Source organism: Xiphophorus couchianus, chromosome 19 (assembly GCF_001444195.1).
Source record: "Xiphophorus couchianus chromosome 19, X_couchianus-1.0, whole genome shotgun sequence".
Classification (NCBI taxonomy): Eukaryota; Metazoa; Chordata; class Actinopteri; order Cyprinodontiformes; family Poeciliidae; genus Xiphophorus; species Xiphophorus couchianus.
Window position 1 is genome coordinate 15017141 of NC_040246.1, and position 244369 is coordinate 15261509.

At 38.0% G+C, this 244369-nt stretch overlaps 7 protein-coding genes and 2 long non-coding RNA genes across 21 annotated transcripts; 2 read left to right on the forward strand and 7 right to left on the reverse strand.

Moving 5' to 3' along the window:
- Positions 1-311: 311 nt before the first annotated feature.
- exd1 (exonuclease 3'-5' domain containing 1) lies at positions 312-9002 on the reverse strand. 5 transcript variants are annotated; one of them, XM_028000640.1, is made up of 13 exons: positions 8877-9002; positions 5284-5413; positions 5129-5194; positions 5012-5042; positions 4205-4281; positions 4049-4122; positions 3459-3545; positions 3275-3379; positions 3109-3189; positions 2949-2987; positions 2544-2687; positions 1845-2036; positions 312-1245 (listed from the first exon to the last, which is right to left on the reverse strand). In XM_028000640.1, exons 2-13 carry the CDS (start codon positions 5411-5413, stop codon positions 670-672), a joined length of 1602 nt encoding a protein of 533 aa, XP_027856441.1. In that variant the 5' UTR covers positions 8877-9002; the 3' UTR covers positions 312-669. The 5 variants fall into 5 exon arrangements, with proteins under 5 accessions (XP_027856441.1, XP_027856440.1, XP_027856443.1 ...); XM_028000639.1 differs by lacking the exon at positions 8877-9002 and having other exon boundaries at positions 5284-5779; XM_028000642.1 differs by lacking the exons at positions 3275-3379; positions 8877-9002 and having other exon boundaries at positions 5284-5780.
- LOC114134217 (RAS guanyl-releasing protein 1) lies at positions 8974-33181 on the forward strand. Its single transcript, XM_028000638.1, has 17 exons — positions 8974-9141; positions 10105-10280; positions 18426-18531; positions 20662-20724; positions 20812-20943; positions 22026-22179; positions 22346-22519; positions 23937-24053; positions 26503-26778; positions 27170-27250; positions 28102-28206; positions 28333-28442; positions 28776-28920; positions 29035-29071; positions 29465-29596; positions 30218-30543; positions 30639-33181. Exons 1-17 carry the CDS (start codon positions 9008-9010, stop codon positions 30774-30776), a joined length of 2406 nt encoding a protein of 801 aa, XP_027856439.1. The 5' UTR covers positions 8974-9007; the 3' UTR covers positions 30777-33181.
- Positions 33182-58217: 25036 nt separating this feature from the next.
- Positions 58218-69322, forward strand: LOC114134745 (synapse differentiation-inducing gene protein 1-like). The gene is made up of 4 exons (XM_028001524.1): positions 58218-58723; positions 61878-62368; positions 67452-67589; positions 68556-69322. The coding sequence occupies exons 2-4, from the start codon at positions 61940-61942 to the stop codon at positions 68712-68714; spliced, it is 726 nt and encodes a 241-aa protein (XP_027857325.1). The 5' UTR covers positions 58218-58723; positions 61878-61939; the 3' UTR covers positions 68715-69322.
- On the reverse strand, positions 66401-79824 carry LOC114134746 (uncharacterized). Its single transcript, XR_003593454.1, has 3 exons — positions 79720-79824; positions 79501-79601; positions 66401-66677 (listed from the first exon to the last, which is right to left on the reverse strand). It is a non-coding gene; the product is annotated as an uncharacterized LOC114134746 (long non-coding RNA).
- Positions 79825-83802: 3978 nt separating this feature from the next.
- Positions 83803-92081, reverse strand: vsx2 (visual system homeobox 2). Of its 2 annotated transcripts, none has more exons than XM_027999962.1 (5): positions 90929-92081; positions 90605-90689; positions 90069-90192; positions 84897-85077; positions 83803-84629 (listed from the first exon to the last, which is right to left on the reverse strand). In XM_027999962.1, exons 1-5 carry the CDS (start codon positions 91350-91352, stop codon positions 84313-84315), a joined length of 1131 nt encoding a protein of 376 aa, XP_027855763.1. In that variant the 5' UTR covers positions 91353-92081; the 3' UTR covers positions 83803-84312. The 2 variants fall into 2 exon arrangements, with proteins under 2 accessions (XP_027855763.1, XP_027855762.1); XM_027999961.1 differs by having other exon boundaries at positions 83803-84692.
- Positions 92082-95888: 3807 nt separating this feature from the next.
- Positions 95889-107480, reverse strand: lin52 (lin-52 DREAM MuvB core complex component). Its single transcript, XM_028001402.1, has 6 exons — positions 107373-107480; positions 106031-106105; positions 105908-105945; positions 105725-105791; positions 105554-105637; positions 95889-96233 (listed from the first exon to the last, which is right to left on the reverse strand). The coding sequence occupies exons 1-6, from the start codon at positions 107389-107391 to the stop codon at positions 96178-96180; spliced, it is 339 nt and encodes a 112-aa protein (XP_027857203.1). The 5' UTR covers positions 107392-107480; the 3' UTR covers positions 95889-96177.
- Positions 107481-109823: 2343 nt separating this feature from the next.
- pomt2 (protein-O-mannosyltransferase 2) lies at positions 109824-118413 on the reverse strand. 2 transcript variants are annotated; one of them, XM_028001376.1, is made up of 20 exons: positions 117713-118413; positions 117551-117635; positions 116809-116913; positions 116615-116669; positions 116135-116403; positions 115937-116043; positions 115772-115854; positions 114780-114889; positions 114642-114705; positions 114404-114464; positions 114250-114328; positions 113295-113446; positions 113118-113209; positions 112934-113010; positions 112778-112849; positions 112634-112693; positions 112451-112556; positions 112236-112376; positions 111177-111288; positions 109824-110678 (listed from the first exon to the last, which is right to left on the reverse strand). In XM_028001376.1, the coding sequence occupies exons 1-20, from the start codon at positions 117988-117990 to the stop codon at positions 110573-110575; spliced, it is 2214 nt and encodes a 737-aa protein (XP_027857177.1). In that variant the 5' UTR covers positions 117991-118413; the 3' UTR covers positions 109824-110572. The 2 variants fall into 2 exon arrangements, with proteins under 2 accessions (XP_027857177.1, XP_027857176.1); XM_028001375.1 differs by having other exon boundaries at positions 116615-116723; positions 117713-118412.
- Positions 118414-119196: 783 nt separating this feature from the next.
- On the reverse strand, positions 119197-230985 carry LOC114134081 (latent-transforming growth factor beta-binding protein 2). 7 transcript variants are annotated; one of them, XM_028000356.1, is made up of 42 exons: positions 230187-230984; positions 224627-224700; positions 210709-210979; positions 188015-188274; positions 186491-186688; positions 182168-182374; positions 179851-180134; positions 178617-178719; positions 168554-168628; positions 162256-162378; positions 161984-162148; positions 160122-160403; positions 159311-159330; positions 159065-159101; positions 156991-157065; positions 156028-156153; positions 154893-155021; positions 154594-154713; positions 154197-154316; positions 145958-146077; positions 145671-145793; positions 145432-145557; positions 145195-145320; positions 144894-145019; positions 144077-144202; positions 143539-143664; positions 141948-142073; positions 141344-141463; positions 140987-141106; positions 136495-136617; positions 135773-135892; positions 129988-130116; positions 128518-128652; positions 126701-126898; positions 126527-126619; positions 126280-126408; positions 124614-124754; positions 124307-124477; positions 124162-124234; positions 123989-124074; positions 123454-123606; positions 119197-121681 (listed from the first exon to the last, which is right to left on the reverse strand). In XM_028000356.1, exons 1-42 carry the CDS (start codon positions 230579-230581, stop codon positions 121506-121508), a joined length of 6030 nt encoding a protein of 2009 aa, XP_027856157.1. In that variant the 5' UTR covers positions 230582-230984; the 3' UTR covers positions 119197-121505. The 7 variants fall into 7 exon arrangements, with proteins under 7 accessions (XP_027856157.1, XP_027856154.1, XP_027856155.1 ...); XM_028000353.1 differs by having other exon boundaries at positions 123989-124234; XM_028000354.1 differs by lacking the exon at positions 141344-141463 and adding an exon at positions 141574-141690 and having other exon boundaries at positions 123989-124234.
- LOC114134082 (uncharacterized) lies at positions 130507-135762 on the reverse strand. The gene is made up of 2 exons (XR_003593344.1): positions 130925-135762; positions 130507-130831 (listed from the first exon to the last, which is right to left on the reverse strand). It is a non-coding gene; the product is annotated as an uncharacterized LOC114134082 (long non-coding RNA).
- Positions 230986-244369: the final 13384 nt, after the last annotated feature.

Consider the following 244369-nt stretch of genomic DNA (forward strand, 5'->3'; position numbering starts at 1 on the left):
GCAATATCGCTGATGACCCAAGAAAAACGGCTATGGAGCGCCTCTGTGAAATCTCTGTGGCGTCTCAAAGCATCAGATTAATTGGATATGATCAGCTTTTGTAGAATGCAGCAGGTGCTTGCCACCTGTGATCAATTACACAAGTTTCCACAAAGAGTATAAAGCTGCTGGCACTCACTACTCAGGCTAGGTCATTTTTTATATGTGCAATGAGCATTTACAAAAAGAGTCAGCTAGCAATGTTTTTGCTTAGTGAACACTGTATGTCATTGTAAGCCAAGTTGCAAGTAGTAAAAGACAAAGCCTGGCAGTTTCATTTTCTTTCCAAGGGAAATACTTTTATTTCTTTAGACATCACAATAAAAGCTGTATTGTAGAACAAACAGAACTTTCAGTTGATGGCATCAGTTCTGGAAATTTTCAGAATCCTATTATTTACTTAAATGAAAAGCAGTAGAACACAAAAACTACAAAACAACAGAAATACTATACATTTAACATGAGCCACAAAGCTCAAATAAAACATACTTTGGCTCTAAGCTTCTCAGAAAGGCTAACAAGGAACTTCTGTAAAAGAACGTCTGCTGGCATCTAGTGGTCACAAAAATTACACAGCATGAACCAACCAGTGTACCTAAAGCTTTGGTTTTTGGTTTTACAGCCTGACTCTTAATTTCTGAAGGACCGAAATGATTGAATTAGTGAGGAGACGGACGGGTAAGGTGGAGAAGGATGTTCTCTCAAACCACAAGTGTTTTTGGGAGATTCGTTATCATTGGAGCCAGGTTTGGTGAGTTTACAGCCATCAGTTCCCAGGGCCATCTCCTGCCTTTTCATTCCACCAGCGCCCTCTTCAGGAATCTGAGATTGTGCTTTCTGGAGAAGGAAACCTCTTCCACTTGACAGGAAGCTTGGGCCAGATGACTGCTCTTTCCCCAACAGCATGCCCCTTCCCATCACATGCACTTGCATCTGATTGCATTCTTTGTCTAAACCTGTGGTAAGGGAAGTATTTTTATCCACTTTTGGTGATGGATGTGGTGCTGGAGTACCAGCTTCCAAGGAGTCAGGCTGTGTACTGCTGTGGCCATCAGCAGCAGCTGTGGTTTGTGACTTAGGATACGGGTTGAAGCGAGCCAACAGCCCTTGCTCTGTCACAGGGTAGCGATTGCAAGCCCATTCTTGCCGCTCACGGCGCATTTCATCCAGCTTCCTGAGCTCCTTAGGCAACTCCAGCACGTTTTCCTGTGAATGCAAACAGGCAAATCTACTTATGAATGTAAAAATATGTGTTATTGACTCTCTGAATAGACTGATATGAGATTCACCAACAAGAAAGCCACCTATACTTTCCGGTTTTTTAGTTTAACATTCCAGTTTAAACAGCAGATCAAAATTTATTTCTAGAGTATACCTTTAGACAGAATTTGAACTTTGCCCCAAATCTGCTCAAATCCTGTCTTGCTCATTTGACTTCTTTTCTTAGCCCAAAAGAAATAGTCAGAGAATAATAGAGAATGCAATGTTCTGTCTAGTTATTGAGATGCTTTTCTAATAAAACATTTACTTTTCCAGACCCAAACCCCTAACATTGGGCTTGGTGCCTCTTTCCTATACACTAATGCAGTTTGTCATAATTGAAAGAAGATATATATTTTATAATTTTGTAATATTTTACTAAATCTGCCTCTATGAATATCTGCATCTATGGATAACAAAGACCTTTATATCACATCAAGTAGCAGCTACCTTTATACATTGCTCCCTATTGCTTTTTGTGCTGCAATAAGTGTAGAGTCTTTTTTTTTCACATCTGTGTCAGTTTTTGGTTCTGAATGACTGACCATAGTGACATGCTCCAGTCCATCAGGTTCACAGAGGTTACTGTTGAGATACGAATCCACCAGGATCATGTAGTCGGTCATCAGTGTGTCCAGCAGCACCAGTCTGAGAGGCTTCAGATGGATCACAGATAACGCCATCACCTTCAGGAGCGGTACAGGGCAAGGCCGCTTGTACCACATATCCATTTCTTCCTATTAAATAGATAATAATGCAAACAAATTACTTCTACAATATACAGGCACAGAATGCACAAAATTCTAGTCATTGACTGTTCTGAACTTCATTAATCCTTTTAAAACAATAAAATGGTAAATCCATTAAACGCTTTACAGAATAGATTTGTTTCACATAAATACCTCCTGCAGCACAACCATATGGTCTGCCGTATCATTATAGCACTTTAACAACATAAAATGCATAACTTAAACTCTAAGGTTCTGAAAACTCAATATGTGTTACCAATTGGATTAGACCAAGTTCAATTAACAAAAGCATGAACGGAAAAACAAAAACATTGGCTACCAAACTTTGAAGTGGTAAATGCAACAAAACATGTGTTGGGTGGTTCATTATCTGTTTGTAATACCAGGTTTAATTTTAATAGCACAATATGAGACTAAAATATATTTGCGATGTGGTTTAAATGGTTGCCCTATTAGAGGAGACACTGAATAAAATTAGGAGAATGAACGTTGTACCTTGGTGAGCTGTGACCTCACATGAAGAGATGAGAGCCTGGAGGAAGGCACGTTCAGATGCAGACTTACTACCTCTGGGAGAGTGCTGACTCTGTCAGGAAGGAAACCGCCCGTTCTTCTGTAGAAGCACATGGCATCTGCCACCTTTTGATCAATTGAAATAGAAAATCAAACGGTATATTCATCAGAAGGACACACAAGCCAGCCAAAACACAGATTACAAAATGAACAGACTTGATGCAAATACAATTTTTATAACCTTTCAAATTTACTACAGAGTGATACAATTAAAGTGTTTACTCAAAAAATAAAATCCCAAAACGTATTTACATTAGGATATTAAACAGGTTTAGTCAATGTAGTAAGAATTTTAAAACTGAAATGTACTGTATATACTTTACATACTGAAATTTCTTGAGAAACTGAATTGTGGGTTTTCATCAGCTGTGAGGACAATCATTAAAAGTAAATAGAAATTAAACACTTAAAATCGATTCTCTCTTTACTGAAATACTGATAAAAGTGAACAATACAATAATTTTATATTTTGTTCACATGTACTTACCTGTGTGTCAAATACATTGGATAGTTTCACCCCAAACTGAGCTGCCAGACTTCCAGCAATGGCTCTACAGTCATGAATGACCTGAAAAGATGTCAAATGAGCAAAGGTGGCAGGATACAGTTCGTCTCTGAGTAACTTTGGGTTCTATTATTCACATAAAACTGACCTTCAGTATGTGTTTAGTTTCGAGAATCATAGACAGACCATTCTTAAAGGCCACCGCTCCAAGCAGAAGGATGTCAAACAAGTACACCTTGTTTTTAGTGGCAATCTAAAGCAATTGTATTTAAAGTATTTGTGAGAAAATGGAAACATAAAAAAAAAAAAAAAAAAAGTTCAGACTTTCTCACCTGCAGCCAACATAATCTTCCATTTTTGAAGAGCTCTACTCCTTCACCTCCCACACCAATCACATGCTGCTTCTTGATGTGCATCACCTACACCAAAGAGCCTGACACTTAACATTTCTATCGGCAGAGTGGAAAAAACACTTATGACTTACAATCAAGAATGACATTATGATCTGCCTAACAATGTGTTGTTACCCTCGTTATTGAGAAAACAGCCCTAACCTGTCAAGGCACAAACTCCAATAAAAACCCCAAAATTGCATTATTGTATTTTGACATGAGATGTTAGCAGTTAGTAATTTTATAACATAATATAAGCTCAAACAAGACAATTTTTCATAATATCCCTCTCCCCCTCTAACTGAGTGAGTCGTCAAGCTGTTACAATTTTGCTCAAATCCTCACACTTGCCCAGTTCAACAGCTTTAACAAACTGCCCTGAGGAATAAGATGTTCAATTAGCATCTGCTGCCCTCCCCCAGAGCAGGTGCCACAAAAAATATGCACAGTGATAATGGCTTCACCTTCCAGTGGTCATAATTTTATGTGTTCGGTGTTTTAAATACTAAAAAGAAAGTAAGTAAACTTACAGCAGGTCCAAACTTCTCATGGATCTCATCTATGATCACAAAGTTGATGCATTCCGCTTCATCTTCATCATCATCTGGAAATGGGGATCCCCTCAAAAGTGACTAAGCTTTGAGAGTTTGTTTGAATGTGGGATTATTGAAATAAAACAAACTCACCTAATGTCATTAACTTTCTGTATGGCTGAAACTTCTCTACATCCAGGTGCTCTTCAGGCACATCTTGAGTAATTTTCCTGGGAGACATTTTTATTTATCCCACCATAAATTTCCACATTACAGACCCAATTTCTTTTATAATCTTCGAGTACATTTCAATGAATTATCACATCTATAAAAATTGAATTTACGAAGTTCTTATTTCAGTTCACTTTTAAGATTATAAGTTGTAGCTAATGAAAGTCAAATTTTAAAAATTATTTTTACAGAAATTGTAAATTTTACATAAGACCAGTAAACATTTATCATACAAAAAAAACAAGACTAGTGAAAATAATACATTCACCAAGTGTACATATGCTCTTCATTTGTGTCTGGGCTCTTTTTGCATAAATTAACTGCTCATGCTGATTGACATTGAGGTTACCAGTATGTGGCTCTGTTTCACAACTTGCTTTATCCAGTCATTTCTCCACAAAAAAGCTTGGGTACAGCTTAGTAACCACTTTGTTTTTTAATTAACCTTTGTGCCTTAATCTCCTTGGGGAGGGTACTATAGACTGGTTATTGGACAACTGTCAAGTTAGTGGTCTTCTCCATATTTGTTTAAGTCATAAAATGCAATTTCTGTAACAATATTTTTTTCCAGTCTCATTTAATAGTCCATTTGTGGGTGGTCACTATCGAGCAGTCGAAATGAATCACTGTGATGATATAATTTATGATTTTCACTTTATGAACGTAAATAATAAATAAATAAATAATCAAATTTCCCTTTATTGAGTTGCATCGAGATAGCCTACTCACCTGTCATCGTTTTCTTCGTTGGCGAATTCAACTTGGGATTTAATTATACAAAACAATTAGATGTTTGATGACAGCAAAATGACAACACTTTCTGACCTAAAGTTTTAGAGTACTCACCGTTCACAATCTCACGTCCGAAGAAGAGTTTAGTTCCTAGATATTTGCATCCATTACTGCCACTCACTGGAACAAACATAACCTCAAAAAAGTTAAAAGTAATGCCATACTCATCGAGTAAATGTGAATTGGTGGGGTCGTAAACAGTTGCTGACCGTCTGCCAAAACCAGCGTCTTGTTTGAGTTGATGCGAACGACGACGCCAAAGTACGAAGAAGTCTTCAGAGTCAGTTTAACGCGTTTTCCTTTCAGAAATGAGATGAACTGGGCGTCGTCGAGAACCATCTTGAAAGTGCAATTGGGTAATTAGTTGGCCAGAAATGCACAGTTGTTGCTTCCAAAGACCAGCTAGCTCTGCTAACACAAACTTGTCAGACGTATGCTAATGGTTTAAGCGCGCAGCGGTGCTGAGTGCAAGTTGCGTTCAAAACGACTCGGAATTCTTAAAACCCACGAAACACGAATGGAAAATAAAATTGATTAGTAAAATAGTAATAATAGTAATATGATAATTATGGAGAATTATTTAGGTATATGTTTTCCACTACTTTGAAGTCAGAGAAGTCCCTCAATTAAACATATAAACAAAGGGTTAAACGTTTTTCACATGTGACAATTCATGTAGAAATAAATAAATAAAAATAACTAAATAAATAAAATCTAGATAATATAATAACATATATAATATTCTAAAAAATAAAGCTAGTAAATAAATAAAGTGGTAATAATTGTTTCAAAGTGTCAATACTTTTAGTAAATAAATAAATATTTTGTATCCACCATGAGTTGGTTGCATCATTAGTCCTCTAACAGTAACTGTAACACCCAAGATGTACATTTCAGCAACAATGATATTTTCAGAATAAATATGTCAGAAAAGATCAAGGATGTTTTGAAAATATTTTTTCTTTTTTTAGCAAGCCCTAAAATGATGTATTGAGCGACTAGTTATAAATTAACTTTTACAAAGAAACGTGTGTAGGCACCACAGGACTCTAGCCCACATCCTCTTCAGTACAGGCCTGAGTATAAAGACACGTTTCGTTTGTTTTTTGTTTTTTTCTATTTCGTGAACACGACGTACATTCTAGCAAAAATTAATGGCAGTTCTTGCTGAAAGAGGCAAGAGGTTAAACTTTATTTCCTCCACAAGGGGGTGACCTTATCTCAAGTACTGAGCTGCTTGCTGTCAGTCCGAGGTCTCTCTGATTCACTCTATTCAAAACTCATGCGAATTTCAGTATTACATTAAAAAGTAATTCATTCTTAGTAAATGTGAAGTAACTGCATGCAGATTTTAACAACTTCCTGTTGTTAAAATCTGCAAAATATGCAAAATATGTCTATAAACAAAATGCAAAAGATGTAAAACAACACATTATTTCAGGGTACACAATTACTCCCAGATTGCAAAAGGTATATAAACAGGCCTTTCACACTGAAAAGCTTGCTACTCAGAATTTTCTTTCCTGTCAGCCTGAAGGAGAATCAGCTGAGACTGTGGTTCAAACAAATAATAAAACAGAGTATTGTTCACAGTTCCCTTATGTAATCTTAGGTAATATAGTTCTTCAGGATTTCATATCAGAAAGCAAAAAAAAACAAACAAAACAGAAAAAAATTAACTCAGTGGCACTTGGGTGTAGGTTCAAGGTATCACTCAGAACAACTGTGACACAGGAACAAGATAGAGACATACAATCTCATCAAAAACAGATAGCTGTAAATATGACTTCAACTTTCCAGGGAAAAAAAATATGAGTTCAGGCTGGTGGTCATCTAAAAACAAAAAGAATGAAGACTTTGGGTGAAAGGATGGTGTAGATGTCCAGATCTGTCATCTTTTTGGCACTGTACAGTTATTCTCTTTTGTTTGTCACAAAGATGTAATTATTTCCATGCAAGACAGCATAATGGCATGAAACATAGCCAGTTTAAGGCCATGTATTTACACCCTGAAACCAGCAAGAGGCTCAAAAAATTGAGGAAACAAAAGTGAATGTCTAGGTGTTTAAAATAAATGTAACCTTTTTTATGTGGCTGTTTATACTGTTCAGTATAGGACATAAATAACTCATAAGCTTAATATTGCCATTGAGTATTTTTTCCCCAAAAATCAATGGAAACCAATAAGCCTAAATGATAAAAAAAAAACAAAAACCATAAAACAACTCATTTATCTCGAACGTGATAAATGTAGTGCACGCTACAGTGGAACTTGCAGTTTTTTTTTTTCTTTTATCTTTAAAGGAAGATACACCCTTTCCTGATGTTCCAACTGAACAAATATAAAGTTTGGATAAACCAAAGGAGAGATGACATCACGCAAATTTTCCAGAATAATGTGTTTATTCTGAACCCTCAGACATGGGTGGAATTTTGATTTCAAAGGTGGGGCCGACACAACTTGTATGTCAGCCCCACTGACACACATCTGGTGTGTCAGTGGTGCGTGGTGTATCTAAAGCTTTTTCAGGGACACACCCCTACTTGGTTAAAAACCAAATAAAACAGCTGCTTTATTTTTTAACAATTTTATTCTCTTTTGCATGCTATGGACTTGATACTATAAGATATCACCAAAACTAGTTGTATGTGTTTAAATTTAACCTTCTCACTGACAAAATTGGGAATTTTATGCTTTCTCTGGAGTCAGCAAAAAAACTTTTAAGCAAGTGAAATAAGAATTTGCTTAGATGAAGTTTGACATAATTACTATGCCCTTGAAATTAAGTGAAAATAGTATTTTATCATGTTTGAGTTTCTTGTTTGCTCTAAGAATTTGGAAGGTTTGTCTTCTGCATAAATGTTGAGAGTTGTACAGGAAACATATTTTTCTTTGAGGAAGGAATGTAATAAAACATCCATCCATCTTTTCTCTCCATCTGGTCTGGTGTTCTGTTTAGCTATGATACTTTCCTGGAGGCCGACATCGGCTGAGATACCGCTGCCAACAACTAAAAGTTCTCTATCCCCCACTATTTAATTTTTTTAACATAGAAAGTACTCCTACATCAATTCTTCTGTTTCCTTCTGTGTATATGCTCACAGTTTTGTGATGGCAAGGGCTGCTTGCACTGAGCCATGTTCTGCTGGAGGTTTCTTCCTGTTAATGGGGAGTTTTTCCTCTCCACAGTTGCCACATGCATGCTCAGAATCTTTCATGTGAAAGTTTGCAATCTGCTGGGTCTCCTCAGATAAAAACTTTTCTGAACCTGAATAATGAACTAAAATGGAACAGGACCATAGGTATACATAAATGGATTGAAATTAGTTTTTAAAAAGTGCATTCTGAAACATCTGTTCTAAATCCACTCAATGCACACCACACTCCTAAAACAATCCTATTTACAAGAAAAATAATAGAAAACTGTGAGTCATCTCTTTCCCATTCACAATTATGCACCAGTTTGTGTTGTTTCATTGCGTAGAATCCCCATTAAAATGCTTTGAAGTTTGTGGATGACGTGACCCAGTGGGAAAAATCCCAATGAGGCATGAATACTTTTGCAAGGCTCTGTATAATCAAATGCGCAGCACTACTGGCTGAACCGCAAAACAATGGAAGTCTATAATTTGTTGAAGCAACCTTCAGCAGTTCGCTTGTTTCAACTTGTTAAGAAGGATATCAATCTGTTAGAACATGACGGCTGACTCAAGGGAAAATAACCAGAGAGAGAGAGAAACAGAGAAAGAAAAAAAGGGAGAGAGAGAGAGAGAGACCATTGAAAGTCGGTGAGTGACATACCCGACAGCAGAGCGGCCGCCCACTCTCCGACAGGCTGGGTGAATCTTAATTGTGTAATGTTCATTGACGAGTCAGGACAATGCTACTGAGACCGCGGAGGAGCACCGAGCCGAACCGAGCAGAGCGATGAAATGCTCCCACCGAGGAGGACGCAGATGGACAGCTTGGTTGAGCCGCTGGTCGCCCAGTACCTCGCCATGGGATGTCAGTCAAAGGAGAACCAAAACGAAAGCATAACGGCAGACGAAAAGGGAACAGACGATATGTAAGTTCAGTCTCTCTCTTTCTTTTTTTAGAAACATTACAGAGGAGTTTCTGAAGATATTTTCCCCACCAACTGTCTGGATTTTATGCTTTCTACCACAAAGCATAAAGCATTTTTTTTCTTTATCAAAGCTTGAAAAGGTGCTTCAGATGTCCCTAAAACAGAGGCGGAATGTTTTCCCTGCGTTTTTACGCACAGCTAAAGCCTCAGATCTGTGCGTCAGTCTGGATTGCTTAGCTATATCTAACTTGTAACTTATTTGCTGGTCATTTTAGATTTTGAACTAACTGGATGTCTGCTCTGCTTTGGTGCTGGCCAGATTTAAAGGAAGGAAATTAGAACAATATGCAACCTTATGGGAGAATCTGAAGCAAACCATATTTGAAAAAAATAACATCATTTGTCCACATGGTCTTTGCATGTTTTGATACCTGGATTTTGACATCAGAAAGCAGTGCTAAAAGATAAGAAAACAAAAGAGAAGAAAAACAAGAGCTATTTACGTTTTGGCTCTAAAGTACACAAAAGGCAAAATTTAGGATAAGAAAAGCAGAAATCTGATTTTCAACATAAAATCACCAGCTAAGAAGATGCAAAAATGCTGCCAGTTTTCTCAAATTCTGACACCCTCCGTACCTCAACTTGCTAGCAAATAAAATTTAATCTTATTCTCATCCAGACTCATCTTAATTATACATACGTTTATTAAATTTGTTCTTGACCAGCCGTATTTTTGTGATAAAAAATATGTGAAAAACACAAAAGAATAACAATCACATTGTAATTTTACACTCACCTATCTTGACCTCTGCCCCACAAACCAACACATGTACTTATTCGTAAAGGTTTTATTGTTTGTAATTAATGTCCACTCATGCCATAGACAAGATGTCAAGATACACCTATAGGAAGTCCTCTTCTTCCACCAATTTACACTTGTTTTCCTTTCTTTTTTTTTCCAAGGAGGGTGACTTCAGGATATACCCCCAACAGGTCTAGAGTTTCTCCTCCTTGCCGTCCTCACAGGTTCCACAAACCCGTCTCATCCCCGATCACTCCAAATAAATCAATAATGTCTCTGGGACATCTCACCAAAGCAAGCTGGGAAGAACTCATCCAGGCTTGTCTGGAGTTGTTTGGTAAGTCCATGCTGATTATTATTTTTTTGTGTTCTAGAATTTGAGATCCCGCCTTAACATAACAGACCAGATACGTGCAGATTGTTGTGGAGGAACAATGGTGACAATGTTTTAAATTTTGGGCAGAAGCAGTCTTTCTTTTACACCTCCTTTCCAATCTTTAAGTGTAAAGCATTGCTTTATTTCTTCTACATTTGTTTTGCTGCCAGTTAATTTGATTTTGTTTAAAATTTGGCCTAAGTTTGTATTTTTAATTGATGTTGATGTTGAAGACTATATCATTTGAAGTAGGAATATGGAAAATGGCCATGAATGATTTTTCCATTTCTGATTTGCATTTACGTTCAATGGGCAGTGCCTGCTGCTCTGAAATGGGAGACCTGTTTAGCTGTTTGACGTAGGAATCTTCTGCATTTTTGCCTCCTTTTTCCATAATCCACAATTTGAGATAATTTCCTGCATTTTTATTGGTTTTCAAGAGGCAATGCTGTGTTTATGGTCAATCAAACTCCACCCACATGAGCTGAACCAGTTTAACTGTCATCTTCTAAGCCTTCAGCAAGGCAAACCTTTAGCTACACCCAACTGGGAAAATGAAAGGGGAGAATTGGGAGTGTTTGAAGGTTTTGTGACGAAGATTGATGACTTGATTAAAGACTTTGTAATGCCCAAAGCTGAAGCTATTGTTCATTTATTTTGTTTGCTGTCTACTGACTGGTTTTGATTTGCTTTGTTAGATATTTGTTTGAGTGTAGTTTCAGTAAGATCCAGTGCTTAGGCCTATATTTTAGTTATTGTAGGGCAGCTTGATTGTGGAAAAATAGTTTTGACACGTATTTTAGCCAAAATTACTAAACAAATTACAAATGTTTGGAAAAATGGTGAATCAAAGATGTGAATTCTTGTTTAAACTTCTCTCAAAATACCTGACAAAAAATGTAATCTGTAATCTGTTTTTCTGTGCTGTCAGCCATTTTTTTTACCCCTCCAGGGGGTCTTTTGTGGGCTCTAGTGTCCCTTATATGATAGTACGCTGACAGGAAACGGGGAAGGAGAGGGGGGAAGACATGCAGCAAATGTCGTCGGGTCCGGGAGTCGAGGACTCAAGGCCTCCAAATACGGGTCGCGCTAACCACTACGCCACCACGGCATGCCCACTGTCAGCCATTTTTATTTGAACTGACATCAGAACAAGAGGTCACACCTTACATGGGGTTAGCCTGCAACAGAGGTGGAATCAAACACTTACATGACAGAGATTATAATATTAGAGCACAATTGTGAAATATGTCAGAATACAATGCAAAGTAAACTAAATTTGTTTTGACGATTATATGTTTTGTGATCATTTGAATCCTAAATCAAAATTTAACCCTAAACTTGAATAATTAGACCATCCAGAGTGCTTAGTTTAATGGAAAAGTAAAGAGTAAGTGCTGTTTTGGTTCAGTAAAATTGTAATATTCCTGCTCTATTTGATATAGCACATGGTGAATTGACTTAAAGACAAGTTCATGAAAACTTCAACAGGGAATCAGTTTTTCTTTTTTGTGAGATGTAAAAAGTATTCCTACCCCTCGAAATTTTTTTTAAAGAAATCTTTTATTCGGCAATAAATTTCTTCTGAGCTCCTCTCTTGGTTTGAATCTGAAATGTCTGTGGAGCGACCTAAACATTAGTAGCCTTCCAACCTCAAAGCTTTGACATTTAAATAAAAGCTGACCAAGATAAAATTTTTCAGAATTAATACTTTTACATTGTTTTCTTATCTTTTATATAAAATTTCAAGCTTTACTGTTTTCTTTTTTTTCATTTTGTCATTTTAGGCCTTTCTTTAGATTTCTAAGACATAACATTTACAAATATCCATTTTGAATATCTGTGGAGAGAGTTGTGACTGTATTATAAAATACCACCATCATGTTTTTTTAAAATAGCTCACAGAAATGAGAATGCTTTTGAGAAAAAGGGAAGACGTTTTGTGCTCAGAAATTGGAGGTGTTGGAGAGGAAAGGTTTCAGCTTACTCCAGGCACCATTCATGCATTACGTCCATCACATGGTTGTAAAGAGGGTTTACTGTACCCAAAAAAAAGACACAGTGGTGATAGCGTAGGCTGCCGTTGGATCAGTCAAAGATCATTGTCTCAATCAAGTTGTCTGGAGTGCTCTCAGAGTTATGGTGATTGTGTCTCTGAAGAGACAGCTTTCAGATGGCCGTTGCCTGGTTACACAAATGCAGCAAAAGCAGTGGAGATGTGCTACGATGGGCTGCACATTAAATGACATTTCATAACTGCATTTATCTGCAGAAAAAGAAGTGGGCTGTAATGACAGCCTTCCTCTCTTATCAGGTTTATCAGGGAGACAGAATTTATCAGTGAAGCTATATGGAAAGACTTATAGATTAGTAACATGTTAGATCCTATTGGCTGTCATTCCTTTTATTAAAAAAAGATTATATCTCTACACAGGATATAATCTATTTGTGCAGTATATTATGGTTGGGGTTTTCCTCGAATGGTTTTTCTTGATAAAATGGTAAACACATCGGTTCCTCTTGGCTCACATCACACATGAACCCCCCGCGGTCCACAAGTCCTGCCACCTTTTTTTTTTCCCAAATGTGAGAGCACACGTAAGAGCAGTTTAAAAGATTACCATTAGAAGAGCTTCAAGCTTGGCCAAACTGAAAGGTCAACTCCCTGAACTGTAGCCCTCAGATGCCTACCAACCTTTGAAATGCAGGAACGCTGCGAGGTGTGGATCAATGGCTGACATCATCACTCTCCTCAGACCCCCACAGCACTACGAGCTGAGCAGTTCGCTCACAAAATGCACGAGCCTGTTTCTTTAAAAGAGAAAATGTGAGATTGTCCATGTGCTGTAGTTATCAGAAAAGGAAATCTGTGAAAAGGATTTATTTGGAAATTATTTTCCATTCACAAGAAAGCTGTTAATGCTGGTATGTGATTCTCAATGTATAGCAAGCTTGAACAAAAACTTCATGGCTTTTGGGTATTAACAAATAATTTAAAAATAAAGATGTACAACATGTCCTAATTTAGTTAAAACGGAAAAGTGACAAATATTCCTGATGTTGCAAATCAAAAAATGTTGATTGTAATAATGTTTGTAATACTCCTATTGATAATCTTTATTTATGGTTTCTTTGATTTCAGTAAAAAAAGAAAAAAAAGAAAACATAGAATAAACATGTTACCAGTGAATTCACATCTTGGGTAAAAAACTGCTTTTTTATCTATCCTTTTCTTTGTAGAATAACAGTAGTATGTCAGGAGGATATTAGCTGTCTAATTAGTCAGGCTATCTGTTCAAGTAGCAGTCCTGCTACTTACTTAAAACTGTAGTTTTAAACAGTGTTTCCTTAATGAAAGGGATGGGTGGCACTTCTGTGGTTTCCATGATATGATTGTCTGTGGTTTTCAAGACTAGAAGAATTTATGATATGAATTTAAAAACCTGTTGGGTTTGTTGTAATTGTTGGAAAAATAACATTGTAGTGGCTGTGTTTTACTGGCAGTGCTCAGCAGCAGGAGGAAGGGCATTGCTGCATTACTCTCATTAGAGTTAATGGTCTGTCGACACCACAATCCATCACTAATGTGTGTCAACTGAGCTTATTGGAGAATTATTTTAGAGCGAGGTCATGAGAACAAAAGTCACCTATATTGGGTAAAATATTTACTATTTTTTATTGTAAGCAGGTTACTTAAACTCTGTCTACTCATGATTAGAGATGTACCAGGAAGATCTCAGAATATTCATATTTTCCCATAATCGACTGATTTGTAATTTACAAGACAAATATTGAAATATCTGAATGGTTTTCCCTGTTTATTAAATGCATTAAAGCAAAGAACTCCCAACATTATCATTTGTAAATTAATCAACCAGCAGCTTGCACATATATGTAGCTTTTTAGTTCATTAAAAAAAAAATCTGATAAAGTTTAGGAGCATATTCCTTAATGCATACATGGGGAAAAGGTAATTCTTTTATTTTCTGTTGGAATCAAAATGACAACACCACCTCTGACAGGAAACCTGCAGCACATTATTTTCCTTTTTGTATTTAGGGTCCCTTGAGAAAACAAAAATAATTAGGAATCAGCAGGCCCAGCCTTAATGGAAACCAGAAACTAGTATTAGCCAGGTAAAGTCTGATTGGTGTTTATTGTGCAACATTAATTCGGTATTTTTAAGGTAATTAATCTATACAAAGATGTATGTATACGTATTCATAACTATCAAAATAAAAAGATAAGTGGTTGTGTTTTGTGCAAGCACTAATACAAAACAATAGTTTATGTTCTTCATTCTTGCAACTGATAATTGTTTTAAATGTATTTCAGATTATTCTTTTTATATACAATTATAATTAATTTTTCTCAATTTACAATTCTCATAGTTTGTCATATTAATTGGAGGAAGGTAATTTTAAATTCAAATCTACCCTACCAGCTTCTGAATCAAAGTATCTAAACCAAATTTAGTTAAAGTCTAAATTGCTTCAGAATACGTTAGATTTACAACTTTACATTACAGTATATTATTTCAAACATTTATATCTAAAATGTGGTCATTTATTGCACCCAAAAGTAAAGCAAGTACTATTTATGTATTCCTTTTTTGTACTGACTACTTTTTTCAATTACATTAAAAGCAATCTTTTAACAACTTATTTAAGCTGTTCGCATCAACTTGTTGTCTGAACACAGAATTATTGAAAGAGCAAAAAGATATCCTTTTTCCCACTTACTTGAACCAAAACAAAATAAAGGGATCATCCCATCTGATAGCCTCTTTCAAAACAAGGAAAAGTGCAAACACACAGGTTTGGAGCGGCTGATGAATGTTTAAGATAACCTTAAAAGCGAGCCAGTCAGAGTGTGCGCTCCTAAGTGTTTATCACCAACCAGTATCACATGGTTCCAACTCGCTGGGCGGCAGCTTTCCTAATGTTCCCATCACTAACAGACGGTCCAGAAAGGATTTCCTCCTGCAATTAACCCTGCGCAGGGAGTGTTGGTGGTTGGAATGCTGTGAAGCAATTGTTTACCAGATAAAGTCATGACATCTTGTTGTAGATCCGACACTGCAGCTGATTTCTTTACGAAGTGATAGCTATAGAAAAAAAAAGTTTCTAATAATTTTGTTTGAGCAGAAGAACTTGGCAGCAATGCAATAATTTAAATACACTAAAGCTGTTCATCAGTTACATCATTTGAAACTGAGAAATCATTTAATTAGTCTCTTTTACTTTCTCAATAACTCGATGGATGAGGTCATCATCCCTCGCTTGGTTTAGACGGTAGCAGCCGCATGTTACTAACAGAAACACAGCCGATGTACGATATGGTAGGCCAGATTAGTCAGCTGCAGCAGGAGTGGTTAGTTGCTTACAGATAACAAAGATAGGAAAGCATGTTGCCATGGTGTCTGAGGTATTTTCAAGGTAATATGGTTTAAACGTGGCCCCCTCAAATGTCTGATGGCCTTGATCGTCCCAAGGCAGCTGCAAAGCTTTTTATTCCAGCTTGTTCTCTAGATTTTCCATTTCTACAGACTCCTGATTATAAAGCTGTAGAGTACAAGGGTGAAAAAGTCCCACAGTATATAAATGATTTTCCCAGTAAACAAAGATTCTATGTGGTTAACCTCTAATTCCCTGTTTTAGCGGTTTGAAGATTTCCTGAAGATATGCTGTGTTCTGCTTTAAGCAAGACCTCAACGATTTTTATGAAATCGTGTCATGTTTTGTGTACATGCAGTCTAATGCTATTTTGTGGCTGGGAAAGAATTGCTTTGTCTATGCGTGTCTCAAGATGTCAGCTGCAGCACACAGTCAAGATAAGGAAAGGTGGTCTGTTCACAAAGGGAGGAAGTTCTGCTCATGCATGGAAAAAGGAAGTGAAAAAGGTAGTGAGACAGGCAAGCATCAGAGGCTCACACAATCAGAGGAAAAGGTAAACCTTCCGCTGCAGACCCTGCAGCGGATAGTATGACTAAAGCATGTGTATGAATTGTTGTTTTACCCAGTTCAAGTAAATGTGTCAAACATTGTTTGCACTGGTGGAAAGAAATTTTCTTTTTTTGCGGTATTCTGTAAATCTTTTTCAACCCGTTACCACGAAAATTTACATAAACTTATTTAACCTTCCAGTTAAAGTTTTAGAAAAGAAGCCTGTCAAAGCTTTTTTCCAGTTCCAAATACTTGATAATCTAATTTTTGCCTATAACTTTTAGAATAATCATGTTGATAAAACTGCGGTTGACGTTGAGTTTTGTGGTCAAATTATTTGCATGTCAATCTGATCTAAAAAAAACTGTTTCATGTAAGTAAATAGTTCTTTAATCAACTAATGAAGTGTACGCAAAACATGTATAAAGTTCACAGCAATTACTGTGATGCATTTTTTGCCACAGACATGGCAAATGTCTAATTTAAGATTTACATACCAATGCAGATTTGGAAATGCTGTAATTAGCAGTAATGTTTTGTTTTGGTTTTATTTTTAAGGAATTCTTAATCCTCCTTCTCCCACAGTAGAGAAACCCTACAACATAATGTATTTTATTTTTCTATTCTTTTTTAAAGTAAACATTTGATAGTGTGATGTGCATTTGTATTCATAGTTGGTTTTCTTCCATACATAGTGTTTTGCATGTATGTTAAAAAGCTCAAATTTCATTTCATTCATTCACACATGCACAGCTAGCAGCAAACCTTAAACTCAACTTCTTTTGGCTTTCTTTAAACATTTTCTTTCTTTTTGCCTTTTACCTATGAAGAGCAGATTTGTGGAGTGCACGACTCATGCTTGTCCTATCAACTGATTCTCCCACTAAGCTGTGAATCTCTCCAACTGCTCCACAGTTAACATGAGCTCAGTTCTGAACAGCTCAGTTTAGCCTGACAGCTGTATTTTGAGGATTTGCAGCAACACAATTCTCTTTGAAGTTTCTGATGACAGACAGATTAAACAATGTTGTGTGACACATTTAAAACTTGTGATGCTGTTTTTTTAAAAAATCTTCTCCACAACTTGACTCCTGACCCATATGCTGCGTTCCTTGATCTTCATGATGCTGTTTGTTGACAAATGTTCTTTAACAAACTTCTGAGGTTGTCACAGAAGTACTGAATTTATTCTAGGGCTGGCCGATATAGCTAAAAAATGTATCACAATATAAGGATTTCATATTGGTTGATATCGATTATAATTATTGATTAGTCTTTTGCTTAAAATATCTGAAATACTGCCATACTGGTGACGTGATCTTACCTGTTTTATCAATCTGTTGTACTCATTTTCTCCTTTCACTACATGCCGTTGTTTATTATTTTTAAGCAATTATGAGGCAGGGTAGCAAAACCTGAAACTGCTGCTGCACATGTTACTCAAGAGGTTGTTGCTAGGTAACCAGATAAGTTTAATGAGTTATGTCACCCATCTTGCGTAGCTGGTCGTGCAAAGTTGAGCAGATAAAGCCTTTGCTCTGCCTACCACCCCCAGAATGCTGTGCAGTTTGGGATCAGAGTTCAGTGAAACTATTGACATATTATCTATCGATATTGATCAAGAGTTTATTGCGATATATGTTGTTATTGATTAATTTCCCTGCCCTAATTTATATTGAGATTAATTCTGACACAGCAGGACTCTTAATTAGGTGACTTCTTAAAACAGTTGGTTGCACTTGATTTTATTTAGGAGTCACACTTTGAAGGGTCTGAATACCGATGCATGCAATACTTTTCTGATTTTTTTAACTTGGGGAAAAAAAGGAAAACCAAGTCTTTCTCCTTTCATCATTATGCATTACTTTGTATCACATGAAAAACATTTTAATAGAATTACTTATAGACTGGTGATTTTTTTAAATAATTAAATTTTTATCCTAAATGGTTTCTATATTCTTCAAATGGCTGTCAAAGAAAAAAAATAATTTGACATCTGTACAGAGCAATTTGTTCGCACATGTTCTCTCTTCTCTCATTTGGCTTAATAATAGGCATAACTTAGCAACATCTCAATTCTATGACGCTGGTTTGGTACATACTCCGTCACTGATAAAATGTGTTCTACTCTCAGCTAATTGCACTTTTGTTTTCTGTTCAGATGCAGATGGTTGCGTGAGAAAGACCAGCCACCTGCTGAACATTACCCTGACCATGCATCGTCTCCTCATGTCCTCCAGTGACCTGCTGGACAAACTCATCAATCTATATCCTTTAGCAGTCCACCAGCAGAATACACACTGCGCCTTTGTCTCTTGATTCAAACAGCCCTTGTTATGAGCAGAAAAGTGAACATACGACCGGTTCACTGGACCCGCTGAGGGCTCGGTTGTCAACAGCAACGCACAGTCAAGCTTATTCCTGGCTCAGATCTTTCAGCTGTCAGTGTAAAGCTTGATGGGCAAGTGGCCTGCTTTCTCTCTCTGTACTCCATTTTGCATTCATTTCTTCTCTCAGCGCAACTTTGCTTCACTAAGGCTTGCACTTCATCCATTCAGTAACAGGGAGGATACTACCTGACTGGTGTTGGTCTCCTTTAATATGCTTGATTAGACTCTTTTCATTTGCACTGATTCACACCTAGAAGACGATTTTTTCTGTCTTTTGATGGTAGTGGAGTGCCTATAATTTTAGCTTCTCTTCAAAGAAGAGACAATGGCGTCACAAACCCCTGTACAGTACCCTACTTGGGTTTCAGGTGTTAATTACCTCTGCCTGTGATCAACTATATTTAGACACAGACCCTGCGACTTACCACAGAAACCCTGTGATCAGTGCTTTGTTTTTTTTAAACCCTCTCATTCTGGGATAAAGAAAAAAAGATACAAATAATCAATTCAGGATCAAGAAAGAGCAATGGGAGTCATTAACTGTCCCAATCGCTGCCTAATCATGCGAGTGTCTTCCGTTCCAATGATGTAGTTAGCCTTTACATGTTTCTCAATGGGATCGCCATAAAGAGCCATACATTTAGGCTAGTTACAGTGACTTACAAAAAGTACTCACACGCCATATTTTTTATCCATATCTTAATATGCGACAGCCGCATTGTTTTTAATGTGGTTTGCAAATAAAAATATGTAAAATGTGACATGAAGCCCCCTTTACTTTAATGCTTTTAAATAAAAATAGACCACTTAATGTTATGTGATGGTGTCAGAGGTTTTTTTTAGAGAATATTAGTAGACAAATAGCAATAGACCAAGAGCCGCTGCACAGATTGCAGGAAAAAAGTTGTGGAAAACAACCTTCAAAGCAGGGTTAGATTATAAAACAGTGTCTTTAGCTTTGGACATCTGAAAATGAAAAGAGTACAGCACAGCTGCAAACCTAGCAAGACATGACTATCCACCTAAACTGATAAGACAAGGCAAGGAGAGTCTTGGGGTGGAGATTCAGCTTCCAACAAGAATAATTGAGATTGATTGCTAATTATTAAAGCATAATCAAGCATTAGAATGGCCTAGTCAAAGAGGATATTTATTAACTTGAATATTGATGTTGACGGTTGCTCTCTATTCAGTCTGACTGAGCTTGAGCTATTCACCAAAGAATTCAGTTGACAAGACATAACCATAGGGACTTGCAGCTGCAATTACAGGAGAAGGTGGCTCTATAAACATTTTGACTCAAGGAAGCTAAATATGAAAGCACTCTATACTTTCAGTTTTTATTAGTTTAAAAATTAGGAATACATTTATTATTTAACGTTCAATGCAGAAATGTGCCCTACTTTGAGTTAGTCTACCACATAAAATCCCCTGTAAAATAAGCTGACGCTCTTGCAGCATTCTGCAGCAGAGTGTGAGCAAGTTCAGGAGCAGTGAATACTTTTGCAAAGCTCATTGGTGTGAGAATGGAATGGTGTCTGTTTCCTGTAAATAAATCAATGGCGTATTGTTTTGGTAAGCAACATGTGCAACGTGAAGGTTATCCACAGCACAGAGATGATAATTACACTGTGGGCAGACATTGCTGGTTTAAATGTCTCCTGTGTCCTGACACCAAACAATGGCTTTCAGCGATTCTGCATTGCTTTAGACATGGGTTGTGTATTTTCTTTGTGCAGTTTGCTGTTCACTTTCCTTTGCATGCCAGAATGATTCATTTGATGATGCTCATCGGAGTTACAGATGCCTCCTCCCACATGACCAAATGTCACATGTGTTTGCCTTTTGGTTCACTGGGCTAAATTTGTATTAATGAGTTTGGTCCCCTGCAGGTAAATCATCCATGTGCTCAGAATTTACTCAAAACATACCTGTCATGCTGGGCATCTGTATATTTTATTGAAAAACAAGCTAAATTAAATTGTTAGTTCCTTATCTGCTGCTTACTTTTAAAACAGCTCTGGACAATGAACAGCCAGCAGAATGCCAGAGGATATGCTACCTCATCAGGTCAGTGTAACACGTACCCTCTAGGTTCAGATTAAAAATTAACTCTTGTTTTCTGTCAGTTACATTGTTGCCATTTCTAACTTGCAGACATTGGATTCAGGAATTCTGGATGATGTTCCGCTTGCCCCACAGCTTGTCCGACAGCCTGGACGACTTCCGTGATCTGCTCAGAGAACACGGACAGGAGCATCTTTGCTCTCTCCTAGAGACCAAATGGATGTAAGTGTTAATTTCTTACCAGCTGGCCAACTGCGACATGAAGCCTACATGATTCCCAGTCAGTTTGCTGCAGTCCTGAAATCAGTCACGATCCAGAGCATGGAACAAAAAGCAATTTCACTTTGTGGTTGCTGCAAAATTCCAGCAGCATGACTGCATCCTGACTAGTACATTTCTAGCCCGATTACTTTAGAGCAACCATGACTAGTCAATGTTAACTATGACATGAATTATAATTATATGTTAAACAAATATATTAAAACAACTAATCAGTTTTTATTTTTGTTGGAATTCTTGAATGTTTTAGGAAAAAATAGTAGCTTTTCTCTACAGAACTCTCTTTTGTGGTGCTGTTTTGGGATCAAGAGTCTGTTAGTTTTACATGTGCTGCTATTAATGTCTGGACAAGGCAGGGGTTTTTTTTGCCAAGAAGTCACCATTTGGTCTTCAATTTAATTTAATTTTCTACATTTAAGGATACACTGATCATCTTGTAATGAAATTCCAATGCTTTGTGATTCCAGAAAGTTGTCAGATAATTTTTAGCCAGATTAATTAGAAAGTAGGTTATGCTGTCAGTTTCGCTTGTAGTGTCAGACAACTGTCATGACAAAGTGACTGAAGTCTCTCTGTGGGTGTGGCACAATTTTAAGCAGTGTGAAGTAAAGGTTTAAAACAAAACAGCTTTTTTTTCCTTTAAAGTTGCTCCACAGTGAGGCCTACTTCTGTTTGTCTCCTTTTCATTCTCCTCATATTTGACATTCACAAAATGGTTAATGTTCATTTAATTTCAAATAAGTAATTTGCTACATTTTTGGTGGCATGCAGTGAGATTAAAAATATGGCCGTCAAGAAAATAAGTCAAAACAAAGTTGCTTGTTATTTGGAGAGATTTTAGTCATTTTGATTAACTGATTATGTGAACAATTTGTCAAATGTTTCTGTTTAAAGACTGTTAGCAGTAGGTCTGGCCTAGATTGAACAGTTTACTATTAATTAAATTAGCAGCGGTTTTCACTCTTTTAAAATTACCACCTCTGTTTCACGCTTACTGATTTAGATATGTTGTGTTGATGTTTTAGAAATGAACGAGAACGGTCGTGGAAAGCCAGCCAGAAGATTCAAGCTAACTATAGTAAAAAGAGGAAAGTTTCTCTTCTTTTTGATCACCTGGAACCCAGTGAGTTGGCTGATCACCTCACTTTCCTGGAGTTTAAATCCTTTTGTAGAATATCAGTGAGTATGTGCACTCATATGAACTTAAAATATCTCTCTGGCTATGCTTCACACTTTAGCTTGATTGAAAATACTCTCTTGCAAACCCTAAATATTTCCCCTTGTGGTAAATCCCTTACAGTTTCCATGCAGCAACTGATGGTCCTCTCTCTGCTCTCTCTGTCAGTTTATAGACTATATAAATTACATTCGAAGCTGCTGCATGAAGGACATCCCTGTGCTGGAGCGTTCCATTGCCCTGTGCAATGGGATTTCCCAGTGGGTTCAGCTGATGGTGCTGAGTCGGCCAACAGCTCAGCTGAGAGCTGAGGTTTTCACCAAGTTTATCCACGTTGCAAAGGTAGTGGTTAACTCAACCCCCACTGCTACTTTTATAGTACCAGAACTCGAGACACTTCCTCTTTGCATCATCCTGTCTGCTATTGTTAACATGAATGACATGAATGATTTCATTAAAAACTCGGCGCAGTTGCTACAGGTAAATTAAGAATAGCTCTTAAACTTGTGGATGATGTTAAATCCACAGCTCAGGTAGGAAAATCTGTCTAGTGGACAACTATTCATTGTGCACTCCACAAATGTGGCCTTTACGGAAAAGTGGCAAGATATTTGAATTGTTGCAAGAAAGCGTATCTGCCATATCAAGATCACAAATGTCCTCCAAGGGCCAGTGGTGGCAGAATGTATTGATAAAACTACCCATTAACAAACTTTAAAAAATATTGATAAACAGCTGTCTCTGCATTTGGTGAATACTCCTTAAAATTAAATATTGAACTTTATTTGACTTGGCTTTTTTTTGACGGACGAAATTTTATTTACTTAAAATAAAGCCACATAAATAGTTATAGCAGGCCAAATTTGGGCCTTAAGCTTGACACGTGGTCTATACCATGAAACACGTTGGTGGCAGCATCGTGCTGTGGGTTGGCTCTTCATCAGCATGAACAGAAAAACTGGTTAATGAAAAGTGGATGGATCTACACATTTATCATTTTGAAAATGTATAATTTTCATGCCATTTCACAGTTGATGCACATCATGTTGTGTTGGTCTGTCACATACAGTGATTAAACACAGGGAGGCATGTGGTTATGATGTGGCAAAATGTTGAAAGGTTCAGGGGTTTGAAAGGCACTGTATTCTGCAAATTCTTCATAATAACATCAATCTAGCATATTTTGCGATATTGTTTCTATTAATGAGATAAACTTTTAATAAATAGAAAAATATTAAGTAACTGAAGTAGTCAAATGAAACTAACACGGCAAGGAGTTTGGTGTCCTGAAAAATTGAAAACTGACTTGTGATTGCCGTTGCTGACCAGACCGAGCTTGTTAAAAGCTTTCCGAAGGGAAGCTGCTTGCAGCCTGCTGAGAAGTGATACACTAGCATCAGGGAGCCGTTAGGCAGCCTTGTACTCTGGTGGACCTCTCACGCTGACAGTAATGCACCAGACTGCTGCTGCTCATTGCTGTCAACTTCGAAACCCATGGGTGTGGAAACGAATTTCACACCATAATGCTTCAGTGACAGCACAAATTAGAAAACTGAAAAGAGGGAGAAAAAGGGCTTCCAAAAAAGAGTGAGATATCAGTGTGCAGCAAGAAAAAGACAACAATATAAGTGGCTTATGTAACATCAGTGTTGAGAGTTATATAACAGGGCTACCTGGAACAAATTTAATTGTGCGTGTTTTTTATCCGCCGATGTGAATTCACTGATACGTGTGTTTTCTCTGTGTGTTTTTCCCCTAGTGTCTACATCTTATGCACAACTACAACACACTAATGGCAGTGGTGGGAGGGCTTTGTCACAGCTCGATATCAAGACTGAAAGACACCACATCACATGTACCCAATGAGGTCACCAAGGTAATCCTTAAAGAAGGCGCTTATAATAAAAATGCCTCAGATTTAATGTTTGCCGATGAACCTAAATTGTGTAAAACAGCTTTCACTTGTAATTTAATAACTATGCAAATTGCTGGTCTTTTGACTGAATTTATGTGACATTGCATGTAACATTGCACACTGAGGTTGAATTTCTACTTGCATGCAGATACTACTGCATCACACAGCTGCTAATCTGTTTTACAAGTTTTCCAGGTTGTAGTTCACAACAGGGGTATTCATTCACATGACTGATAAAGGAAAATATGCAAAAAAGCTAAGGAGAGTACAAGGAAGCTGCAGACAGTGTCCACCCAAGAAAAAAAAAATCAAGAGTAGCAATTTCTGCAGCTTGAATTTTAGTTAATAAACCAAGTATTTCTACAAGGAAGACAAAATCAGGAGAAACGCATGAGATCAGTTATTTATGGATGTAAAATATGGGCACAACAACAAGAAATTTAAAGACACTTTTTAGCAAAGACAATTCGACGGTTATTCACCACAATAGCAAATGTAAATGTAACAAAATCTGGTATTTAAAAAAATGGCAGCATTCAGATCACTTTTTGTGATTTTAGTTTCTGCTCTAACCAGTATGATTACTCCAGTGAGCACAGGCATGCGTCAGCATGTTTTTTCATATTTGACATGTAACGGTTTGACTAAAATAATGTAGCTCAAACTCTATAGGTATACAGTTAAAGTTCCTCTTAAGAGAGGTGTGGCTGCAAAGACATTTTCAACATCAACAGCTGGTTTTAAAATTGTCTGCTTTGAAAAACAATAAAATGACGGTCTAATAAATTTTTGTTTTACATTTCTTGTATTTACAGGGTTTATGACTGAAACATGGTATTTGCTATATAAGTTGCCAAAGAGGAACAACAGCAGCCTAACCACAACATTTTGTCAAAAATACCCCAGAAATTAAACATAAAAAACATTTTGTTATTTTACAACAATAATAATTGTCAGCATGAGTCATAAGTGACTATAAAATCTTTAAATGTTGCTGCAAGAAAGAAATTACTGCATACAATGAACTAATTTCCTTTTATAAAGGACGATCAAGAAATCAACACTTGCCAAAAGAAATAAAAAAGGAGGCACAGAGTGAGCTTTCTGGGACAACTGGAGAATTTGACCAACACTTAGCAAAACATATCAGCAATTCTCAAATACTTTGAAAGATTAAATTTCTTCCAGAAAATGAGAAACTAGAGATCTAAATAGGAATGTCTCATGAAAGGCATTTTAGCACCAGATTATAGCCACACCATAACCACAAAAATCTGCCATAACGTGGAGCTTGCCGAATCTTATGAAATTCTTCTGTGGTGTAAAACTAAGGTTCTCGCTCCATTGCGTGCCGTGGAGCATGAGAGTTTGCTGACTGTTTGAGGAAGCTCAAATCTTCTGTGGTGAGAAATTGGTGGTTGTTGTCATAGTGCATATCTGGATCCTGTGTGCAACGTGAAGTAGCCTGATCGCAGCAATGGCCCTGCCCTGTCAAATGCTAAATAAACTCACTAAGTAAATGAAAGGCATAATATTAGCTGCTGTAGTAAAATAATATCCACCATGCTCAGGTTATTTTCGCACAGAGATTGGTATCCCATGTGCTCCCATTAAATAGAGCTCCAAGATGGAGAGGAGGGCCCACATCCCCAAATTGCGCATACATGCCGTTTGCTGAAAGGCTAGGGATAGTAAAGAATTTTTTATTCTGCTGTTTAAAAATGCAAAGAGAAGTCTTGGAATAAGGGGACCAAGAAAGACACAAGAGCAAATATTGTGTGAGCTTATCAGGAAGGCTCAGTTTCAGCTTTCCTGACATATTCATGAAAATACTGATGATGTTTCCTCCAAGTTGATAATGGATGGAAAGAAACTTACCACATATGGAAAATAGGATTTGGCGCCTGTGCATACAGGTTGAGGAAGCATTCTAGTGAAGCGACAATAGCCATCATGGCAGGATTATGGTAAATCTGAAAATGCTGCATAAAAACCTATTTAGTGAGAACAAAGCACTGAAAGGAGGTTTTCTGAATATACTGTGATTCAAGGATGTTTGAACAGACAAGTAGGTCCTGAAAATCATTAGGATATCTTGATCTGGAGTGAATGGGGCCTGAGATAAGAGCTAAAACCAAATTCAGACAAAAACATGAAAAAAATGGCTATGTACATCTGCCTATGCTGTCTTTACTGGGGCTGGTACTAACTACCAGCAGTCATTGCGCAAAATCGGGTATGCCCTGGACAGGTTGCCTGTCCATTAAATGTCCAACAGTGTACAGAATAGAAATAATTACTAAACCCCTTTTAGTATTCATCATATTGTTCCTACTTAACAATTAAGTAGGAAAAATAATTAAGGTTCAAATATACTCTAGTGTATTTTACCTTTGAATCTATTCCCCAGGTATTAAACGAGATGACGGACCTGCTGTCCTCCTGCAGAAACTATGACAACTACAGACAAGCTTATAACAAAGTGACGGGTTTTAAAATCCCAATCCTTGGTGTCCATCTCAAAGACCTTATTTCAGTCAACGAAGCCATGTCAGACTATGTGGATGACAACAAGGTGAATGTCCAGAAGCTCCAGGCACTCTACAACCACATTAATGAGCTCATTCAGCTGCAGCAGATTCCATCCCAACTGGACGCAAATAAGGACCTTGTTCATCTGTTGACGGTAATGAACCTCTCAGCAAAACTTTGAATATTAAGACTGTGTGAAATATTGCGCAGCGTGATGTGATTCACTAAGTTGTAGACACATACATAAATGAAAATGAGCCTGTTACAGCATACAGTTTGTTATGTGTGGGTGTGATGAGAGCCCATGATCTATGAGTGTGTGGGTATCGAGCTGAATGTGAATGAGACTGAGTTCAGATTGCTGTATTGTTGTGTTATCTCCGTTTTATTCGCACTCAAAGGACAGGATGCCCTTGAGACATAACAATTGTCCTGTGAAACTGAATTTCCCCTTAACACAGCATTTAATTCAAGGAGAAATCCTGGCATTGGGGCATATTCTTTTCTATTTACCTCTCATGTGTTCATGTTGTTCTCTCACACAGTTGTCCTTGGACCTCTACTATACTGAGGATGAGATTTATGAGCTGTCTTACGCACGGGAACCAAAGAACTGTAAAGCACCGGTGAGTGACACCTCATGCTAATCTCAGGTACATCACTTAGAAATACGGCCCTGATCAAACATACAGGAACTTACTGGTAATGTCTAAAAAGCTCTTTGCACTTTCTTTGGAGGTGTTTGCGGCACAGTTATTATCAGATTCAGATTTAGATCTGAGATCTGAGAACTAAAATGCTTATGGAAGGAGCTTGATTTAGTTAATCATAAACCATTTTCTGTGACAGTTTTCTCCACATTTTTAATGCTTTCTTCATATTGTTGAACTAATTTGCAAATACTCCAATAAAAGTAAAAGAAAATTAGCCAGTTTTATTTATCTATTCATCCTGTACTTTGGGAACTTTAATCCAGAAAAGGATATTGCTGGTCTAAGTAGGATCTCTTTGTCATAGTTTGAATATTGTAAATGTAAAATTAATTTAAAAATGTGCATTTCCAAGAAATTTACTTTAAAATCACTGAAGAATGTCACCAGGTTCGCCTGAAAATCAATAATCTTGGGTTTTTTTAATAACTTTGTAGAGCACTAGTAGCTTAGTTTAGTCTGACATCTAAAAGTTACTTTTCCACACAAAAGATTGTTGACGTGTCAGTTTGGATATATATTTTTTTGTCCAAGGCACACAATACCGCTTTGGTTCATAAAAAATGTATTAAGAGTTTTGGTTTGTGAAGGGCACATTAGTTTGCACAGCCATTGTGTTCGTTTAGCTGTTTTCTGCTGAGACACCCAGGAGCTAATACTAAAATGTATAACTGTTGCTCAATGTCAGCATTATGTGTGTGTAAAATATTGTTTCCTTCTTCAAGTAAACTTTTTTAACAATATACATAAAACATTGTTTTTAATAGCCAGCAACCCCCTCCAAACCTCCAGTTTATGTGGACTGGGCTTCGGGGGTGGCTCCTAAACCCGATCCTAGAACCATCAGCAAACATGTGCAGAGGATGGTAGATGTAAGTGCTTCTTTTTTTAAACTGCTAGCATACACATCCGCATGCGTTCATTTCAGCAGTCTACTGCTGCAGCTAAAGCACACTGACATCATTATAACAATCGTGCTTTCTTCTCGTCTCCTACAGTCTGTGTTTAAGAACTATGATCTAAACCAGAACGGATTTATTTCTCATGACGACTTTGAGAAAATTGCTGCAAGCTTTCCTTTCTCCTTCTGTGTCATGGACAAAGAGAAGTGGGTATTTGACAGGTTGCACCCTCTTTTTGTTTGGTTCATTTCTCTTCAGAGAGGAGAGGAAGCAAAAGTGGTATTTGTTGATGAACATAGCAACAGGAAGCGTAAAATAGATGCAGAAGGAACTCAATAAACCACCTTATAAATAGTCACATGAAAACCCAAACAGCTCATGTTCCTACTTTTAATAACATATTAGATGAAGTAGATGAGTTGGTGTAGATATTAATAGAAGGTGCATATAAAAGGAATTATGTGGAAAATAAATTTTAAAGATGTTTACTTTTAAACACTGTATCATTCATGGATGTTTGTCCTTTTTTGGTTTTAAAGGAAAGGTCTTGTAAGCAGAGAGGAGATCACGGCTTATTTCATGCGAGCCAGTGTTATCTGCTCCAAATTGGGCCTGGGTTTTGTTCACAACTTTCAGGAAACCACTTACATGAAACCCACTTTTTGTGACAACTGCTCAGGGTTTGTAAGTAAACGCTACAAAAAAAGGACAACTTGTTTTTAATAGCATGACTAAACTTGGTGATTTTCTCTGTTTTGTTGCATCAATTAATAAGTTTTCTTTCTTGCGTACTTTCAGTTATGGGGTGTCATCAAACAAGGATATAGATGCAGGGGTAAGTTTTATCTCTGTCTTGTTTCACTCCACCATGTCTATCTTTGGCCAACTGTCGTGTTTAGAAACACAGAGAGGTGCATGCACTTTTGTAGTGGGGAGCAGGAGAGGTGAGCTGTGGTTTTTTGAGTTGCATTTTGCGAACTGAACCCTGCAGCACAGGAACAAAGTACAAAAAAAAAAAGAAAGACTGTTGTACTCTGAACAACAGATTTCCCCCTCCCCCGTCCTGCAGGAGACCTGAAAGAAGTATTTGTTTGCTCGGCTGTAGGCTTGCACCGGTCTGAGAGTTGCATTTGCAGAAGAGATAGTGTTCATTGAGAAGTGGGATGTCAGTTTGTTGATGCGAGGTGAACTTCCTGCTCTAACATGTGCATTGTTTTGGTCTGCTCAGACTGTGGCATGAACTGCCACAAGCTGTGCAAGGATCAGGTGGCGTTTGAGTGCAAGAAGAACACCCGATCGACCAACACCGTTGACAGTCCAACACCGAGCTCCACTCCGATTGCATCAAGCACCTCAGAGGGTGGGTTTTTTTGATTGCGTTCCCAGCAGAGGCGGTCTAATTTTCATACACGTTGTTTTTACTTTCACTACTAGCTGAAAGTAGAGCTCTGTTACATGTGCCATCTGGTGGTGAAGACTTTTCAGCTTATCTCCTTATCTCAAAACGCAAACTATTTCCTGAAATCACTGTCAGCCAGACTCCACACGAAGCTAAAAGTCACAATTTACATTTTTAAGTTAAGTTCCCCGCAACTGAAACAAAACAACTGTTGAGTTCAAGGTCCGCTGTGAAGGTAATTTCCTTCCAGCTGTCATTGGGAACTGGTTCACTTACAGTAATTTTTAAAGCTGCCCACCTTCTGCAAGAAAGCTACTATTTTCAGAACAGATTAACTTTCAGTTTTACTTAATATAAACTTACTTGCCAAGAATGAACTTTAAAATGTGTGGGCTTGTTTCTGATGCACTGTTTTGCCAAATTTGTCTAGCTAATCATGACGTACAGAGCTTAGTCATTTTGTTTTGTGGTGTTTGATGTCCTTTAAGATATGAAAGTGGCATAGCATCACAAAAAAAAGAACAATGTTGCACTTTCTATTTGTCTGTTTGAAGAAATTAATAATAAGATGGCTCTCCTTAGGTTCAGAAGAGTGTCCGTTCCCTTACCCATCAGATGGGAGAAGGGACTGGAGCCCAGAATCTCCAATCACACCCAACTGGAGGCCTGCAAGAGTCCATAGCTACACCCAGACAGAGGGACCTCAGTTATCCTCGATGGCGCCTGAAGCCAGCCGCCTTCAGTCCTCTCTCCTAATCCCCGTCCCACCCATCCTCCCCTCCTGCCCCAGCCCCATGCCCTTGAGAAAACAACGATACTGTGCCAAGTGGGAGAACAGAGCTTCTGTCTTGCAAAAACCCAAAGAGTCAGTGGAGGAGAGCAAATGCACTTATGAATCTCTGGAATATGTGAGTATGAAATTTCTGCCTCACCGACTTTAAATGCAGAACATTTATTGTATTTAGCTAAAACCCAATCTTTACCTTTTTATTTTTCCTTTCAGGAAAACCTGAGACTCCAACAAGACAATGAGGCACTACGTGAGAAACTCAGGGAGACAAAGTTGGAAGTGGAGAAATTGAAGTCATATCTGAAGAAACATGCTCTTCATCCTGTGGTGGAGGAGGACTCCTCCTCTTAGAGATGAACCTCTGCAGAGAGACTGGTGTCAATGCCCTGTGGTGGAAGATGTTAATTTTAATTTATTGATCACGGACAGTGAACATGTTTTACAAGAAAAGGTGCATCTCAATAAATTGCAATATCATTGAAAAGTTTATTTAAATCATCTACGTGGCAGGGGAACTGATTAACTATACACATAATTTTTATTAATTTTGGGAATTGTGGCGTATGGGCAATAAAACCCCCAAAATTCAGTGTCTGTCAATAGTATTTTTTTTATAAACAGGAATGTTATGGAATGGCTTAAGCAGTCATGTGTTTGACTGCCGCCATTTACCTAACAGACACTCATTGAGACATTTAAGGTAATTCACTGAATGTAATTTCTAGTGAGTCCACAAACAACAGGAATTAAAGGAGGCAAAGGACTGCGACACAAAGCCCATTTCAAAGCTTTGGAGAGTTTTGCGAGATGCTGTGCTGCCATACACAGACATATATCACTTTGTATTTTATTATTCTGTGCAATATAGCTTCACTTTTTGAACTAATTATGTATTTCATTTTGTTGAGATGCAGCTCTATCCTGAGAGTCGGGTGACTTGGTATAATGTGAGAAAAGTGAAATTAAGTTTTAGTGCTGATTGTGTATGAGTTTTCTAAGACTACATTGCAGGATGAAGTAACAGTTTGTGAATGATTTTTGGTGGCATGCATCAGAATTAAGCTACATTATGAAAACAAGTTAAACAGTTATGACCAGGCATGGGCCAGTTTGAGATTCTGATATGTTAATGCTAAGTAAAAATGTATTCACTGTATTTAGGGGAAAAATATTGAACTGAATTGTGAAACAGGATAGGAAAAAAATCTGAATTTTTTCTACATTTTAAAAACAATACAACAGTCACTCTTACTATTGCCAAAATATTTAAATATATTGATTATATTGATTATAGTGTTTGAGAAAGACCCGAAAGATATATTAAAAATTGCTCTCCATTCTTTTATCCTTAAACATCTGAAATATGTCCATCTATTTAAATTAGATTTAAATAGATTTTAAATGTTTATCATTGTTTGTTGTAGCTCTGGTTCAGGAGTTTCTGTTATTAACTGTGAAAAAACTACATGCCTAGAGGTTACCTCTCTGTGTCAGCCTTCAAAATCTGCTCCTGAACTGAATTGCTGCAGCTTGTTTAGATATTTCTGTTAAATTATCAGCGAGCACTTCTTTCGCCATGGGAAAATGCAGAGCTTTGGTGTGAAAACATGGATTATATTTGTTCAAAACACATGAAAGCCCTGGGGTTGCGTGGCAGAATTGTTAAATACTAAGTTATTGACAAAGTTAGATTTAACTACCTGTGTTTCTGTAAAACAAGTGTTTCTTAAACAAGTAAATTATTAAGTTAGCTTTCTTGTTATTTTTCATAATTGTTTGGGATATTTTTTTATTTTAACAGAAATATTTCCAAACTGCAGAATTTTTCTTTCTGCTAAGCAAGGAAAGACTGGAGTAGCCTTCTTGCAGCCAACTGACCAGCAGTGCACGGCAACTGAGGGAAGGGAAGTGCACAGCTACTTTATGTTCCAAACAAGCTAGAGAAACTTCTGATCAAAAAAGTGATTTTGAACAGAAGGAATGACTGGACAGAAATATCCATCAGTTTCAAAGCTTAGTAGCAGTAACCGGCCCATGCCTAGTTAGGACAGACAAACTCTTTTCTCATAGGAGCGAGTATTTCTCACATCTGGTGAAATGTTTTTTTGTTTTTTTTTGCCTCTGTCAAAACCCATGAAAGACAGGCCATGATCCAATCAGCAAGTGCAGTATTTAAGAAAGTATAGCAAATGTGTTTGATCAATTCTTGATCAGTTAGTGAAGTTAAATATTTATGTTAAACATAATAAAGCAGAAAACGGTTGCTGCATAAAGAAAAGCGTGTGCAGCAGGAAGCATATGACAAATAAGTTACTACCAGCGACGATAAGAGGCCACCGTATTTTATCTCCATTCTAAAAAACGGACCACTTCGATCTCCAGAACTTTTGTTGCTCTATTACATTTTTTTCCTTTTCAGTGCATTGCTAATATTTATTGTCTGAAACACTACATAGTTCTTATACTGCATAAGAATTTTTTTTTGTACACGATAGTGGTACTTTTTCTGACTTATTTATGCCCCTGCACAACTGCCTTTTTTTGTTGTGTAGCTGTATCATTTATTACTATGTGGTCTACTGTAGCAGTGTTGTACTGTGAATGATGGTCAAGATCCATGTTTTTGAATTGTGCCTAATGTATTGTAAATACAAGGTATACGCATATTATGCCATATCAATTGTCTAGTTTAAACCCCAACCTCCATGTATTGTTCTCTTATTGTTCTAATAAATAATGTGCACTCTGGATTATAATGTAGCTCCAGTGTTACCTCATGTGGCCATCGGGGGTCAGCAAAACCCCATGAGAACAGGCATCTTGCCTCTTTGTTATTATTGACCTTCATTTTACCTGTTAATTGGAAATTTCTTTATATATGTGGCTCTCCAATTAGAGGTATGTGTATTTAACTAATTGTATCAAACAAAAGTGCATGACAACATCAAAGTCATGTGGTTTTATCTTATTCTGTAGTTAACTTAAAACCCCTTTTCACCTTTATTCAGCATGATTAAGTTGTATTTTATGATTTTGTACACGAGGCATATTTTGTTGGACTTTAGCATGGATTATTGAGACTAGAGCCTTTAAAAGCAGCCTGTACTCACTGAAATATCCAGTCTCCTATGTCTCCATATCTTTGCTGCACCCAGCAGCAAATATTGGCCTTCAGATAATGAGAGGTCAACCCTTTGGTTGGCAGAAGCAGAGATTCAGACCAAGTGTTTGTTTCCTCATATTTCCATGAAGCCTCATTGCAAATACCTGGCAATTTGTTGTATTGGTGCTGTACATCAGTGTGAGCATTTCTGTAGCTTTAATTCTTCCCCTGATGAAGGAAACCTATTCCCCTTGAATTAAGTTGTGCTTCTTTACGTCTTCCTGCCACAACAACGTATTTTCCTGAATTGGCATGAAGAGAGAGCCAGTGAGAAAGGATACTCTCTGAGGCATAGCAAGCCAAGCCATGGTGACAGCTAATTTACTTTTATTTGAATGTGACACCCAGCTGCTGGAGAAGAACATCCCCAATCTAGTAGGCTTCATGCCCACTAAAGGCTGAATAATTTCCAACATCATTGCTATCTGAGAGAATGGCAGAAAAGAACCTATGTTCAACCCAAAGAGACATTGTTGTTCTCAGGCGGCAGTATCTGTTGTAGAGAAACAAATAATTCATCCTGATATGCTAATAATGTTGCGGTTAAAGCCATAGGTTTATGGGCATGTCGCTAATATACATTTTTTAAAACTTATAATAATAATGTATTTTATTGGACTGGTCAGATAATACACGCACCTTAAATTTCTAAAAACAGGAATGTGTGAAATTTTTCCTAATCAAAATTGCAAAGTCTCAAATTCAAGGCCATTCTTTTTATTATTCAACAGCAAATTTCTAGTATAGTTTCATCTGGACATGTGACTGTTCTCATCAGAAGTGGTAATCCTCATCTAAATTGGTTAGAATTTTTAACAGGGCTCAACACTTTCAGACATAACACTGTAGCTTTATTTACTAAATGGTTGCAGTGATGAAGGAGGTTTAGGAGGAGAAGAGCATATCTACACTCTGAGATCAGAAGGTGACAGTGAACTGTAAGTGATAATTTTTTTTGTTTTCTTTCAGAGATTCCTGTTTGAGGAACAAGAAATGTTTCATATTAAGCAGATATGAGAGCAGTGTGTTTTGAAGTGATTCGTACTGCTGCTTTCACAACGGCAGCTAGAAGACCAGTGAATGGATTCAAGGAGGGAAAATGGAAAACATTTCCCCAACGATTGAAGAGAATGAGGAAGCAGAGCAATAAAACATATTGGTTTCTGTTGAGGAAGACAGCAGCGATAACCGTCAGAACTTGAGGGAGGAAGAAACATAAGAGAAGGTTGGCCAGATAACAACAATCTGGCATCTGCCTCAGGGGATGTATTGTCTTTATGCTCCTTCTGATTGGTTTTGATGAGCTGCAGCTGCAGGGACACAACTGTCAGCCCCACCTTTCAATGTGAAAGGTGAGGAGAGACACACATTCAAACAACCAATATTGGAAACCGACCAATTTATATGGGCTCTGGAATTTCAGCCAAGAAAAGAGCTTTAAGATCTCACCAGAATTATACCAGAAGCTTATTTATTCGGGGACCTTTGCCCAGATATTGTGAAGTAGGGCATAAGCCTGGATGCATCATTTTGATCTAGGGTAAATTAGAGTCTACAGTGAAGTGGAACTTGTGCACTATGTGTTTGTTTCTGAAATCTCTGACTTTATATGTTGCATAATAATTTCTCTCTTAAAAAGAGAAGAAAAAAACAAGCGACAATACACAAAATTATACTGTTGTGTATGTAACACAAGAAAATACTGCTTCAGCACTATTTTATATATCATTTTGATATTTTATATATTTTATATTTTAGCATGATCACATATATAATTTGATCACCAGTTATTCAGGCGTCACAGCTAACATTACTTCAATCACTTAGCTTACTCATGCAATTCCTGATAAACTCACCTCGGTACTACAAACGCTTGAAAGTGAATCTACTGTCTGGTTAATTCCAGTGTTGTATAGTAACGAAGTAAAAATACTTCACTACTTTACTTAAGTATATTTTGGAGTACTTCATACTTTCCTGGAGTATGAAAATTTTTGATGACTTTCACTTTTACTTCACTATATTTCCGAACTTAATTGCGTACTTTTACTCCGATACATTTTCAATGTGTGGTTTAGTTACTCGTTACAAAAAAGCGAGAGAGAGAAACGCAAGTGTTTTGATCCCACCTACTGATTAGCAAGTAGCAAGTAGGCTACGAACAAAGTTCGTAGCCTACTTGCCTGGGCTTGTTCATCACCACCAATAGGATACACCTTCTTCTTCTTCTTTTCTATGATGGCGGATCACAAGCAACTTTAAGGTGCATACCGCCACCTACTGTACATGAGTGTGTAGAAGCATTACTTCACATCTATTAAATTCTATTTTTTAATTTTGTATTCTTAAGATAAATAAACAATGCTTTCCTTAATTTGTGAATATCTGTTATGTTTCCTTCATTTCCTAATATACCTTTAAGATTCCATTCATGCCCCATATTTCTAACTATTCTCTTTAATTCTTCCCTTTCGAGTTCATTTGACTTACATTTCATCAAGATGTGTTCTACATTTTCTTTCTCTCCACATCTCTCACATTTATCATTATTTTTCCTCCCTATTGTATAAAGCATGTCATTTAAGTAGGTATGACCTACTCTTAATCTACTAATTATTATTTCTTCTCTTCTGTTTCTTTCATTAATGCTTCGAATTTGAACTGACTTTTGTACTTCATATAATCTTCTTCCTTTCTTATCTTCATTCCACATTTTTTGCCATTTCTTGATTTCTTTACTTTTAATTAGGATACACCTGTTTCGCTTCTCCCATTAAACACAAAGCAGGTCTCGCAATCAGTAGCAGTCACATGGAAATTCTATCTTACAAAAACTCCCCGTCCAACTTGAAGAAACACATCGAGGTAACTTATGAAATGGTTATAATCCTCCTGTTTCAGTAACTATAGCTTGGTCACTAGACACTACTGTATTGTGAAATCTTGACCATAAATGAACTTTGTTTGGCATTGTTTCAGTTCCATACGTAGTGTATTTAGCTTAGGCCTAATGTTGACTGTATCAGGCTACCTAGACTCCTCTGTTCAAGGGGAAACAGAAGCCATAGCGATAGCAATTTAGACTAAATTTAACGAATATAGGAAAGGCATGCAAGTTCAAAACCAGGTTTACAGATGCCAATAAGCTGCATTTCCCTCCCAATTCTTTTTTCTTTTGCATAATGACCAGTTGTGTGCACCACCTACTGACTGTAGCATTGACTGATTCACTGATTTGTGAAGTAGAGTAATCGTAACAGCTCTTTTTCTTCATGTTGGCCGCATTTTCTGTACCATTTATTTTTCTCATTTTCAGCACTGACCTTACTTGAAGGGAAAACTTAAGGCTTACAAAAACTATTTTCTGTCCTGGAGGGTATACTAAGAAGCTGGTTCAGTTGTAAAGCAGGTTAAGTTAACCTTGTGCTATAGGTAAAGCACCTACTTTTCTTAACTAAATGATGCCTGCAGGTATATCTATTAGCAGGTTTAATTTTGCCTGCACATGGTTGTGTACATTATTTTAAGTGTATTTGACAAGTTTACCAAAATATAAAAAATGTCATTCAAACTGCATTTGCTTTGTTTTACTTTTTACTTGTACTTTTCATTACATTACTTGAGTACATCCATTTTTACAGTAATTTCCATACTTAAGTACAAGAAGTTTCAGATACTTTAAGACTTTTACTCAAGTAACATTTCAGTCAGTGACTTCGACTTTTACCAAAGTCATATTTTGGAGAGGTACTTGTACTTTTACTTGACTCTGAGATTTCAGTACTTTATACAACACTGGTTAATTCACCTCTTACATATCTTACCAGTAGAGGGGACTATAGCGTAATTTAATTCCCAGAAAGTCAGGTTAACCTTTGATGTGAAAAAAACAACAAGATGGTGAAATCCCAGCACAAGTAATGTTCCTGATCTTGAGACAGTAACACACCGTGAATTCCACACAATACTCCCAATACACACGTACTATTTAAATCAAAAGTGCATTAAAACCGGTCCACAAACTTGAAATAGGGCAGTCGACTGAATTTTCTTACATATAGAACTGTGCAAAATCAACTTTTTTTCATTTAACCAGCGTACATGGCAAGGCTGAAAGCAATGTGACAGCAGTTATATATGACGTTCGTGGTGAATACAAATACATTTCTTCATTAAATAATTCTAACAGAGATGGTAGAAGCCAGATATTTTGCTGTGCATATCCCCGAAGATCCCTGAACGAGATTAAAAGACAAATAATATGTAGGTTAAATGATACAGACCGTATTTCTCGTCCAGACACTGAGGGCAAAAGACAACACTTCAGCAGTCAGACTAATTACAGCAGGCAGCCAGGGATGATTTATCGCCCAGACGTCCGTGTCTAGGAGGAATTGGGGCAACTGTGTGATACCCACCATCTAACCAAATCTGCTAATGAACACTGTAAAACTAATTAGACAAAGATGTGTACCAACTCCTGACAGCAAGAGTGGGGTATGGGGAAAAAATAATGACAGAACAACACAGGCATTTCTTATTTCAAACTTAAGGTTGAGCTACCACAAAAAAGTCAGCTTAGCTCACAGCATCCCAAAGGCTATTAAGCTGAATATAAGTCATAGGCTAATGATGGCCAAAGGAGTTGAAAAATTCACTTGATTGTGTAAGACATAATAAGGAACGTACACAATCCGACAAACTCTTTGGTGGAATGAAGAGAAAAGTCACTGTGAACATCTTAATTAAGCCCCATTTTTGCAGGAATACTACAAAGAAAAACTCCAGCACTCAGCTCTCACCGCTTAGCAAGCAACCAGCTTTTCCTCTGTAATAAAAACACTTATGAGGAGGTGTGAAGCCGAAGCCGGAGTAATAAATATGTGTGCAACGCAGCTAACTGTGCGAATACCCACAAAGAAATATCATTTTACCTCTCCAGCTCTCATAAAACGGCACACACTCATGAAACCATCTGTGGGCAGAGAAATTCATATCCTGTGAGAATCCAATGAACTGGCTTCATCTTGAAGAGGTAGCAAACAAAGCTTTGACTAAGGTATTTATGATAAGAATGACGGTAATACATGCATTTAAACATAGTAAACACACCCCTGATTTAGTCTCGTTAGTGTGGTCCTAACCGATTTAATAACACACATTAAAATAAAGGAAGCGGAGTACTGTTATGGAAATGTGGGATTCATGGTAATACACAATTCACCAGTGCAGCTGTCAGAATGATTTATGATTGACTTTCATTCCCTTTTATTGCTCCTCAAGGTGTACGTTAGTGCCAAGTGAGGTAGAAGGAAGCAAAAAGCGGCTCGAAATGTTATAATTGGACTGCAAAGAGTGCTTCATGTTTGCTCACACTCAAACTAAGGCTGTCAGGAAGATGCAAAATGCAACATCTTCAATCAAGAACTGACAGCTATGCCTAACCTTGAAGAAAACATATGCAATAAAGATATAATCTACAGCAATTTACAGAAAAATGGAATATAAAACAAGCAATTGTTAAAATTAATTGAAAAAAAAAGAATGGCACAAAAATGTTTGCGTTTCTTGCAAACTATACAAGAAACGCAAAGAGGAGGAAGTGTTGAGATAAGAGGGAATTTTCCCTGAAAAGGTTTGTAACAAAGAGCAGGTCAGACTCTGGTTGTGTTTGCTCCAGATCCAACATCTTCTTCTGCTTCTATGGAACATTAATTCACAGCGGGAGCTAAACACCTGCGTGAAAAGCTTTCAGAAAATCCCTGCATGAAGTCCAATGGTTTAAAATATATTTGCCTTTTTTTGTTTTAGGTATAGAAGGCACATGGGAATACATTTTACAAGCAAATGTGATTTTTGTGACTTTATTTTTTTATGAGTCAAAGAGTCAAAATTTGTTACAAATTTATAGCAAGTATGACAATTCTTCAAAAAATGTTAAGGGAATTACAATGAATCTAGAGAACACTGATTCTAGTAAACAAGAACAATCATTTTTAAAGCCATTTAGTAGCGCAGTGCCAGTCAGTGGCACTCTCCATGGGTTTCTTCAGGTCCTTAACCATCCTTTAACTGCCCCAAAAACATGACTGCTTGGTTAATTAAAGGATGATTCTTTTTCTGGACTTCATTTATTCATTTTCACTCAAAGCTACAAACCACTTACACTGGCAGGGTCTTTAAAACCCAATTTAAGATTTCTACATTTCTTCTTCAGTTTGTAAATCCACATAAAAACATGATCAAAGTCTTTTTGTTTCTAATGTTTTATCCCATTTATAAAACAATAAAATGGGGTTTCAACATAGAAGCAGAATTCACCCAGGGTGCCAATTATCCAAGAACTGCTACTGCTATTAACTAATGATTGCATGAGCAAAATGCAACACTCAAACATAAAATAATAACAAAATTAATATTTTCTCCTGACTCAGGCTGTTTTTATATATTAAAACAACCTCAGCTTAGTTTTTACACATTAGTTATGGATATTACTAATGTAATAAATATAGATACTTTTTAGATTTATAAGTTTGCAAAACATGATGATTAGCACTGATAAGTTAGCTTCCTGAATAACCTTTGCAGGTTTGACATTCAGATAAACAGCTTCACTAAAACCACATGATAAATTGGAGATCTGGGGTCGATACCAGCAGAAACAAATTGTTTTGACAAGACCAGTGATTCTATGAAAACATTTTGAAGGGACCTGAAGAAAATGAGTAAAACAGGAGGGAAGCTATGAAAAGGTTATTTGTATTGAATCATGTCTGTCATGAACAAAACCATATTGGTGACCTAAGAACCATAAAACATAAAACCTAACATAACAAGGTAAAATGTATGATTTCTCAGAATTTAATGTGCTTAAAACAAAAACTTTCATTTTATAAAGCTTGGATAATTTTGTTAGTGTGAAGACCTCCTGTGTTCCCATCTCTAATTTGAATCAATAGTCAGACATTCCCTGTAATGTTCCTCTTTATTGTTCTTGTCTGAGCTGTAATTTCAGGTGGGTTCATTATCTGAGCTCAGTCAAGCTTCTGGGGACGTGATTATTTAAAAAGCTATTTTCAGATCACACTGTCACATGCTGAGACTAATGAACAATATCTCCCTTGGATTTCTGTGGGTGTCAAAAGGTCAGCCAAGACTGCTTGTTTGTTAGTTCCCTTCTGCTAACGGCTTTCATTCTCCCTACAGAAGACGTACAGTTTGCTTCCTCGCTGAAAGACCAATGTAGACATAATTACAGGCTGTCAGAAATCCATGAAGTTCTGTCACACACAATCGTTTTCCCTGCCTCAGTGACATCTGAACACCTCCCGGCAGGATGCTTGTTGACTTGGAAAGCCTTTTAAAAGAATCAATTCTCAAACATGTGACCTCTGAGAGGGGAGTAATCATCACGATCTAAGATGAAGAAAAATGAATATCTGTAACTGCTCATCCATTCAAGCACTCTAAGGTCTGAGGTTCTATAAATGGCCACTTTCCTCCACTACATCATTTTGGTCATCATTTCCCAAAAGGCAATGCTGAAAAGGACTGATGCTCTGAAAAGAAAAAGGCAAAAAGCAAAGATATAAGCTGATACAGACAACCCAGACTAACAAAAGGTAAAGCACAGTGTAATTAGCTTCATGATGAAGACTGTGAGATTATTTTGTTTCTGTCTTTATTATCATTCATTGAGTTATGTATCATCATATATTCTTTAACTTCTCCCTTATGGACAAGGAATGGAGCAGAATACTGCAAGTCATCTTTCACAGAAATTGTGGCTGCTGTCATTATTATTAAGATGTCCATCACTTTAAATGTCTAATGTGAAGCATGCTTCGGAACTAAGGACATTTTGCTGACAAACTGGTTTCATTGATAGTTCAGTGTCAGTGCTTGTTTAGCAATAGGTTAGTTTCAATTTTGATGTCAAAAGAACTGATTAGTACCAAAAGATGGGTGGCATGATAACACCCGGGCCATAGCAAAGAACTGCTTTTATCAGAAGCTGGAAGTCAATGTAGAGTCTGCCTCTGATTGGCTGATCAAGTCTTCTGAAGACTCCTTCCCTAGAGGTTATCAACTCTGTGACACATGTTTTTATTTGTACCACATGCATTGTTCATCTAATTTGTTGGAAAATTAATCAAGATTTTCAGTCTGCTTCTACGTTGTTTCACCTGGTTCCAAATTTGAAGTGAAGAAGTACCAAGAGATTCAACCACCCTCCAGTCTGAATGATCTGAGAGAGGTTAGGGAAGGAAACAGAGAGCTTCATTCAGTCAATAGTCTGACTCCAGACCACAAAGTAAGTGTCTTTTCCTGATCTGTAGCGACTCCTCTGGTGTGAGATAAAATGTTCTCTAACTTTGAATTCCCATCCTTTTTTCTTGTTTTCCCTCTAAAATATTTGGGATAAAAAGAAGAAAAAAATTAGCTTGGATAATACTGTGAATGGTCATTTTATTTGCTGTAGCAGTGAAAAATAATTATTTTCTATTTCAATTTGTGAATTACTTTAGGTTTTAATTAATAGGATTAGAGAGTCGACATTAGTTTTGAATAAAAACGGTTGTTTCCTGGTGGTTTTATGGTTATTCAATGGAATGTAGAAAAATGTATCCTTCAAACACATTTTTGACAGATCATAAAGTAATTTATAATTATTGTGCATAAATAACTGGGTTATTCATGCACAATAACACATTTAACCAAAGCTTAGAAACATATGCACAAGCCAAAACTGTTTTAGCACAGGATATGAAGTTCAAATGTCTTTTTTTCCCCACCCACCTTGAATTAGCCGTTCAGTTTATTCAAAAACATGGCCCCAATTTGGCCCCTTTCTAAATGCATCTCAGCTGAATGGCCTTTATAGTTACGCTGTGTCCCGTGGGCTGATGTAGCTTTAATATCCTCTGCTGTCAGACTCGCCTATGTTATTATTCACAACATGGCCATGTTTTTATTAATTACCAGATTATTATTATCCCCTCCAATTAAAAGAAGAACAGGTAAACACATACAGAGTCCAGTACGAGCAAAATGGACGTTAAATAAAATCACAAATTACATAAATAAAAAATACAATTAGATACTTTTCACCTAAATCTTTTCCAATAGCAGGTATGACTTCAAGGCTTTCTTGACATCATGCCTGCTCCATAATTGACATTGCTTTCAACTGTTCGGCTGAATAATAGATGCTTTCCCCATCCATAATTCATTGAAATGCAGTATTTGTCTTTCTTTTCCTCCTTCGAAGGCCAGAATTGTCACAGCCACTATGTGGGTTGCTTAGCTCCATTATTAAAAGGGAAGGTGATCAGCAAGATCTAATGAGAACATCACAACACATTTGGAACAATCAGAGCATGTGAAGATAAAGAGGACAGGTTGTTTACTTTTTCACTTATAACTCAAATTGACTCAACATCCATAGAAACATAAAGTCTCTTGCTTTGTGCACTACGTACCTTTATTCTGAAGTTAGGGCAAGTTAGTTTTACCAGCTGGGAGTTTGTGTATTTTATTGGTTATTTCATATTACCGTGTATTAAAACTGCTCATTAGGCTGAGTGATGGTTCAGATGGGGATTTAATCAGGTGCTCATTAATCTCTGCCTTTTCATAATGACCTCTATCTCTCTTGACATTAAGCCAAAAGGTGGACATAGTGTTTGACAGTGGCGTTGCAAACTGTTATAGGACGACCCTTTAATTAGTTCCCAGCTTCTCTGCTGTGAAACCAAGAAGGAGAGAGAAAAGAAAGAAATACAGAGACTGGATTTAAATGTCTGGAAATCAAAACAAAAAAACTTTAATCTCACAGTCGGAAAATAAGCAAATCATTACATCTGACTGTCTAAGATTAGATACTTATAACAACTTTTGAGACCGTCTTTGTGCAAAGATGTGTCAAGATCCATAAACATTAATAAAAATATTCGTTTTTATTTGAAGGAAGCAGAAAGTCATGGATTACAACTTTATCCAACTCTCTGATTAACTTAAAATACAAATAATGCATTTTAAGCTAATAAAATTCCAAAGTTAGTTTGATTTATTTTATAAGCAATTGTTTGGAAGCCAAAACGTTTTTCCATACTGAATAATAGTAATAAAATTAAAGTTTCCTTTTTTAATGGTTTTATATTTTGCTGCTAAGTTTGAATAGGAAATTATTTAAAGGTTTTTTTTTACACATCGATCTTTTACAAGTGTAAAAAGTGATGTACGGTCATATTTAATAAATTAGAGTTTGCATTTTAATGAGTCTCGTTTGTCAGATTACATTTAGCTTCTGAAAATAATCGTTAAGCAGGAATTAAGCATATTTTTCATACAGCACACATTTCTATATCAACTTTTGTACATAATAGCTCTATTTTCTTTGATGACCCAAAGTAAAGGAGAAAAAAATCAAAGGGCATATAAAGTAAGACTCAAAGGGCTATATTTAATAAATATAACTCAAACACAAAAACAAAAATTAAATGAATCACATATGTATGACTCATTTAGATTTTCTTTTACTGGGATTTTTCTTTTTCTCTTTTATTTGTTTGTGATATCTCCTGTGTTAAATATGATGCTTTGTATAGTGTGGAGTTTTGAGAATTTGTATTTTAACTTTCGACTCTGTTGTCTGTCTTGTTTTATTCTTTGAAAGGTAGTATTTCTTCTTTTCTTGCTATAACTTTAATATGTTGTATTACCGTGAAAACAGAAGACACAGCACTTAAGTCAAAGTGCATCTTTGGCTGTTGGCAAATGCATCAATATTGTATGTGCGCGCATGCCACTCAAGCACAGCAAGCACTAACCATTCATTTTAGATGAGAAAGGGGAGTCAGTACCAAAATTTGTGTTAAGCCACAAATGTAAGAACTGTCAAAACATCTCAGTGGAAACCTCAAAGATTTCTTATTTAAATATCAATTACAGTGAAAACAGTAGTTAACTGCTGTTCGGCTGGTCATAAACTGCTGTATTTTTAATATTAATCTATATTGATAATATTAATAATATTAATGCATAGCTATCTCTTACAAACCTGAAATTTAAACCTCTGTTTTGTCAGATTACCTTCTAATGAGCTAATGAAATATTGTTAGGTTGTGAAAATCTAAGCATGAGATTAAATGAATACTAGATTTTTTACATTTTATGTCATTCATAAAATGACATAAAATAACTTGCAATAACTTGCAATTAATCATTGTTAGCTCACTGTCTGAAGCCATGGTAGTAATTTAATCTGTGTCTCCCAATAATTCAGTTTGTTAAACTGATTATTTCAGTCCCAAGCTTCCTTATGAACACACCATTTATACAGATCTAGCCTACTAATGTGAACTAATGTGAACCATGTCAGAGACGGTATATGAGTGGAGTTTCAAGAAATATTGCATTGTTGCATGACATTAACGTTATCAGCTGTGATTTGTCAACAGATGGCATTAATTGCCAGTGTTTGTGTAATTTGTCTTTGCAGTTTCTTATAAAGTATTATGTTTCCTAGGCTAAAACTTTCCCTGCTTGTCAGCACTTGAGCTCTGTCTTGGTGCTCACTTTTCATCCTACATATCACCTATCAGAGGTAGTTGAGAGTTGTCAGCCTAGCCTTCACCATAAGGATATTTAAACAACATAATTTTTGGCTAAATATAGTTAATATGCAAACCACCTTTTTATCACGGTGCAAAAGCCTTAATGCCTACACCACAACATGCTTTGCATACTGTGTATGCACTGCATGTGCTGTAAAGAGATTATCCTGTGCATTATATAACTGCACACATCAGCGTGACAAACAGACTGGCTTCCTCCTGCAAAGACGTGGTTATGTCACTTTATGTAAAAGATGACAATTTCTTGGAAAAGGTGAGAAAAATGAAACTAGCATAAGCATTGCTACCAGTAAAAGTAAGGGAATAGTAGGAATGTGAATCTGGGGAGGATACAGATTATTTTAGCAAATTTAGCAGATACTGCGACAATATAACAACAGTATGTACCACCCATCCATTAACTTTCCTTTATCTGAGATCTGGTCGGTGAAAGAAGACATCCTTTTTCCCCATGTGACGGTCTCAAGGTCTAGCTCATTTTAATGGACCTCAAGGCAATCTCTTGTCACAAGGGACCTATGAACACACCATTTATACAGATCTAGCCTACTAATGTAAACTAATGTGAACCGTCTCAGTGAACTCTAACAGGTTCTTGGTCTTTCTGGGGTTTCCCTTCAAGTTGGATGCACTGGGAAAACCTCAAAAAATGCCACCTCTTACTACAAAGGACATTCTTCTCACTTTTTCATATCATGTCCTTTTCGTGTGGAAAAGCAGAAAACAAAGTTCTTCATAAAGAAACATGTTGATCAGCAGAATCTTATTTAGCTAAACAATATTTGTTGTATTTAAAGTACGGAATGTGTTTGAAAAGGCTGCATCAAGAAGTAAAGCTTGGCCTTTGGCATTAATCAGGTGAATGCTGTCAGTTGTAAGCAATGGCCCTTTTGTTCTGTGATCTCAGCAGAATGCAGTGGAAGCACACAGGGTCCGCAATCCTCATACAGCAATTAGTATGATGTGAAAGGAAAAAGTGACGTATAGTTGAGGGTTATTGTTGCGTGTATCAAAATGCCATATCAGTTGCAACTCATCAGTCCACTCTACCAGTAAGACAGTAAACTCAGGGATTAGATCCTGAGATCCTCCTCTCTCCAACTCTGCCTGTGGGTTTGCATAATAATGCACTGAGCTGCAATACTGAAGACCAAGCAATTTCATTTGGTTAAACAAATTTGTGTTTCATAAGAAAAAAAACAACAAAAAAAAAACAAAGGCAGGAAAAGATTATTATACCATGTTGTATTTTCCTGGGTATCAACAGACTTGATTGTTCATATGTGTGATCTCACAACTAACCAAGCAACACTCAATCTGAGAACAACAGTTTCAGGTGACGAAAAAATGTGATTCCAAGTTCATTTTATTGACCAAGACATGGGTATTTATGCACGTCACTGTGTAATAGCAAGCATAGATGACTTTGCTTGCTATTAAAGAATATACACATAGATACGTTGGTGAAACTTTCTGCTATTTTGAAGCAGATTTCTATGATTTACCAACGCTGTTCTGTAACACATTTATATTATCTTGCTCATTATTTACTGTCCATGTGTCATTCTCTTTTCCTAACATGCAAATAAGAAAATATTGCAAGCAAATATAACACTCTAAAGTTCAAAATAACACAGCTCGCATTATATAATTTTGTGTTGTGTGACTGTGAAATAACAACCTGCAACAGCTAAACCCACGGTGACTGGCAGATGGGGAGAGCTGTACTCTTGTGTATCATAATATGTCTGAAATCCTCCAAATCATGGAGTCAGCAAGGTTTGACTGAGTGTGTACAGTCAGTCCTTAAGTCCTCTGAGGTTTAAGAGCATGAGGATTTCTGACGTGCCAGGATAGAGATGTATAAATGAAGAGCTCTGGCAACATCGGTCAGAGATGTCTGCTCACGTCACTTTTGCAGCTGATGAGTTTGAGGTCAGTCAAATTTCAAAGAAATAGAAGCTGAAACAAGCAGAGGTGAGACGTCAGATATGTGACTGTTAAAGAGAGTTAAGGTGCCATTGGAATGCATTCACGTGAAAGACCAACATAAATTATTACATAACTATGAAGAGGAAGAAAACTTGTAGTTTTAATATTATTTTGGCAATTAAAAAGCTGAAAAGTGTACAATGTGTTGTTTGCAGCCACTTTTTAATCTAATATCAATAAATAAAATCTATTACAACCTATTGCCTTTAATCAATTTAATGTCAGTATGAATGCAAATGTTCATTAAAGCATCAAAGATTTATTAGAAAACATCAGTGTACAGCCCTATAAAGAGTAGGACAGCAGTCATTAAATATATTTGTAATAATAAGTAATCTATCGAATAATTCTCACTTAATTAAGTTTTTACATAAACATGTGTGCTGCCAGGTGTTCTAAACCTTTTTTTAACATGCCCTCCTACACAATGACAGCTGTTGCCTTCTTTTCTATATCAGAACTGTGCAGGTTTGCATTCATGTACATGTCCTCCCACCACCTATAGTGCTAATGATCTAGAGGTGTTTGGGTTTGGTTTCCATTAGTTTATTTTTTGATAACTTCCTTGTTGTTTGTTTTTACTTTTGGTCTTGCCATATTATGTTCATTTCTATGTGCCCTATTATTGCTAGTAGGGTATGGCTGTGACTGTGAACAAAACGTCACTCTGGACGAGCTGCTGAGGGCAACTCTTTTGCATCCAACAAATTTGTCATTCAAGGTAGAGTGGCAAGAAGACAGCCATTGTTTTGAGAAATCCCCTTTAAAATTTAGTTCATTTCAAAAAAGTCCATATGAAGATGGAGGAAATGTGGAAAAAAGGTGAGAGCAAAGAAAACATGGTTACAAACAATGGTGACAGTATTATGCTTTTCTCAAGCAAGAACTCAGCAGGACTAAATACAAAGACAACTTCTAAATAAAATCATGCATATTTTTCCTTCTACTTTATAATTCTACTCTTTTTTAACATCCTAAGTTTGAGGGTTGAAAATAGTTTTGCAGAGATCAGTCTGCTTTTCTTTGCTGGTGCGATCTGCCCCACTGTTAAAGGGAAGACCCAATAAATGACAGCTGATCTCTTATTATAAACCCGTCCTGCATGGATGCAGTCGCTCCAGTTCTAATGGACGCTCTCTGGGGAAACCTTCAGGGAGAAAGACATCAGATCACATTTAACTGAGCATTTGGCTGCATGGTCCTGGTGGGCTGCCTGCTCACAGATGGTGGAAAGTTGTGTGCGATGTGTCGAACTTCTCTCAGATTGACCTAAATTAACTTTTGTTCATCACACTGCTCACACGGGGGATCAGAAAGGTGATTACAGTGAATCATGGAAAGAGGATGGGCTCACAATAAACAACAGGCATGCAGTGCTGTATGAAGTTGGTAAAATGTGCCTTAAGAAAAAGAGAGGCTTAGGTAGAACTGTCTTCTTGACATCTGGTAACTTTCACAGAAAATAAATTCCCTACAGCTGTCAGGACAACAAAACACCCACTACTTCTCTAAGAAAAATGCTTATTTCCTCCATGTTTCAAGGACACAAAATAAAGCAGACAGCCTTTGCTTTGACTAAAGATGCTGTATTACAAATACAGTCTGTCTCTTTCACCCCAAACCAACTCCCCACTCCACTACTTCCATTTGATTGCTGACCTTCAAAGAACGAAGTGGTGGAAAAAGAAGGACAGAACCGTTTCTACTTCTGACCTTTAAGTGATGCATTACCTCTGAGCATTAAGTGAAATCGATGGTTTTGTGCCGTTATGATGCAGCAGGTTCATATGTCATCTTGTCCTCCAGGCATGAAAGCTAGACTGTTGCGCATCCTGAACATGTCCTTATATCTCGGTTCATTGGAGAAAGCAACAGAGGGTGGTCAGCCAGCAGCAACCAGCAGGTTCTTAAACAAGCTGCTGGCCATCATTAACATCTCATGGTTGTGTCTGCCAGCCACAGCAGATAGCTGTGTGGGACTGATTGTGCAAATCTAACAGTCTTTGTGTTTTTGCTGCAGTAAACCACTTCTCATGCATGCAGTGGAATCATTTCTGTGCCACAGAAAATCTTGATTTAAGAAAACAACACCTCAGTCATTGGGCTTATCCTTATAGTTCTTAGATGGTGGTTCCATATGTCGTAATGGCTTAAGATATATTATCTTGACTAATCTCATCTTGTTGGAATTTGGATATCAAAGTAAATTCTATTAGGGGATGCATTGTGCAAATATTTGATTTGCAAGTTGGTTTATGCAAATGAAAAGCAGCAGATGTACAGATCTTGCATGAAGGAAAAATAATAACAATAAAAAAAGAACAAGAGAGTACAGAGAGAGCAAAGGAAGAGACCTCAGTTCAAAGAAAAGTCAAGTCAGGTTATTGTGTAAATCACAATGAGTAAGAAACCTGTAAAAGGCAAATAATTCATATTCATCTGAAGTTAAAGTCAAAATATCTGATATCCAAAAATATATACTTGTTTATTAAATGAAATTAACAGAAAACTTACCAGGAGAAAAATGAAGATAGTGATAAATGACGTTTTCTACAGACTATTGTCTTTTTTGTTAAGCAGTCATTTAAAAGTACTTTTTTTTCTTTTCAAAACATTTTCCTTTGGGTGTGACTTATATTGAGGTGCACTCAATAGTCTGCTAGTTATGGTATCCACTTATCCCTGCAGGGTCGCTTAGGGCTGGTTCCTATATCCGGCAGTCATCAGTTGAGGAACACACTAGAAAGGTCACAAGTCCATTGCAGAGTAACACAGAAAGTCATGCACACACACACACACACACTCATACCTAAGGACCAACCAATTAATTTTGCCTTGAACAAGACCTTGCTACTGAGTTGACAAAATGTATCCCCACATCTTTCAGCAATATATGATCATATTTTTTCATAATCATTTCACAGAGGATGTGCTCCCATTTAGATGGTCTGTTGCCCTTTAGATTTGATGGCATCACTGAGAGGGAGTCGACCAACCGACAGACATACTGACAGACACACAGACAGAAACACAGACAGACATTAATCTGTTTCTGAATAAAATCTATTCTTCATTACAGTTAGAATTATAAATTATTTGTAAGATGTGGTAAATATGAAATATTGCGATTCATTGATGGTTTTATGAACATTAAAATGATTGAAAATAGTGTATTTTATATTACAGTGTGAGAAACCAAAGTTGGTATGGTCTGTGTTTTGCCATTTGATAATGGTGGTGGGGTTTATAGGCTGAAAACAGTTATCTGCATAAGCCTTCATCATAAAACTGGTAAAGGTTGGACTAAACGCGTGTGTCCAGAAAACGTTTCTTTAAATCACAAAATTATTTTTGAATTTAACAATACTACACAAGACATACTTTTATTGTAATGAACTATTTGACACAGAAAAAAATACATTTGAAAAGTCAGCAATTTCAAGTTTTGACATGCAGAACATGGGTTTGGAGCTGGTGCTTGAAGGCGCCAGGCAGGTGCAAACTCCAGGTAACTGACATGATGCAGGGAGACGGGGCAATGAGTCACCCGAGCCCTGAGCAAGCTCCCTCGCTTTAACCTGCAGCAGTGGCTCCGGAGCAATTATCTATTTATAACCTTCCACAGCAGGCCCACAACCACTGACAGACAGAGATATCTGTCTTCAACTGAGCTCCTTTTGGCTCAGAAGCACATTGGAGGCATAATGTTAAATTCTCTGGTGCCTAATAAGTGGCTTAATAGGTTTAATAGGACTGTCTTAAAGAGCAAAGCCTCAACATATGCAGGCTGTGCTCATGACATGCCAGAGACAGCAGCTTAGCAGCACATTTTGGTGCACTTAATGGGTAATTCTTCTTATTTGGCTGATAGGATGGAGAATGAATAAGACCACGTCCTTGCAAAACTTACAGCACACAGTCATGATTCATCACCTGGCTTACCTGCAAACACACTCCTAGGGATTAACTCTGAGTTGTTCTTGACAGAAAAAACACAACAGACATTGTGGCAGTAAAAACTATATCACAACTAATTCATGAAGCTTTAACAATCCTAGCCCTTTTTTCCCCCCTTTACTTCTTTTTGGCATAACATCCCTGTAGTGGAGAAAATCCATCATGTTAAATATCTTGCAACTGCTTCATTATTCACAGAGAGGGACCTCTCCTGTCCAAATAAATTATCATTGGTATTTCATTAATGTAAGGTTTCAAATTATGCCACTGAGAATGTCATTAATTTAGACCCCAGAGTCTGACTGAAGTGTAATCAGGGGCGATGAATATGGGAAAAATATCACATGATCACAATACCCCGAAGGGCATACTCAATAAAATGGCCAGTGGATGTGTTGCAAAGTTTCATTGCGAAGGTTCTGAGAAAAGAAAGTGATGTCACAGTTCATCTGCTGTATATTACTGTAAATATATATTGCAAAGGCAGCCTACAACCACCTTAAAATGTGTTAACTTAGCATTAACAACTCACCAGCAACAACAGCTGCTGGAGGCAAAAGACAAGTCATGTTTCTTTTGCATTGTGAGCATACAAATATTTTCAAAAAGCCTTCCTTGCGGAGTTATGAAGTCCAAAATACATACCGTATATATCAAACATTTAGTACTCTTTGTATAGAAATATCACAGATTTACTTCAACTGCCTTCTGCAGTGAGGCATTTGGTGAAACTCTGAACTGATAGTTTTCCAAAGATCAGTAACCAAATATTTAGCAAAATAGAGTTTTGTCATTTTGTTGTTTTTAAAATAAAAATTATTATATATTATTACCAACTGTGCTGTGATATTAGAACCAATAACCAATTAATACAAAGCTAATTAGCTAGAATAAAATCCATGAAATAACTTTTAACTCTTATAACCAAAAACAATAGAATCTACAGTTAAATGATTGAGCTGATTCAGCAATGCCAGTGGATGAAAATGTTGTTTTCCATTGTTTTGGATTTATATAAAATAGCCACACACTGTGAAAGTTCAAGTCTAGTTGTTAAACAACTTTAAATGTCTGTCAAGATGATGATATTTTAAAAAATATATATATTTACTAAGGTGGAGACTGTTATAAAATGTCTGATAAATGTTTCCATTGATGACATAAGTTTCTCTGCTTTGGCCCAATACTTAACACATTCTAATCCTTCACGCTCTGTTATCATCAGATTGCCCATCCTTATCTGAAGATAGGAAACAGCTATTTCCCAGGTTGCAAGCTTCCTAGGTAACACTACAAAGTGGTATTCTGTCTGATAATGCAGATGACAGATTCTGACCTTTCCCCCCCCCGACTGATGTAGCACTTTCAGCTAATTTGGTCCACATTGAAATTGTGTGTTGGATAATTGCAGATCCAAAAGCCTATGCGAATCTCTCGGGACTCCAAGCAGATCCTATCCTACCCCTTGCTGGCACGTGGCGTCCAGTCACACAGGGCTAATAGACTAAGTGAATGTTTGTAGAGGGACCTTGAAAAGTCACATACTGTGCAACTTTCGAGCACTTTAATGAAATTGACTCGCATAATACTGGCATTCCGCCGGCTATTATGTTTCTCATGATGACAATCCTTGGTGAGGCTCAAGCTCTTTTTCATTTTCTTTACATGCAAGACAGCAATAAATTCATTTCCTTTAACATTGCACAAGGCTTTTATTTAGCGCTGGACCTTTAGAAAGAACTGAATAATAAGTTCTGTTCAGTCTTCCAGAGGAAATTACTCCTGTGGGTAGCTCACTGTAGCATTTTATGGTAAAAGAGAATCACATAAAAAGAGATTCTGTTGCATGCTCTTTGGTTCTTCTGTGAAAGAAACAGTCTCTGTGTGAAGGTGAACTGTATCTTTTCTTCTCTCACCAACCATCACTTCATCTGCATTACTGAAAAAAAAATGTCTTTCACTTACCATGCAGCTCTTTACTTTTTTTTTCAGCTAGTGAATATGAATTTGTGTTCCATTATTTTAGCTTTTATGTGAAATTTTAAGTATGCCTTTGGGTCTGGAGGAGTTTTTGACCTCTGTTCAAGGCAAAACCTTCACCATATGTTGAGCTTCCTCCGGTTCCTGCACCTCAGCCTCGCACTGCGGGGGATGAAGTCCCACTGTTTTCTTCAGACTGACCCGTTTGGCCAAATAGATGAGTTTCTTTCACAACACCTGGTGTTTGCTCTCTGCAGTGTACACCAGCAAACAAAAATGCCTCATACTAGTAAAAACAGGTAAACAAAGAATGTATGACTCTTCAAAGAAATTGCATTTTATATAATAAATGGACTACTTTGTATTGGCAAGGACATAATGGGAATTTCAAGAGGTGTTAATACTTTTGCAGAGTACTCAAATTATTAATAAATAAAGGCTTAGATAGAGATACATGCATTGTGAAAATATGAATACCTGAGATTTGAATCTGCATGCAGGAGCCAGGAAGCTGCCCAGCTCTTGGAAAATTTATGTAAAGGGTACCCACAAAGCATGAGAAGGATCAATAAGGATAGGAAAGTGTTTTGACGTAAGTGATCAGTGGAAAAGCAAATCGAAGCCCTCTGTTTCATTGCATAAGTCCTTCACAAGAGATTTAGTGGACTCTAGAGATGTGGTGCTCATTTCTGTGCAGGAACGCCTACACAGTTATAGGTCTCAGGTAAGAGTCATCCAAACAAAACTTTCTTTAAATGCCTAACATAAGACACAGAGTTTGAACCTAAAAAACTAAAACTAATGGATTTTGTTTTAGAAATAAGTCTTATTTGGACTGGTTAAAGTTAAAAGAACATCAATGCTTAAAGCATTTTTATTGAATATGGAGGAAAAAAAGGTGCAGAATTTAATGAAACATCTCCAAGACAGTGAGAGAGAGGAACGGATTAATCATGTTATTGGTTTTTGTTGCTACCGATGGCATTGGCAACAAATCGATGTTAAAGTGAAGAATGGATTCAATTAAATAGCATAAGATTCAAGGAACTATCATAATATTTGCATAAAACAGAAATGGGAGAAACAGAAGCCCTGCCTAAGCTAAAAATGTGAAATTTTCATTTTAAACATAACGGTCAATAAGACACATTTTGACCAGAGTCCCAATGTGTCACACTTTATTTTTGGTATGTGAGGCATGTTACCAATCTAACCATTTCATGCATAATTTAATTGATTGCATACTTGCATACAATGGACACCTTCTGAAAAGTAATTTTTGCATATTGGTCTATGTTAATGATATATTAGCATATCATTAATCTGCTAATATACCCTTAGCAGATTAATGCTAAGGGTATATTGTACCCTTAGCATACAATATGCAAAGGGTCGCATTGTACGCCAGATGTCGAACAATGCGACATCTGGCGACATCTGTGTACAATGTCATCTATTTGGCTGACAGTTCATAACACATTTTAAATTACATATGTTCTAACTCCGAGCTGGATAAACTTGGATGCTAAATGGATTTAGTAGCAGGTGATGTGTAATGAGAGAGGGCGTGGCCTAAGAAGGTCAACACCATAAATCAATATGTGCATAATAATTAGCCAGCTTCTTTTCTTTAGATAAAATGGGGCAAAAAGAGATTTAACTTACTTTGAAAATTCCCAAAAATCTTCCAGAGGAATGCAGCACTCTTTAAATTGCTAATTTGTTGGGGTGTGATTGGTCATATGTGACGTGAGAAAGAAAAGACACAAAGGAACTGCCAAGGATTTAAGAAGAATAAGTGTGAAGCTAGCAAGAACCCATTTTCTTACAGTTCTAAAATATTCCATATCTGCAACCAACCTGGAGTATTGAGAAGTACAAAATGTTCAGAGCCCAGAGACATGGCCAAGGAAAGGAAGGCTGAAATCTGAAAGATAAGCAGAGGCATCTAAACTGAGCAAAGAAATAGCTGAAGACAGAATTTTCCAGAGGTCATATGAACTGATGAAATGAGTGACGGGCCAGATGATTGGACCCGTGTGAGGATCAAAAATGGTCAGAGAGCTCCACTTCGAATGAGACGTCAATGGAGAAATTGTGTGAATTTATTGAATTTATTAAACAGAGGATTTACAGTGAAGTAAAAAAACAATCCACCTCTGAACAGTATCTAGGAGGCTGCAGTTGCTGCTGCCCAAAAAGTTGATTGTCAACAGATCAAGAAACTGACAGACTCCATAAATGGAAGGATTATCACTGTTATTGAATAGAACGGTGGCAATATTTATCACTGATTTTATTTAATGTTAGAAAGGTTATTGGAAAGTTTTGAATTGCGGCAGCATAATTATCACTTAAACAAATGAAAATAAAAAAATAGATGAGAAAATGTAATAATAATTCTACACGATAGCAGCTCCACAATGATTATGCAAATATAGAGCAGATTTTCTCCTAAGTAAGACAAAACGTTACATTCATGTTTGAGGTTTATTAATATTTTGGATTAATCAATAGCACTACAGTTGGTAATTAAGGGTAACTACTGTATAACATCTTGAGATATAAAACATCAAATTGTAAATATTTTACTGCAGACCATGCATACTTGATAAAAAGAAATCACAAAAGGAAAGACTTCAGTTCGTTGAGTTTGTGGTAAAATCAATAAAAATGCAGACTAAAGCCATTTTTGCTGCATATTTTTTCTTCATATATATCTAAATACAGAATTTTTCAAAGGTTTTATGAACTGATAAAATGGGTGACTCTTGACACAGTCGGTCTGTATATATTTATGTATACTGTATAATATTTACACAATGAATATAGTGACAATCCCTATGAATGTCTCTCAGAAAAAAGAGAGCAGTGACTGGTAGATGTAGTGGCGGTGGAGCTGAGGATGCTGCAGGTGATAAGGACCAGAAGACAAAAGAAACCAAAATATCAGGTATGTGGAAGTGTAGGGTCTTTGCAAGTGCCTCAGATTTAAACTCCTTTTTTAAACTGATGTTTGTTGGACTGTTTCACCCATCAAAAAGTCTCTATTGGCAAATTGCTGAAGCGTTTAGTCAAACAGGAAGTAACACGGCTGTTGTTCACATGGGAAAAGCTGCTTATAGTACCCTCGCCCCACCCTTCCTGTTTTTGTGTTAAACCCAACCAGGCCAGATCAAATTAAGTGGTTTGATACTTTCCTTGCCAATCCGATTAGACCGATTAATTCCCAAAAGTGTTCAAATGATTAAAGCCGTTTAATGGGCCTGGGGAAGGTTCGTGGTATCAGAGTTGGCTGCGATATCACACAGAGTCAGAGAAAAAAAATGAAAAGGTAACTGTAGGTAACTCTCCTCTGACTTTGCTTTAGCTAATAGGAAGTCTGTTAATGCCTGCATAGTTAGCTCTAGCAGTGATTTTGTTTCTTTAGATCACAAACCTTTGAGGAAAACACGGCTGATGAATAGTGCATCTACTATGTGGTGACATGGTGCCTAAATATAGAGTAGAAAATAGAGCAGGAGAAAGGGGCACAGGGAGAACCATGAATATTCACAGACCATCTACAGTAGCATGGAAAATAGTTTGTTCTCATTAAAAGATTTTATCTGTGCTCTATGTAGCGCCGGGTTTGCATCACATTTATAGGTCATGTTGACATTTTAGCGCAAATTCAAATAAGAGAAAATTCTTTGTAATTTTACTAAAACTGACAGTTGAGAAAGAAGGAATTGTACCAAAAAGGTAAACAGTCACAGGTTCCCTTCCTGCCTCCGCACTTTCCACCCTCACTCTCTTTTCTAATACACTCATCTCCCCAGGGATCAGTATCCATCATCGAAGACGGCTGGGATGTTTTGCCACGTCGCTATGTGCATGTGAACACAAGGTGACTCAGAGAGCGACACGGCTTGTGTGAGCCCTGTCTTATAAATGCAGCCCCATGTTTCCCCCATAAAGTGTCCATCAGCACCCTAATGCATCCCCCAGTGTATGTGACAGAGCCTGGGATTCCACATTATTAACTCCTGGCATTTTTATGAGCCTGTGGAACACAGTCCTTCTTCTAAATAAGATATACTTCCATGTGTTCGTTTTGCTGTATTGTTATTTCAGCTTTTTTTTTACCATGTAGCATGAGAAACATTGAGAAACTGTTTAGACTGCAAGTCTAAACCACAATAGGAACCACTAGACATACAGATTAAGGAAGAGGGAACTGGTAAAATGACACTAAAATTTACATTTTAGACCTCTATGCAACAATGATATTGTTGGTAGACACATATTTTCACTCTGCACACACCATCTTCACAGTGAAACATCATGCTGTGGGTTTGCTATTGTATGGTCTAAATCCAATCAAGAATTTGTAGCAATACATAAAAAAAATTATGTTCACAGAGGTTCACCATCCAATATATAAAGTATGTTACCTTTCTGTCTTATTACAAACTCTAAATGTTAGAGGAAAATCAATGACATTTAATTGTTTATGGGGCACTCCCACATATCAGAATCATTCTTAGGACAGAAATATTGTTTCTGGGCGTCATCAATAATAAGATTTACTGATGGAACAGGGCTTTATTGATTTTGGGGCACAACCAGGCGATGCTTGAGCTACACCTTCCTTTAGTTTAACAGTTATGCACTAATTGAAGTTAGTGGTTACAAATGTTAAGACATTCAAGGAACATAAACATGTTTGTATGTATGTATATGTATAGCACTGTATGTTGTGTAAATAGTGTTCACCATGATAAATTGTTGCATGTTGTTAAAGCTCAAGAGAAAAGAGTACATTCATAGTGGCAGCCTCACAATAAATGAACATGCTGTTTTGAAAACTTTAATCACATACAAATATGCAATTACTGCAACAATGGCTTAATGCTTCACTATGTTTAGAATCAGTTCCAAAGAAGTCTTACATGTGAAGAAAGAGAAGGATGCAGAGGAGTGATGGAGGTTTATGTTTTGTGTGGCTCTTTCACATAGTGGGCGTTCTCAGTGGGGATGAATAACACTCAAGCAGATTGTGAAAGAAATCAGCACAAGTGGCTCATATGATCAAAAACAGGCACAAGTGGCTATCTCAGGAGCCAATAAAGGACTTTCAGCTTATGCAACCGGAACCATTGGGCGCGGGGGTGCGTAAAAATCCCCCAGCAGGCATGCCAGACGCATAAACCGAGGAAGACGCCCAAGCGAGCAAGTTTGGAAACGTGAAGTCGACAGTAGAGTTTACACCGCGCCGCCCACAGCCGGTCACTTAGCCGGAGTCGGATCCGTCGGAGTTGTTTAGAGCTCAGACAGATAGTCCGTGCGTAAAATCTACCAACCAGACGCAACAGTGGTGCCATGACATGCAGGACACCGCGCGCCAACTCCACGGAAAAGCCTCCTCGACCGCACGGATGTACTATAGCACCGGAAAGATCATTTCCTTCAAAAGTGACCGTAATCTGAAGTAGAGGATGATGGGTTCGTCCATCCCTCTCCATCGGTTCAGCTGCGCCGAAGAACGATGCTGAGAAAATCAGCGGTGGGATTTTCTCAGACAGGTAAGATAACGATACAATCGGGCATGTTTGGTATAACAATAATGTTTCTATGCTTTTAGGTGTATGTGATTTTTACAGAAAGACATGAATCTGCACAAAAATTAATAAAGAAAATCTGAACATATTTAATTTTTGCTCAATACATTCAGTTCAGCACTTTTAAGTGAAGCTACGCGATGTCACGTAATTGTGGGGAAGTGGATATTTATAGTTGCGTGCATTTCGAGGAGAGGAGGAAAACTGCTGTGGTCAAACAAAAACAGGCATCATCAGTAATTCTGAAGTCGGAGCTCTCACTCAAGTGCACTTATTCCTGGATGTGTGATGTGGTTTTCCTTGTCTAATGCAGTGTGTAATGGAATCCCTTATCTGGACTGTGGCTCATCCTCAGAGGCGTGTGAGGATGGACACATTGTTGTAGATATTGATTCTGAGGCTTGTGTGTGTTTGTGTTTGTGTGACTGTAGGCTCAGATTCAGTTTACATTAGTCATGCATCTCCACAGCAAACAGCTGTGAAATCCAGTGTGGCAGCCTGAGCTTTGGCTTTCTTGGGGTCAGAGGTTTCAAAGGTCTCCTGCAGATCTGCAGGTCATCTCCGCCCTTCTACGTCTGTCTAATAAATCAAGCCTTGTACAGTTTTCTATTTTGTCAGAGGGACCTTCTTTTTCAGTTTTCAGATAATTTAGTGCAGCCGCCTCACTGGATGTGATCTAATTTTATTATTAATCAGACCATGAGAGATGGATTTGCTAGATTTAGGACGATCTGGCGCATTGGCGCTGCATTTGCTACACGAAACACAACATTTGCGTACTCAAATCAGGACATGCCCAGAATGCCCACCATCTTACTGACAGACTTGTTGCCTTAGTGACTGCCTTTTCTCACTCTTTTTGTTTTGTTCTCTAGATGTAATTCTGTTTTTAGTTCAGCATTTAAGGCTTTTTTTTTTGTTAGAGTTGCCCAGGATTGGGTTACGTGGCATGATTTGAATTTTAATCCTCAGTTTGTGGTTTCCAGAAATAGATTAAATGTTTCACAAATCCGAGACATATAATCTGTAAAGATCTTAGAATTATCCAAGATTATCAAGTTTTTATATTGCACTTATCAAAGCAAGTTAAATTCATCTGGGTCTTTGTTTTCCTCAGACATTATAAGAAAATGCTCCTTTTTTGTTTTCACTAATATGATCCAGAATGACTAATACGTTAAAATACCACTTTCATTTAACACCAATGGAAAGCTCAGAAGCCTCATTAGCAGCTAACGGTTAGTCACTTGAGGTATTCTCACAATGATTTTATTTTTTTGTCTTTCTGCCATCCATTTTCACTCGAAATCCTTAAAATAATCCTATATAGACAATTTGAAAGTTGGGGTCAGAAACTCCTCCATTGCTGAATGTGTTAACATAATTCAATAACTACTTCCTTTCATAATACAAAATTAGAGTTTTAAACATAAATAAAAGTGTTAAGCTTAAAGCACAGACTTTCCTATTCTGGACTCATAACTATAGCTTAGATGTATTCACTAGCTGGCATCAACTGGAGAGTGTTTTGCAAAACAGATTTCACATTCACATGGCATCATTAAACTCAGGGTAAGTCTATTACCATGAGTTTAACAGCACCATGTGAAGGCAGAATCTGTTTACTGTATTGCATGCAGCAGATTATCTTTTGGTGTCTCCAGTAGTCTAACAGCCAGTGTGAGACGGGAAGGGACGAGACTGAAAATGGAGTTCTGCTGTTTTAAAACACACCTAAAGACTTCACAGTGGTTTATATAAACACTACAGTAAGAAACTTTTAATTATCTTCCTGTCTGCAGTGGACTGAATCATTTATATGGGAGGTAGAGGTTGAAGGCTGCATCATCAATAATCTTCCAGATCAGTAGAATATTTCCTGATAAAGTAACTGTAAAGTTATGTAAAAATCACAAATGTGCTCTGAAATTGCTTATTCTCCATTAGCATATTTTCAACAATGTGTTTCAGTACTCAGAAACTTATTTCTTGTAATCTGACAAGAAAGTGCTACTACTGTATTTATTGTAAAAAAAATTTATTCAACAAAACTGTAACTGACATTCCCCAGAAACACCATTTGGTCAGAAATGTTTCACACCCAGTAACTGTACAGAGTGAGGATGAAGTTTGATTGGAAGTTGAACTCACAAGTGAAACAGCAGTGAGATGAGACTTTAAAGTGCAAACTACCTTCATATCACGCCAAGTAGTGCAGACTTTGCAAGTGTGATGTGCACATGTTGTCTAGGTCTCTGCTAAGCCTATTTTTATTATGGGAACAGAAAGACAGTATTTGGTATTTTTTTCTGGTTCGATATCTGAGTTTTTTGTGCAAGAATTCTGAACAATTTGAACAGTTTTATTAAACCAAAGATCATTTTCTCAGACATCTGACAGTAAACAGCTTATGTTGCTTCAACAGAAAGATAATTGGTGGCTCATAGCCTCCTACCTCAATTTGGCTTGTAAATAATCTGTGGTTTCTGTGTAATTAACCTCACACTGCAAACAAGATGATGATTGTTGGAGTTGTTTTAAGATAGTAGAGGTCATCTTTGGTATAGCGGTTAAGTCCAGCTTTTTGAACGAACTAACATGGATTTATGCTACATTAGGCTGCCAAGAGAGATTTAGCTTCTTTTAACAGAACAGAAAAAAATCCTGAATTGTCATTCAGGATTTAACCATTTTTTTCCTCATTTAACCCATGGGATTATGAGAATATCAGAAAGATAAATTGAATCACGAGATCAAATTCAGAAGCACTTGCCTCACAACCCCCCGTTTTCAGTAAAACCAAGCACGACACATTTGAAGGATATATTTTTCTGACATGTTTGTATGAAACTGTGGGCATGTGATGCAACAGTAGAACATACAGCAGATGGTGATTTCATGGCTCTGTCTGCTGCAAGCTTGTGAGAGGAATGTCAGTTGCCAATAAAATGAAACATTTCCTGCACTGAATTCCTTTAAAATACCTAAACCAGAATGTGTGGATTGAACTACCCTGCAACGCTGCGCCTAATTTAAAAAGAATGTCACAGTGAAAAGCTACTGTTTTTCTTAGAAACTATATTTGCTTGATATGTTTGTTTTGTTTTTCTTTTCACAGCTACAACACTGACAGAGATTACTTGGACTCCAAAGTTGAGATTTTAAAGCAGCCCATCAATCATGGAGAGCCTCAGCGAGCTTCAAAACCCCCTGCTGGACAAAACCAGCATGCATGCGGTTCAGAACGACTACCAGGGCTACCAGTGTGACTACTCAAATCAGCCATACCAGGACAGCCTGATCGATTATTACTACACTGGGACCAGCGGGAAGCACAAGACGCCCCAATTCTTGGACGCCACCTCTCTCCATCTGGCTGTGGAGGCTTTTTACAGGCCCAACTTCATCCTGTTCAAGGACGACGTCAGCCTTCACAGCAAGGACTCTAAAAACGAGAGCTTTGAGACCACTTTCACAGAGAGTAAAGATACTGTTTCATATGGAGTTTCCCCAGAAAACACTGTGGACATCACCCTGCAGGGAGAGAAGGACTTGAAGATCCAGACAGTGTCATACGAGGTGGAAGAGGAGCAGTGTCCTGAATATGAGGTCTGGGATTACACCAAAGAAAATCCTCTTTGCATCCTTACAAAGGTTTTCCTCATGTATTAGCTTGATTTGGTTATTATTTCAGTATTTACCACAATCTAAATTAATCAAAAAACACAAAAATTAAAAAATGAAACATTTAAATCCACCTAAATGCAACCCAGTTCAGTCAAGTTATAATCAAACTCATTTCTGCTCAAAGTCAAAAGTCGAGTTCATTCGAGTGTAGTTAAAAACTTTTCAGTTCAGTAGGACCCATTCTATAACTCTAGCTTATAAAATTTAAAACCACACTTGAAACAGAAAGGGAGAAGTAGCAGGACCAAATTCAAGTCGGATGGACATCTGAGTCAGGGGCAGAGAAAAAAATTGCCTAAAAGCATTTAGATTTGGAATAGCGAGGCATATAAAAAGAGGAATATCAACAAAGTTACTGCCAGCAACAATTTATATACAAACTAAAGACAGTATGGCTGAATGAGGAAAAAGACCCAGTGGCAGCCCAGCAGTCCAGGATAACTATAATGACTAACGTGATGAACCAAGCTCCCCCAGGTTTGCATTTTTTATAACCAAAACCAAAAGTTTTACTTCAAATTTTAGAAGTGAAGATGGTGCCTCGCTTTAAAATCCAAACTGAGGCAAGTTCCTTAGAGAGTACGCTGATCAACAAAACCACTGCCTAAGGTTCTACTTTTTTAAACTAGAGTAAATCTTTGTATTTGAAAGTGAAAAGTGTTTTCTTTCCCACAGGATATTTATTGTAGATATTTTAGATTGTCAAAGTTAATAGGTTGAGATCTCACCTGCTAATTGCCTTCATAACTTTCTCTCACATTCAATCATTTAAACTAATAAAGTATAGCAGCTGTCCTAAACTTTTATATTTTTCACGTTGTCTTACATCATAACCACAAACTTTAATGTCTCTTACAGAGATTTTTATGTGAAAAACCAAGAAAAGTTGTGTATAATTGTGAAGTGGAAGGATCAGACATGCTGTGAGACAATGGGATATCTTCTTGCTTTAAGGCAGTAGTACCACCAGCTGCAGTATACAAGCATACATGGTTTTAAATATATATTTTAACAAACAAAAAACTGAAAGTGTGGATTTTTGTCAATCTTCCCCGAGGCAGTAAAAGTCACCTTTTACTTGAATTACAACTATAAATCTTTGTAGTATTTCTCTCTTTGCTTGTACACGGAATGAAGTTTTGCCCAGTTCAATCATGTTGGGTGGAAATTGTTTGTGGGCATGAACTTTCAAGTCTTATCATATTTTCCCGGTTCAGATCTGGACTTTGACTTTTATGATTCTAACATATGAATATGCTTTGATTATTGTAGTTCTGACTATAAATTTAGACATGTGAACCTCTGCCTTGATCTGAAGTCTCGCAGCCATAAACAGTTTTTACTTAGTATTTATCACCTATTAACTCTGACTGACTTTCCTGTCTCTGCTGACGGATAGCGTCCCCACAGCATGATGCTGCCACCACTTTGTCACACTGGTGATGCAGTGTTAGTTTTCGGTATATATCTTATTACTACATATGTTTTTGAGTGTTTGACAGGCTGATTATGATGCTGATTCGTTCTCAGTGATTAAAGATGATCTTTTATCCAGCACTGAATGACATCTTGTAAAAGAACATGAGTCATGGTGCACAGACTGCAGTAATACCTATTCAGTTTGCTATTCTTATGGAGTGCCGGCGTGATTTAATGTGATTAAAATTTCTCTCCAAATGGTCTACGTACTTAGGGTCCTAAAAAATTTATGCGGTATATAAGTCTGCTTTTGTTTTATTAATTTCAAAGAAAATTTCATATCTGACCTTATTAGTCCAGACTTTATTTTCTTTGTCTAAGGGCTATAACGGTTTTAAAAGAAAAGAGAAAGAAGAGAAAAAGGATCAAGGAGAGAAACTCTTTTCAGAAGTGTAGAAAATCTAATTTTAAGCAAGGACACTTATGAAATACCCAGGGCTCTGAGCTGGCAGAGGAAGAAGTATAGCACCCTAACCGAGCTGATGATCGCGCCAGCTCCTGTCACTCGGAGGCCTGGCAGATGGATAGAGACACTGCAGCAAGCTCCATTAATGCTATAAGTAATGTCCTGCTTTGAGGGAATTAGGCGGGACTCGGCTGATGCATGGCCCTCGTAGCAGGTGAGCCTCCAGCTGAAGTTTTTCTATTTCAATTCAAAAAGGGCAAATAAATCTGATGAATAGATGTTTGATGAAATGCTGGATTTCTAGCTGCATTATGAGCAGCTGTGTTTCTTTACTCGCCTCTCTGCTTGTGCAACTATGATTTATGTGTTTTATAAATCATGAAAGCAGACATATGCAGAGCTGCACCTGCAGTTTGCTGCTGTTGAGAAACAGCAGCAAACTGGAAGAGTTTCAAAGTTTTGAGAATAAAAATAGGAAATAAAATGAAAACTGTTCATATGTACATTTTTATTTACCTGGAGGTGAAGCCGTACTCTATAACAAAAGGGAAAACTTAACTGGCAGATATTTGACATGTGTGTGACAGGGAAGAAATAAATTACAGGTACCACCGTAGCAAGACCTCTTCCACGATGCCGCTGTGACTGCCCCAGTCAGCAGGGTCTCTGTGTGTTGAGGCGACTGTCCCCTCCTGAGGCTAACGAGGCCCCGGAGAGAGCTGTGACAGGGTTGTTAGAGGCAGTGTGTCTCGGTGGAGCCTCCATCAGTTATCCAGACAGAGCAGACTGGGGAGGAGCAGCAAACCCAGCCGACAGGAGTCAGCATCAAAGAGACTGTCAGTTCGACTGAACACTCTGGTCACTCTGGACTGTTATCAAGTGTTGCCACAGAGATAACGGGAGATTACACGCGCTTGTAGTTTATATACGAGGTTATGACCAGCTGCTGTTCTGATGGATACACCTGGCTATCCAGGTGGGCTGTGTTCATAAATCAAATAACAGGGAATTTCTTAATTTTATCTTGGCAAAGCATGTTATTTGTTTGTTAATCATGTGCTTCCATCTCAATTTTCTCAATATACAGGTGCATCTCAGTAATGAGAAAGGGATATATTAAGAGTTTATATATCTCTTGTTAATGTTGATTATATCTTACAACTAATGAAAACTCTGAAATATGGTTATAAAAAAATAGAAAATTATCTAAGACCAATAGAAGGCTTTATAAACATCAAGAATATTAATAATTAATATTAAGTTTACAGAGTGCTGAATCTATGAATATATATGGAAAGTTGAATGCAAGAAAAATATGTGGTTCAAGGAAAGGTGCACAAGCAACCCCAATCCTTGAGAGCATTATGAAGCAAAGGCACAGAATCCAAGTTGCTTAAGGTCCAGTGTTAGATTTTCACAGTCAGTGATCATTTGGGGAGTCAGGCCAGCTGCTCGTGTTAGTCCAAAGACAGATCAGCCATCTGTCGTTAAATGTAAGAGAACAAGCTTCATCAAAATTAAAATTTTCCTCTCACAGAAACCCTGGAACCAACCAACACTGCCAAAAGTACCAGTATCTGGTGTAGTGGTCATGACATCACTGCATTTGATTGGTCACCAAACTGGATATTCTAAAAAAGAAGACCACTAATAGCAACCTCGGTATTCTATAACAACCAACCCACAGCTTCATCGGCTGAAAACAAAATACCGACCACACATTTCGTTCGTATGATATATTTTTCAATAAGTCAACATTTCTGTGTTGATAATTATTTTTTGTCTTGCTCTTGTGTATTTTCATCTTTTTGAAAAGATTTTTTTCTTTTCACTCAGCTTTCCAGTTATATGCTTGGATACAGCACTATGCAAAAAATTCATCTTTAAGATTTACCTGTGTGGAGTATGAGTGACTGGTTGTTGGGCAGCAGTCTTCCCTGGGATCATGTTGGTCATAAAATGACCAGAATTCTACATTACAAATCATTTTTATTGCTGTTTTGAAGAAATAACTAAAAAAAACCTATCTGAAATATTTTGAAATTTCTCCTCTATGTAACGAGACTGTAAATAATATTTACAAATTTCTAAAATATTCAAATGTATTGGGCTACACATGCAAAGGGTTTTTTTTGGTAAATTGCTCTGATTACAAAAATGATGCTGTCTGTTTCAATCAGAAGACACAAGAGAAAATATACGACAAGCTTCACTTTACATGCCTCAATGCCTCTTCACTTCTTGCTTTCCAGACTTTAATTACCTGTAAAACGGTGGCTTGAAGTTCTGCCTCTTGCATTGATTATTATTTTTCTCTTTTTTTTTTCTTCCCGTTTCATTCGATCCCTGAAGGCAGATAACACGCCTAACAAATGAAACCTGCTCTTTATGGAGGCTATTTATTTACAAAACCCTCCTCTCAGTCTCTGGTACAGCGGTAAGAAGTGTAGCATCCCCCTCTTAAAGGTCACTCACATGTCACACTGTTATTGTTGCTGCAGGCCTGATGGGCTCATGTCAGTCAGGTCCCTCATTCATTAGCCCGCTCAGAGCCAGCGGCTTTGAATTTGAGCATCAAGGGACAGTATCTGCTGACTGCGGAACACGCCATGTTTTGTAAGACGTTTGGCACATTAGGGAAGGACTGTGGAGGTCTCTCAGGCTGGAGAAGCAATTTAGTACATAAATGACACTGTCGTCTCGCTGTTTCTTCTGTCACCTCGTGATGATGGAACAATCCGTTAATCCCGAGTTATCTGTCACCCTGCTCATGGGTGTTGACAGAAGCACCAAATCTGTTTCAGCTGACCGAACTCAGACTGTCATGGCTGGTTTTGGGAAACAAGGACAGAGACCCCGTCCTGAGGAAGGAGAAGAGAAGCGGGAAGCTCAAGAGTGGGAGGGTGTCTTGTCAAGAAACATCACTCTGAAGAAGTTCAAAGTACATCTGACTATTGCGTGTCAGTCTAACTTACTCATACATTTTGCAGGTGTCTCAGTCAAGATCAAAGCCTCATTTTCTTTTTACTTTTTTTTTTGCCAACTCAAAATGTAAACTTGAAAGCATAATAAAATCTGATTACTGTTTTTATTGATCCTTGTAAATGTGCTGTTTTCCAGAGTGACAGCTCCAGTGATAGTGAAAGTGAGGACAACTTCATCGTGCTTCCCCCTCGGGACTACTTGGGCCTGGCCATCTTCTCTATGCTCTGCTGCTTCTGGCCACTGGGCATCATTGCCTTTTACTACTCTCACAAGGTAAAGGGTCCAGAGACCTCGAGCGGGTCATTAATTCTGATTGCACCACTCTTAAGGTCAGCAAGCACAAGCTCTCAAACAAGTGTTTGCCGCAACCCATTTACCACCCTGTGACCCTGTTTGCAATTGTTTTGGATGATTGAGTACATAAATTCAGAAATGCACCAGGCAGAGAAAGCATTAATACAGTTTTTTTTTTTATTGCCTGTGAGCTTGGTATAAGCAGTGGGTTTCATATATTATGCTTATGTGTCAGTTTGGCCCCCTTCTTTGGTTATAAACAATATCTTAGATTGGTCTAGCCTTCATTACCTTTCAGTTCAAAAGGACCCAAAGCAAACCCAGTATATGTTCAGGTTTCTTAACATATACTGTGTGAAAATCAGAAAAAGTCACTTTTATTTCTCCTAAAAGTATGAAATTTGACTTAAGCATTCTGGGAGTACAGGAAATTTGTTGGTTTTTTTTCTTTTTTTTGGACTTGACTAATCATCTAAAAGTATCAGTACATCTCTCTGTCCTTCCACCATCCATTTCTCTGACATCAGTCTGTAAGTACATTTGTCCATTTACCCTTCAATCCCCCCTTTCCTTCCTTTTTAAAGAGACTGACTTCTAAAATTTGAGTCTGGAAAAGTTAGGAATTTTGATGTTATAAAGTATGGGTTTCCTTTGCAACATCTTCTGCAGTTATTGGGAGAAAAAAAAAAGAGAAATACCAGAGCTAAGAGTAATGCGTCAGAAGAATAAATAGAGGTCCTGCTTTTTTCCCCTCAATGACCAAAACAACCAAACACCACATTTGTCACTGTCAGAGGCATAATGACCTAATTGCCATGGTAACTAATGGCTCCCTGAGAGCATTTCTTGTTTTTTCTCTTTTAACTGTGGCTTAACACCTACTCATACACTCTATGCTGATGAGTAACACAGCGGCTCATATCACTCTCTGCTTTGTTTTTTTAGACAGGCAAGGCCATTGCTAAGGGAGACTTCTCCAGAGCGGGGATGAGCTCCAGAAGAGCCCTGTTCCTGGCCGCCCTGTCCATTACGGTTGGAACAGGGATGTACGTGGGGGTGGTTGTTGCCCTCATAGCCTACCTGTCCAAACCTGGACATGTATAGCACTGGGCCCAACTGCTGGCGGGGTGAGATTAGTAGGAGGAGGCGGCATGAGAGGAGGGGAAAAGCTGGGCAGATCTCTGTTGCCTCTAATAAACCTGTGTGATGAAGAAAATGAAATCTGTATAGAGAAATATGTCTAAACCAGAGAGAGCAGAGGATGGAAATACCCCATGTGTGGATGGAGCATTACTTCAACCACATATTGATCCAAACTGAGTCTTTATTTCTGGTATGCAGCATTTCCACCAAAGGAATAAGAACAATAAAAACGGTTTGAAAAAGAAAACTGTCTGAAAACTGAACTCAGAAAAAGCTACCCCTCTTTATCCTCTTAGACTTTCACAACAACTTAATGTGAACTTTAGAAAAGGTGTTTCATCTGTTTATCAGTGTCTTAGCAGCTCTGTAAATAGATTTATTGTTACATGGTAATAAAGTCAGATTTTATGGGATTGTTTTTCTTTTCTTGGGGAATAGACCAGAAACGGATCACATCACAGAAAAAGTGAGAAGATGACACCAGACAGAAAAGACATGATGGTAATTTGTGTCTGTTGTGTGCTGTACATTTAGTCAATAAATGCATTTGGCATGAATAATGAAACACCTTCCATGTCTCACCGTCACTTATTTTCACTAGAGCAGCTCTGCAGGTTTACGTCCTAGAAATGAAAAAGGGAGAGTTCATAAAAGATGAATCCAGCTTATATTTTTCAACAAAATCTAAGCAATTCTTTTAAGAGGGTTTTGTGATGCTCTTGGACTTTTCTTTTACAATAATCAAACTTAAAAAATTAGCAGAGAAAGAAGGCAGAAAGTTGTACATGAAACTTTACTCTGGGTGGCTGCATCAGACACTAAGATATTTTAAGTGCTACCACAATTTAAGCAGCTTTTAGACAACCTGAAATGCCAAGACTTTAATTGTAGTAAGTCTTAGTTTGATGAGAGGCTCCTCAAGGCTCCTCAACTCACTGTATCATGGCAGCTAAAAAAGCCTGTGAAGGTGCATTAGTGGGATTATTCAAGGAAAACCTCCAGTTAGAACATGTCAGGTGCTCAGCATCTATGCCCATGATGACTAGATAGATGCAAACATGTGCGAGTACATGCGTGAAGTAAACCTACAGAGTAATAAAAGTTGTAACCTTATCCGGAGATGTACCATTTCTCCCTTTGTGTTGAGGATTTTACTCTTGTTAATTATTAGAACTAATTTTCTTTCTTAGAAGAACAAGACACTTAAAATTCAGATCAAGACATTCTGAGCGATCATCAACTTATTTGATGGAGCATTTCTGTCCTGAGGGGAGTGATCTTTCCCCAAATAAAAGGGCCTTCATTCACTTTTAATGGCACAATGGTTCACTGAAAGGTTTGATGAATATGTTATGCCCCATGTCTCCTGCATGTCATAAAAATTCTTAGCCTTTGCTAATGTTTGAAATTTTTAGACGTTTATAGATGGAGTGAACATCCATCTGACTGAATTAATCTTACTCTCATAAATTTAATTGTAATTTAATAACTTGAAGGTTTTTATTAACTATATTATTGTGGGTTTCCTGTCACCAAATCCAAGTCGAAGACTTCAGGAGGGGAAATCTGAACGAACTCATTTTCATTTATATAGTTGAGCTTCAGGCAAATTGCACATTAAATATAAAAGAGTAGTGAAACTTTGGTGGTCAAAACACATATTGAATAAATGTCTTGAGCTTATTCTTCTTTTCAAAAGTCTTCAAATGCCATGTACTCCTTCTCACTTTTCACATTTGTGAGTCAGTACTTTCTATTATTAACTTTAATTGCAGGGTAAATGCAGGTGTTTGGGGTTTTCTTTGAAAAACTATCAAGTTTCAACCCAGATTGTTGGTTGAACTTAGATCAGGAAATTTCTGGCACATTAACAGACTTCATTCTAAATCATTCCATTGTAGACCAGGCTGTATGTTTAGGGTTGTTTTCATGCTGGAAAGTGAACTCCCATCTCAGGACCAAGTGTTTTGCAACCACTACCAGGTTTTTCTTCCCAAAATGCACTATGCTTTTCTCCATCAATCTCTGTATTAATTCTGACCAGTTTTCCTGTTCACCGCCGAGGAAAAGTAAACTCCAGTAAGCATGGTATAATAACCACATTCAGAATGATTAAATAAAACCTAAAAACTATGATTTTCAATGGATGAAAACTACAGACTGATGGCCTGAGCTTCAAGCTTTTAATCAACTTGATGTTTTTCAAGCTGAGTAAAAGTCAGAAATTATTTATAAAATGAGTTATTATACTGCAACCCAAGGCTGACAAAAAGTATTCAAGAACTCTCTTGAAATACATTTCTAATTGTATTAGACAGCAGATGCTGAAAACCACTAAAGGACACAAGTCATGTGGTTTAATATTAGTGTTGGAACAGCCACAGACCAATATATTGGGTATTTGCTGTTGCATCTACACGCTTGTAACTGGCATGCCCCTTTATTGTCTTTTGGCATCACTCATTGCTGAGCCTCGAGGTGACTTTTGCTGCCAGCAGCGGAAACAAAGCAAGCTCTCAGAAGTCAGGATGTCAGAACAAAATGAAAGCAGCACTTTAGGACTCCAGCAACAGGGGAAAAGCTGTCATGCATTTCCAATTCTCTTGTTCCACCTGCTATCCAATCAAAGCATTCACCTCCGACGCTAGAATTTCCTAAACAACTCAGTGAGCCTTCAGTGTCCACTCAGTATTACCTAGGAAACAGCTCCTAGGTAGTTGAGAGAAAAACTCAATGTGACAAACAACTCCTATATAATAAAAAAATAAATATATAAGGGTACACTGAACTTCATTTGATATCAAAAAATAAAAATAAAAACTATGATGGAGATGGAGAGGTGGGAAAGAAAATGGTCTCCTAAATTTGTATGTTTTCTCTTTTGTAGTGTTCCTCCAAGCAAAGCTCTAATGCACCAAATGTGGGTCGATAAGGGGGAGACGGGGGCGAAAGTGCCACTCTCATCAATGGGAGCTGTATGGGGTGCTGGAGTGGGCTCGCTCTGCAAGAAAGTGCATTGCCCCGCATGCGTTCTCTCTCCCTCGGTAGATAGGAAGAATCTCCCACGCTTGCTAGCACTCACAGCATCCATCGCTGGCTCAGACCACCAGAAGCAAACTGATTTTATTAGTCATCCACCCCCATGTGAACTAAAACCTTCCAAGAGGCAGCAGCAGGTTGAATATAAAATGTATATATTATAAATATATTATAAATATGTGTGCTAGTACAGTTTCAGTCCAAATAGCTTGGGTATTGTCTTGAAATCAGCATTACACCAAGTTTCTAAATGTATCACATTAATATAGAATGAGTAATACAGTAAATATGGCTTTCAACTGGAAAATCAAAAGGTATTTCACTTCAAAATAGCATAAAAAAACAAAGGATTTCCAGATTGTGTGATTGCCACATCTGCAAAGGATTTGTCATCTTCAGTTTTAAGCCTAAATTAGGGTTGGCATCCTAATACCAAAAACATCAAAGTTGTCTGACCAAACAACATTGATGTTCTTGTTGGCAAAAAATTGATTAGATTTAAAACTCAACTTTTCTCTCAATTCTATGGATAAGCTTTGTATATGACAATTAGACTTGTACAGGAAATGTTTGTATTTGATAAGCATCTTATTGTATGTATTGCAGGTGTTTTGTGTATCTTGTTTATAAATTTGATATACATTTTTTTTTAAAATAAGACAGAAATGGGTGTTTTTGTCTTTTGATGGAAACACGTTGTGTTGTTTTGTCCATTAAATGTACTACATCAGTGAGCTTTGACTTGACTCATTGACTCTATTTCAGGTTGGACATTTGTTTTTTCTGAGTTCTAGACTTAAGTTTTCTTTTTTTTTTGCTAAATTACTCCACCATGAGATGACCTCTCTCCTTCCAGCATTAGGGTGGAAGGAGAAACTTAAAGATCACCTATAACATGGCAGATTGTCAAAAGATAAAATACTGCTTTATAGAAAAGTGAAGGAAAAATATCTGAAGCGGAATGATGTCGGGTTCATACAGTTAGGGGATTGACTGAAATCAGAACTATAAGCTGAGTAGCCAGAATGGTAAGCATGAACAAAAGATTGAACACAGTTTCTCAGACTCTAATTTGAAGAGTAGATTGACCAAGAGAGATAAGAACGAATAACACATTTGCAATGAACCAAGAGCAAACAGAGAAATATTTAGTACATGTCATTAGAGAAAAGAATTACTGAAAGATCTCTTTATCCAGTTGGACAAGGTCATTCATCTTCTCAACCCACTTAGTAAATAAATTTAAAAAAAAAGAAATCTCACAAACTAAATAAAAGTATGAAAGATACTTTATAATGATGAACACCTTGAAACAACACCGACAAGAGTCAGGAATAGAACAGAAAGATGGGGGAAACACATAAAAGCTGAGAGCTGCATTAATAAAGAGCTTGATGCTTTTCATAGAACTGAAGGGCTCGTTTAGATTTTTATCGCCACCGCAATAACATACTTGTCACTCTGCTCAAGGACAACTGACACGTGAACAATATCTGTGCTGTGGCTTTATGTTTTTGAAGTGGCTGCAATATTTACATTTTCTAAAACTATTTAAAGCTTCCCTTTTAAATCAGACTTTTAGTGAGATATTAAAAAAAGGGGGGGGGTTAAGAAAAAGCATCCTGGTAATTTACATAATCTGGATTGCGAATGTTTATCTTGTAGAAGTAGATAAACCTCTCGTTGTGCGCCAGATCAAAACCTTATAATTTATTTGGCAGATTAAAGACTCTTACATGCTGTTTGAAATTTATGCAGAGATATTTTTTTTTTGAAGCAAGCTGATAAATTTTATGTATATTTGATTATCCCAGGGACACTTTCTAGGTCATCAGCAACATGAGTGATGTCTCTCTGGCAATAGATGGAACAAAGCTCGTGACTGCTGTCCTTTGAGATTTCAGCAGCTTGTTAAACAGACACTAAAAATGAAACTAGAAAAATTCCTGAAGAAGTTTTAATGGAGTCTGCAACTTTATGCATGCAGCCCAGCACCATAACAAAAGTCGTGTTTCTGATGAAGGCTTAAAATGAACCAATATACCTGAAACGTGTCCTTAGTAAACTATGAAAAAGAATTGCATATGGGAAATCCTGATATAGGCAAATATGTTGCCATTAGCAGAAGGTTAAAATGTATCCAGAAGTCTTCAATTTAGTAAGAAAGTAGAGTCAAAAAGTTTGTAGTTGAATTTCAGCTGTTCTGATCAGCATCATCACAACCAAGAAACAGAAATCAAGTTCTGAAGACACCTAAAGCAGTGTTTGATTATTAAACAATATTCCAAGCAGACAATAAGTCCATGATAACTGGAGAAGTTAGTGTGTTCCACAACTCAGGTGGAAGAGTCTGACATGACAACTATTAGCTGACCTGCAAAACACCATGAGGGGAGAAAAACTAAAATGGGGAAGTGGGAGGGAGGGAGGCTGACAGCATCATGCTGGGTCAGGAACAAGGAAGCTGGTCAGAGCTTAATGAAGACTGGAGCGTACCAAAAACAAAACCTTAAAATGGACATAACATTCTTTCAAATCCTTCCTTTTCACATTTAAATCATTCAATTTTAGTCTATATAAAGTGGAACTGCTATACTTTGGTCTACATTCATTCTTATTGTAGCTCCATAGGCTTGCGTTTTACCACTGTTCTCAGGTGTTTCTGAGAGCAACTTGTTTGGGTGCAGTCTCTTTAAATTCAGTTCAGGCACTTAATACCCGCCTCCTTCAGGTCATAGAGCATTCCACTCCACCCCATTCAGACATTTTTATAGTTTGGGAGCAAGCAAATTTACAATTATCTTTAAAAATCCTAAATTAATTAAAATATGTCAACATTTTAAAATGCCTTTTAAAAATACAAATGATTGTTCATATTTATAATTACTAGTGCACTGAATTGGATCATGTGTTCCCCAGGACAAAAACAGCAGAAGCAATGCTGAAGTTTTGGTATACTAACACTGTTCAATATATACAGTACTGTTATGTCCTCAAAGAGCTAAGGGTTAGCACACAGCGCTAACATAAGTGGAAGGTATGATGCCACCATTACCAAAACAATGGCCAGGACGTCATATCAACACACAATAAATTCATGTCTAAAATAAAGTTTGTTGCCATTATATTGCAGCTTTGCAGATTTTTTTCCTTGCAAAATCTTTTTTTAAAACTATCACTTTTCTTTCATATCCAAAATTTGGCACTACTAAATTATGTTATTTTTTCAATGTCAATGAAATACTTGTGGCTGTATCAAGACAAAATGTTAAAGACAAACAGGTATGACTACTTCTGCTAGACGCTGTATTCCTGAACATGAAGCACTTTTTGATAGCGTGTTTTGACACTGCTCCTCACCCCTGGGTTGTGGGAAATGATCTGAAAGCCTCTTTCATCACTGCTTGCATTCAGTGGGTTAAAGTCGGATTCCCACGAGGATTCCTGTGGCACTTTCCATAAATGAAGACATTCCCACAGCCACTCTCACCACAACAAATACCTGCATCCCTTTATGGTGACATAGCTTTCTTTATCCCTCCCTCTCCATTTTATTCTCCCCGTCATTCACATCACAGTAAAGCTCATCTTCGAAGCATTTCACACATACATGCTTATCTGCCCCACACCTTAGTTGCAACAACAAGACTCGCTCTTCTGTGGCGCCAGGCTTTTGCTAGGATACACTCTGCACAGATAAGGTCCTCCCAGCCTCATCTTCTGGCCTGTGGCTTCACTTATCATTCTTTAGCAACAAGGGAGCACCGTCTTTCTGTTCATGTTTCACTTCTCTTGATAACAAACTGGTCTTTTTTTTTTATTATTACTCCGGAGCTCCCAGCACTGTTTCAAATCTAGTCTTATGCCAACAGCAGACGCCTTTAACGCAGCAGAAAGATAAGACCCAGTGAGATGTGATGGTTTTTAATTGCAGTACCTGACACTTCCCAGAGATGAGTGATGCAATTTCTGAAGAAATATGAAACAGGAAGCAATTAAGGTTGGTATTATAGTGTTAACGTAAACACTCACACATATTGCTGGAGCAGGCATGCATGCCTGCAGATGGCCTGCTGAGTGGACAGCTGCTGGGGCCATGCCACACATCATAAATCTCTCCAGGACATGTTGTCAGGTACAACTTTAAGAGATAACTGGTGCATTACGAGCAGGCTGCAACGGTATGGACCGGTCTGAAACAGATTAGCTCCCACCATCATGTGATTTTAATCAACCAAATGCCTTCAGTGTTGGTAAAAAAATATATTTATAATTTTCCCCTATTTCATCTGTTTTTGCTTTTTTTTCACACATCATTGTTTTGACTTCAACAACTTTCATTTATCAGAAAAAAGATAACCTGAGAAAATACAAAAACCCGTTTTCAGTAACTGATTTTATTTCATAGGGCAAAAGCTATTCAAATCAAATGGGCCTATATAAAAACATAATTGTTCCATTATACACATTTGCTGGAAATGACTGCAATCAAGCATTGGTGTTAACTGGCAATGAGTGTTTTACGTCGCTCTCTCTTTGCAGATTTATGATCCTCTCTGCAGATTTATTTTTAATTCAGTTTTTCCAAGCAAACTAATTGACTAAATTAAATCTCTGAAAAAAATCTTTTTATACATTTACATTCAACTTTAAAAACTTTAGTTCAGAGCTAAATACTTAAATAAATACAGCCCAAGTCTTCTCCCCAGTTAGGCTGGTTGAACACCTTTCCTTGTGAGCCCAGCTCATGAGTACGCTTCCATGGCAACACATGACCCAGATGACCTCAAAGAGAAGGAGCAAGGGTTGAGGAAACATCTTAAATTTAAATGATTAAACTTATCATTTATCAAATTCTTCCCCAAGTAGATCAACACATATCTTTTGTCTCAAGACATTTTCCTTCAGGATTGTTTTCTTCAGAACTTCAATGAAAATCAACAAACAATCCGTCAATTACAGCAAGTCATTCAGGTCCTGATGCAAATTGTTGCTATGGTTACTGTTGATAAACTGGTGAATAAAATTTTATACCAAATCCAACTGTGTCATCTTTGTCTTGCTTGTAAAACTGTTTTGTTGTTGTTTTTGGTAAATGTGAGACAAGCCCGTGTCTTCTTTTTGGTTAAAAGAGGTTTTCACTTTCCAACTTTCTCAGTGATGCCACTTTGCTCAGTCTCTTTGCTATTGTTGGATCATGAAATTTAACTGAAGTGAGTGAGACCTGAAGTGCTGTAGCTGTAGCTCCTGGCTCTCCTGTGACCTCTGAAATGAGTCACTGATGAGTTCTTGAAGTAATTTGGTCGGCTGGCCACTCCTGGGGAGGCTCACTACTGTTCCATGTTTTCTCCATTTGGGGATAATGGCTCTCACAGTGAGTCCTAAAGCTGTACAAATGGTTTTTTTTTTACTATTTCCAGACTGATAGATGCAAGTGACTTTGCCTCTTATCTGTCCTTGAATTCCTTTAGATCAGGACATGATGTGTTGCTTTACTGAAATATTTTACCCTAATTGATATTGCCAGACATGTTTCTCATTATTTTACAGGTCAGGCATTAATCAGACCTGAGTAACCAGGTAAAATAAAAAAATGTGGTTAATTGACACCATTTTATGATTGAAGAAATTCTACAAGGATTTCCTTCTACAAAGGATCAGGCTGCTTTGAATATTCTTTTTCTTTAAAAATAAGAAATCCTCACAACTCATTTTCACAGTGTGGGACAAAAAAACAGAAGAAACCTGTGAAGAGGCAGATACTTTCACACAGCTCTGTGTATGAAAAGCACAAAGATATTCTCAGTAGTTGCAGGTTTTAGATAAACGAATAACATTTTCAGATATTTAATAGTAGGACTGATCAACTAAAAAACTTTGCAACTGCCAACAGGTCAGCAGGTGAGCAAAAAAAGTCCAGAATTATAGATTTTAAGAAATTTTTTCACATTTTTGGATTTTGGAAAAAGGGTAATGTAGAGTTAAAGTCTGATCATTCAGGTCTACATGCAACCTGGTTAAACAGTATTCTCATCAAGAGCAGTAATTGAGTGAGAAAAGATTATAGAGTATTGATCAGCAGATCATGTCTGCTCTACAACTTGGGAAACAGCCAAATTTTCAAACGTGATGTGATCAGTGTCCCGCTGCTAAATCTCGTTCCAGTTGCATTTTTTTTTATCATCATAGTTTACCTGATTTATGCCACATGTGGAATTGAGGAACAGTTTTCATTTCACATCTAACCAACATTCACAAGGCTTTTGTTTTCAGAGGCTTACAAACAAAAAAACAACAACAACACTGCCACCATGTGGCTGCAATCGTGAAGTGTCGGTTGATAGTCGAAAGCAAAGCCAGTCTCGGTTTCACATTTAGAAATGTGAGGAAAATATTCATCAATATTTCATCAATAACAGTTAATAACAAAGCTGCCGTCCCTTTTATGCATAATGATACAGAGGTGTCAAATTAATTTGCATTTTAGGCCACATTAAGATCATGAATGTCCTCAAATATTCAGTTGTAGCAGAATATATTGATAAACCCATTAAACTAACAAATTGATGAAATAAAGCTTTCTCTCCATGAAAATAATAATTTTAAAATGAAGTATTATTTAATTTTCTTTCACATTAATGTAGTTTGGCATTATGCAAATAAAAATGAATTTTAATTGACAGATAAAAGCACAAGTGTAATTGACATTCTATTTTAGAGACAAATGGCTATGGTGAATCAGATTTGATCCATGTGTATATGCACTTATTAGCGTGTGTAGACAATAATCTGCACATAATGTAAACAAACGTGATCTAATTGTTGATGTTTTGATGGTTTCAAGTAAAAATCCTTACTGTATGCCCCAGCACAATAAGAAAATGATACACTAAACTTGAACTAGAAAATAATCCTCAAATTGTTAATCAGTTATGTGTTTATATTATACATATAAACCTGGGAGCTACGATAATTAATAAAACAACATGATGTTATTCTGATAGTAATGGGATCATCAGTATGCTGTTCTCTGGCTAAATTTAGGCAGAATTCAAAACTGATGAATGCAAACGAGAGAAAACGTTTTGCTTGATACAAAAAAGGGGACTTAAAGTAACCTGTAGTTTGTGGAGAATATCTGTTAAAGCTTTCTTGATCTAAATTAGTTCAAGTTCAATCAGAATGAAGAAATATCACTTCTGAACATACCTTTGTAAGTCTTGCCACAAATCACGCAATGCGTTTAAGTCTGAACTCTGACTAGGCCACTCCATCACATGAAATCCTTTCATGTAAACTGTCCTCTTACTGTTCCGACTGCATGTTAAAACTTGCTGGAAAGTGAACCAACCCACTTATAGGTCTTTTACAACTTCCTTCCAGAACTTGCCTGTATTGAGCTCCATCCACCTCCTCATCAGGTCAACAAAAGCATCTCCACAGCAAGCTGCTCGTGAAGAGGCTGTAGTCAGGGTGATGTGATGAGTTACCTTTTGCTACAGCAGAGTTTCATATGCAAGACAAACATTTTATCTGACCAAAGCGTTTTCTGCCACATTCTTCTCTTTTCTCTGCATGTTAGTTTTGGTAGATACCTAATGTCTTGTTAGGTTTACAGTTGTGTCATACACATTGAATCCATGAATATAACACAACTAAAAAGACAAAGCCTGAAGTAGTTCAGTCACTGAGCGAATAGATTTCTTACCTAATTCAGCTTTAAACCTCTCCACCTCTTTAAATGTGACCGGTCTGGTGTGATCCTTGGTTTCCATGATGCTGCATCTTCAAGGATGGCAGACTGTGTTGCTGTTTTTGTTTGAGGAGCCAAATGCAGGCAAAAGACAGGTTGAGTAAAATTAAAATAAAAAATAATGAAAGTAAAAAAGAAATCTCTGTAGTCCAATTTAAAAAATGTGAAACAAACCTGAGAAAACTGAGTTCAGAGACAGATAGGTGAAAACAAATGGGAACCGGTGAAGACAGCCTGAACCAGAGGGGAGCCATTACAGAGCTAATTAGTGGAACCAGATACAGGTGGGAGACTAATCAACAGAGAGAGAACAGCTGGAGATCAAAATAAATAACAGAAACTAAACAGACAGAAATGCAGAACACAGATAATGTTCTCAAACAAATCTTTGAACGATGGACTCTATTACTAACCACGAGATAACTTGATGCGGGTAATTTTATTTAGGAGTATTGGTGTAAAGTCGGACTAATAAAAATGTAATAAATTAATTCAACTTTGGAAAGATAGAAAAGGAAAGCAAATCCATACAATAAATATGCATAAAACCTGATTATGCAAAGATATTAGCTGTCATGAAACACTAGCAGTGACTGAAGCACAATAAAAAAGCAAACACAACAGATAATAAAACAGCTGCACACACACACTTCATCTACCAGGTATTGTAATAGAGTTAAAATTTGTGCTTTTAATAGCTTGCAATTTTTCTCTTTTGAAGTTTCATAAAATGTTTTACTTCCAGAGACAAATGTATCACCACACCCTGTCTCTGTCTTGCCTTCTTCAAATTTCAGACATTTAAGGTTGAAAAATATCCTTCCAATTGTTCTGTTCCTCAGATTCTTCATCAAATTCTGGAATAAACTGCAACTGGAATTGTTCCAAAAGTGTTTAGGCGCTTTTGCAGATCCTCTAGTGTTTCTATGTTCTTTTAGGGGGGAAAAGACTTCATCTATATATGCAAACCATGATGGGGAAGAATATATGTTTATCTTCAAAATCTGTTTTGAGAAATGTTCAGTTTTAGAAGATGATCATTTGTACGTGGCCAGATACTGTAGATATTACCAGGATCACTTAAAGTCATTTAAAGACTTTTTCTAAACCTCTATGCAATTTAAAAGGGAATTATGTTTTAGTCTATCCACAGAACATGTATTTTGTGTCTGCAAAACACACATCATATTTAAAAGGTATAAAAACAACACACAAAGTCCATTGAAAGTACAAATTACAAATTACTCACAAGTAATCAAATTATCTGAAATCCAGATGGCTCCTAATTTTGTTTTTCTCAAAGTCTTTGTCTTAAATTAATGGGGTTATCAGTGGAAATAGGTGCAGAAAAATGTATTTAGTTGTAGTAATAAATTTGTGCAGCAGGGGGCAGAACAAAACCATATTTCCACATCAGGGGCTTCTAGCTGATTTCAAATGTGGAGCTAAAAAAAGACTTCCAATTATTATCTGAATATGGCTGTCAATGCACCCATATTTCTCAAAATAAACAAAATATTAATAATGCATTAGACGAAATCTTTCCCTAAAGCTCATCAGTCACTTTGCACAGATTGAGATAATCTTAGGGTGGTCTTGAAGCTGCAGACTGCCGATCAGGAGGGATATTGTGAATTACCTCCTTATCATATACAGTATAAACAGCTTGATCTTCTGCAAATCTGATCTATCATAGCATTCAATTCCACTTTCAAAGGATTAAATAGCTCTTTTGCACTTTTAGGAGTTTAATCCTTGCTCTGCATATGTCTTGGTCCCAGTGAGGGTATACTTGATTTCTCCCCTCTGTGTGCTGTCTGTTTCCACCTTCAGATTATTTCCTTGTAATTCTTGTGAAAGCTAAAGCTTAAATACCTAGAGTGCTTCAGTAAAGCGTTTTATAGTTTTTCATCGTACTTGCATGTTCAGAACCATCAAATAAATATTGATATCAACGTAAACTTAAGTTTAAATGAGAATTTAATTTCTTAAGGGAGGACAGAAGACAGAATCAGAACAAAGTCATTGAGCTCATGATAATGTTCTCAAACAAATCTTTCTCTGAAAGATGCACTCTATTGCTAACCATGAGACAACTAGTTGCAGTGGATTTTAAATAACCACTGCAATTATTAATTATTTTAACAATCCCCTTGGTTAAAAATAATTGCTCCTTAATTAGCCCTTGTAACTAGTTGTGCCACCCTTGGAGGCGATGACTTCTACCAATTGGAATTTGAAATTCTTTCCAAACATCACAGTGAAAAAATAAATATGCAATTTTCTTTTCAAAATTGTTTAAGTCAGTCACACTGATGGATTTTTAAGCATGGAAGTCCTGTTTAAGGTCAAACCATGGAAACTCAACTGGATTTTAGCAAGTCCAGCCTCTGACTAGAATATTTCAAAACCTTGTGTTGTTTTGAGATTCTGCTTTTGATCGTCGTCCCATTGCACAACCCAAATGGGTTTGCTCTAGAGGTCATAAACAGATAAACATTCAAGTTCAGAATTTTCTGGTTCAGAACAAAACTCCCAATTCCATCAATTAAGGCAATTCATCCAGGTTCCCTAGCAACAAAGCTCCCCTAGACCATCACACAATATTCTTTTTCTGAAAAGATGCATTAGTTTTTCTTACAGAGTCAATCGTCTTGGCTCTATGTGTGTCATGCCTTTTTCCCATGCACTTCCAGAGAAGTGCATTTCTCTGGTACACATACATTCAACCACACTGACCTACCATCATCTACAACCAGAGCTCTGCTGACAACAATCATGCTTATAATATACAAACAATGAGACAAGATGAGATGGGGTGCAGAGAGATCAGAGGAGACGAAATACGACAAAATAAAATTAGATGTAATGAGATGAGATCACGAGAAAGGATTAAAGTGAGACTAGATGAGATGAGATTAAATGAAATATGATACCTTGTACTTGATGTGAGATGAGGTAAAATGAAACTGGATCTAAGGAGGTGAGATCAGCGAAGAATAGGTGTGGTGAGAAAAAATGAGGCTTGATTGAGAACTGAACAGAGGCAACAAGATGAGACGAGAATAAATTACATAACATAGTAAAACTCAAGTATTCTGAATTGACATGAGATTAAATGAGATCAAATTTAAGAACTTAAAGTAAGAAAAGTTGAAATTAGATTATATTAAATGCAATGGGGAGATAAAACTAGACAAAGCTAGCTGAGACTAGCTGTAATGAGTTGAGTGAATGAAATGAAATGCAATTTAACAACTTAAGGTGAGCTGGAGTGAAATTAAATTATATTAGATGCAATGAGATGAGGTGCAATAAAATGAGTGGAGACTAGATGTAATGAAGAGTGGAGCTGAGTGGATTGAGATCGAGATAAGTCTAGATGAGTTGAAGTAAGGTGAGATGAGACAATAATAAATGAGATGACATGATAAAATGAGGTGAGATTACATTTAATCAGATAAGAATAACCGGTAAGAGATTATATGAGCTGATAGAGGAGGAGAGATAAGACTGACTGAGATTTTATAAGATCTATAAGATAATCTGTCCAGGAGTAAATAGGCACCATGCACCCTCATAACATTTATTATAAACCAAAATGTTACTTATTTGCCAACTTCATGTTTCTTTTTTAAGCACAATTAATTCCTCAGACATGAAGGAACACTCTAATAACATCTCTCAATTGCTTAATTGAAAATAAAATCAGTTTTGAGCTATTAAGAAGCCCTATTAGCTACAATTATGAATTAAACATGTCCTAGAAGTCCCTCTTCAACATGTTATCAACACCCAGAAGACAGTAAAGATTGCCAACAAATAAAGCTGTTTCGGTTAAGTATTATGATAAGAGGATGAACAGCTTGTGCTTCAGCATCTCAGAAAGTCATTTGAATTTAAGCAGATGTTGACCCTGCTTTGAGGCGTTTATTCTCTTTCCCATCTCCCAAAAGCGCTGCTCCCCTCATTTAATCTGAAATCGAGGGCTTTCAACTGCGACAGATTATAGAGGGCTAACCCAAGCATGCAGCCGTGGACCGTCTCCTAATGACTACAGCAAGCAGAGCATCACGCAACAAATAGCTACTCCACACTTCTGGTAACTTCACGTCAGCGAAGAGAGACACAAATATGTTTTTTACTGAAAAATAAAATTTTTCAAAAGGGAAATAAAACAGACATCAGAAACAGATTTAATAAAGCAATTTCTATTTTATGTTTTCAATTTTGACTTATACATAATGAAATGAAAAACACTGACATTTAAAGACTACATGAACAATATTTTAAAGATTTATATATCAGTTATATACATCATGATAAAGGACAACAACTTTCTCTTACTGCCGATGGAACGGCTCCTCTAAAATGCTTCAATTTAATAATTGTATAAGCACAGACAGAATAAAAGACAGGAAATAAATTATAGGTCACTGGTTGCAATTAATGTAGTTGAGAAGCCTTTGCTCATCTGGCTGTTTCTAAATTTGAGGTCTATTTACATTATTGTCTATTGCTGCTATTCTGTCAAATGCTCTAATATTTGAAGAAACAGGAGTAAGTTTGAAAATACATTTTAAAAAAGTGCATTTGAATCGTCTTGGTAGCAACCAACAAGTTCATTTCTCAAGTCCAGATGAGAGTCAGTTTGGAGAAGTCAGTGAAGGACGGAAATCCAAGTCAGTTAATCCAGATTTAAACTAAACGCAGCTAATCCACTGCAGTCACTTTTGACCACAACAGTCTCCAGGTTCTGGATCGGTTCTAGGGACTTCTCTGCTCCTTTTCTGGACTGGTCAGATCACTGGCCTTTTCTTCAGCCACCTGGATCTCCTGTTTGCCCTCCAGCAGCCTGTCATGAGAAACTGTCCCCAGAACTTTGGCACTGTGCTCCTGAGCCTTGGCCCTGAGTGCAGCAATGCTGTTCTCTCTCAGTTCCTCTTTAGAAATGACGGCCTTGCCCTCTGACCTTTCCTCCTCCTCTTCAGCGTCCTCAGGGATCTGAGCGTTCGCCTGCTGCGGGGCATCGCACTTTCCTGTTGGTGGGGGAGTTGCGCCCTCTATGGACTTTTTGTGCATCCCTGTAAAGAGTTGCGGGTATTCAGATTTAGAATAACGTCTGCTCACTGGTAAGCCATCTTGGACTGAAAATAGCAAGCAAAAATAGTTCTGGTTTAGAATATAATAGCAGCAATGAATTACTGGGTTGTTGGAGTTAGGGTCATGCTTGTGTGTAATGTGGAAATAACAAAGAGGTGCATTAAATGTGCCTCAAATTAGCACAACCTCCAGTTCTGAATGAGGGTAGTGAGAAGGGTATATCAGAAACTTTGAGAGAAGATTTTTACCCAGAAGCCAGGGAGCACAGGACTCCATGATGCCATCCTTAGCAGACTTGAGGATGGACTCTGGCAGAGGGATGGAATGCCTCACCATGGCTCCATACAGCCCATACTCAGCCATCACTGTGCTGCGTCCCCAACATTTCTCCCTCTTCCTCCACTTAGCTCTGCGGTTTTGAAACCATACCTACAAGAGAAAAGGTAGCAATTGGATAAATATTTAACATCCTTGTACATCTGAAGGTTATTTTGCCTGCTCTTGTTTGCCAAAAAGCTCAAGCTCAGCTTGAGATAGTCTAAGAAAATAAGTAATCAAGCCACAGATTTTCAGTTGGATTGAGGACTGGATTTGACTGGGTCATTCTAACACTTGAATATTTTCTATTTCTCTTGCAATATGACAAGACACAGAGATCAATTTCTTTTGACTTTAGGCCATTAGACATGTTTATTTTACCACCATGAACAGGACTGAAAGTGAGATTAATGAAAAAAATCTAAAAAGATTTATGTTAGACAACAACAACAAAGAGTGGCAACGCTCAGTCACAGGATCTCCATAAGAACCATTAGATGCCATCTATTTGCCAATCTGTCCTATAATCACAAATATAAAGATGTCAAGTTTAAAACACACATCAGAGATTCCAGCTAGACATGTGCTTTGATGACATTGGCATGAGACTCAGATTTATGTAGAAAAACACCCATTGCAACCTATTATGAACGGAGGTAGATTTGTGATTCTGTGGGCCAGTTTCTCTCCTAAAGGCTCTGGAAGGTTTTCTAGAGTGTGTAGAAAATCAAGACCATCCTAAGGTGGATCAAAATTTTTTGATCGAACTTGAACACAAATTTCAAGTTCTCCCATAAAGCAACATATGTGTAAAAACGTCTGTTATTACGTTTGGTTTGGTTTGGTTCTGAGTCATTTCAATATCTCAAATAGACCATATCTGGTGGTCCCTTAAAAACTCTTTTGGATACCTGAACAGGAGAGATTCAAGTATTGACCCCTGAGGCACACCACAATATGCTACACAAATGGCATAATAAGGGAGAAGTCATTCTGACTAGTGGTGACATAAAACTTTTAAGTCTGTAATAAGATGAACCACTGAAGAGCAACAAAAGTGATCTATGCCACCCAAAGATTATCAGTAGTCCCAATCTGGCTGCCCTATGAAAACTTTCTGGAGGCACCCCTGTTTGGACACTTCACTAGCAGCTCCAGTCAGCATGTGGCTTCACATGCTAGACATGTGAAGCCACATGCTGTCAGCTGACAAAGAGCCTGAATGGACTGTGACACAACACACAGGTGTTGAACATTGATATACACTTTCGATAGTTCTTGTGAAAAGAGGAAGGAGGCGGAAAAAGAAGCAGAGAAGGGGGCATGTATTTAATATTAAACTGCAAAAAGATCAAACCGTGTCTATGCTTTTTCTCCCCAAACACCTCTGATGATAACTCTTATTTTATACAAGATATTTTTTTTCTCTGAGAAATTGCTTTTCTACTCCTCAAAAGAAGCCAGTGGTAAAAGCATTGAGCAGGAGCGACCCAGGGGCGCGCCGAGGCTGATTGAAAAATAAGTTAATTTCAGGCCCAATCGATGGTGGGCAGGCGGGCAAATATCACGGGAAATTAAACTACCGGGACTCCGGGGAGCAGCGCTATTGACCCGCGTTAATAAATTCAATGTAGTTATTTCATTTGAACTCCCTGCGCCTCTCCATCGACAGCAGCAGAAGCAGAGCCAGCCACCCGAGCTCGTCTGATTTAACTAATTACACTCAATGAGGAAAATTGGGTGTTAATTTTATCCAGGAGAGAAGCAAGCCCGGACTTATTTATTTATTTCCTTTTTATTATTTATTCGCGGCCATACTGTTCCAGCCCCCTAATGAGAATGAGATTAAAAAAGGCGCCCTGGCAGATGGATGGGTCCAGGTCACACCGCAATCTTCTTCCGCCTTGATAGCTTGATTAGGTCGTTAGCGGCTCCTTCTCCGAGAACAAATTGTTTCACATCCAACTGCGCCTGATGAGAGATTATCTGTCCTGGCGAAGATGCTGCTGCTGCTGCTGCAGGGGGAGGAGGAGGAGAGCCTCCTTTGTTCAGGCAGGAAAGGGGCGAAAGTGATCGATTTGTGTGGGGAACCATTTTCCCTCAAACACCAGAGCAGGATGAGAGGGAACCTGTGCCCCCCACACAAATGTAACAGCATACCATAAACACTGATTTAAAGAAGGAAGATGGAAAAATGAGCTCCGCATTTACATTTTCATGTTAATGCAGTGTATGCGCAGTCATTATTAAGAATAATAATATCAGATAATATGGTTATGTTACAGGCTGGATCCCATTTTTCTGTATTAATATTGCCCAATATGGCTCACCACTCAGGGAGGCAAGGACCAAGGGGCGCTTTTTACGCAAAGCTTTGTGAGTTGTATGCTAAACCATTTCCTATCCAATCAGAGGGAAACGTGTGCCTAAATTGTGTTGTGTGCAGTACAAGCATTTATTAAAAATAGCCCCATCAGTAAAGATGGCAAATGACCCTGAAGATGCCTGATCAAAAATTGTAATACAAACTAGAATAAAGAGTCATGTCAGTCTTATAGGGAATTTTGAATACATCTAATGATCTCTTATTTGAAATCTTGATTGCCTAGACTGTTGACCAATCAGACTTATATACAGAAAAAAACGTGTTTTTAGATCTGAAAACTTTTAATTTGTTGTACGCACCATAATTTTAGTCCTTTCTTGACCCCCCCCCCCCCCCTTTTTTTTTTTACAACTGTGACCACTTTAGATTTAGAAAAGCAGTTAAGCAAAAATATATAAAGCAGAATGGCCAAATTTGGATGAAATTATTCCCTTGATCCTTCTGATATGTGGTATATATCTGTAAATATAATATATCTGTTTTTGCAGAAGGGACTTTGCCAGAGGTGGTGGTGTTGTATCTGGTTGTATGTGGGGTGGTAGAATGTGAAGTTTTCACCCAGGGTGCCATTAACACAGGAGCCAATGCTGCCCCTCCCCTTATCCTCTGTGTAAGGGATTTTTCTTTATATCCTGATACATGATCTGATCTTGCAGATTACATGTAGACAAACAGAGTAGCCATTCCTATGTGAACAGTGGAAATGGAAAACATCTCCTGCAATCCAACCCACAACCAAACACACACCCAGTCTCCTGATGCAGCCCATTCTTGAAAGACAAACATGTTAAAGTGTAACTTATGAGAAACATTAACCACTAAAAAACATTGATCTGATATACATCCTGGCTATATATTTAAGGATGTATAGAGAGATGTATAGATGAAGGCAAAGGGAGAGATTTCAATAGTAATTTTAATAAAGAGTTCCATGTCTCAGAAAAATGTAAATCAAAAACTGATTTGCATCTGTAATTAAAGTAGAACTTCACTGTTTGTCATCCTTGTCTTAATCTGAGGTGCTCTTAATGCCATGGAAGCCTTAAAATGTATTTTCACAAATAGAAAGAAAAAAAAACACTTCATAAAGTCATGCGAAAAAGCAATAGAAAAGTCACTTGGGAAACAAATTACGTGATTTCTGCCTTTCCATGTGGGTGCTCGAGGTACCCACATGGTAGTGACGCCCTGGGTGGAGAGCAATATCACTTTATATTAAATGTTTCTCATTAATGTGACCCAAAATCCCAGTAGGTGTCATGTAAACATGTAAGACCCTACAGCAGATGTCTAACCACGATTATAGTTTTTTTCTGGTTAATAAATATATCCACTTTAATGTATTTAAGTTATATTCAGATTCTTATAATGCTTTGCTAATTTACAAACAAATTATGTTCTAAATGGTAAATGTTCACTTCCAAACAGATGACTTTAAGAATACTAAACTGTAAATACAGTTAAAAATTCTATGAGTGCATTTTATACAAGAGTACATTTTTTCTCTCTATGACTATGTATCAAAACATCAAACTAGAAAATACATCAATTTCAGTATCTTAGTTCTTGTGACAATGTTTTAAAAAGTCAAACAATTTTACATTATTTGCTTTTAATTTTTGAGAGAAACTGACAACTGTGCGTTAAGCTAAACTTTCTAAAGTTTGTTCTCATGGAGAAATAGTTTGATTAAGAAATATTTGATTGTTTCTGCATTTGTTTGCTTATTGACAAGAACAGTGACAGTAATATACTGGAACATTAAAATGTGGTAACAAAGGAAATATTTTACTCTGTGAGCATATTTGAGAGTGTGTCAACAAAAATCAGTGGAATTTTTTTAATTGCTACGAAGCCTTTGTCCTCCCCCTGCTAATCAGAAACAATTGAGACATCCAAAAATATAGGGCTTAGGACTATGAATGAAATTTTATTAATAGATAACGAAGCTCTGGACATACATGCTTTGCTTTCCTATAACAAACTAATATAGCCAGTTGAGTGATATCACTAGAGAAAAAGTCACATTATACATTACTTGACACCTTTCAATGGCATACAATTTCAAAATACAAAATAATTTTATTTTCATAGACTTAACATGAGCACATTTCTGTGTCCGTTTCAAATAAATATTTTTTTCTAAATTTAAAGATGATGTGTTTATAAATTAGAGCAGGTATTTACAATTTAACGGTAAAAAGTACAGTAAGGTTTGGATTTTCTTTTCACAGAAAAATGACTGTAATTCATTTTTCACAGTGATAACATCTCATAACAGCCACTCCTGTATTTTATTTTTATTGACTGTGATTTAGTTAAAGTTTTTACTAATTGACAAATATATAAATAAAAACCACAATATTTAAAAAACTACCCTAACCCTTAAATATAGTACCCTAATTTTCCAGGTGCCTACCAGTTAGTTCTTTACCATAACAATTTTCCTGAACAGAATTGTCTGATTTATAAAATCCCCATCTATTAAGTGACCTTTTTGTCACTTAATAGCTCAATTATAAATTAACACATCTAACAACATTTGCAATTAATGCTAATAGGTTTTTTGTTAATAATTTTTTTCTCAGTGAAATAAAATCAATCCATTTTTTTTAAATTAATGACAAACCAAAAACAGTTTAAATAGCAAGTATAAAGGGTGGTTTTGGGTTAAAGACATTCATAAACACTGTCATGAAATATTTGACTTTCTTACCTGTATTCTGTCTTCGGGCAACTCTGTTTTCATGGCCAGCATCTCTCGGGCATAGACATCCGGGTAGTGCGCTTCGTTAAAGGCCTTTTCCAGCTCCTCCAGCTGATAGGAAGTGAATATGGTTCTGTGGAAACGCGTTATGCTTGTGAATATGCGCTGCAATTGCATTTGTGTTCTGCAAAATCCAATCTTTCGTTGGTCTACGTCATGAAATTGAAGTTTTCCTTTATTATCATTTTCACGTTTTGGAAAATACAGATAGAAAATAAAAAAAGGCACTTTGATAAACTCGATGTAAGACGAGCAGTTTAGATCTTGGTACTTCAAGATTTTTTAAAAGGCAGATTATTTGGAATATACCCTAAATAAGCTATAATAATGCTTAACAGAAAATTATAATCAATTTCTCTTTAATAAGGGAAATTCACAGTAAAACTGATCTAATCGAGTAATTAGCCAGGAATCAGTCTTGTCTGCCTTAAATATATATATTTGAAAAATAAAGAAATAGATTAATTAAAAGAAATAGCACCAACCGGTGGCGTCTTTTCTTGCGTTTCTTGTTCTGGCTTATAGACGACTTCGTGTGTCTTCGTTCATTTGAAGATAAATCCTCGGAGTCTGGATTGGAAACATGGGAGGTGTATTTAAGGATAGTTTGGAGAACTGTGATAAATTGTTGCACCACACTTTCAAAAAAAGTATTTATTATTATTATTATTATTATTATTATTATTATTATCAATAATAATAATAATAATAATAATAATAATAATAGCTATTTTCCTTTAATAACTAATACAGCTGTCATCCATGTCGCAGCATAATTGCAGGATTTATCATGAGTGTCCGTGGATTACCTGAGCTGGCAGACTGACTGGGGTCCAGCGGCCTCACGATCCTGCTGTGGTGCTGCAGGTGGACATCCTGACCGTCTGACAGCACGGTCTCCAGGAAAGCGGGTTGACTGTAAAACGCCGGAATTCCACCGGGGCCAATTAATCCCATCCCGACACCCACACCGACGGCTGCGGGGCCCAGCACAGACCTGGCGGCGATCAGGTGCGCGCCGGCCGGCAGCGAGCTCAGCGGGTTCCTCGGAATGGAGGGCGGCTCTTTATTCAGCCCCAGGATCTCCTGGATGCCGAAGCCGGTGCACCTGGTCGGTGGGTGGTTGACACTGCTTTTCGGCTGGTGGCTGTTGTTCCCTCCATTTGCACCCAGAGACGTTTTGTCTGAATGATTTAAACTTTCCGACAGCACTGCGCCCTCTTTTCCGGTCATGGTGCTTTGGATGGCCCTTGAAAAATATATTTCTTTATTATGTTGTCTCACAGGAGGGTTCCTCGTACATGATCCTCTGCGTCCCACACCGTCGTTTAGAAAATGGTCCTTTTATCCAACAGGTCCATCCCAACAGGAGGCTACACCCTGCAGCCAATCAGCTGCCAGGATTCAGGATTCCAGTGGATCATGGATGTATTACGCCCTCTCCAACACATCGCTGCCTTTTTCTGAGGACTGTGTGGAGCAGCTTCAGTTAAAATATAGATAAACTAAAACAAGGTTTAATAAATATAAACGCAAAGTAAACTGAAGTAACCCTTACAACGTCAGGAAAAACAAACAAAACAAAAAACAGCATCAGATTAAATAGATTGGACCCTCTCTTTGAAAGCTCGTGAGTGAATGAGAGCAAATTAAATCTATTTCCCCTCTCCTCCTGATACAGTATCTTTGAAATGGTGCAGGTTTATAGAAAATTACCTCAATCTCTAAATCTGCCTTTCGCGGAATGCATTACGCACACATGTAAACACACAGACAGAGCCTACTATGATCTATGTGCCCAACCACCGGCTCACACGGATGGATAATTGATCTCCAGATGCTCCGGGAAACTCATCACACGCGAATCAAAGGCCCACCCCAAAAAAAGGAAAAAAAAAAAAGGAAAGAAAGAAAAAAAACGACAGCTGGTGTGGAGATGGACGCAGTCCTGCAGGGTGCTAATCCCACAGCAACAGCTGCAGGAATAAAGAATAAAAAAAAAATAATAATAATAATAATAATAATAATAATAATAATTATTATTATTATTATTATTATTATTATGTACAGCAATAATAATTATTATTATTATAAACATATATTAAATATACAATATGAAACAAAATTTTAAAGCCAAAATAATATTTGTTAGCCCACAACTTCTACCACCACCGCCATAATAGTAGTAATATGAAAAAACAGTAATATACATATCAATAAAATATTAAATAATATAAATTAAAATGACTACTAGTACTACTACTACTAATAAAAAAATAATAATAATAATAGGAAACAACTCAACAACAATAGTAAATAAATCGGAAATAAAATCTAAACCAATAAAAAAACATAAAAACAAAAACATTCATTGTCTACTGAAAATAATAAGCTAATAATTATCGTCATTGTCAGGGCAATATAATCGGCTTACTGTGTACAGTTAGTATTTTTTATTGATTTTTAAAAAAATGGAATAACCAAAAAACATAAACGTCTCTATTTTTTTTTAATAAACAAAAATGTACAGCATACATTCTGTATTTTTATTCTCACTCTAATTCAGGCTACTGCACACAATTTATAGGTCTCACAACAGTGTTGCTGTTGAATAATACCTCAAGGCAAAAAGATAAACAAACGCATGCGCATCATACAATTTCTAGCGTAAGTCTTCACCCCGCCACACAGTTTGAGTTCAGTTAATCCACTAAAATGGCCTGTAAAAGTGTTTTTGCCCAAGCGCAGACCTGAACTGAACCGATTCGCCTGGCAAAGTCATATTTTCAGTGCGAGAGAAGCAACTGATTAACAAGAAGAAAAAATATTGCTGCTGCAATTAGTGTTTGGCCAGTTGAAAGTAATTAGGGCCTATTTAGTGGAAATTCTATTAATTACGAAATCAATGTTATTAGGATATGCTAATGACACACCAGCCTGTTGGGATGAAGTCATTTATTAACACGGAAGGGTGTGCAATAGAAGGCCTCTCACTCCATCATCACTCTTCCTGCAATCTATACAGCTTATTTGTTTGTTTGTTTTGTTTGTTTATGGCGGAACGCTTTCTCCTCCGTTTTCTTCTCTATTAATCCGTCCTCTGTGAAATGGATGCAGCCTGATTTACATGCAGAAAAGAGGCTTCCTAATAAGGCTCTAGATTAAGGGGAGATTTAGTTCAGTCATTCGTGTAGATTGGGTTGCCCATCAAAGATCTGTAAGATCTGATGGACGGCTGCAGATTAAAAAGCAAACATCTGCTGATTTTTTTTTTTTTTTTTAAACTCCCATGAACCAAAGCCACTTCCCCTTTTGAACTTCGCATTTTTATTTCTCCCAGCTCCATCCTGCTGTCCTGTTATGATGGAAAACTAAGAGGGAAAGAGTCCTGAAAACTTTAACATATTTTTTAAAAAGGTGTCATCTACATGGAGTAAAGCCGCCCACTTCAATGCATATCAAGTATCTTACTGTGCCGAAAGCGCCTGATGAATCGTTGAAAATAAACGTCATATATCAAGGGAAGGTCATGCGTTAAAGCTGCACAGTTCTGCACATTTTAAGCAGAACACAATACTATTGTTCTGCCTCAGAAAACAACAGAAAACTCTTCGCTAAGACGCGAATGCTGAGTCAAACCCCTTGGTGTTGAGACAGTGTCCAGGAAACCCGATGACAGCCAACATACAGTGCCGAGTCAGGCGGAAAAAAACCTAAGCATGAGCTGGGCGTGATGTGATGCGACCCCTCCCCTCTGCTCTCCTCTCTCCACAACTTACAGACAGTTTGCAAGCCCCGCAGCTTTCTCATGGTCCCCCGATAACGGCATGTTTGGTAGCTGCCCGTTAGCATTGCTTAATTAGGCGAGGAGTTGATTAATTTGCACTAATTGACAGCTAATTTAAGGGCCCGGGGCACATCGGATTGACGTTTGTCGGGGCACAGTGGCATGTGAGGTCAGGCCAGACACTCTGCATATGGATGGATGGACTAATCCCCCCCTCCTTCTCTCTCCAGTATGGATGACCAGCTCTGCGGGGGCTGACCCGTTTTCCTGAAGGGGGCCGCTTGGCTGCGGGTGACAGGCGAGCCACCGGTGCGTGCGTCGTATTGGGATGTCAGAAAGCAGACTGATCAATGCGCCTCAGTCAGCGCCAACAAGTGTCAACATGCAACCGGTTTCTGGTGACAGCAAGAGAATTTTTGCGCGATTCGTAAATCACTACGTGTTTATAATTTACTTGCAATTAGCAGACTTAGCCTAAGGGTTTTATTTGAATTGACAGGCCCTTTGTGAAAATTCAAATGTCTTCCACAGAGTTTACTTGAGGTATATTTGTGGATTATGCAGAAAAACAAAAATTTGGTGTGCATTAAAATATTAAGACATAGCTTCTAGATGATTAAATTGTCTATTCTTTCTTCTAGAAACTTTTGTTTTCAAATCGTAACACAAATTATCAGTTGGATTTAGGTCTAGACTTTGACTGGGCCATTTAACATTTACCTAAAGCGCTCCATTACAGCTCTGGAAGGTGAACCCCCAGCCCATCAGGTCTTTCCCAGCCTCTTCCACAACATCCTCCATCCACCTTCCAATCATCACTTATAAGTTTCCCTTGTTCCAGCTGAAGACTCCCCACAGCATGATACTACCACCACCATGTTGAACATACCAAAGTGCATACAAGCTGATATGCAGGGTTAGTCTTCCTCCACACTTGCCTGTGTGTATTAATATTTTCCAAGCATGTGATAATAAAAAATAAAAGTTTCGTTTTGTGTTCTTGTGTTATTTTTCCTCCACACAGGCTCCAAAAGTAGGCCAAAAAGTTTTAGTTTTGTCTGACTAGACACTTTCCATGTTTGCTACGCCTCCTAGATCATGATAGAAAACTTTATATGGGGTTTCTATGGCTTCAATCATACTATGCGTTGAAAAACCTCAGATTGTGGAATACACAACTACCAGTTGTATCTTAATTGATTGTCCCGCTTGTTGAGCTGTGGATCTCTGCAGTCACTGTGGTCTCTCCTGGCACTTTATTTAGGTGGATATTCTTGACTTTCACTACTTTCTTATATTAAAGAAAGATCCCAAATAAATGCACTGGAATTTCTTGCTTGTCCGTGACAAAATGTGAAATATCCATGAAGCTTCTTTTCAAAGGCATTGATTGTTTTTCCAGGGAGGTGAGCTAGGGTCCGTGTGAGAGGCAGGGGGTGAAGCTGCAGAGGACGGAGCAGCTTCTGTCCGTGTGAATCGGAAGGACGATTAGGGGCTTATTAGGGGTCCAGGGAGAAGTGTAAGTTGTTGGGGAGTGAGCAGGCAGAGCCCCGGCGACATCTCCAGCCGAGAACAATCCGAGCCATTGTCTCACCTAATTACAGCGGATGGACTTCTTTTTGTTTCCCATTCGCCATGCCTGTCTGGTTCCTTTTTTTTGCCCGGCCGCAGGCTCAGATAACGCTGAAGTGTGCTAATTAGAAAAGAAATGTTCCTCGTAATTATGTCACCTCTTATTAACCACTGCTACAATGAGTAATATTATTTTTACGCAATGTTTTGTATAGAGGACACAGCTTCCAATGCTCATTAAACAGAAAGCAAGGCCTTGTGGGCCGGGTAGAACTCTAATATCTGGGTCTCTTCACTGAGGACAGGTCCTGCATTTTGATGTACGCTGTTATTGCTCTAATTAAAATCCTGAAAACCCTGCATTTATTAAACTTCGAAGCTCTAGTTAAACAAACAAAGATCAAAAGATATTCTCTTTTCATTTTAAAACTTTATTTTACAAGTTAAAGAGTTACAAAAACGAAATTAATATTTAAAAGAGAAGAATAAATAATGAGCATTTGATTTGATCAAACTTTCGAAGACAGAAAAAGATTAGTGAAAAGGGACGATATCTAGATGACAAAATGTTTGAGGGTTTAACCAGTTAAACTGAACGCAGCAACAGCTTTCAAATATCTTTCTGAAAATATTAATGCACAGATATCTGAAGTGCTTTGTCAAATTAAATGTCAGTCCTGTTGCTTGAAAAATACACTGTCACTTCTTGGGTCTTTCCAGTATGTTCAGGAACTTTCCTCTGGTCATTTCCCTGGCTGGAGAAGAAAGCAAAAGATCAATTATCAACAATGAGATTAATACTGATGAACAGGTTTAGTAAAACCACTATTTCTTTGACCATTTCTTGACATTCTAGTACAGAAAATGTTTTTTCTTTCCATTTTCCATTTCAAATTATTTAATCTCTATGAATCAGGATATTGTGTCTTTAATAAAAAAAAAAAACAGCTGGCACTGTATGATTAACTGATTGAAGAATATGGTTTAATTAAATAAATTCTAATCAGAAGTGTAAATGTACACATTTTAAGTTGGAAAAACAATACAATAAAAGGTTTTTAAACAAGTCTCATCATCACTCAGTCTTAAAAGCTACTAAGGTGCCGTGGCTTGACCTAAAACAGGTTGTACTTGAAAGCCCTTGTGGTCGACTTAAAACAATCTGCAAAAAAAGAGTTGGCCAAAACTCCTCCACAGCAACATAGAAGACTCTTTACTAGTTTTTGCAAATGCCTGACAGCAGGTCCTCTCACCAAGAGTGACAAAAGTAGAAGAAAACTTTGAGGCAAATATTTATTCATGTTTCATATAGATATCCAGTGAATGAGTTTAAATATATTTAATTTTCCCAAATATTGATATTAAATAAGGAGACTCATTCTGTAAATTGTACTTATGAGCTTAATAACTGTCACGTTAAATAGCAAAAATGTAGTGAAATCTAACATTTTAGGTTTCATACCAATGAATTAGGTCTGTGTTGCAGATGGAAGGAATCGTCCATCATGAGTCTCGTTTTATAAGCACTATCGATGTCTTCCTGGCAAAGACAAATCCGTTTGCGTCTACTGGGACTGAAGGGGCTTAGAAGGCATCTGCATAATAAACCTTCGAGAACCATCATCTTGGTTAAGTATTTATTTAAAAAAACAAATGTATGAGGATCAGTATTTAGGCTTCCACAGTTTTATGGGCTTCAAAACAGGATTTTTCTTAGCAATTTGCAGCTCTTGTATGTCAAAAAAACCTTAAGAGTTTTCTTTAAAGCAGGAGCAACATTCACCTTTTCAAAAGCTGCAAGGATTGTAATTAGATCTCCACTGGCCGTTGCCAGCCTGCTCTGCCCACGGCGGCTGATGAAAAATTCGAAGCTTTTACTAATTTAGATGAGCCGGTCAAGGTGGAATGGTAATGGTGCATCTGGGCGTGGGGGTTTGTCACCTTGAGGTGTCCATCATGAGGTTAAAGATGATGCTAATTGGAATGGGATGAATTTATTTTGCTCTTTGCTGTCTCTTCAAATCACCCTAAACAAACTCATTACCAACTTCTGGACATCCAGGAGGTGGTTTAGATTGAAATGAAGTCATTAAAAATAGGTGAGGGAAAGCAATTATACCGGGGTGACCCTAAAACTGTCTATGCGACGGTGTCACACAGCTTTTTATGCGCTAAAATTCGAAAAAGTAAACGTTAGCAGGGTAATATTTTTGATTTCCAGGAGGTCATGACGTCTCTTTTGTTGGTGCTTTTTCCATCTAATGATGGGTCCAAACTATAAAATAGATCAAAGCTGTGCCACACCTCCAGAGATTTGTCACCCAACTGAGCTGCTCATTAAAGATAGTTCAGGTTATCCTCCCACAAGTCAAAATCAAACTCGCAACTAACTCACTCAAATGTGGCTTTATTTCTGCAAAATACTGTTAAGAGTGATTGTTGAAGTAAATATGGGCTCATGTAGTGTCTTGACAAAGTATTCACACCTGTTTTAACTTTTCCATATCATATTACAATAACAAACTTTAATGCATTTTGTTTGGATTTCATGTGATATGCCTACACAAAGTTGTGCACAATTGTGAAATAAAAAGGATATATGGCTTTTTAATAGTTTTGATCAAGTACAATCTGAAAAGTATTTGAGACCACCTTTACTTCAATTCTTCACAAAATAGCTAACGGTCACTTAAACCGGAATGGTGACAATTTTCAAGCGGTGCCAAAGATTCTCAATTGAAACTCGGTTTGTAGTTTAACTCGGCCATTCTAACAAATAAAGTTCTACGAGGACACATTCATGAACTATAAATACTATTGTAAGGCACTGTAGAGAAAAGAAAATTGACCAGGAATATTTAAAAATATGACAAACTCAGTATGAAAAGATCACCAAAATGTTATCACAAAAAGGGAAATTGTTAGTTTTTTTTTTTTTTGAAGAAAAAGAAGAAGAAATTGATTGATAAAATAGACTAAGTATAGACATCAAAACAGAAATAAAAAATCCTACTTCAAAAAGAAAAGAAATAAATTGAGGAACAACATGCTTTTGTTTTGAACAGGCAAATGTTTGACACCCTTTTTATATTTCAGATAGGTAAAAAAAACACATTGTGTTTTTAAAATTGACTAATTTGACCAATGTGACAAAAAGTTTGGCCCTAAAGCCCATATGCTATAATATTTATATGAATCCAGTAATGTAAATAAGAAGCTTGTTTGCTTTTATGAGTTATGAATTTCTGACCGCATAATTCTTATTCTGCTTGACCTATTTTTGATCATGCACAAAGTTTTGATTTCCATAGAGACACAGGGCTTGTTGCCCAGTCAAATTATTGTACATTATTTCTTTTTTGTTTCTTTTCGTCAGAGTTATTTCTAGAGAAAGTAGAAAAAATATTGTTTTTTACTAAATGAGAAAATCTTACAAATAAATTTTGTTAGTCTGATTTCAAATGTTTGACATGTAGAGGTTTAAAATTAGACACACACGCTAAATCAGCACACACAAATACAAACACACCGATTCTGTCATACACTCAGAGGGATCAATACTGATTAGAGGGACTTAGAGATTTGTTTAGTTGATTAGAAAGGTCAATTAGTAATTTTGCACTAAGTTAATCAGCATCTTGTAATGACTGCCATCCATACTAAATTACACCTCATGGATTCTGCCGGCCATCGCCTTGTCCTGCTGATTTGTTGCCATCTAATTATCATGTAGCTCTAACTGGTTAAATTCCAAGCAACAACACAAAGTATGTCTTATAATCACTTAAGATAATTCCTAATTTCCCACAGTAATTTCTCCATGGCAGAGGATTTCAGGCGGTGCTTGGTGCAGAACAACAATAAAGATTAACCTATATCTGCAGCAGCTAGACGGTGCCAGGCGGATGTTCCGAATGTTGCCTGTTTCCCCTAATCTGAACAGAAATCACCAGAAGCCTCATGCTGCTGCTCAGACGTTTCTGCAGTTTTCTGCTCCTCGTTGCTGAATCGTTTTCATTTAGCAAATTCCAAGTGGATAAAATGCAAATGTAGAGGGAACACAGTTGTGTAACATCTTACTTTCCCCTCTTTTATGCCAAGTGATCTGGGTGTTGCTCTCACAGCCCCCACTGCTGCTCCCCTGTGTATAAAATGAGAGTAATCATTGCAGTCTCCAAAAACCACCCCACCCTGTCGATCTGGCACGCTCCTGCTGAGCTGCCGGACTCCCCTCCTCTCGCCGTCAGCTGCTCAGACAGATGACCAACCGGGTTAAGTGGAGTCCCGGCCCCGGCCCCGACTGCTCCAATTCACTTTCATTAAGCATAAAGAGGACATATCTGACCCCCACTGCCCATTTCTGAGTGCTGCTCAGCTATTATGGGACGTAAGCTTTATTTAATGGATTTAACATCCTCTTTCACCACCCTCGTCCTCGGGGACACGGAGGAGATGACACGCACAAACACTCGAGCGTGGAAACACTTGAAGGCACACATATTCATCCAGCACCCCCCACCCCCGCCTCACAACACATCCACCTGACGCTCATGTTTGTGTTCAAAATTCAATTACCCACTTATTGATACTTCACGGGGATATTTAAGATGCAGACACGAGCTGTGATTTCCCAGGGGAGCCACTGGTTCCTCTTTATGTCCCAACCGAGAAGGCCCACCCCTCCTCCTCCTTCCACCCCACCTCCGATGCGTTTTCGCCTGGCTGACACGCTCACACACACATCCACACACCAAAACAAACACATCTGCACCACCCAACCCCTGCTCACGCCGGTGCCTGTTCAAGAGGTGTCCTTATTAATAGGCAATCAGTCAAAAATCATTCATTAAAAAGCCTAAAAGGTTTTACACCCGCGCTATGATTAGCTGGGAAAGAAAATCCAATGAATTCCTAATGCCTTTATGGAAATGAGATGTCATTTCCGATCTGCTCAGAGAGGCGGCAGGCAGGCGGGACTGAGGAGAAGTGTGTGGGGATGTGCGTGTGTGTGTTACACTCTATCCAACTCTTCTGATACAGCTGCAGAAAGTCGGTGGAGCCGTTTCAATTTATCTAATGTGACTGAGATGACAAATAGAAACCATAATCTATAGTTTTAAAACAATTACAATAGTACGAGCCCGATCAGGCCATGTTTGAGCCCAAAGAGACAAAACGGAGATGAGTGCGTGGAAAAGTAGAGAGGAGAAGGGACGGCGTTGGCAGGGAGGCAACACCCTGTTTCTCATTCAGCGGCTGTCAGCTCAGGCACTTCATAACCGGCCGGCCTGCAGTCAGCCCGCTCTGATGGATTGATGGAGGCACATTAGCACGAATGGGGCCCTGTGAATGCAATCATATTCAGCAGCGGCATGACTCCTAATAGGTTGGAGATTGATCCTGAGGGTGAGGAGGAGGTGATGGAGAATGCGGGCCCATTAGGAGCTGTCAAGGCAGGGTGCCCTTCAGTCTCCCCTTCACACAGGGAGACGCAGCAGGGGTCACACTGGATGGATGCTGGGTGGAACCAGAGCACAGGAGAGGAGAGACAGGCTGGAGCCCCAACAGGTGCTCTCTGGATGCACTGAATTACTTCACACCAAAGCTTCTCACAATAAGAAAACAGGCAGGAGATCTCTGATAACGGTTTCAACTTATCTAACTTTTAGAAGATAACTACAGTACCTTGCAAAAGTATTTACACTCACTGACTTTCTACATGGGCTGTAACAACAAATCCCACTGTAGAAGAAGATGCTCTGGTCAGATGAGACCAAAACTGAACCTTTTGGCCAACATTCAAATGCAATGTGAAACTTCACATCACCCTGAACACACCATCAGAAGAGTGAAACAAGGTGATGGTGGCATCATCATCATGCCCTTTTTCATAAGGAACAAAAAAGCTGAACAGAGAAATCCAGGAAGAAAACTTGTTAGAGACTGAGAAAAAGTTCAAGCTGAAGTGGAGTTTCATCTTCCTGCAGCACCACAGTAAACATACAGCAAGGACTACAGTGGATCTGTTTAAATCAAAGTACAGTAATGTCTTAGAATGGCCTAGTCAAAGTCAAGATCCTAATGCAATTTACAATCTGCTGCAAAAAAGGAGGGATAAAAAAAAAATGTACCCACTCGCTCTATAAACCTAGCAGAGAAATATCCCAAAAGACTTGCAGCTGTAACTGCAGTGACAGTTTTTCTATATTATGTTGACTTTCAGGACCAAGAAGTTTTATTTTTAAAAAGTGAATATAATTTATCATTCTTCCTCCTAATATTTATAGTTAAAAACTACCTCGCTTTGATGTTATTTTTGAACATTGAATTTAAAAATAATACACCAGGACACAAAGAGTCAAGATGTAATAATAATGCTGCAAGATATTCAAATGAAGGCCTGAGTTTTTATTTGTAAAAATTAGATGTCCTTTTTCAACTTTATGTTGGTTTAAGATATAAAATCACAACAACATACACTGGAGTCTGTGGTTGTGATAAAACAACACAAATGTTCAATGGTACAGTGTTGACGCAAATCTTAGAATATAAAACAAGTTCTGAAGTAAATAAACAAGAGACACTTCTGCATGTTTTCTTGCCTTTCCTATTTTAAAGAGCAGAAAAGAGAAATTGATTTAAATCCAAAAGAACCAAAAAGGTATACATTGCTCATTTAAGCAAAATTTAACAATTAAATTAGAAATTACTAAAAATGTTTTAATGATATGTTTTTATAGGAATTGTTTGATTTGGCAACAGCTATTTTGATAGAAATAATTTTTTTTCAGTACCGTATTTTTTTTTTCACTGAGTCAACATTTTTGATTAAACGTTGAGCTGAAAGTTTTTAGAAAAAAATCATCTTACGATAATGAAAAGATTTTTAATTTTATGGTTTCTCGTGCACAATGTACAGGAAACCCTCAAATGATTTCTGATAAATGCATCAATTTTGACAGAATACCAAAATCCAGAATTAGGGATATTACACATTTTCCATTCATTACCATCAATGTTTTACAGACTTTAATTTACAGTATTCTCCATTCATTTCTATGTCATTTTAAAGAAGAAAAAGTAGTTTACTATGAATTTAGGGTAGTCATTTAGTTTTAGTTTTGCCATAAGACACAAAATCTGGGTGGGCAGCCAAATTTGATAGAAAATACAAATATTTCTCCACTAACTATTATTTTTCTGATCATCCAGTTCTGAAAAATCATATAGTTTCCCAACTGGAGAGAAGCCCTAAAATTCAGAAAGAATTACTGAAAAAAATGTTTATATTTAAAAGAAATACAATGATTTTTGCATATAGTAAGGCAGCTTTTTTGTGGAATCCATAGTTACCAATACACAAATTAAATGTAAATGATATTTTCCATGTTATTTCTCTGCTGTTTTCTTGGCATAAAATAGAAGCACATGAAATAAGTATTAAATGGTTGTCAGTGGCCTTGAGGTGACAAGTGGGGAAATGCCAGAACCCAGTAACTCAGCAGGCACCTAACCAGCCAGCTCAGTGGCTAAGGCTCTTCAGCACATCCCAGGGGAACAGTCAGCATTGAATTACCTCCAGTAGCGGCACTTATCAGGACGCTATGTCTTCCCCAGAGACTCGGGGCTTGATGCCCACGCTCAGTGGCCCACAGCTGGGGCATTCATCATGGGGTGGAGTAACAGCTGGGGCCTGAGGAAGAGGCACGCGTCAGGCCCCTCAGGGACAAACTGGGCCAGCGTCGGACCACCACGTCTAGAAAGTGGCGGTGAATGAAAGGTTATGTGCTTCCTCAGCCCTTCATTCGTGGTATCGCTACACATACACAGCTGACAGCAAGCGAAAGTGAAAGCCGAACAGTTCAGGACTATTTCATCTCTGCAGTGGGGTGGATGAGTTTTTCCTGCTTGATTGTGCTCTGTCCATTAACCAGCTTTCTCTTTAATGATCCACATGTTGAAGGGGGGGAGGGGCAGTAAATCCTGTCCTCTATCCTCCCTCTGCTGTGCCTCGGCGGAGCAAGTGTGTTTACGGGCAGTGAAGAGTGCACAAACATGATGAAAAAGTGGCTGAGATTTACAGGGCCTCCCCTGACAGCCAGGAAAAGGAGAAAATTAAACCAGAGAGCATTAAACAGGCACCTATTACAGGGCTGCTCTGACACCAATAATAACCATCATTGTGTCCCGCCGTCCCGAAGAACATGACATGATTGCAGAGCCTGCAGTCCTGCACTCATGACAGCTAACATCTTTATACCAGAAAGATTACAAGCTGCTTCTGGTTGAGGAAAGTCAAAGAGATTAAATAATTTTTCAACTAAATGAATTTGCAAAAAAAGGATCCGTGCAGCCATGACATGTACAACATAAATGATAGACTTGCCCCATTCTATGCTATTGCCGCAAACCTTCCAGATTACAATCGGATACACATTTCCACCACTTATAAAGCATCTCTGAACTGATTAGAACCATGTAGGTAGTCATGGATTTCACAAAAGACTACAAATATATATAATGCAGGCTCTGAGGGTTTTATCTAGTATGTATAATTCTCTGTAAATGCTAATGATCCCTCTTACTGCAACTGGTCACCTTGTATGAAGTACAAACATGTGAATGTGTTTCCAGTGCCTCACAATGGATTTTTTATCCACATTCTTTCATATTTAAGTCACAAAGTTGAACATTTTTAAATGGGGTTTTGATTACAAAGTAATAAATATTTGTGAAGTGTAAGGGAAATTATTTACAAATCAAAATCTGAAAAGCGTGGTTTGTATTTGCATCAGACAGTATCTGAGTCAATACTTTGTACAACCACTTTTAATGCCTTTTCACTTCAGTTACAGACATTTCCATCAACTGTGCCAATGTGGACACTGAGATTTCTGCACTTTCTTCTTCTGCAAAATGTCTCAACCTCAGACATACAGAATGAAAAGCAGCATCAACAACAATTTGCATGTCTTGTTAGGCTCTCAACTTGATTAAGCTTAGGACTTCGACTGGGGCATTCTACCACATGAATGTGATACAATCTAAATTGTACCACTGTAGATCTGGCTGCATTTCTAGAACCATCTGGAAGGTGAACCATCATCCCGCCTTACAACCTTCTGTAGCCTCTAACAGATTTTGTTCCAGGACCGCACTGCATTTATCTCCATTTATATTTTCTAACAGCTCTGAGATCTCCTGTCCCAGCTAAAGAAAAGCCTCCCGATAGCATGTTGCTGCCACCACTGTGATTCTGAGTTAGATATTTAAAGCGTAGCGTATTTATTTATTCATTTTGAGGTTAGCATTAAGCATTTTGATAAATGCACTCAGCAATTTCCACATTTTTATTTGGGAAACATTTGGAAAATCACATTTCCCTCCCATTTCTCACTACATTGCACAACTTTGTGTAGATCTATCACATAAATCCCCATTAAATACATTAAAGTTTGTAGCTGTAATACAACAAAATGTGGTATTAATATCTTGTATATGCCTCATCAAAGTAAGCGTGAAGAGCAACACAATTTTCCGCAAGTGCTCTTTCACAGGCAGAACTCATACAGATTTTTTTCCCCCTCTTTGGATCATCAGATGAGCACTTAGCTACATCTCTCTAATCCATACTCCATAAGGATTATGGCAATAGAGGTGGGAGGGACTAGATTAAATAGATTTAGCATCTATCAAATTCTTCAACATTTTTTCCCCTTCAGCTCCTGTTTTCTTTCTTTTTGCTTCTAACAAGATTGACCTACATTCACCGTTTAAAAGCCTTGTCTTTGAGTTGTTTTAGTCATTTGTCAGAAATGCGAATTCTAAACTGCAAAGTTTGAATAACTTGTTTTTGGATGACAAGCATGGATGTGTGAGCTCAACCGCTGATCTAAAGGAGTTCAGGAGAAATTAAAGAAGTCAACACATGTGAGAGCTTTTAGCACCACCTAGTGGTGAAACTGCATAAAAAAGAGAGGAAATCAAACTTATTTGAACAGTTTACACAAATTTGACATAGTTTTTCAAAGTTATGTTAAGACTCCAATGTTTTTTGAGTTATTCCTGCACTTACACTCTTCTAGACCCAACTGATAAGCGAGATTCTGAAGTCCTTTGACCTTCTCCATCAGGTTGGCTGTGGTCAGACTACCCAGTTCTGCAGTGAGATGGCAGGACATTAGAAGCTCTTAAAAACACATAACTAAATCAGATTCAGTTTGACAGGATTTGATGTTTATGTTACCTTTCAACATTTCAATGTCCTCACTCTCTAGTTCAGCCATCCACTTAGGGGGTGAGTTTGTAATTGGCTACAGTAAAACGATGAAACAGAATTAAGCAGAAAACAAACTTTGCTATTTACATCATATTTTATTCATACATTTAATTTCTAATATCACCAATAGAAGTAGCAGAAGTAACCCACATTTTTGTAAGATGCAGCAAATTCTGCAACTCCAGGCACTGTGTGAGAAGTTATGAGGTGGTTAAGCATAATTCAAAAATTCTGATCACATAAAGGAAAGAAAAAAGCAAAAGGAAGACTTACACTGCTCTGGCCACAAGTCTGGTGATGCTCTGTCCAAATTCTCAAAGCTTAGCAAAGAAGATTCAAAATCATCTCCTAAGAAGACAAAAACCCCTCAATTTATCACATTACACATACAGGTCAGAAAACGTTCAAAAATATTTGTTAGACTTTACTGTGACTTGGAAAATTGCTCACACCTCACCGCATAAAATTTCCATAATAGAATAACATTATTCATACAATTCTTCTTAGTTTCGGTCTTTCCTTTTGTTATCTAGGAAGATTTCATTCAATAAATACATTTGTTCTTTGTTCTAAAACCAAAAATGGCATATACACATTCATTATTTAACTTAAAACTTTTACAGTACATGTACATAACATTAACAGTGCTATGAGATCTCTCAACTACATGTATGTGAACTATTATGGACAATAAGGGCAAATAACCTCACAATAAATAGTAAAAAATTGCCCTCCAAACACCAGGCATTTGTTTCCTACAGTTAAAAGAGAGTTGCTCCTTTCTACTGTGACCTCTTACTTGCTTAAGAGGAAGGATAGACAACTTGGAAAGGTCTGGGCTTCCTTAGCTTTTGACCAATTCACCTAATCTGAATTAGGCTGGTTTGTTTACCACATTTAGGACAAGACTAAACTGTGCCACTGAATTTAATCTGTCAATATGATTGTAATGTTATTGTATCAATTTAATCATGCATTTCTGTATAGAAGAAAATACATAATTAAATTATTTTTGTAATTGTAAGAAAACAATTACACCGGTTTTCTTGTAGTGCCTTGTGCTTACATTTATTATGAACGGCGAGATATAAATAAACTGCATAACTATTTTAGTTTTAACGGCTAAATCTGGAAATTTCATTTTTTTTCCTCTGTAAGATTTTATTTTACAGATTTTTAAAAAGAACATTTATATGAGACAGTCATTATACCAGCCTTGTTTGACTAGTATAATGACTGTCAAACAAAACTGAATATCACCTATCTTTAAAAAAACTCTTAAGTTTAACCATAGTTAAAGCCAGTAACGTTTGATAAATAAAATATTATGAAATATGCTAGCACTTAAAATATCAGCTGAAACGTTGTTTTTCTCCGGCAGGTTTAAACCAGCTATGTGCTTCCTTGAAACTGGACACAAACACCTCTGGGGTGAGTGGAGCCTTTGGCCAACGGAATAACACCCCAAAACAAGAATACCCCGCTAATACCCGTCCGTTCTCATCTCTGAGCGTCGAACTATAACACAATTATATTCATGAGCTTTTTAGTGAGCCTAGAAAAGCGAATTATACGAATTATTCGCAACGTATCTGTGTAAGGAATTAGAATTTACCTCCATTCGGAGACGCCATTTTCAGAATAGCCACGTGACGAATTACAACCAATGGCTGCAACGGGATTCACTCCGGTAGCAAAGCATTTTATAAACATACCACAGGGGGTCGCACTTTCACTTCTAAACCACACTGACGCTTTTGAACGTGTCTATAGAAACTAGTGATGGTGAGATGAAGCCTCATGAGGCATTGAACCACTTGAGCCAACTGGTTCGAGAAAGGGTTCATTTCTTGAGGCTTCATGTGCACACGAAACCACCTACTGGCCAGGTGTATAATCACAGCCAGCTGTATCTTAACACGTGTGATGCATTGAATTTTTGTCTATTATGGCTCTTGGGAATGACGTCACAAAAGGTGTAGGACGAAATCATTTGTCTACATAAATTATGTATACACATATGTGTATAATAAAATATTGTTTGAATGTATCCTCTGTGTGTAATTATTCCCAAAATAGTAGTGTCATGTGATATGGCATGTTGTGTAATAAAGTTTTTCTGTGACTCTAGAAAAATGGCATGGGCTTAATCAGGCAGAGGACAGTGAAAGTGCTTGTGGAACTAGGGAGGGGGTGGTGAATAGGCTAATGCTTGTGTAACTTGGATGATTTCATGCATTTTTATTAAGAAACAACAATTTCTCCACAATTTTTGGTTTCAAACGATTTCTCTTTTTTGACACTATGGATGAGGTGTTATTATTGTACCCCAACTCCTTGGAGCACAATAAACACCTCACCTTTACAGAAAATAAGAAACAGTGAAAAATACAGTTCCTCATAAGCAAACATAATGCATCTGCAAATGTTCAGTTCACCTTACCTTGTTAGGGCTTATCAAATCGAAATGTTCCCACATAGGGGAAATCCTCCTCTTTCTTGCCGGCTCCATCCTACTCCTACTCCTATCCTCGCGCTCCTAAATCTCCTATCTATCTATCTATCTATCTATCTATCTATCTATCTATCTATCTATCTATCTATCTATCTATCTATCTATCTATCTATCTATCTATCTATCTATCCATCCATCCATCCATCCATCCATCCATCCATCCATCCATCCATCCATCTACCTACTAAACTCTCCAAACACCGAACTAACTGTCTCAAACTAAATAACCATTATCCAAACTCTGCTATCCAAACTATCAAAACTCTATCCACTCTCTCAACTGACCGCAACTCGCCTACAACAACCCACATTTTGAATAGAGCCTGTGGGGTTTCTAAAGCTGTCAAACCCCGCGCCAACATCTGAGCCACTTCCCGAAGCAGTCACGTGGTACAGCCAGGCAGCGAGGCTTCGGACGTCATCGTTTTCGGCTCCTCCCCTAAATGAAGCAAGCCTCGATACGCGCTTTACGGAAACGCCCCTTCATTACTCGACACACGCCTCGAAGCCTCGGCACATCACTAATAGAAAGTAAGTGAAAGTTTACATCGTCTTTAAGAGATTTTTTCATATGACACTTAGAACAATGTATTTATTTATAATCAAAAAAAATTACAGCTCTTATACCCAATTCAATATTTTGACAATTACTCATGTTACAAAAAACCCTATTTTTTTATTTTATTGGGATTTTACAAGATCGCCTAGGGTTGTCGGACTCCAGTCTAGAAGGGGCTAATATCCTGGTACATTTGTAAACATCCCTGCTCCAATTCACTTAAAATAAAAAGCTGAATTTCTACATCTGCATGTCATTCTCCCTTCCTCAGCAAGAACAGGAAGAATGGTCAAGGATAATGAGGTTAGCAGACCTGAACACATGGTAATCCTGGAAGAACATGGCAAAAAACGTCAACCTGAGGCAGAATCGGACCTTCCAGCAATAGAACAACTAAACAGACAAAACTAAAATAGGTCTCTAAATGTGCAAAGATTTTACAGATAGATTTTACCCCCAACAGACATGCAGTTGTAATTGTAGCAAAAGCTGTTTCTGTCAAGTAGTTCTTCAGGTGTGGCTGAGTACATGTAACAATTTTCACATTTTTATCTGTAAAAGATTTTGTCAAGCAGGTATAATTTTCCTGCCACTTTACAATTATCCATCACCTTGTTTTAGTCTGTCACATTAAATTCCAGTAAAGTTCACAAACACTGTGGCTGCAATGTGAAAAAAAAGAAAGAGTAGAGGGAATACTTTGGCAAGGCAAAGTATTTTTTAACTGTACATCTTAAAATAATGGTAATTTGTTGTTTATGTCTAGGACTCTGTTGATAATAAAATCCACATTTAAGTGTTTTTGATTTTAAAACAATTGGAGCCGGTTTGCTTCTTTGTAAACCCCTTTACATCTCTAATGAGCTACATATAATCCTAACTTTATTTTTTAATGATCTAATCCCACTTTTTCTTTTTTCAGCAATTCATGGTACATTTTGCTTTAGTATTTTTGTTTGCCTTGATGAATTGAAAGCATAAAGATACCAGAGAATAAAAGAATATCACAGTTTATTTGTCACACTAAAATGTAAAAACTTTCAGACGTTCACAAAAGCATTCATTACCAAACTGCCAACTCTAAAATCAAGACAACTGAAAAAAACGCCTGAAAAATCAGACAATGCAGAATTAAGCTACTCAGCTTTTCCATAATCAGTTAATAGGAGGCACCTTTGCTCAATAAAGATGGAACGCATAGTGTGAGAAAGGGCTTCTTGTCAATGAATGGCATCTAGTTTTTACTCACACACACACAACACACAGTTCTTCATCTACACACAGCCTGCAATACAAGAAATGCTATGACACAAATACTAGGTCACGTACGTTTTCAGTCAGTACTGTAAGAAAATATTTTTGTTAGAAAGCAGCAAACAGTTCAGATCAAATGTTTACATACACTCTTGATGGGGATGACTGCCATAATAATAAGGGTGTTTTATTGATGCATTTGAATTGTTCCTTTAAGCAGACAATACAACAAACAACTTCAATAATTTGTATAAATATAACAGTCAAGAATTGGACACAAAAGCATTAATCTAAACTTGAATCTTTTCTAATGGACAAATAGTAAAATCTACACATATAGATAGGAGAAAATCCAAATTAAATAGAAAATTGAGCATCCAATTCTCACTGTAGTCCCCAATTAATATGGTGTTCATGCCAATAATAAGTGCATGTAAACTTCTGACCTGCACTATACAACATTAGAGTACAGATCTTGTAAAAGTGACTAAAACTCCCAGGAGTCCATCCACTTAAGGCCAGCCATGGCGCTGCCTGGCTCGTGTGCAAGAGGACCCGTCATGCCGTAGGACAGTGGATGAAACATGTAGAAACTGAGAAAAGAAGAATCAGAAGGATTTAAAAAAGCTCAGAGACTCCTTACTTATATTAAATGCAGAGATATCCAAAATAAATCATAATAAAAGAAGCCCATGCAACACTCAATAGAACTGCTATATTTTAAAACTTAATTTTGGTCTGATCACAGAACAAAGTAGGGAGGAAAGCTTCAATGATTGACCATAACTTCTAGCCAATTAAATAGGCAGTTTATATCAATCTTACCATTAAACATAAAAAGTTTAGGAATATAAGGAGCATCAAATGGAATAAGCTACTGTGCGTTGCAAAAGTATGTATACACCTTGAACTTTCAAGTAGCCCTGACCTTTCAGGAGGATTCACTAGTCCTTCTGATGGTAAAAAATGTGTAAAAATTCATTGGGTATGAATAGTTTTGCAAAGTACTGTAAATCAAAGATGGATAACCACAAACATCCTCTTAAAAGTGGACATCACACACAAACAAGATAGAGATTCACTTAGCTCACCTGTATAGAACAGTAAATAAAAGTATCATCTGCCCTCCTCTCTGCAACCAATCAGAATAGGGTTGGCATAGTAACAGATCGGCATTTCTCAGCAGAGTGTCTAATGTAACTCCTGTGAAACAAAAAATAGTTCAAAACACCAAACAATCATCATGACATCGTAGGCTCCCTTTAACAACACTGTCCAATCACTGTAGCACCTTCACAATATTCTATTCCTGAGACTGAAACTCTCACAATGTCTTTCAAACATAAGGTATGCATAAAAATCTCTTTCAGAAATTCTTAGATCTGACTTAATTATAGCTCTTTAGCTCGCTTGTATTTCTAAAATAAATTCCTTATGACAAAACAATTGATGACAGTTACCTACTTAAGATAAATGATTAAAAATGGGATTTGTAGTCATGGAGTCTTACACTGCCATCAATATTTGGTAAAATCCCCCTGAGTATTTGCCCACTTGAAACAAACAAACAAACAAACATGCATGCATACATGCATAAATGCACGCACGTACGTACGAATGTATGTATGCATGCCTCCCTCCCTCTAACACCCTTGTCTCTAGTGGGGTCGGGAAGGGTGCTGGTCTCCAGCTAACATTCCGGGCGAGAGGCGGGGTACACCCTGGACAGGTCGCCAGTCTGTCGCAGGGCCCACTTGAAACAGCAGAGTTAATTTAAATCAGAAGGTTTCCTGGCAACTGGTGCCAATCTAGACTATTTTTGTGCATTATGGTCAGAACTATACTGGAAGACTGCTTAATTAATTCTAAAAGCAGTTTTACTGTTTGTGGTTAAATAAATCATTAAAATTCCCACATTAATGACATTGTCTTCTATGATGAGTGTATATAAATCTCTGACAAGCACTGCATTAAAAAGTCATAATGCAGTCACTGAGACAGACTGTGTTAGGATTCAGAGACTTTGTGTAATTCTAGATGTCAATGCTCATTCTCATCCTAACCACTCAGTTCTGCCCTCTCCTCTAACTCTCACTTACAGTCTGATAATTAACTAGGGTAATAACGTAAAATACATGAGAATTTAGCACCTGTCAGCATGCTACTGAAGAGCATTGCAGGAAAGTAGTGATGATAGTATAGGACACGGCCCATGATGTAGAAGGGGGCGTAGTGCAGCAGCCAGCCGAGCAGCAGAAGTCCACCTCCTCCCGTGAGAACTTCGGAATGCTCTGAAACAAGCACAATTTTTTATTTAAAATGTCAATGTTTAAAATATCAAGTCATCCTCATAGTTGAAATTTACCTAATCTTTCCTGCTGCAGCGATATTCCTCTTTGAATAGCTATAGATGACACTGCCACCATGATGAGATACAACCCCAAGCTGGCCAGATTTATCCACCAGACCACCTGAAAAAGACGAGAGAATGGAATGTTAGCTAGAAGATCAGAAAGGCAGGAAAATAAACAAAGTTTAAAGGACTTACAGGGTTTCCCAGTAAGTAGACACGATATTCCGTCTCATTTACACCTGAAAACCTCAATCCCTTCGCAAATAAAAAACAAACCATTTGACATAGAGTAATGCTAACTGAATTTCATGAAAATAAAGCAAAAATAAGTGTACACACCTGGTAGTTGATGGGCCAGTGCCAAGGTTTGGAGTTCATTTCATTGTCTTTAGGTTTCAAGCCACTATTACCCTAAAGTGAGATGGGGTTTTTTTGTTTGCTTTTTTTAAAGTAGCACATTTAGATCATGTTCATCATCTTCTCACTGTTACTCACCCTTATCATGACTATATGAGACTCCAGCAAGATTTCCAGAAAATTAGGCTTCAGTAGCGAAAGACTAATGTTGGGTACTGCCAAAACAAACCAAATATAGTTAAATTAAAAGATTATTCAAAAGTGTGCCTTATCAAGAAAAATAAGAAAAGCTTAGGTATATTTGGAAAAATGTGCCTCATACATCCGGGATTGATGTGATCCTCGATGTTCCACTGAGAGCTTGGAGTCTCCTTCAGGTACGGACTGCAGGTCACCTCCACCTGCTCCCAGCCCCTGCAGAAAAACAAAACTTGATGGGCATGTCGATCATTTGTGAAAAACAAGGCCACATCAGAGCTGAAAATATGAGAAGATTCACCACTTCGGAAGAGTCTTGCCAGATGAATACAGCACGCAGCCCGTGGCTTTGTGCAGAAAGCGAACTTTGCTGCGCAGCACCTTCACCAGGTCGCCCCTCCGGCCTCCACAAACCTCCACCTGCCACAGGTCGTTAGTGTCACCTGTTCCGTTCTAAGAGAGGGACAAATGTGCTTAAGTAGACATGCAAAAGTCCAAATCTAATGTGTTGTTTTTATTAGCTGCGTACAATAAAGTAGTAGTTCTACAATGCTCTGTAGAAAAGTTTATATTCCTGCAACCTTTTTCAACATTCTGTTACATCATGGCATATATACATACATAGTAGTTATTGATTTCAGTCTGGGACAAAAAGGAGGCATGTTTTTAACACATATTTTATAAATGTAAATCAGAAAACTGTTGGCTTTTCTCATAAGCCAACAAAGTGCTTGTTGGCTTATGAGTTTAAGTGGATGGCCATGTCTTGGTAAGTTTGCAGATGTTCAATACGCCTCACATTTTTTTCAGTGATGGATGAAACATTACTCTCCAAATACTGCTTTAAACCTTCTACAACTTCATCCCTGACATTTCTTCTGTGTTACTTCGTCTTCGTAATGCTGTTTTTGTCCAATGATGTTCTCTAACAAGCCTCTACGGCTCTCAAAGAAAAGCTGAGAAAATTTACGCACAGATGGACTCTTTTTCTTGGATAGCTAAAATATGGAGGCAATTGATCACACTCAACATTATGAAGCAATATCAAAAAATGGGGGGGGGGGCTGAATACAAACATTCTCTGCTTTTCAGAGCTTTATCTGTAAAATCTTTGGAAGACCGTGCGTCACTTTACAAGCGTTCAAAAAAACTGAATCGCCCTGTCACAAAATAAACTACAGAGAAGTTGGTGAAGATAACATGGCAAACCGTGTGCATAAATATTTTTATTAGACATACGTTAAAGATACACTCACAATTCCATAACCTGTAACTTGGAAGTGCTTCTTGGTCAGAGGAGCTAGATGGAGGTGGCTGTGAAGGTTACGGGTTGTTCTGAAAGAAAAGGTGCAGTCAAAGCTACGCACAGAGTTTGGACTTCTGTTAGCAAACTTCAGGATTGGTACTTACTCTTTGTGCTCTAGCCGAATGATGTCACCATGACGAACCAAATCAGGAATCTCTGACTGAGCTAATTAAAGATAAACAATACACAGCAACTTCCAAGTAACTATAAAACATGATGAACAAGCTGCTTCTGCCTCATATAACTGACGCTATCACGAAAATGCAGATAAAAATCTCAAAGAAAGATCTAACTGAGCATAAAAGTCCACAACTAATCAGTCAATAAGCACAATTCTCTTACTATCATTATCTGGTTTTTGAACCAGCCACATGTTGTTGTAGTCTTTGTGGAGGTAAGCTGTCACCTGTTGATGAAAACAAATCTTAAATCAAAGTAAATTTATCCGACATAAGTGAAACATTCAACTTGTAGCCTGACCTGCTGCTGCTTCGCCCCAACTCCCTCGGGGTATAAGTGCCAGTGGGAGTGCAGATAACCTCCAGCAATACGGAGATTTTTCACAGTAATGGTGGAGCCATATGCCAGATCTGCATTGGAGAAACAACATGCTCAGGAAATTATGAAAAACACATAAGTACAAACATCCACTGAGCAGAAAGTAAGACTTTTTCTATAAGAGGTTTTTATGATTTGAGGAGCCAAAAATTATAGCTCTGCTGATTTTGTTAAAAATCTTAATGTTTAATTTTTATTTATTTACGGTATATTATCCTCTGGATAAATGCACTTAAAGATAGAATACAAGATTGTCTCTCCATTGAAAACATTTTTTTTTTTAGGCTTTCTGATAAACTTTACCAAAAGTTTTGAAAAAAATATTGGTACACCTTTGTCAAAGAAAACTGATAGATCAACTATGTAATAAAAATAGTTGCTTAAAAAAACAAACTAATATGGCTTGTCTTTATAAGAAAGTAGTACGTAAAGAAAAGAGCATAAATAATGTAACCATGGGGACATGTAAACCGAGTGTGTGTTCTGTAATTATTGACAATGATGTTAAAGAAGGAAATTCTGCTGGGTAAAATATTAAAATCAAGCAGTGATGTGGCAAATCAAAGATAAAACACATCAATGAAAAAAATCTATGTAATTATTAAGCAAAGAAAAGTAAAGATAAGAAAAATAATGGTTCATTTTTCATCTTTCCTATACTTATACAGACCTGAAAAATTGTTAAAGAATATTCCAGTATTTTCATATTTCTGTAGAAAACCCGTTTGAGTGACGATTGTAGGTTTGTCTCTCTTTAATAGCAGGGTACCAACAATTTTGTCCTTGTTGCTTAAGTTTTCAAACAAGTTGATCCAAGTTCAACTTGCAGACAGATTAGAGGAATATCAACATTTTTGTCAGTTTTTTTTTTACAATCACATTTGCTTTCATTCCCAGTCATGTTTAGGACTCACACTCTGGCATGGACACGTTGTACAGGTTGTTCCCAATGAGACGCGACTGGAAAGTCGAACTAAAGAAACCATCGCCTGGCCCACTACCGAAAGAAAAAAAGTCGTGACTCAAGTGGGAAGACATCATTATACGGTGATCATACTGTGTTTAACTCTCTCCCTTACCTTTTATTCAACAGAGCAAAGTGAACTGCAAATACTGCCACATATAGGAATAGTGGAAGCAAGATAAGGCCGACAACACGGGCCAGGAAGTGCTTTGCAACATCCATCTGAAAGTTAAACAAGATTATGAGGCAATAAAGTCGCCAGTTAATTTCAACAATGCAAACAGTTTTCCCTAAAAGAAATGCTGCAGTTTACCAGTGAGAGACTCAGGTCGCCTAAAATCCTCCAGAGTTCTCCAGCTGTGTTCAGGCCCACCAGGAGGATAACAAACAGACCCACAAACTTCACCCCGAGAGCACCAGCAAGAGCAGCACCGCACAGTACGAGCCACAGCCACCAGGGGGCAGTAAAAGGCCTGGAGCTCTGCTGGTTGAACTTGACCATACTGAGCATGGCAGCCATAATGAAGAACATGAGGATGGGGTCTAACAGGATGTACTGAGAGATGGTGATGCAGCCTGTGTCTGTGGCAGCAAGGGGATTAGACGAAGAATGTCTTCAGTTTATCATAAATAAACATTCATTAAGTTATAGATTTGGATCATAATTGACATTACATCATATGTCTTTTCCATCTTCACATTTCAGTTTTTATTTTATTTAGGAAAAAATAAGTGGAAACTTAAAAGTGTAGTTAATTTTATTCAGTGTTCGGTGCAAACCATGATCACTAACCAAATATGAGCAGGGCGGCTGTGATGAGAGCAGCAGTGTGAGAACGAGACAGCTCCTGCACAATGAGGTAAGCAAAGATTGGCAGGAAGGACCCCAATATGGCGCAAAACTGTACAAAAACAGGCCTGAGGTTACCAGACAAACCTTAATTATAGTTTCTTATTAAATATATGCATATGTAAAAGGCAGCATACCCCTCTCATTCCCCAGTAGTTGTGGTCTTCATATTTGTCTCCCGGCTTTACAAAAGGAAAGGTGCCATCATAGCCAGTCATATAACCAGCAAGAGCAATCAGCATCTGCAAGAGAGATCAACACATTAACACAGCAGGTTCACAAGAAGACCAAATCCCATTTCCGATGGTTACCCAAACCATTTTCCTTCACCCTTTCTTGCATTTCCTATAGTTACTGTTAAGATCTTCTACTGAGAAATAGGTGATCCTTACAAGAAACTAGTACATCACCACCTTCCACATGGGTAACATAGAATAGCGTTTTTGTTTGTTACACTAACACATTTTAAAGAAAGAAATACAATGCTCTATTTTCCTTTGCTAACAAAGAAGAACTGAAAATGAAATCAAATAAAATACTGTGAGCTATTTTTAAAACAAGAATTGATATAAAGTTCACTTTCTAGATGTGCAAAGCTGGTGGAGAAATTCAAACCTGGAAGCACAGCAAAAGGTGCTTCTTCAAAATATTGACTCAAATAATGTTCCTTCCACTCCACAATTACGTGTTACCTTATGTTGGTCTATCAGTTTAAATCCTGACTCAAAGAATTAACCTCTCCATTTGCTGCTGCTGCTCTATAGAAACAACTACGAGACCAAACCTCTTACAAATATAGGACTAAGGGCTAAGAATGAAGGAGTAGGGGTGAAGAGGGATCTCTGAAATCTTTACAAAACTAATACTCAACCAGCTCACCTTTCCAAGAGGAGGATGCACATCAAAAAAGAAAGTTCTGTTGATGTAGTAGCTTCCCATTTTTCCAAAGTGAGTCTCATCCCAACTAAAACACAAAGAACACATTACTCAAACATGCTGAAGTGGTGTACTAACATAGAGGAGATTAGGAGCCTTACTCACCACACATGAGGGGGTTCTGTTATCTTATAGAGCCGTGTAGCGAAAGATAGTCCTGTTACTACAATGAGAAGCAATTGGTTTGGGGAATCAACACTTGCTCTGGCTGAAAAATCACCAGATGATCCATTTGAGCAGGGGCTGTCATCTTGTTTGATCTTTGATTCTGGAGTGATTGGAGATTGATGGGTCTGCTCTGGAGATGGGAAGACCTTCCGGTTTCGTAATGTTGAACTGTCCCTCGTTTTGTGCCACTGAGAAATACATTCTTCTTTTTCCATTAGCAAATAACACCTTTTTAAATGACCACCGAATGTGTAGCTACAGACTCATACGGCTCTTATTATGCCCTACTAAAAGAGGCAAACAACATATAACAGCTATAAAAATAAATTTAATAGAAAATATCAACTCTCATTATTGTAAACACCATCAGTACATTTAATGTTACCTCTCTCACTTAACAAATGAGCAGACATGGTTATCAGATATGATATCCCCGAGCTTCAAAACATTTTGTGTGGGAAACTAGTTTTACAGCAAAATATCCTTCTCGATCAACTAGCGATTAAATCCAAGTTAGCTGGTGCAAATAGCCGTATTTACCGTTATAGGCAGCTAAATGCTACAGTGGAGCATTACGAATACAAAGACATATGGATTGCGTTGCCTTCTGGGAAATGTATTGAAACAAAAACGAGGCGAACACATTACTTGTTGAAGCTGTTTCACAGGAGAGAACGCTAATTCCCAAAATCCCTCTTCTCTCTTCCCAGTACGGAAAGCCGGAAGGATAATTTCGTAAGGGGGCGGGAGGAGTTGGAATAACTGGAGCTCCTGGTCAGACCCTTGGCGTATTGGTTCTGTCCAGCTCTCAATAAGACCAACATTTTTTATTATACGAATCTACAAATCTAAATGTGACAGGAAGGAGATAAATCCTGATGACTGAAAACAACAACAACAACCCCCCCCAACAAGATAATAATAAAAAACTGCTGGGAAAGCGCTATAGACGCATTATTAAAATTCAACCACTAGAGGGCAGCATCACATAATATATACCGTAATTCTATCTATTTATCTATCTATCTATCTATCTATCTATCTATCTATCTATCTATCTATCTATCTATCTTTGAAAACCATGTTTCATTGTCCTTCCATTCTATAACTACTAATAAAATATGTGGTTGTAGTGTGACATAATACAGAAAGCTTTGAATGGCACCGTCTATTCCCAATTTGTATCTTTAGTGACATTATTTAGTGGACATAATTTCACCACTGAATTGTTTAACTTTTGAAAATAAAGTTAAAGAATTTTACACTTTTTGACCAAACCCAGATCTTATTTTCTGATCATTTAAACTCATAACTTATTGCAGAGTATGGTGAACTATACTGTCACTGCTTTATAAGCAATTGTCTGAATATTCACTCTTTCTTGCAGTGCATCGAGTACCATACAGAAGAAATCATCACAATTTGTTTTTTGTTATTTATTTTGATGACTGATACAGATTACAGTCAGGAGGTAAACAAAATGAACAGTCAAGATACCGACCACAGCTTTACAACATTTGTCTGTAGTTAATATTGTTTGAAAGACTTTAAATAGCTCAGCGTTAACCGCATTTATAGTCTCCAGTCCAAATCAGGCAAATATTTGAACAACAGAGCAAAGAACAGTTGGCTTCATATAAAACCATTTGTAAAACTGCAGATTAAAAATCTAGAAAGATGGCCAGTGGCATAAATTATCAGCTTTAATCATCATGTCCGGGTGTTATCAGGTCTAAATGTGCTACAGAGAATACCTGCTGATGATTATAGACAAGCCATTTATGTCTGATGATGTTGTCTATAAACCATAAATTACACAGTCATTCAAAAGAAACGGGAATAAATCATGTTTACTGTTATAAAAAATGCTGCAATGTTGTGATTGACATAAGCAGGTGCTTGCATTACAGAATTGTTATTTCTTAACAGTGGTGCCACTTGCAAAAAATATATATATTTATATAACTCATAGTCTGCTCCACAGGGCAGGGTATACACAGAGTTCCTATGGTACAGTGTCACTCTTCTCATACAGAAAAAGAAATGCTTTAAAGACATTTTTACAAACAGATATAAATCTACAAAAGCTAGAAATGGTGGCTTTTTTTCTTTTATTTGATGTGCAATGTCAAATATAGTATTGATTTTGCTAGATAGCACTAAGAGAATATGTTAAGAGAGTGCACACTTCTCAAAGACAGATAAGGAACATAAAATGTGTTAGGGAAAATTTTGTGTGCAGTGGCAGGAGGGCAGCTTGAGAGGAGAGCCATGATGATCAGACCTAAAACTACTCAGTTTAGGTACTTGTCTGGATCCGGACTCAACTTAGATTCACCAATAGTCAGCTGTCTAATCAGAAATTTCACTACATAGAAATGGAAAGAGGTTGGCAATTTTTTTGTCAGGTGAACTATTTTTGTGTTGGTTTGGGCAAATTTCACATGCAAAATGACATAATTTACACCAATTATTTTCAAACATGGTATAACAAAGACTTTATCTGACTGAAAGTCATTGTTCAAACATGAAAAGTTCCTAAACACTCTTAGCAACTTTGTAGAGTAAAGTACAAATGGTAAAACAATTCATTTATGTTTATTTCAAGGAAATACAAGAGTTACCACTAAGTGTGGCACTGGTATTTTTGTAAAAAAAAAAAAAATGTTTTAATTGTTTTCAATCTAATTAGAGAGAGTATTTTTATTTTAGAAATTATTTCAAAAATAACACTTGCAGAGTAAAATACAAATGCATTCTTACACATCTTTACAAGGGGTGCCAATAAATGTGGAGGACACTTGGGCATGGTCTGAAGAAGTATTCCTTTTTCTCTGTGACAATGGTCAATAAATTCAATAGCAAATAAAATCAATTTCTCGTTGTTATTTCAGAATTTCTTGCAGAAAATGCAAACAAGGCTTGTTTTTTCTTTTCATTTCTTTAAAAATAAAAGCATGAAACAGATCAATACTATTATAAGAGAAAGAAATGGGGGTTAGTATTACATTTCATTTTTTGAAAATGGTCCTAAACAGTCTACTGGGAGCACCATTTTCTGAACATCTCACAGAACCTCATATACATGTACAGTCTGTCAAAGCTTGTGGAGCTTTTAACGTGAAAGTTTGGGTGATTGGTTCAGAAATCCTGAAGAAAGGCAGCTGTGGGAAAAATTCTGTTTGTTGACCCAGATAGATATAAGACGATATATGACATGTTTCTTCAGAAATTCCTTCTCTTTAAAATGTACATTATTCATCTAATCACAGAGTCTCTGTGAGAAATGAGAGGAATCAAGTCTAACCTCTGAAACCGGATGCTTTCTAAACTTTCAGAGGCCCGTCATGTCAATGAAATAAATAACAAACTTCGAAAAAGTGAATTGACAGAGAAAATACAGTGGGAAATATATGAACAGATCAATTTGCCTGGGGTCACTGAATATATGAAAGAATCAGTCTCAAAAACAATCCCTTTAAGGCAAACAGAAATGTGGTGAACAATAAATCCCGTGTAATACATTCAATGCACATTTCCTGGTCCTCTTGAATATGTAACAGGGGAAGGGATTTGAGAAAGCTTGTGTACGTTTGTGTGCGTCAGCAACATGTGGGGAGAAAAGCTTGGATGAACAGTGTTACTGTTGGAGGTTTAGTGCCGAGCTCTCTGGTGGACAGAGCACGGGGATGATGATGGTTTTAAGAAGCAGGAAAACTTTGTTTCTCTTTCAGTTTTCTGCCCCCCTGAATGTGGACTCTGGGATTGCTGAGATGCATTTATGTGGCTTGGCGGAGGCCACGAAGCCCGGCAGGCAGGTGCACTTGTAGGACCCCTCGGTGTTGATGCACTGGCCGTTCTGACACAACGGGACCTTGTCACTGATGTCCTCACATTCGTTTATGTCTGCAGGGTAGAGGGAGACGTAACAAGCCAGTAAGCAGGGTGATTCAACAGCCGCCAGCAGCACATCTGTTGCTGAGTGGCCTCGTGGGTGTTAAAGCTAACATAATTTATATTTCCTACTCCTTGGCCTGCTTTCTTTAATTCCTCCTTTCTTCCTTCCCTTTTCTTGTAATTCCAGCATTTTCTGTCAGTCTGAATTTCTCGAAAGCAAAGGACTCAAGCAGATGGTGACCACTGAGTTTTGTTGACCTAAATAGCAGCTTGCAAACAAACCAAACATAACAAAAAACTGGGTTATTAACTGTACTTCTGCAGATCCTACCCCTGCATATTCTGTTAATACCAGCTCTGCTAAGGCAGAAACAGTTGCTAATGGCAGCATCATGCTCTGGGGATGCTTTTTTTTCAGTAGGGACAGAGAAGAGCTGCAGAGTTGACGGGAGAAATTTTTTTTTGCAGAAAATTTCAGTTTCTAGATATACAAAACTGGCAGAGACATGTCTTTAAATGCAGCTGCTTTGGCAGAAAAATGTGGCTCTAATTTGTTGCGTTAGAGACCGGAATACAAATGCACATCATAAAATAATTTTTTTTACTTTTCCCAAATTTTTGAAAATGGTGTATCACAACTATATTGTGCTGGTCTCACATTAACTAAAATGGAACTGAAGATGATAATATTATAAAATGCAAAAGAAAAAAAAACACTTCAAGTGGTAAAATATTTTTGTTTACCAGGACATACACTAACTAGTATAATTCCCCCTTTGACTACAGCATGAACAATAGGTAACACAAAGTTTTCGCATAAATATAGGGACATTTTTTTAGCACAAAATAAAGAAATTAAGAAAAAAGCATAAAATTAAAGTGACAATGTCTTTCTGACTTACCAGGTTCAATTAAAAATAATGTTTATCTAAGGAAAAATACGTGTTTTACATGTTGCCTAATACATGATCTGAAACACAGAAAAAAACACTCAAGTGTGTGTCAGTTGAGCTTTAACTGTTGAACGCTGGATGCTTAGAAATTGCATTAAAAATGCATCCGACTGTATTTCCTTTTGGCCTTCAGCTGTTTCCTTTTTTCATCTCGGGAGGTCTGAGTGTCTTTTTCCGAGCATTCAGTCTCAAATGACCCTCATTCTGTTTACGTCATGTCCTGCTGGGGAAATTCGAGAGGCTGCATTTCTAAAAGGACGCATGGCACAGGTTGCACAGCTCCCACGTGTTTCCTCAGAGTTCAGTCACTCTGCATGGGAAAACAACTGGCCTTGGAGGCGTTAAGCCCATACAGAAACAGAAGGCTCCAATCATCACCTCAGGACTGCTAAACAGCCTCACTTTTTTCTAAGACAAACAAAATACCTCTAAAGAGATATAATATTTCATGCGATATATGTGTGGCTAAAATTCAAGGCCTCCTCATTCTTGGCAGAGAGCAACATACAAATTTAAGACCAAAAGTGAGTGATGTTTTAAGGAGTGCACTGCTTTCATTACTTTTATATAAAACCTAATCTCATGCAAGGTTGTTAAACTCAAAGCTTCTCCTTGAGAGAGATGATGTAAAGGATACTGAAATCATCCAAAGATATGACTCTGAACAGCTTATGCTTGAAGGCCGAGTATCAGATTTTGCTTTCAGCTTCGACAGGAAAACTTTACAGTAAACCAATTAATGTGATTTCTTACTGCATTGATGAAGAGATTCTTATGACGCAGTCCTTCAAATTCTTAATGCATGAGATGCAGAGGGAAAGAACCCACCTATGCAGGCCATCTTATCCAGGTTAAGTTCGTAACCATCGAAGCAGTCGCAGGTATAGCCCTCTCGAACACGAACGCAGCGTCCATTATCACATCCGTTCAGGATCCCACACTCTTCCGCTTGGAGACCCTCAAAGCTGTCGTAACGCCGCTCTGATCAGACAGATGCAGACAGATAGTCAGACAGACAGGCTATTAGTTATAGATCACATCAGAAACAGCTACCTAAAAGTAATTTGCTTTCTACTCATTGCATGCAAATTATTTGTGAGCATGAGTTACTTTAATGTTTAGAATACAAGGCAGAAACTTGGATGAATCTTTTTGGTTTCTACTCTAGATCAGTGCTTCCTGGCAAGTTTTAGATGCTTCCCTGCTTTAGCACACTTAATTTCAATTGACAGCTGATTAACAGGCTTTTGCTGAAGTTTATTCACTTGAATCATCTGTGTTGAAGCAGGGTAACATATAGCACATACGGGGCAGTGTGTCTTGAGGAGCAGGGTTGATCTGGAGGACGTGAAGTATGTTTTACCTGTATAGCGATCCAGTGGTTGGGGTTGGCTCCCACCTGGACGTAGGACTGGGACACGAAAGGGTGGTTGCGGGTTGTTGTAGTCACTGTCAGTAAATATGGGAACACTTTCAGGAATGCCACCGCCATAGTTATCCCAGTATGGAGAAAGCTCTGGCTCTTCAACGCCATACTCATATCCTATCCGCTCTCGAAGGCTGTCTGCGCCTTCTGTCCAAGGCAGGTTGCACATGGAAGCATAATCAACTGCACGACAGATCAAAGTAAAACGTTAATTTTACAAGAAAACCAGAGTCCGATGTGCATTCTGCTTCTCACCAGAAGTTTTCCTGGGGCAGAGTGCACACTGTCCCCAGGCGACGCCGTACAGGCAGCAGCATTCAGTGAATGTTGTTCTGAGCTCCTGAATCGGTTCTGCACACAGGTTGTTCCCTTCGAGTCGGCGCCAGCAAATATTTGCGTTCACATCCTGATCAGAACCTATGATGCCTTGGAGAGAAAGAAGAAGATTTTACAAAAATGAGTAGAGGAAGTGTTTAAATAAAGGTTAGATCAGAGCAGCATAACATTTCACACCTTAAAAACCAGGGTAAAAAGAAATATTGCACATTAGTGGATGTCAGACCTTCTGTTGTGTTGGGACTGACGCAGCGGTGCTGTGTGCTGTCCAGGACTAGCGGAGGACTACAGAAACAGTTGAACGATCCTGCCGTGTTCACACATGCTCCGTTTTCACAAGGGTTTCCAAATCCACACTCATCATAATCTGGCCATATACGAACAAGAATGGAACAAATCCATCAGGGAAGATTCAAAATACGTGAAAATATTATTGTATTAGCTTTGGCATTGTTATTGTTTTTCCCTCATTTACAAAAAAAGAAATTTGACAGTCTTGAAATATTTCCAGTTGCAAAAAACATGGACAAAGAAAGAAAGATGGTTGGTAGCACACCATACAGCAGGAAGGAAAGAAAGAGCGAATGAGGAAACACCACAAAAAAGAAGCCAAGAAGGAAGGATGCAGTGTTAGAACAATGAAAGAGGAAATACAGTCGAAAATAAATATGTATAAATATGTCCCTTTACCACCTGTTTCTTCATAATTCCACTCAGCTGTCTAAAATAAAGCAGCTACAGAAATGAGATTCAGAGGTCTGGCATTCTGTTTTAGATTAATTATATTTATTCTTGCACATTTTTATTTGAAACCTTTGTGTGAATGCTGTGATATTGTGGGATTTTTACATTTATATGTAAAAAAATTGATTTAAAATACAACCTAAGCTGGTATGGTTATCTTTGCACAAAAACAAAAAATAAAATGACAAACTTTTTGCTTTTAACTATTTGCTTTTATTTAAAACTGTAAGGAACCAGTTATTTCTATTGATGCCGCTAAAAATAATATAACAGCTTTATTATTACAGTTACAATAATCTGATGTATGACCTTTACTTGTTTTGATTTTAAACATAGAAAAAAATGGATTTGTTTAATAATGTTCTATTCTTTTTAGCATAAAACAAGTGTAACAGTCAATATTAAGAAATCAGGCTACCTGCTGCACTCGGCTTGTTAATATCCTTACAGATTACTAGCTAACGTTTTACAACAATTTCAAATTATGTTGCCCACTAATGCTACCAGTGGGTGGTGCTCTTTTTTCGTTTTCACACCATCACTGCCCATGTTTTTAGTAACAGGGAAATATTTCTTAACAGCAAAATTTGCTTTGTAAATGAGAAAAAAGTGTCAGAGTTTGTTTTTTTTTTTATCAGCCAGGTGATCGCCACCAGCTGATAAAACAACAAGTGGGTTTTATAGCTGGAGAAAATGTTTAGTCACATCATCACTTTGTTTGATCTGTTATTACTTAAACTGTAGAAATGATGATGGGTGTAAGTGGATTTGAAACTGCAGCTGTCTGGAACCTTGGCAAACATTCCTACAGACTGCATTACATATGTAGTAATTCACATTGTTGTTAACCAACAGTAGCAATAATTTCTGAAATTAAATTGTTATATATTTTTGCTTTGAATAACACTGACTGTTTTAATTAAGGTTGTCATAGTGTTAAAATCTCATGCAAGCACCTGGCATATGAGTCATGAAAAGATTAGTTGTGACTAATTCTTATTTTCTCTTTAGGATGTTTGAGAGATATTCTAGTTGTGGAAAAAAATCTGAATTCTTGATAAAAACTGTAGATAATTATATGAGATAATAGAAGGAATGAGATAAATAAGAAATGCAGTCTACCTAAGAGAGATAATGTAAATTCTTACCCACACACTCAAGCCGGATTTTGTCGTAGAAATATCCAGACTGACAGTAGCAGGTATACCCAGAAAAGAAATTGGAACATTGCCCATTCTTGCATATCTCGCTTCCAAACATTTCACATTCATTTGCATCTGAAGAAAAGACAAATTCACACGTTACTGCTCAATGTAAAAAAAAATATCTCAAAATGCAATGATCATATTTCACCTTTCTGAACCAGTTTGATCTGTTATAAGCAAATATGCTCACCTTTGTAGCGGAGGTTTTCTCCATGACCCAGTAAAGAAGACCCAGGTAAAGTTAATATTCCGTTGCCATGGGGACACAACTGATTGTAATCATCTGTAAAATGCATAAAATGACAATCTAGGAGCTGAAATTAGGAAAACATCCATTTTCCAGAGAGTTGGCCTCATGCTGTACCTCTTCCTACAGGAGGACAGGGGTGGATCTCACAGTTGTCGCCCCAGCCGGCGCCGGCTGTGCAGCAGCATTCCTGCTTGGTGGTGTTACGAGACAAGACATTGTTGCAGATGTTGGCATCATTTAGATTATAATAGCAATCTTTCCTCTCTTCAGTTATGTGAGTGGATGGAGACTCCGGCTTGGTGTCAGGAACATCTGAAGACGAACAAAGAAAGCATTTCATTAGGATACGAAGTACATCACTAGAACTACTGTAAGAAAAATAACCAGTTACACAGGCACAGTGCCATACAACACTGTTCATCCTCTTACAGATTTCTTCTGTTGTTGTAGTTTTGTCACAAACTACATATTTCAAACCAAACAAATTTTAACATTAGGAAATGATAAACTGCATGAGCAGATATCAATATTTAGATATTTTAATAATAACTGATTCCTTTTTAAATTGTGAATAAAGTCTGATTGAACATGTTTATTGCAAAGCTGACATGCAGAATCAAGGAAGCCCCTAAATAAATCCTGTCCAACAACATAAGGTAGGCTAAAAGAGCGAAAAGGAAATCAACACATCACATGCTGACCAAAACAATGTAAGAATAAGTGGGAAACAAAGTCACTAATATTCAAGATTACTGGACTGTTTGCAGAGTTTTATTAAAAGCCTCAATGTTTTTAAATACACAAGTATTTAAAGTTTTTAAATGCACAAATACTACACTCCATGCTTCTGAGCTTCTGGCTGCTGACAAGGTGCTATAAATGCAATGCGAGTTGTTTTATAGGCTTTGAGACTCTGGTGAATCACATCGAAAGCAAATTATCCACGGGTGAACAAAACATGGTCTAGTGGTCAACCCCACAAACATTTGGCCTACCAAAATTCCCCCAGGAGCGAATCAATGAGTCATTCACGAGGCTACAAAAGTCACTTATTAAATTTATCCATTTACTTTTTACCCAGTGGGTATTGGTTTGAATGACTTCATCATTTTGGATTTACTAAGCTTATTTTTGTCTGAAATTAAACTAGTTAGCAGATCTTAAAACATCCAATTGTGATCAAGTGACATAGGATCCTACACTTTATTGACACATCATCATGCTGTAACAACTATAAACTGCTTCTGCTTTCACCCTGCATCCATCAGCAGGCTGTGCGTTACCCTCGCCTGCTCATTTGTCCACTGTGATGGGCTCAGGCATTTCACTCCTAAGCTGCTGGCTTAGCCAAATGGAAACACTGGCATGTGAGTCAACACACCAATTCAGACTCACATGATTGATTCACACACGTCAAAAGCAAACAGAGGAATGTGGCAAAAGGCTATACAGAGGCATAGCAGGGATTTAGTGGCGAAGAAGAAGAAAAAACATCCCGAATGAGGGCGCGCCACTCAATAATGTAAATATGTTGAATTTTGTGTATACCCACTGTATTTGAATCGTTCAAAAAGCATTATCTCTTTCTTAACGTTACTTAAGGTCAATTTATGTAAAAGAAGAAGAAAGTACCTTAAGCTGCCAATAAGAAAATGCTATCTTTGTTTGTCTTCTAAATAAAGGAACTAGGTCTTTATATCATTATCTATCTCAGGGATTAGGCTAATGCAGATTTTTTGGAGGTGAACCACCCAAAGTCAGTCGCAGCCTTTAAAACAAATGGATACAGACAGATCTAAAAAAACATTTACAGAGGAGGCTATGTCCTCCTTGTCACCCTTGTTTGGATAATAAGAGATGGCTCATTAAACCAGGGAAAACTCCGTCTCCCGACGATAGGATAGAGAATTAAGTCCTCTGACTACTCATACCCATGGAGCGGCACTGGTTGGTTTCAGGATCAAATTCCTCATTGTCGTTGGGGCAGATGCACAGGAAGCTTCCGTCAAAGTTCTCACACAGGGCCTCTCCGCACCTCGCCGAGCTCATCTCACACTCGTTCAGGTCTGAAAACGCAGAGTAAGAGAGTTAAGCATGTTGTAAGCATGATTGGCACACAATCACAGTAAACTAAGCCTTACTACAACCACTGAATTACTTTGTTCTCAAGAACAGTCCATGTCCCATCAACCTTTGCAACACTGGACATGTCTAATCAGTAGGCTCTTTAGTTTCTTACAAAAACATTCAGACCTCCACCTTTTTCAACTTTTGTCTCAATACAACCACAATACAATACCCCCCCCCCCCCAAAATATTGATTTTTTGGGGAGTATTATGTGATACTCAATGTAATACATCGTTTTGAAATGTAAAAGCAAGTGAGTTTTTCAGATTTTTAACAAGTAAAAATCTGAAAGGTTTGCTGTGCTTTTATTCAGCTTTGTGCTTTCATATATATACAGTATATGTGTGTGTATATATATATACATATATATATATATATATACAGTACAGACCAAAAGTTTGGACACACCTTTTAATTCAATGAGTTTTCTTTATTTTCATGACTATTGACATTGTAGATTCACACTGAAGGCATCAAAACTATGAATAACACATGTGGTAATATGCACTAAACAAAAAAGTTTAGACAAAAAAGTTAAACAACTGAAAATACCCCTTATATTCTAGTTTCTTCAAAGTAGCAACCTTTTGCTGTGATTACTGCTTTGCACACACTCTGCAATTTCTTGATGAGCTTCAAGAGGTAGTCACCTGAAATGGTTTTCACTTCATAGGTGTGCCCTGTCAGGTTAATAAGTGGGATTTCTTGCCTTATAAATAGTCATGAAAATAAAGAAAACCCATTGAATTAGAAGGTGTGTCCAAACTTTTGGTCTGTAGTGTATATTTCAGTCTAGAATGTAGGCAATGTTTGCAGGATGTTGGTGTAGCAACTCTGATTTGCAAAAATATTGAATAAAGCTCAGTTGAAAGGATGAGTTCTAGTTTTTGTAATATTCCTGACCCATTTTTGTAAAACCAGGACTGCAGAAAATCACTTTTTCATCTTTAATATCTGAGCCAGAATTACCACCAGCTTTCAGCAGATAGCCATTTTTACATCGCAATCAGTGTAACAAAACGACTCACTCATTCTTTGAGAATGCATTGCCTTTTTGGCTGTAATGTACACAAACTGACATAAATATGTGCAGACTTTCCCCTAAGGATACAAAATGCCTTGTTTAAATAGGCAGAATAGAGATGCTGTTTCAGGAGCAGATCTGCTCTTGCATTTAGATTCAAATGTAGACCAATGCACAAACTCACAATTGCACAAACATAAAATCTCAGTTTCTAACCTCTCAATAATTCAGGTGATAGCAGTTACATACCAACACATCTGGTAATATCTCCGGGTGGGTTGGTGTACCCTTGGTCACAATGGCATAGGAAGGAATCGACTGTATTCTCGCAGAAGCCGTGGCTCCCACAGATGGTCTCATTGTTGCATTCATCGATATCTGCAAGGAGAGTTAGCACAACGTGAATATTTACACTTTCAATCTGCACAACAGACATTCAAACTGAATCCGTAAACACATGCCTTGCTTGTCCTAAATAACTGTACCACATGCAGACTACCACTCGGACCATTATATAACAACAGATCACTGCCATCATAACATGTCAGAAACAGTATATGGATGGTGTAATTTTTTACAGAGGTTTTCAAACTTTGCTGTTCATCATTCAACTTCAAATATTCGCTTTACAGCCAGTGAATGCAGTGTGGATCTGCCACAACCTCTCCGTTGTGGCAAAGAAGTAAGAAACTGCAGCCAAGTGTGCTGATACTTTACATGCTGTTTGGAAAAAACAGACTTCAGATCTGGCATGAAGACATTTTTTTGACATATTCCTGGCAAATATCAAAAACAGTCTTTTTAATAAATATGCTACAATGAACTTTTTTAAACAACAAAAATGCCTTTAGAGATTTTAAGGTGCTTTTTAGAGAACCTGGTGGATATCAAACACAGTAGTACAGTAGTAAATCATAAAGCAAGTTTGATAAATGTGAAGAAGAACATGCTATTTGTCAGTAAAAAGGAGGCTTGTTGAGGCTGTTAACATTGGACCTTCTCACAGCTCTGCTGATTCCCCACCAAGTGTTGTTTGACAGCAACATTTGTTAGCAATTTCTTACATACATGATTTAGTATTTCTTGGCATCTCCTGCAAAAGTAGAGAGGCCAAAGATCGAAACAGCAGAAGAATGAGGTTGATTATAATTGTTTAAAAAACAATCAGAGAGTTTATTGTTCACACTTTTGTCACATGATTTTGTCCTCTGGTCAGCTAGGCATGCCACTGGTTTCTGTCTGATGTCTCACTGGTTGCCAGGCCTGCTGACGCAAAATCTGTCAGTTTCCAGTTTTAGTAACTCATCTCAATTTGAGAAAAACACAATTACATCAAAATGTTAAGAAAAGAGATGCAGTTTGAGCAAGTTTACTAGCAGACATGTACATCTGATGATAAATACAATGAAAGCAAAACATTTCAGACATATAAAGGAAACAATTTATAGAATGAATGATAGAATGTTCATTATATGTGGAGCCATGGAAAAGTATTCATGGTTTGAATTTTTCACGTTATAAACAGTGCAGTTTATTGGGATTTTGTGTGATAGACTAACAGTGCTTAATTATGCAATGAAAGAGGAATTTATAGGTTTAAAACATTTTACAAGAGCCGGACAAAAACATAAATGAAGGGTAAAGGTTAGGGGTCTTTTATTTTGCCCCACAACTGCTGTGTGAGTTGAGAAAAGATAGAAAGCGGTTTAGAGAAACCACAACATGCTTGATTTGAAAGGTGCACACAGCCAGAGTCCTGTTCTCTTCTGCAGAACAGACAACTGGCTTTTCAGGGCTCTTGAGAACAGTAATCCTGAGTCAGTTTCTGTTCTGACTTGGAAATGCTTCTAACATACCTCAGGGGTCAGAGACAGGGGCTCCCACAAGCTAATAAACCCACACAGACAAAATCGTCTTTGTTGTTCACAGAACTTTTGTCAGGAAATGCTAAAGAACCAAAATTGCTAGAATATACTTGTGGGCTTGACTGGCTGCAAGATGAGAAGATGAAGGATGAACAGACGCATTCTGTACTGAAAACCGCCAGCCCACTCTATTTTCATTCTTGCTTGAGACTTAAACTGGAGGAAGCTGAAAGAAAATTCACAGAAATATTTCTGGGGCTGAGTCAAGGGTAGAATAATTAGTAAAGAGTTTGTGGAGCATTTTTATAAATTGTGAAGAACTCAAGTGTAGTTTTGAATGTTGGAATGAAACCGGCAGCCAGCTGGGAGGTCTGAGAGGGAAGGCTAATAAACAAAATCATCGGCGTCTGAAGGCAGCATTTCATTCATGTGTAAAACGGAGCAAAGAATCTGCTGCAAACCATATGCTGCAACGAGATGCAATCAGGTTATCATACTTGAAAGAATGCGAGCATCAAGAACAAAACAAATATAATGGCCTTTATTTTTTTGTGTATCTGAATATTTGAGTGACAGGAATACTCAACAAGCCATCTGCATGTGTCATCTAAGGAGAATTCAACATGCTAATCACAGCACTAATGGTTTGTGGGCAAAGAAAATGAAAAATTAAAAGAAAATGAGATAACTACACCAAGAGCTAACCTGACACCAGAAATGGGATGATTTTTTAAATACTTTTTCAATGTAATAATGACTTATGTAAGGACACTACCGGTGCTGTAAATTGACGGGGAAAAAATAACTAAATCAGAGAATAGAATAAGGAGTTTAAAGGAATGGGAGAAGCTGATTTTATTAACAACCATGTATCCTTATAATCTGACCAAGGAAAACCTGTTTCTGGATCGGGATGTGCTCTGATCTCTGTATAAAAAGGAATTATAGTGAGATGTATCTTACATGTCATCATATATGCACAGTGGTGGTGAAAATACACCACCACTATGCACCCTACACTTTCCATACTTTCCTGGGCAAGAGTTGCTCGGAAATTTGTTCACGCCCATGTGAGTATAATGTGCCAGAGTATAATGTAAAAGCTGACTACATGACCAAATATTTCAAAACATTTTCCACATTTACTGGGGGGCATATCCTGTAGACCAGTGGCATCCAACTCTGGCAACTCTGGCAACTCTGGCAACTCAGGTGGATGGCAGTATTTCCCTACTGCCATCCACCTGAATGAGTGATTAACAGGTTCTGCAACACATGACAACATACTGAGGAAACATAGAAGCTTGTGAGCAAAACATGTCCTAATAACCTCATCGAGTTGAACCACTTTTGAAAAGGACTCCTACAAAAGACAACTTAGCAGAGGTGCAACCAGATTACTGAACCTCATAAGTACAGAGATTTGTAATTCCCTGAGGTTCACTGTAAGATCCACAAACTGTAACAACAAACAAACTCATCTGGTATATTGTGGTCATACCTCTATGACAAAAAGAACTATCAAAGTGTAACAAATAAGTTAAAGTAATCTAAGTCCTATACATTTATACGAGGCAAGAGAGTAACCGCAGACAATTTCCTATTAAAGGAAAGTCTTATTAAAGACATGGAATAGCTTCAGGGAAGTTATGACTATGAGTGTGACTAAAAACTAAAAACAATAACCACAGCATCAAGGAGGGCTTGTGTGCACTCATTATAGCACAATTGTGGGTGACGTTTGCTGTGGGAAAAAAAACCCGGTGTTTTTTCTTTTTATGTCATGGCGCCTAAATCTAAATGAGAGCACGGAGCAGCGCCAATGACAACCGCTGTCCCCTCCGAAGGCATAACACCGGCTCTCGCAGAAACAGCAAATTACAGCGTCTGCTCCCTTTTTAAATATCGGCTGATTTTTACAAGCAGTCGAAAAAAGGCCATGAAGTAAGTGAGCTCCCCTCCTTGGACTTTTATTGAAGTGACAGCAGCATCTCCCACATATTCCCGTCATGAGGTGAAACAAGCTGCTGTTGTGTTTGGTGTTGGGGTAAGAGGTCAAGTTCTAATGTTGAGTCAGTGCTGAACTGGGAGTGTTTGGTGTCAAATCTCATGAAAACACAAGTAGCATTCAGAATATATTAAAGAGTCAGACACATTTTGTTTCTTTACCTCTCATTGCTTTTACACAAGAAAACTAAATGTCCTGATGCTCCACAGTGTATCCTGCCAAGAATCTCATTCAGTCCCCAGAGTGTGTCACTGAACTGCAAACCCAAGGTCATCTTCTTAAAATGACGAGCTGAACAAGGACAGCATTAACGAGAAAAGCTGTTTGGAAGAAGCTGCAGAGATCTACAGTTCAGCTGGAAGAATTTCTCAAAAGGGAAATCGTAAATGACGACTGGCGAGAAGAAAGACAGAACTGTAAGAGTCTGTTTTGGTCTGGTGACACCAAACTGGAGATTTTTGGTCTACATGCATATTATGTTGAGCAGAAAGCTGCAAAAAATCCACACAATAAATGAAAAAGGATGCTAGTATATTATATTCTGGAAGAAATCATGTTAGAGTCTGCAAATCAAATGAGGCATGGTTCACCATCCAGCAGGATTAAGATGCTAGAATATACTTGTGGGCTTGACTGGCTTTAAGATGAGAAGATGAAGGATGAACAGACGCATCTTCTCATCTTAAGCTTAAGCTCTGTTTCCTTAAACCAGAGCTTTAAGGAAACAGTTTAAATTATAGCATATCCATGTGCTAGAATAGTCAGTCAAAGCCCAGGCCAATGTCCATTTGAGAATAAACAGGAAGAGCTGGAAATTGCTGTTAACAAATGTTCAATCCCATCAGACATAAGATTCTATTATTTTGAAAAGCACAATGCAAAGCTGGCTGAGATATGCCCAAAACACTTGCAGCTAAATATGGACATGAAAACAAACATGCATAATTATTTTAAGATTTTTATTTGTAAACAATTTTATAAAGCATGCATTTTTCCATCCATTCATAAACATTCATCACTTTGTGTTGATTTGTACCATATAATGCCAATAAATTACATAAAATGCTGTCCTTTCTATATCAAGGAGTGTGACCACTTTTAAAAGGCAATTCTAAAACAGTGAGACACTGATGCTCCACCTAGTCAAAATAAAAATACATTTTAATGACCTAGAGGTTAGCTTGTGGTTTCAAATAGTTCTTATTCTTCTAAAGATCTCTGCTGTTACCAATTTGTGTTAGTCAGACAACATGGTGAACAAATGAGATGGAAGGCAGCCAAACATGGTTAGGATGGTAATGACAAGAAGCAGAAAATCATTCAGTCACAGCTTATTCTCCTGACTGACCTAAATTACTTTGGTATCAAAAATGTGTGAGTCTATGCAGGATTCACTAATTGTAGGATAATTTTGTGCAACAGGTGTTTAATTCTGCAACTACAGACAATTCTTCATGCATTCTTCATTCATATATTGTAAGAGCCAAATCCACAGGGTGCACTAAGGAGGATAACAAGCTCTGGTCTCACAGTTATTTCCCCAAAAAGGCCACAGAACTGATCAAGTTTCAGCTCCTGTCTCTGCTTACCAGGGATGCTCAGTAACTCTACTGTCAAAGGGAAGAGACTGTTATCCCTTTCTAGCTTGACTCTAAGGTTTCAATGACGGGACTCTTCTGCATATAAAAGCACCTGATTCCAAAGGGAATTTTGCCTTGCACCCTATGTATGGGACGACTACACAGATGAAATTTTTTTTACTTGTCTCAACCATGAATATGTCAATGTAATCCATGTGTGTTGGTATGTAAGAAAGTTCATTACTCTTGAGATCAAAACATGTGACCTACATGCAAAACACTATTAATGAAGGAAGATTAACGTTGCACCTTCCTACAATGCTACAAAGGCTGTAGGGTACTTTGAATTGACACACAGTTTTGAGGTGGACAGACACTCTCCATCCAATCTTACTGATCTTGAGCTATTTTGCCAAGAAAAATGGGGAAAAAGTAAACAAATAACCTAAAAGCCATGCTTAGGAGGGACTGAATAAAAATGGACATATCACTTTTATTCCCTTTCACAATTATGCACTGCTTTGAGCTGGTATGGCACATAAGATTCCAATACAATGCCCTAAAGTCATTTAATCACTCACCGCAGTCTCCGCTAAGCATGCCAGGCTGGCACTGCATGAAGCACTTATAGGAGCCGATGGTGTTCTTGCAGGTCCAGGTACCACACAACAAACTTCCGAACTCTTTACACTCATCCTGGTCTGCAAGAACAAAAAAAGAACAATGTTTGTAGGAATCTCACAAAAAGGGTCTAAAATTAGCTACATTCACCCCACATGCAAACTTGTATTCCCTCCACTGCTCTAGTGCTTAAAACGTAATGTCTGTCCAATAGAAGTTGGCCAAGAGGCCTGTGGTGAAGCTGTCCTCAGTAAACGAAGCAGGCAACAAAAATGGCCAAAAACAATATTATTACAGCAACCGAAGAACTTGTGAAGGAGCAAAAGGGAGACGTTCCAGAGGGAAAAAACACCTCTTGCTCACAATGGGGTCATTCATGCTTTCCTCAAGGGAGTGGGAGTTCAGGACTCCAGCCACACAAACCTCTCAGCCTTGGGATCATAGAGGAAAGCCTCTAAGCCAGGCTTGGACACTTTCACTGGAACGAGGTCCTCATGTGCTATAGATAATCAATCATAGCCAACAGCGCTACGCTTAAGCCCTAATGTAGCATGACGATCAAACGGCCAGCTCTGACACACTGGTTTACACATGGAGAGCAAAGTTCATGGCAGAGTTGGGGGTCAACAAACACCACGATGAGACCACCAGAACTGGACACCAACGCTGTTGGGCATCGTACCTTCACAGTCAGCTGAATCAGTGTTGTACTTGAAGCCGGGTTCGCACAAGCATAAGAAAGAACCATCAGTGTTCAGACACTCTCCTCGAATGCAGACATCATCTCTGCTGCACTCATCAACATCTATGATAGGAATAAAGGAAAAAAAAAGGAAAACAATTATGAGAGATAACAGCAGGAAGGATGGACTGTGATAAAGTGTATCCGGAAAGTGTTCACATTGCTTCACTTTTTTCACATTTTGCTATATTACAGCCTTATTCCATGTTGCATTACATTAATCTCTTTGGTCAAAACACACAAACACCCTATTATGACATTGTCACAGACTTTGCTTAACACTTTGTTGCTCTCTGGCAGCAGATACAGCCTCAAGTGCTTTTGAATATGGTGCCAAAAGCTTAACAAAACTTGAGGCAGTTTATTCCAACCTTTTTTGCAGTTCTTCTCAAGATCCATCAGATGGATTCATATACAGTATAAACAATCATTATCAGGTCACTCCCTAAATGGTCAATCAGATTCAAATCTGGACTCTGGCTTGGCCACACCAGGACATTCATAGAGTGGTTCTGAAGCTGCTACTTTGAAATCTTGGTCATGTGCATCCTTGTCCATGCACCCCAGTCTGAGGTCAAGTGGACTCAGCAGCAGGTATTAGCTTGGTGATGAGCCATGTCTGGTTTTCTTTAAATATGATCAGACCAAGAGACTTTAGTTTCTCATGGTGTTAGAGTCCTTCAGCTGTCTTTTGGCAAACTCCAGATGGGCTGCCATGTGCATTTACTATGGACCAGCTTTTATCTAGTCAATCTACTACAGAGGCTGGATTGGTGGATTGCTGCAGAGATGGTTGTCCTTGTGGAAGGTTGTCCTCTGTCCACAGAGGAATGCTGGAACTATGCAGAATGACCATTGGGTTCTTAATCACATACAACTAAGGCACTTCTTCCCTGATTGCTCAGTTTAGACAACCAGACAGCTCTAGGCAGAGTTTTCCATCTATAATACAAAGCTAATTGGGACTTTCAAAGCAGCAGAAATGTTTCTGTAGCCTTCTCCAAATTTGTGACTAAAGACATTTCTTTCTAAAAAAAATTTAAAAAAGTGAACCACTGTGAATGCTTTCTAGATTCACTTTACAGAGTTATGATTATTTGTCCTCAATAAAAACAAGAGGAACATCTCATTAGCTTCAAGAAATGACTGTCTAATCAAAAACGTTTGATGTACTGTTAATTTGAAAGTTAAAACAATTTAATCAAAGTATAGCCTCCGTATATAGAGCACCTGCTCTAACACTGCACAATGTGGCATCCCCCCAAAATCTATTTTAGTGTGTTTTTAGGGTCCTATCATTAGTTACTTTTCTGTTGCTAGAAGTTTCAAACATCCAATCCGAACTCTCATCCACCAATGAAAGGAATTTGGTTAGGATGTTCATAAAAATCCGGCCATATAGGTTCAAACCAAGAATAAATTACAAGATGCAGTGCCCCTGTCCACAATGAAATGAATTAAAGTTTGCCATGGACAGAGTGTGCTGAGCAAGAGCGAAGGGCTGCTTTAAAATTGACACCTTCAGCCTCAACGGAAATTGGCAGCTGCTCATAAAAGCAAGCCAAATGCATTCAGGGGAAAAGTTTATTGCTCAGACTTGAAAAACAATGAGCTATTTGGATAGTAAAACATGTGTTTGTACTTAATCTTAAGAACATTGTGCCAACTGTTGAGCATTTCTGTGGTGGCATCATACTAACAGTCTGTATTTCTGCCAGGAGTACAAGTGCATTAAGTTCAATTGAGCTACCCTGAAATACCTCCCCAAAACCAGCTGTTTAAATGCATCAATGAATACGGCATACACTTTGATGTTGAGTGTATGTAAACTTCTGATTGGCACTTTACAGGCTGAGAACAATTTTGTCATTTTGTTATCAATGAAAGATAAATGTCTTTCCTTACACAGTGCCCAAGATTATTCCCAGTGAGAGAGCAAGCGGGATTTGAACCAGTAACCTCTGTGTCTGGTGCCAACCTACTCTACCACTGCCGAGAGAACATTTCTCTCAGACTAAAAAAGAGTGGTACATACTTAAAGGGGCAATATTATGTGTTTTCCAGGCACATAGAATAACTTTATAGCACAACCAAGTAACTGCTTCATAGGAGAAAAAATCTAATGTTAGTACGTTTTTTTAACAAAATCACCCTTGGCCACGGCAGTGGCACCACTGAGAATTTCTATAAACTGAAAGTTACTTAAGTATTTTATCTGTGTTTTTTGGTGGTTGAATCAAAAATAGAAAATCAAGACTAAAAGGGGCAGTATTATGTATTTTCCAGGCACATCGTGCCATTTTATAGCACAATCTGGTAACTATGTTCAGTTGTTATACAAACTTATTTAAACTTTGATATATTCATAAATATATCAAATATGACTTAAAAGGAATTAGACTTGGTAATTTAATGCCTTGAAATTGGGTCTCTATGTCTTTAATAAAGTCCTGCTCTTCAGGAAGAATCAAGAATTGATTCTTCAGGAAGTCATCACAACATCACCCCTCTATTATCCCTTTTTACCAGTGTTGCACTGAGAAGTGTCTCATATGATGATCTCAGCAGATGTGTGGTTTCACCAGGTGTTTGCTAATTGCTGCTGGCTAGTCTGAAGGAGCTGAATGGGGAAGTCAAGGGGGAGGAGTGCTCTGTGAAGCAAAAGTTCGGAAGCTTGGAAACTGCAACTCTGAGCAGGAGCTTCGTCCTCCAAGGCGCCGCTTGGTCCCCTCACATGTTTTGCACAGCTTAATAGTTGCCATGAGAGATTTAAGGATTTCTCAAACATACATGATCAAGCAACACTCCAGGTATGTTTTTGTTGAGGGAATAACATTATGTAAAGCTCACAAAAGTAAATTTTACATAATTCTGCCCCTTTGGCTATAGATGGATGCCACATAATGACATATTGTGTAGGGCACTTGGGGTGAGAATAATGAATAGAGAGAATTAATCATCTGGATTAAATTTTTAAAATCTTAATGATTGGTATATTATGACTACAGAAATGAGAAGGTAAACGTTTAAATCAGAAATAAAGAAAACCAAATAAAATAAGCCATTAAAACAAACATGCTGTAACTAAATGGGAATAGAGTTATTTATTTGGCTTCAAATTCTTCAAAAGTTTATGGCGCAACTTGCTAATCTGGATCAAGTTAAAATGGGTTTCAGTCTGTTGTCAGCTTTTTATTATACATTTTCCATTTTGGGACCAAGAATCATATTGGTATTGTATGCCAAAGCCCATCTTTCATTCAAATGACCTCACAAACCCTTGTCCTCCCCTCTTCTTCCCCCTGTAGGTTCATGTCAGAGGGGTCTGGCTTTCATTGTGTCAGCACTGTACACACCGTGGCAGACTGCAAGAAAATATACGACAACCGCTGATTTATAGGATAATTAGGCCCCAGTATTTGCTGTGGCAGCAAGCCAAAGTACCTGACACAGTCTGGGCAATTTGCTCAAAGTGTTTAGAGGATACCGAAACTGCTGTATAACGAACACTTTGGTAGAAAGATGTCTGCATTTTAGGACTAACTATAGATCTCCAATGTAAGTAAATCTTGCCAAATATCATGCTGGACCTCGCCTGTGTTTCTAGGGAGGTACATGCTTCAGGTCATGTCTGGATGTTGCAAGGCTAGATAATTTTACATTTAGTTAACTCCACTTCTTTCTTGCAAGACCCACCAAAAAAAATATTGATCCAATTCTAACATCCTGTCCATTAATTTCATGGTCTTTTTATAGCAAAAGCTTCAATTTGCTGAAAATTTATCTTCAGTTGACAATCAGACTCCATTTGTTTTCTATCTTATGACCAGTGGGTGACTGGGTGCGGCTGGAAAAACATTAAAACTGATGTCCAAATGGGGACAGTTGATGAAGCCATGGCCCATTACACTCAGCCTCTGCACCCAGAACTATTTGGTGAGAACAACCAGTCTGCACTTAATCAGAAAACACATGCAAGTTTGCATAATGCCTTTATGAACTATGCATACCTTCAAACATTTTGTCATAAAACAAACTTCAAAGCATTTTATTGAGATTTTATGACGGATCAACACAAGGTAGAAGACAACAATAACTAAACTGCATGCCAGATACATTTTAGCTATGCACTTCAAGAATAGCTAAAATACTTTAAAAACCATGCATCATTGTCATTCCATTTCACAATTACCACTAACATGTGCTGATCTCTCACATGAAATTCCACTGAAATCCATGAAGGGTTGTGGATACAATGTGAAATAATTAATCTTTAAGATATACTTACTTTTAAAATGGAGCTGCATGTTAAAAACTGACTTAAGCTAAATCTGCTAAAAAATATAAAAATATTACCATCTCAGGCCATCTGTTAATCTGCCTCACCCTGTTACATAAAGCTAATAAAATTTGAATGATGATGTCCCATTACCCTGGCAGCCAGGGCGTTCATCGGTGGTGGTAAATCCATCAGGACACATACATCTGTAGGAACCCTCCGTATTCAAACAGCTTCCTTCTCCACAAATTCCCGTTAAACACTCGTTGATGTCTGTCACAAACAAGCACAAATAGACTCACACAGCTGTGTCAACATGCCATCTTGGGAGAGAATTTAATCTCTCACATCAAATTCCACTGAAATCCATGAAGGGTTGTGGATACAATATGAAATAGTTAAGCTAAAGCTGCTAAAAATTATAAAAATATTACCATCTCAGGGCATCTGTTAATCTGCCACACCCTATTACATAAAGCTAATAAAATTTGAATGATGAGGTCCCATTACCCCAGCAGCCAGGGGGTTTATCGGTGGTGGTAAATCCATCAGGACACATACATCTGTAGGAACCCTCCGTATTCAAACAGCTTCCTTCTCCACAAATTCCCGTAAAACATTCGTCGATGTCAGTCACAAACAAGCACAAATAGACTCACACAGCTGTGCCAACATACCATCTTGTGGTAACCCATGAGGAAGAACAAACCACTAATGGTATATGTCAAATGTATAAATACCTCTGCAAGATGTCCCTCCCGATTCCAGTCCAGGTGGGCACAAGCAGACATAGGAGCCGATGGTGTTGATGCACTGGCCTCCCAGACACAGGCTTGCATCCTCACATTCATTTACCTCTGCATTTACATACACAGAGACATGGTCAATGCAACAATTACACAAGCTATGAATCATTTGGTCACACTACAAATCTGCTTTTTCGTGTTAGAGGAAGAACTTTCAGACCACAGAGAACAAATCATCCATCATTGTCTTCAGCAGCGTCTTACCAGAGGAGGGGTCACATGCAGTGTTGGAACAGATGACTGTGAAAATGACTTCATGGGAATCATAAATTTCAATGAATACAGTGAGACATTCCACTGTTTTGTACCTTCACACGAGAGGCCATTGGGCGCTACGCTGAAGCCAGGATCGCAGGGCATGCAGGAGAAGAAGCCCTCCGTATTAACACAGACACCTGCGAGGCAAACACCTGCAGTCTGGCACTCGTCGATATCTTAGAGAAAGTAAGAGAAGGAAGGGTTAGACATAGGTTATTATCAGAAGAAAATTCCCCAAAGAGTCTGGTTTTTGTCTTATCTCCTTAAAGAATATTACTGGATACATGTGACTCAGCTTGAAATGCTGCCATACAGTAAGCACAGTCTTCTTTATTAGATTGCACTGACAGTGGGTTTATGAAAAAGAGTGGACAGATGAGTATGTGGAATGGTCATTAAATTTGAAGTACCAAGTTATTACAGGTGACACATAATTACTAAAAGCACAGTCACCAGCTTGCTGATATGTGACCACTGGAGAGTCCCTGTAGAGAAACAGACTGTATTTCTTCAAAATAGTATGGACTATTGTTAAAGGGCAAATATCATTAGACTGTTTAGACATTAAAACCAACAAATAATGAATAAAATATAGATAAATCAAAATCTCAATGTGCCATGAACTTGAAGTGGCTTAGGATCAAACATAACCTACAGCCACATTACTGTATTGCAGTTCAACAAGTAATGCATGTGTTGATTAAAAAATGAGACTTCCACAACCTTCTGGTGACATAGTTGTTTCCTTCAGATTTTAAGCAATAATGCTGGTAAGAACTGGAGCAAAAATGACAACATCTATGTGATTGCTGCCAGAAACATAATGTTTCAAATGAGTTATTGTCTTACATGGGTATTCCAAGCTGTGTTTATTTACAGGCAGACTGAGCTTGTCACAGAGAGCTTTTTAATCTCTCTTTAGCATGCTGGTTTTTTAGGCATCTAAGCTACTACATTCAGGAATTTCTCCAAACTTTGTCCACCTCATTAGATAAATTGCCAAACAAATCAACATTTCATAAACAAAATTTTGAGTTGGAAACATTTCTATTCCTCCTTTTGTCTTAAACTTTCCTGTATGCACTGATGAACTGTGTTCAGGCATTCCAAATTAAACATCTCTCGATTTTATTCATGGAAACAAAAGGACTGAAAAGAAAAACATGTAACAAATGATAGCATGTGCAAATTTGTCACTGAGATAGTTCTACTAGCCTATAGCAGGGTACCTCAGAGCATTGCAACAAAAGAAGGAGGTGGTGGAATTCATGTTAAATTAAACATTTAATATTTTCCATGGCACCAGACACATCCATTAAAATCCCATAAAAGACTCACTTGAACTTTGTTTAGTGAAATCATTTTCCTTGCAAAGACACATATCAGTGGGGGATCTTCCTCTCAGGCTACATCCACACTGTGGTATAAATGAGTAATTCGAGCGTGTTTGAACCTCATTTATATAATCATTCCTCTTTTCCTCCCAATGAAGTCATGACACATATAACCTCACAGGATTTGTCAGAGCTGCCATTGCACTGCATTGATCTTACAAATTATGTCAAGACAAATCACAGAGGGCTGTAAATATCTCTAATCATTTTCCATGACTGAAACCTGATTGTGTTGATTGTGTTTTACCTTCACAGGTGTGACTGTCTTCAGACAGTTGGAAACCAGCTCCGCAGCTCCTGCAGGTGTAAAATCCTGGGGTGTTAACGCACAGTTGGCCAGGACACAAGTTACCCTCGGAGCACTCATCCACATCTGGAAACACATACACATCATAGGACAAGATGACCACCTTTGGCATCAATTAAATAAAGACTGCCAGTTGCAATCAATTATAACGTGTTTTTGTTTTTGAGCGGCACTATCTGCAAGACATTTGCCTTACATCATCTTGCTCTATTTGAGGTTTAGTCCACTGAGCAAAGATCAGAGGAGTAATGCCAAATGATGAAAAAGTCCGGTCTCCAGCAAAGTTGTTATGTTTGAGAGTTACTGATTTAAAATGATGGTATTTTGGCACCTTCTTGTCGTACCTGATGCTTCATAAACATAACCTAAATCAGGTCCCAAAATAGGAACAAATTTTGACAAAGTTGTCCTTTGCTGAAATCTAGAGAAATGTTTCAATAAAAACAGCAGAAGCAAACAATAACAACTCCAGCTCTACCTTCACATTTTTGTCCATCATCAGAAACTGTGAAACCAGGTTGACAGGTGACACACGTGAACGAACCCTCCGTGTTCGTACATTTTCCCTGGGGACAGGTGGTTGCCATTGCACACTCATCGATATCTGTTGTGAGACAATTCACACATTTAAAATTTCTAAAACATAGAAGAGAAAAATCAAATTTATGTTGTTTTTGATGCATATTAAATGAAAAGAGAGAGTCACGTAGTGGATGGATTTATGGGTAGATGGATTCCTGTGTTAAAATGGACTAGTCAAAGCCTAGACATAAATCCAGTTGGGACATGTGGCAGGGCCTGGAAACTCATATTACTATGAACACTCTTTATCCAATGTGACTGAGCTTCAGTTAGTTTGCAAAGGTAAATTGCCAAACCTTTCAGTTTATAGATGCTCAAACTCCATAACACCAGAGGACATGCAGATATTATTGCAAGATTTTGATTCTACAAAGTATTGATTCAGAAGGCCTAAAATCAAACACTCATTGTTTCAGATTTTTATTTGTAAAAAAATATTGTCAAGCATGTAGCATTTTACTTCCACTTCACAAATATGCACCACTTAGTATTGATCTATCACATAAAATACCAACAAAATAGACATAGAGTTAATGTTGGTATAATCAGAACCTTTTCTATGGATATGAATACATTTTGTCTTCAGAGCTGAGAAGAATATAATTAGGAACGCATGAAGGAATATAAACTTTTTCACCGCCAAGATTAGCTCTGTAATCAAGAGTACATTACACAGAAGTAATTTTTTAACAAGAATTGTTAAATAAACCAACCTTGACAAAGTTCCCCATCAAAAGACACTTGATACCCTGCAGGGCAGTTCTCACATGTATAAGACCCTTCTGAGTTTAGACAGATCCCATTGGAACAGGTAGACAGGTACTGGCACTCATCAATATCTGAGGAGGAGACATGAGACATGCATTCATGCATACAGTGAGACTGAATAATATCTGTAGTAAAACCAGTTGAATAGCAAAAAACATTTAAGATTACACAGTGAACAGAAGGACTGAGAAAAGCTCTAACAATCTCCAGCTTTTCACTGAGAGAAAAGCTGGAGATTGGACTTACCTTCACACCTCTGCCTGTCCTCAGACACTCGATAGCCAGCTTTGCATTGAGTGCAAATGAAGGATCCCTGTGTGTTGGCACACATCCCTTCAAAGCAAACGCCTCCCTGTGCACACTCATCAATGTCTGGAGACGGAAAGAATGAATTCCCAAGTAAGCCAATATATCATCAAAACACTGCAGTGTTCCTACCAACACTGCAAATTAGTGTAAATCATTAGGCGGCTATTTCTTTACCTTCACATCTCAGCCCATTAGTGGATGGTCCAAACCCAGGCCCACAGTTCTGGCAACTGTAGGAACCTGCTGTGTTGATACAAATCCCCACTGGGCACGCTGTACCACTCGCACACTCGTTGACGTCTAGAGAAAAGTAATAATGTGCAGGCATTACGTTGCTGCTAGCATAGCTTCACTAGGAGAGGCTCATGCATCGTTGATTTACACTCAATAGCTCCAAAAGATTTCTAACAGACCTTCACACGACTTGCTGTCTGAGGAGACTTGGTAACCAAGGTTACAGGTGCACTTGTGGGTGCCGTCCAGATTGACGCAGCGGCCATGGAGACAGATCCCCGGAAGCATGCATTCATCCACATCTGGAGGAAAAATACAGACGAGGGAAATAGGAGTTCTTCAGAAAACAGCTGCAAACTATTTTGTAGCACTTTTATAAGCCTACAGTGGTGCCTGAAGGCTTCTGTAGTAGCACTGTCACAGAGCTCCAACTTGGAGGTTTAAATACCTCCTGACAGACAGTTACCTTGGCAAAAATTGTTTGATGAGAGCATGTAGCCGTGGAAACAGTTGCATGTATAGGAGCCCTCTGTGTTGACACACCGACCATGACCGCACATGGTTTGGTTCAAGCATTCATTGATATCTGAGAAACAGAGAATTATGTGTACTTAATAAATGGATGAATGGGTGAATTTCACCAGAACTACACATTGTGATTCAAGTGTCAATTCCCAAACTAACAAAACAAACATCTAAACAGATTTGTTTTAAACTGTTTTGATTTTTTTCAAGAGACTATGAACCACCAGTGTTATTGCTCAGTAAAACACATGAGATTAACTCATAAATACACTCACATTTATTAAATAATTAATTGACTGTGATTATCCACATTGTTTGGTTCAGTTTTAGTTATTACACACTACCTATAAAACCTATAAAATCAAGAAATCATATTAAGAAAGCTAGAAGATCACAAAATGCACCATCATGTATGTGCATTATGGTGCATGATGCATTGCAGGAATAAAAGAACAAATGAAAAACAAAGTCATTAACATCTCTTAGTCTGGAAATGGTTACAAAGTCATTTGTAAAGCTTTGGGACTCCAATTAACCACAGTGAAAACTATTGTCTACAAATAGAGAAAGCATGGAGCAATGATGAACATTCCTAGGAATGGCTAACCAATCAGAATTACTCCAAGAGTGAATCAACTTTTCCAGGAGACCAACAAACCCAAGAAAAGCATCTAAAGTGCTGTTGAGTTCAACAAGAACACAAAGGCTAGTTTTTTTTTTCTTCCAGAAAATACTTTTTAATGATCTCTAAGACTTATGGGAAAATATTCTGTAATATGAGGAGACAAACTTGGAACACAGCAATTCAGAAGAAAGAACTTCATACTGACAGCCAAAAATGGTGGTGGTAGCATAATGATCTGGGGCTGTTTTCCTGCTTCAAAACCACTCTGCCAGTAAATCCTGCTTAAGAATGTTAGGTTGCCTAGGCAAGGCCTGGGCTTAAACCTGATCAAGAAGATGTGGTATTACCTTAAACATACTCCTACATGGATAAGCAATTCTTCAAAGAAGAGTGGGCCAGAATTTCTTGCTAGTTCTGAAAGACTTACTGCTAGTTTTTGCAAACCCTTAACAGCTGTTGTTACTGCCAGGTCGGAATGCATAATTTGGGTTTCCATCAACTGAAACAGGTCTGTCCAGGATTTTATAAAGATTTATTTTCAAAAGAAGTTTGTGGATGGTTCAAGAGGAAAAGGGAAACAATAAAAACATAACTACCCTGCAGAATAACTGCAAGCTGCACTCATTTAATTACATCAACACACCGACCTCATTATAAGAACCTTTTACGATTGTACCACTTCAGAAAATGCATCTGTGTAACACCTTAATGTTGTAAACATATTATTTAATAGCAATATTTATCAAGTGTTAAAAGATGCATTTTTTGGATTAGATTAGGCTATGCTGAGCTAGAGAAAGGTCCAAAGAGGAAGACAAATAAAGTAATTTTCCAGCAAAAAGGGAAGGAAGGATGTTCCTGAGATCTGATACAGATCCTGAAATGCAATGAAGACAACATAAAAGAGTCACAAAGCTGGTATTGTTGTCCCAACCACAGGCAGTGCCAGACGTCTGTCATTGTGGCCCACCATTTTTCCCTGCAATCAGCATCAAGCATCACTCAGACCTCCCCGATAAGCCCCGACAAGGGAAGGGAGCTGTTTTCTCTATCACACCAACAATTAGGCTTATCCTCGATTCGGCCAATTGGGCCTAAACTGCTGCTTTGTGCTGTCGTCAATTGACTGAAGCAAATACTGGAAACTGGGCACTGAAGTTGGCTGGTTTATGTGACTCCCACAGGCTTAGACATGTACTAAAGGACCTGTTCGCACTGTCCCTGTCAATGTTCAGAGTTAAAATATTTACACTTAACTAGGCCTGTCACAATAAATGATAATGTTGTTATTTTGAGACCATTTTCAAGCAATATAATGTGTCATGTTCTGTGTTGTCTGTGTATTTATTTAGAGTTTTCCTTGTCCTGTCCTCCCCTTGATTAGTTCCCAGGTGTTTCTTGTTCCCTGATTACCCCCAGTGTATTTAGTGTCACCTTTGTGTCTGTTCGTCGTCGGGTCCTCGTCTACCAACAGTCAGTCGTTTGTTTTTTCCTTCATGTCCATTCGTGTACCTGTGCTACCAGTGCTGAGCTTTGTTTTCCCGCTCTGCTGTGCTGACAGGGTTTTGGACTAGTTTGAATATTCAGACATATTCATCATTAAAGCCATTAATTTACCACATCCTGGGTCTACAGCGTCTGCCTCACCACTCTCAACACACCGCTTTATGACAGAAGGACCCGACCAGAAAGTACGGTGAGGCACGCTGTTTTTTTTTTTTGTTTTTTTTTTTTTTTTTTTCCATCATGGACCCAGAAGACATTAAGGAACTCACGGATACGATCGAGGATTATGTGGAGGCGATGGCGAAACGCTACTCCGCCTGCCGACGACTGGGTTTTGCCACGCGCATGGTTCTGGTGCTGGACTACTGGCTTCCTCGTTTTCCGCACCCAGGGTTGGTGGAGTTGCAGAGGGAGGCAGAGTGGGAGCGTATGGCGGCTCTAGCTGTCATGGCTGGCGAACCTCTGCCTCCCAAGCCGCACAGTTTCTCCGCCAGCCCAGATCCCGCTCCAGTTCCGGGACCAGCACCTCCAGCTCCCCCCGAGGCCGTTTCAGCCGGCGTTCCAGCCGGCGCACCGGAGGCCGAATCAGCCGGCGTTCCAGCCGGCGCACCGGAGGCCGAATCAGCCGGCGTTCCAGCCGGCGCACCGGAGGCCGAATCAGCCGGCGTTCCAGCCGAGACCCTGACCCCCTGCGTTCCGACTCAGACCCCCTGCGTTCCGACTCAGACCCCCTGCGTTCCGACCCTGACCTCCTGCGTTCCCCACGAGACCGAGACCTCCTGCGTTCCCCACGAGACCGAGACCTCCTGCGTTCCCCACGAGACCGAGACCTCCAGCGTTCCCCCCGAGACTCTCTGCGTTCCTTCCGAGACCCAGACTCCCTGCATTCCGACCGAGACCCCCAGCGTTCCACCCGAGACTCAGACCCCCAGCCTTCCACCTGAGACCCCGACTCTCTGTGCTCCACCAGAGACTCTGCCTCGGGGGGCTCATCATCGCCACCTCCAGCGCCGCGGACGGCCGCCGGACCGCCTCCGTGGTTCCCACCTCCAGCGCCGCGGACGGCCGCCGGACCGCCTCCGTGGTTCCCGCCTCCGTGGTTCCCGCCTCCAGCGCCGTGGACGGCCGCCGGACCGCCTCCGTGGTTCCCGCCTCCGTAGTTCCCGCCTCCAGCGCCGCGGACGACCGCCGGACCACCTCTGTGGTTCCCGCCTCCTTTGCCTCCGCCCACCCTGTGGGTAGTTTTTTGTTTGTTTTTGGACTCTTGGCCCTTTCTGTGCCTCCGCCCACTCCGTTGGGTTGTTTTTTGTTATTTTGGACTCTGGCCCGCCGTCCGGCGCCCCTCCGCCCACCCTTGTTGTGTTTTTTGTTTTGTTTTTTTTGGGCGTCTGGTAGCCGCCCTTGAGGGGGGGGGGGTACTGTCATGTTCTGTGTTGTCTGTGTATTTATTTAGAGTTTTCCTTGTCCTGTCCTCCCCTTGATTAGTTCCCAGGTGTTTCTTGTTCCCTGATTACCCCCAGTGTATTTAGTGTCACCTTTGTGTCTGTTCGTCGTCGGGTCCTCGTCTACCAACAGTCAGTCGTTTGTTTTTTCCTTCATGTCCATTCGTGTACCTGTGCTACCAGTGCTGAGCTTTGTTTTCCCGCTCTGCTGTGCTGACAGGGTTTTGGACTAGTTTGAATATTCAGACATATTCATCATTAAAGCCATTAATTTACCACATCCTGGGTCTACAGCGTCTGCCTCACCACTCTCAACACACCGCTTTATGACATAATGGTAATGACATAACAATGAAAGAACACATTCCTAAAGATCAATAAATTTTAAATGCTAATAAACACTTAACCCTGGATCTGAAAAACATTTTAAATATCCAAAATAAAGAAACAAAACGAGAGAAACAAGTAAAATGAATTCCAAAGTCTCTGTAAACAAAATTGGCCTTCAAAAAAAGAGCTAGTTGAGACCAATGCACCAGACTGAAGACCAGTTTTAGCAGAAAGAGAGAAAAGAGAAAACCAATAAATAGTCATGCAAATGGATATTATTGAGCTCATTTTAATTTATCATGTAATTAACTGATTTATTGTTTATTGCAACAGGTCTACACTTAACCATGATCTATAGATTCCCTATCAATTACAATATACAGCGACTGAAAATATATTCAAACTTTTGAACAGTTTCTTCTTTTTCTTGCTATATTACAACTACAAACTTCAGTGTGTTTGATATTATAGGTCAACAAAAAGCAAGACTTAATAGTCAAGTTGACTCAAAACAGTTTATGATTCTCAGGTTTTTCTTACAAATATTGTCAAGAAAATCCGAGCTCATCCCACTTCCCCATGCTGGAGATTTTAGTTTAACAGTAATAATAAATAAAGTTATCTTTAAAATGAATCACTCAAGTGACATCAGGGCCCAACAGTAGACTTAAGTGTCAATAAAGTTAGTTTAACAGTAATAAATAAAGTTATCTTTAAAATGAATCACTCAAGTGACATCAAGGCCCAACAGTAGACTTAAGTGTCAATAAAATAAATCTGGTTGTGTGTGTTGTTTTTGTCTCATGCAAACTTTGCTTTAATTCTACTTTTTTCTATCTAATCATAAGAAATCATAGTCAGTCAGAAAGAGTCATTAAACAGGAAAAGCAGGTTTCCTGGAAAAAGAGGAAGTTTCCAGCCTGCAGATTTATAAAAATAGCTGAGACTATTCCTTATTTTAAAGGTAAAGTTTTAAAGAATGAAATCTAAACATTATTAGTAATTGGATAAGATTCAAAGTAAAATACTTATATGAATATTGGTTTACTTGTAATAATACTTACACTTATATTTGTGGGAACACTTACAAGAAAAACAAGTAACTGTAACTTTAGTAGTAAATAATTAGAATCATGGATTATTCTTGGTTTCTTTTCAGAAAAACATCTGTAATAACTCACATTAAGATCATAATAAGAGTAACTAATAAGTTATGGTTATAAAATCATAAATGAATGATAGATCAGAGAAGCTGAAGAAAATAAATGTGATATAAGTTATGGTTATAAAATTATAAATGAATGCTAAATCAGAGAAGCTAAAGAAAATAAATGTGATATAAATGTGATTTTGACATTGAACTTGAAATGGTGTAAAAGGTTGTAAAACTGCAATTAAACATCACTGATATGTTGGAGGTAGATGGTAGGTGAAAGGTGACAGGAAGGGAAAAAGGGGAACTAACAGGAGAGCAGAGATGATCAGCACCTTATATGGAAACAGGAGGTTGAGCAGCCCTGAGACATTGGCACAGACATCATGACATGATGTCTCTTAAGACAGTGACGGATATGAGATCATCTGTCTAAGCAGACAGATAAACCCTATATAAGGTGGGTGCAAAAGAGGAACCGTTCGTTGGATCCTCCGGGCAGCTTCGAGCCAAGAGATGGACAAAGAACTCTGCAGCTGAAGAAGAGCCGGGGCCACAGAGACGAAGACTGTCCTGCTCATGGAGACCAACCCGTCAGCCCCACAACCTGTGGCTTCGAATCGCACTTCTCTCATCGGCTGGGTTCAGACCCCAAAGACAAAGATGAAGACAAAGGCAAAGGCAAAGACAAAGAAGAAGAACTGGTGCCTTTTTTCCTGCCAGCACCAAGTCCTGTGTGACCTCAGCATCCATGCGGAGAGGAGGCTCATCAGACCTGCGGAGAACCTGGCCTTCATCGATCGGCGTCTTCCTCCTGCTGCAGCACCTTCTTTGTCGTCGTGCCAGGTCTGGGGTTCGAGGCGCCAGGCTCTGTCCGTCTCTCTCAAAGGTTCCCTTTTTTAGTTCTCAGTGTCAGCAGTAGGGAAAGATAGACTAGATGACTGATTTTACTTATTTGATTATTTCTGCTACTGAATTAAGCTGTACTGACCCTTGCAAAACTGCCTTACTAATAAAATATTTAGCATAAAGAAAATCTAAAAGATGTTGTGGACATTCAGTTAATGAGTCACCTTAAAGTTCTTTGATGGTTGTAAAATAGCTGTGATGTTTGATTCTGGAGAGGAAAAAGTGGAAAATGTTTTTAGGTTGCTGGTAGCCCATATGTAAAACAACATCCTTGGGACTCGCCCGAGTCACTAAAACCTACCTGGTTCAATAACAAATGCACGTTGTAAAATAGAGAACGAGCGACCGTTAACAGGTGTGCTCTGTGAAACTAGTTGGCTGTAGGCTGCTCAGTCTGGCTAATTCACAGAGGGAAGAAGGGTGGGACACCTGGATGTAGGCCGTCAGATAACCAGGCGAATCGTTTCTCGAAACCAGCTTAAACAGAGTTTACTTCAGTTCTGGACAGGGTAAATCCCAGCAGATTTAGGAAACTCAACGGACCCGTTAGACGGAGAGCTGGTAGCACATCTCCCCTCTCAGAAGAGGAAGTACGAGAGTGAGAGAGTAGAGACAGAAAGGAGGGGGGGGGTGTTGCGCAACAACAATATAAATCTGGAATTTGTGGTTTCAATATTTATTTTGCTCTGCCACACTTGATTAAAATAGAGTACAACCAATTACCATCAAAAGTGACCTAAACAGAGTAACTTGAGTTCACCAGTGTATAATTTAATCTCATGATGAATACAAATTTCTGTTAAGACTCAGATTTGTTGGGAAAAAATCATCTCATAGATGCTCACCTTAAAATCTGTCTGAACTGTTTTGCGAAATCGAAGAGTGTATGTAACGAATGTAACAAATGTAATGTAATAAAGGAACTACATGTGCTTTATGGGACTAGATATGCATAATTTCTTGCACAAAATGAATACTGTTAATAAACTGACATAATAAAACAGCTTAGGTGTTGTTTTCGTTGGACATAAGAGGATCATTAGATTTTAAATATGAGCAACATTTACTGATAAATCCATGAAGAGGACTAGTTTTTACCTTTCACATTTTCCAACATTGATATATTTTAATGATTTTCATATTCTATATTTTTTTCTATATTTTCATATTTCTGGAATATAGTTGGAGCTTAGGTTTCCAAGCAAATTAGAGGTCATCCGGAGGGGAATGGATATGTAACGCCAGTCAGGCTGTTATGTAATAAGGCCACTTTCAGGTTGGAAGCTCTAAGCGTGTTAGTTTTAAGTAAACATGCTCCATGTGTAGTCTGGCGTTAATTTCTAATCCCTGGTAGGAGCCTTAAACCGGATCGCAGACAGCATCATGAGTGAGAGGGAAAGTTTGTTTACGTGCCATGACCTCTTTGCAGTAGGGAACTGACCTCCTGGCCCTCTCGTATATCTCCTGTGACTACTCGCTTCTCTCACCTACACCGACGGCAGTAATAAAGCACCGCTTGCCCCTACTGGGCTTCACATTTACACTGGTCAAAGCTCTCCAACAATAATACGCTGTTTATTTAAGGTTCTGGCCAAGAGAAAATATTTGGACTCTCCCAAATTGAAGTACTATAAACAATCTTTTTATGGAACTGGTGATACGAAAAGGATCAGCAATAACATGCTGAATGAGTTTAAACAATAAGAGGAATATGCAGAGGCTAGGAGGATACATGGAATCACTAAATGAGCTAGGAAAGTGGGGGATTGCGCTCAGTCTGTGCAATATAACCATCAGTCACTATGGTTTCAGGCTGTTATATGAGCTCAGGAATGTTCCACACAGGACTGAAAATATCCAATATAAACTCAGTTGAAGCATAAGATTTAATTTAATTTCAAATTTTCATGCACATCTGTAGTGAGAGCATCCCTCTGAGCAATAAGCCACAAAGCTGCAAATTCAATTCCGCTAGCGCTACTTGGTCAACTGCATTGCATTACAAGGAGTCGAGAGGTTTTTAAGTTCTTTTTCGCTTTGTCAATGCCCACAAAAAGCAAGAGTTACGTCATCGTAAACTAACATGGAAAGGAATTACTGCACCAGAAGGAAACCCAATTTATTTCCACAAAGCAGTTTGAAATGCCCTGAGGAACCTGGAGAGAGGGGGTTGGTGGTGGTCCTGCTGGTTTGATGGGGTGTTAGGTTGCCTTACCTACACATCTCCCACCAATGGGCCTGAAGCCCCGGCCACAGGTCTGGCACTGGAAGGAGCCAATAGTGTTGACGCAGATGCCGTTGGGACAGGAGCTGTGATCTCTGCACTCATCTACGTCTGCTCAGGGAAAGAACAAAAACATTGTTCGATTTAGCTGTTACTACAACAAACTTCCTCAAACAATGCGCACATCAATGGAAGAAAGCGGTAGTAAGGTCAGAAAGGCAAATAAGTACACACATAATCCCCCAGAAACGGAGGGAGCTGAATGGTTCTCCTGGCTTTGAGCAGAGGAAAATACAAAATGTGTTTTGCTGGACAAATAGGATTTGCTTGTGTTGACGAATGAACTTGACTTTGGATGCGTGAGTCTGTGCTGATACATGAAAATCACCTTCACAAAGGCCTCGCCCTGATTTGGAGTAGCCGTCATTGCATTCGCAGGTGAAAGATCCCTCAGTGTTGACGCACTGGCCGTTCTGGCACTTGTTGGGCATGCTGCACTCGTTGATGTCTGCCAAATCAAGGAAAGCGGAAAAGAAAGTGGCTTTCATGTTCCAAGGAATTCATTATGAGAGGATGTTTTTAAAATGAACAGTGCTGACAGAAAAATTGAAGTGGGAGTTAACAGCTGACTTGGGAAGGATGACTGGAAGCCTTGTATGTAACACTGTAGACTGGACTGTGTCTCACCTTGACAGAATTTCCTGTTCTGGGTGATCACCTGGCTGTAGCCTCTGTGGCACTGACATGTGTAGGAGCCATAGCTGTTTATGCAGTGACCCTTACCCTCACATGGATCCATTTCACACTCATTCACATCTACGAAGAGAAAAAGTGAAGAGTTCATTAGATTGCAGTGGGAAGCAGTGAACACATTGAAGCCCTGTAACTGGAGTGCTTCAACAATGAATCCAAGGCTGCAGACAAGCCCTTTGTCAGATAAATTATCAATATCTCATTTGGCTGTTGACAGGCATCATGAAACGGATCACCATAAACAAACAAATTCCTTTCATTTTTGACGTGCTTGCATTCTCAAGGCTTCTAAAAATCATGACTGTTTTGTATAATTTATTCACATTATAATGACGGCAGACAAAGCCAACAAGGTTTTATGCTGGTAAACATCAAACCTTTTAAATCCTACCCAGCCCCATTTATAGTTGAATGGAAACGTTACTTTATTTCGGTAATTCAATTCAAAAAGTTAAGCTCATGTATCATTTAGATTCATGACAGAAATAGTTATGTATTTTAAGTTTTTATTTCTGCACATTTTAATGATTATGGGAAATGAAACTTAAAATCCAGTTTCTCAGAAAATTAGATTATTACAGAGGAGTAATAAAAAAATTCTTAAAGGCTTTTTTATTATTGGAAACAATCATGCTGATTTCACAGTTGTCCAGTCAAAAGTTATTGGCGCACCAACAAAGATCATTCCTTAAGCTGGTTTTTCACAGAGTGCTGTATCCAAGAAAGTTGGGTGGAAGGAAAAGGAGTGCTAGAACAAATGTGAGCAAGCAATACACATAACCACTGCTTTGAAAGAATTTAAAATAAAACTGCATATTGGGGGACTGTGGTTTATATGAAACCACAGTCCTTTACCACAGGTAAAGATACCTTTCAGCAGGTATCTTTAATACCTGCTTAAAGATTATTTTCAAAAGGTACTTTTAACCTGAGCAACAAGCTTCATCAGAATTAATTTATTGACTATGACTGGATATCACTCTGTGCTGTGAAGCTGTAATAACTGAGTAACATATCCAAATATTCAGATCTATAGCGATATAGCCGTACCTCTCTCTTTGTTACTCACCAATGCAACTGTTCTGCAATGCATTGAGCTTGAACCCTGGATCACAGTCGCAAGTGTATCCATTCTGCACAGGAACACATTTTCCATGCCCACATATATTTGGTGAAGTAGCACACTTGTTAATGCCTATGAAAAAAAACAAAAGATGTACATGGTCGTTACCCAGAAAACAGACAAGAACATTTCTGAACTGACATTAATGGAGCTGTAAAAAATTAAGAAGTGCATTCCAGAAACACATGCTGTGCTCTGCAGGTAACTATTTTGCTATTTTATAGATGGAGTCTTGGATGAGAGGAGTGGCTTTACAAAAGTATAGTGTTCTAACAGGTGGTGTGAAGCTTTTACAAAGATTTAAGAACAAAGAAACATGCACGAGCGAGCCTGACATTAGCTTCATTCTTGACTTTTTTCATCCAAAACGAGCAAGATGAAACCAAGACGTGACTTGATTCCTGCCAGAGGAGAGGAGGACTATCTCTGCATGACATCGGTAATTCTTCTTACTCCTGTAATCGGTCTGTCGATCACAATTTTTCTTCTGCCAAACAAACTTCTTCCCACTTTCTTGTCTCTTCCTCCTCCACTTTTTATAAATTTGGCCTCTGTCTGCTCGTGATGACAGACCCTTCCAAGAGGCACAATCTCTCTCGATTTCTTGCTCCCCTACCCTCTGTGAAGCACATCAGCTCAAAGCCAACTTGGATCTGAAATACGGGTCAAATAAAGCTCTCTCCGGCTTTACTTTGGGTAAGCTTACAAAAATGCCTTATAAGATGTCCCGCTGTCTGCCAGCTGTTGACATAAAACATAAAAAATGAAGAATTGGGCTCTTTTTTAAAATGGTAGCACTGCACCCTTCCTCCAATCAGCATATTTAGATTTAAGATGTATGTACTGTTGTAAGACAGAGCTTTTTTTTTTTTTTACTGCTTTCTGTATTTTTTTTACTTCATGTCTTACCAGTGACAGAAACTCCAGGGCTTGTTTCCTTTAAATCTGGCCTTATGTTGAAATCAGGGGAGTCTGGAGAGCTCTCTACAAAAAATAATGAGGAGAGTCATAAGGTTGTACAACATAACTATAACTGGATACCATTGTTTAATAAATGTAGAAAATATCTACAAGATCATTCTTGCATCGCAACATAAATTAATAAAGTAATAGCTTTACTGAAAGAGAAATAACTGATAAGATATCAAATTAGGCTGACATTTTGTCTTAATTGCATCCACCATTACAAGATTTCTGTGACCTTACATCATCGATATTTTATCAACATGATAATGATTCTTCAAAAGAAAATTATGAAGCTGCGTTATAAAATCAAACTAGAAATTAGAGGCAATATTTTCACATTTTACAACATTTACATTTTTACAGAAAAGACTGTATTGTCTGCTGCAGCTTCCTGTCTGAAAGTAGACATTCTGGTGTTAGCATAGCTTAATTATCAAGTTGTATCAGACGAAGAATAGATAAGCTGCTGTTAAGTTATATTATACCAGAGCATTGATAGGCTTACGTTACGATTAGTCAAAGCATCAACAAGTTAGATGAAAACAGACAGGACATACATTAATGTTAGCTTTGTGTTATTACCAAGAAGACATATACAGCAAACAAGCAAGTAAAAGTCTAGAATTTCACTTACTATGCATGAAAAGCAGTAAGTTGTGACTTCACAACAAAAAGCCGGAGTTGATATGGTTGTTTTAGCACAAATAATTTTTTAGCAAGCCATATCAAAACAGAACACATATTCTAACCCTACCATAATCTAATTATCCAGAAAAGCAGACATGTTAGTATTAACATACTTGAATTATCAACAACTCCAGAGCGAACATGCTAGTGTTAGTACTGACTCGTTATCAACAAGTCACATCAAAAAAGAGAGTAAATATGTAAGTATTAGTAAAGTTAAATTAGCATCAGGTCATGTCAAAACAGAAAGTACAAATAATATTTTGACAGCCTTATTATCAACAAGTCATATCAAAAAAGTACAAAGATGAAGCAAGACTAAGAAAGTCTTAGCTTCACATTTAATCTTTTTTTGCATTAAAACGTCATCAATAGCAGCAAAATCTGAGTTGATTACTAATAATAATAATAATAATAATAATACATTTTATTTCAAAGGCGCCTTTCTGGCACTCAAGGACACCGTACAAAGAGCGAAAAGTAACAAAAACAATAAAATGTAGCAATTAAAAATAGTTAGAATAAATACACAACAATGTATCTATATCTAATAGATCTATGTGCCAAATCAGATATATATTGTTAGACATGTGAGGTTGTCCTAATAAATGTATCTTTATTGGAAAGCAGAAAATTAGTATCTGCTTTTCTATAAAGAAATGCAGATACTAAAGTCTCCAGCACATCAAGAAGGCCTGACACAATCACAATATTAACATAAATCAGAACAGCGTGGTGTTAATATGAAAGACTAAGCCAAGAAAAGTATTTAGTAGGAATATTTAAGAAAAAAATACATACATTTGGTGCCAAAACAATGAACAACTTATTGCGTGAGAGGCAATCTAATTAATCCCCAAAACAATGCTTATTAGGTACATGAGCAATAGGATTTTACGATATAATCTTCCAGCATTGATTCATGCAATACATCAGTGTGAGCCATGTCTTAAGGTTTACTACAGTATATGATATGTACCTTTAGTATAAAGTGTTACTTCCTGTCTCTTACAATATCAAGTTGTTACTCATTTCTTGACAGCAAAAAAATTTACATATTATTTTTAACGTATAAAAACAATAAACTAAAATGAATCAAGATGACGCATTCTATTTAGGCAAACTCCAGACTAATGTCAATGTTTTCACTGGCGTGGAGGCAAAGACTGAGACTGCCACCGCTGAGCAGGGGAAATTTATAGCAAGCACATAACATGTCTGCACCTGACTCAAATACTAAATCAAACCAGCCTGAAAGCCTGAAACAACACCTTGGTTTGGTTTCACCATTACGTTGGAGTGATTAAAACGAAAAAGGGGAAAGAAATACCTGGATAATTTGGTGTTGAGTCCGTCACAACAGGCGGCTAGAAAACAAACACATATAAAAAGTTGAAGACAACTGAGTGTGTTCAAATTCATGCCTGTCTCTGCTAAGCTGGTGTGTCTGTAGCAACCAAAATGTGGTCCGAATATGTTACATAATCATAACAAGCTTACACAGCATACGCATATTGTCCTCAGAAAAGCATTTCAAAACTATATGCCAGAGGGTTGAAAGAGAGGAAAAAATTACCGGCATCAGAATTTCCAGATCTGCAAAAAATAAAAAAATAGACAAAGAAAGAAAAACAGGTTTATCAGTCTCAAACAGGAACATTCATGAATGTCTAATTATTGTTTAAAACACATTAACAACATACAAAGTATCTAGTAAACGCAGGCATAAACGTAAATATTTTCATTTTGTCTTGTTACAACTATAAACTTTATTGTTTTTGTTTGGTTTATATGTGACAGACCAAAACAGCAGCATTGTATAATAGTTAACTATTTGAAACATCCTGAAAATATGTATCATTTTCCTTCCACTTCACATTTACACACAACTTTTGTTGGTCTGGCTCATAAAACTCCAATAAAATACAATGGAGTTTATGGTTACGAAGTGAAAAGGTTGAAGAGGTATCAGTGACTGCATATTTTGTGTTCCAAGCCATAAAACAAAGTCTGATTTGAGCAATACTTCAGTTAAAGAAATGCAAACACAGTTCGGGACGGGAAAATCCTTGATAAATAGGATAAACATCTGAATATTTATAGAACTGTGTGCTGAAATAAATAAAAAAAATCTTGATGCTGCCAATAAAACTAACTCTCTAGTATTCAGCCAAGAAGATATATTCACTGAAAATCCAGAGGAAATAGATGTTTGGTCCATAATATTTGTGAGGTGCTGTGAAACCCATACGGGTTTCATCTTAATGGATGGGGAAAAATAAAAACAATTTCAAAAAATGTTCTGGGTTGTATAAAAAAAATGTACGTGGGAAAATCAAAACATTGTGTTGATCTTTGGTCAATCATAAAAAAAAGCAAATAGTTACCGTCTCGCAGTTTAGGTGTTTCTTGTCCTGATTCTGAGGGATATTGTGAAGTCAAAGTGTACTGAGGTACTCGTGGTGTCTCGGGGTACTGGGGTATTTGAGGTGTTTGAGGGTAGTTGTTGTGTCGTGAAGGCTGGGAGGACGGCAACTCAGGCTCCTGCTCCTCCAGCGTCACTCCTGTGCTCTGCAGCTCATCATCTTCCAGCTGCCTGAGAGAAATCTGCACATCTGAGCGCGAGTATGTGTATCCATGACCAGCTGGGCAGATCTCCTTGAAGTGGTCTGCAGGACAGGAAGCACAAGCACAAACAAAAAGTGATAAAAACCATCATCTCCACAGTAACAGCTAGTACTAATAAAACTCAGAGACTGGCTGACAGTCAGATTAAAGAGCCATTCACCAAACAGAGAGAGGAATACCTTTTTACACATTTATGGCCTCTGTATGTGATAAAATTGTATTTCACTGCAGTGCTGCACAAATGTTCTTAATATTTTCAAAGGAGTCTTAATCAATTCCAAGATGAATGGAATATTCAATTCCATGATGTGTGTATTTAAAATTCTCACCAAAGGTACAATTTTTACAGGGCGTCCGTAGTCTTGTTACATATTCTCCATCAGATTTAGGTCCGGATTTTGATTAGGTCATTTATCACATTAATATGCTTTAGGTCTGGCTCTGGCGATATGATAGGTGATGCTGTCCTACTGGAAGGTGAAAATCCACTCCAGGCCCAGTTGATTGTTGCTTCTAAAAGGTTTTAAACTATATTAGAAAGTTGGGGGTAAAATCTGCACTCTAAGTCTGATGCACACAGCCATGATTGTGAAGCAGGTAGCAGATCATATAACACTCACTGACCCTTGAACTGAGCTGGTTTAGAGGCACAAGAGTGAGTGGCTAATGGGGATTGGCGAGCGAGATAAAAGGAGGCAAATTGCACCTCTTTGTGTCTGAGTCCAACAAAACCCAGCAATGGTGAATCCATTACAAGTGAGAAACTCTGTGTCCCCTACCTGACCTGAAACCAGCAACTCTGTGCCAGAAGAGTCTGGAATAGTGATATGAGTAACGACAGATATGCGGTCGATGTAGATGCAGGAAATGTGGATATGATGGGCTACTGACTGATGAAGTTAAAGTGGAGGGAAATTAGAGAATATATGTTAAAGATCAGCTTTAAAGTGTAGAGTAAATATGAAGGATCTCCTGTTACTAGGTCGAGTGCTGTGCTCAGAACATGACTTTAACAGCTTGGCCAGTCACGAAGACATTGCCTAAAATAATCCGACTATGAGCAGCAAGGAGGTCTGGGTGTAAAAACTCATCTACGACAATCCCCAGGAATCACTTGGCAGAGCAGAAACTTCATAAAACCACTTTAGTTTCTCTCTGAGACTTTGAAGATTAGATCTGGAAGGAGAGGCAGATGACAACTACTTGCCATGTTTCACTTGGCAAATCAGTGGATTTCTGCTGCGTAGCTTTGCTTTTGGTACATTAGCGGGGTTTCTCTCTGAGGGCTGGAGCGATAACACATGGCCACTATTATGTAGCCTCCAAAATATGAAAACTGTTATGTTTCTGGTCCTTTTCCACTCTAAACACATTTAGTTATTTTGAAATACTTTGCATGCCTGGCAGACAGAAGAATGGTAACTGAGAGGTAAATATTCTTAGCTTGTGCTCTACCAACCGTTGCATAATATTACATGTGAAGTTTTATATCTAAAAAAAACCAAAAAAAACATTCAACTTTGCATAGAGTTTCATGGCCCGAACAGTACAACCAAAAATGGAGAAGTACGTTTTCAGACATCGGAAAGTTATGCAGCAAAATCTCATAAAACATATTCACCTGAACCTGGCAAAGGACATCGATCACATCCATTTCCCCAGGCTTTGCCCACACGGCTGCAGCAGCATATCTGCTTAGTGATGTGATTGACAAGAGGCAGAGAGCATGTTCCTGATGACACTGACCGGTAGCATGAGGCCCTGTGGTCAGACACTGCCTTGTCAGCTGAGGAGACGTCAGAAGATCTATTATGTTCTACTAACTCATATCAGGAAACATTTTTTTTGCGTTTAGACTCAGAAAAATGATTGAAGAAAAAAAGCAATGCTTACAAACACAGTGGCTTCTGGCAGCATCTAACATATAACCTGGCTTACAAGTGCACCTGTAGCTTCCTTTGGTATTGAGACATTCAGCGTTCTTACATATCCCTGGCAACAGGCACTCATTGATGTCTGCAAAAAGAAAAACACAGTTCGTTAGTCATCCAGCAAAGAGCATGTTCTAATTCTGGAAAAACCATGAAGTCATTTCTGAACTCAAACTGAACTTCCTAAATAAACTTTATACATCAGATTTAGAGCTCTGTACTTCATTGGGAGTACACAAAGTTTTTATGCCTGCAGATCAGCAGAGATGATGAAAGTAAAAGGAAAGAATTCATTTGAAGGCATTAAAACATTCACAACAATTCTTGAGTCTGTTGAGAGCCGATGAAACTTGGAAGCATTACGGTTATACAGTTGTTTATAATTAAGAAAGGAGTGATGACGAGGTGGAGACAAGCAAAAAAAAAAAACGTCTTCTCAGCATGTAATGAATATCTGAGGAGTCATTCAAACACAGAGCCCTAAATTACAAACCTATGGTCTATTTCTTTTTATCAACAGCTGCACAAGGATAATAAAAATGAATGAATGTTGTTGGATCTTATAAAAAAAAAAAAAAAATGCTGTCCAGGATGATAACAGTATAACAGGCTGCAAGGATCAGACCTAGGCAGCTCTGGTTGAGATGAATCCTTGGAGCAATAGAAATCAGATGACGAGGAAGAACGTGATGAAGATCTGATTATGTGAGAGTTCAAGCTAATTGTTGGGTTTGACTCTGATATTCCCCAAGACACACAAGGACATGAATGGTTTTCAGGATTCAGTCAACACAATTTTGTTTAGGTAGGTTTCCATATAACACTAGTAAAAGCTACACTGTGTGTGTCACCTTACCTATGTACATGACATGCTACTAAAGTGGCACTGTCATACATCCAGTATTTAACATTACAAGTGAACACTTTAATTCTGATTTGAATTGAACTTTCCCAAATGCTTGTTCTCTGACTGGAGAAATTTTGACAAGTGTCTTAGCTGAATTGGAAAAAAAGGGGGCTGGATTATAGCTTTGTGGTGTAAAGTGACCTTTCCTGCACCTGCACTTGTAATAATACCCTTTTAAATGGCTGTAGTATTGCTATGCTTAATTGGCCAGCAAACGGGTCTTTATAAAAAACCCAAAATCTACAAAGTCATGTAAAAGAAGACGACAAACATCAGAGCCAATATTAAGTTGAGCTGAAGACCATTATTAAAGCAATCTGAGCTGAAACCTGAGTTTACCACTCCAGGTGAAGAAATTCAGCAAAAGGACCAGGGAGTGAGTTAAACAATGCATACTATGTAGGCATCCCACAGAGAATTGAGTTTGGGGTTTTCACTGTAAATCATAATCAAACAATGCACAAAAATACAGCACAATGTGTGTAATGAATCTAAGTAGTATATGAGTTTCACAGTATGATTGGATTTCTAAGGCAAAATACCCTTTTGCCAATATTAGGATTTACTGAGATTTTACCTGTAGTTGATACTGGCAAGATATATTATTTTATACATGTTTTGCTGAAATGACAAAATTATGTCTGGAGATAATAAAATCTTCCATTGGATTCTGTTATAAATCTACTCACAAATTACTGTTGAAGTAAATTATTAATGACTATTATTTCATAAAGGTTTTGAATACTTTTGAATACTTTTATTATTATTAATTACTTTTTACCTTTACTTGATTACTTTTATTATTTGTGTTTATTGATTACCTTACTATTATTACCTTACTATTGATTGTTTTACTCATTTAATCCTATTACTCATTTATTCTTATTTCATTTTAGTATGTGTTAAGTATGTTAAAGGTCACAGTTTCTGACACTGACTGCAGTTAAGGGTGACAATTGTCTGTTCTATAGAGACTGTTTTAACAGGAAACTTCTTGACTACAATCTAGCTCACTCAGCAGCTACCGTTAATTGGGGCCCCTGAGATGCACGGATGCGCCTCTGAGCTGCACGGATGCGAGACTTGTGAGTTGAACAGAAGGACAAACAGATAGGGTTTCTTGTCTCACTTAACTATCTAAGAATAAACTGTTGATTCTGCAAGTAAACCGCATACAACAAAAGGTCAGTAAAAGTGTCACATGCAGAAGTATTTGTGGTTAAGGTGTCAACGTCTCGAAACTGCAGATGTTTCCACTAGATGACCTGTGTGTCACCTATGCCCTATTGTCAAGAAGAAACTGTCTGTACTTATGTTTTTTTTTCTTTCTTTGTGTGGTTAATGCTCCCGCCATTGGCTACGTGTTTGACTCTGTATAAAAGGAGGCTGCCCAGGCGACGCAGCCAGAGAGATTCTTTGACACTCATGTGTGCTGTTGACCGCTGTGTGTTAAATGACCTTTCTCCAATTGCAATTGTTTTAATAAACTTGTATCTTTATTCTGATATCTGCCTCCTAGAGATTTGTTGCTTTAACATTACATATAGGCATTTACTTGCTAAATTATCCCTAAATCACATACAGCTTCGATGATGTACTGAGGCTCTGTAGAACACAACTGAAGGATAAGTTTTAGTACAAACCTGTCAAATCAAGAGTAAAGACATGCAAACAATGGAGGTATTTCTAAGAACTCTGATAAGTTTACCTCAGTGTTTTCTGATGCCATCAGAGGTACAATAATGTTCAATATTCCCTTTTGAATGTAGTTTGATAAAGATATAAGAAATTTAATCACAAAAAATTGCATCGGTGCTAAGCTTTATCTAATGTCTGCCATCCATTTTAAGATCTCTCCTATAAAGTGTCTAGTATTTTAACAGCTTCTCAAGTTTATATTTATAAGTGAAAGTTGTAGGAGGAGTTTGTCTGCTCTTGAGTTACTAAATGAAACACAGGCATGCAGTCAAGTTGATATGCCAGGCAGGAGCATGGGGGACATATTTGAGGTGCTTAGTCATGCAGTCCCACTGGGACCAGGCAAGGTTTGTTGTTTTGCTGTGTTAAACAAAGACTATATCATTAGGTCTTTTCCCATGGCTCTGATGACTGCAACCTGACAGCCTGCCACCACAAATTTCCCCCAATTCTAATTAATCTGCTCTTGTTTGGTTGTTTTGCTTCCTGCTAGAAAATGTGAGCTTATAAGGGATTTGAGGTTGATAAATTCTGAGGAATGAGCAAATCCAAGGAATGCCATAAAGTTTGTTTTGTTTCTTGTGGTTTCTTCTTTTCTATCTTTTCCTATTATGCTGCTTTTTTGGGTTTTTTTATCTCCACGGTGGTCCGAGCTTTCAATCAAAGGGTGACCTTATTCTTCCTGAGCCTCCAGCTTCTATTTTATCCCATTGTACATATATCGCTGTCTGTGTCAGCATAAGCTATCTATTTGAATGAGTCCAGATGGAGCACATGCTGTAAAGTCAATTAAAGAAGGGAGATGGCCTCCCTTCATCTACAAATACCTTTGGTCAGTGTTGTGAGTGCAGGTGCTGCAGTGACTTTACGTTTAAGCAGCATCCGGTCAGAGTTCAGGTCAGATGTCATCACATGAGGTCTTTAATGCGCCGTTCAGCCAGGTCTCAGATTAGCGTTATTGTTACAGTCCGCTGCTGGGAAGACTGGGATTGAAACTGACTTTCATGACAACCTGTCATGGCCAGAACTAATTTCAAGATGTGTTTTGAGTTCACGCTTGGTAGCTCATGCTTGGTGTAAGTACCTTTTAACATGATTGTTTTTACAGTCTAATTGCGAGTGAAGAGGCATGTTCACCAAGTGTCAAACAGTTTCTGTGACCTTGTTTCATCTCGCCTCCTCTTGACATTTGGGAAATGCAGTCATCTGTAGGATTATTTATGAACAGCAGCAAGAAAGTTTTCAACATCAGGCTCCTTTTTTTCTAGTATCAGGTGTAATCAGGGTTCTTGCACATATTTTATTAAAAAAAAAAAAAAAAAAAAACTCCAGAATGCAATTTTCAGATGTCTCAACTCTTCACGCCTGTTTTAAGATATATATAAAATTATGCATAAAATTATGCAATATATTTCTATGGACAAGTTTTAAATATTGAACTTGTCCAATATTGGGCAAGTTAAATATTAAAATATCTATATATAGATGTCTTTATAGGACTTCAAGGAAGGTAGGAAAAAAAGGATAGTAAGAACTAAGATGAATAAGAGGAAAACAGCAGGAGTATATGGCTATGATGGAAGGCAGAAATTAATCAGTGAAGGAATAAAAGATGAAAAGAACGAAAGTTTCAAACCAAACACAACAACAGGATCCAAAAATGACATCTATTTAACGACTGTCAACAGTGGTTAACAAACAGCCATCATTGGGAAACATAACAGGCAAATTAATGTTGATACATCAGGCAGTAGTTATGATGATGAATGTCAAATGTGAGTGTTTTAAATTTGCTGCTAGCTTTTATTTAGATTATCCAAAATGTCAAAAGAATTATGTAAGACTCCTATGAACTGTTCTTTGATGTGGCATATGAGTAATACGACCCTCTACCAGTGCAAGTTTACTACCCACAACAAAGCATGTGCTTGCATTTCTGTGGGCCTTTCATCCAACAAGCACAGCTACAAATGGCCAATTCAGCTGGACAAGTTTCCCCATAACAGAATCTGAAGATAAGGGATCATCTCTGAAGTCAGAATGCTCACCGAGGCCCCGAAGGATGTCTTATCACACTCTCGGCAGGATGTCAGTGACTGGAGCATTTGCACACATACAGATTGTTTAAAAAAGTATTCATACCCATCAATTCTTCCAGATTTTTGTCACATTACAACCAGATGTTTTGCTGAGTCATTTTGCAAATAAAATTAGGTAAAAAATCTCTAGATTTGCAAAGCTGGTGATGATGTAACTCAAAAGATATGCAGCTGTGATTTCAGCAAAAGGTGGTTCTAAAAAAACACTTAAGTTTGTGGTTCCAACATGAAAAGAAGTGAAACATTTTAAGAGGAATGAATACTTTTGCAAGCCCCCGTAGCAACAGTAGATGAGGCCTATTATTCAATAGCATTCCAATGTTCCAATAAAACACACAAGAAGGAGCTGAAAATAGAAGGCTCACTTGGGCATGCTTGACGCCGTTCTGAGAGCAATGAAAACTTCTCACATGAAGCATTTTTTTTGTCCTTTTGGCTGGTGGGGTGATACGAGAAACTAGAACACAACAGCTATGCAGGATAGAGACTTTAAAGCAATTAAAGCATTATATTTGGCTAACCCATAGCTGACATTTAGCCAAATATTATGGCTAACTGTCAGCTATGGGTTGTTAGGAACAGAAGTGACTGGGAGAAAGAAACAGCTTGAAAAAAATCACAAAAGAAAAGTATTAATAATACAAAAACACATTTCACCAAATGTTGGCTGGACAACGTACTACTGGAAAATAAATCTGCACTTGTAAAAGCAAGGCCTTACTATGTGGAGTGTTGTCTGTGCTCAGGATATCAAAGAAAACATCCCTAAATATGGGTAGATGAGGAAGCATGTTGAACTTGCTGAACCAGATAGTGAGATCTGTCATGGAGGTGTCCAAATCTGCCCACTGAAGCATTATGTTATTATACTCCATAGGCTTCAGTAAGCACTGCCCCTTGGATTATGACACTGTTAATCAAGTCAGTGGCACAGCTCTAAGCAGACTGTTTTTGTTATTCTATGCATCAACATCAGTTGTCAGAGTTGGCCCTTAGATCAAGCTATGCAGTTTTTCCTTTGATTTTCGGACATCGCTTACTTACTAAGACCATGAACAAACAGAAATGCTCTGAATATTTTACCAAGGGACTATCCACAGAGCTGACCCTGCGGATGGTTACTGCTTCTCGGACCATAAAGCCAGCTGATAATTTGCCATCCCCATGACGCTGAGAGAGAACCCTGCATGTGGGATCTTTGAAGTTTGTTGCCACATACAGATGGATTGCTTTGCTGGCTTTCACGCTGGTTTTATTCTCTTGGAACATTTATAAACGGCAGATCAACCAAATGAAGCAAAAATTCTACTAAAGGGGTGGCATGTTTTTTTCCAGGCACATAGTGTCCTTTTATAACATAATCAAGTATGTTCTTCAGATGTTATAAAAATGCTCTTTATATCAAACATGACTTAAAAGAAACTTGAGTTTGTAATTGGTACCTTGAAATTGGGCCTCTGTCTCTTTATGAAGCTCCTATTCTGTCTATGGCATGGCAATTAGAACTATGGCTATCTACACCCAAAACAACTTTTTCAATGTATTTTTTGACTTACCTTGACAGTGTGTGAAGTTCATTCGTTTAAAACCTTTAGGACACTCCACTTGTCCATTCGCAATCACTGCATATGCTGCAAACAGGAAAAAAGGCATAGCTTAGCAAAGTAAAAAACTTCACAGTGAAAATAATAATATATATGTACCAATAATATACCAGTCTGTAGCTTTTCACAGGTGTTCAAGTCCATTGAACCTTTCCACATTTCATATTACAACCTTACATTTCAGTGTATTTCACAGCAATTTAATGTGATAGACCAAGAGAAGCTAGTTCATAATTTTGAGGTAAAAGAAAGGGGATTAATAGTTTTTGAGTTTTGAACAAAAGATTAAAAAGTGTGATGTGCCTTTGTTTTCAGCCCCCTTTACTCTGACCCCCATAAATAAAATCCAGTGCAAATAGTTTCCTTTAGAAGTCACCTAATTAGCAAATTATAGATTACAACATACTGCAAATCATGGCATTCTGTGAGAGCCTCAGAGGTTTTTATAGAGCAGTGGGAACAAACAGCTTCAGGAAGACTAAGGAAAACAGCAGACATGTCCGGATAAAGTTGTAGAAGAGTTTAAAGTAGTGTTACATTACATGTAATGGCCTTTAACCTGGCCCATTGTAAGGTTTTGAGATTCTGCTGAGATTAACAGCTTAAGATACAACTATTAGTTGCGCACACCATAAATTTAGTCTTTCTGCAAAGGAAAATTGTTGCATTAAAATCATAAGAAGTAGGATTTAACATTTTCCACAAGCTATGCAGGAGACAGCAAACATGTGGGAAAATGTGCTCTGGTTTACAAGACACCAACCAGAAACTGGGGCAGAGGTTCACCTTTCAGCAGGATAAACATTTTGAAAACAATGCATTTGTGTCTTTTTTGTACTACTATTTCTTTTACTTTTACTACTTTTTTCTTGGCTTGCCATAGAAAAAGGGTAGAGGTAACGTCCCAAGGCAAAACTCACTACCTGAACTGAGCAACAGGAAAACTATGGGTTGCTAACTAAATGTGAATCTTGAGAAACCTTGAGAGAGTAATTATATTAAAACTGATTCTCATGGTAATATTTTATAAAACAGTGCAGCTAAGCAGCAAACAGAATTAACAATGGTTGACATAATCTACTGAAAAATATCTATTAATCTTCTTTCATCAGGGAATATGAAGTTAATGTTTAAGTCAGAAGTGTGTTGAGGAAGTCCTGACCTTTAACATCGACCACACCGATGATACATATTAAAATAGTGCTCCAACTCTGAACAGAAAGAATGATGATTGACCTACAGTTTTCTGAACAATGATTGGCCAGAGCTTATTTTAACTTCTTTTTTTTTTAGCCAGAACAGTAAAAATCTAATGGTGTGTGTCATTCTGATGTGTACATTAGAAGTTCACGGAGGTGCCAGAGTAAACAACCCAGAGTGTCTGTTGATGCCTCGATGGGGTCGGCTGTCAATGTCAGAGGTCTGAAAACATGTTGTCATGGCTCGCCTGGCGGGCAGTCAAGCCTTGGCACGCTTCATTTAGCTCACAGACCGGTCAATGTGACTATCATAAGGCAAAAACTGACTCTGTCTTTCAGCAAGAGCGTGTGTGTCTGCATGTTTGACGGGGACTGGTGCGTGTGCAGAGTTCTGTGTATCTGTGCAGAAACAGAATCAATATTGGTAGCAGAACCTTCTGTGAAATAAACTGAGATGACAGGTTTGTCTGCATTTCATGATAAAAGATTCAATGATTTCTGAGAGGAAAACGTGCACGATTTAAAAGAGTTGAAAGGATTGATGATGGGTTTGTTAGCAAGAGAGAAAAGTTTCTCGCTGTTATTGTCCATTCATATTACCGTCACAAACTCAGGAGGCTTAAAGAAGTTAGTCCTACTCTTGATAGTCTTTTTTGTTAGTATTTACACCCCCACAAAATATTTATTCTTTATAAAGTAGTATGCTCACTGAGAAAGTAAACAACTAGAAGAATAATTTTCTATTTTAGGAAACAATTTTGACAACAGAGTTAAAAGTTGGCACATGCAGTTGAACTCATTAAAATAAAACTTTTCCAGCAGGGACATGATCAGGAACACAAACACAAAACCAGAACCATAATTTAATAGTTAGGATAAGTACATTTCATGTGTTAAAATGACCAAGTCAAAGTTTGCAGTGAGACTTAAAATTTTACTATCTCCATCAAGTCTTGCAGTTGTTATGGCAGAAAAAGATGCTTCTGTAGAGTAGATTCAATGGGAGACTGAATACAAGTGCAAACTACTTTTTAAAGATTTTCATTTGTAAAAAAGTCTGGAAGGGTAGGGTCAAACTTTCCTTCCACTTTACATGCATTTAATTTATGCAGAAACACAAAATTTATGTGAAAATTCTTAATTTGTTACATAGCAGTAATATGAATTGGTGTCTATATTGTGGAAAAAGGTGTACATCTGTGCTTCTAAGGAATTGCATCAAGTCAATATATTTCCTTTAATTTCCTAAATGAAAATTACTATAAATGTAACTATAATCCAAGATATAGATAGATTAATATATAATTTGTTCTCCTTTTGGTTTTTTCTGCTTTATTCTGCATGTACTATTTAGTTTAGGTTGGCTACGTCATGTGGTTTTCTTAGTCCTCACATTCCAGCTTTTTTTTTTTGAAAGCCCACCCTCAGTATCCACCACACCCATCCATGACAGACTTGACCAAAATAATGCCTGGCTTTGAATCTGATGCCAGGGCAACGAAAGTGAGAAAACAAACTTGACATATGCCATAAACGACGCAATCACTGATTTACCAGCAAAAAGAATGCAACTCTTCCCTTTTGGAGTGTTTAGGGAGAGTTAGATGGTGTTTGTGACTACATGTTGACAGAAAGGTGGATTTAAATGACGTAAAGGGACATCTGGATCCTTAACAAGTCCAGACAGAGTGGCATATTTTCTTTCATCATTACACATTAAAAGCAACACTGTTTATAGCAAACAATCAGTGCTTTTTGAGCTTTTTCAAACACGTTTGAGTAAAATAACACCCTGCAATCTGTCACAATGCTGTCTCATTTTACCAGGGCTTAGTGGAATGTCTGGCACATGGAGGCTCTTTGGGAATAGGGTCCTGGAAGTTGTGTTATGGTCCTGCTGTGACCCGGTCGACCAAGCAGGGTCAGTGTACCTGAGGACTGACGGAGCAGAAGTGGGTCAGGATGAGGGAAGCAGCCTGAAAAGCGAGTGAGAGGTGGGGGCGGATGTGTCAAAGTAATGCCTCTCATCCTGTCCGTCCGTCCCCTCATCATCCTCAACACCCTGATAATCCTACTCAGAGGATTCAGAGTAATTAGTTGTTGTGTTGGAGCGACGGGCATGTCTTCCTGCAGCGATGGGATCAGGGAAATTCAGACCTGAGTGACAGAAATATGCATGTGCCAAGGGAAGCCCAGTAGGGGAGGCCGCTGTGTCTCAATAAAGCTTGTTAGCAGGTAGAAAAAGACCTTTGCAGGCAGTGGGAACTTCAATGTTTTAACAGAAAAACTTATTCCTAATTTTTAAGAAGCCTTTGGCTTCCTAAAATTTATTTCCATATATTATTTGGCAGACGGAGCTTAACATTTCCTCATGTGTGCCCTAAGAGTGGCTGTTATTGGAGTTCAGTTCGGTACATATTTATTGCTCCCTGGGGGCAATTTGTTTGCAGAGTGTCAAAAACCAGCTGCTGAAGCTTCAGCACACAGATGCCATCAATGACCTGACTTCAAACTGGCTGCCTTTATTTTTTTCTAAAAACATACAGGGTTCTTGCTGTTTTCAATTACTCAAGTATTTTAAAGCAATGGTTCTCAAACTTATAAGGCAAATCCCTGCAGTAAAAATTAGGTCCTCCAAGTACCACCATACTGGCATACTAAGACTTGACCTTTCTCAGTTTGCTCTGTTGCAGTATGAGAACAAAAAAATTTAACTGCATGAACTGTATGAGTCATGTAAACCATTTTACTGAGAAGCTAAAATTTCCAAATTTCAACTTGAGGGAAACAGAGGAAAGGCCCCATGAAGTCAAAAACCAAGTGGGAAACCATGAGGTTTCTTGCCAAACCTAACATTAAAATCCAATATGGCTGCATTATGTACCCACAGGTATAGCTTAGTTGCGGTCCGGAGGATTTTTTTTTTCAATAATCAAATTTTAACATACACTCTCTGGCCAATCAATGAGGTATATCTATTCAACTGATTGTTATCACAAATAGCAAATTGTAATGAAAAGGTCCAAAGCGAGTTTCAGCATGGAGAAGAACGGGGATTAAATTGACTTTCACTATGATATGACTCTTGGTGCCAGATGGGCTGGCCTGATTGATTTAGCACCTGCAGATTTACTGGTATAAAGAAAGATAAATATCCAATGAAGGGCATTTGTATAGACAAATATCCCTTGTTCATGTCAGAGTTTAGAGGACAAATGGAGAGACTGGATGGTGATGATAGAAAGCCAAACTGCTGCTGAGTCTTGAGTCTGACTATGGTTCCCATGCTTCAATCTAAAATCATTTGTGTAGAAAATTTAGAGCTGCTCGGGCAGTGGTTTGCAAGAGTGAGCTTAAGCTGCGCATCATTAGGGTCATATAAGTCTGGGTCCGCAGTCTTGGAGGACAGACAAAAATCTACCAATTGTTGTCTATCCATTTAGCCTTGTCCAACAAAAGATTTTGTCACCCCTCACTAATTTCTCATCTCCATTCAATTGTGTTGTGCATTCCACTGGAGAATATTCAATAATATTTGCTTAAATTCTCTGACTTCAAAGTGTTATTCAAATTCCTTCAGGGGCGCATGATTGTCCGTGTTGTGCCAACTTGAATGAAGAGAAATCCTTTATTTCTTGCTTTGATATGAACTTTTTTTTTTATAAATGGCCCTGAGGCTTGTTATGAATGAAAAGACAGCCTATACACACTGAAAGAAAAAATATAAGGGTGGGAAAACCAGCAAACTGAGACAGGAGATGGGAATTCAGGTAATTTGTGCTCTCAAGCTGTCCAGAAATCTTTAATAGTTGAATTTATTACAATGTATCTGTAGACCTCCCAGTTTTTAGGCTGTTCTTCTAAGACGACGGAGCGCCTTGGTCCATCAATCAGAGGAATGAGGGCTTTTTGCCAGCTTCTCAGGAGACTTGCTTGCAGACAACCACACTTTCTCACTTAGCAGGATGGAAAACTTGAGAATGTGTAGAAGAAGGAAGGAGACGGGATAAAAACACAGGACAGAAACAGGAGAAACTCTCGTTTACCCTTCCTAGGGGGGCAACCTTGTAGGAAAATCATCACCACCAAAGCCAAGACCTACTTAGAATCCAATCTAAAGATTTGATCTCCAACAAGCTATTACAGAATAAAGGGCAAATACAACTCATCTAGAAAATGTTTAGTTTCTTGGAGTTTTAGCCAGAACTTTCTTTAGAACAAAAAAGTGAAGTGAAGGAGAAAGTTTTTTACTCCAAAAACAGAAATTACTGGCACAGGCAGCCCTTACCAAACAGGAGGACCCACATAATATGAAATGTGTTTAATGAGTCCCTGCTATTGAAACTAATTGAGGTTTATCTGTTGGATAAACACATGGAGCTAACATTAACATCCTTGATGACACTGACAACCTAAAACCTACAAAAGGCTGCTCTAGTTTGATCGTTTCAAAACTGACATCTAACATATTCAGTGGAGTCAATCTACAACACGTGTACGACAGAAGCAAACAGTCTTTGATAAACAACACAACTCTACCTAAAACATGCTATTTTTCTTTTCATAAAGTTATGCATTGTCACCTTTTGCGTATAGTTTGACACTTTAGTTTAAGGGCATCAGAGATACTGATGACAGTGTGAGCCACATCAAACACATTTGAACCAGACACACATTCCTTTATAATCTCCAACTCACTGTGGAATATTAACCACCTGGGATCCTTCCAGGAGAAAGCATACCACGGTGCATTCCTGCTCCTTAACTTAGCTTGGCTCCAATTAAGATATGGCTTGCAAATTTCATATTCATCTTCCTCCAACTGGGATTAATTTCTCATCTCGATTAGGTCTCCTCAACCGTGATTAGCCATGCTGTTGCTCAGCTAATAGCCTCATCATTCTAGCTGTGAAGGAATGTCACTATGTCAACATCAGCGGATAAAATATTGTCAAAGGCATGTGACGTCTCTATTAAATTACAATGAGAAGCTGTCGTGGAGTTGTTCCAACGCATGTGTTCTGTTTCAGAGGCCAAGTAATCCCCTTTTTTTGGCTTATTTGGCTGTTAACAAGTATTCTTGTTTGATCATAGCTAATACAATTAGGAAGCACAAGCTCTGGCCCTCTGTGGAGGTAAATTGAATGTTTTGGGAATTAATGGAACATCTCATAAGGATGAGTTCATGGGGAAAATCTGGAAGTGATTGACCCTTGGATCAGCTTTATCTGACTGATCAAAACTGAACCTCAGTGAACAGAGTCCCCACTACAAATATTTCCTCTGAAATGTTGACAGTAAGTTTTATATTGTGCATGGATCTTGTGAAAGAAATTTTTAATATATAAAGTAAAGAAAACTTGATTTTATCAGTATTAAAAACTGTATTGGTACAGTAAACATTGAATTTAAAAGATTGTTTAAAATTTCATTAAAGCAGATATTTTCTTACATAAGAACAAGAAATAATAAGAATCTTTATTTTTAGGTGCAAAATAGCAATGGATGAGTACGACAGAAGTGTACAAATTGGAAAAAAAACAATCGACTTGTTCCTCACTGCAAAAAGGCACAAATAGAAGAGAGCAAAATATAAACCCCATGACTCTCAGTTACAGAGCTAGAAAAATTGAATGCTCCTGTGGGTGGGTTATGTTACTTTTTGCCTTGAGGACATCTGATATGAAGCCTCCCACTAATGCTGTGACTCTCCTACTGGGAGAGTCACAGGGAGGATGCTACTCATCACTGACAGATGCAGAAAGAAATAGTATTTGAAACTCCAATAACTGTGAAACGTACAGTAAGGGAGGGGTTGTCAGTGTGCTTACAGGAAGTCAGGCTCGGTCAGACTTGGGCCAAAGCAATTTGATGGTACTGCTAAAAATGTTTTATTAGTATCCAAGTCCAAGAATCTCTATACTAGTTTCATAAATTGCAATTATACAACGAGTTTGGAACTAAGTGCAGGCCTGTTTTGTTACTCCACCTCTTCATGTCAGCCAGAAGGATGGCTTTAACTACAGCTTGTTCTGCTTGATCTGGATCTCATTACTGCAGGAATCCTCAGCATGTGACTTTTAAAGGTCCTGGCTCCTGAAGGCTTCGTCTCCCAGTAAGACGGGACAGACTGGCATTCTTACCTCCAGAGTGACCACTCTCCTTCACATACACAAACCCACAGCAATTGCCACAACTACAACATTACATCCTTGTTCTGTAATGATGAATAATGTCCTGCTTCATAATAAAGAGCAGTGAAATGCTTGTACAAAACTTCCCAGACATACCCAGAATACAACAGAAGCAATGAGTTTCTAACAGTGGGTCAAATGAAACCCACGTAAATATGCTGACTTTAATGTGGAGACAGGAAGGAAAAACTAAATCCACAAACTCTATTAAACTGTGCTTACACCGGCATCTTCTTTGCGTATAAAAAGATGATGTGCCCTCAGTCAGTGGTACATTTTGCGACTGGCAATAAACCGGCCAATGGCAGCATTGCACGCCTAGACACAAGCTGGGCTTTTATGGCATAATTATCACATACTCAATGGGAGACGCATGAGGCTTGTATAAGGCTATAAGACTTCTCTCAATGCTAAAAGCTCACAGCTGACACACTCAGAGTGAAAAAACCAAAGGAATACGATCATTTTTCAGAGGCTGCTCTAGTGTCCAAACTACACAATTACTGAAGAACCCTGATCAGTCTGAGAAGAGTGCACTAGAGCTTAATAATAAATCCAAGCGCTAAACTGAGAACAACAGTGAAAGGAAATTCAAAGTATTTATCATGTTGAATTTTCCTTTGAGGCCTTTGGGACATGGTACATGACTTCATTTTGACTTAATTTTTTTCTTTCTAACATTCTCTTTATTCTTTTTGTGTCTTCCTGCGTGTGACCCCTAAGCCTACAGCATGTTACCTCCCCAAAAACAGCCACAAAAAGGAGCAATCAGGGTATTTGCTCTTTTTTCACCCCCAAAACATCAAAGGAAGGAGGAGAGGAAAACATCTGGGAGCCAAAAGAGATCATACTGAAGACACAGAAAGAACGGGAATGAGGCAGGCTGAGGGTGAGCCAAGAAGGAACGGATAGACATCTATTATTGATGGAGGAGACTGAGAGAGTGTGTATCTGCTTCTGATTAAGGTCCAGTCAAACAAGGTTCAGGCATGATGCGTATGTGGGCATTGCCATAATATGATTAAGAATACTGTAAGACAAATGAATCTCCAGTGCGAGGACAAATAGTGAATCCCAATGCCATTTGGAGTTATCAGACCGAGTGGCCAGCCCTTGTCTAATGTGGACAGAGTTGCCACCCACCCAGCCTGCCGGCATGCAGCCACCCAGCTGCTTTTCCTCAAACCTACCACAGCTCGAGTTGGAGAGTCCTTCATTTCCTCACTGTTAAAGGCCACACTGGGTCTTTCTGCCCACAAGATGGGTGGTGTGCCTGCCAGGGCCTCATCAGTGTGCTAAATGTGTTTTTATTTGCAGCCACGGTTTGGTTTTATGAAAGTGAAAACCATTTCAGTTGAACCCCCGGATGCAAGAGTGAGAAACTGGTCTCAGAAAGATTGTTTTCTATATATGATCATCAAAGTTAATTTTTGTCTCAAGTCTTCGAAGTATAAGTCCAAGTCAAATCTAAAGTCTATAAAGTGTAAGTCCAAATTAAGACTAATGATTTTGTGGGGCAGGTTCATGTCAAGCTTTTGAGGGCCAAATCCAAGTCAAATCTCAACTCTAAGAGGCGAAATAAAAATTATGTCTTAAGTCTTTCAAGAATAAGTCAAAGTCAAGTTTCAGTCTTTTCAGGGTGAAGGCCAACTCAAATTTCAAGTATGTGGGGCGCAAGTCTGGGAAGACCAGGTCAAGTCTTAAGTCTGGTGAGGAAGTGCAACTCAAAGTTGAGTGTTTGTTTTTAAAGAGTAAATACAAGTAGAGTCTAAAGTTTTCAAATGACAGATAAAAGATGAGTCCTGAGTCATGAAGGGGTAACTACAAGTCGTTTCACATCTTTGAAGGGCAGGTTGATGTCAAAACTTAAGTCTTCAATGGACAAGTCCAAATTAAATCTCACGTTTTTAAGAGGCAAGTCCAAGTAAAGTTATGAGTATTTAAAAGCCAAATCAAAGTAAGATCTCCAGTCTCTGAGGCCGAAGTCCAAGTAAAGTCTCAAATCTTCGATGGTTAAGTTCAAGTCGTCTCAATTTTTAAAGGGTAAGACCAAGTCAAGCCTCCAGTGGCAAGTCTAAGTCAAACCTTAAACATTAAGGGTCAATTCAGGTCAGGTCTTCAGTCTTCAGTGGAAAGTCCAAGTGTGGTTTCTAATCTTGTCCAAGTCAAGTGTCAAGTCTTTAAACTACAAATCCAACACAAGTTTTTAGTCCTTGAGGGACAAGCTCAAGCTTAGAATGAAACATCTGAATGAAAAGTCAAAGTCAAAGTTATTTATCAGACTCAGCTCCCTGATCCCGAGTTTGAGTCAGGTTTCGAGCCTTTAGAATGCAACTCTACATATCCTCTTTATTTTTTCAACTTAAGTCTTAAACTCGATTATCAGTCATTATATTAAATTAAGGGTTTTGATAAACAATTATGAAGGATAGACATTGGCATCGAAAAGTTTATTAAAAATAGTTGTTAGTTAATTTCTGAAAACTAGAGAAACAAGCAAAACAAACAGGAATATAGAAAGTGTATAGAAAACAGGTTATGTATCAGATTTAAACATGTTACATAACCAAGCTCTAAAATGAAAACACTGTCATTCTGACTGATTCTAAACTGAAGGATTACCTGGTTTGGTTGGGCACTTTTGGCACTTGTTCAAACCCCATGACGCCCCCACACTTCCACAGCAATCATCCTGTTTGGTTAGGCCTGGCAGAGGTTTGCCACACTGCAATGACATACAGCTGTGTTAGATCTGTGAGCTAAGGTTGATAGGATCATATGTATGAGCATGCGTGATTATTTATGCCTGAGTGTTTGTGCACTGGCAGGGTTATATGTGTAGCTGATTCAGAATATGCATGATGAAAACATTTCTACAAGTTCAGAGTAAACTGGATATACTGTATAAGCCATCTGTGAACTTCTTTGTGTGCCTCATTAAGGTATTTGGTGAAAAAAAGAGAGACTCCCAAACTGTAATTATTAAATTTTTAGCTAATACCTGTGATGTAACATGGAAGATTTCCTTTGGGAAACATGATTTCTTTCTGGCAGAAAGAAGGGGAAAACTTTATTCAAATGCTTTCTTATGCTTCTTTTATGCCCAGATTCTGCTTCTTGTTTGACATTATGACTCTAAAGTTCAATTTCAAGCTCCCATTAAACCCAATTAGAGAAAATGGGATCTAATACTTGGAGAAAAAAATCAACTCCATTATGGACCAATACTTTGTTGCAACTGCATAACTAAAAGCAAAGAGCATCAAAGTGAATAAATGCTATACTAGCCATCACAAAAGATAGTGATAGTGATGCATATACTTTTCTTATCTGGGTTACATTTGCCATTTCCATACTTTATTCTTATTGTAAGCCTTAAAATAGATTTTGAAGGGCATTAAATATGAGCCAGTAAAGTTGTGTAAATTTTAGCCAGGCATATTAAATGGTTAACATAAAATTCAATAATTGATCAATTCTAACAACATTGGCTATATCTGATGGTAATAATTCCCACCATTTTTACAAAAGGTTGTTTGATCATTAGCTGTTTTCATTCTTAGCTAACGAAGGTTTCATGGGTGCAAAGGAGGACCAAAGAGAAGAAAGAGAAGGACAAAGTTCAAGCCGTCTTCTCTCTACCAAGTTATTGGCCAGTGTACATAAGACCTTGAAACCAAAATAAATCGTTCTCATGGGTTATTTTTCTTTTTCATACAACAGATCTCAGAGAACGCAAAAAAATGTGAAAATAAAATCACTTTTCTCCTCTGTCCTCTGCAACATGAGGGTAATGCTCCAAGATGACTAAGTGATGATAGTTTAAACACTGCTTTTCTAAGGCTTAACATAATACCTGTCCATCTACTGTTTCCTGAAAGCATCTGCCAACATGTCCATTCTGGAGGATGGAAGTTGTACTGTGGCCATTCCAGTGGCCATTGCCGTGTGTGAGTCTGCTGTTATGTTCACTGGTGTGTTCATGTCCGTTTCCAGGCTGGGAACGTTGCTGGACAGAATGAGCCCCATCTGTGGTGGCTGGTCTCTGTCCAGGCTGGACTCGAGCTACTTGGTGAACCTGGACCTCAGCCTCTGGCGGGTGTTGTATGTGGACGTTCACCAGTGATGGGTGGAGAGACACTTGGGACAGAGATTCCCAGAGTTTACACAAAACATTGGATAGTTTACATTTTAAAATGTACAATATTATACGTAGAAGCATAAACATCCAAAGCATACCACTTGTATTTACATTCTCCAATTTTTGAGCTATCAGCTAACATCGACCACAAACTTGTTCAACAAACACTAGCTTCATCTGCAAATTATGAGATCTAGAGTAGACTGAGAATTTCTGGCAGTGAACCACTACGCCACAAGGAGAACACAAAGAGTTTGGGATTTTCTGGTTTAAATCAAATCAATTTAAATACCAAAAACAGATTTACTGTAGAGTTTTGAAGATGTTGCAATGTCTAGAACGAGCCCTTTTGTCTTTCTGACAGAAGGGGAAGCATCTATCTTCAGGGAGTGCCAGGGTTTTTTCCCAGAATCCTGACCCACTCTCATAAATCATAATCTTCCAGACAGAGTGCAACGTCCAAGTAAAAGACGCAGATTTTATCAAGCGTCCCTAACAAGCCTCTGCCTCTGTTTGAATAAGCACACACACAAAATGGAAAATTTATGTGCAGTGACAAAACAACATGGACATTTGTCTCTTTAATTAACTTAATATGCTTCTATTTACTGTTCAGCAGATAGAGATACCAACAGAGATAACATTATTAACTGGGGAAAAAAAACAAACTCCTAACTCCAAAGGGGGGGATAGTGAAGAAGCAAATCTTTATACTAAAAGATCACAATGTCTCAGCTCTGTTAGTGATAACCACTGCTGTTATGATAAAAGAAGCCTTATCCAAACTATGTGAGGACTTCCACTGAGTCATCCATTAGTTCATTTGCTTAAAATAGAGTCTGGCCTCCACAGCTGTCCCACAGAAGCAGAGCTCCACACTATAAACAGTGCTGAAAATCAAAATTGAGCCCTCCGAGAATTTAAAAGAGAAGTGTTTGCGTCAAACTTACTGATCATAGTCGAGATACAACTGAATTGATCCAATATTATATTGCACCCCAGACTGATGTCATTCCTGGATCAGATATTGGGCTGAAGGCGACTGGTCCAGATGCCATAGCCCTGTGTGGCTGGGCGTTTTCAGTGACATTACAAAAAGTTGAATGGTTCTAAGGCAACGAATGTTTACAAAATAGAAAATACAATAAGAGTTAGATAAATAAGTTAGTTAAAACAGTTTTTAAAAATACAGCTAAAATGTCTTCTTGACTTTATCTGTTGGAAAATGTAAAATAGTGGTGTTGCTTTTCTCAGTATCTCATTGTTGTTACAGTTAATTTTGATAAACTTGAAAATGGTACCAATCTTTCAAAAAAGGTATTTCTTGACTTGACTTTCTTTACGTTGAAATAGCAAATTCCCTTTGAGCTATTTGACAGTACATCGCTCAGTCGCTTCTTGATGTTACAGTTAGTGATCCTCTCAGTGCTAATGGTGAAAATCACCAAGGAAAGTTTTCATCTTAGCCATAACTTGATTTGAACTGGACAATTATAAACAAGAAAGTGTTTCAAGTCAGATTAATTGTTCTAATTAAACATGAGGCAGTGTTAGAAATATAATTCTCTTCAACTGCTATCAAAGTTTTGCTTCTTATCTCCATTTATTAAGAGTTACTTTGACTAGAAATATTTTATATTTTTACAGTAGGTGTCTCACTGCTATCCTCCTTCAACTCCCATGGAAAGAACCATTATGTTCTCTCTAAATGCCAACCAATGCAGATGTGATATTGCATTAAATGTTCATACTGTAGAGTTCACAATAAAGCTATGATGCTTAGAGAGTAAATTTGTTAGAAGACAATAACAGCCTTGGTATCAGTCCTGTTCAAACGAGATGTTTATTGAGCCTCCGAGACAAACTGCAATCCCACTAAACAGATGCCAAGAGACTAGTCTACTACTACATATCAACTGGTCATAATCTTTAAACAGACTCTTGCTTAAAAGATTCAAAACTATTTCTTTGAAGTCCATCTTAAAATAAATTCAAATAGAACACACTGTCCCCTTTTTCAAAGTATGTTTACCATGCTGATTGGAGAGTGGCAAAGTGTACATGGAATGGGATGGTGATTTCGCTGCCTGGTGGGTTGCATCCTTGCGACTGTGAGGAGTGGGTCTGGGAGGTGGTGGTGCTGGTAGGTGGCAAAATTTCCCCGTTGAATTCGATGGGCACCAACACAAGTCCCTGCCAATGCATCGGCCTCCGTTCATGCAGGGGATTTGACAGAAGACTGCAGAGAAGGAGCACAAAGGGAATGACAGGAAATTACAACACCACAAATTTTAATTGGATGATTTTCAACCACAAAGATTAGGTAATAAGAAAGAGAAGGGGCAGAACTAATAGGAAGGGCATGTTAAGAAGATTTCCACTTGGTAGGATTTGTTTGCAAACAGTAGGCAGTGGTCATGCTGTTTCCCACCAGGCGCCTCATTTCAGGAGCCATTTTTTAAATTTCAACTTTGTCTTTCATGCCTCTCCTTTCGTATAGGATTCTGAATAACACTCTGTCTCCAGTTTGATTTATTGGTTGCAATTCTTCATGAAGAGAAAAAAAAAATCCTGCACTTGCCAGATGTGCTGCTTTCTCAAACAATTTTGTCTTTTGGCTTAAGGTAGGGGTGCCTGGTAAACCTTCTGCATACCCAGACATGCTCCCACCTACAGATTTGCTCTGACACAACATTAAAACATCAAAGAGTCAAAATTTAAAAATCTATTCATCCATAATGAACAAAGAACATATCAAGATATAAATAATTGTAAAAGGGACATTTTTCAGTTCTCCATTAAGGAAATCTGTGGGTCTCCTTTAAGGACTGTATCCACATATTACGAGATGAAAGAGTCTCATTGCGGCAGAATCCTGTTGTGAACTGCATCCTCTCTGTCTCTTTGAGGCAGACAGTCCCACATTAACAAGGTGTAAACGGGGACTGTAGAGAGTCTGGACAGTCTTGATGGCATGCAGGGCAATGAGCTCCCTGTCAACCAACATTAACAGCAGTGACACTGCAGGGATATCCAAGAGCGGGAAATGGCATAAAAACAGAAAAATATCAACAAATATCAGGGCTTAGAATGGAATGTTTAAACAAAACGACAGAAAAAAGTAACAAAAGGAGCATAGTAATAGGAAATTCACAACAGTCAAAAAAAGAGCCAGACGTTAAGGCTAAAGCAGGTCAGACACACAGGAAGGCCTCCTGCGATTCAACATGCTGGCCAAATTATCAGCTGAAGGAGTCCATTAAAAGTCAATGTGTTTGTGCTGCTCTGTCTCAGACCAGTTCCAGCCTGACATTAACTATTTTTGGACCAACATAGTGCTGACGACTCTGTCTGACCATTCAGGAGTCTCTAAACAAAAACACTTTTCACTTTACAACCAGATTCTCCGGAGAGAAAAGGGAGTGACTCAAGAAAGCTTGTTGTAATTGTGCAAGCAGAGTTTACTGCACCATGCATTAAACATAACAAGATGAAATAGTTGACATTCCTGGACATCCATGCACACCCCAAGGAATTACAGCATTTGAGCTTATGGTCTTTTCACATGTGCCTTTATGTAATCAGAGGTGATTTCTGGAAATTCGGCAAGGGCGGATATAAGCACACTGTTGAGGGAGGTTGCAGAGGTGTGGGGAATGTAATATTTTAAGTTTCTGATAAAAGTGTTTGGAATATCCATGCCTTATTCTATAATCCTCTTAATGGGGATGTAAATCTACAGCAACAACCTGTTTATACTTCATAAGCCAGCTAGTTTTGATCTGCAAATCTAGCTTAAATTGAGGACTGGTTTACTGCTACCTGTTTGCATAAATTAAACACATTGCAAAACCCTTAATAGACATTGATCTATTTACTATTTTTAAAACTCCTTCTTTCCGATTTTATGTTAGACCAGCACAAGGTAGTCCATAATTGGGAAATTAATGGAAAAATGTTCATGGTTTTCTTTCTTCTTTATTTTTGAACAACTAAAAATACTTTTTAAAAAGCTGCTATGCGCATTTATATTCAGTCCCCTTGTCAATGATACCAATGAACAAAAGTGTAACCAATTGATTTCAGAGTCCACCTGTGTGCAATTTCACCTCATTATAATTAAAGCTGTTCTGTGAAGACCTCAAAGGTCAAAGGTCTAGAGAACACTAGTGAATAAGTAGCTCATGAAGACAAACGAACCAACCAGAAAGGTGAGGGATCAAGTTGTGGAGGAGGTTAAAGGGAGGTTAGTCTATAAAATAGCACTGTTTAATCCATCATCTGATAATGGAATAAGTATGACATCTCTGTAAGCATACCAAGACAAGCCCATCGACCTGAACTGACAGGATGGGAAAGGAGAGGAAATCATCGATATGCAAAGCTGTTCAGGCAGACAAATCTGTTGATAGGAGAACCATTAGCAGTGACCCAAATACATCTGGATTCCATGGAAGAGTGGAAAGAAAAAAGCTATTGTTTAACGAAAGCCATTGGAAATTTGCTGTCAGGATCTGTGTTTTTCTGTGTTTAGAGTTTTCTGTGTCCTTGAGTCTCTTCGTTGTCCTGTCCTCCCCTTGATTGTTCCCAGGTGTGTCTCGTTTCTGTGATTACCCGCCCATGTATTTAACTCCACCTGTGTTCCTTGTTCCTCGTCGGGTCCTTGTCGTTGTCAATGTCTAGTCGTCGTGTCCATCTGCCTGCTGCTCGTTGTTTGGACTGTGTTCCCGTCATTAAAATCATCATTTTCATTTCTACCTGGGTCTCAAGCGTCTGCCTCACCACCTCACACCGCACCGCTTCATGACATTTGCAACAAACCACTTAGAAGACACAGTAAACATGTGGAAGAAGGTGATCTTGTCAGATAAGACTAAAACTAATCATACATCCTCTTAACCAAACAATCACTATCATAAAAAAACGGAGCAGCAAGATCCTGTGTGGGGATGTTTTTCTTCAGCTAGGGGTCAGGTAAACTGACCCCTAAAAAGATGGGAGATGGATCTAAATACTGGGCAGTATTAGAAGAAAACTTGGTTGAGGATGCTAGAAACTTGAAACTGGGGTGAAGGTTCACCTTCCAGCAGGACACTGACCCCAATATGTCAGTGCACCATAAATATGCTTAAATATAATAGTGAATCCATGGAAAGACTTGAAATCAAATGTTTAGAGATGTGCTCCATTTAATCTGACTGGGATTAAGCAATTTTTGCAAACAAAAATGAGCAAAATGTCATTCTATAATGTGCGAACCTAGTAGAGACATACAATAAACTCACTTATCAGATTTCACAATGCACAACTGTGTGTTGATCTATCACACAAAATCTTGATTAAATACACTGAAATTGGTGAGTAAAACATAAAGTATGTGCTCCTCTCCTCCTCCAACCAATTAAAATAAAAAAATCGAGAGATAAAATGCAGGGCAGTGTTGGACATAGCACGCAAGATACTCTCACTATTCTCAAGATCAATCAAGAGACACCTAGTCAACACATGGGTGTACCAATTCCCAGATGACTGCATACTCATAAAACAAAACAAAAAAACAATTGAACTGAGAAACTTCAGATGTGGCCCAAATAAAAATACCACTTGTCTGAGACACAAACAGCTTTTTTAACTAATCTCCCCCTATTAATTATTCTTAGCTAGATCCCTAAAACTGATGAAAAAAACAAGAAGCATGTAGGGGTTGGGTCCCCCTTGCCCTGGCACTGACCACCCCCTCCCTTCCTATGGACACTGTTCTGTGTGAATTTGGAGCAAAGCCCTCTGGATAAATGGCAGGTTTAATGTAATCCCCATAAAATCCTGTTCATGCTGCTACTCTTTCTCTCCTTCTGCCTCTCCATCGATTCTTTCACTCGCTTCTGCTCTCCCAGGGAGCACGTTAAATGGTTAACAGCAGGGCCAACCACAAGGTGCAAACCACAAAGAGATGGGGCTAAGTGCTGGGAGCGTGGGACCACCAACTCCACGTGTGTGTCTATGAAGAGAGATTAGCCCCATTTTACAGTGCTTTTCTACTGCTTTTGTTTTTTTTCCCTCCTTTAGAGTAAGTTTTTAATTTAGAGCTCAAGTTTAATCTACACCACTCTCCTTGTTCTTTGAGCTTAGTGTTCAGAATAGACAGCATGCTACTGGGAATCCATTTTGTCAAGCTCACCTCATAAAAGAGGAATGAGATATCAGAATGGAGACACATGTAAAGTGTGTGGGAAATGGAAAGTAAACAAAAGAGACACTGAGTAGGCAAAAAAAAGCAACAAACCCCCCCCCAAAATAAAACATGCATATGAGGGAGAAGAGAAGCGGGAGTTGAGGGCCGGGATTCAAAACTTACAGAGTCTGAAGCCTTGGTTCTTTGGCTGTTGTTGTTGCTGCTGCTGCTGCTGCTGCTGCTGCGAGTTGTCGCTGTATACAGTGGTAACATCTCCCTTCTCGCAGCTGTTGTAGCAGTGCCCGCCACTGCACACCCTTCGGCAGAGCATAGGTGTGAAGACAATCTTAATCCGGTCAAGGTTGGAGGTGAGGTTAGCCCCTGGAAGACATGAGCACATATTCTTGAGAAGAAGCAGCAACAGGAGACGAAATGGGCTTAAGAAGAGCTGCATCTTTCCTCCACTCCAGCCTCACAGTGACACACTCTTCATCCAGGCGAACAGACGGTTTTTAAGTGCATAAGGGTGTGTGCTGACGGTCGGCTAGTGGCACGCTACAGCCAAATGAGCAATGTGGCACAAGCCGGGGAAAGGGGCTGGAGGAGAGAACTGCTAGGTGTTGGGCAAGGCTCCAAAGCACTTTATCTTTAGGAGAAGGTGTTGTGGATGTGTGTATGTGTTATGGAGACAAAGAGAGAGTAAGTGCATGTGAACATGGTGTAATGGTGGGAATATGCTCAACAGCCGCAGACCTGGCACAAAACAAGAAAAAAGAACAGAAGCCAGATCTTCAGACAGCTGTTTGCACTGGATAACATATTTGGGGGTAAAAAGTAGAAATAATAAGGTCAAAATGTTTCTGCTGCAAGAAGAAGCACTAGAGATCATTGCTTGTTATTACAGAGAGGTTAGTGCAAAGATATACAATGAATGCAGCAATGATATAAAACATCTGCGTGAGTCCTGCAGACCACAGAGGCAAATGGGCTTGTGGCATTAGCCTCTGTGGCTGATGCTGTGTACTGTATTCCAGTTTATGAGAGAGTGTTTGTCTTATAAAAGTTGCCTGGAGACTAGAATAAGATGATTTTTAGCTCAATTTGCACTAGCCTGTTGGAAACTTAGAAAATCTAATCTATTAAGAGCTGCCCTGTTGACAGTAACACTTTTCCTTGAGAACTCTAAGTGATGAAGACTATTTTAAGTAAGATATCTAAAATGAAATCAGAAAAAGCATTTTTAAAAAGCTTTTTCTGTGAGATGTCTAGATGTTCTGGCAGCAAGACAGAGTAATATTCTTAATAGATAACAGGAAGGCTGAACATATTACAGCAAAATTGCTCTAATTTAACCTTTGGAGCTTTCAAGCAGTGTCTATAGGATTTCTGATGAATTTGGAAATGATTGAAAGCTTTTGCAAATGTCACAGTTAAGGTAAGAATCTCCATCATCAAGGGAATACAACTGAGGCTGCTGTTTTATTCATGAAACAGCTCTCATCACTCTAATAAAAACATGAGCTGCAATAGACAGTTTAAAATGTTGACTCTGTGATCTTTTAGTTTTTCTTCTAAAACATCTCCCCTGTGTCTTACACATACATTGTGATGTTGCTTCTTTTTCTGATAATTAATGACCCGGTAAAATAGGAAATCTAAAAAGAAATATTCTTAGAACAGAAATGGTGTAGAAATGATTAGTTTTACCTGCTGGATGCAACACATTGTTGAACTGTCCCTGGCTATCACTAGGAGACCTTTGACCGTTAAGGGATGGGGTGTTGCTTTGTCTGTTCCTGTGTGAGTACCAGTTTCTGTTCTCACTGCTGTGGCCGTTTGCAAAGCCGTTGCCGTTGGGCAGGGCATTGGAGGTTATGGGCTCAGAGGACGATGGATAACGTTTCACGGTACGGGAGGTCCCACTCTGCTGAGGCGAGGAGTACGCAGGTCCTCGTCTTGCTTGGGTTCTGCAGATCACATAATCAAAACAGAAAAAAACTCTGATTAACTTCCAACAAATAAACACAGTGAAAGAAGACACACCCATCAAAACGTATTGTATGTTGATCACTGTGAAATCAAATTAAATGAACTCTTGAGAGATGCTGTATAGGTCATAGCTTTGTCAAACTGATTTTATAGATGAGGTAAAACAAATTTAAGGCTCTTTTATTTTAATGAATTTAATAACACCATAAAATTCCTTAAGCTTACAGGACATCTGCTGCAAAGAGCCCCACCAATCACTGAGACTCGGCTAGACAGTAACAACATTTCGCAAGACTAGACAGTACACCGTATCAGACAGCCAAAAGGGAAAATAATTACTACTCCCACTTTGTCTGTGTATGTACTTATGCATCTAAAAAGGTGTCTGGATTAGATCTTTCCATCACCCCTAGGGTATGCTTGTCTAGATTAGGAACTCCTGTGGCCACCTAAAAAGGAACGTCCTGAAACTTCCACTGGAGTGGAGGAAGTATTAAAGCAAGGGTCGATGAACTGAGTCAAACCATGCCCGAAAAGGGAACATTGTCTCCCAGTGAGCATCTGATTTTGGGTCAGTTGCAGAACTTCGAAGATCGAGTTCATGTGACCTGAAAGGAGGAGGCAGACAGGTCTACCTGGAGTTTAGGATTGATTGTGGAATGCTGGGTTCCGCCCACGCCAAAACATCTGGATCACAGTGATCTGCCCTGACAGATAGAGTGAGACAAAAACAAACCCTGCCGGACAGATCAGAGGAGCCGGTCCACAAAGCACACCTGCGATCTTACAAGCTACTTAAGGTTGTAATCAAAGCCCAAGTGAGGATATAAGCTATTCATTACTTTATTACATGTGGTTATGAAGCCACTACACTACAGACACAAAGCAATTTTCTGGCAATAAGCATATTGGACACAAATATCCACATGCCCACACAATTGCAAAAACAAAAGTAAACACACGCACACATGCCCACACACCCTGTCCCAGCTGTGCACAAGCCTATGCAAGTCTCTCTTTTTTACAGAGTACATTCCTGCTGATAATAAGGACAGGGCACCAAATGAAAAGGGGGGAAAAGGAGGCAAACATTTGATAATGGTCTGTCACGTCATCATTTCAAAAGACTCCAGGCAGCACACACAGCTGCCAGCTGCTCACCCAGATGCTGAGTCTAAAGGCTGGGTCCTAGGCGTTTAGAATGACAAGGAAACAAGAGGCTCTGATGTTATGGTGGTAAAAGGATGGACAGATATACAAAACCCAGATACAGTTTCCAATCCAAGTTATGGTTGGCTCAGTTCCATTGCTAATGCTGACACCTGGCCTGCAAGCATCCTGCCTCACTTCCTAGGCTTAGCCAGATGTTGCTCCTTCCGACTCAGACGCATTCAAATGACAAAGTCACTTCCTCACAGCATGAGCTCATCATTGTCCACCCAGACTTTTGATCAGAGGGCAAGCAGGGAAACGGGAGTAGGGATATGATGATGTTGTCCACCTACATATTTCGTCATAAGGATTATCTAAGACACTTAAATATCAAATTGGTTGTGTAAAACCAACCAATGTGCCCTTTTAAAAGGGCATAATTATTTTTTTAAAGTAATAAAACCTATAAATGTAAGTCTTTATATTATTTTCCAGGCACACAGAGCCATTTTATAGGACAATCAAGTAACTATGTTATCTTCAATTGTTATGAAAATGCTGTATGTATCAAATATGACTTCAAAGGCATTTGACTTTAAAGCCTTGAAATTGGGCCACTGTCTCTTTAAGAAGCTTCTGCTCTTTCCAACTCGCCGCCTTCAATTGCTACTGCTGCTGCTCTTTTGGGTGCTCTGTTTTTCACTTTTTGTGTCCTCAGTTGGTACAAAACGTCTCCTGATGTTAAATCAATTATGGCTTAATCTAAACAATTCTTCTACATTTATGTAATTAGCTTGAGCTACAACTGTTTTTCTCTTGGTCCGGGCCAAATAAAGGAGACCATTTTACTGGGGATGCATTGTGATTATATGTCAAAATTAGAACTTCCCTTCAACTTGGGTTTCATTAGCTTAAAGTGGCTGGTAAGAACGAGTGTGTCATCATAATAATGTTTTGAGGACTACATTACTATACATAATTATTAAAACAGGTACTGGTTTTGTGGAGAAAAGTGAGTCTTGCACAATCACTGTGCATGGCTAGGTTATTATAGTCAAAATTGTAAAAACTTTGATAAACAGATAACTGTCAGAATGAGATTTTTTATTTTAAAAATCTATTTGAATTTTTCCAGAAATATGATGTTTCAAATCCCAATTTTTTTGATCACAAATGACAATTTGCTACACAGAAGAATTCCAGGCAGACTCTGCACTCCACTGAGAATTATGTAAGGTTCATGGGGTGCTATTTGGCTAGCTTCTCAAGCTATTATTCTAAGAATGTTTTTATTCTAAATAGAAAAATCTTCATATAAATCTTTACTTTTTTAAACTCTAAAACAAATGAGTAAAGTAATTTTTTTCTCCTCTTGTCTTAGGTAAAAATTGTGTTATCCACTGTTTCTGAGTTTTCCTCTATGTTGTTTGTGTTTACTCTTTCATGTTTTTTTAACACATTTCTTGTCAAGTAAAGGATTTTACCTATTAAGTGCTACAAACCTGAACACAATTAAAAAGAAGCTGTAAAACTGATGATATATGTAAGAGGGGAGTCCCACATGTGGAGTGTTGCAGTTTTCCATATGCTGAAAGTATTAGTGCTGTGATCACATTTATTTCGAGCTTTATAACACTGGGTGGGAGATGTGAGAACATATCTAATGAGCTCAACCACAAACATGATCCCTGCAGCATGATCTAATTTGAAGCAATTTCCCTATTTTCCCTTTTCCTTGAGGAACTCGAAAGCCTCATAAAACTCCAATAGCCACTCCCAAAGGCTTCAGATTTCTCTTGAGGGCTTTAATGTGTAGATAATTACTTTTATCTTCACAATAATTTATAGTTCACTTTAAGGAGAGGAACAATTTAGTCAGAAACTAATCATTAAAACAAGTTTTGCTTTAGTATTTTGTCAATATGGACCATGTCCTCCAGGAATATACCTCTAACTGAAGCTAGATTTTCTGGGTGAATAACATGAAGATACTGTGCTGAAAATGACAGACTTGCTGAGACACAGGCTTATTTTCTACATCTGCACAAAAAATACTTTTGACTTGACATTTTACCTCTCCGTTCAACCTTTGGGCAGGGCAGAACAAAGTAATGTCTTTTAATACATTCTCCTTTTATTGCAGCAGCTAAATCTATCATGAAAAGATTTATAGAAATCCAATCTTTGACTTGAGTACTTTTCCAATTGGGGAAAGAAAAAAAATTATGTTAGAACTTGTTTTTTAAAAAATCACCCTTGGCCAAGTCAGTGACGCTACTGATAAATTCTCTACTAAATTCTCTCTAAAGTTACTCAAGTATTTTATATGTTTTTTGATGGTTGAATCATAAAATAGTGAATCATGACTGAAAGGGCCAGTACCGTGTTCTTTCCAGGCACTTAAACAGCACAATCAAGTAACTATCTTACCTTCAGTTGCTATACAAATGCTATTACTATCGAATATGACTTAAAAGAAAATTGACTTCATAATTTAACGCCTTGAAATTGGGCTTCTGTCTCTTTAAAAATTCTAGCTCTTTCTGAAGTCATCATAACAATGCTCCTCTATTAACACTTTAACAACATTTTTACCAGCAATGCACTGATAAGCAGTTTGGATAATGAGCTCAGCTGATGGCCAGTTCCACTAGGTGTTTGCTAATAGATGCTAGTCTGAAGGAGCTCAGTGGGGAAGTCGTGAGAGAGGGATACTCTGCGAGGCTGCAACTCAGAGGAGGAGCTGTGCCTCAAAGCCGGTACTAGGTCTACCTAGGCTTTTGCACAGCTGAATGTTTGCCATATATAATGCCCCTTTAGTATTTCTCTGAGGTTTTAACAAACTCTAATTAGAAAATTGCCGTCCCTCATTAGGAAACTCAACAGAACATGTCAATCGAGACTGATGTGAATTTATCTTCAATACTCTAAAAAATAAGGTTTAAGAAAACGGCTACTTGCCAAGAGCTACTGATATTTATAATCATAGCAATAGTTTAAAAGCTTAAATGAACTAAAACTGTGAAAAATAAAGTTGCACAAGCAGCCAAAGAATGATAACAATTGTAAAAAAAAAAACAAAAAAACTCAATGTTAGAAAACTGCAGTAAAGAGTGGCATGCCTTGTTTCCAGTGATTTGGTACACTTGTTTATAATCTAGCATATTCAATAAAGTGTTTTCAATTCCAGGGTTGAACCCTAACACCTAATGTGGAATCATGCAGGTACAAATAAGTAACATAATAGTATGTCTTGTTTTTGTCACGAGCCATGAACTGTGTTGTGTGACGCCAGTAGCACCACATTCACCGTAGACTCTCATTGTCTTATGGACCAACAACTGAAAGGGGCCCAGGAATAGTGGAGTATGAGTTAGTTACATGGACCATTTCTATTGTGGAAACAAAATAGCATACTAAAATGCACCAAACTGTGCCGTTCCACTCAGAAGAAATGATGCATTAGGATCACCAAGTCTCCATAACAACAAACAGATGTTATCTTCATCCCAATCAATTGTTTTGGAGGCTTGCCAGAGCAAAACCAACCGGTTTTGATCAACTTACCATTACAAACATAAAAGTAAATAACTGCCTCACACAAGTGAGCTTTAACTGCAACTGTTTGCGTTGGTCAGTTTTGACTAAGGGTGATATTTTCAAGGACAAACACTCTGGTGTAAAACAAAGGAGATATGAAAAAGCACCTTGAGACTATTAATTTTTGTGGCTGTGATATCTTGGGCCTGTTTTTCTTTTATAGGCCCTAGAACTCCTACTGAAAAAAAAAATAAAACTGTAGAATATTTATTGCATAAGGAAGATCAAGTTCCATATAAGAAATCTTCCTACTGAGCATTTACATGTTCACAATTTTTTTTCAAAAGAATCAAATTTTGATAAATCTCAGGCCAAATGTTTGATCAAAGCACCAGCAATAGAAGCTTCCAAGTAAGACATAAGTTACTGGCACAAAACAACTGCCATTAATATTGTTCATTTCACATATACATATGGAAAAAGATCTCATCATACCACAAAGGAGAAAATTACAATCACAAAAAGCCATGGCCAAGAATCAACACTAAGCTAAAATTATAAAAAGCTTCCAAGAATTGCTAAAGTTTTACTTTGCATTTAGCTGGCAATCTATGAACTCCTTTCTACATTACAACACGCGAACATTCGTTCTCCAAAAATTCTGACAAGACAGCATGAACGGCAGTTCCAACTTCACATCATGTTGATCTAGATGAGTTGAAGAGGGGGACTTTTGAGGAGCACACAGACGAGAAGTGCAAAAACACAAGTCAGTATAAAAAGCTGGAAGATGGTCAAAAGGAATTGAAATCCTCTGATGTCTGTACTTCTGTTGATGCTGCACATAAACCCTGTTGATCTTAAGAGCTTTGAATTATACTGCCAAGCAAAATGCCAGGTGTACACTGAAGCTTTGGGGTTTTGGGTGAAATTTTGTAAGGCGTCCTCATTTAACCACCAATAAACCCCTGTAGTGGAGACTTGGAAAGCACCAACTCCAATCGTTTAAGAGGTGTTCCTGTAAGCGTTCCACTGGGAAGCTAGTACTTCTCAGACAGACAGGGGAATTCTGGATTTATCAGATCAACCTCACATGCATACACACACACATAGTGACCCAGATCCTAAGGAACTGTTTACACCTTAAACTGTCTCCTTAGCCCACTCTGCATGACGAGGCCAGAGCAGTGTTTATGTGGAGGATTGCTCAGAGACGTATGGACCACAGCTGATTCATTCACTAACAGTTCTGTCTCTGAGGTGCGTTTATGATTCTCGGTGTGCATAAATCTCACAAAGAAATAAAGCACTCTTGACATTTGATGTATTCCAAGCTGAGAACCTACTTCTGGGCCTAGAATACCTTAAAGCCTACAAAAACGGTCATTACAGTGATATTAAATGGTTTTTAACCAGCTCTTTCAGCACCTAAAGCCCAGCACAGTTCCAGCTATACAGAGCTCATTTTTCATTTGGATTTGTTTGAGAAAAGCAAAGTTTGAACAGCCATCCAAAGGTTTGGATTGTTTCTTTATAGTGGCTAAAGCAGAAAATAGACTAATATGACGTGACTGGATGGAGCAATGTGGCTTCAAATGAGCTGTCTAAACAGAACTTTGTGACAGCAGGCAGGTTTTCTGGCATAAGCATCCCAGTCTGGGTCGCATTTTAACACCTGATAGCTCCCAAGCTTGTCACTTTATCCATCACAGTTTTCTTTGTGTTGGACTGGTCACAACCTCCAGAATGGCAAATGGAAAACTTTGAAGCACTGAAAGGTTTACAACCAATCAACATGACCATCATTTAACTCTTTGATTCATTAGACCTACTTTTTATTTTTAGTAAAATGCTTAAATGTTTCTTTATTGTCTCTCCAACATAAAGCCAAAACTCTAAATTACAGAAGATCTATACACATTAGGAGCAATTTAAGTCTTGTTTGTGGGTGCATAAATGATAGCAATCAAACACCAAATGCAAATTAAAGTTTGCACACATTTCTCTCTTTCAAAGAGAATGTTGCTTGCTACAAAGACTGTTTAAATTGGCATATCATCAAAATAACTCCGGCGAACAGTAGAAATTAAAAAAAAAAACCCTTTGCATACAGCAGCAAAAACAATGAAAACCTTATGCTGCTCAATCATTGTAAACACTGGCAAGAATGAAGAGTCAAGATTTACGAATGCATTTGGAACACAAACTTTTGTAGTCGGTGAGGGACCATCATGTGCAGGATACAAAGCATTTTGGATGCAATAATATTTTACTGTTCCAAAGATTTTAGGTATTTCCTACAAAGAGGAAGATCAACAGTTAAGAGATTTGGATCCAGAGGGTTTATTATAAAAGAACAAACCATATTTGCAAAAATAAAAATAAAAAAGCTGCATTTATCAGGATAGACAACGTTAAACCAGGAAATGTGAAATCTACAGAGGCAGTTAATCTATTACTCAAGATTTTATGTTCAAGAATGACAAGAGAGATATTCCTCTGGAATAGTTTCAGCAACAGATGGAGCTCCAAGGTTCGCAGACAAGTAGGGGGAGTGCAGACTGTTGAAACATTTCCCCACAGACGTTACTCGAGAGCATTAACAAATGCATACACACTTGACTCTTGTTCATGTTATGCTATCCAAAGCCCAGTGGTGTTATGAATCTCTATGATGTCCAAGACATTAACAAAAGTGACGTTTTTAAAAGTAAAAACTTGCCAGACAGTACACACACTAAACACTAAATATATTTTATCTATACCTTGTTTGTTTTTCTTCTTGGTGGTACCAGTGTGACTACACAAAGAGAAATAAATCAGTTTTAGTAGAAATTAAAAATTCTTCTGAAATGAATTTCATATCACTGAATTAAAAAGAGGTTCTGTGCATTTTTTAAATCAACATTAATTAAGCATCAATGCAAAATGACACTTCTGCTTATGGTGGAAGTTTAATTGCAACTGTTACTTCTACTCTGAGTGTTTCACTATTGTGAGTGTGAACATGGGCAGGAACATGGGCGGACTGTAAGAGTGTAGTAGCGACACTAAATAATGAAGAATCTTGAGGTCATATTTATATTGAGTAGCAGTATGGATAAATGCATCCCAAAGGCGGCTTCAAGCCGCTTTTAGGATGCAAAGTGCATGCACATGCAATATTTCTTCTTCTTTAGCTATATGGCCATTATAAATATTATTAAAGATTAAAGCCTAAAATTATGATACATGTCATCTTCTGTCTGGGTGTTATCAAGGCTGACTCAAATAAAACCCAGATATTTCATTTTATCACAGCAGCCAAAATTGTCAAGTAGCTAAGATTACAGCCTAATCCAATCAACAAACTCAGTCTACTATGAATCACAACGCTTGGACGCAATACAGGGCTTGGCCAGGATTTTACTACACTTGAAGTGGTCACAAAAAAGGGTGAGGTACCGCGCAGAATCTCCACATGGAGATGGATGTGGCAGGGGCCGACTGTGGTGAAACCGGTAAAAACCACACCCGTGGAGAAGGGACTTTACAAGACTGACATGTTCCCACAGGTTGCTGCCAGGGTTATATTAGTTTTGGGGTTTTTCATTATAGTTTAGTTTTATTTCATTGTGACTCTTTGTTTATCTAGTTTTAATTAGGTTTTAGAGTGTGTTTGCTAGTTTTTATTAGCTAGTTTTATAACTAACTAATATTAGTTATTATTAGTTAAACATTGTTTAATTTTTCTTAGTTGGAATAGTAATTCCAACTAACAAATTACTAATTCTTAGTTGGAATAAGAAATAGTATTCCAACTAATTATAGTATTAATAGTACCAATAGTACTGTAAGTACTATTGAACCATTGAAATAGTACTAATACCATTAGTATTAATAGTACCAATAGTACTATAAGTACTATTGAACCATTGAAATAGTACTAATACCATTAGTATTAATGGTACTAGTACCATTAATTTTCAATGAAAATGGTTCAATGTTTAAAACATTGAATATTTTGGTTCATTTCAATGTGCAGAATGATTTTTTCTAACTTTTGCTGTCACCATTTTGTGGAAATGCTGCCAGGAGGAGTATGAAGTACCATAATTTGCTGTCAGCTGATGTAAACTGCTTGTATGTGGGTAAAGAAAATGTATTTCACTATTCTATTTGAAAGGCCAACAAATAAATTAATAAAAACAAAGGATATAATTTCCATAATTTCAGTATGTTTTAGATTTATAAGCACACTACTGTATATAGATTCATGCATAGTTTTTTACCATTAAAATTATCACATATTTATTTAAATTAACAAAAATGTTTTCTCAATTTCAGGTTTCATTATTTTGTTAGTTTTAGTTAACTTTACTAACTCTGGTTGCTGGTGGTCCTGGTCCAGCTGCTTGAAGATTCCCTACTTTGGATTCAGAACCAGTTGTTGCAAAGGAAAATATAGACATCTTGTAGGATTTTTACACCAAATTATAGAGTGGTATTCAAAATAATGTAAGTATGAACATGTCTCATATTACTCTTGACAAGTTGATCAGCTTCTTGACTCAGTTGGGAATAACCTCCTGTTGTTTCTAGTCTTGACTTTGCCATTTTCCGAGTCTCAGAACTTGCTTTTGGCTTTTGCATTAGAAGTCATCACAACATGCAGCCTAAACCACATTGCACATTCACAGATAAATATATTCCAGTTTCTGTTTTACCACAGTCTTGAAACAACAACAGAGAGACATATGAGAAGTACGTAACCAATCTATTCTGAGACACAAACCTCTTGACTAGAAGCTGTTTTCATATTCAAGGTTTCAAACATGTTACCCATTTATGGAATAATTCATGCTCAGAGTCAACACATTCCTCAACATCTAAAGTGAACTGTTTATGAAGTAATTAGGGATTATTTTATTAGGTTTTTTATTGCTAGAACTGCAGAGGCTAATTCTGTGGTCTTTGAAGGATGCTCTGAAATTACTTAGTGAAAAATCCGTTCTTGTGAAAGAAAATTAGGATCTGAGGTTTCTGTTTACTATTATGCCAAAAGAAAAAGAAACTGAAGTTTTCAGTAAGTGAAAAAAGTCTCAGCAAGAAAAAAATATATAAATCCTTTCACTCAGTCAGGGCACTTAACCATCTGTACCACCTGTGGTCAAATCCCAAAGTGGTCATTTCATTCCTCTGGCTCTATACAGTACAACCACATCCATAGATCATGCATTTCTGCCAATAAAACCCCCATGACTGATCCAGAGCATGCACCGGTAACTATAATATCCAATGGCAGGGAGACTTTAGCTATACTGTTGTGTGTTCCTCATGGCAACAAGACCATGACACAGGATGGTAGTGGTAAAGTTTGTGTTTATTGAAAATTCAAAAATAACTCCACAGCAGCCACTGTCACATTAAAGTCCTACCCTAAATTACAACTTTTTGTAAATGTAATCTCTGGCAGAGCTTTTCTCACAACTTGTTCTGCAGAAAAATCTGGCCACTTGAAGAAATCAAAGACATAACATACAAACCTAGTGTCACTTTTCTCAAATTAGTTAAAATGGAATAAAACAAACTGTCCTTGTCATAGAAACAGTCATTATACATAAACTGGACTCCACTAAAACAGGTTTTCCTTGTACATCTGGTCTTGTAAGGCCAAACATCAGAGAGCAATTAAGGTCAAGCCTTTGATAAAATCTTCAGTCATTATGACTTGTTTAATTGTGAGCCTTGGCAGAATATTCCCCCTTGTGAAAAACTGGGTGTGTTCAAGGGTTTATCGCACCGACGACATACACAGGACTAAATCATGTTCTCCCTGTCTGGATGTCTTACTCAGAGTTGGCTAGTAGCAGCTAAAGTATGGATGAAATAAATCACAGTGAATGGAAATGAGAAACAAAGAACGTTCTTTAAAAATGTTCTTACCAATGACTGTTATTTGAATCTGGAAAAAGTGATACATAGACAAAACACAAGATAAAGTTTCATTTAATTTTGAAGGTATTGCTTTCCTCACCAGCATGAAAACAGATTTGGAGTAAATTTAACCACCCGGAGCTTAGCAGACACAACATGATCAAAACATATGCCCTAACATTCTAGTCTATGAAAAGAACTGTAAACCCCCCCCCCCCAAAAAACAGGCAATTTCTTATCTCTAAGGGATAAAATATACTGCCAATATGTCTATTTTTACCTAAGTATTTATAAAGTTTGGTTTTCAAAGTTGAAGGAACCCAGAAAGTTTCAATTCTGGATAGAAGCAGCACACTGTGGTAACTGTGGTTCAGGGTTTTGATTCAAAATGCCCGGAGACGTGGTTAGCAGAGAGGCCATTTAATATTCTCCAGTTTATTGTAGTTGCTCTGATCATTCACTTAGTAAAATGCCACAAGACAGGTCAGCAGGAAGAGTCATTACAAAGTGCTGACTGAGGCTATGTCTATTTGCTGGTCAGCGTCATGTGTCAGTCTGCTTTGACGGCAAGCCAAAAACAGCTTCCAACAAGAGAGTAGGTGGAGGGATTTCTTTTTTGAAGATGAATAAAGCACTGATTTTTAAACTTTAGTAGAGTTTCACAAAAACATAAGGCTCAGAGTGAAGGCATAGAGCAGGCTGATGCAAGGATAAGGAGTAAGAAGAAAGTACACTACTGTAGTTGCTTTTAGAATAAGGTGAACCTTGTGCTAAATATAGTCAAGACCAAGGAGATGTTCCTTCATTTCATGCAAGTGCAAATGCTGAACCGTAACTTTCAACATTTACACAGCTAAAATATTAACTGATTATGTGGCCAAAGTTTAGGCTTGCACAGTCATTGCATTTTTGCTAAGATAAAGTAGATAATTTTGGTGCCACACTTGTTGGCAGGTTGATGCACATCTTTTCACAATGAACTAAATATGCCAGAATTACAATATGTCACATAAACTCTGCTAGAAAATATTTTTCAAGTACAGTTTGAAAAATAAAGCAGTCATTCATCACTGTGTTGAAACAGAAATTATTCTAGGGTGCCAGTATGTTAGATCTATTTCCTTCTCACTAGATATATCACCGTAAATCTTCCCTTCCAGATCATAAAATTAAACTGCAGACTTTGAAATCTCTGAATTTTGCTTGGGGGCCCATTGTGTTATGTAATGATATTTGAGTATGACGTTTGTTAACATTATTTGTCAACTTTTGTGTGAGTTCTCAACTGCCCAGTGATCTCTTTTCTGTCATTCTTTAGCACATTGGACTACTTCACTTAGAGAAGTAGGTATATCCAAAGAAAACAATAAACTCAAGCAAAATTAAAAAGAAAAATTAGATTTTCGAAATATGCTCTCTAAGGTGTGTTAAATATTGTGAATGTCTGTGATTGTGCTTTGTAAGAAGTACTGCTATCGAGCCTGAAAATCAATTTCCCAAAAGGAGCATAAAAAAATTGTAAGCAAACTAAAAGTGGAAGAGATACTAAATTATTTATGTGTGTTCCTTAAGCATGTTGGATGACTCCTTTTTCAAATGCACTCCTGAGTTCATCCTCACAGGGAACCCTGCAATGAAAAACCAGAATGGACAAAATGGTCCCACACACAGCCATGCTTTGATTCATGTCAGCACTGTGCTTCATTCAAGAGTTTGATTAATGACATATCCATCTGGTTAGCACTAAAACCAATGTGCATTCTGGGACAGCTACCTTACTGTCTAAAATCATTGTGCAGTATTTTGACTGTACAACAGCTGCAGAATCCTTGGCGGTGAGAGGGATTTGGCTTTGGATGCAGACTTTGCTGAGTCTTTAAGAAAGTTTCAATAGACAGACATATAAGTCCAACATTTTGGACGGAGATGTCTGTGCTCCTTTGTTTCGCATGGTCTCGCAGGAAGCCAAACACTCATGGGGCTCATTTGGTTCTATCTATTTAAGAGGATCCCAGGCTCAGTCAGTATTAACGTTGTTGATATTCAAAACTCTATAGTAAATCCAGGCTCAAACTAAAAACAAAATTTACTTTGAGTCTTGATTTTCTTTTTCAGTGATATGTGATACACTTAAGCCCAACATTTCCTTTTCTTGTCCAACATACAGATCACTTAAGGACAGGGAAGCTTTTGTAAATCCTCAGCAAAACGTTTGATATTAAGCCCAAGGTAAAAAGTTGCTGGATTACACCCCTGCTACAAATTTAGGACACAAAACTTCCAGCCACAATCTTGTTTATGTCACAAAAGAAGCTGCTCAAAAAATAAATAACTAAAAATTTGACTCTTTGGTTCAAGTACGACCAAGCTAGGGCCTTGACCTTGTTCCAGTTCATTCCCAGTCCATCAATGCAAGGATACTAATTATAACTGTTTATAAAAAGCATAAAGCCCTGTTCAGAGAAGAGCATGCAGTACTGTCCAACCCTGGGGAATTACCTTATTCTTTTCCCCTTTACCAGCCTCTTCATCAACAAAGACCTGCTCTGTTTAAGTAGCAGTCAAACAGCAAAACAAGGGGATGATTCTGGACATCACTTTTGGGTAAAAACCAGACAGCCAGCTGGTACCGTAAGAAACTTTCCCAAGCACCATGTTTTAATTTTAGAGAGAACGAGATTCATATTTGATCTCAATCAAAGCTACCAGGAGTAATATCACTGCTTCTTCTAAATCTTGCAGGTGCAAAGATCATTTTGAAAACATTTTGACTTGAGCCCAGGGCAGACGCTGGTGTGGTTTGTCTGAAAGTGACTAGTGATCCATGATAAACATGAAGAACTCCCACCATGACCACAGTTTCCTCTGAAAAACAGCTGGGTGGCTATGTGCAAAGCCTTAAGTCAACAAGCGGCAGAACCACCAGCCGCATTAGTCACCAGTAAAGCGGCAGGACTGACATAAGCATAACAGTTGATGTAGAGAAAACTGCGGGTATTGTTGTTCTAACTGGGTGTTTTTGTATTTTTTTTTCGTGTGGCCAGGTTCAATCAATTTTTATTCCCATTTCTCTGCATGCTTTCATTTCTCTGGTTGTGGTTTCAAGCCAGAGTTCTGTGACAAACTTTGGACATAGTTGTTCAAGTCTTAAAAAAAGTATCCAGTAGAAAACATGGCACTGTGTGAACTCTGACATGCATTTTGCATTGTTGTTGCCACCTGGGATGAGCAATAACATATGAGATGCGTTGAGAAACTGGCAAATGATTTTCAGTTTGACTGGCCCTGCAATTAGAATCTTTAAAAGCCCCATAATTTAGTTTGAGACCTTGATGAGATGAAAGTGAACATTGGTAGGATGTTACCGTGTTAACTGCTACCACCCAAACATATAATGTGCTAAATAAAAGTTGGTGTTCCTAACTATTAATTGACTCAGTAAAACCTGGTGTAAATGTTTTTGACAAGCTGGCATTATTAGATAGTTTAGTAATTAGTAACTATTAATGACCTACAAGAAAGCAATTTTTCTTGTGAAATAACACAAGTAAAACTAGAAATCAGCACAAATACAAACTTTCCAGAGATATGCAAACTCACACCAAGAGCAAGAAATGTCTGATTTAATATACAAGCTGAAGTCAAGCTGGGCCTATGAAGTAACGCACGCATCAGTGTGTACATCCTCTCTGTACACCAGCAGCATGCCTGCAGCAGTCTGATGTGTCAGCACACAGTTTGAAAAACACATAAGGAATGTATCAAGAGAGACAGCTCAGCTGGAAATAAAGCATCTTTGGTTATAATGCCAAGAGAACTTCTGTTTCATCCATGTTCACAGATGAAACAGAAGCTGCCTTATTTAAAGTTCACTTTAAATAACTAGGAAGCCTATTTAAATAATGTTGAAAACAGCATCCATTTAATGAAGATGCATGTTCTTGGTGTATGTTTGTTCACAGACACTTTAGTGGAATGTCAGTAGAAAGAATAGTGTAGGCCTCAAAATTAAGTGTTAGAAGAGAGCAAGTGAGACAAATAAAACTGGTCACAGATGTTAAACTGATGGAGGATTTTTTTTTACAGATGTAGTCAGCATAAGTCAACCATTATTTTTGCAAATTTATTAATTTTACATTGCTACTATTGTTGTTTGAAAAATAATTTATGCCTATTCAACTTTATGTTTTAGATTTAATAACAATGCCACTGTGAGCTTTACTGTACTTCACTGGGGTGTTGTATGCTAGACCAACGCAACTATGAAGTATACCCAGTGCAAGCAACTGCTTGAAATTTAATCTCAGTGAAGGTTCTTTGGAGACTTGGTGGGTCGTTCAACAACGTTAGTGAACAAAAAGCAGACCGGTCCTGGAGGAAGCTATGGAGAAGTTTAAAGCAGACTTGGATTTTAAAATAATATGCCATGTTTTAGACATCTCATAAAGCACTGTTTAACTCATCTTTTGAAAATGGCCAGATTGTGGTATAAATACAAGCCAACTATAACTTGGCTATCCACCTAAATTGAAAGACTGAGCAAGGAGAATATTAGGCAAGAGCCAGGAAGCCCTGTGTGATTCTGGAGAAGTGCCAGAGATCCATAGCTGACAGTGCAGCCCACATTGAATCCACTGGCAAATCATTAAAAAGACACAACCAGACTTTTCTTCAGCAGTGAGAAGGAAGCAGTTTAAAGTTGCCAAGAAGATTAATAAAGCTAAATACAGGGAAATTAAGAAAGAAAACCTTACAACCTGCAGCTGAAGTTCCGCTTCCAAAAGGACAGAAATCCTGAACATACAGCCAGAGCTGCAATGGGATGATTTAAACTAGAATGGCTGGAGTTAGGCCATTTGGACATATACCTATTCAGGCTAGAGATAGTCCAACTGGCCTGAAGGATTTTATCTAGCAGGTGCTTTTGTTCAGTAAATAGGGCCATTACCTTATCAGTACCCTGGTAATGGCCTCAACGCATCTCACAGTTGCACAATTGTTCCTTAGACTTCGACTTCGACTTAGACTGACTTTGTTGTCATTTTCAATGCACAGGGTGTATACAGAACGAAATTTCGTTGCATACGGCTCAGGATAATGTTTGAGGTTCCAATGTTGTGAGTAAAATAAAATACAGTATAAAATATGAATATAAATCTAAATATAAAATATAAAGTGCAGGACTGACAGTAAAATAGAAGTTATTTAGCTCTGTACATGTGCAAGGTATAAAGTGGAGACCAGTTTTTGAGTGCAGTCCAGTTAAGAGCTCAGCAGTCTGATGGCAAGTGGGAAAAAGCTGTTTCGGAACCAGGTGGACCTGCACCGGATGCTGCAGAACCTCTTTCCAGAGGGCAGCAGGGAGAACAGTCCATGGTGGGGGTGTGAGGGGTCACTGATGATGTTTCGGCCTCAGGACACGCATCCTGCATCGATGGTTGACCTGACACTTCGCCCTTTTGCCTGAGCTGGGTGTGGAAGGTTGTTGCCGAAGCAGTTTCTCCTTGTGTGCCTTCTTCTCACTCACATGAGAGTTACCGAACTCTTTTGCAAGCTCAACCAGGAAGTCCACCCATCTCTCCTGCACCCCAATGCATGCCTGATAAAGCACATGTGCATTCAGTGCTGCCATGTCAATCATGTTTGCCAGGTTTGCTGACCAGCTGTCACATAGTGATGGAACCTTGGTCACCCCCCGCAAGATTATGACTGAAATAAATGCCATTAGTTCTTGTGAACTAAATAGGTGAAGCAGTCACCTATTTATCCTCCACAGCACAAAAGGCTGCATGCAAATTTGCATGTGCTAAGTCTCCCAGATTTCTTTTGCTTACACTTTTTGCATGATTTTTTTGAGGTGGATCAACACAATTAATACCCTCTTAGCTTTATTTCAAAGAGAAACATTACTCATTTCTTTTAGAAAAACCTTTGCATATTTTTTGAAACAGATTGTATGTTTTGCAAACTCTATGTACATTTGGCAAAATGACCTGGATAATGCAGCACAACATCATGGATCAGCTGCAAAAGGTCACATCTCTCCAAAAACACTTCATGTATGCTTCAAAACTAAACTGAAGAGCACTACCTACAGGAGATCTGATCTCCTGCAGGTATCATAGATACCCACCCCCAACATGGACTATTCACATTCCTACATTCTGGCCTGACGGTCAACGGCCACATTTACAATTGAAGAAGAATGCTAATTTGAGCCATCAGAGTCGTCAGGGTGGACTCAGGGCCTTTTGGCCCTGTTCAGCCATTCTAGGGAGAAATCGAAAACCCAGCCATTCTAGTATATTCAAACCTTATTCATGTATTAGAAAGGTCTAGTCAAAGCTCAGATGTAAATAGGTTCAATAATCTTTGGGAAGACTTAAATATTGATCCCTATGGTCACACTCCATCTACTTTGGCAGAAATTTCAGTCTACAGATGAGTAAAGCTGACAGAGTCATACCACAAAGAACTAATGGCTGTAACTCCAGAGAAATGTAGCAATGCAAATTGTTGTATCAGGGGGACTGAAGTCAAGCCATCATTCTCTGGTTTTTATTTGTAAGAAACTTTGAAAAACTGTTTTCTTCCACAATTCCCATGTTCATATGAACCTTTGATAACCCTACGTTACAATTAGTTGTTTAACTATCAGCAGTGAAGGATGTGGCAGTAGCACTAAAAATGTCCAAAGAACTACTTTTCAAACAACTGCCAACACACTGATCTGATTTAGGAACATGCTGATACTGAAAGTGATTGGTGTTTTATATGTGGGACAATTTCAAGCTTCTCTGTCTGAATAATACTGTTTCAATCAAACCAAATAAAATAAACAGTATTCAAAGAGTGGTCACAGAAAATAGTAAAGATGATCAACGTTTAGTGTAATGACTTGAACGTCAACTATCAGCAGCAAACCTGCACAGCTCTGTTTTTCAGGTACTAGCTGGCAGTCGTCCTGAGTGGTTATGTAAGCAAGACCACAGACATGACCTTAGCAGGCTGACACATCCTGTTCTGCCCATTTCTGTTTCCTGCAGAGAGCTGATGTCAGAGAACAGTGGAGTGAGTGAAGATGATATGAAGGGCTCAGGTGGTGAGTACATCCTGTGTGAATTATCACTGTTTCAGCTGAACCAGGAGTATCCACAACTAACCCTGACCTTCAAACTGGATTTTACAGGATCTGGAGTTGACAGGGATCACAAACCCTTTATTGCTGAGCTTTAGGAATCACAAGATGTTTAAGTCAATGGTCAAAAATGCTCTTTGGTGGCCAGATGTAAAGATGGCTGTAAATCATCAAAAGGATTTTTTAAAATCACATCAAAGACATCACAGAAACAACGCGTGATGCTGGAAAAACAGTTCAAGTTGATGCCTCAGAATTTTATAGTACTTGTTCCTCACTTGTTGGGGTTTTGAAACTCTGGCTGGAGCTTCTTTATAAATCATTCTATTGTTCCTCATTTATTGAACAATCATGTTTTTACACTACTGACAAAAGCATAAAAGAGGCCAGAGGAGAAACTGATTTAAAATCTCAAAAGAAATTCGATTTTTGTTTTCTCTTCATTGAAGAGTTGAGGTTTTGTGTTACTTTTTGTGAATCCTGGTTTTGTTTGGTGTCAGAGAATCAGAATGAGTTTGGCTCATTCACCATTGTTTAGCTTCCAGCATTTCAAACAAAAATGTATACCATGATATAATTGCTAATTATGACAATGTTATTTAGCATTTTGATGCTGGTACACAGGTTTAAGTAAAAATAATGAACAAATATAAGTGAATTTTGAGGTCATTTCCAAGTGCACAGAATATGATCCATTTTTACTGTTCTGCTCTGTACAAAATAACACAAGTTTTACAAGCTGATATTATCTAGTTAATCAGTCATTCTCTCTGCTTGGGTTGGCTGTTGAACAGAAATGCCTCTCATAGCTTGCCAGCTGTAGTTCTAAACCAGAGTTCTAGGTGGCAATTCTTTAGCTTTAAATTATTATTGCCCCTTATTTTCAGCATCAAAAACAGGGTGACGTGATGCTAGAAAAACATTTAACTTGAAAATAATGGCGAATATCACAATGATGATCTTGATTATGACTAACCCACATTTTCCTTAGCCTTTCTATCTTTTCCATCATTACAAATGTTCCACTTTTTTTGTAAAAACATTGTAACTGATGTACAACAAAGGAGGTTTGAGACTATCCAAATATGTAGTTTGCATGCAAAGTGCAAATGCATTAAACTTAAAATATAACTTCAAGACAAATATTGGAGTCAGTCAGTCTTCTCCGATTCATACACTGAAAAAAAAGTATGCTTTGTTGAATGTGATTTTGTGTGGTTGTGCAGCTCTTATTGAAAATATTACCAAACAGCTGCAATTGTATTTCTTAAAACTGATTTGTAGGTACAGCCACAAATGGAGAAGGAGCAACAATATGTTTCACACTATGCTTCATTAAACTAGAGAAAACTCAAATCACTCAGATAATTTCTCTCGCGTCTTACTAAAAGGACTACGCTGTAGGGAATGGAATAAGAATATGTAGAACATTTCTAGTGGTTTTGGAACCAATTTATTAAAACTCTGGTAAATGGGAAGTGCCTAACATTTACTTTTTGCTGCATCTGGAGTAAAATGATGTTGGATTCTTTTCTTAAGGTTGAAACAACCTTTTCATCAACAAAGAAAAACTCAAAGCTTGATTTAAAAACCTGACTTTCTCTCCACAGTGAAGATTAAAACTACAATATAATATTATAAGAGTGAAAAGATTCAGCAGCAGAAGTTTAATCACTATTTAGGTTAGTTTCTGAAAATGTACCAATAGAACAGAGAAGCAATGTCCTTTATAGTCTCACACTGGGGAAATTCATGTGTAACAGCAAAACAAATCCACAAGATAAAAAATCATGTCATCATTCTATTGTCTTCCTTCTGGTTTGTCCTTCCCTCTACTATTTATTGTGAGGGAAGAAGCTACCTGATACCACTTGCCAAGCTGTGTAAGTTTGAAAATGCTGCTGACATAAAAAGCCAATTCCAGAGACACCTCTTAGTGTCTCTGGAACAAAAGAAAATAAATAGATGCTGAATATATAATGTAACTTTTGCCCCTCGATTTAAAAAAGTAGGATGCAAAGCCAATATAATCTATCTTTTCTCGAGCACCTAGCCTCCCTAATCGCCTACTCAGACTCCTTTATTAGGTCTTGGCACTGATCTCGCTTTCTGACTCTTAGTCTCCGTGACCTCACATCGCTCATGCTTTCCAGGCTTTGGAAGCGGTGGATCTTCAACCTGATATTTGATACCACGAGTTGCATCCACTGTGTACCCCAAGGGAGCATGGTTCCACCCCTGAAAGATCGTTATGGACTGAGGGAATGCGAAAAGAAAAAAAAGCACGGTAGTTCACAAGGGCTCCAGTACCTTACTGGAAAGAGCAGGGCAAGTGTTCAAATAAATATCAGATTAGTGTTAAAGTGCAGACAATTTAAGCTGAAGTTTTTACTCAGACCTGAAAATGATTAAGTACACTGATTACTGCAGTTTATTCTTCAGTTAGCTGGAAAGACTGAGTCGGACAGACTAAGGGATTAGTCAGCTTCAGCAGAAACATGACAGCAAACAGAGTCATTGTGGTGGTATTTGTGATTCAGGCACTCTATCTGCTCCTCGGAGCGTTACGCCTGCAGTCCAGTCTACTTCTATTTACCCCAGATCCGTGACTCAGTACACAAATATGTCCTGTGAGTCAAGAACAAAGAAAACATATGCATAGCAACTGTGCACTCTCCAGAGATCTTGTATTGATTAGAAGATTTACTATGACTTCGAGATAATTGTTAAAGGAAGGAGGATGTAGAAAATGCGTTTTTGTGAAGAGGGTGCCAAGATATTTAGCTGCGTTTCACTGAGCTACCACAAGCACGTGGTTGCCTTTGCCATCATCATTCCATAACACTAGCAAGAGCTCAAAATGACATAAGACTTTCGCTAATTAGGAGGAGAATCATCATAAATGTCAGAAATAATTAAAAATGTGTCTGTGGTTTGGTAGAAAGAAATTACCAAAATGACAAACTGGTAAATTAGTAAATTATGACCTTAGTGCCCAAATAAACTGTAGCACATAAACAACTAGAAAACCACTGGGCCTGAGGTCAAAACAGAGAACTATTTGACAAGATAAGTCAGGGCTTGTAAGCAATAAGAATCTTCATCAAAATATTCCCGAAATCAATTACCCTGCTTTTCCTTAATCGGAAATATGGTTGTGACCACGGCAGAGTCATTAATCAAACCAAAAATGCAATTTCCAACAAGACTGAATCTTAAACAATCAGCCATCCAGGCCAAGAAACTATTAAGCTTGTCTGATTAGCAGTCTTTGGAGAATAAACTGCACGCACTGAAAGAAATCTTTGTCTGGGCAATTATTAGTTGGATACATAACAGTCACCATTGCTCCAAAAAAATCAAAGAAAAACTGAAGCAGTCACAAACCAAAACAAATGCATTTCAAAACAACTTTTTCCATCAAGCAACATGGATTAGTCTGGAAAGTCACTGAGTTTTCCAATGTTTTGAAGATTAAAACTAAGAGATTTTTAAGTATGATTTTTTAAAGCAGTGAGGGATTACTTGCTTTGTGGAACATTTTATTTTACATTGGAGCGCAAAATGTATGCATTCATGTCATTCAAACATCGAGAAGTTTTCTTTCAAGATATGCCGCCATTTATCTCCATGAGGCCTGTCCAGACGCAGTGTCCAAGATGGAGAAAAGCTCCCTACAGCATGATGCTGTCACTCCAATGTTTCACAATGACGGTGATGATGCAGTACATTATTCTGCATGTTTCCTGTGTTCCCTAAATGTTTTGAGGCAAATAGCAAATGGGACTTAATATGTGTTTCTTTAAAGCTTGAAAACCTGAGCATGTCTGACCGGTCAGACAGCAACTCAGGAATTTCATCTTTCAAACAATGAATCCTCCGCATTCAGTAAAAGAAGATTCAAAAACGGCTGTTTTCAGTATCAGCAACGATATAAGAAGCTTTCTGAAAATAAACTGCATCATCTGCCATGTGAAGAAACATAAATAAAGCTACAGTATTTCTCAGGAAAGTCCCACTGAAATACAACATTTCTTCTTCCACAGAGTTCTGGTCCCGACGGTGGAACAGGATTAAACTAAAGTAATTTCAGAAATATATATGGATGGTCAAATTTTGTACAAAGCCAGAGAATGGAAATGGGCCAAAAAATTCTGATCGGTCTATCTATAATTTATAAGAATAAACACAAGCAGATCACAAGTGTAAGTGTCCCGCAGTACTTTTTAATAAAAACTTTGTTTCATATGGTATGTTTTCTTTCAGCATGACAGCATTTCATGAAAAGTTATGGTAGCTATAAAAATGAATATATTATGCAAAATAAAAAGAAACTGCACGTTGAAATGGATTGTTCATCATATTTTTGGATCTGAACTAATCCAAACTCTCATTAAGAGCAAATGAAAGCACAAATGTTCAGCCAATTTCAACAGCTAAAAAAAAATCTGTTGATTTCAGTGGAATAGCTCCCATCTGTGAATTTGCTTGCAGAGTTAACAAATACAGCATGTTTAGGAAGCAAATTAAAGCAATTTACCAATAGAAAGCAATACGTACTCTGTAAATACACTTTAGATCGTGACGACTTACATAGGCTAACATATATGACATGAGTGTGAAAGCCCTTTTGGATATGACGAGAAACATTTGTGGAGCTACTTACACAGTCTGGGCAGGTTGCTTGGTGGTCACAGGTCGTGGGGTTTGGAGCTTGATGGTGTCTGTGGCCTTCCTCTCTGAGGGTCTTCTCTGTGGTGGGTCTCTCTGGAAGGGTTTGGTGCCTGGATGAATGCGCCTCAGAGTGCCCTGCTCACGAATGTACACCTGCTCGGGGGCCACCTCCTCACAGCGGGGCCCCTGAAAGCCTGAGCGGCACACACAAGTATGTGGTCGGCTGCAGGAGCCGCGGTTCTGACAGGGGGGCTGGCAGTCAGCTGGGGAGAGAGAGCACAGAGGGGGATCATGTTCTCAGCAGCGCAGATCGGCGCATATGGCCCCTTGAATGAAGGAGCAGGAGGAGAAATGGCTTATCCTGATGTCAGCACGGTGGCTCATAGTGAATCAGTTCAATAAAAAGGCCTTTTATTTAACTTTTGAGGCATTTTGATGCTTTCCATTTTGTTAAGAGCATGACAGGGTTGTCTGGTTCTATTAGTTCTAAGTTTTTAACCAGCCTTGTTTAGTCTAAATGTAAATGATCACTTACATTAATTCTGCAGGAGGTACAGCTGTAAAACAAGCTTGTGGATTAGTTTAGTGCTGCTGGCAGTTCTACTCTGTCAGTTTTGTTTCTAATCAAGAATAAAGCGTGTTCTTTCACTATAATGGATGGCCGTTTAAAAACAGGCCATAAAAATACAGAGGTCATAAATAGGTTAAAAAAAGTAATACTGTTTACTGAAGGCAGACTCAGAATAGCCAACTACGCTATGGAATTTTAATGGGACTTTATAGGAAGGACCAATCCAAAACAGCACAAAATTGTGAAGTAAAAGGGGAACAATGGGTGTGATTCACAAGTATGCACAAAAACATTCTGAAAAGTGTGGAATGCTTTGGTATTCAACAACCCCAAGTCATTGATTCAATGACTGGGTTGAAATAAAGGGTGATTATATCTTGAATAATCACCCTTCATTGCTGTTACCACAGTTAGTCTTTTGGCGTCTTAATCAATTTTGTACATCTAGAGACTGAGTGGTTTCTCATTTGTCTTTGCAAAGTAATTGAGGCTCAGTCAGGTTGGATGGATGCTACAGATTCTTGAATGGATTTTTGGATCTGGACTTTCACTGAACCATCCTAAAACACGAATAAGCTTTGAGCTAAACCATTTACTAGTAGCCTTATGCTAGAAGGTTAATCTTCGCTCCATTCTCAAGAGATTTGCAGATTTTCTTCTGGCATCTCCCAATATTAACTCCAATCATGTTTCCCTTTCAGCTTCCTTTTGCCCAGACAAGAAAAACACATCTCTTCCATAAAAAACAGATTTGTGGAGAGGACAACTAATAGTTATCATGGCAAAATATTATCTTACATGAACTCCAGATTCCTCCATTTCCTCCAGTTGCCATCAGCATCTTGACTGCTTCTCTGATTTATGTTTTCTTTACCAACCTGTTAGCTGAAATGAATGGCCATATGCTGGTATGATGGTCATTTTTCCATATTCCTAATGTCTAAAGATTTTTCAAGAATACTTTATAAAGCACCTCAGACAAAGCTTGTGTTTAATGTATGATACTTTCACCTGTCTCCAAACACAGTGTGATCAATGTACCTCACAGTCAAAGGAAGATAATCAGTATCTGGGGCCTGTCTTTACACTCCATTTACTTTAAATCAGGAAAGACACTGTGGCACCCATTTTAAAACAAACAAGCTGACCTAGTATCACCAATGACTGGCGCGTACAGCACTTGAGGATTTACGACACTGTCCTCAAACAGTACATTAGGCCACTGGTCTGCGGTGGCTAAAGCAAACAGCGGTGCTCTGTCAACAGCTATGGAATGCTATTGACACAGATGCTGTGAACGCTGACAGATCGCAGGCAGGATCGCTGCCACGGCTTGAACTGGCAGCCAAAAGGGACTGCACTGTTTGAGAACAGCACTCCATACCTGCTCAACACTTCCTGTTATTGCATTGCTGCTCAGACTCTGGTCGCTTGTTATGATATGGATCCTACAAACAATGGCCAGATAAGTTTCCCATCTGTGACTACATTAATGTCTTCTTCTATATGCTGCATTAGCCTATGACAAAAGAAGTGTAATAAGCAAACATGATTCACATCATCTAAGTTTTATAAGTATTACATTTAACTACACTTTTGGAAACATAACCGATTTTTTTATTAATTGTACACATTTAGAGAGATGTGGTTGGGAATTGTACAACTTGATAAGTGATCTGAATTTTCCATTATGGGATAAAGTAGGGATTGCCTGTATTTTGTTTTGGCAAGAAGTAAAATACCCCAGCTAGTTAAAGTATGGGCTGTCTAAACGCTGCCGACTTGACCCGATGTCTGCTCAAACTCAAAACCTAGATGTAGAATTAGATCAAAAAGGTCACAGATTCCTCAGGTATTATGGTGAAGGGGGACAATGTGTGAGAACAAATTCCTCCAATAAAACTGTCCGAACTGAAGTGAGAAACAATCCAGAACTGGTCAGCGATGGTATATGTTCAATGACCCATTTTCATCTGAGTCCCAGTGATGACAGGAGACAAACATGTCGCCTGTGCTGATAACAAAGCAGACAGGTCAGTGACTCGAGGCCTGACATGTGGCCTCACATGCAGCATGTGCGCCTGTAGCTTACATTGCCATTGAGTATCTCTGTTTGTCTCTGGGTCCTGCCTCTGGGCTGCTGAACACATTGTCACAGTAATTGCTGTCGTGCAGATTTGTCTTGCACATCATTAAAACTAATTGCCTCACATTCCACCCATTTCAGAAGTATGTGCAGCAATTATTACTTTGCAAGAGTAATCATAAAATGAGAATCCATCAGAAATAAAAGAGGAGAAATGGCAAACATTCCTGGCATTGCCACTTCAGCCTTAATTATGACTGAGTCAAACTGGTTACGTTTTCTGGAAAGAAGGCTGCATCCAGTCATCTGAAAAGAGGAGACTATCAGACTGAAACTCTGAGTTCAGTCTCAGCACATATGCGTGTGGCAATAACAACTAATTACTGACCAATAACTACATAAAAACATCTACATCTTTCATTCTTCAATCTTTGATTATTTCACTGGCACCGTCTTTTAGGGGTGTAATGAGTTCTTGCTATATTGCAATATTATAAACCAGTCCAGCTTCTCTGTGCCGGCAGAAGAAAAGCATCCCCACATAATGATGCCGCCAACACCATGTTTTATATCATATACAGTATGTCCAAAACATTTGGTGTAGATTGTTTTGAAATACCTGAATGTACACTGACAATATGTTTTCTTTATTTTTCTTAGTTGTTTTGAAAGATTCCTTCATGCCTGCTTTTGACCCTGTCCCCTTTCAGTAACCACAGTGATTGTCCTATAAAATTTTTAAAGACCGACAAGTTCAAACTTCCTGACTGTTTCCTTATTCTGTCAATATTCTGATATACTGATTAAATTTCTTTAAATAATTAAATTCAGCGTTTAACTGTGATACATTATATATCACAATTATATCAGATCTCACACTCATTTTGTTTTAGGATTAAATAAAATTTCACATAACCAAGGAAGATGATTACTTTTTTGTAAATTTAGTTGTCTTTCCTACAGAAATATTGCCAAATTGCTATGCATATTTTCTCAAAATAAATCCAGAATTATAAGTGAGGCTTCTCCAGAAAACCCATTAGCATATGCTGGCCTCTTCTTGAAGAGGGAGGTTAAGTAACCGCTATTTTCTCAGAAAACATAAATATGCTAAGAGAAACTTTAAGTATGCATTTCCTTCTCTCTGTGTAAAAGCACACTTTTCATCATCCACAAGGAAGAAAGCTCAGTGAATGATTGTTATGCTTGAACAACCCTTTTACCATCTTGATTTTTTGCTGTAAAAATAGAAATATTTCACAAACGTTGTGGAGAAGAAGAATGGTAATTATGTTTTTTTTTTTTTTTTTTACCAAAATGCATATATTTAAAGGCTCATGTCTACATTATAGAGGATGTCTATGCCCACAGACGGTTATTAACAATGCCAACCAGTACACTGAGAAGAGCATAATCTAGCTAATGACATCATTCTGACAAGCGGGAAAACTCCATTATAAAAGTTTATGGTTTTTTAAAATATAGGGTAATAAAGTCTGAGATATACTGGAGTCAGCTCTGAGTTATTTCACTTTACAGTTTCTCTTTGGATAATAAGCCACTGCATCTTTTTTAACATCCGATCTGTTTTTACATCTCGAGACAAATGCACACTGCTAAATCCGACTTTAAACACTTACAGGTCCCTATAGCAAAGTGGAGCACAAAGCATGTCAGGACAAACTGGGCTGATATCAGGTTTAAACAAATTAAACCAGCTTTAAAGCTGCTTTGTTTTATTTTGTTCCTATTCATTAAGCTTTGTTCTGTTGGAGGTTTCTTCATATTGTCCCTTTCTACTTTTACCAACAATTCCTCAATACGAGGAACTGCTGCAGAGCCAGCAATGCAATGCAATTGGCTGGGCTGCCTTTAATATAAATCTTTTATACAGACGGCATTAGACAATGAGCTGAATTTGTTCAGTTGTTTAAACGTATATGTTGATTCACATTAACTGCAAGGATTGAATGACTTGAATTGGAGTTTTAACTACAATGTCTTTTATATGGTTGGACATAACAGTTTTTTTTCTTGACATGACATTTGTGGTCAATTTATTTTGCATATATATTCTGAAACTAATGGAATAGATGCTTTTGTTTGTTTTAATTTAGCATGACTAAGAACTATATGACAATAATTCAACTTTGTGTAGACTTATTAAAGTCATTATTAGGAAAATGGGATGCATTTTATAGTGAATGTTTTTCTAATGAATATAATTTTGCTTTTAGTCTTAATAGCTAAGACTGTATTAAAATACAAATGGGACACTTTTATCGCTTAAGTATCACTGTTCAGGCCAACCCTGAGATGTACTGATACAAATATGTCTACATTTCAATAAGGGGCTGGAAACCATGGGTAATTTATATATTAATAATAAATACTGGGCAATGTTTGTTAAGTGAGTGTTTACCTCAAGGCAGTGATTTGGGCTTTATTACTGTTGGTATATTTACAGATTTCTCAATTTGGCTGTAATTATCTGAGTTGAAGTATTTGCATCTAATTAAGTTTACAAATCTTTTCCCTACCACTGGATTCTAATTCTAATTTTGTACTTGAGCTTGTTTGTACTTCATTACAGCCCACCAGAGGTTTTCTTTACCTGCTTTCTGAGTCAGAGGTAATACAAACCATAAAATCTTTACAGCCCTTTCATTGAGGAAGGGGCAATCTGAAACCAAAACCAGACTTAATTCAAACCTGGCGAGAAATCTCCCATATGTCACCAGTGCTGCCAAATGTAACTCGGCAGTTCTGAAAATTATATTATTCATGAAAGTATAATAGCAAAGATCTCTGCTCTGACTGAATGCATTGCATATATTCATGAAATCTAGCAGCTAGATGCTTTTATAGAGATTGAAATTTAGTTGAATATGACTGAAGGTTGACACTAAATAGGAAGTTCAGGTAAAAGATGAGATTTTTTTATAGTTTTGATTGAGCTGCATTACAAATTATACAGGTGGTACGTAGTACACAATTCTTGGGACTACTGGTAAAGATTAGTATAAAATCTTAAATCAAATGTATTTTTTTAAGTAGCATAACCCCATAACTTGAATATTGTGTTCTTGCACATTTTGAAGAGTGGCTAAAACAAATCCTATCTATGTAACAAGAAAACAGAATATTATAGATTTCTGTGGCTCCATTATTCTAGTGACAAAAAATATTTCTAATGCTGAAAGACATTCTCCACAAAACGTTTGATCAAAATAAAAACCTTTCATTTGTCTAAAATTTCCAGTGTGATATTACCAAAGGCAACACAATATCTGAAGACTGTTTGTACTAAAGAGTGCATTTAAATCAATGAAGCTGGGGTTTTATTGTTCAAATTATTGATTTCTTAAAATGTATGGATGGATGACCTGGGCTATTATGGAAATCTAGTGTAATGTTTATGCCAATAGCCCTGTTAGAAATGTATTTACTTAGCAAACATATATATGATTTTCAAACTTTCACAGTCAAACATAACATCAGGACAGAGCAAAAACCTCTGAGGCAGAATATTAAGTCTGGCAGACCTCCTGCGATGACAGCAGGAGCTTTTCTTTAGGGGTCACCAAAGAACCTGACAGATCTCAAGAAGGAGGTCAAGTGTTCAGGATTGTAGGAGGCAAAGCAGAGAGACTAGCTTGAAAATTCACCTTTCATCCATGCACACTGTCCACTGAGGAAGTAAGAATTGGTCTATTGAGCAGTTAATACAATTGCCCCTCAATGCTAATCATTTCAAGAGAGTATAAATCTCTTTCTAACATGTGATTTCCACATGTCATGCAGTGCAAGAACTATCAGTTAAGGCCAGAAAAATATTAACTTTACTGTCTACAACTCTGCAAGCTTTCACACACACACACACCCCAACTCCACAACAAACACAATTTTTCTTTCTAATCAGAGCCAGAGAAAAAAAAGGCTACCACTGTTTGAGGGATCTTTCATTTGCCCTTTGTGGGAAATCTCATAAGTATAATTGGCTGTTTTACCAAATTAAGATGTCTCTGTCAGCAGTAATAGTATAGACTTTTCAGTCCAATACAGTAGTCAGAGCTTTTACTCTCTGAACCCACCTTATGTCTGTGAGGGAATTTTGATAACCCACATCCGACCCATGACACACATAACATTACTTTCAGGCATTCCATACCGTGCCTCCAGCACTACCCACAAACTCCAGCATTCGGCTCTTAATGGGCCACATGCTGGTACGCTCCATGGATAATATCTGGATTTTCGGGGGAGTTCACCGACAAACTTGTAAGGCTCAACTCTGAGAGACGTGGTGTTCACCAGAAAACCCCACAAATCCCATCCTCCTGAAGGGGTTGCTGGGAGGGGGCGGTCACCTCCCAACAGCTTCCATATGGTCTTAAAAAAGAAGGGCGTGATGATATATGGTACTCTAACAACACAGAGGCCTGGGTGAGTGCATGTGCTGCAGAAAGAGAAGGTTGCTTGTTGTTTATGTTGCACAGGAAGTGTCAATCAAGCTGATCTTCTTCTAGAGATTCTTTGAGATGATTGTGCACATAATTCTTGCTGCCTAGACCAGAGCTTATAAAATAATAAAAAAACATTATCAAAGAATGTTTTATACTTCTAGTCAAGAATAAATGTAGCACTTTATTTACCCATTGGATTGGCCCTTCTTAAAATAATAAGCTGGTTTCTCAAAATAATGATTGCATTTTGAAATTTCAAAACCGCTGTTGAACAGTTTTGCTTATATGCATGATTCTGTGTGGTCTTAAAAGGTCTTACATTTAATTGTTATTAATTATAGACCTCCTTTCCAATGCGTCTTTGTCAGCAGTGGCAACTGGAAAAATATGTGGGTCAGGACATCAAAACAGAACTCAATTGCAACCTACAAGCAGACGCACCAGCTGGAGCGGTGAAAGTAGCATTCCTGGTTTGGGAAGGCAAACCCAGAAAGAACTGTCCAGCCTTTGTGTTAATGATGGGGTTTCTAGACTATAGAGTGTGTATTGATTACAGAATCTGTCAAATAAACTATAACTCTCTCAAAAGGAGTATCAAGGCCTCTAAACTGTAAACTGTGCAACCCCTACAAATCCACACAGGATGTTTGAAAGCCAAGGCGAACATAGTGGCTGTCTTCATTGCATGATTTTCAGCTTTGGCTAAATGACATCACCAGAAACAGCAGATTCTTTAAAATCTCCTTCTGTTTTCATAAATCAGAGAATGCAGCTATGTTGACTTGGTTCGCATTGACGTCAGGTCAGTTCCTTGAATTCATCAAAGCACGTCAAAGTCTATAGCAGCAAATATTCTCACACCATGTGATTTTTGTTAGATGCAGAAAGAGAAAATGTCGCTGCACCGTGAATACAAATTTAGAAGACTGACTGGTGAGATTTGGTCACAGTAAAGACTGCAAAAGATAGCGTCAAAATATTTATGTTTCATAGTGTGGTCATAAAGGGGAAGAAAAAGTAAACTGAAATGGTTTGAACCATCTATAAGATGGTGAACCTAAATATTTGGAGGTTGTTTTTGAGGTCAGAAAATGCTCACATATGTTATGATACTTCTGCAGCTGCCTCCCACATGGAAGAGTAAAATGTGGGCATTAACCCTTTAACACTCACTAGCATGTCTAAAGACAGAGAGGAAATCGTAAAGCTGTGTTTCAACATGCCTTCAGCACTGATACTAAACTTACAAGACAAAGACTTGCACATCAATGAAATTATTTTCTAAATTTCTCACTTTTTCCATCATATGTAACCATACACAACCTTTTAAGGGACACAATTAGTTCCTATATTCAAAATGCAACAAGAAAAATTAACATCAGATACAATATGCAGCATTGTGAGAATACTGTCACTGGCTAATTGTTAGCTGCTAATGATGAAAGTTGAAATCTACTTTGAGTCTGGCCACATTTCATTGTCTCTGGTTTATTGTCTAAAACACATGAACTAGTTGAACCAGAATTGGATACTTCTACACCAAATAGAGATTCTTTAAACAACAGTTTTGATTTGTGCAACCTTTATTGTGGAGTATTTCCAAATTCCATTTTTTTTTTTTGCCATTGGGACCTTTTACAATTAGACATGCACAAAAATCACAAAATATGCACTGTACACAGGGTTTTGTAACTCAGACCTTCAAATGGGGACTGGATTGTTTCAAACTTGACTAACTTAAAGCCTAATAAACAACCTCTGAAAGATATAAAGAAAATGGCTGTTTACCAACAATACCCATCAAAGCTGATTGAGTTTGAGAGGGTTTGCAGGGAGAAAATACCCAAAAATAGAGGGTAAAACCGGGGTAGAGGTAAATTATGTCTATGAAAGGTTTTGTAGCGATGATAGCCTCAAAAGCAATTGGCCATACATATGATAAAACCTACAGCCTCAAAAGCATTCAGGCTGTTATTACTGCTAAAGATGCTCCAAAAAATATTAAGTCATGGGTGTGAAAACACAGGTAAATATTATACTCAGTCTGTCTTGCACAAATCAATCACTGTCTGGTTTCGAGCATCAGCTATCATCACTGTAGACCCAACAAATCTTGGCTATGACATGGTAAAGCATCTCAAACCAACCAGCGGTCATGGAAACAGTTTATTACCCACGTTGTCCCTCAGATGAACAATTAACAGCCCTCTTTCTCTCTCTGATTTAATTTCCACTGATTTACTTTCTACATAGTCTAGATGAGCATGAGTCCTCATCAAAAATAAGGCAAAGTATATGCCCATCTAAGTATCTAGATTTTCCAGATTATAAAAGGAAGGATTTTAAAAAGTGCAAGAGAAACCTGAAAGATGTGCCAATTCAACAGAAATACAAGCTGAAACTCCTGGTCAGAATAAAATCAGATCAAAAACCAGATGTAAAGATTTGAGACTTGGGCCTTTTCCATTAGGTCAAAGTCACAGGCTTTGTGTCTAGGCAACCAAATCCAAAACGACTCATGTGATCAGTGAGCTATATCAGTGGGTAATTGTAATTCAGATTATGAATAGTGATACTGAAACAAGATCCCTTGGTGAGATTACCCATAGCTAATGCTGGTGTGACTCAAAGCCTCATTCAAGAGTCTAAAGATCTTAAGGAATTTTCTGCAGGCAGATACAAATGAGGAAATATATTATCTAAATCTTCTCTATAGTAATAGGAGTTTTAAGAGTCTCCAATTTGCAATTACATACTGATGTACAAGACGCATAATTGATGGTTACTGTATTTACCATCAAACAGGGCAAAAATTTTAACTTGCACTCCAATTCCACATCTAAGTAAATTATTATTTTGTAAACAGAAGCCATCCTCAACACAAGCTGCCCATTGATAGAAAATTTGCTGGTAGTAAACCAATGTACCGCTTCCTCATTTTGGAAAATTACTGTTTTGGCAGCTGTATAACATCCCATAGCTAACCATTACTGGCAGGATAAAATGTATTTAAATCTTATCTAGAGATTAATGTGATCTAATTAATTATGAACTGACATCTGCAGTGTTCCGGTAAAGCATGCCTTTGAGACACTGGCATGAACATTAGCGCAGATAGCAGAACACCCAGTTTCTGAACCATCTGATGTTATAAAACCTACCAAATTTTTGGTAAACATAAAGTGATTTTAAATGTATTTTACCTGAACATTTTAAAAGTTGGTCACATTACAACCACAAATGTGAACATATTAAACTCCAACTGGTTTCTTTATGCAAAATAGAGAAAGTTTGTAGCAGGCTGGACGGAGAGCATCTATGATCATCTATTTTACAGTCTCACAGATTCTCAGTTGGATTTAGGTCTGGACTTTGCCAGGCCCATTCTAACACATAATTGTAATTTGATTGAATTTGATCCATTGTAGCTCTGGTTATATGTTGATGATTGTTGTGCAGCTGAAAGGTGAAAATCCAGACTCAACTCTTTTGAAGCCTATAGCAGGGTTCACAGTTGCCCTTACTTAGATGCATCTGTCTTCCTAACAACTTCCTTGTCCCTGCAGAAGTAAAGCAACCTACAGCGTGATGCTGCCAACACTAAATTTCAACATTGGGATTTTGTTTTCAGAGTTATTAGAGTATTACTTTTCCACCTCACAGTGTTTCTGGCTAAAAAGTAAAATTTTAGTCAGAGCACATTGAGGATTTTAGTTATAATGTTATAAAATGTGAAAAGATTCAAGTGGTATGAATACCTTTGCGAAGCATCTGAAGCAACCTAAAATAATTTAGGAAACTGAAATACTAACGCTGAGTCAAAACACTTCATTCCTGTACTGACACAAGGCAAAAAAAAACAGTTTTTCAGCCACTTAATATGTATGACATTAGATAAATGTATCAACTTTAATCCTTAATCAGTACCATAACTTAACTAAACGACAGAAAAGTCAAGTAAATCAAAGGAAATAAAAACATAGTATTTGGCAACACTGGCTATTTCCAGAAATTACTTCAATACACAAACAAGTCTGGTAATCATCTATCCTCAGCTTGTCAGGACATACATGGGGCAACTTCTCAACAACAACATTTTCAACATCAGCCCACGCACACGGATGTATTCCATTTTACTTAATGTGTTTCAATAGAAACACCAGCGGGCTTCCTGGGTAGAAAATAGCAATCAGTTCCTCACATATATTTGCTTAGATAGGAAGGCATTGCTATAAAGCCTGCAGCTGACACTTTGGACGTTAGACATTACATCATCCACTTAAATAGGAAGTTCTTAAATATAACTCAACAAATTTGTGTTTTCGTTTATTCTCAGATGTGACAGATTTGTTCCTTTTCTTTCCCCCACTGTGAAAATGTTTTCCCATACTGGCATCTCCTTAAAAAGTATCCTGGGACTCAGGGAGGGACTGAATAAAGCTGTCCACTAAATTCTTCTAAGTGGGGTATTCGCAAGTCTCTATTGCAGTCTGTGGCCTACGTTCTGGCACTTTGCCGAAAATGGAGCCAGTAACATAGCCTCCAGTCAGACTTTAGTGACGGCCAAGCTCTAAGGGGGCCCAGATGATTGGACAGACCCCTGGCCTACTAAAGTGCACTCTCTTCATTAACACAGACGCGTTAGGCAGAACTTGTTCAGGTAGATGAAATTTACTCTTTCAGTATGTATCTTTATGTTGGAGTTAATATACAGTTTGTACAGCATGTCTATGTGAGATTGTGCAATACATGGACTATGAAAGAGGGAAGCAGGCCTAATAGGAAGACTGCCGGGTCACTCAAGCCTATTATGTAATTGACCAGTGAAAAAGTGTGTGTGAAAAGTGTTTGCATGTGTGAGGAGGAAATTATTATCTGAAAAGGACCGGAGAAGCAGTAGGCACATTCTCTTGCTGCTCCAGAGAGATGTCCCTTGCAGTGTAGTGTTTTTCTTCACTTGTAGATTTCAAAGATAACTTTTAATAAGAAAAAAGTCCTTATTTCAACCTGTTATTACAGTCTACAGAAAACTATGATGGCGTTTAACATAAAATTAAAATATGGCATCCAAAGACTAACCCTTGGGTACTCTGTTTTTGTAGATAGGTCTAGAAAGCAAAATCACAAATGCCTATGTTGAATAACTAAACCAACGCTTAATGCAACGTGTTTTATGGGAATAGACCAACACGAAGTAATACATAGGTATACACCATACAATGCATAGGATAGACCAAAGAAGGGGCCAAGGGGCCCAAGGTAGCTCCAGAGATTCACAGTTCAGGTGGGAGAATCTCTTCATAGGACAACTATTAGTCATGCATTCCACAAAGCTGGCCTATATGGAAGAGTGAAAAGAGAAAGAAATAATAAATTCATAAGAGGTCCCATCTGCAGTTTGTCAAAAGTCATGTAAGGGACACATCAAACACATGGTTAATGGAGTCTGGTCAGATGTTGAACTTTTTGGCCTATATTCAAAACACTATAGGCACTTTTCCACTAGAAGTTCGGTCTCCGTTCGCACCACCCAGATTTATTTCCATTAGCAGAATTCAGCCTGGCTGTTTTCAGATTGTTGTACATCCGTGTACTACGTGGGAGCGATCTGATTTACAGCTGATCACATTCATTGATTGGCTCATGAGTACCACACAGCAAACTCCAAACAACATTTCTCATATATTTTAGCAGTGGACCATTGACATGCCGACTGCTATCAGAGACCGTTCAGTGTGAAGGAGTGTATTTATATGAGTTTAATCATGAGTAGCACCAGGAACACATTCGTTACGTTTTGGAGCAGAATGACCGTGACTTAGCAGACCTGTGAGTACGTCGTCTCTCTCTGTCTCTCGCTGCAGAATGAGAAGCAATGAAGAAGAGAGAAAGGGTGCAGCTGTGGTCAGCTTTCTGATGGAACTGCAGTTTTACTCAGATGGTGTGAAACACTGAAAATACAAAATATTAGCTTTGCATGATGTGCATTTTATTTTTTACTTGCATATTTTTTTATAAAGTTCCAGAATGGGTATTGGTTGACACCTTTCGACTGCATTACCTAAATTCAAAGGTTGTACATTTAAAAAAAATAAAGGGCTGGAATATAATTATATTTATAGGTAAAGCAAGATAATCGGCAGATCTGAGTCTTTGTCATATTTTAGCAAGCAAAAAATGTCTATAAGACAAAATGAAATATCTGAGTTTATTTGAGTCCATCAGAACCACATCCTCATTGTTGATTGTCATTGCAAATATCATCAGAGAGTCGTCCACAGCTGCTGCGCCCACGTTCTCACATCCATGCCATGGGTCTTGTGAGGGACAGACCCATAATGGAGACGTTTACCAATGGGGTAGAACTGAGCCATGCATTAACTGGTTAGAGTGAGACTTGAATCTTAAATCGGCTTTAGATTGACTTTATACTAGCTAGAAGTTTGTGTTTGGGAGGTTTGGTGCTCCCTTTTTGTCCTTTCTTTTGGTTTATTTTGAGTTTACTTTAGACTGACTTGTTTGGACATTTTGAAACTTTAATTTGCACTTTATCCTTCTTCAGTTTGTTAGACCCTTGTTTCGTGTTAATTGGGTTAAATTGTATTGTGTTTTGGTTTTGTGAAACCATCTTTTTTGTGATAAATCATTTTACATTCCACTTATTTTCTCTGGACACATTTTTATGTTACCGCCCCTGAACCCTTTGACCCTTTGGGGGCGTAACACTGTGATAAACTTTAAAGGTTTTAAAGTTTCCATAAAGTGCAAAACTGTGAATAATACTTACGTTTTATGCAGCGGTTGGGTCCTGGAGCCACTACCCAACCAGAGCAGCACTGCTGACCTCCACAGACATTTGGCCTGAAAGCACATGTACAAAAAACAGAGTGAATTAAAGGTTTGATGGTATTTAAAAATATATATCATTACACACTTTATAATCCATCTACTTTCTATACAAAGTTGATTTTGTGCAAGATTGTTGGGATAGTAGTCCCAATCGCCAGCAGAAAAAGAAAGGTGAGGTACACTATAGAGAGGTCACCAGTCCATCAAAGAGAGACAAACAAGTAGAACAACCATGCATTCATTCTTACCTAAGGACAATTTAGTATCTCCAATTAACTGAACATGCGTGAAATCTGGGCATGCACAGGAAGAACATGCTATCTCCAGACAGAAAGGCCCCAGACTGGATCTTCTTGCTGTGAGGCAACAGAGTCAAAGAATAACTGTGAATTAGTGAGGATTCTAACAAAAAAAATATCTCTTTAATAATTATGTACTTTCTAATCCTTCTGGTATGACTGGCCTGGAGCTATAACACTTTTGAGAATAAGCTGTACCAAACTTCTTTTTATTATTAATTTTTCAGAAATCCCTGTCTTACTGTGGACCAACAAGGTCCTGTTCTATTAGATGAGAATCCAAAGTGATCCAAACACAAACAGTGTTATTTGAACCTTGCAGGGATTATCTGAGACACGCGGGACATGAAAAACACCTCACATTTTCTATAAATCACTCAGCAAATGAGAGATGGCAAGTTTTAAACAGTCTGAACTGGATTCTTTGCACTCTCTAATCCACACCTGTAGCCCAGGCCAAATCTTTGTAGCAAGGCAGATTAAAAAGGCACCAGACCGCAAAAGCAACTCCAGAGCAGCAGTTAATGTGCTGAGATGGATCTGCGCCCCATCATCCTTTCACAAGATATTACAGTAAGTGGATGTCTGACTCATGGTGATTTGAGAAGATAACAGGGATTGACTCGTTGACCTCAGATGGATTGCGCTTATTAGATGCTGCAAGTGTTTCTGAGGCGTCACGGGGATAACATGCAGTCGTTTGGGCCCTCTGGCAAGCTCAGCTTTGTCATTAATCAAGCACATCAGGCCAAGCCCGTGCCAAAGATATCAGTCATCACATTCAAATTCCATCAAGGGATTTCTGTATGTAATAGAGACGCTAATGCAACAATACTACTAGGCTCCATGGAAAAATATGCATAGGCAGTTACACCTATTCCATACTTGATGTGGAGGGCTATCCGAAGCAACCTGAAATCTGTAATGTGCACTGAGAAAAAAAATGAGTCCAACTGAGTCAACTTGGATGTGATTAAGAGTTAAGTGTACCCAGATCTGCCAGAGTATGAAATCCAGTAAACAGAAGAATTGGAATGGGAATTCCAAGAGGAAATGTGTCACACATTCATTTTTGCTAACCGGCTGCAGATGATTCATCTGAAAATGCTTGAATAAGAACCATAAAACTCACCGTGCAGACTACTTTAAGGCAGTGTTTCCCAGATTTATGTAACACTTCGTTTATGGTTCCCAGGACTAAAGGAAACCCGTTCAGTCTATGTATTTTTGAGGAGAAAGTCAAGCAAAGCACTTACCATGTGCTTTTTTTTTTTTTGCACAGAGGAACTTCATTACAAGGGATCTCATTCTGAGGCTGGGTATTGTACTTTGCTCAGAGATTGAAATAGACAGATAATTTAAGTATGCCTCATTGAAATTAGAGTTCAATAAGATTGTCCTTATTGGCTGTGGTGGGACATAAATAACTTTAATTCACACTATAAAACCTATGGTTCACATAGATTCATATCTAACATGAATTGAGCTTGTGATACAGTTCTTTTTGAGGTGTGGTATTACTATAAAATGACCAACTTCAGTGAAGGTTAAACACAGGAAATGGGTGGATTAGCTTGAATTTTTGGGGGATTTTCTCTAATCTGAAGAGACTCAAAGTGACACATGCTGGCTCAAGTGTTTACAATGTTGTGAAAAATGGTTTGCCCTCTGATAATCTGTAAGAATACAAACCATTTCCTTCTGACATTGATTTGTAATAACACTTAAATGTTTCAAATTACTGACAAAATGTTGCTATCAAATGAAGATTACCTGTGTAATTACAGAAAGCAGTTTATTAGTGGAAATAAAGTGTTTTTGTTTTTTTTTTCAATTAGCCTGATTTGGTGAAAAAGTAATCATCCCAAAAATGAATTTTGATTTTTCTTTAATTAACCACATTTTTTAGACAGCTGTGATCAACTTGAGTAGTCCTACATACACCTAATTATCCCAATTAATCAAGAAATCACGTATAGAAGCTGTGTGACAACATAAAGTACACAAAAGAAACTCAAAAGGCCACATAATGTGATCTAACGAAATTAGAGAACAGAGTAGACGGGAATTAAAGTCACTGACATCAATCAGTCTGGAGCAAACTGATTGATGTCTGTTCCACACTGTATAAACATCTATCAGTCCACCATATGTGGGTGAGGCAAAATCTCCAATAAATCCACAGTGCAAGCTTGTGCATCCAAGCCTTGTTTTAAAAAATATAAACCACTAGCCTAGTCTCAGTGTTGTTGACTCCAGTTAACCACGATGAGAGCTATTATCCTCAACAGAGAAAACAAGAAACAGTGGTGAACCATCCAACAGTGGTGAACCTCCAACCTCCAATAGTGGTGAACTTCCCCAGAGGTGGTCACCCCACCACAATTAATGCAAGAGCTCAACAATGACTCAATCGGGAGGTCAACAAATACCCAGAATAACATTAAAGACAGAGGATAAAGTAGTGCCTGTGGGAAAAATACTTATTAGTGAAGAATTGCAAACAAAAAAGAGAACAGTTTGAAACTCTTAACTCTCATTAAGAGTTTGGGGAAGATATTCTGTGGACTGATGGGGGAAAAAGTGGAGCTTTTAGAAAGATGTGGGTCTTGTTATAGAGTTAGGCTTGGTGTAAAATTAACAAAGCATTCCAGAAAAAAAATCATACCAACAGTCAAACATGATGGTGGTATTGTGATGATCTGAGGTTGGTTTGCTGCTTCAGCACATGGCTGAATTGACATACTTTCTCTAGCAGAAAGTTCTGATGGCAAATGTCCACCATTAGTTTGTTAACCTGAGGTCAGCTCACTTGGGTTATTCAACAGGAAAATTATCCAAAGGAGGATTAGGATTTAAATCCAATAGACATCAAAGTTGCATCAAAGTTGCAGGACAGTAGCTCTCCAGGGCTGGACTTGGGCATCCCTGATTAAGACCATGTGTGAATGATCAAAAGTCACACTAAATCCACAATGTAAGCTTGTCCATTCAAATCTAGTTTTAAAATAATTTAGGTCAAATGTTATCATCATCCAGTTATCCAGTCAATACATATAAATAAAACACTGAGATAAATGCAAGATTATGTACACCACATGTTTTTAAAGTAAGGAGCTGCGTCTGTCAAGGTTTAGCTCGAAACTAAGCATGCTGTTCATGTGTCTCCTAACCTATTATCTGAATCCTCCTGCTTGCTGTTAAAATAAACCTTCAATAAGCTAGTCACATAGACAGTTTCCTCAACCCAAAAACAGCTCTGTAATGAAACATTTATACTTCACTGTCTGCAGCCTAAGGTGAACCATTATAATCTTGCTCTGATTATTATATAAATATTCACCATCTAGTTGAGTTCAAGCCATGTCCCTGTGGAGCATGGAGGAGAGGATACAGAAGGCTTCATTTAACAAAATGAAAAGTGCTCCATTGTGGAAACAACCCATCATCCTTTTAGAATTAAGCAGAAACCAAAAAGAAAGAGCCACTGGAGAAACAGGTGTTTCTGATCATGGTGCAAATTTGCAAATGCTCATGAGCCAATACTCTGGCTGAGCAACTATAATAAATGGTCACAGCAAGAACACAGAACGGAGGCCCACAGACTACAGTAGTGCTGCCACTCTATTGCTGTGATTGATGTAACTATATAGTAAGGTGTAAGAATGGCAGTGTGATAATCCCATGTCAAACAGCACAAACACAGATGATCCATTTATCTTCACACTGATTGCTGGTAAATAATAAAAAAAACCATTTAAAAAAAAGCCATCACCCTGCATCTCAGTGTGGTGTTCAAGTTACACTGTTGAAACCAAGAAGGTTCTGCAAAGGATAGTGAGGGAATATAGACTATCCTTACAACCATAAACTGTACTATCAGTACACAAACACAGCTTCCTGCCTTAAACATATTAAAATACCGATCTGTTAATATTATGCAGAGATATATTTAAAGCATTTATTTCTGTTCATTTTGATGTTCTTATGATTCAGTTTCTCTGAAAATTTAACAATTTATTACCGAAATGTCTGCCTCCTGAAATATATGCCCATGTACTGTGCAGTATATGCACACAATAATTGCTATACTCATTTTGGATGAATTACAGGAGCGGAACTTTGGGGCATTTGAGTGATCAGTTAGTGGTTCTGTTGAAAACCTAAGGAAGCCCAAGTTCTATAATAACATCCATTAGCTTTTCTGAATTGATTGGTCTGGTGTCTGGCATCTTGCTCGAGACAATGCCACATAAATTCCTTGTGGGATTTGTAAAATGTACTCCCATTTGAAAGCACAGAAGAACAATCTTCTTTTCTCCTGAATCCAGTTAAGAAACTTCTGACAATATGATGTGACTTAATACAAGGAGTGCTACAGATGGCCCATGTCTTGGCTACGTTGTGAGTGGTGACTCTGGAAGCAATGACTCCAGATGCAGTCCACGCCTTGTAAATCTCCTGATGAATGGGCCTTGTTTGACAGTTCTTTCATTGTTGAGGGTTTTCCTATTGACTGTGCATCTTTTTACTACCGTACTTTTTCCTGCCATTAAACTTACCATTCATATTCCTGGATATGACTCTATGAAGAGCCAGTTTTGTCAGCAATGACTCGATTCTCCTTATGGAGGGCAGCAATGACTGCTGAAAAACTGTCAAGTCAGCAGTATTCCCATGATTGTCTATTCATTTTTATTGGCATTTTATTGTATTTTGTATGTTAAAGACACTATAATTTGGGCTTTTACCAGATATATTCCAAAATCATCTAGATTGACAGAAATGCATACTTGAAATATATCACGGTGTGAAATCTATATATGCGTTACTGAAATAAATTGACTTTTCACATTTCAATTATTTGGAAGGGCATTGTATTAGCACACAATTAAATTGCAATGAATTGTTTTGATTTGACTCCATAGCTAAATTCGCAGCAAAGCTGGACTACATTGAAGAGCATTTAGCATAGTAATGTACACAAAACTTCGTAGCTCTTGTTACATCATTTGCTGGTTTCCATTACTGGAAGAAAAATTCTGCAAAAGTGGGCCACAACCGCAGCACAGTAAACCACAGGGACTCATGCTTGCTAGAGTAAAATAGGTCACTCAAATTCCTGCTCCTGCTGCCCCGCATGGCTTGAAAACAAAATGTTTGGGTGTTTATTATGGAGCAGAAAATTGTCACTCTTACCCAGCCAGTCGTCTTGTGCTGGAGGAGCCGGGCTTGCTGCTTTGCCTGCGGTTCACTCTGCTCGTTTGCGGGTGTCTGGCTGTGCGCTGCGCTCTGCCGTGCGACGATGAAACGAGGTCTTCCCCGGATGCGCCAGCAGCGTGAACCGTTTCACCTCTGGATGCTGACGCTCCCCTGGACGTGCGGTGCAGAGTTGTCGACTGGCCGGTGGTAGGTGTTTTCGAGAGGTCCAGAGCTTCTTTGGGAGAGTGACCCTGACTGATCTGATGGTCGGAGACCACCTGGCTTGCCCCGGTCCTCCCACCTGTTGCCTCCTGGTGACCGTCGCCAACCCGCATGAGCGCAACACTTAAAACCATTAAAACAGCTAATCCGGTGCGCTCCATTTCGGTCATGCAGTTTTAAAAGTAGCGCGCAAAAACTCGCAGATCGCGTTACAGTTTTTGTCAAGAGTCACAAAAATATGAGCAATTTTTTTTTATTATATATTTTTTACAAAACAAGCATCCTCTCCCAGCAGTGAAAGACGCCTGGATACCTTTTCATAATGCCCAGGTAACAGTCTGTCTTCAGGTTCTCAAATCACCTCCTGAAATCTGTCCACGGGTAGAAAAAAATCTCCAGAATTTATTATTTTTTTATTATTATTATTTTAAGCAAACATTATTCAATCTTCTTTAGCTTATGTTTAGGAGGAAAAGAAGCGCAGAGAGAGCAGCGGCTGAAAGGCTGCTGAAGCTGTGCTCCAAGTGAGAGTTTGAACCGTGCTCCCATGAATATCACCTCCTCCTTGGATCTGAAGTCACTGAGAATTTTTTGCAGGGGATTGCATGCGCTCCGCAAGAAGTAACACCCCCTTGTGTTGCATCCACACACAAGTCCATGTGGCCACACATTTTTCCCTCTGCCAAGTTACATGATGGGTTTCTTACTGCAACTCTTTTGAACGCAGTTGGAATGAGCGCGGATGCAGCTGCTTCGATCATTACCGTCAATTTATATTTGAACTGACAAACTATTACAATGTCATAAAATTTAAGATTACCACAACTTCCAGATGTTTCCCTGTGAGAGTTTGCGTTTCTGATTGCTGGATTAGTTTTAGTAAGGCTGTGGATTTTATGTACAAATGTACCCTGCTGCCATCAGAAGTTTCCTTTTTTATATACATTTATGCTGTATTTTGGTAGCTCACACAGATCAAACTCTAACCTAAATGTTGGAAAACTGGTCAAGTTATGTAACAGATCACGTTTCCCATCCCCTCTCATCCATGCTGCATCATCATTTTCCCTCTCACTAGCTGGAAACAACACATTTCTCCTCTCCCACAAGATCATAAACAGCCCAGAGACAATTGGCATGTTTCTTTCATTTAGCCCACAAAGATGCATGGTTTCCTCTCTTTTATATCAGATTAAAAACACAAAATGTATTGCGTCCATTCATGCTCTTCCATGAATAAATCCCACAGAGTGAAACTTTCAAGGTGACTTATCCTGAGAAGAATATCCCTAAAAGTACAATAGAGGAAAAAAACTGGATATTGAGGTTGCATTAGTCTTGCCTTTGAAAGCAGAATGGTCAGCTAAAGTGCAACATCCATGAGAGTGACCATGCAATATAATTATTAAAGATGCACAGGGCTAGTCAGAGGTTTACATGTACTCATCATCAGTGTGCGCTATTATGTAGGGCTACAATCTTAATTGCCCCTTAGGGTCCCCCATGACAAACAGGCTCTGGGTGAAGGGTCAGACAAAGAATGATTCAACATTCCCCATGATAACCGGAAGATGGAGACATCAGACATCATCCAGTATGGCGGAGCCAGGGTCCCCACTCTGGAGCCAGTCCTGGGGTTGGGGTTTGTCATGAGTGGCTGCTCTGACCACTCCTCACAGGGCCAAGCCAATAGGAATGGTGTTAGGCTGTCCTCAGTGGGTTTACCACCTGCAGGGATAACCATGAAAGACCGGTGCCAAAAGGATGGGTCAGCAGTCGAAGGTGGAGATCTCAGCGACCCATCCAGTAGAGACTTAGGTTAAGACCAATATATTCTGAAAACAAATTTAAATTCAGTGCACATGAGCTCAAAATGATGCACCTCTGATCTGGACAGTAACTGTAGCTTTCCATGCAAGTGTGGATTGACAAATTCAACGTTTTCACTCCATTGCCACTTTAATTATTTAAATCACGCAAGTTTAATTTATTAGCAATGAGCCAAACTTTTGTGGTTTCTGTTGAGCTGTTAGAGATATCAGGTCACGTCAACTGACTTTTAGGAAATACTTTTTCTATTCATTTGGGATTAATTAATTGTTGGATCCATCCATTCATCCATTGTTTTTCTCTTATTCTCATATCGGACATGTCCAGTTCTGGAGTCCCGAGCATCACTTTCCACACCAACACTTTCCAGGTCATTCTGGAGGATCCCTAGGTGATAAGTGAAGGAGACTCTTAAGGTCTGAGATGGATGAACAGTCATATTAAGAACAACATTCAACAGGGAGATTAATGTTTTCCGGCCCTGAGAATGTTTCATTACAATAATGAGAACTTTTGTGTTAACATCTGTCCAATAGAAAACCTGTCTACAGTGTGACCCAATAATAACCGCTTTACAGAAAAGTTTTAGGCTCACTCTTGTATTGTGGCAATATGCTGAGTAATTATGGCCCTTATGCCACAGAGCACTTTAGAGTCCATTAATAAAAAAATTTAAAAAGATGAGACCTTACTCTGGAGGAGCAGTGGAGATCAAAAGCTTAAGTGGTTGAGTCTGTCCTTAGGATAGATATTTTTTGTGTACTCTACAACTCAGGAAATCTAGTTTGAGCTGATAGTTTGAGCAAGACAATCCTGGAAGGCAAAACTGTTAGAAACATATCCCAACAGACTAATAACTTTATAAAACATGTAGCTTTTTATGTTGGTATATCACATCAGATCCTAATAAAACACACTGAATTATGTGAAAAGGTTCAAGACTCATCTCAGCTTTTAAGCACTTTTAACAATAACCAAATGTTTGCTTATTTAATTCAATATATTACTTCTAACTTGTGAAAGTATTGGCATAACCTGGAAATCTCAGTGTTTTCTTAAACTACCTTAGAGCTATTACAAGCATCCCTAGAAACAAAATCTGATCTTAAAATTACCTAAAGAAATAACCTAGGAGGAAAATAACTTTGTATCCTTAAATAAGCTTGTTGGGCCAAAGCTCTGGAGAGCTAAATCTATGATCATTCTGAAGGTTTTTGTCCCTTTGATGAGGATTATTTTGCCAAAGATTGTGATGTATTTGGCAAAGTGAACTTGGGTATTTTTCTGGTCTCAAGTGCAGCTGCAGGGAAACACATGAACAAACATTTAATAACAGTACAGCTTACAAAATCAATTTCTTAAAAAAACATTGTTGCTCTAGGTAGTATTTCATATTTCCACGTTGAGATGAGGATCATTTAAAGGTACTAAAGTTTCTTGGGCTAATGCAGCTGGTCAACAATCCTGACTGTGCTACTGAAAACCTCAAGAGTTACCTTTCATTCACAAGTACGCCTTTTTTGGGAATCACTAATGATCTGTGACGCAACCATCCATGTTATAAAAATGCATATTAACATAGTCCCAGCTGATACAATTTGCAGCATCTGGAGGAACTTTAGAATAAATGCTAGTTGGATGTCTCTGGCCATGACCAACACTTCTACACAAAGAGGTCTTTGAAAACTCTGGCATGACGACTAAGCCACTCCTATCGTTTTTCAAACACTGCAGAAATATAAGTGCATTACACCGCACAGTTTCTCACGAGGCAAAGGACTGCGTAGTAACAATAACAACACTTAAGCTTTAAATTTGTGTGTGTGTGCGTGTGTTTGCAAAAAAAAAACCCCAACTAAAGTTGGATTGGCTTTGTGTCCATTTATTATAATGCCTTTATTTTTTATTTTATTAGACAGGTTTCAGTCATTTGATGCAGAGTTTTTGAGGCTGGAACAATCACCACCTGCTTACTTGTCAATATGACTCTCACATTTACATCCACTCAATCTGGACAAAGTGCCCTATCATCAATGAGCAGGTAGAAGGTCAGAGTTCGAGCGTATCCATTAGAAAGCCAAACAGTATCAATACAGCCAGAATGTAGGGCTCCTATTATAAGTACAAATCAACAGCACATTTTTAGCTTCACCACCAGAATTTCAATTGACCTGTGTGAATCAGTCTCTGTGATGACTTTCAATGGAGAGCACCAACAAGGAATGTCAATCTCCTCATTACCTTTTCGCTGTTTTTTTACAAAGGCCCTAAGCTCTCCTTTCTTTTTCCTGGAGCTAACATAATGCTGACATTGTTTGTACTAGGCTGGGGGGAAATGTGGAAAAGCAATTACTTTTGGCAGAGATATACTTTGCAAAACGCAAAAGTTATTTGTTTTCTTGTGAGATTTTATTTCAAGAAAGCTTTTGTTTGGGATGGACAGGCAGGCTGCAATGAATTCAAACCTTTCCAAATTATTTTACATAAGAAAATAATAAAAGTGCATGCATATGTTATATTACCCCCAGTTCATACTTTACTGAACTTGAAGTTGTGGAAGCACAGAAGCATACAGAGCTTCTTCTCAGCTCTGCACCAGTAGTACTTTTTCTACTGGGTAGAACGGGCAGCCTGTTGATTAGTTTGAGCACTGCTGCCACCTAGTGACTGGAGGCCTGTTTAAGCCTGAATGAAGACAGTAATACACCTGTAAAGTCTTAGCATGGTGAAAACCAGTCCCTTGTCCTATGTTATTTGCTTCTCACATAGGGCCTGGTCTCTTGGCTGTTGAGAAACGATTGAGTCCTGGAGGTGTGGAGTGAGTGGATATTTTAAATTTTACCCAATCACTAACATTTATCTGTGACACCTGTAAAGCGCCAGTTTGACGATAAGAAGCTTACCAAAAATTACCTGTAAACAACCAGCTTCCTCTGCGAAGAGAGAAGTTCTTATCCAAATGAGGCGGCTGTTAATGTTAATTCAATTTGGAAACATGAACAACACAGGCTAAATGGCTTCGTTCACTTCGTCCACTGCCATTGCTAAAACTACAGCCAGACTACAATTCTAAAACAAAAACATCGTTCACAACTTCTCCTTTTGTTTGCTGATTGGTCTGGTCAAAAATTGGCCAGAGACAACCCAAGTCAAGGGGAGAAAGCCCAGACTTTGCTGGTAGAGAGAATTTCTTTGAGCGGAATTGCATAGGAAGGCAATGGACAGGCTAGTAAAGTATGTATCTGTATTTAGATCTATTCATCATAGATCTAAATATGAATATTTAGAAGATCCTCAAAATATGAACACATTTTGCAAGGCACTGCAAATTCTAGCATTGCACAGCACTATTAGACACAGAACAAAGCAACAATTAATCTTTCAAACAGAAGAGAGATCCAGAAACTTGTCAAATTCAATCTGGCTTCAGGAGTACTGGCAACATTTCTGACACATCTCACAACACTGGCAAAATGTCCACTTTGCACGCCTTTTTAAGGCTAAGAGATCAAGTCACAGTTTTTGGGTGTGAGTTGTTGAATAAATGCTGTCTTAAAGTTTGAAGACTGTAACATAGATGAAAGATTTAGAGAATCCTGTATGATGAAGTTAATATTTATGATCAGTGAGAGATGTTTTCCCTCTTTCTCTTTATTTATTACCTCACTCCATTTCAGTTTTTAATTCAGTATCTTTTCACCAACCATTCCCAACACGCATCATCCTCTTCCTCCTCAACCGCCTGGCTCTGACCTGGCAATAGAGACCCACTGGACATTGTGTCATTTTCATAGGTTCTCAACCGACCCACTGTGGAAAATTAAGGGTCAACCATTTTCCACATTAGCAGCTTCACCAGGAGGACAGAAATTGATATATGCAGCAATTACTCTTCCTCCCACAAAACCACCATGGACAAACTAATTGCCAAACACACATTATATCCAAAAATTGATGACTGTCTTAAGCATTCTTTCATAAGAGACAGCAATATTAATGCCAAGTAAGCATTAGAAGCTGTAATTTAAAAATTGGGGCAAAGGTGAGACAGTCTTCTGGCACAAAACATCTCTACACCGTTATTATTTTATTATGTATAAAATCTCTACCATAACTCAACCATAGAGTGTCTTATTTTAAACAAGATTTTTAGGATTCGGAACAGTCTCCACTGGATCAATTTTTTTTGAGTTATGCAGCATCCAATAAATATAGTAATTGCCAAAGGAGTGCCACAATTTATATGCAAATGCATTATTTATGTGTTTTTAAAATGATTTTGTTTTTATATTCAAAATAGAATGACTTTAACAAAACAAAAAGCTCATTGAACATTTAATAGTGTGGAATGTGCAGAGCTTTTTGTTTGTTTTTTAAGTCAGACAGCCACCAACTCTGACCACATACCCAACCAAGCTGCAATTTGCTAAAGAGCCAGTTGTTTTGCTATTAGTCTGCAGACAATTGAGCAACACAGGTTTTGGTGTATGATTCTTCTGCTACTTCTGGGAACAGTTGAGGGATAAACCTCATTTGAGAAATGACTCACCACTGACACATGCCTTTGAAATGACATTACTACTTGGTATGCAACTGAATCAAAGTGATTCCTAGTAGTGGTTTTAGCTTGGTTTTTACCAGCCGGCATTGCTCATGCAGTAGTTGTTTTTGCTCTCTTCTGCTCCCACTGTACTAAACTCGAGCAAGGAATCATGTGCTGTCTTTAGCAACAGCTTTAAGAATAAATAATCTTCTTCACCTCCTCCAATTAACTGTGAAGATCAAGTGCCCAGAAAGTTATGATGTGATTTAACCCTCCACATGAGGTCAATTTAACCTGAATTGCTTCCTATTAAGCATGATAAATTTGTTATTTTTCATTCCATTAAACATTTTCTTATAGACCATTTAATCAGAACAGACCCCCCCTTGGCCTGTTCTATTTAACAAGCAAATATTAACAAAAAACCCCCCCCAGAAAGTCAGAAAAATAGTTGAGACGACTTCAAGGGTTGTTTTTTTTTCCTTCCAACATACTTGAACTAAATATCCATCCCCAACTTTGGGTGGGCAACTTGCCAAGCACAGAGGTCAATGAGGTAAAGCAGCAGCATCATGCTTCAACTAAAATTAATTTTGTCAATGAAACTATGTTAGCATGGCATACAAGAAATAGTAATAAAGAGAAGATTAATAGGTGCATATGGGGTTTAAGGAGGAAGTCTCTGACAATTATGACCTGTTTGAAAGAGCCCTGAGGGCAGACAGAAGCCAAGGCCTCTGACAGATGTTAGAGAAAACTGCCCCATTCATCATGTCATTTTTATTGGAATCTCTTTGAACTGCTCTTACACTTTGTGTATCATTTATCTCCAGCAAAAACGGATAAATTATTGACAGACAACTGGCTAGTAGCAACCCAGCAAGACAGCTATATCTATAAAATAATCAGATAATAACTAACTAATCAATCTAAAAACAGGGAGTTCTAGGTTGTTAAATTCAATTCTAGTTCATTACTCTAGCTAGCCATCTTAAAATATGTAGCTAATTATCTTTCCAGTTTTAATGGCAGTACAGCAATAAATCCCTTCTTATATTTTTAAGCTTCCTTTTTTTTGTCAAGTTCAAGTTGATTATTAAACGTTAAAGGGGCAGCATTATGTAAAATTGACTTTAATGAGCTGTACTTCATGCTATAATGTTATTCCCTCATCAAAAATATACCTGGAGTGTTCATCCACGTTAGAGAAATCGTTCAATCTTCCATGGTCTCACCGGGCGCTGCCTTTTCCACGAAGCTCTTCCTCGGAGCTGCAGTTTCCAAGGTGAGCTTCCACCCCACACAGCACCCGACTCAGCTCTGTCAGAAGAGCAGTAGCAGCAATCAGAAAACACCAGGTGGAACTGAGCATCTGTTGAGCTTATTAGACAAGCTACTTCTCAGTGAAACGCTGGTTAAAAAAAACAAACAAACAAAAAAAAACCATTAGAAGCTTAATAGAGAAATGTGATGACTTGCTGAAGTCGGAGCACATCTGTGTCTTTAAGGAGCAGGAGTTTCTTAAAGAGACAGATGCCCAATTTAAAGGGCATTAAATTGAGAAGTCAAATATCACTACTGAAGTGAGGTCAAAATGTGAAATCAAATTTCATAATTTGTGTTGGTGAAAGTGGTTTTTATCTTGTATAGATAGATAGCTAGATAGATAGATAGATAGATAGATAGATAGATAGATAGATAGATAGATAGATAGATAGATAGATAGATAGGCCTTACTTAATAGGCCTTACTTCCTGAATGTCACTGCCCAGCTCGTAAATCACACCCCCTTGGGAGCCGTTGGGCTGGACTTCTTATTGTGCAACTCTGTCTACAATCCAAAAACCCACTTAGCTTTCAGGCCATAGTTTTCATGCAGACATGTAATTGGCATGTTGGAGTGTTAAGGCATGTATCACCCAAGGCAAAAACGACAGGGACAAGACAATAGGAAACAGCTTGCAAAACTACTTAAAAAAGGCAGAGCAACAAGCTAATTATTATTCATTTTGTGAACATTCCAGTTTGTTGCAATGTAGAAAATATTAATCTGACTGCTAAGCCTGCTTATACTGTTAAGTTTTATACAAAGTGCTCAGTAGGGAGCCGGAAGAGAGGCCTTGTAGAGACCCAGAGACCCATCTCCGGAGCAGCACTAAGTACTCAGCAGGCTTTAAGGGCAAATGTTCATTAGGGAGCTGAGTTTTAATAAGCCTGCAGACAGACATGCTGTTGAACAGCCTCAAGTGCCAGAGGATGTAAGCTTACTTATTCTCCTGATCTTTAAGAAAACTTTTCTCCATCACGATTGCCAAAATAAATAAATAAAGCTGAAGTATGTACCTTAGAGATACCAACAACATATCTGAGCATCCCACCGCTAAGACACATTTATCTTATTATCTCACACCGATAAGCAGATCTGCACATTTTAAATGGCCAATTACCCAGGAAATTCATGGCAGTTAAACTTCATCATTTGTACCAAGGCACTATTCAGATCCTTTTGTGTGCACTCAAAAATGTTCTGACCGTGGACCTTATCATCTTCTAGAAGACTCTCTTTCAAAAGATTTTGCTCTTGCAAAGATGATTCAAAAATAGTTTGAGCTCCAACTACTGACAAGGTTTTAATAGGATTGCAGGCATACAAACTATGTATGAGAATACCTCACAAATTCTACTGGGCATCTATCGCATCTTTTTAGGACCAGTGAAGCTTGAAATGAAAAAGAAATGTCAAAAGTCAGGCTTGATTCGACCATTGGTTGAAGGCCAACCCCATTTTATTTCTTTTTGAGGATTTCTTTTCACCTTTATTTTTCAACTAAAATTTCACATTAATAGACAGAAAGCAATCTCATCTTTTTCCATGTCTATTCAATAAAATTTGGATCAGGCCGGAATTGTAGATCTGGTAGATTGGATGATAATAAAAGATTTATATCAGCCGTCAATTCGCCACTTCCAGCTGGCCCAAAATACCAACACCCATCTAATTACTAGAGTGAAGATGTTCGCATCCACCTCAAAAATATGTAGTTGTGCCCCTGCTAACTGGGCCACCCTGATCTACTAACCAGATGCTCTACCATGTTCCTCAAAACAAACTCAAAAACAGCAGTGGTTATGGCTTCACTGTGGCAGGATGCACTCTCTGGAAAATGTGTCTATATTCTTTGGCTTTTAGTTAGTCAAAGTTTATCATCCTGATGTAAATCTTCCATTGGTTTATTTCCTTCCAAAGAATAGAATTATTATTCAAACTTTGTTTTTATTTTATTTTAATCTGAACCTCAGTTTAGCTGTTTATGTTGTATTGTTTTTCTTTCCGATATATACGTTTGACCTTGTTGTGCAGCACTTTGTGTGGCTTTAAACATGCCTTATAAATAAATCGACATTGACATATGATGATACTCTTACAACTGTTTCTCATGTGTTCACACTGTACTGTTTATAAACCTTCAACATTGTACTTGTTTCAAATTACGCTCTCCAGCTATGCTTGGTTTTCCTAACAAATGCACTGTAATATATTAGGCAAATCAATACACAGACACATTATTAAGCTTATTCTTTATCACTTTGTCATTAGATTGGAATACAACTGACCAAAAATAGTTTCTGCAAAATTCTGTAGAATCAACCCCCAGCATCTTATTTTCTCTATGGACTTTCTTGGCACAGTTAAGAATAATGTTTATCTGAGGAATCAGTAAATTAATGAATGAATAAAAACAAGATGACAGCTGAATAGAAAAAAATACAAGATGACAGCAGTAACAATCATCAAGAGGTCTTAACAAAACAATAAACTCATAAACCTGACTTCAACGTTGGATGATATGATTTCCCAATCATATCCTACAGATATGATTGGGAAACACTCATAAGCTGCATGTATTGCATAATTGACCTGTGAGATGTTCTCATCTACCCACTGTTAAATTGGCCTCGAAGTCTTAAACATTTCATTTTGTGCCACATTTTGTGTTTGAAACTTGTCTACCTCTGCAGGGGTTTTATCTGTGGCAAATGCAGCATGAAATAGAAGGGTGTAACTGATGCTCATAAACAAGCCAGTCTGTTTGTTGTTATGTAGACTGATCTAGAAAATGTTAAGTTTCCCACTGAAAATAAACACATTCCTTGGGATTTAGGAAACAAACACAGAAAGCTGATGATATTTTGCACAAAATCTCTTCTATCAAAGGTTACAATGGCGAAATTTCTACTTGTTCAGCTACTGTTTATTTACTTCCTCAGTGTTTTTATCTCACCATTATACTAGTATGGTAAACACCCCCTGTGATTACTTGCAGAGGCATAATCATCTGTCCAGTATTCGGCACAAAGAGCGATTCCATGTTTCCAGCAAGGAATGTTGTGTAGGTTCACTTATTTGTTAGTCAATTGATCGAAAATCCCGCTGTGTGTAAGTGCGTGGGCGTGTGCGTGTGCGTGCGTGAGGCTAGGACACATCTGGAAGCAACCTGGGTGCTGCTAATCACAAACCTAAACACAAAATAGCTCAGTCTCATTGCTGCAAACAACCAGAAACATTTTAGTTGCATAACAGCCTGATGCGATATTTCATGTTCGATTTGTGCACAAAGGTAAAAGATGGAAAGTCAATGAATAAAGGGTGTGGTTGAGTTGCAAGTAAAAAGTGTTATGCTATATATTTATTTTCCACACAAATGCTTCCCGGATAATGCAGTGTTTATTCTGCCCTCAAAATGTTGCTGCTAAACTTTCTAATGACTGTAACAGGATCACAGATGGAAAACATCACAAAAGATGTCTTCTCAGAGAGTTGGGTCCAGTGCCTGGGTAAGCTACAAGTCTGGGCACATGTAAAAACTAAATTTGCCATTTCATTTTCAGAAAATAGCTCAAACTCGAGGGGATCTGGTTCTTTCAAGTCTTGCAACAAATTCTAAGACTCAATTTGGTGTGAACTTTGACTGGGCCATTGTAAAACATGAACTAAGCCATTCCACTGTAGCTAAGTTTGCATGTTTGGGGTTATTGTCAAACTGGACAATAATCCAGGATTAGGTTTTTCTTCGCACATCTTCTCATCAGCTCCAACAAGCTCCACTGTCTCTATTGAAGAAAAGCATCTTCCCAGAGTGTATAATTGATAAATTGCCAGAAGGTTCTTCATCTAATTGTGAAACTCTGCAGCTCCTCCAAAATAACCATGGACTGTTCTCTGCTTCTTTAGTTTTTGTTCTCTCTAGCTGACCTTTTGGTTATATGGACATTTACAAATGTGCTAAACATAGCTGTGGATTATCTACTTGAGAAGTAAAACACTTGGGATATTGTTTTATAATCCAACTTTGCTGTAAATGTCTCCACAATTTTCTCCCTGATGTGTCTCCTTTGCTCCTTGGTCTTCATGATGCTGTTTGTTTATTGATGTTTTTTTACACTGAGAATACATTTCATACAGACTGACTCTGTTAAGTATTAAGGTGAGTTCTAGATTCATTTTATTTAGCAAGATCAGATTTAAAATGTTGAAAACATTCACATGCTACACATTTCACATTTTTTATTTGTAAAACAACTTTAAAAGTGTCCATTTCCTTCCAATTCATAATTATGTTGTACTTTGTGAAGGTCTGTCACATAAAATCCCAGAAAAAAAAACAGTGAAGTTAAAATTTTTAATATGACTAAATGAGAAAATGTTCACAGGATATGAATGCTTTCCTCTGAATTGGTTCACGATAAGTAGCTGGCCCATAATGTAAATTTTTGAAACAATAACAGTATTCTGAACTGGATAACCTTAAAAAGTTGGAGGATTGTTTCTGCTCTTAGAAAAATGTTGACTAACTGGCCAGTGGTGATGCAGGAACGGAAACGAGGAATGTGAGTATTTGCTCATACTCACAGTCAATCTGTATCATTATGATGACAGCTCAGTGGCAAAGGATGTGATAAATGTAAATTTTTTCTGTGCGTTCAGTGAATTTCTCGTTTCTCCCCTTCGTCTTCAGCGTGGTCCAAATGAAACATCTAAATCACAAGCATGTCAGCATTTCCCGGCTCTGTCAGTCAAACCAGAGCAGGGAATCATTGGTTGACGGACTTCATGCAAACGTTTTACAGCAACAAGCTTAATCTTTCTTGGAAGAATTTTCCCTCTTTTAAAGAATCAGCTGCATTTTTTTTCCTGTTCATGCGCAGCATGAATGCATTCTTTGTTTCAGTATCACATGACTCGCTACGTCTTACTTTAAGGGACAAATTATTGCTATGCTCACAAAAACTAATGAAATTTGTGAATTAGATGTTAAAAGAGGAATTTTTAGAGGTGACTTGCAGTTGAAAATATATGTTTATTTCAGTCCTTCTCCTTGGAAACAGAGGTTTGTTTCAGCTGGTTTCCTCTTGAAGTCATGGCCTCCCTCAAGTCCTTATATGTTTCTGTGTCTGTCCCGGTCATCATCCCACTGGGTCCTCTCAAACAGGAACAGGACCTCTGCCTGACCTACATTATCACAGCGTCACACGATATCCATAGAGGATTTATTTGGAGACAAATTTTATTAAATAAATTGAAGAGGAACCACATTATTCTGGGGTTTCCAAAAAATATAGCTGAGATCAAATGAGCGTGAAAACATGGATTCTGTTCCTCAAAGAGTTCATCCGGCAGCCAGCCATTATCTGAAGTGAGAGCTGGTCATGTTTGGGAAGCAACAGCTGATAGGATTCAGTCGATCTTCCTGTCAGTCTAAACAGAGCCTCGCCCTGTTCCTCTCTCTGAACAGGGTGGTCCCTGTTGAGCGGAGCCGCTCTGTTCAGAGAGACTTGGCAGAGTTCATCCTGGCAGACAGGAACACGCTTCCCCTCAATCAGCAGTTTTCTTCAGGTGTGCTATACCTCTCCTTTCTTTGACATTAACATCTTTACATCTTTAACATCTCCAACACTTCAGGGTTTGTTTCCATACCGCTGCATATACAGAGTGCTTTGAAAATGTTTTTAAGGATTTCATCTTGTTCTTCTTGTTAATTTTTTTCTTTGACATTTAACTTTTTTTTTTTAATTAATCAAATATGTGCTAATATCAGAAAAATATAACCTAAGTCAAAGACTAGTTTTCCTATTTTCCTTTCAGCTTTTAAGAGAAAAAAAAAAAATCATTCTCCAAACCAACCTACCCTAATGCCAAAAATATTTTCCGCTCTAATATTTCATGATTGAACTGACTGACCAAATTTTTAGAAAGCTGTCTTCAATTTCATAGGCATGATTATCACAGACCTGTAAAATCAAGCAATGGCTTAAACAGATCCTTTAGACATCAGGAAGTAGGTTAAAATGTCTCAAAAACAAAACATCACGCCTGCATATGAAGAAATACAAAAACAGATAAGAAAGACACTGAAATCTATTCAGCTGGAAAGGGCTAAAACGTTTTGGACTAAATGAACCACAGCGTGAGCCTGGAGGAATACATGGAACAGAACTGGCTTTCCTACCAAAATCACTCCAAGAGTGCATCAACAACTCATTCAGGAGGTCACAAAAGAACCCCGAATAACATTTAAAGAACTCA

Coding starts and splice junctions, on each gene's coding strand:
- exd1 (XM_028000640.1), bottom strand. CDS start 5,413: ATGGTTCTCGACGACGCCCAGTTCATCTCATTTCTGAAAGGAAAACGC. Junction 5,043..5,128: donor CGGACGTGAGATTGTGAACG/GTGAGTACTCTA, acceptor TTAAATCCCAAG/TTGAATTCGCCAACGAAGAA. Junction 2,688..2,948: donor CAGTTTCTCAAGAAATTTCA/GTATGTAAAGTA, acceptor ATTGATCAAAAG/GTGGCAGATGCCATGTGCTT.
- LOC114134217 (XM_028000638.1), top strand. CDS start 9,008: ATGCTCCCACCGAGGAGGACGCAGATGGACAGCTTGGTTGAGCCGCTG. Junction 22,180..22,345: donor AATCCTTTTGTAGAATATCA/GTGAGTATGTGC, acceptor TCTCTCTGTCAG/TTTATAGACTATATAAATTA. Junction 29,597..30,217: donor TGCATCAAGCACCTCAGAGG/GTGGGTTTTTTT, acceptor GGCTCTCCTTAG/GTTCAGAAGAGTGTCCGTTC.
- LOC114134745 (XM_028001524.1), top strand. CDS start 61,940: ATGGAGAGCCTCAGCGAGCTTCAAAACCCCCTGCTGGACAAAACCAGC. Junction 62,369..67,451: donor AGCAGTGTCCTGAATATGAG/GTCTGGGATTAC, acceptor GCTGTTTTCCAG/AGTGACAGCTCCAGTGATAG. Junction 67,590..68,555: donor CCTTTTACTACTCTCACAAG/GTAAAGGGTCCA, acceptor TTGTTTTTTTAG/ACAGGCAAGGCCATTGCTAA.
- vsx2 (XM_027999961.1), bottom strand. CDS start 91,352: ATGACCGGAAAAGAGGGCGCAGTGCTGTCGGAAAGTTTAAATCATTCA. Junction 90,193..90,604: donor CGCAAGAAAAGACGCCACCG/GTTGGTGCTATT, acceptor GCGTTTCCACAG/AACCATATTCACTTCCTATC. Junction 85,078..90,068: donor TGCCCGAAGACAGAATACAG/GTAAGAAAGTCA, acceptor TTTCTCTTGTAG/GTATGGTTTCAAAACCGCAG.
- lin52 (XM_028001402.1), bottom strand. Junction 105,792..105,907: donor TTGCTGCATCTTACAAAAAT/GTGGGTTACTTC, acceptor GTTTTACTGTAG/CCAATTACAAACTCACCCCC. Junction 105,638..105,724: donor GGACATTGAAATGTTGAAAG/GTAACATAAACA, acceptor ATCTCACTGCAG/AACTGGGTAGTCTGACCACA.
- pomt2 (XM_028001375.1), bottom strand. CDS start 117,990: ATGGAAAAAGAAGAATGTATTTCTCAGTGGCACAAAACGAGGGACAGT. Junction 116,724..116,808: donor ACTACTGGGGAATGAGAGGG/GTATGCTGCCTT, acceptor GTTTTTGTACAG/TTTTGCGCCATATTGGGGTC. Junction 116,404..116,614: donor AGCCGCCCTGCTCATATTTG/GTTAGTGATCAT, acceptor TTGCTGCCACAG/ACACAGGCTGCATCACCATC.
- LOC114134081 (XM_028000353.1), bottom strand. CDS start 230,581: ATGACCGAAATGGAGCGCACCGGATTAGCTGTTTTAATGGTTTTAAGT. Junction 224,701..230,186: donor AGCACAAGACGACTGGCTGG/GTAAGAGTGACA, acceptor ATGTGCTTTCAG/GCCAAATGTCTGTGGAGGTC. Junction 123,607..123,988: donor ACCACTGGATCGCTATACAG/GTAAAACATACT, acceptor CTGTCTGATCAG/AGCGGCGTTACGACAGCTTT.